Source organism: Schistocerca americana, chromosome X (assembly GCF_021461395.2).
Source record: "Schistocerca americana isolate TAMUIC-IGC-003095 chromosome X, iqSchAmer2.1, whole genome shotgun sequence".
Taxonomy (NCBI): domain Eukaryota; kingdom Metazoa; phylum Arthropoda; class Insecta; order Orthoptera; family Acrididae; genus Schistocerca; species Schistocerca americana.
The window spans coordinates 955,109,131-955,352,923 of NC_060130.1; the positions used below are offsets into that span (position 1 = coordinate 955,109,131).

The following is a 243,793-nucleotide window of genomic DNA, read 5'->3' on the forward strand; positions in this document are numbered from 1 at the left end:
CGAGACCGCTACGGTCGCAGGTTCGAATCCTGCCTCGGGCATGGATGCGTGTGATGTCCTTAGGTTAGTTAGGTTTAATTAGTTCTAAGTTCTAGGCGACTGATGACCTCAGAAGTTAAGTCGCATAGTGCTCAGAGTCTACCAGAGTGTGTTTATTGTTACTGTAGAACATTGTTGGCCATTACTTTCACCTCATTTCGACGAACTCCGCCATATATTTCTGAATATCGACATCTACGTCTTTCTTCTAACGAATTTGGACACCAGGCTCAAGCCAAGCGTGCTCTCCAGTTCCCTAAATATGGACTCCACTTCCTTAGATACCACACAAGTAATAGATAAGGAGGTGGAGTAGTGGTATATAAACTCTTTGACTTCTTACCGACCATGCTACTCACATCCAATACTAATGAAGACAAACAAGAGAAATATATGTTCGTAAATACCAAATCCCTTTAAAAAATTTGCCTAATGTGCATCCCCTACAGATCTCCGAAAGCAGACGGGATAGCTTGTTTCAAAACTGACCTTTCAAAATTCGATTCGACTTAGGATCATAAAAATAATGCTAGGAACACTAACGTGAATATCCAGCTCCTTCACTGCGAAATTCAAGTGTATAGTTTCTTCTTTAAATATAACCGTATTTCAGCTTGCATCTACCCATAATGCAGCCTATAGACAGGCCCCCATACATATATTTGCCACGAAATCCACAAGCAAAGAAAGTCGTACCTAGAATATCAGCTCACATCATTGCCAAACTAAACCTGTTACGTAATAAATATGCTCCCCCAAAGACTGGAAACCTGAAGGGAAAACCTGCATCTTGGCTAACAGAAGAACTAAAACAGTCGATTAATGTCGGAGACACTGCACACCAGACTCACGAACGACCTCCTACCCTTGAAAATAACACTGATTACATGCAAAAAGCAAACGGAATCAGTCAAACTGAGAGAAACTATAACTAAGACATGCCAGTACATTAATCTAAAACATAGAGACCAGATTCTCTATGTAAAAGTTTGCGTGATTTGGGAAGAGTAGTTAAAGTAGAAGCTGCAGCTGATCGCATTGGCCCAAACAAGGAACTAAACCAGTACTTTACTTTAGCAATAACCTTAATTGAACCGTAAACAAAACATAGACTTCCTGATTATTTCGCAGAAGTAAATGACGGTAGTTGCGAAAAAATCTTTCTTCAGCTGACAAAGCTGTCGAAAAATACTTCACCCCAATATTTACTGTACAGGACAACTTCACAGTCCAAACACCCAAGCTTATTGTTGATCCAGTACTGCTCATAATAATTACTGCTCCCTAGACCTTGAAGCTCTTTCCTAGCTAACACAGCATAAACACTCGTTCCCATCCGAATACAAGAACTAGAGATTCGATTGATAAGAAGAGTAGCTGGGTACATTCTCTCTGAGGTGAGAGTGAATGTAGACATCAGAAAAAAACTGAGAGTGAAAAACTGAAATGAGCAGATTAAAGAATACAGGAACAACTGGAACGATTCTGTCAAAAGAATGGAACACGACAGATTACCAAAACTGGTGATAATTATTACCCAGTGGAAAGAAGATATTTAGGAAGCCCATGGAAAATCAACAATTTCAGCCAAGAGGGCGTAACAGGCAGCTGCCTACTACATGCAGAGAGAAGTAGAAGAAGAAATACCATATTAAAAATGTTATGATTTTTTAAGTAACTGTGGTTTTAATAAGTATTGTAATTACATATAAAATTCTGGTCTGATGTAAGAGGACTCCTGAGGGCATTAATCTGTTCAGGTTAAATTAATAAATAAAAAATTAAACATAATATACAGGTTGTCCCAGATTGTTGTCCTGAGACAACGTGTATGCATGGATTACCACGTATGTTAAAACAATTACGTGTAAAACATACCATTATATTTAGTATCCCATCCACCCAAAGTAATTAAAAGGTGCCTAAATGCTACGACACACCAACAACAGCAACTATAAATGCAGCAGACATATAAGAAGACATAATAGTACACCTAACAAGAACACTCACACAACAAGAAAACAGAAGAGCAAAAACACAAGAAGATGATGATTATAACAAATCAAACAAGGATACAAAGAATTAAGAGCTGAATTCGGATGGAGAGGTACTCAGTCATGAAAGCGAGTTGCAAGCTGTATCACTGTGCTAAGAGTGCAGAGAACAGAGTGACACCTCAAGTCGTCCTGTGCTCTGCTCCTTGCGATCTCGTCAATGAGAGTGGTGGCGAACAGTGAGCTAGTTTGCAATCTGATCCTTTAGAATGGTGGGGAGCAGTGAGCTAGTGAACTGCCTTACAATCTGATCCCTGGGAATGGTGGGGAGCAGCGAGCTAATAACACAGCCTACTGTCCGATCTACATCTACATCTACATCCATACTCCGCAAGCCACCTGACGGTGTGTGGCGGAGGGTACCTTGAGTACCTCTATCGGTTCTCCCTTCTATTCCATTCTCGTATTGTTCGTGGAAAGAAGGATTGTCGGTATGCCTCTGTGTGGGCTCTAATCTCTCTGATTTTATCCTCATGGTCTCTTCGCGAGATATACGTAGGAGGGAGCAATATACTGCTTGACCCTTCGGTGAAGGTATGTTCTCGAATCTTTGACAAAAGCCCATACCGAGCTACTGAGCGTCTCTCCTGCAGAGTCTTCCACCGGAGTTTATCTATCATCTCCGCAACGCTTTCGCGATTACTAAATTATCCTGTAACGAAGCGCGCTGCTCTCCGTTGGATCTTCTCTATATCTTCTATCAACCCTATCTGGTACGGATCCCACACTGCTGAGCAGTATTCAAGCAGTGGGCGAACAAGCGTACTGTAACCTACTTCCTTTGTTTTCGGATTGCATTTCCTTAGGATTCTTCCAATGAATCTCAGTCTGGCATCTGCTTTACCGACGATCAACATTATATGATCATTCCATTTTAAATCACTCCTAATGCGTACTCCCAGATAATTTATGGTATTAACTGCTTCCAGTTGCTGACCTGCTATTTTGTAGCTAAATGATAAAGGATCTATCTTTCTGTGTATTCGCAGCACATTACACTTGTCTATATTGAGATTCAATTGCCATTCCCTGCACCATGCGTCAATTCGCTGCAGATCCTCCTGCATTTCAGTACACTTTTCCATTGTTACAATCTCTCGATACACCACAGCATCATCTGCAAAAAGCCTCAGTGAACTTCCGATGTCATCCACAAAGTCATTTATGTATATTGTGAATAGCAACGGTCCTATGACACTCCCCTGCGGCACACCTGAAATCACTCTTACTTCGGAAGACTTCTCTCCATTGAGAATGACATGCTGCGTCCTGTTATCTAGGAACTCCTCAATCCAATCACACAATTGGTCTGATAGTCCATATGTTCTTACTTTGTTCATTAAACGACTGTGGGGAACTGTATCGAACGCCTTGCGGAAGTCAAGAAACACGGCATCTACCTGTGAACCTGTATCTATGGCCCTCTGAGTCTCGTGGACGAATAGCGCGAGCTGGGTTTCACATGACCGTCTTTTTCGAAACCCATGCTGATTACTACAGAGTAGATTTCTAGTCTGCAGAAAAGTCATTATACTCTAACGCAATACGTGTTCCAAAATTCTACAGTGAGAGTGGTGGGGAGTGCTGAACTATTGGGAGAGGAGTGAAGCCTGGATCGCTTTGCGACACACTCTGACCATGTGGTAGCTGAAGGCCGCAGCTGTTATGATCACTGGCAAAACATTACGGGTGTGATGCTATGTCAAAGGATAAGAAGTAACAACTCACTCAAAAGCATCTAAACGTTTATTAAGCTTCTGAAATTTGAGATATTCTTTTGAAATCAAGAACGGAAACATGCTGGAAGTGTTTTCTGCATTACTGTATCGTTCTGACGGCGTCTATTTCCGTCTGCCTCGGTAGCGTTTTGGGTAGCACGGCAAACTGTGAAGTGAAGAGACCCAGGTTTGAATCCCAGCTAGGTTGAAAATTTTTTCCACTTACAAACTGGGTGTTGTGATATCCTTACTTTCATATCGTTATAGCTAGCATTACTGTTGCAGTGGCAGAATTGATACTACCCAACAGCCAATAAATTTATAAGAAACTAGTGCTTTCTTTATTTTCTATTTTCATGGATGAGACAAGCTTCATGCGCCAATAAGGTTTGTAAATCCACATGTGCATATGGTCTAGAACACAGTTTTTGTAGCTTGAGCAACGCTTCCTTAAGGATGTGGCGTGGGGCGCCATTGCAGCAGGCTAGCGCAGAATTTTCTTTCCCGCTCATTGAAGTCACCAGAGACGCAGTTTGAAATCAGATGAGCTACCATTCATTTTTTCCGAACTGTGCATTATACATTATTTAGAAATATCTGGCTCTCTGAATCAATTCAGGAGCAGACTTTCCATCTCTACTCAGAATGACGTCAAACTTGAACAGCATGTTATTGACGGAAGGGAAACGTCACGGAACAAAAAAAAAAAAATTTAACGAAAATTTTACCACTAGATGCCACTGTATGTGTCTTAACGTAAAAGTGGTCGGTTCCAAATGACAGATGAATCACAATATGATGGCTATGGTTCAAAATGTTCAAATGTGTGTGAAGTCTTATGGAACTTAACTGCTAAGGTCATCAGTCCCTAGGCTTACACACTACTTAACCTAAATTATCCTAAGGACAAACACACACACCCATGCCCGAGGGAGGACTCGAACCTCCGCCGGAACGAGCCGCACAGTCCATGACTGCAGCGCCTTAGACCGCGGCTATGGTTTGAGGTGCACATTACACCACCTGTACTGTTCAATGTGCATAACTGCTTAAGTTCAGCAGTGAACAATTGTGGCATTGCTAGTTAGGTAAGTCCACCCAACACAGCAAGGTCATCATACACATCGAATGGGAGAAATCGGTTTTCAGTTGTTCTTAGCCAAAAACCGCATAAAAAGCAAAATGACATCGATTTCGAATTGTCGTAAGACTGGCGCAAGACATCTTCAGTATGCTGTCCACCGTCTTCTGCCACAACTTGAAATCGAGAAACAGTATGTTCCACAACAGACCAGAGTATCTTGAGGGTCACGTTCAAAATGTGCTGCGCAATGCGTGCCTTCCATTCAGCTGCATTCGTAATTGGAACACTGAAAAAAACGTCTTTCAGATAACGCCACAACCAGAAGCCACTTGGATTTAGATAACTTGATCTGGACCGCCAGGCTGTAGGGAAATGATGGCTGATAATTCTGGCGTTTCCGAAGTGCCTCTGCAGCAGCTGTGTCACTGGCTGTGAAATGCGCGGAGGAGCTCCATCTTGCATGAAAATGAAATTACCCATACATCCACGCTGTTGAAGGCTTGGAATGACGTTGGAGCTCAAAAGACTCTCATAGCGTTTACCAGTGATGGTATAGGTAACAGGACCAGCACGACTCATCTCCTCGAAAAAATACAACCCTACTTTGCAGAATGAAGTGGTACCGGTTGACGTGCGTGCGGATTTTCATTCCCCATATTCTGAAATTCTGCGTATTGACATGTCCTTGGAGATGGAACTGGGCTTCGTCTGTCCACAGAATTTTCCATGGCCATTCATTGTCCACTTCCATGTGAGCAAGAAATTATAAAAGGACTGTTTATCTTATTGGCAGGTCAGCAGGAAGCAACTCATGAAAATGGGTGATTTTGTCCAGACAGCAATGCATGATGTTTCATAGGATTTTATGCACCTCGATAATAGGCGTGTCCAGCGTTCAGGCAATTCCCCATGCACTGCATGTTTGCACACCACAGCTCGAACCCTCCTGCAATGCTATAGCCACATCTTTAACTGACATTGGATCAACTGCTGTCCTCTCTCCGCCACACTGCACTTCAAAAGAACCTGCCTTTTAGAATTTTGTAATCATTTCTCCAGACACTTAGCAGACATCGGACCAATTCCTTTTTCCAAAACTTCTGCAGGGTTACTGGAGCACACATTTATTGATTCTGTAGAGCAGAGATAGCTGATTTAGATTATTGTCCTCATAATTTGATTAATGTCACCAGAAGTGTCATTGTGTAAGATGCTGTCTATTTCCTTCATGTGTGCATTCTCTTAATTCTCCTTTGGAGCTCTTACATTGATATTCCACTTAACACATGATCAAGTGTAACTGCTGGCCGAAGTGGCCGAGCGGTTCTAGGCGCTACAGTCTGGAACCGCGCGACCGCTACTGTCGCAGGTTCGAATCCTGCCTCGGGCATGGATGTGTGTGATGTCCTTAGGTTAGTTAGGTTTAAGAAGTTCTTAGTTGTAGGGGACTGATGACCTCAGACGTTAAGTGCCATAATGCTCAGAGCCAAGTAATTTCCGAGGCACAATGCTATTGCAAGAAGTTTGTGCAAACTTTGCTCCTTTGTGAAAGTGTCAGTGTAGGAGAATCAAATGTATATTTTGTAATTGTGTCCTGGTAATGTCGTACATTTATTCAATTGTTTGATTTTTTCATGTGACATACACGGTCCAATCACATTAATGTGACCACCACCTATGTTCGACATCAACGTGCAATAACCACTCACAGACGGCCGATGACAGCGCTAGCAATGTAGGGTATACAAAGCATATTGGGGGACATGGAAAAAAGTGTAGTCGTTTTCGTAATACAGAAATGAACTGATTTATCTGATTTTTAAAAGGGCATGATCATTGGCTTACTGGCCAAAGGTGAAAACATTTCTGAAATGGCTAAAATCGTAAGCAATTTGCATGCCACTGTAGTTAAAGTATACGATGCATGGCAAAATGGCACTATCCAAAATCGGTCCTGAGGCAACTGCAGTGCAGCACAGGACATAGATGAGAGGGGTGAATGACCACTGTAGAGATGTGTGCAGACGAATAGACGTACAATGGTTGAGTATCTGACCACCCAGATGAACCATGGAGCTACTATAAGTGTCCCGCAGTGACCATTCAGTGAACGTTGCAGCAAGTGGACCTCCACAGCACATGCCTGGTTCATGCACCTATGCTGACTGCTGTTCATCAGCAACGAAGACTGAAATTAAGTACCGCAAATGGGCGTCCGCTGAGAGGCAACAGTTGTCCTCTTCAGATGAATCATATCTGTGCTCCATCGGCGACAATCGTCTGAAAGCAAACACCCTGCAACAATCGTCAGAAGAGTCCAGGCCGGAGGAGGGAGCATTATGGTCTGGTGAATGTATTCGTGGCATTCCCTGGGTGATCTCGTCCTCGTGGAAGGCACAGTGGTTAAACACAATGATGCCTGTATCCTTGGGGACCATTTCCACCCCTACATGCATTCTGTTTTTCCTCATCACGATGGCATCTACCAGCACGACAATGCAACATGTTACACACCTCATAGTGTACATGTATGTTTCGAAAAGCTCCAGGATGAGTTTACCATTCTCTCCTGGCAACCAAACTCACAGGATTTAAACCCAGTTGAGACTCTGTGTGACCTTCTCTATCTAGCTGTTTGCGTCATGGGTCCTCATCCGAGAAACCTAGCATAGCTGGCAACAGCATGGATTTGGCTTGGCCCCATACCTATGTCTGTAACTACTAGAAACTCACTGACTCTCTTCCTACACGTCTCGTAATGGTCCACGTTTCAGGCTTTCGACAGGTGGTCACATTAACATGACTGGACAGTGTATATTCTACACTGCAGTAGACACTTGGTTTGAGCTGAGTTTTCCACTTATACTATACTGTGTGAATATCCCAATTTGCACTTTCATGAATTATCGTCCCTAAAAATTTTTTGTACATGGAGTTTTCTGCCATGCACTTGTCAATGCTGATGTTGATACCTTCATCACTTTGGTTTATTTTTTAAAAATGTATACGAAATATTTTACCCAGGTTATTCTACGAATTTATTTCAGTGAACCCTTGGTTAGTGTTATTTACTTCCAAGCTGTCTTTTATTCGCAAAAAATGTTGAAATAAAAGCCACATTTTGAGTAGACTGTGATTACAGTGTTGGTGCCAGCAGCAAAAAGAACTCACCCGGATAGCGATGCGTATTAAAATCCCACTTCTGGAACAAGAAGGTGCGTCAGCCCCTGATTGAAACCTCTTGGCAGATTAAGAATGAGAACTCATGTGCCAGTCAACTGGCTGTGTTTTTAGGCGGTTTCCCACATCCAATCAGGTGAATACTCAGCTGGTACCCATGTCCCATCTCAGTTACACGAGTCACAAACATTTATAAGAGTCTTTCACTTTCTCATGAATAACACTACTAGGATACAGTTGGGGTAGACATATTATCTCCTGGGGGGTAACGGGATAACGACAGGAATAGCATCTGGTCATGCCTTAAATTCATGACCCAAACTCCGTTTATAACAATGAAACCTTGCGCTGATGAATGAAAAAGGCACAAGAAAAACTAGAAGTCTTCAGCAGCCAAAAGAATTCATTTTCCCATGCTTAAAATTGCCTCGAAAGTCAGTGTTGTATGTAGGAACAATATTGGCCTTAAGATGCTGTGCTAAGGGACTCTTATGTTTATGTACTTAGGATCTGAAAAGCTTTTCAAATGTCTACATGTGGTCATACCAGGAGAGTAAGTTCGCTGTTGGTGCAAGAAATAGTGTGGATTCCCAGTACTTTGTTGTTCAATAAACATTTAAGTTATATTGTATGTGGGTCTTGCACAAACATTATAAATATTCTGTCACATTACTATTGATGTGCTCAATTCATGGGTTCGTGGAATGATCTGCATGCGACATGCGTTGTGCGTGAGACATAGAGATTACATAAATGTTGTTTGATAGCGATTAATAGCTCGACATTGGCCAATAACAAATAAAATTGAGACTGTATAGTCCATCATGGCCAACGTTTTCCTTTGAAAAATTTACTGAGGTTGTGGACAGATGTGCAAATAAAATTATGATCTGATAAATGTTCCTCTATTTTTTTCCTCTTTAATCTGTGCTTTGTACCCTGTTTTTCATATATGATCAGGATCAATCTTTGGTAGTTCCTATTCTTTCTGATGCTTCTCATTTTTATAGCAGAATTTTGTGGTCAGCAGTATATAAGGCGTTTGATAGACCTGAAATATACCTGTTACACTATCATCCTTGTCTAGTGCATCAAGCATCAATTTTCTAAATTGTACTATGATTGATTCTGTAATGCTACAACTCTAAACTGGCTACACTGAGGAGATTTTGTTTTTTCAAGCAATTAATTAGTTTGTCTCTTGTAACTGATTCTATCGTTCTTGAAAATGACAACAGTAATTTATCTTGAAACTTCCTGGAAGATTAAAACTGTGTGCCGGACCGAGACTCGAACTCCTACCTAAGCACGACTCAGGACCCGTCCTCACAGCTTCAATTCTGCCTGTTCCTCGTCTCCTACTTTTCAAAGTTCCCAGAAGCTTTTCTGCGAACCTAGCAGAAGTAACACTCCTGGAAGAAAGGATATTGCGCAGACAAGTTTCATATCAGCGCACACTCCGCTGTAAAGTGAAAATTTCATTCTGGAAACATCTTCCAGGCTGTGGCTAAGTCATGAGTCCCTAAAATTAGTATGTTACAACTGACAGTCGGCTGAAATCGATAGTTAGTTAGTTTGATGTTCTGTGAGTCATTTGCATGAAAAATCGTAATGTCATTTTACAGTCACATCGCAAAATAATTTGTAGATATGGCTATATGCCATTTAGTTGTGGTGACAGTCTGACCTGTAGCGTGGATTACGGGGTATTTTAACACGAGTCTGATGAGCAGGGCTGGGGAATAACCCAGTTACACCTTAACAACCACTGATTTCAACAACCAAATTAGCAGCCAACATTGACAACCTACTTGGGTCCGTAGAGTATACGCTTATTGCAGATATGCACGGATGAAGGGGATACTTCTTCACGGCGCTCTGAAACATTGATATACACGCCTTCTGACACAGGTGGATTTCAATCCGCTTATAACGGATAATTTCGTTATCGCTGAAGTATAATATTCGTGGAGTCCAGCACCTACTACTGCGGCCTTAGTAGAAATGGTAAATACCGGCAATAGCTCCCTTCGATTCACAACTGCCATGAGGACCACCAGTGTCAACCTGCAGCCTGACTAGTCAACTAAAAAGCTGCTAGCCTGAGATGCGCAGCAATTGAAACCACATTAATATATAACAAGCAAAATCTGCAACAACATCAAGCATACCAACAGCTGCCTGGCCAGTCTGTGCAACATTTAAAACCTGCGAAAATTCAATCAACAACTATAACAACTCAAACGAGCTCAACAACTGCCCAGATGATCTGAGCAGCATCTAAAACCACTGGTAAATTTAAACAACAAATGCTACAAAGCTAACGAATACAATGGCCGCCCACCTGATCTGTGTAGCACTTAAAACTCACGATAATTCAATGAACAACTCAAATTACTGCCCAGCTGATTTGAGCAGCATTTAAAACCATTAGTAAATTTAAACTACAAATTGCCACAAGCTAACGAGCACAGTGGCTGACCAACTGATCTGTGCAGCACTTGAAAACGACATAAAAATTTAGTCAACAACTCAAACGAATTCAACAGCTTCCCAACTGATCTGTTAAGCACCTAAAACCACTGTAAATTTAAACAGCAAACCGCTACAGAGCTAACGGACACAGTGGCTGCCTAGCTGATATGTGCAGTACTTAAAAGCACGTGAAAGTTTAATCACAACTGCAGCACTCCAAATGAATTCAGTATCTGCACAGATGATCCGTGCAACACTTAAATCCGCATCAACATTTGATCCCAAGACCAAAGCCACTCAAGACAACCGTCAAAGGATTCCTATCAAGAAACGGAAAAGTCAGAACGACAACCTCAAGGTGACCCACAGGACAACCCACAGAAGAACACCCGCGAACAACATTCCACCTCCGTGCCACCGCCAGAGGTCCCCTTCGCTATGGAAGATGACATTGTCTGCCTACCCTGTGCACGACAGATCGAACCTGCTGGTCCTTCAAACTAAACCTCTGGCTAACTCAAGCCAAAAGGCGAGATATATGCTCATGGCAAGTACCATATGGCAGAAATTCCCCCTTCCTATTTGTGTGCCCACTGGGCACACAGCTTACGGACTCTCAGCCTGGCTGACTTAGGTGCCCTAACCTACCATATCTATCTTCAGCTGAGAAATAAGTGCCCAGATTATATCACCGTAGTTCACTCTCAGCAACTGAACTGTGACAAGTGTTAAGATACTGATCGTGTGAAACAGTCCTCTGAATCATAGTAGCAGCTTCTTCGTGATCTTGCCGACTACCCTGCTTGTTGCCTGATAAAATAACAAAGACCACACCTCCCACACTACACGGATTTACCTGCCATCCTGCAATGTACTTCTTAGCTTGCTCTCAATGTGCTCTATGGATGTTAACCTTAGCTGCCTTCGACTGATGTACAACTTCACCAGCACTGATCTCATCTGGCAACAAATCCTCTACGTCCCCTAGGTTGCTGAGAGGCGAATTGACAATAAAGATATACAGCAGTTGGGCAGGAGTTGCTCAAGAGCTTTGTGCATGGCGCTGTAACAGGAGAACATGAGCCATTGCAACGATTGATCCCACTTACTTTGACTATCGCGATGATAAGCGATCAGGACTTCCTCAAGGTTCCAATTAATGCTGTCAGCATACAAGGGGTTTGTGTAACAGGGGGTGGTTTTAATGTGCTTAATACCAAAACCAAAACAAAAATTTATAAAAAGAAGGAAGCGAAAGGCAGTTACACTGTCTCTAACCAGCGCCCTACCAGGCGCAAACACAGCAAATATTTGTTGCAAACCCTGGACTGCTGCTTCGGCAGTAGTACCTCTAGTGGGAAACTGCCATATGAATCTGGAAAACGCATCGACACACACCAAAATATACTTGTAACCATTACGAGCCCTGGGCAATACCACTACGAAGGCCACATATGATTTTTCTGAGGTGAACGCCAGAAAACCTATCTTAGTGTTTGGCATTGGCTTACTCGTAGTACAAATCTGACAATTTCTTACTCTATCCTTGATGTCTCTATCCATTACTTTCTAAATAAACTCACTGCGAATTTTTCCCAGGTTCTTAAATAATAACCCGCTTACTGGGCATTCAAGAAAATATTTTAGTATCTATGAAATTAGCTCCTTTAATGCCACCACCTTAGGCTTTGCATGAACTCCTGCTGTACAACACAACACATGTTCCTTAAGTGAATAGGGTGGCATAAACTGACCGCTATGTATCCGATCATTAATTGTCTTAATGGCTACATCTTGGTCTTAATACTCCCTAATCACTTAATACAATGACAGAAAGTCCGTCAAAATTAAATTAACTTGCTCAGGGTGAGAGGGCTTATTTGGTAACATATCCCATTCAGTTGTTTGCTGATTAACCAACCTACTAATATCATTGGCAAGCCGAGTTTTAGAGACCTTAATGAGCACAACCACAAACCCAAACGTTAATATCCAGGTAGCGCATAGCGCTATTTGCCTGTTACTACAAGGCCCAGGGTGCAACTCAGGGCTGCTTTTCGGTCTCGAGTTCAAACGTGGTATGTTCGATACAACAACGAAACTTCTCCAGTGCGAAAAGAGCCACCAGCACCCCAAGCTCATAAACCAAGAATTTCCTCTCCATATCAGATAACCCTCTCGATATGTATGCAACTGGTTACTTACTTTGATCTCCTTCCTGTAATAACACAGCTCCTAGGCCATATACACAAGTATCCATTACTACAATGAATTTTTTAAAATTATTTGGGCAATTCCAATATCACAGCCAATGCCAATATTTGCTTAAGTGCCTGAAAGGCATCTTCTTGTGACATACCCTGCTCAAACGTCTGACCCTTTCATTTGAGGTGATTCAGCAGGGCTGCTTTGTGGACGAATTGAGGGACAAATTTCCTAAAAAAATTTGCCATCCCATAAAACTGGAAATGGCTTTGACATCAGTAGATCTTGTACAACTCACAATTCCTTCTACTCTCTTGGGGTCGATAACTACTCCCTCTGCACACGTTACATGACCAAGAAAATGAGTCACTCTCTGTGCAGACTTCACCTCGTCTGGATTAACAATCAACTGAGCGTTATATAGTCTACCAAAGAATTCGTTCAAATCATCCCTGTGCTCCTCCATAGTCCTATTAAACACAAGCAGATCATCCAGGTAGTGGAACACGAACTCGAACTTAATATCAGAGAAGATGGTGTCCATGAGCTATGATAATACTGCCATCCCAGTGGCCAAAACTAATGGTTCCATTGTAAATTCAAATAAATTCCAGTCTATAATAAATGCGATAATTTTCTTAGAGGCCATATGTGAGGGGATCCGATTATAGGCCTTGTCCAAATCAAGTACTGTCAACGCCGCTGCATCCTTTAATCAGGTGAAACATAAATGATGATCAGGTAGCGGATTAAGCTAACTTTAATCTACACCTAGTCTTGAATCTCCACCTTGCTTTGGGTCTAAAAATATCGGCGACACATAAGGAGATTTGGACAAAGAAATGACCCCTGCTGTAGCATCTCCTCAGTGTGGCCTTTAAACTCCTTTAGTCTGGGTGGAGATAATCGATGTGGCGCCTATCTCACAGGCACTTGATCTGTGAGCTCTATCTCATTTTCCAGTAGTGCAGTGATTCCCAACTTCCCTATCAATACATCACTATACCTCCCCCACAATTCAAGTACTCGCAGCCTCTACTCATTACCTGAATGCTCCAAATCATTTAGTGTTACCTAACTTACTGGTGTTGCTTCCAGTTCCACCTCAGGAATATTTCCTTGTCAGCTCGGTTTGCATACTACAAGACTCACACAACTGATACCTGAGATTCTGAGCAAATCTGAAGTAATAACTATTGTCTGTCCAGTTGACAACTACCCCTATCTTCCTTATCACACCTGAGCCAATAATAAATGGAGTTGACAAATTGGCAATTATCCTAGTCCTAACCTTCCATATATATAGCCTTGTATTCCTACCCGATAATCAACACCCCTCGGTCATTCATCTGTTTGTTGTCGGCTGCCGCTACTTACATGGGTTCCTCTTCAGCTTTTCTCCATTTCAGAGAACTGCCTGAATTAAATCCACATGACACTGCCTGAATCAACCAAGCCACAGACTGGGTCATTATTAACATAACAACATATGTATGGCAACTGCTTAGACTGTCTAGACTTCATGGTTGTAACTTACCCAACGTGCTCATCTCCTCTAGGCGCTACTCAGGATGACTGGTCCAACTGTCATTGTTCCATTTCCCTCCCAAGATGGACTGCAGATGTGGTATTGTCATGTGCTCTGGCTTCTGTAGTTCCTTTCTCTCCCCTTCACGCATTGAGATAAGAAAATCCTTGCATGTGGTTAACCACATCTTTCAAGGTAACATAGAGCGAGGTGGCGCAGTGGTTAGCACACTGAACTCACATTCGGGAGGACGACGATTCAAACCCGCGTCCAGCCATCCTGATTCTGTGATTTTCCTAAGTTGCGTCAGGAAAATGCTGGGATGCTTGTTTGGGAGGGCATGGTAAGTTTCCTTCCCCATCCTTCCCTTATCCTACAGGACCGATGACCTCACTGTTTGGTCCCTTCTCCCAAATCAACCAACCAACCAAGGTAGTATAATCATACCGCTTTTCACAAAATACCCCTCTCTGTCTGTCCTCCAGCCGCATACTCTCAAGAACGTACTGTACAACTTTCGACTGACTAAATTCTAGGCACAAAACTCTAGCTCCCGACTTAAAATTGTCTACATAGTAGGTGAACAGCTCCTGGGGACTTTGCTCGTGCAAATGATGAGTTCCTGCAACGCCCTATGAGGACAAGGTTTCACCCTGGATAATGATATTTTGTACCCTCTCCAACAAGCCCCCATCAACCTCCATATCTAATATTCCTAACAGTTTCTCCTGTCAGATGTTTAAGGCTCCACCCTTCTCTTCCGGGTTTATCCAGAAAATACAAGAACTTAACTGCCTGCAGAATGGAACTTAGTGAAAACTCACCCACCTCCTGCAAAAAGTCTTGAAGCAGATTCAACAACTTATTGAAGTGACTAAACTCAGTATTCCCTACTGTTTTATCTATCAAACCCTTCACTTCTTTCGGCTCTGAGATAAAACTAGCACGTCACAGATACAACCTGAAACACCTGTCTTGCAGTTTCACCAACTGTGATCTATTGGAAGCGATTTATGTCACCTACAACAAATTCTTAATTCTGCCCCTTTAATGTTCCAGCTTCGCACAAAGCCTCCAAACTTAACCTGCAGATGGAACACTATTAACCAACAGATCACAGCAAATATCAAGCTCCTTCAATCCTTTCTCAATGACCAGAAGTGCAGATTCTAGCTCTCGGTTTTCCTTGGGGAACGCTACCAGTGCTTTTGATCCATCCTCCTTCACCTGCTCCAACATCTCCAAGGCAGTAGCCTGGGGTTTAGCCCCTCTAATTGTAATTTCATACATCGATTCCTCCTTACGGAGATAATTAATATCTCGAATCGACCTTGGTTCCATCTTGTGAGTTTAAGTAGCTTCACAATGACACAATAACACCAATTAAACCAGTAATCCTACCGACTCTGACTGCAGCGAATAGGCATAGCCCTGTAACACAGTAATCATGTTCTGTGGCGTACCACTTGTGACCTGAGCTCGCTCCCATGAGCAGTTCTTGAGTGGAGGGCTGTGGAATTATTCAAATACTCAACCCATTGAGTCACTAGAGCACACACTAATTGCAAATATGTATGGCTGAAGGATATACTTGTTTCACAGCATTCTAAAACTATTATTATCCACACCTTGCGTCCGCCCCCGGTAGATGAGTGGTCAACGCAACAGGCTGTCAATCCTAACGGCCCGGGTTCGATCCCCGGCTGGGTCGGAGATTTTCTCCGCTCAGGGACTGGGTGTTGTGCTGTCCTAATCATCATTTCATCCCCATCGACGCACAAGTCGCCGAAGTGGCGTCAAATCGAAAGACTTGCACCAGGCGAGCGGTATACTGACGGGAGGCCCTCGTCACACGCCATTATTATTATTATCCACACCTTGCGACGCAAACGGATTTTAGTCCGCTAATAACGGACTATTTCGTAATCTCTGAAGTATAATTTCCGTGGAGCCCAATACCTACTACTGTGACCTTAGGGGGAATCGTTTTATTGGCAATAGCTCCCTTCAGTTCACAAGTGCCATAAGGTCCACCAATGTCAACCTGCAGCCTCACTAATCAACCCAAAAGTTGCTAGCCTGAGCTGTGCAGCAAGCAATTCACATTAATGTATGCAGCAACATCAACCATGCCAACAACTGCCTTGCTAACCTGTGCAGCACTTAAAACCCACGAAAATTCGACCAACAACTACAACTCAAATGAGCTAAGGAGCTGCCCAACTGATCTGAGCATCTACATTTGCACCTACGTAGATACTCAGCACGCCACCGTACCACTTATTTCCCCACCTGTTTGGCTCACAAATACAGCGAGGGAGAAACGACTGTTTGTACACCTCCATATGAGCCCTAATGTTTCGAATACTCTCATCGTGGCCCTTAACGCGATGTACGTTGGCAGCAGTAGAATTGTTCAGCAGTAAGCTTCAAATGCTGACTCTCTAAATATTCTCAATAGCTTTTCTGGAAAAGAACGTCGCCTTCCCTCCAGAGATTCCCATGTTGTAGTTCAGGAAGCATCTCCATAACACTTACGTGTTGTTCAAACCTACTGGTAACAAATCTAGCACTCTGCCTCTGAACTGATTCGATGTCTTCCTTCAGTCGGACCTGGTATGGACCCTAAACAGTCGAGCAGTACTCAAGAATAGGTTGCACTAGCGTCCTATCTGTGGTCTCCCTTACAGGTGAACCACTCTTTCATAAAATTTTCCCAATAAACCGAAGTCAACCATTTGCCTTTCCCACCACAGTTTTCACATGCTTGTTCCACTTCATATTGTTTTACAACGTTATGCCCAAATATTAAACGACTTGAGTGTGTCAAGTAGGACACTAGTAATACTGTATCCGAACATTGCAGGTTTGTTCTTCCTACTCATCCGCGTTAACTTACATTTTTCCATATTTAGGACTATCTGAACATACACCAGGGCATCATCAGCAAACAACCGCAGATTGCTGTGCACCGTGTCCGCTAAATCGTTTATGTATATAGAGAACAACAGGGGTCCTAACACAGTTTTCTGGGGCGCTCCTGATGAAACCCCTGTCTCTGACGAACACACACCATTGAGAACAACATACTGCGTTCTATTATTTAAGAAGTCTTCGAGCCACTCACATATCTGTGAACTTATTCCTTATGCCTGTACCTTCGTTAACAGCCAGCAATGGAGCACCATGTCAAATGCTTTGCGGAAATCTAGAAATATTAAATCTGACTGTTGCCTTCATCCATGGTTCTGAGTATTTCATCTGAGAAAAGGGCAAGGTTTGTTTCGCATGAGAGATGCTTCCTAAAACCGTGTTGATTCGCGGATATAAGCTTCTCAGTCTCACGAAAGTTTATTATATTCAAACTGAGAATATGTTCAAGGATTCTGCAGCAAACTGAAGTTAGGGATACTGGTCTGTAATTTTGAGGGTCCATTCTTTTACCTTTCTTATACACTGGAGTCACCTGCGCTTTTTTCCAATCTCTTTGGACCCCCTGAAATCAATGGTAAATTTAAACAACAGACTACCACAAGCTGCTGATCCACAGCTGATCCCTACAACACTTAAAACCATCTTAACATTTGAATACAAGTCCAAAGCCAATCAGGACACCCATCAAGGAATTCCCTTCAAGGAACGGAAAAGCCAGCCCAACAAACCTGATGTGGCCCACAGCACAACACACCAAAGTGCACTCGCCAACAACCTTCTGCGTGTGTCCCAGCGCCGGGACTCCACACGTCCCCTACCATATGCGAGAGACCATTCCTTGCTTACCCTGCATGCAACAGTTCGCACCAGATGGTCTTTCAAACTAAACCTCTAGCCAACCTGAGTCGGAAGAAGAGATATTTGTGGCAAGTGCCATAAGGCACACTCGTTTAGGTTGAAATCACAAATAAAGGCTGTGGTAACTGATTGATATGTATGTAACTTAATGTTTATGTCTGCGACATGTTTAATCAGTCGAGTTCAGCAGAACTCCAGTTGTACCCCGTTCATAATAGTTCCTTATAAGAACTGTCCATAGTTAGCAAGAGCGACTAAACTAAAACTGGAGGTACAAAAGATTTACAGGAAGGTGTTTCTTTCTTCAAAAAAGCCACAAATGGGATGCAATAACTTGTTCTGCATAACCGAATGTTTAGTCCAGAGATATTTCTGCACAACGTTGTCTCACATAAGGAGGTTAGAATAAAGGAAGATGGCATTACCTACACTGAGAACAGCCAATGGCTGAAGCCAGGGGCAGTGCAGTCTGCCATACTGTTAACACCTTAAAACCTTGTGTGTAATCTGTCATCTCTACTTAGTGTCACTAAACTGATGGTCAGATCTGAGTATGTACTTAGACACATAATACTTTTGCGGAGGAGTACTCATACTGACAACTGAGATCTTAATTTGTCAATGTGAAATTTCATTGATTAAGCAATGACTATGCCATGGGAAAATGTCCTATCATTTTAATACAAAACGAATTATTAGCTGCAATAATTAACAGCACAAACAGCACAAGAACATTTCGACCATTTCACTACCAAACTGTACGATTTTCAGAATTTAAGCACTAACATGATGCTTTTCAGTCAGAGGAAGAGGACACCATTGCATGAAAATTATTGCTAAAGCATAGGTGCATTTGGGCATTAGGCCTACCACTAAAATCAAAAGTTTACAGTTAAAATCAAGTAAAGCTTATCTTTGTCTTTCTGACACATTTTTCCCATTTCTAAGAATGTGTAGGACATTCTACACACTATCTATTTTGACTTATCATTCCCATCACGATTCCAAATATATTCAGTTTTTATGTGTGTAAAAAGGAATTTTGACAATAAATGAGTTATGTACTTGAGTGATCGATTTATATGCCACAAAAGAGCGTTTTGTGAAATTAAATCTTTATTTTATTTTCACAAAAGAAAACAAACTTGCAACCTATTAACCAATGCACTTTATCACAAGTATAGTCACTGTCTTTCGAAGATTATTATATTACTGTGTTTGAATCCATTTTTGTTTATATGAGAATTTTCACTGCGTGAGCCATGCTGGACTGTTATATCGAGTGCTTATCACTGACTATTGATGTCGCATATTGGCACTCAGGCTCAGAAATGAAGCCTTGTTTAGACACTTGCTGATGTCTTCATTAACCAGTAAATCATTGAAATTGTGTAGATATAGATATTGCTCCACTTGTGGAAGCAGGGGCCCCAGCACACTTTGTTATCAATTAGTTATTGTTCTATGATATGACAAGCAAGTATCAAATATAACCCTGACATAATCATATACTCTTAAAGAATAAAGTTCAAGCATTGATGCAGAGTATCACATTTTGTAGGAATGACAGAACATGCTGTCTTGGCAAACTGACATGAAACTCTTCATTCACACTGAATACGCTGTTAAGCACACAATACTTTTCACCTATGTACATATTCTCCTGTAAGGCTTTTATCACATGATTCAAATGATTATTTCGATGCTTAAGGGGACAGTTTGGCTGTGATGAAGCTTTATGTTCTTCCTGTTTACTTCAAACACTACATTTTGTAGGAATGACAGAACATGCTGTCTTGGCAAACTGACATGAAACTCTTCATTCACACTGAATACGCTGTTAAGCACACAATACTTTTCACCTATGTACATATTCTCCTGTAAGGCTTTTATCACATGATTCAAATGATTATTTCGATGCTTAAGGGGACAGTTTGGCTGTGATGAAGCTTTATGTTCTTCCTGTTTACTTCAAACACAGTGTATAATTTTCTCTTGAAATGAACAACAGTGTCATGAGGTGGTGCATCTGGACAGACGAGAACTTCTTTTGTCAACACCAAAAAACAAAAAGATGTATGTAATTAGCTCTACATGTCAAAGTTTTCGATGCACGTAAATTATTATTACTTTCCGAAACAGTAGTTCCCAAACTATAGGATACTATTCCAATATAACAATTATCACAGAGTAGAATAATCATTTATGCATAAAATAATACACTGAAAATTTTAAATGAAAAATTGTTGCCTAGTCACAATATTCACTCACTGGATTATCTCAAACATCAACATTTAGTATAATATATAGTGTATAGACGCCTGTTGTGACACCAGTTGCCTGCAGCAAAGGAAAACAAGTTTAACATCAAATTCTATCAAATAAATAGGTATATAGGTATCATACACTGAAACACTCAATCATTCATGAAAAATTTGGTGCAGCTTGCTTTCTGTATGTATGAGAGAAGTGATGAAAGAATAACAAGGCTCTGATGCGAACAAATGACGTTGAAGTTGATCAAACTGGGCTCCATGGAAAAGCTCTGATCACATTTTGCTGTATTTTACTTTGTTTCGTGGCAACCCCATGATCAACAAGCTGTTCCTTGACTCTCATCTGTGAACTTGCATATTGTAAACAAGTGAGCATAACCATCGAAACGAATAGTTCGTATTTCAACCAAAAGTATTATTGCGGTTGCAGTATTTACCCGTAGAAAGTAACAGGAGACCTTTCACTTCTGTTAAGGCATCTGCGGGTAAAACGAATAACCGTTTTCACACGACAATACCCACACGCTACTCGAAATATTTTGGTCACAAGTATATGGCGGAACGCGTAAGTCTTGGGCTGAATGTTTTCGCTGTTGAAGCAACTCCATAGATTGTAGCTTCGGTGGTCGCACATGTATGTCTCTGATATTATTTGAGACTGCTGCGGCGTTACCATTATCTTTGGACGTAGCGGCGTTCGCACTGCGCAGTCGTCTGCTGGGTAGGTGGGGTGTGCTGTGTGCATGTAGTGGTCGGGATTGCGTATTGACTGCTGTGTAGCTAGTAGGCTGCGTATACCGGCATTGCTGTATTCTCTTCTGGACACTTAAGTGGATCTCACTTTTTGCTGCTACTAGCTCTACTGCCGTTAGAAAGATACTAGATAGCCATGAGTACGCCGGTGAAAAAGGTGCCGCTACATCTTCAGGTTAGTAGACGAAAATATTTATCTTTACAATTACGTTTCGCCCTTTTTTTCATTTTCTTTTTTTACCGTCTGTGCATTGTAGCTTGTTGTGCCACAATTCCGTAGAAGCAAGAGATTTTAATACACCGCACGTACATAGAGATACGTAAAAGGCTAGAAAATAATTATTTAATACGATAAATAGAATTTATTTGAACATTGGCTCAATATTATGTAAATTTAGAGATCGCTACACCGTTTTCGGTTCCCCAGCTTTCATGCAGTATAAAGTTGTCATTTTTGTTTATTCGTTATTGTTAGTGAACTTCCATTGTTGTGTTCTGATCATAGGGTGTGGTAGTGTAGCAAAAAAAAAAAAAAAGGACGTGTATCTGTAATCCTTTGTTACCATTAATTTATTACAGAAAGAAAGCTGTAGAGAGCTGTATTCGTGTTACTGTATAGTTTGTTTGTTAATGAATTCCGATTTTTCCCTGTGTGCGTTGGTTTAGCCGTAAGTAGCATGTCTTATTTTGACGTATGATTTAAATCGATATCAGTTTTGTTCGATCATCACTTGCCTGCCCAATCACTGTATGTGCAATCTTTTCAAAGGTTTTTTTTTAATTTTTATTTTTTTTAATAATTTGTGGAAAAAGACGTAGAGTAACTGTGGGAGAGACAAACTTTGAGTCTCACAACTGCTATAGTAGACGACGTTTATGAACAACTGTGTTGTATTTTTGGTCCAGTTTCATAGCTACCGTCGTCGTATTGTTGCACTTCAGTCCTGATTTTCCAGTCGTAGTTAGCTTCTCGAGTACAATTGAAATACACTTTGAGGATTGCGCATGTATTATTCCTCCAGCTTAATCATTGTGGAAATTTGCAGCACGTTTGCTTTCGGTAGTATTATTAATGGCAGTGGAGGTGTAATGATTTGTCCACTGGACTCAAAGGTACTCGTGTCGTGTATATCTACTCATTATGATGCTAGAGGTTAAAGAAGAAAATACTTGCAGAGCTTCATAGGTCATATGGCTCCCTTGCGTGTATCAGCTAGTAATCCACAATATTACATATTTGTACCATGGTAGGCTGTTACCTGCCTAATCACTGGACATGATGTAACATGAAGGGGCTGTATTGGAAATGAAACATGTATTCCTCACTGAAGTTAAGATTTACTTTTGATTTTAGTAGACTTATGATTTATACAAATTATTGTACACCTATCTGAAACCACTCATACTGAAGTGTAAGTAAATAGCAATGAAGCATTCTCTTGAAGACTACACTTGAAATACTTAACTTTGTTCTCTGTGTGGTTATCAGTTAGTTGGGAATGCTTGTTTGTAAAGCAGTTTTCCTCAGTGTTTAGTACTGGTGTTCTAAATGTACGTTTGTTATACATGAAAAATAATTTATATAAATTTATGAACAAAAAATTATGAAAGTAAATTGCGAAGGACCTAAATTTGTTGAGGTAGTCTGTTCTCATTGGTGCTGCCGGTTGTTTCAGCCCCAGTAATTTAATTTTGGAAGCACCTATGTACTATCATGTTTCTCCATATAGTTTATTGCCACCACTACAGTAAACAGCTCACAAAACATTAATTTATTGAAGCAGCTTGCCAGATTATTGTTGTAGGATGTGAGCATTGACATTTCTACAGGAAAAACTTTAAGGCAACAGCGTGAAATGTGTACTCGTCACTGTTGACTATGTTGTTGTACGTGACTGGGATCGTAGCCACGTAGGGCGTAATAATGACAACCTACCTGATACACTAAGTGCTGTGGACTGATAATATTTTAAATACCAGTAGCACCAAATACATTGGAACCACAAATTTGCCAGATCTTGTCAGGGAAAGGGGGCATGATTGGCCCTGAATGTTCTGGTGTGATTTGTAGAGCCGGGGAGTTGTTATTGAAGTTACAGTATTAGTTATGAAGTACTGTCCATTTTACAGTGTACTTAAGCAGATACTGTTCTTAGGTTTGATAAGTTGGTAGTGGAGGACTTCATTTTTGCTGATTTTATCAGTGAGTATTGAACAAGTATTTGGAAAGTACATAACACAATAATGAAGTGTCACATATTCACATACTTGCAGAGTTTCATAGGTCATATGTGCAGTGCAGTGATTCACGGAGCAGAGAAAATATTGCACTCGTGGGTTTATGTTCAAAATTGACAACTGCTGTTGTAAAGGCTTCAATTTCCAGATATCATAGTTGGTGTTATTTCCAATCACCTGTTTCCTGCTCTGGAAACAATGAATGAATTGACACATAGAATCAACCCTTAACCCCCTGTCTGACTCACCAGAGCAAGCAGATTATTGACCTGTGTGATGTAACCTGCTATATTCTCATGGTTTTCTGTAAATTCATTTTTTAATTCCCTCTATCTAGGCTAACTTCATAATTCTGCTTTACTGTTGGGGAGGGAACTCAGCTGTGCAACGGCTGTTTCACATGGATATTTTCTGTGTGTTTTTTTTTAATCTGTTCTTTAGCTTTTGTTATTAAGTAGCTCTCTCTCTCTCCCCCCCCCCCCCCCCTCTCTCTCTCTCTCTCCCTCTCCTCCATGTGTCACAGTGTTCTGTTTACTTGAAAAGACTGTCAATGTAAAGTACCGGTGAGGTAATATGCAGATGGTTTGCTTTGTTATTCACAGAGTATGTGATAGGATATCAAAGATGGCTGCTTGAAATCATCCTGAAAAGACGAGGCAGGTGCTTTGCCAGAGTAGATAGTTAACTGAACTTTGTGTTATTTCACTGCATGATCTCCTCCCATTTTGGATAACATAACTTCTGTTTTGTAATAAGTGGAAGGGAGTATGTGTTGTTACCTCATCATTTGTAATACCTTATTCATCCACTATATTTCACTATAATGATTCTCAGTAAACAGTGGCAGATACTGTGTTGCAGTCTCCTGATTTAAGTATAACTTAAGTTGGCAAGTAGGTATTGTTCCGTTGATCATGTTGGTATAAGGCATTTCGTCTGTGGCTGAACCGAGTAAGAATGCTTGAGGGATAATTAAATTAAAATTTTATATTTAGTATAACAATATTGGACATATCATATACATTACAGAAATAATATAGACATTATGAAACATTAAAAAAGTATGATAGGATTGGGTGAGAATAGGGCAAATGCCCTAATGAAATGAATCATTCCAGCATTCACCTTAGCAACTTGGAAAACCATGGGAATCCCTCCCGAGTGCGAGTCCAGTACATTATACATGGAAGGTGGCACCACATTGGACTGAATGTGATGAAGGTTCTCTTCTGATGTCTAAGGCAGTTTCTATAGATTTCAGTGGTGGAGGTGCTCAGTAAATGTTATGTTTTACAGTACTTTCTCAAAAGTAGTGAATCATTAAGGGATATGGGTTATAGCTTTGTCTTTATACTATGTGAAAGATTGTCAGAAGTGTTGCTGTGTCATAAGTTGGCCAAGTAATAAACTGGTTAGTGTAAATAGCCAAATTTATAAATTGTCGCATTGTATGAAGGAAAAAGTTCGTATTTCTAAACTAAAAATCTTCATTTTGTGTAGAGGTCTTGGCAAGACCACCCATTACTATATTACTACTGTGATGTAAAACTATACTCAGAAGGCACCTTATGGGATGTGGCTAATGATATTTCTGGTACCACTATCAAGGGAATCATTCCAGCATTCACCTTAGCATCTTGGGAAACCACAGGAACCAAAGTCAGGATGGTTGGATGGGGAATAAACACCAGTCCTCCGGAATGTGAGTTCAGTACATTTTTGAACTCCCTCTGTCTAGACTAACTTCATAATTCTGCTTTACTTTTGGAGAGGGAACATAGTTGTGCAGCCAGCTGTTTCACATTGATATTTTCTGTTTTCCAGAAATGTTTTGCTGTTATTAAGCTTTCATTATAAATTAAGTAACTTCAGTTTCTTCTTCCTCTTCATTCCCTCTCCCTCCCTCACCCTCATGTGTCATTCCTTCTGCTGTTCCATTTGTGAATGTGTGGTGGAAATGTCTGTCACAAAGACTCTGTATGAACTCTACTGATTCCTTTTTTGTGAGTGGGAGGGATCAATATATTGCCTGACACTTTCTGGAACATATGCTGTAAGAATTTCATTAGTAAAGTTCTCCACAGCATGTCTCTTGTAGTGTTTATCACTGGAGTTTGTTGAGCATCACTATAATGTGTTTGTGCTTACTAAAGAAACACGAGACTGAATGTGCTGACCTTCATTGTATCTCTGTCTCATCTGTTAATCCATCTCCGTAAGGGTCGCAGACTGATCAGCAATATTCAAGAATTGTTGAACAGGTGTTGTAAGCCACTTCTTTCATAGATGATTTAAATATCCTCAGGATTCTTCCAGTGTCAGTGTGGTATCTGCTTTTCCTGTAATTGGTTTTGTCATTCCGCTTTAGGTCCACTAAATGTTGTAAGGGACTGTAAGTCAGTGAAATGAAATGAATACCGAACTAAGTTCTTGGTTGTAGATCAGAAATGTTCGTATAATGAGTGACATATTATTTGATCCAACTATCCTAATTTGCATTTCCTGTGGTTTTTCTGAAATCGGTGTGCGTTATTCATTTTGTTATTCTGGTATGGCTTTGCACTAACTGCCATATCTGGTAAGCTAAATCAGTGCTTCCAGAATGCCGAAACTTTTTACATTGCTTGTAACACTTAATTTCTACCTTTTCACAGAATAGCAAGCTTTTCCTTCCTGTGCACCATATTAGATAGAAAAGTATTTCCTCTACATGTTCCATAAGCAACCTGACGTGTACGGTGGAGGGTACTTCATGTATCATTGTCACTTTCACTTTTCCTGTTCCTATCACGAATAGTGCGCGGAAAAAACGAAAGTTGGTGTTCCTCCATGTGAGCGAGAATGTCTCTTAACCTTCGTTGTCTTTTCTCGAGGTATGTGTAGACGGAAGAAATGTATTGACTCTTCGAGGAATGTAAGCTGTAGCACTTCTGTCAGTAAACTGCTCCGTCATGCCCACCCCCTTATAGCGTCTGCCATTGTAGTTGGATCACCTAGTAAGGCTGCCAAACTGACGAGCAATACTGAAGCGCTGTCGAACCGGGGTTTTGTAAGCTACACCCTTCGTGGGTGAACTACACCTGAGGATTCTTCCAAGAAATCGATGGCATCTGCCTTTCTTACTAATAGTTTTACGTTGTTGCTCAATTTAAAATCGCTCGGTTCGTATCCTCCCAGGTATGCAGTAGATATGGTCGTTTCCAGTGATTGTTAGGTAATCTTACCACTGTCCAGCATGCTGCATTTGTTTTAATGGTTAATGAAAACCACCTTAGCTGTATTATTACAGATTCGTTGTTTCACGACCGGTTTCGTTCTTCGTACATCCGCAGATGTAGAGTTGTGCTAGAATCATGATATAAATGGCTTGGTCGTCGTAAAATACAGAACGATGCACATGATACGTACACTCGGCAGTCTAGTGAACGCAGCATGCCATGTTCGCCATATTTAAGGTTGGTGATCATTGTCTTCGGATTTGGCCTTAAACATTATAAACGACGGCCAGATCTTTATGTAACGATTTGAGCACATCTCGGCACGTTGAAGATTTCCTAAGAACGAAACCGTTCGTTACACAATAAATCTGTAATAATAATGTTGAAAAGGTTTTCATTAATCATTAAAATTGTCAGTTCAGCTGTGGTATTCAACGTGATAAGCTCTTTACGTTTGATTCTGTTGAGGGTCAACTGCCAACTCGATCCTCGGCAAGTCTTCCTGCATTTTGCTACAATATTCTAACGCTGCAACTTCTCCTTATGCTACAGCATCGTCCTCGAATACCTGCACGGGGTGCTTGCGGCGTTAGCCGCGTAGTCATTTGTATATATTTTTTAGCAGTAATTGCCCCATAACACTGCCTTCTAGCATACTCGAAGCAAAAGATTTCTCATCAAAGAATGTTCTGTTGCAACGAACTCTTCGATTCAGTAACAAAGCAGATCACATATTCCGTAAACTCGTATTTTGTTCATTAGGCGACATCGAAAGCCTGTCGAACTCAAAAGGAACACGGCATTTACCATGAGTGCCAGTATCATCTGCTATTTAGCTCTTGGGGACAGAGCGAGCTAGGATTCATACCATCGTTGTTTACAGAATCCAAGTTTTTCCCTTCAGAGCAGAAAAATTGTCTCCAGAAGCTCGTAACACCCATAAAATGTATTTTGATAAAATTCTACAACGGATTGACGTCAGCGATACGTAAGTGTCCCGTTAAAGGTGCAGTTACCTTCCTTCCGTTGAGCGCTTTTAGCTGATTTACCATACCGCAGTCACATAACTGGATATGCCACACCCATGTGTTACTGCGACTACTGAAAAGCGCATCTGCAGTACGACCTTCCTCGGTGGAACAATGTCGAAAAACGGAATTTAGTACTTCTGCCATCCTTCTTTTCTGTGCATGTATGTTCACTGATGACTGGACAGATGACTTTATTCTGTTTATAGGTGTAACGTAATACCAAAGCCTCTTAGAATTTCGCGTCCGTTTTTTAGATAGAATTGTATATCAGAGTTCGTTGAACGTTTCACATCATTACACCCCTACTGGCTTCAATTAGTTTTTGTTTGTTCACAGAGCTCTGGTACTCTTTCGTTTCGGAACAGTTTTCTAATTGAGGCGTATTGCACAGCAGAAATACGTTCCCACGTTTCGTAACATTCCTATTGACACCCGTCGTCAATGATGGACAAGGGCGTGATGATTACGGGTTCCCTACCAAACGCAGGGATCGCACTAGAAACTCCCGGCGTATGGCAAGGAGTACGTGCCTGTTGTGGCTGGGGCATGGGAACTTAAGGTGGCGGTGAGCGCAGAATGGAGTGTGGGAGGTCGGGAAAATATCACAAAATCTCATGTGAAGGGGATGGCGGCAATGAAAATGTCACATCAACTTTTTAAGTAAGAGGATATGTTGTTATAACGGATAAGACTTTGTTTTATATAATTAATCCCGAGAATAGACAATACTTAAGTGTCCACCAGTCTTCATGACCTCCTTGAACAGAACCGAATGCTTTACAGGTGTGCATGCCCGGAATTCCCCGATTTAGTGTCAGATTGCATTCGGGGAGTTCTTTGCCGCACCAGTCGAAATCGCAGCATGTCAGTCATGACATTCTGACAATGCCAATGTTAGGCGGCATGCCGAAGACGAGATGCATGTGCGAGCAAGGAGTTAATCGTTTGTGGAAGGAAGCTAAGCTAAAGTTCACCAACAAGAATCCTCGTAAGTGATCATATAAATCGAGAGATTGAAAAGCTTCATAATCCGAAAGTTGAAAGGAAAGTACAAATAATGTTGTCTTTCGTCTACTAAGTAAGTGAATGTTCAGACACTTTTAATGTATGTAATATACCAATAAAAGGTCATTTTTAGGGATCCGTCAAAATGGTTAACACCATTTTCGTGAAATATTTCTGTCCTATCTGTCTGCCCATCCAAATACTACTCAGTAGTTTTAATTGTGTGTTTAAAACACTGTTTAATACTTTTTATAAGTAAAACACGATTTTATTAGTGTGTTTTAAACAATGTTTATATACAAATAAACTTTCATTTTTACGTCCTTTGACACAATTACGGGGCAAACTTCATGTGAGGAGGAGGTGGGGGTCCCACCACATCTCACTAAGAGGGAAAGGGGCTCCAAATTTTAAAGAAAACAGCTCAAGTAGTTAATGGACGTCCCCTTACCTGACAAGGTAACAGTTGCTTTGGCTGGGTCGTGTCTGTGGGGAGTACTCGTGTTTGGAGTGGGTGGCCCAAGGCGGATGACTCTCGAATGAAGTGGATCAAACTTTCTTCTGCTGTTGGTTGCATGGCCCCAGTAGTCTCATCTGCAGGAAAGCGTTACTGCAATACAGAGCAGTATGACCCCATAATATTTTCGTACCTGGCTATGCTGCGGGAGGAATGTAGGGCTAACAGGAATGGGAGAAATACGCCCCACAATACTTAATTTGATGTAGAACTAACAGGGACTCCACAAAACCATTATTCTTTGTTGAACGCTGTGAGAGGTTTTCGCCAAGGCTGTTATGCTACTGACAATTTGGTCTACCTAGAATCTGCTATTCGGTCAGCTTTTGCCCATAGTCAACAGCTTATTGCTTGTGACACCACATGGCATCTTCATGTCCTCATTACCCAGCAAAAATGGGGTCTCTATGACCCACTCCTGATTCTTGCCTAGAACTTGTCAAACCATACATTCTGAGTTCAAGTTGGTGCTTTCTGCAGAGAACGCAAGAAAATAGGGTCCACAGGGCTATGTATTGAGTTTGTTCCTTTCTCAAGGGGCTGTTAATGATCTAGCTGCAGCTGTGAAATCTGCAGTGTAACCCTCTCTCCATGCTGTCTATTTTTATTGCTCCTCCACAGTGGGTGTTGCTGAACACCAACTGCAGGGTGCCATACGAAAGAGGCAGTCCTTTGCTCTCAGCCATGGCTTTGTTTCCAGCTGCCAAGACATGTTCCATGCACTTCTGTGACCATCATGCTGTCCGTCCACTAATAGAACCAGTTGCTCATTGTGATAGAATCTATCGCTTTTTGGGACTAGTCTTCAATGCCCAGTAGATGCGGCTTTCAAATCTTTGCCAACTTAAGCATATGTGCTGGTCGCACCAGAATACTGTTCACTGCCTCAGTAGCACCAGCTGGTACGCGTACCACTCTACGGTTTTGCATTGTAACAAAGCTCCAATCCTGTCCCATCTTGATTATGAGGATCTGGCATATTGCTCGGTATCGCCTTCAGCATTGGGGATGCTGCATCCTTTTTTACTAACCCTGTGAACAGCTTACACACGGTAGCTGGGGTCCCTCCACTACACATCATGAACTGCTGCTGCTCTTCACCTATACAGTATACATTCACTGCCCCCCCCCCCCCCCCCCCCCCCCCCGCCCCAAGCATTTGAACTACTTATTAGGGAGATCCACCTCTCACAGCAGACCGGAGTTGCGAAGGCAGTTTGTGTACAGTGTCTCTACTGTAAACTTCAGCTTGCCCCACAGTTGCCTCTTGTCAGGGAGCAATTGCGTATGCCCTCATCGTGTGTACCCTGTCCTTGTACCTGTCTTGACATATCCTTTGGACCAGAAGAATCTGTTGACCCCATGTTTTTCCGCCACCTGTTCCTGGCCGTCCTTGATACATATCTGGGTCTGGAAGTGGTATACATTGATGGCTCTGTGCTCACCAGAGGAACCGGTTTTGCCTACACACATGCAAGGTGCCTTGAACTACACTCCATTCCAAACATACGCAGTTTATTCACTGCAGTATTGGTGACCATTGCTCGAGCTTTGTCATATTGGTTCTTGCACCAGTGAGATGTTCTTAACTGGCAGTGACTACCTAAATAGTCTCCAGGCTATCAACCAGTGCTACCCTCGACAGCCTTTGGTTGTGACTATCCAGGATCTCCTTTCTGACCTCCATCAAGCTGGATGGTTGAACATCTTTGTCTGGAACCAGGTTACGAACGGATCCCAGGGAAGAAACATGCTGACTGGTTGGCCAAGTTGGCTATGAGGATACCGACTTTGGAGATATGGTACTGGAACAGGACCTTTGGTTGGCTGTGCTGTGAATTGTTGGGGGCTTGGCACATGGATTTGTGTGCCCTGGTTTCTTGGACAAACTGTGAGCAACAAAAGGGATGGTGACTGTGTGGCAGTCTTCTCTTCAAGCTTTGCACAGGGAATCTACCATACTGTCAGCACCTCCTGCGGGTCTGGGGTTAGAATAGTCCCGAGGTATTCCTGCCTGTCGTAAGTGGCAACTAAAAGGCTAAAAGGAATCTCACACACTTTGACCTTTACGTGATGGTCCCCTGTAGAATTTGACCTCCATTTTTCAAAATTTTCCCAAAGAGTGAGGCAATTAGGGCAGGGCGCCTTACATGGTGCATCATGTCCATCACGCGCTGAGACCTATCGCATCCTTTGTCGATGTGGATCTGCACTTCTGCTCGTACTCCAACTGTTGGGTGAGGTCACCATCCAGGGTGGATATTTTTCCATCCACTGTGCAGTATCGTTTTCTATGCTGACGATGATAATGGATTGTGTGCTTGCTTGCAGCTGATATCCTGCACGGTAGCCAGTTCATTGTGGTGGGGCTACATGTACCCTGTTGGTTTTAGCCCCATGACCACACAGGGATCACTCTGCGGATGTCTGTGCCATTAACTCCCCACATATGCCAAGGAGTAGATCTTGTAACCCTGGATCATTGGGACTCCCGGCAGTGACCATCCTGCCAGGTGGACTTTGCTGCAGCTGGGTGGCGCCCGTGGAGAGGGCTCCTGTACAGAGTGGGTGGCATAAGGGGGATGGCACGCGATGAAGCGTAATACATCATCTCTTCCTGGTGGTCAAACACCAGCAGTTTCAAAGCATTCACGGGCTCAATTCAATGCACAGAAGTACGGCCCCAAATCGTTCCCCTCCCTGGCCACACCATGGGAGGAACGTCAGGCTAAGGATGGCAGTGGCTCTTATTCGCCCCGGTGCCTTGTACGTTAGAGAGCTGATGGGGAATCTTTCATGACGACATAGCCTCAGTTTTTTGTTGAGCATATAGAGGACAAGTTTGTGGAGGTAGAGGGCTTGTTCAAAATGAGATTTGGGTCAGTCTTGATCAAAACAGCAGCCTCTGTCCAGTCACAGGTGTAACTTGCTTGTGACAAGCTGGGGGAGGTTTCTGTAACCATCACGCCCCATGAGAGCTTAAATATTTGTCCGTTTGAGGGGTAATCAAGTTGCCACCAGTGCCTTCATCTTGGCCTTCGAGGGTGTTACATTACCCGAGAAGATCAAGGTGATGGTCTACCACTGTGATGTAAAGTCCTATATCCCTCCCCCAATGCGATGCTTTAAATGCTGGAAGTTCGGCCATATGTCTTCCCGCTATACTTCCAGCGTCACATGTCGAGATTGCGGACGCCCATCTCATCCCAATATTCCATGTGCCCCACTTCCCATCTCTGTCAACTGCAGAGAGCACCATTTGCCTTGCTCGCCTGACTGCAGGATTCTCCAGAAAGAAAGGAAAATCCTGGAGTGCAAGACCCTGGACCAACAGACCTACACTGTGGCTAAGAGGAAATTTGAATGCCTACATCCTTTACATATGACATCGTCTTAAGCTGCTGCTACAATAGTTCTAACCCCATCAGATCTGCCAACCTCAGTCACCTCTCAGAGCCGGAATACTACACCTGCCCCCTTGATGGTGGGGGGGGGGGGCACTTCCCTCCCTGTTGCTCCTGCACCACCTACTTTGAGAGCAACAGCCCCCCCCCCCTCCCCGCCCCCCAACCATCGGGGATATCAGTCGCCACTTCTGCGCCAGAAGAGCGTAAGTCTTCTTTGGCTCCTCTCGCTAGGAAGGGGTCCCTTGGGTCACTCCCTTCCCAGGTTTCTGCTACTGTGAAAGATGACACCCACCAGTGGCTGAAGAGCCCTGAAGCAGCTGGTTGTAGGGCTACATACTCATCCTCAATCCTGGAGACTGAATCAGTGAAGTTCTCCTAGCCAGGGAAACCCAAGGAGCAGTGAGAGAAATCCAAAAAGATCCTCAAAACCAAGGGAATTGCAGTGCCACCCACACCACCACTACCTACAAGCTCTGCATCTGTGGATGAGGTGGAGATTCTGGCGTCCACTGAGGACCTAGATCTCGCCGGACCCTCAGACACAATGGATGTAGACTACTCAGGCAATAAGTTTGTGGCAGCAAGTGACCCTGAGGCATAAACTGCCTTCCCAGTCTCTCAATGACGTCATCCTAAGGTGGAATTGCGACGGTTTTTTCCACCTCCTCGCTGAGCTATGGCAACTGCTAAGCATTACACCTGCTAACTGCATTGCCCTCCAGGAAACTTGGTTCCCGGCAATGCAGACCCCTGCCTTCCGCAGCTATAAGGGATATAACAGGAATTATAGCGACTATAGCCGTGTGTCAGGTGGAGTTTGCGTTTGTCCTAAACTCAGTATGTAGTGAAACTGTGCCCCTTGAAACCCCTCTTGAAGCTGTGGCTGTCAGAATAAGGATGACACAGTAAATAACTGTCTGCAATGTGTATCTTCCTCCAGATGGTGCAGTAACCCTGAATGTATTAGCTGCACTGATTGATCAACTCCCTAAATCTTTCCTACTTTTGGGAGATTTTAACACCCATAACTCCTTGTGGGATGGCACCATACTTACTAGCAGAGCCAGAGATTTCGAAACTTTACTGTCTCAGTTCGACCTCTGCCTCTTAACTACTGGGGTCACCACACATTTCAGTGTTGCTCATGGTAGTTATTCAGCCATTGATTTATCAGTTTGTAGCCCAGGACTTCTCCCATCTATCCACTGGAGAGCACATGACAACCTGTGTGGTAGTGACCACTTCCCCCCCCCCCCCCCCCCATCTCCCTGTCACTGCTCCGGCATCAGGCCCACGGACGCCTGCTCAGATGGGCATTAAAAAGGCAGACTGGGAAACTTTAACCTCTGCTGTCACCATTAAATCTCCCCCACATAGGAACATCAGTGTGATGGTTGAGCAGGTGACAACAATCCTTTGACTACAACAATCCTTTCTGCAACAGAAAACGCGATCCCTTACTCTTTGGGGTCCCCCTGGTGAAAGGTAGTCCCTTGGTGGTCGCCGGAAGTCGCTGAAGCAATTACAGAGCGTCAATGAGCTCAACAGTGGCATAAGGGGCACCCTTCCCTGGAGCACCTCATAGCCTTTAAATGGCTCCATGCTTGCATTCGCCAACTTATCAAATGACGGAGGCAGGAGTGTTGGGAGAGATACGTCTCGACCATTGGGTGCCATACGTCACCTTCCCAAGTCTGGTCAAGGATCAAACGTGTTTTCGAGTATCAGACCCCAACAGGTGTTCCCAGTGTTAGCAAAAATGGTGTGTTATCTACCGACGCAATTGCGATTGCTGAGCACTTTGCTGAGCACTATGCTAGAGCCTCTGCGTCGGAGAATTAACCCCCAGCCTTTTGCACTCCCCATCAGCAGCTAGAAGGGAAAGTCCTCTTGTTCACTACACGCCACAGTGAATCCTATAACGCCCCATTTACAGAGTGGGAGCTCCTCAGTGCCCTTGCACATTGCTCCGACACTGCTACTGGGCCAGATCGGATCCACAGTCAGATGATTAAACATCTCTCATCTGACTACTAGCGACATTTCCTCATCACCTTCAACCAGATCTGGTGTGATGACGTCTTTCCGTCGCAATGGCAGGAGAGCACCATCATTCCGGTGCTCAAACCCGGTAAAAACCAGCTTGATGTGGATAGCTATTGGCCCATCAGCCTCACCAGTGTTCTTTGTAAGCTGCTGGAATTTATGGTGTGCCAGCAGTTGGGTTGGGTCCTGGAGTCATGTGGCCTACTGGTTCCATGTCAAGGTGGCTTCTGCCAGGGACGCTCTACCACTGATAATTTTGTGTCCCTCGAGTCTGCGATCCGAACAGCCTTTTCCAGATGCCAGTACCTAGTTTACATCTTTTTTTTTATTTATGAAAAGCATATGACACGAGCTGGTGACATCATATCTTGGCCACATTATATGAGTGGGGTGTCCGAAGCCTGTTCCTTATTTTTATCCAAAATTTCCTGTCGCTTCATACTTTCCGTGTCCAAGTTGGTGCCTCCCATAGTTCCCCCCATATCCCGGAGAATGGGGTCCCGCAGGGCTCTGTATTGAGCGTAACTCTATTTTTAGTGGCCATTAATGGTCTAGCAGCTGCTGTAGAGCCATCTGTCTCACCTTCTCTGTATGCAGATGACTCCTACATTTCGTACTGCTCCACCAGTACTTGTGTTGCTGTTCCGTGCCTACAGGTAGCCATCCACAAGGTGCAGTCATGGGCTCTAGCTCACAGTTTCCAGTTTTCGGTCACAAAGTCGTGTGTTATGCACTTGTGTATGTGTTGTACCATTAATCCGGAACCAGAACTTTACCTTAATGACGATCTGCTCACTGTAGTGGAGACACATCTATTCTTAGGACTGGTTTTCGACTCCCAATTGACTTAGCTTCCTCACCTTCGTCAGCTTAAGTGGAAATGCTGGCAGCACCTCAATGCCCTCCGCTGCCTGAGCAGCACCAACTGGGGTGCAGATCACTCTATGCTGCTGCAGCTCTACAGAGCCCTTGCTGAGTCCTCCTGGACTATGGGAGTCTGGTTTATGGTTCAGTGGCACCCTCAGTGTGTCAGCAGTTGGGTTGGGTCCTGGAGTCACGTGGCCTACTGGTTCCATGTCAGGGTGGCTTCCACCAGGGTCGCTCTACCACTGATAACACACTTGGCCCAGTGCACCACTGTGGCATTCGCCTAGTGACTGGAGGTTTTAGGACAAGTCTGGTGACCAGCGTCCTGGTGGAGGCCGGAGCCCCTCCATTGCAGGTTAGGCATGCACACGTGCTGGCCAGTTAGGTTGCACACATTCGTAGTTCTCCTGCGCATCCGAATTACTGTCTCCTCTTCCCACCCATGGCGGTTCATCTCCCGCATCGGCAGCTGAAGTCAGGGCTCCCAATTGCAGTTGGTGTCCGATCCCTTCCTTCTTGAACTGTAGTCCTTGCCTTTACCACATATACTTGAGGTCCATTCACGTACACCTCCATGGTGTACACCTAGGCAGCGGCTTCACCTGGACCTTTCACATGGCCCTAAGGACACGGTTAACCCCACGGCTCTTCCCGCTGCCACTTCCTCTTGATTCTTGACATGTACTGAGACTGTGAAGTGGTTTACACTGACAGCTTTATGGCTGATGGTCACGTCGGCTTCACATACGTCAATGGAGGACATATTGAACAGCAGTCCTTGCCCGATGGCTGCAATGTTTTTACTGCAGACCTGGTGCTCTTGAGCACATACGTTCATTCCCTGGGGAGTCATTTCTTCTGTGTACTGACTCCTTGAGCAGCTTACAAGCAATCATTCAGTGCTACCCTCGTGGTCCTTTGGTAGCTGTCATCCAGGAGTCCGCCTATGCCCTGGAACGGTCAGTCGTTCAGTGGTGTTTGCCTGGGCCCCACGTCACGTTGGAACCCCAGGCAACGAATTTGCTGACAGGCTGACCAAACAGGCTACCCAGAAACTGATTATGGAGATCAGCTTCTCTGTAACTGACGTGCATTCATTACTACACTGCAAGGTTTTGCGGCTTTGGGAGATGGAATGGCATAACCTCAGTACGCACAAAAATTAAGTGCTGTTAAGGAGGCTATGAATATGTGGAAGACCTCCACGTGGGCTGCTTCTCGCAGGGACTATGTGGTTCTCTGTCGGCTTTGCATTCACCACGCTTGGGTGACACATGGCTACCTCCTGCACTGTGATGACCCACCTCAGTGTCAGTGTGGCACTCAGCTGACAGTGGCCCATATCTTGGTGAGCTGTCCTGCTTTGGCTGCCCTGTGACTGACAGGTTTTATTATTCTATATAAGTTTTCACACATGTTCTTTGTCCCTTTGTGTTCTCCACTCTAATGTTAGGTTGGATGTTTTAATGTGTCACAGAGTGGCTAGCTTTTCCTTTTTATTCTCGTGGTCGGCCAGCCACGGTCGTCTGCTCTCTTGTTTTTATCCCTTTTATGTGTTGTGGTTCTTCCATTCTCCTGTTATTGTGCTATACGTCTCCTTTCTTTTCTTTCCCTTGTGTAATTATTTCACTGGGAACAAGGGACCAATGACCTCACAGTTTCGTCCTTTCCCCTCCTCCTCTAAATCAGCCAACCATTCTGTCAGCTTTGCATTAGTCACACTAGACACTCCCTGGCCAGAGCCTACATCACAAGGATTCACCGCACTGTCAATGTGGTATCTGTCTGATGGTGGCCCACATTCTACTGGACTGCCCTAATTTTACCACCTTAGGTCTAAACCTTCAACTTGCTAACACACTGCCTTTGGTGCTAATGGATACTGCCAAAGTGGCTGAGCTGGTTTCACATTTTACCTGTAAAGGTTGTTTGTGCTACTCTCTGAGGTAGGGCATATTGGCCCTGTGAGATGCTTGAGGGATTGGAGGAATGCTCTGTCACGTGCCCCAAGCCAGAGCATTCATAGCTGCCCTTGCTCAGTGGACTGTCTTGGCTTCTACCATTCCCACATTTATAAATCTTCTTATTCTTTTACATATATATCATTGGATTACTGTCGCATCATTGTTCTCTTTCCTAAGACTTTATGAACTGGTATGCATTGCTAGTTTTCTTGTGGAAATGAGGGAGGGTGGGGGAACACCGGACAGATGCAGACGGTGTGTCTCCCATCGCATAACATGTTCCCAGGGCCTCCAGATGCTTTTTGAGCAGAGTAGCTTGCCCATCTTCATCCCCTTACTCTTCTTTCACTTCCACTTGTTTCTCTCTCTAGCTTTTATTGATTCTCGGTTACATTAGAGTTCATCAGGATTTGTCCTTTCTCTGTGAGTTCTGTTCACGGCTTAAGGCATATAGGATGGAGGAACTCGTGACTGTGCCGTTCGGTCCCATTAACCCCACCAGTCAGATCAATCTTAGATGCTTTTGTAGTTATCTAATACTAAATTAACGTATTGCCTCCAATATACATAAGAGTGATACTTTCTTTAATTAATGGGCCCGATAATCTCCCATCTGAGAAATCAAATTGGTTTTCAGATTGATGGAGATGTTTTGCTTCTCCAAAAAGATCAATATGTGCATGCACCATGTCCTGTGCCACTCTAGTATCCACTTACTGTGGGTAGTGTACACCTGGCCTCTTAAGGAGGAGGTGGTTCTTAAGGAGGAGGTGGTTCTAAAATTCTCCAACCGATTGTGGATTTAGAGGAAACGGCATCCAAGATTGTCACAGAATCTTCTTTGCCGCTGGTTTAAGGCCTCCACTCAGCTCCAAATCAGAGGACAGGTGGGATTGATGCTGCAAAGGTGCTCAATCATCCACTTAATGCTGAAGCTCCGAATGAGGAGCAAGCCTACCCTCTACCCCCCTACCCTCTGCACTTCTCCCTGGCAGACAGGGTATCCTCTGTGCTGGCTGAGATGAACTATCAGCTGTGGGCAAGACCTCAAATCTGATTTAATGAAGAACAGGAAAACCATGCTGTGAGTGCCTACTTTTTCCTCCCGACCAGAGATTCGCTGTTTGCCATTCACCCTCAAGTGAGTGTGAGCTGATGAGATTGAGTGCACCGAGAGGTGCAGCAGCAGCAGGGTTTCCAGGTGACACTAGATAACAGAGGTGCCATAGCTTTTGGCAGTCAACGAGATGTAAACTTAATTGATCATTTTATTTGCAAAATAACAACTCTAGTACTTTGTCATATTTAATCTTTTCAGTTTCTCAGTCAAAACCAACTTGCAAATTATTGACCAGTGTCATTTATCATCAGTATGATGTACTCTCCTTCAAACATAATTATTCTCATGTATTTGACCTAATTTTGTTTTTGTGGGCAAGATCATTCAACACTGTTCTTGCATTAGCCATTCTAGTCTGTAAATGTCGTTCCACAGAAACTTTTATCACCGACACTAAGTGACTGTCAAGTGGCAATTGAACTTTCAGGGTGGCACTCAAGTTCAGAAGTACAGGCTTGTTATGCACTTTCACGTAACTTCATGAACCATGAAATCGTTATGGTGCTATGGACATAAATGTTCCACTCCTAGCTGCAACAGAACACTTCATGGTAGTAATGCCTACGTTCACCAGTATCTTCCTGAGATTTATTTATAGCCAGTGGTTCATCAATTACTCCAATGGAGTGTGTCTGAATGTCTAGTTGAAATAATTGAATGAGATGGTCGTCAGATTAATGCTCTCCTGTTCGGGTAGGCAGAAATGACCATCGTAATAAAATAAGAGAAATAAGAGCTTAAACGGAAAGATTTAAGTGTTTCTTTTACCCCACACGCCATTCGAGAGAAGTAGTATGAAAATGGTTCGATGAACCCTCTGCCAGGCACTTAAGTGTGAATTGCAGTGTCACCATGTAGATGTAGATGGGGATCCATTAATTTAGTAAATTTGGCACTAGCATTACACCTCATAAAAGTTATTTCTAGTGCAGATGCTTCCTCTAGAGCATCAGTTATTAGATCGATGAAAAGTTGAGTGGCATGTGAGACTTCAATTTTTTTTCTTAAACCAGTTAATGTTGCTTGTGCATAACTTTTATAGTTAAATGAATACTCTCCTGAAGCATCCGTAGTACCTAAATGCAGCTGAATGGAATTGTGTTACTGTAAGAATTAATTAATTTGTCCTTATAAGTGTTCCGTACCAACTTGTTGTGGATCCAGGAGAGGTAACACTGAATTGTTTGTCAGTAACACCTAAAGCAGTACATAAAGTTGTAGTTCAGGAGACAACCAGGAGATGGTGCCATGACAAGATTTGGTGCAACACAATCATGTGTTGAAGATACAGCTTTGTTATCTGTAGACTCTGGAAGAACAATCTACGAGTATTTCCTAAGTTAGCTTTTTGGGTTCCACTAATATGTGCAATTAAAAATTATTCAGCTGGAAATTTCCAGCTGCTATTTATGTCCACAAGGAGTAGCACCTCTACCTTTTTTGATACCGACAGACTATCTGGATCAACAGCAGAAGTTGTCAACGTATCCGAGGTATCGATGCCCGTGATGCTCTATAATACTCTACATACTCCCTTACTGCCATGTTTTCCATTATCCGACCACAAAGGAGAGGGTCATTTGAATAATGTGAGGCAGCTTTCACTTTGAAAAGTTCAAAAATCTCACATGTGAAACCAGGTCCATACTTTGACACCATTTGCTTATTGTTATGGGATGTGGCAGGCAAGTGTTAATGCAAAGCTGTGTCATAGTTTCTAGGAACAACAGAATTTGTGGCATTGGGAAACTAATGTGACAATAACTTTAAATTTGTATTTGATATGCTATTAAGCAATTAAATACTAGTTTCATCTATGTAACTTTTATTCTGTAAGGCTTTTATAACCTCATTCAAATTATTATTTCGCATCTTGAAGCGACAGTTTGGTTTCTGAAGAAGCTTGATTTTCTTCCTGTGTTGTATTTTTCTTCACATAGTGATCAGCTGTCTTGACATGAATAATGGGGTTGTTATGACTAGTTTCTGGAGCAGTGGTTCCCGACCTGTTCTTCAGACCTGTAAGGATTCAGCCTTCACTCTCCAGGATATCTACTGCTGCTGCTACTACAGCAACATAATTAGAACATGAATCCTCTTTTTGTCCCTTCATTTGTGACACTATTTTTAAACACAGTTATCAGGCGAAGCATAAGCAGGCTGAAGGAGCTCCATAGTAGAAATTTATTCTACTAAAAAGAGCTCCACAGGAAAAATGGGCTGGGAACCACAGCGCTAGTGGTTTGACACACAGCGTGGACAATACTCTCCTGGGGACTCGATGACTGTTCATTCAGATCTTCGTAACGTCCTGCAGATAGGTAATTTCCTGCGTTCGTTGCTGCAAAATATGCCTGTGTTTCGGAAACTGCAGCACTTGCTCTAGAATTAAGCATGCATTCAACAGATTGTTAGACCTATGGACCTAAAATGGAGTTACTGTGGCATACAATGGAGTTGGGTTATTCATAAAAACGTCAGTAGATTACAGTGTGACAACAAAAACAGTTAACCATTTGGCTGTAGCAATTCAGTTGGAGAATGGTCCCATAAACATCTGTTTCTCAGCAGAGTAAGACATAGCTCACAAGGGAACCTCCCCATCGCACCTCCCTCAGATTTAGTTATAAGTTGGCACAGTGGATAGGCCTTGAAAAACTGAACACAGATCAATCGAGAAAACAGGAAGAAGTTGTGTGGAACTATGAAAAAAATAAACAAAATATACAAACTGAGTAGTCTATGTGCAAGATAGTCTACATCAAGGATAATGTGAGCTCAGGAGCGCCGTGGTCCCGTGGTTAGCGCAAGGAGATGCAGAACGAGAGGTCCTTGGTTCAAGTCTTCCCACGAGTGAAAAGTTGACTTTCTTTATTTTCGCCAAGTTATGATCTGTCCGTTCGTTCATTGACGTCTCTGTTCACTGTTATAAGTTTAGTGTCTGTTTTGCGACCGCACCGCAAAACCGTGCGATTAGTAGACGAAAGGACGTGCCTCTCCAATGGGAACCGAAAACATTTGATCGCAAGGTCATAGGTCAACCGATTCCTCCACAGGAAAACGTCTGATATATTCTATACGACACTGGCGACGGCATGTGCGTCACATGACAGGAATATGTTGTCGACCCACCTAACTTGTACACTTGGCGAATGGGTAAAAAGATTCTTCTGCCTTGCCCGATTTAGGTTTTCTTTTGGATGTGATAATCTTTCCCAAAAAAGTGATGAAAACATAAGAGTTTGTCACATAAACTGCAACAAATGAATGCAACAGTTTCACAGTCGTACAGTTTTTCCCTCTGCTCTGTCAAAACATATGTTTTGTTTCGATGTTTGTTTAGGTGTAGCGTCCCCACACTACGGCGCAAAAAAATGGCTCTGAGCACTATGGGACTCAACTGCTGAGGTCATTAGTCCCCTAGAACTCAGAGCTAGTTAAACCTAACTAACCTAAGGACATCACAAACATCCATGCCCGAGGCAGGATTCGAACCTGCGACCGTAGCGGTCTTGCGGTTCCAGACTGCAGCGCCTTTAACCGCACGGCCACTTCGGCCGGCACTACGGCGCAGTTACCTCGCATCGGACGGACAGATAATAATTGTCTGAAAATAAAAAATTAAACTTTTCACTCTAGGGAAGACTTGAACCAAGGACCTCTCGTTCTGCAGCTGCTCACGCTAACTACGGGACCACGGCGCTCGTAAGCTCAGTCTCCTTGATGTTTCCTACGTTGCGCATGGACTACTCAGTTTGTATATATATATATATATTTATTTCATAGTTCCACACAACTTCTTCCTGTTTTCTCGATTGATCTGTGTTCGGTTTTTCAAGGCCTATCCACTGTGCCAACTTATAACTAAATCTGAGGGGGGGGGGGGGGGGGGGGGGAGACGATGGGGAGGTTCCCTTGTCAGACACAAAAATTGGTTAAATTACTTCATACTATGTTGATATTATTTGGAAGTAGAAGCAGCTGCAGGGATGTGCAGACTAGGCTTTCTGAAATTCACTACAGTGATCATATGAAAACTTGCTGAATGACAGTTGTGCAGTTATTGAAAACCGCCGGGAAGCAATATATCTTAAACTGGAACCATCCACTGTATGTTCAGGTGGATAAGACGATGCTCCTTCAATTTTGCAGTGTCAGGAACTGGACTTCCACAGGACTTCCAGTAATGTCGGTGACCATTATCCTTCTTTCTTGGTGTCTGCTTAGACGGCGATGGCATCTTGCAGCTGGACAACCGTCCGTGTCACAAGGCCGGAATCGTGCTACAGGCGTATGAGCAGGATAGTGAACTCGCGATGATTTCTTGGCCACCAAATTCGTCTGAGCTGAACGTAATGGAACGTGTCTGTGGCGCTATCGGGCGCCAGATCCACGGCCGGAAACCATCGACCCGTAATTTATGGGAATAGCGCGACCTGTGCGTATATACACCTGGTGCCGCAAAACCTCCAGAAACGTACGAAGCACTCGGCGGAATCCATACCACGCACAATCGCCACCGTATTGCGTTCCGGAGGTGGACCAACACGCTACTAAGCAGGCGGCTCGTGGCGTCGTGGAAATGCTTTGAACATATTGTCACAGTCTTTTCGTCGCAGCGTCTTGAGCAACAAGCTTTCCCATGCACTTTGTTTCAGGAATATATTCTAAACATAAGTTTGAAGTGTTTAGTTAAGTAGTTTTCCTGTGGAAAGTCTCAACTGTCTTTATGCATCTGCTTTTGTAGGCAACCCAAGTAACCATTTTTTACTCAAATTTGTGTTACATATCCATAGAGTGTAACCTCTTTGGCATCATCGCTACGGCAGCCTGAAGCCTGCGGACGGAAGCAAACGCAGATACTTACCTTTTTCGGACAGTTACCAGTTCTCACTGCATTCGCATACAACAGGCGCAGTCCCTATCCATATTTATCAACGTATAACTAGACACCAAGAACCAAGGTACAATAAGATACAATAAGACTACTGCCCATGCGCTGCTCCTGGTGATTACTACACTAGGCTAACGCGGCACTAATGCTCGCAAAATACGCAGGCACCTTGGGGGGGAAAAAATTAACACTACTCAACAGAGACACTGTTCACGTCTTCACAGAAGTACGCAAGAAAAAGACTAAAGTAAACGCTCTTTCCTCAGTGACTGTAGCGCTACTGAAAGCACCACGGAAAGAATCGAGGTACTTTATGATGAAGAGAGTAGACGCCTTGTTGTGTGTCTGACTAGCATCATACACGGCCGGCCGAAGTGGCCGTGCGGTTAAAGGCGCTGCAGTCTGGAACAGCAAGACCGCTACGGTCGCATGTTCGAATCCTGCCTCGGGCATGGATGTTTGTGATGTCCTTAGGTTAGTTAGGTTTAACTAGTTCTAAGTTCTAGGGGACTAATGACCTCAGCAGTTGAGTCCCATAGTGCTCAGAGCCAGCATCATACACAGCCAACTACTGCACAAGGCGGTACTGACAGGTATCTTGTGCCCAAAAGTTGCTATATGAGTATGAAGGTTTTCATTCTGCAGTGGAACGTACACCTGTTGAAACTTCCTAACACAAAAATGTATGTGCTGTACCGAGATCCTGGGAAGAGTCCAGGTCTCTGCAATCCAGCACATAATTTTAATCTGCTGAAAACTGTGTGCCTTATTTGGAAACAATCTTGTTCCATTCAGTGAACTAAATTGCCGGCAGCGTTAGTCGTACGTTGAGTGATACGCAGCAGTATACATAGGTTTACTGAATAGGACCTCCTGTACTGGTTCAATGAATGCAGTTGTAGAGTGGCATAAAGACAATATGCTGAGGTGTACCTGCAGCGACAGCACCCGCATCACAGTACTTTCGCAGCTATCCGTGGGAGCATTTTTCAGTTACTGTGTTTCGTATTGTACGTTTTGATGTCCGCATATCACAGGCTTCTCCACTGTTGGGAAACACACTGACAGAAAAAAATTGCAACACGAAAAAATAACGTAGAGTAATGAAATTTGGGGAATACGTTTGTCTAGGTAACATATGCGTGATCAACACTGCAAGATCACAATTAAATATAAGCGTAAGATAAACCATTGCAAATTGAAATGCTGGTAAATTAATAACCAGTGTAACCGCCAGAATGTTGAATGCAAGCATGAAAACGTGCATGCATTGTGTTGTGTTGTACTGGTGCAGGATGTCAATTTGTGCGATGGAGCCCCATGCCAGTTGCACTTAGCCAGTCAATACAGGGGCGGTTAATGCTATTTGTGGATGACGCTGGAGTTGTCTGATGATGGCCCATATTTTCTGTATTGGAGACAGATCTGTTGATTGAGCTGGGCAAGACATATCGACGCTCTGTAGAGCATGATGGGTCACAATAGCGGTTTGTGGGCCAGCGTTATCCTTTTGAAAACACCCCATAGAATGCTGTTCATGAATGGCAGAACGACAGGTGGAATCACCAGATCGACGTACAAGTCTGCAGTCGGGATGCGTGGTATAACCTCTAGAGGGCTGCTGCTGCCATACGGAATCGCACCCCCAAACCAAACTCCCAAGTGTGGGTCCAATGTGTCTAGCACGCACACAGCTTGGTTGCAGACGTTCCGCTGGCCACCTCCTAAAAAACACACGGCCATCACTGGCATCGAGGCGGGACCGGCTTTAATAAGAAAACGCAACAGACCTCCAACCTGCCCTCCAATGAGCTATCGCTTGACATCACTGAAGTCGCAAATGGCGGATGTTTGTGGTCTGTGGAATGGGCGTCTGGCTCGGACCTGCCCTTGAAGTAACAGATTTGTAACAGTTCGTTGTTACTGTGGTGCCAACTGCTTCTCAAACTGCTACTAAAGATGCAGTAAGATGCGACAGAGTCATATGCCGAATACAGTGGGCTTCCTTCGTGGTTGTGCCACGTGGCCTCCCGAAGCCTGGTCTTGTTGAGACTGTACGTTCTCGTGACCACCGCTGCCAGCAATCACATATAGTGGCTACATTCCGACCAAGCCTTTCTGCAGTATCGCAGAAGGAACATGCAGCTACTCGTAGCCCTATTACACGACCTCGTTCAAACCCAGTGAGATGAGATGCTGATTGTGCCATCTTTGTCGCCTTAAATGCCTTCTTGACTAACATCTACTCACCACGACCAGACTCGAAGGTAACTAACGCTCCCAACAGTTACAGCGTGTATTTAAACCGAACCTGATTCGCATCCTCATAGTGGCGCTACTAGCGCCACTTCTACGCGACGGGCGCGAAACTTGAATAAACACAATCTTTCAGATGTCGAAACACGCCTACAAACTTTCGTTAACGTCGCACAACTACTTTTTAGTGTTGCGATTTTTTCCGTCATTGCATCTATACGTGAACAAAGGAACCTGGGAATAACAAATCATAATTACATATTATTCTTTAAGGACTCACCGGAGACGATGGTTTCATTACAGCCGGCCGGTGTGCCCGAGCGGTTCTAGGCGCTTCAGTCTGGAACCGCGCGACCGTTATGGTCGCAGGTTCGAATCCTGCCTCGTGCATAGATGTGTGTGATGTCCTTCGATTAGTTAGGTTTAAGTAGTTCTAAGTTTAGGGGACTGATGACCTCAGATGTTAAGTCCCATAGTGCTCAGAGCCATTTGAACCATTTGGTTCATTACACCAAAATATTAAGAACATGTTCCTGAACATCGTGTTTCTAGTCGACCTATATTTTTATGTACACCAAGCTTTTTGTATACACATCACTTATAAATAAGTTAATCAATTTAAAAAAAATGCTTGTACACCATTCATACTTAATTGGTCACTGCTTGTATTACACGTGCGCGAACGTAAATATTCACGACCTCCTGCAGAAGAGAAATAGTTATCTTCACGATGAAATTAGAGCAGTGCTCAAATCACTGAATCGTTGTAGTGTTAAAAGGTCTTTCTGGCTGCCAAAGTCACAACTGGTGACACAAACCTTTGGTAAACTTTTCGAATATTCTTCTCCTTCAGTTCACGGAATTAGCAGAAATTGCTTGAATGGTTATGGCGGAGTTTTTGTGATTCGTAGTTTGTTTCCCACCGAGGACAACAGCAAAAAAATAAGACTGCTGTCATGTCAAGTTGTGTTCACTGTGACTTCACTGAAAAACATAAACTGGCGTTGGGACTGTGAGTGCGTCCGCATTTTAACGGTGGGTCAGTCGGTTGTAGCAGGGCGGGTGTTCGAAAGCCAAGCCACAGGTGTTATAACCATTAACGCCGGCTTTTGTTATGCGGGTGCCGTGCCCGCAAAACTCCCAACACCTGGTTTGCTCGTTAGGAGCCAGTGTGGCCAACCTCTCAGAACTATAATTTCGTGTTCCGCATTGCAGCCTGCCGGAATATCAACCTAGTTTTATTACACTGTCACTACCGATTACATGCTGTTGGTGACCTCGATGATTAGCATCCTAGTCATACCATCGATGGTTATGAAAGTTTTAGTTCTTTTGCACCAAACAGATCACTGTAGCTACCAGCAACCGTATTCTTCTTGTCCTAATAATGGCTTCTACGTAAGAGATGTCAGCACCATCTGTTCTGCATCTACTGGAACTTGACAGTTGTTCTTTACCATACAGTAAGCAGCAAACTAGAGTGGCAGTTGTTGAATTTGCGTGAGTTACAAGTACTTGTTTGAGTGTGGCAACAAAGAATTTGTTTCAGGAGCTGCCGTACGGAGGTGGAGATGAGTATAATCCGCAATGGCGTGTGCACCCAATTTAATCATTTCTCTGGGTGACCTGTCAGCAATAGTAAATTTGCTAAATTCCGATGTGTGGCGTAGCTCTGTATTGGGTGGAAACCAATACACAAGTTAAAAGGCGGAAGGAGGTGGGGATATTCCAAATTGATTGCCATGATCAGAACTGTTGAAACTTGTTTCTAATAGACAGAATCTTTAGTGTACGGGAAGATATCATCGTTGAGTGACTGTGGAAGGCTACAGTATGACTGACAGAATTTCCAGTTGGTGTGGATGATAGCATGTTTTAAATTCAAAAAGTGTTAAGTTCATGTGAATAGGAAAAGCAGCGCTGCTTCGAATACAGTATTAGTGGTGTGCTGCTCGACATAGTCAGTCGATGAATTATCCTAACAGTAACACTGCAAACCGATATGAAGTGGAATGAGCACGTATGGGCGGTAATACGGAAAGCGAATGGTCGACTTCGGGGTTATTGGGAGAGTTTTAGAAAAGTGTAGCATATCTAGAAAAGAGTGCCTATACTTATGCAAGCCTTACCCTCAAATTTTGGGATCTCCACTAGATCAGACTGAAGGAAGACATGTAAGCAGTTCAGAGGCGTCCTGCTAGATTTGTTACCGGTTGATTCGATCAACACGGAAATGCTTCGTAAACTCAAATGGGAGTTCCTGGAGGGAAGACAATGTTCTTTCCACGAAACAAGATTGAGTAAACGCAGAGAATAGGCATTCGCATCTGACTGCAGAACGATTCTACTGCCGCCAATGTAAATTTCACGTAGGGACTGCGAAGACAAGATACGAGTAATTAGGGCGAGGGAGGCATCTGAGTCTCTACTGTCGTTTGCCCCTAGCTCAGTTTGCGAGTGGAATAAGAAAGGAAATGATTAGTAATGATACAAAGCAAAAACTACAGCATTGCTGTGGATGGAGCTACTGTAACAAGTGCAGTTTATATCGAAATGTTTCGGGAATTTGTGAACCAGTTGGACTATGACGAACTTATCCTCGGTTGGTACCAACAGGATGTCGCCACATGCCACACGTCTCGAGTGACCATGGCTGACATCGAATCATTTTTCCCCGACAGAGTGATTTCGAAAGGACTGTGGTCACCTGATTTAACACCACCTAACTTTTTGCCGGGGGTTAGCTTAAAGGCAGTGTCTACGGGAACAAGCCACACAACTTGGAACATTTACGAGAGAACATCATCCGTGAAATCCAGCCAGTGACACAAGAGGTTCCGGCAGCAACATTCGAGAATCTGCAGCGTCGTATTCAACTGTGTTTACAAGTCGAGGGCTGTCACTTCCAGCACCTTTTGTGATTGACGTTTATTTCCCCATGAACAAGGTATGACATGTTCATTTCATATCCTGATTTTTATTTAAAGCCTCTAAGTATAATTTAAGCAATTGTTGTTTGTGAGGCCTCTTATGAATGGGACACCCTGTACCGTGTTTCAACCTGTCGCATGTAGCAGTGGGAGGGGAAAATAACTGGCAAAAGTTTTCGCTCGCAGTACGTATGATTTCGCCCTCACTGGGAAATGTCAGTTGGCCTTGTCGACATTTGGAAAACAATTTGCTTCGTAATGTAGGATACACCAGCAGCAGTAGACAGTGTGGCGCAGGTAGTTTAAAGCAGCGGCTCGTGGAATGAGTAAGGAAAGAGGAGTTAAGCTGCAATACTTCCCACGTAAATAAACTTTCACTGAATAGTGATAGCATTATTTTCTCAGGCACAAATAAATGTATTGTAGTTTGTGGTAAAGCAGTTCAAGTTAAAGCGGTCAGACACTGGACACAAAGAATTGTTGCACATGCCCTGAAATAAAGGATTACTTCTTATTCTCGGCGCGAGCTATGCAAACGGCAGAGTCGTTATTTACGATATGTTATGTGTAAAGGGTATCAAAAAATTTTGGAGAGTAACACGTTTAAAATGTGTGTTAAACACGGAACGGAATCTATTTTTTACTGTAGAGATTAAATAGTAACAGAAAATACAGGTAAAGTGCGAAGGCATGATTACAATGGAAAATCCGTGATGGTTCCCCGAGAAGGAATTTTGGAATAGACTGGACTGTAAAGAGGTTTTGAAGTTGAAGCCAGTCGTGAGGATTTGATGCAATCTGCTTAAAGATAGACATGCAGACTTAGTATAAAACATTTTCCTGCATATATGGATGCCCTACGGTTTTCATCTTTATTTGTTCAGTGTTTAATGTTGTAAATGGAAGTTTAATAGAAAATTCCTTTGCGTTAAAGGGCCCTAATACAGCACGTAACTTCTCGCACGAATTCACGAAAATCTCAAAACTGCGACACTTTTTACTTTGCATAAATGCTTCTTGTGCATATAATTTTTCAATGTCGTTAGACATGGAACGCTTAAGATTTATCACATCTGTGTTTGTTCTTGTCTCTTGGAAATGTAGTTCCATTATAGTTGTCGTTTTTATGATTATGATTGATGAAACTGTCAAAGTTGTGTACCATTACTTTCATTCATTAATGTCATATTAATAGTTTGGCCGGCCGGAGTGGCATTGCGGTTCTAGGCGCTACAGTCTGGAGCCGAGCGACCGCTACGGTCGCAGGTTCGAATCCTGCCTCGGGTATGGATGTGTGTGATGTCCTTAGGTTAGTTAGGTTTAATTAGTTACAAGTTCTAGGCGACGGATGATCTCAGCAGTTAAGTTGCATAGTGCTCAGAGCCATTTGAACCATATTAATAGTTTGTATCATTCTGTATTCTTCTGTGAGAGATCGCGCAGTGGGTAAGCCTGGAGGAGCGGGAATCAAATCCTCGTCCTGCCATCCAGGTGTAAGTTTTCCGCGTTTTTCCCAAATGACTTGGGTCGACTACTGAATTAATGCCATCCCCAAATCACGTAGGTAGACTGATGAGTTAGTCTCACGGCAGTTTCTTCACTTTCTATTGGTCCAGCTTATGTGCTTTGTCTCCAATAACCCCTCGTCGGCGGGACGATAAAATATAACCTACTTTCTTTTCCACGAACTACGCACAAGTTTCTCAAAAGGCACTATGTGTAAGGTACACTGGTCCTCAACATCAAGATTGAACACCACATTGCTTTAGTGGGCATGATCCTATTGAAGGTGACATTTTGTTACTGTCCTCAGAGCTCTGAAAGAACTTACAGGGTGACAATTATTGAACTACATGAAATAAAACATCTTAACTTCTGAACGGTTTGAGTTAGGACGTTCAAATGGCTCTGAACACCACGGGACTTAACATCTGGGGTCATCAGTCCCATAGAACTTTAAGAACTATTTAAACCTAACCAACCTAAGCACATCACACACATCCATGCCCGAGGCAGGATACGAACCTGCGACCGTAGCGGTCGCGCGGTGCCAGACTGTAGCGACTCCTTTTTGTGAGGCAATATTAAAGACAAGGTATACAGCAATAACCCGAAAACCATTGCTGTGCTGAAAACAGCCATTCAGGAGGTCATCGACATCATCGATGTTCCGACACTTCAGCGGGTCGTGCAGAATTTCGCTCTTCGTCTGCGCCACGTCATCGCCAAGGATGACAAGCATATCGAACATGTCATAACCAAAATCTGAATATCTGTAGTGATGCTTACATGTTGAATGAAGTGAAAAAAGAAAACACCGTAATTTGTAACTAATTTAGATTTTTTTTCATATAGTTCACAAATTGCCACACTGTATTTAGCCAGCTGTAATTGGACATACAGTTTAATGTGGACTCCTCATCGCGGAACAACTCACAACACAAGTCACTGAGAGACATGAAAGAAGAGATAAGTGAAAAAAATCTAAGACGTTCTGAGGATTAAATCCTAAACCTTCGGAAATAGAGTACTATTTGGGCACTCCTTAATGTTACCACAGACTTCTGAATAACGGAATTCCTTCTTCCGTGTCTCACCCAGTTATACTTAAAGTACAAGGCTATTTGCAACAGATTGACGGCGCTAGGCACCGTCGATACGTAGGCTCTTGTAATTTCTTTCTTTGCGAAAACGGATTGTCTTTTCCCGCGGTAGACGTTGTCTTCGTCAATCTTGTTTGTCGTTTACTTCAATTTCGGCCATATTTCTGCCATTACCCATGCAGACCCGCAATCTGACTATGATGTGAATGTTCGGGAGATAACTACTGTGGACATCGAAGGGGCCCCATTTGCCGTGCTGTTTTTCTTGTTTACAGCTTTCATAAGAATGCACTTGTTACGGGAACTAGATAGGAGCGCCCAGGTTGACGCCTTCTTCCTTTAGTTCCGGAAGAAGCTCGATGAAGTTCCTCACTGTTGCCTAACGGACCCTATAACAGACCAGCTTTGTGACTGAAGATTTCCTAGCAAGTGGTTATCAGCCCGTCGTTCCCAACAGAGAGATATTCTGGCTCAAAAGTAACTTCGGGCTTATTCCAGTGGAGTGTTACAGGATCTGTTTACGTTGTATGCACGAGGACGTGCTGAAAAGTAATGGATCTCAATTTTTTATGTGAAAACTCTTAAAACTTTCCAAACATTCTAAATTTCTTCTTCTTGTGCAAATAATACTGCCCTGACTTAGCCCCAACCGATTTTCATGTTTCCAAAACTTAAAGAATACCTTCGTATACGTCTCATTGCTATTGATGAGTGCTGCAAGCAGAGGTGAGGTCGTGGTTTCATCTACAAAGTCAAAAATTCTACAGTGACGGTATCAATAAACTGGTCACTCATTGGGAGAAATGTGTTCATCGCCAGGGTGACTATGTTGAGAAATAAATGTATAGACGTGAAGAATAAAGCAGTTGAATGTTAATAAAGTTTATTTTATTAGCTTTAAGAATTTTTACATTAAAAAAAAAATCGGAAGCCACTATGTTTCAGTACGCACTCTTATAAATGAGTATAGAAAACGTGTATAGAAAATGTAGCGTATTGCTCATAAATAGACGGAAATTCTTGTTGCTGTATGAGAACACGAGTGCCGAATAATCACATCCAGGGGTATGCGCAGGCTTTAGAGTGGAACGGCCACATGTAGCTATTCGCAGGAAAGGCCGATGCCGGGCAGATTCATTGGAAGAATCCTCATGAATTGTAGTCAGCCACGTAATATGTTACAAAACCCTCGTTGGATCTTTACTGGAATACTGCTCGTCAGTCTGGTTCCCGGAAAGGATGGATGCCGGAAAAGAAGAGCCAAAAAGGAGCCGTGCGTTTCGTTACAGGTTTGTTTAGTAAGTGCGAATGAATCACGGAGATGCTTGTGAGACTCCAGTGGCAGATGCTACTAGAGGGTTGTTGTGCATTACCATAGAAACTCAACCAGTATATTGCTTCCTCCTTGTTCAGTATGTTTCCTGAAAAACCATGCAAATAAAAATTGATAGATTAGGGGGCAAGTTGTACCCACGCACCATTCGCGACTGGAATAGGAAAGAAGGGACGTTTCCTCCGCCCCACACCATGAGGCGGCTTGCGGAGTATAGATGTAGATACATGCGGGAAAAGTCGTAAGTTTCGGACAGTTCTTGTTTTCTCTTTGCATTTCTCACTGACCACGGTTTTAAATTGTTCTGTAGGCATAAGTAGTTGTCCTTGGTAAGGAGTGACAGGCAGTAAATGCGTACACGTAGGCAGTAGAAGCGTTGGCGCTACCCGGCAGCACGCAGCAGTATAACGGGGCACACCGGTATTTTTAACTGCTTCCGGCAGCTCACCTGAGCCCACCCGCTGCTACAATTTGTCGAGCGAGCACACTTCCGTCTATTTTCTTATACTCTCCACCAGACAAACCCTTTTTTCTCCATTTCATTTCTGTCGTTCGTTTGCTGTGACTGTCTTGATGCGAGGGGAGAGTTTCGGAAGCAAGATGTTTATTTCTGTTTACATTATTCATACAGCAAACGCTGCTGTCGTGTTCGGGGAGACAGATACGGAGAAGGCTCCCACTTGTTTGAACATACAGTTGATGTTTGATGTGTTACACGGGGTATTCGGAAATTCTTTGTTCAGGTTTCTAGATTCGGAAATCGCACTGGGTAGATAATGGCTTATTGGAGCCGTGTCATTTCCGTGCAAGGGGAACGAACACACAATAGAATTTGTTCCGCCCTCCCTACATCTCTTGCGTGAATGAGTGACAGTAGACTGCAGGAAATTATTAAGTCATGACCAATCTTGGCACAGTGTTACGGTAGATGTGAAACACAGAGCATCCTCATATCTCAAGGGACTCACCGCGTCTGCTCTGCCAGTGGAGGGCAGCATCCTTTTGCACAATAATATTTAATTAATTAATGGATTATAAATGCGATAATTGTCAGATTTAAAGTAAAGTACCTTCAACCAGCACAAGGATCAACGTGGGACACATTGTTTTAACACTATTCTGGTTAAAACTTAATTTAAACATGTTTAAAAAAATAATAGGTCGAAAAGTAGTTTTTGTCATGATAAATACAATACTTTCACTAGCAAATTTATTGGTCGATAGGGTTTAAAAATAATTATGACGGGGCATGTCACCCACGGACCTAACTGGGTCCATGTTTCCATTTGAACCCAGTATTTTCTAAGATACGTTTTTGCTTGTAGGACGTTAAATGCGGGAAAAGTGTTACAAAAAAATGGTTCAAATGGCTCTGAGCACTATGGGACTTAAAATCTATGGTCATCAGTCCCCTAGAACTTAGAACTACTTAAACCTAACTAACCTAAGGACATCACACAACACCCAGTCATCACAAAAGTGTAGCAGATCACTAGCAAAACACAATTATTCTCATGGCAATGAAGAACACGAAATATTGCATACAAATTTCGGCTATGAAATTTGAAGAGCGCTTTGTCATACTATATAATGTTTCTTTTCTTTTTTACATTCAGTAAACTTTTCTGCGACATACTCCCAATAAGTGTAAAATATGATGTACAAACCAGCAGAATTAGTGAGGAGTAGTATTGTTTCGAAACAATGTCTAAAATATATAAGGAAACAGTCAATTCAGACACTCTTGGAATGTAGGTGATTTGATTTAATTTTCGTCAAATAGCTACTCGGTGCCTGTTAAAACGTGCAACAATCCGCCGCCTTGGCTTCACTGTCATTGATCATCCTCCATACTGCCCTGACTTTCCCCCGTCCGATTTTCTTGTTTCAGAAACTTGAAGAAAACCTTCGTATACTTCTCACCGATAGTGATAAAGTGGTGCAAGCAGAGGTGAGGTTGTGGCGTCATCAACAAAGTCAAAAATTCTACTGTGACGGTATCAATAAACCCATTTGATCGCTCACGGCCTTATACACTCCTGGAAATTGAAATAAGAACACCATGAATTCATTGTCCCAGGAAGGGGAAACTTTATTGATACATTCCTGGGGTCAGATACATCACATGATCACACTGACAGAACCACAGGCACATAGACACAGGCAACAGAGCATGCACAATGTCGGCACTAGTACAGTGTATAGCCACCTTTCGCAGCAATGCAGGCTGCTATTCTCCCATGGAGACGATCGTAGAGATACTGGATGTAGTCCTGTGGAACGGCTTGCCATGCCATTTCCACCTGGCGCCTCAGTTGGACCAGCGTTCGTGCTGGACGTGCAGACCGCGTGAGACGACGCTTCATCCAGTCCCAAACATGCTCAATGGGGGACAGATCCGGAGATCTTGCTGGCCAGGGTAGTTGACTTACACCTTCTAGAGCACGTTGGGTGGCACGGGATACATGCGGACGTGCATTGTCCTGTTGGAACAGCAAGTTCCCTTGCCGGTCTAGAAATGGTAGAACGATGGGTTCGATGACGGTTTGGATGTACCGTGCACTATTCAGTGTCCCCTCGACGATCACCAGTGGTGTACGGCCAGTGTAGGAGATCGCTCCCCACACCATGATGCCGGGTGTTGGCCCTGTGTGCCTTGGTCGTATGCAGTCCTGATTGTGGCGCTCACCTGCACGGCGCCAAACACGCATACGACCATCATTGGCACCAAGGCAGAAGCGACTCTCATCGCTGAAGACAACACGTCTCCATTCGTCCCTCCATTCACGCCTGTCGCGACCCCACTGGAGGCGGGCTGCACGATGTTGTGGCGTGAGCGGAAGACGGCCTAACGGTGTGCGGGACCGTAGCCCAGCTTCATGGAGACGGTTGCGAATGGTCCTCGCCGATACCCCAGGAGCAACAGTGTCCCTAATTTGCTGGGAAGTGGCGGTGCGGTCCCCTACGGCACTGCGTAGGATCCTACGGTCTTGGCGTGCATCTGTGCGTCCCTGCGGTCCGGTCCCAGGTCGACGGGCACGTGCACCTTCCGCCGAGCACTGGCAACAACATCGATGTACTGTGGAGACCTCACGCCCCACTTGTTGAGCAATTCGGCGGTACGTCCACCCGGCCTCCCACATGCCCACTATACGCCCTCGCTCAAAGTCCGTCAACTGCACATACGGTTCACGTCCACGCTGTCGCGGCATGCTACCAGTGTTAAAGACTGCGATGGAGCTCCGTATGCTACGGCAAACTGGCTGACACTGACGGCGGCGGTGCACAAATGCTGCGCAGCTAGCGCCATTCGACGGCCAACACCGCGGTTCCTGGTGTGTCCGCTGTGCCGTGCGTGTGATCATTGCTTGTACAGCCCTCTCGCAGTGTCCGGAGCAAGTATGGTGGGTCTGACACACCGGTGTCAATGTGTTCTTTTTTCCATTTCCAGGAGTGTATGTATCAAGCCCATGATCCCTAGTATTTTTCTGCAAGTTCTGGAAGTTTCGTGCTAGATAGCAGTAGACAAATAAGACATAGACGCTCCAATGCTCGAAACTGCTTTTTACCGTAGAGAAACGTAACTGCCCCATCAACCACGAAGGAATTCAGTGTGTGTCCCTGTACTACGTAAGCGGAGCGATGCCGGGCATGGTTTCATGTTAAAATGATTATCTCCTTAGCTGCTCCTGCAGATATTAGGTGTTCCTAAGGGCAGTTTCCAAACGTTCTCTTCCCCCCCCCCCCCTACTGTTTATTTAACATTTTCATTTCTGGCGCTATCGCTCGTGTGGGGTCACATGTGCAGGTTTCTGATTTTCTTTCCTTCATTTCTCTAACTGTTAAGATTAGCCTATCGCCAGAAAATCATAACGTAGCATCTGTTTCCGTAGCAGTGGTCACAAAGGGACATTTGTGCTCAAGAGTTCGGAACTGGCGTGACCAGAACACTGATAACCTTATATACACAAACGCCACAGCGTTAATCTTCCTTAGTGTTGTAGGGTTATGAACAAGTTGCAAAGAACGGTACTAAGCTCTTTAGGACACTGCCGTTGAGATACGTGGTGTTCCGGCAGCGTGATCAGCCGAATTTGGAAACCCCAGTGGCGTGACTGTCAGAGGCGGGGGTGGGCCGACGATCGATAGGGCGGTGTCACGTGGCGCCGTGTTCTCTGGCGGATACCGACCTCTGTCCTTGCAGTCTCTCGTCACCTTTAGCGAGCAAGATTTTCTTTGTTGCGGAATGAAAAAAAATGGACTTGCTTAATTTTACGTGCCCGGGACAGGACATGAAATTATTGCAGTACTGGTAGAGCGTTAATAACACACAGAGTAATTACATACAAAGTATACAGTTCAGATATAATTCAGTAAAGTAAAAGACAGAGAGTAATAACAATAAACATATAAGGATTTATTAATTTAACAAAAGCAGACAGGAAGATAAATAAAAACAAACGAACGAACAAACAGCAAGTATTGGCAGTTTTGAGTGCTGTTTCGTTAGTGGAAGGAGATGACCAGTAGTACAAGTATCTGGCAGGTTCCTTGCAGACTAGGAGATGGAGGTCTTGCCGCTTACAATGGCATAGTTCAAGACTGCTGAGGCCCCATTTCCTGGGGTTGCCTTTTCAACGGCTTCTGTGTACCGTAAGGCAGGTGTGAGCCTCCGGCTGGTTTCTCTCAGACATTCGCTTGGTGTGCCTTAGGGAAGGACTCGCGCTAAAGTTCCGCTCGGCGAGTTCCAGTAAATGAAGGAATTGCTGTTACTGCTTGCATGAAGCTCTCTCTTGATCTGAGCCCCGATGTTGTCTCGTGTCCAAACATAGGATGTCTGGGGTCAGTTTCTTGTTTCTTCTTCTGCACTTCTGCAGGTGCTTTCTTGCGAATACTTGATGGTGCTGTACCTATAATTTCATTCTGTTTACGGACAGGAGTAGGTCGTGGACAGCCTGTCACAATGCGTCCAGTCTCGTTCAAAGCTGCACCAGCCGTTAGGCATGTACAAACTTTCGCCAGACTGATGCAGAATATTCCACTGCAGAGAAACAGATCCAAGGCAGAGATTCGAAGCACTTTCGGTTGAACGCTCCAGGAGGTATCTGTCAGTTTACGGATGATACTGTTCCAGACAGATACTTCGAGCAAAGAAAATTAACTGCTTTCAAAGTACGCGTATCGTAAACCTTTTATCTAGCGTATGTTTATAAGGGACTGCGCTTAAACGAGGGTTGTGAAGTGTTTTATAAAGTGGGCACAAATGCAATCTCTACTTCAGAGAAATTCGCTAAAAATAAATGCGCATGCAGTTAACAATTCGCAGGAGATTACTGGAGACGGCACATGAAGCCGAAACGACTATTTTTGTTGTTGTTGTAGTTGTGGTATTCAGTCCAGTGACTGGTTTGATGCAGCTCTCCATGCTACTCTATCCTGTGCAAGCTTTTTCATCTCCCAGTACCTACTGCAACCTACATCCTTCTGAATCTGCTTGATGTATTCATCTCTTGGTCTCCCTCTACGATTTTTACCCTCCACGCTGCCCTCCAATACTAAATTTGTGATCCCTTGATGCCTCAGAACATGTCCTACCAACCGGTCCCTTCTTCTTGTCAAGTAGTGCCACAAACTTCTCTTCTCCCCAATCCTATTCAATACTTCCTCATTAGTTATGTGATCTACCCATCTAATCGTCAGCATTCTTCTGTAGCAGCACTTTTCGAAAGCTTCTATTCTCTTCTTGTCTAAACTATTTATCGTCCATGTTTCACTTCCATACATGGCTACACTCCATACAAATACTTTCAGAAGCGACTTCCTGACACTTAAACCTATACTCGATGTTACCAAATTTCTCTTCTTCAGAAACGCTTTCCTTGCCATTGCCAGTCTACATTTTATATCCTCTCAACTTCGACCATCATCAGTTACTTTGCTCCCCAAATAGCAAAACTCATTTACTATTTTAAGTGTTTCATTTCCTAATCTAATTCCCTCAACATAACCCGACTTAATTCGACTACATTCCATTATACTCGTTTTGCTTTTGTTGCTGTTCATCTTATATCCTCCCTTCAAGACCCTATTCATTCCGTTCAACTGCTCTTCCAGGTCCTTTGCTGCCTCTGACAGAATTACAATGTCATCGGCGACCCTCAAAGTTTTTATTTCTACTCCATGGATTTTAATACCTACTCCGAATTTTTCTTTTGTTTCCTTTACTGCTTGCTCAATATACAGATTGAATAGCATCGGGGAGAGGCTACAACCCTGCCTCACTCCCTTCCCAACCACTGCTTCCCTTTCATGCCCCTCAACTCATATAACTGCCATTTGGTTTCTGTACAAATTGTAAATAGCCTTTCGCTCCCTGTATTTTACCCCTGCCACCTTCAGAATTTGAAAGAGAGTATTCCAATCAACATTGTCAAAAGCTTTTTCTAAGTCTACAAATGCTAGAAACGTAGGTTTGCCTTTCCTTAATCTAGCTTCTAAGATAAGCCGTAGTGTCAGTATTGCCTCACGTGTTCCAATATTTCTACGGAATCCAAACTGATCTTCCCCAAGGTCGGCTTCTACTAATTTTTCCATTCGTCTGTAAAGAATTCGCGTTAGTATTTTGCAGCCGTGACTTAATAAACTGATAATTCGGTAATTTTCTCATCTGTCACCACATGCTTTGTTTGGGATTGGAATTATTATATTCTTCTTGAAGTGTGAGGGTATTTCGCCTGTCTCATACATCTTGCTCACCAGATGGTAGTTTTGTCAGGACTGGCTCTCCTAAGGCCGTCAGTAGTTCTAATGGAATGTTGTCTACTCCCGGGGCCTTGTTTCGACTCAGGTCATTCAGTGCTCTGTCGAACTCTTCACGCAGTATCATATCTCCCATTTCATCTTCATCTACATCCTCTTCCATTTCCATATTATTGTCCTCAAGTACATCGCCCTTGTATAGAACCTCTATATACTCCTTCCACCTTTCTGCTTTCCCTTCTTTGCTTAGAACTGGGTTTCGATCTGAGCTCTTGATATTCATTCAAGTGGTTCTCTTTTCTCCAAAGGTCTCTTAAATTTTCCTGTAGGCAGTATCTATCTTACCCCTAATGAGATAAGCCTCTACATCCTTGCATTTATCCTCTAGCCATTCCTGCTTAGCCATTTTGCACTTCCTGTCGATTTCATTTTTGAGACGTTTGTATTCCTTTTTGCCTGCTTCATTTACTGCATTTTTATATTTTCTCCTTTCATCAATTAAATTCAATATTTCTTCTGTTACCCAAGGATTTCTACTAGCCCTCGTCTTTTTACCTACTTGAACCTCTGCTGCCTTCACTACTTCATCCCTCAAAGCTACCCATTCTTATTCTACTGTATTTCTTTCCCCCAAGCTTGTCAATTGGTCCCTTATGCTCTCCCTGAAACTCTGTACAACCTCTGGTTTATTCAGTTCATCCAGGTCCCATCTCCTTAAATTCCCACCTTTTTGCAGTTTCTTCAGTTTTAATCTACAGTTCATAACCAATAGATTGTGGTCAGAGTACACATCTGCCCCTGGAAATGTCTTAAAATTTAAAATGTGGTTCCTAAATCTCTGTCTTACCATTATATAATCTATGTGAAACCTTTTAGTATCTCCAGGGTTCTTCCATGTATACAACCTTCTTTCATGATTCTTGAACCAAGTGTTAGCTATGATTAAGTTATGCTCTGTGCAAAATTCTACCAGGCGGCTTCCTCTTTCATTTCTTACCCCCAATCCATATTCACCTACTATGTTTCCTTCTCTCCCTTTTCCCACTACCGAATTCCAGTCACCCATGACTATTAAATTTTCGTCTCCCTTCACTACCTGAATAATTTCTTTTATTTCATCATACATTTCTTCAATTTCTTTATCATCTGCAGAGCTAGTTGGCATATAAACCTGTACTACTGTAGTAGGCGTGGGCTTCGTGTCTATCTTGGCCACAATAATGCATTCACTATGCTGTTTGTAGTAGCTTACCCGCATTCCTATTTTTTTATTCATTATTAAACCTACTCCTGCATTACCCCTGTTTGTTTTTGTGTTTATAACCCTGTATTCGCCTGACCAAAAGTCTTGTTCCTCCTGCCACCGAACTTCACTAATTCCCACTATATCTAACTTTAACCTATCCATTTCCCCTTTGAAATTTTCTAACCTACCTGCCCGATTAAGGGATCTGACATTCCACGCTCCGATCCGTAGAACACCAGTTTTCTTTCTCCTGATAACGACATCCTCTTGAGTAGTCCCCGCCCGGAGATCCGAATGGGGGACTATTTTACCTCCGGAATATTTTACCCAAGAGGACGCCATCATCATTAACCATACAGTAAACCTGCATGTCCTCGGGAAAAATTACTGCTGTAGTTTCCCCTTGCTTTCAACCGTTCGCAGTACCAGCACAGCAAGGCCGTTTTGGTTAGTGTTACAAGGCCAGATCAGTCAATCATCCAGACTGTTGCCCCTGCACCTACTGAAAATGCTGCTGCCCCTCTTCAGGAACCACACGTTTGTCTTGCCTCTCAACAGATACCCCTCCGTTGTGGTTGCACCTACGGTACGGCTATCTGTATCGCTGAGGCACTCAAGCCTCCCCACCAACGGCAAGGTCCATGGTTCATGGGGCGGTTGGATAGATGAGAGAACCAAATTTAGCCAACGAAGTTTGTTGACTAAACGTTCTGTAGTCAAAATGCTGAAAATTTAGGCCTTTTTTCAGTTTTCTCAAAAGCTGTTTCTTGACCTCCTAGTGCTTTGTCATTTCTGTTTTAAAACAGCCCAAAATTCTACAAATTTGATTGTATCTTTTTTTCTGCATCGAATACCAATTGCGCTAGTTCGTCAGGATATAAATGTTTCAAATTTGGTGCAAAAGACAAAATAGCTATTTTTTGAGCACCTTTATTTCAGTTTCTGTGTATATAGTGGAAATATACAGTGTACTGGAACTGAACATATGACTTTGCGGTATTCAGTTGCTTCTTTTACAATCGGGTGATTCCTGGGCATTCGTCCATTGTGATTCGTACAACAGTTGAAGTTGAGCTCTAGTGCATTTCAGCGCTGACTCATGCACATTTATAAACAGCGCACTTGAGGTGGATATGTGAGTCACTTCCGACATCTTAATGGGCCAAGTTCCTCGGTGTCACCAGAAATGCCCTGTTCATCATTAAGAATAAACCTGATGTAAACATGACGCTTCGTATTCCTCCGCGTTTGCTTGAATCTCATTGCTATCGTTTCACGTAGAGCGGAAGAAAAGCTGTGTCCAGTAAGATCATAACACGCACATAGACTGAGCAATAATGCGAGACAACAGCTTTACCGGGCATTAAACTTGGACAGTAGTGGCCAGGCGGCTGGGCCAACTTAATATGCAATTATGTGAGCATTTACAGTTCAAATGTAAAAAGAGACGAACAAAGCTTCGAATGTAATTTAATTTTTAAAGAGAATGAAATAATAAGTGGGAAAACTCTAGCACTACCGCACTTTTCTTAGTTGACCAGCGCAGTCTTCTTAGGTGACCAGACGGAAAGCATAAAATGCTCTCGTTCTCACCCAGTATAGTATTCTAATTAGAAATAAGAGCGATGAGAATTCCTTACTTAAACACAGGGTAATTTTTCTGAGCGAGCTATGCGTGATGCTAAATCCTATGCAGGGATTTCACCGTACTGTTGAATACTGTAGCCGCTGAAGGTATTAATTACTATTAGTCGTCCGGTAATATCTTAGCTCCTTCCTTATCTGAATCCGAGAAATACACTTTAGTTCGGAAACTGTGATCTGCTACGGTGATAGCGAGTTGCTTAACAACAGAATCCACGAAGCCACCAAGGCTCTTCATTTTCTCCTCCTCTTTTATGACGTACCGTTCTGTTTCCCGCCATCGTTCGGCAGTGACATGTGAAAAAGCTGCTTGCGTTATTCCAGTACGTCTGTCATCATAAGTCTTCTTATTTCTGGGGCCAAATTCCTTCACTTGGCTCCAGATCAATGATTTTGGGTTCATATTGTAATGGTACAGTGGCAAATGTAAAAATGCAGCATTTGTATGGTATGCTCGATATTGTGAAAATTATTGTTTTTCACTTTTTACGACATTTATCGCTCTGGTTCGTGTAAGATTACATTTGTGGTATAAAGCAATAGACATAGTCCAAATAAGGAGTATTTGGTTTTTTCATTTTTGCCCTAAAAATTAAATTGTGATTTCTTAATTTAAGGAACCTTTGTTAACAATTGTTCATAAAATGTCGATAATTAAGAACTTATATCCGAAACGAAAACACGAAATTCGCTTTGCAGTGTGTAATTAGTAAAAAGAAGACGTGCATATTCATAAAAAGTGATTTTAAATTACGAGCTGTAGGTATTTCAAATTGAACAAAAAATGAATAAGGCGGTATTTGAACGAGCGATCCGTGAACTGTTGGGGAAATCAGACCTACCGTGCCACGGTTGCAATGGATGCCCGTTGTGTTGCGGTAGCTGCAATATCTGGTCAATTAGACCAATACGTGAAGCAGTAAGTAATTTTGTGAGGTTGCAGCGTGACATGATACCTGTCATCTGCAAGGGAAAATGAAAACACGGAGTGTGTGCAAAGTATTAGACAACCAGTAATTTGCATACAAAGCATAGATTGTGAAGACTGCATTGCAATGTCTGACGTTCTTTGCTGTACCGTAATTAATCTCGATATTTCACACTGCATTTAGACTTAAACTACAGGTAATGGAAGTACATTTCGACTTACGGTGCTCGTATCATAAAAGTGAGGCAGCGACGTATTTCTTTATTCGCCGTAGCACTATAAAGCAAGCAGCTGTTCCAGATTTGCTGTGAGAGAGACTAAAGAAAGCCGCCTCTATCGATGCGGGTTAGGCTTTAGAAAACTAAAAGGCACATGGTTGCTGTCAACATCGCAACAGTTTATTAGAAACTACGTGACGTTTATTCTGTACCAAGCTGCAGCTAGTTAGTTTGTACGCACCTACAGCATCATGAACAACAGAAAGGAAAAATCAGGTTGTCGCCTTTAGATCACAAATTCCTTCCTTCAGTCCTCCTTTCCAGTCGGTGAAGTTCTCTAGATAGCGTTTCAGAAACCGAGTCTTAGTGGCTCTCTTTATACCATTGAAAAAGCCCTCGTGAGTAACCGTACGGTTACTGTTCTCAAAAGCAAATGTAGTGTGTGGGTTTGAAACCTACTGAAACCATTGCTATTTCGGTATCAGCTTTATATTATTTGTCCCAGGTGCACAGTGAAATCCTTGTCTCAAAAATATGTTCCTTATTTTCCAGCTTAGATGCGTTTTGAGCAACCTTTTAAATCCTTAAGGCCTGAATAAATTTCTAGATGAAAGATAAAAATAAAAATCGTGATGCTTTAGAGGTACCCGAAACACTCGGGAGAATGGTGCACTTGTCAGAAGCGTTGATAGCTTCATGAAGAAACAGCATCAACCGGCACTGGCATTAAACACAATTAACCTTCCAGTAATTAGCACAGCATTCTTACAACGAGAATTCGCGACACTCGGTATTAAGGGGTTAAAGACGATCGTGTAACTATATGGAATCTACTAGAAACAAGAAGAAACGAAATTGCTTCAGAATATTAAATGGGAGAATGGTGGAAAATACGTACAGATGAACAGAGCTCTTAAATTGAACGTTTAATTTAATAAGTTGATATGGTGAGCCGATTCTAAGACTTCAAAAAATCCTCCTGAGGTGGACAAGTTGAACAAAACTAAAAATAGGAACAGAGGTTTTTTCGCATGATAGAAGTGTGTATTTAATATAGTGTTTGTAGGAAACTTTCAAATTAAACATCTTTTGCCATTTTCGAAGATTTTTAAAATCAGAAATATATTTGAACAGAGATCGTTAAGACAGTTCCCTGTTCTCACTTTGTACTGTAGCACATGTTTAAATGCATCCCCTCCTGCTATAAGCCAGTCGTACCCATCTTCGTGCACTTCAGGTATACTGGCTCTTTCATTTCTCATCGTAGGACACTTGATTTTCCTTCAATATATCCGTCTTATGACAGGTTTAGCTTGAGGCTTTGTATCGTGTCCTGTTCTGATTATCTTCCTTCATCCTTTTGCATGTTAGTCTTGTTCTGATGCCATCCATTATTCCAATTCGCTTCCTATCTCATCTTTTCATCCCTTCCACTTTTCCCTCTATAATTTGTGACTGCAGACAGTTCCTGCGCAGTGTATATCACAGCCAGTATTTTTTCCTCTTTCTCATCGCTTCCAATTATCTTCTTTCTTCCCCTATTTTCTTCATGAATTGTTCTTTCTTAAGTCTGTCAGTCCTCTTCACCTTAAGCTTTCTTCATAGATACATTTCAAAAATTTCTAAGTAGCTTTCTTCTTTATTCTTTACTGCCCATGATTAATACCTGTATAAAACTACACTCCAGACAGAACATTTAACAATTCTTTTCCTCAGCTCCGTTGGAATTCTTCTAGACGTTAGTAACTGCTTCACATTTGCAAATATTCTCTTTCCCATAGATATCTACTTACTTCATTCTTCTGTACAGCTTCCATTCCATATCAATAATGTTCGCATGTACAGAAAGGATTTTACTTGTTCTTTTATCCGTTAAGGAATAAGTTAACTGGAGCTTCCTTCTTGCTTATTCTCATCACTTTTGTCTTTCGTATATTTGTTATTTCCATACATTCCGTACTGCATGCCCCCTCTTGCAATACTCTTAGACATATTGTGCAGTCCTTCTTCTGATTACGCCAACACTGCTCCTCGTATTTTATAGTCTGTATCCTTTCTCCTCCAATTACAGTTTCTCCTGCGCCCTCTATGGCCTTACCTATCAGTTCTCCGTAGGACGGAAACACAAAAAACAGAACACATTACTATGCCTAATATGGTGTACGAAAACCTTCAGACATTCTTCCTACAAATTAGTGGCAAACTCAGGTAACGATGATGGTGGATAGCTGTTACGCACGCTTCTCTCCAAAGGAGCCCACAGGGGCTCAAAAATATTGAGGTCTGATGACTTTGGTGAGCATGGGAGATGCGACTATTTATCCTCGCGCTCACAAAACCAGTCTTGGACGATGCGAGCTGTGTAAACAGGGGCCCTGTCATCTTGGAATGCAGCATCGCCATTGGGAAACAAATGTTGTAACATGAGATGTGCCTGATCATCTAAAATGGTCCCATAATGTTTCGCAGTAATACGACCTCCCAGACTATCCATGGGGCCTATGGAATGCCACGATATGGCTGCCCAAATCGTCACCGAACCTCCGCCATGTTTCACTCTTGGGACGTAAAAGGGGCCAGAATTGGGAAACAATGTAATCAGACTCATCTGAACAAATTACATTATTCCATTGCTCGATAGTCCAGCTTTTATGACTTCTTTTTGCGGACATTTGCATCTTTGGTGAGTGGTTTCAGAATTCCAGCGCCCTGCAATGTGGAGCTCTCTTTGTGTTGTTTGTGCTGTCAGAGTTCTCGAGTGCGACTTTCAGTTCTGCAATGACTTATGCAGCTGTCGTCCTCTTATTTTTCCTCACAGTCTTCTTCTACGAGTGTGTCATGATCATTCAACACACTGCACTCGTATTCGGGAGGACGACGGTTCAATCCCGCGTCCGGCCATCCTGATTTAGGTTTTCCGTGATTTCCCTAAATCGCTCCAAGCAAATGGCGGGATGGTTTCTTTGAACGGTCATGGCCGACTTCCTTACCTGTCCTTCCCTAATCAGATGAGAGCGATGGCGTCACTGTCTGGTCTCCTCCCCGAAACAACCCAACCCTGATCACTCAACACACTTCCGTCCGCGTTGTGTCTTAGCAGATTATGATTTTGCGTTTTTCCTATATGCGGTATAAAGTCTCGACACCGTATTTCTTGAACAACAAACGCTTCGGCTACCTTGCCTACGGAAAATCCACCATATTAGCGTCAACCATTTGCCCATCATCTAATTCATTTACCTGCGAGAAAATGCACTTAGTGCGACACAGACTATTGTTCTGACCACGACCGATACTTGCAACGTATTGAAGTCATTGAACAGGAGCTGCAGACTTGGCTAGCGTTTACATTTATGTTAAAGCATGCATTTCTCTGTGTATCCATATTTTTGTTCAGCCCCTCCGTTTACTGGTACAGTGAACTACACAAATCCGTAAGCTTGCTTCCGTATTTTTTATCAAGGCTTTTATTGAGGATGGTAATAATTGAGTCGCCGGTCGGAGTGGTCGTGCGGTTCTAGGCGCTACAGTCTGGAACCGAGCGACCGCTACGGTCGCAGGTTCGAATCCTGCCTCGGGCATGGATTTGTGTGATGTCCTTAGGTTAGTTAGGTTTAATTAGTTCTAAGTTCTAGGCGACTGATGACCTCAGAAGTTAAGTCGCATAGTGCTCAGAGCCATTTGAACCAATAATTGAGTCTTATTTTAGTCGTTTAAGTTTTACGGAATTCATAATCGGAGATAAATAACTAACAAGGTTAGGGGTTAACCGTGTGAACAAACAATCAGCTATGAAAATTTCTTCTTTTATCAATTCGTTGATGTCAATCAAGTAATGCGATTACTGTGGCTCAACGTCTTCCCATCTTGGAATTTAGAAATGAATGTACGTCTCTTGGAATTTTTTGTAACGAGGACGTAGATTCTTGGCTGTCTGGTAAGGTTCCTGTCACATGTGGGCAGGGGACTTTCCAGTTCGACAATTGTCTTAGAATTTGGCCTGATGACAGCCGTGGTGGGACCTGCCGAGCAGTAGGTTAGATATGCCAATTCCGAAGGATCTTTACCGTATTGGAGAGGTTAAAGACGTCATGCGAGTTTGAATTCTGAATACGAAGTTCTTTGTAGAATAAGTAGTTGCGTTCTTGCAGACGTTCGTCTTCTCGTTATCTGAGAGGTTTTCTAGTCTCGATACCATTCATCAAATGCCATTTTCGTTAGTGACTATGCCGTGGCCAATTCACTGTTTCCCCGGCTGGTAGTCCACTGGTAAAGACATAAAAATTCCGACGAACCTTACTGCTGTCGAAAAATCTTGGAGTGACTTTCATAACAGTGTTGAAGATGAGAGCACTACTTATGAATTGAATAAATTGGTAACGGAAACAATTTCTCTTTACAAAACATAAAATAATTTAAGCACATTTGCTGCTCTAAAAAAATTGTTTCCTGTGTGAAGTCTTCCGAAGTTCTCAGCACCAGCGAACTTATTTGTTTACATAAGATTAATGCAACGTTTCTAGAAGCTTCCCAGACCATAATGGTGAAGCTTTAGGAGCCCTGTTCAACAGAACTAATTTTATGCGAACCTTCCAATTGAAATTCTAAAGTTGGTTTAGTTCTCTACGTTGTCAAACATATTCCATGAAATGTAAGTAGTACCTTGTAATTCGTTCGAAAAGCAGGTATTTTACACGAAAAATCTAGGTCGTATAGTTTTCGAGAAAGAAGACAAATATGGTAGGTCTGCGACTCGCTTTTTCTAGTCCCGGCTGAACTACGTGAATGGTACGTATAGTGAGCATTAACCTCCTTCGCTTCTTTTCCGCGACCTGATTGGAAACCAGTTTCAGTTAAGTACAGTTGCCGCTACTGGACTGACGGCTGCTGCTGTCTACTTCATGAGAATGATTTCTAGCAACAGAAACCTGTTGTCGCCGCCAACACCTCGTTCCCAATTGAGAAACGGTGGGCGGCAGAGGTGCCCTTCTCTGTCGGCAGGCTTTGCAGTGGGTGGTCAGCAGTTTCATGAAACATGTGTTTGGAGAGAGCGATCGACGCTGGCTGCACGCCGTCTCAACACTATAAACGGTGTGCTAGTGACATGCAACAACTATGGGTTCTTAAGTCTTTCAGAAAGCATTTCTTCGTACATTTTTTGACTAATGTTGCGAGTTGGGTAGCAAGTTTATAAAACACTATTATTTCAGGAATTCTCTGCAGCAGTTCTGTTGCCAGCCCCGTTGTTAATCTTTGTTCTCCGTTTATATTTTCTGTAAGAAGTCCCTCAAAGCAAATTATTCTAAGATAATTTGGTTGTTGGGCAGGTCCTTCTATGCCATGTTGGACAGAGCAGCAGCTAACACACTTTTTTTTATGAAATTCTTGTCGGGTTTCCAGCCGGACCAAGCTGTCATCTGAGCACAATATTTCAGAGGTACACCTGGCCGCCATCATTGGGTGAGAAAAGCTACGCTGCTCTCGCCGGTAACTGATTCGACTCGCAAATGACTGCACCTTTATATGCATCGGAAGTACAACAGCGCTTGCGCTGGATACAGTGCGCACGCGCTCAGTCGTTCCTGCTGTCCCCTGGCGTAAACGAGTTGCAGCGTCTCAGGTGGTGAATGCTGTTGAAAACGATATATCTGTACAAATCATTATACATAGCCGGCCGACTCAGATGCCTTTGTTACTTCATGTCTGATAAAACAGGATTTCACGTTTTACGTAGCGGATATCCATTATCACGATTAATGAAATTATCTGCTAGTCTGATTTCAACAGATTCCTTTAAACACAATCCCGATACCGAGAAGCATTTGCAACTATTTGCGTCTCGCTGTATAGCATCCTGTGTCCCTCTAAAAGGCAATGCTCAGCCACCGCAGATTTATCTCGTTGTAATAATCGCGTATGGTGATGTTAAATACATCTGTCGTTGACGGTACGAATAGTTTGGCCAATGTAAATTTTCCCGCACTCACACGGTATTTTGTAAACGCCAGACTTCCTGAAACCTAGATCATCTTTGACAGAGCCAAGAAGTGCTCGAATCTTAGCTGGCGGACGAAAAACACTTCTGATCTCATATTTCTTCAAAAGTCTACCTATCTTGGCGGACACATTCCCAGCATACGGAAGAAAAGCTACAGACCTAAAGGTGTCTTCAGAAGGTTCAGATAGAGGTCCAAACTCCAAAGCACGTCGGATTTGTCCGTCCGTATAGCCGTTATTATTGAACACGTCCTTAAGATGTTGCAGCTCCTGTGGTAAATTTTCTGCCTCCGAGACAGAAAAGAAGACGGACCTCTTGGACACAGGGTTTACAGGAAACCGACTCATACCGACAGGTATTTACATGCTACCAGTTGCCATGCACTTTTTCAACGTATAGGAGTCCTTCGGACCTTGGTTAAACGAGCATATGCTGTCTCGGATGCGGAAAATTTACCACAGGAGCTGCAACATCTTAAGGACGTGTTCAATAATAACGGCTATACGGACCGACAAATCCGACTTGCTTTGGAGTTTGGACCTCTAGCTGAACCTTCTGAAGACACGTTTAGGTCTGTGGCTTTTCTTCCGTGTGCTGGGAATGTGTCCACCAAAATAGGTTGACTTTTGAAGAAATATGAGATCAGGTGTGTTTTTCGTCCGCCAGCTAAGATTCGAGCACTTCTTGGCTCTTTCAAAGGCGATCTAGGTTTCAGGAAGTCAGGCATTTACAAAATACCGTGTGAGTGAGGGAAAATTTACATTGGCCAAACTATTCGTATCGTCAACGACAGGTGTATTGAACATCATCGCCGTACGCGATTATTACAACCAGATAAATCTGCGGTGGCTGAACATCGCCTTTCAGAGGGACACAGGATGCTATACAGTGAGATGCAAGTAATTACAAATGCTTCTCGGTATTGGGATTATGTTTAAAAAAATCTGTTGAAATCAGACTAGCAGATAATTATTAATCGTGATAATGGATACCCGCTAAGTAAACCGTGGAACCCTGTTTTATCAGACATGAAGAAACAACGGCATCTGAGTTGGCCGGCTATGAATAATCATTGGTAACGATATACCGTTTTCAACAGCATTCACCATCGGAGACGCTGCAACTCTTCTTGAGCCAGGGGACAGCGGGAATGATTGAGCGCGTGCGCACTGTATCTAGCGCATGCGCTGTTGTACTTCCGATGCATATAAAGGTGCAGTCATTTGCGAGTGGAATCAGTTATAGGCGAGAGCAGCGTAGCTTTTCTCACCTGATAATGGCGGCCAGGTGGACCGCTGAAATATTGTGCTCAGATGATAGTTTGATCCGACTAGAAACCCGACAAGACTCTGATATACTAACACGCCGGGAAAGTCTACATAGTCAACACACTTTTTTAAAAATAAAATTTATTGCAGTCAAAACTAGCGTAAATATTTCTGTGGCTATACCAATTTCTATAAAATAGTTATTTCCAATAGTCCGTGGAATGCGCCTTGGCCCTAAGATTGCGCCGTAGTGTGTCAAATGGTTCAAATGGCTCTGAGCACTATGGGACTCAACATCTGTGGTCATAAGTCCCCTAGAACTTAGAACTATTTAAACTTAACTAACCTAAGGACATCACACACATCCATGCCCGAGGCAGGATTCGAACCTGCGACCGTAGCAGTCGCGCGGTTCCGGACTGAGCGCCTAGAACCGCTAGACCACCGCGGCCGGCCGTAGTGTGTCGAGTGCCACGATATGTGCCAGGCTCTTCTCAGTAGAGTCTACTGGCAAGACTGTGGCAGATATGACGTGGGCGTTTGAACAGACATTTATGTGAAACCTTAGGTTTTCGCTCGGATAAGCGGCTTTTTGCAGGTGGCATAAGACAACTAAAAATTTATTGTGTTTAGCAGTGTGGTGCACGCGCTGAGGTCTAGGACACGTGTTACTTGGAATTGGATTTAATATATGCTGAAAGACTAAAGCTGTTAATTTGAGTTAATCTCAGGTATTAACCCGTTGCATGTCGATCCAGCCAAACCATTAGTAAATCGAAACTTCGGGGCAGACTAAAACTGTGTGCTGGACCGAGTCTCGAACTCGGGACCTTTGCCTTTCGCGGGCAAGTGCTCTACCAACTGAGCTACCCAAGCACGACTCACGACCCGTCCTCACAGCTTTAATTCCGCCAGTACCTCGTCTCCTACCTTCCAAACTTCACAGAAACTCTCCTGCATACCTTGCAGAACTAGCACTCCTGGAAGAAAAGATACTGCGGGGGCGTGGCTTAGCCACAGCCTGGGGAATGCTTCCAGAATGAGATCTCATTCTGGAAGCATTAGTTAATTATTTAAAAGTCGTATGCTAAACATTACGTTGGAAACTAACACTGCTGTGCCTTAAAAAACATAGCCATGTTAGAGGGGGTCTGCTCATGTTCTTTTTCTAGCCCGACAAGGCGCTCGCTCGGGCAAGGGTATAGGTCTGTGTGATGTATACGAGATGAGATCAAAATGTAACATTTTTTTACAGAATCGTTATTTATTCATAAACATCAACTTTGTCCCCTTCCCCCTTCAAAGTAATCCACCTCAGATATCACACACTTGTGCCAGCGTTTTTTCCAATCTTGAAAGCACTTCTGGAACTCACTTTTCGATATTGTTCTGCTCCTTACGCGATTCTGTTTTTATCTCATTAAATAGTCGAAAAACGATGTCCTTTGATGGTTCTCGTCAGCCTCGGGAGTAGAAATAAGTCGCAGGGGCTCATGTCAGGCGAATACCGTGGGTGATGTTTTTGTTTTTTGCCAAAAACTCACGAACAAGAATTGAGGTATGAGCGGGAGCATTATCGTGATGCAATTTCCACTAGTGGTTTTGCAAAAATTCCGGTCGCTTTCTTCGGATTGGTTTACGCGAACGGTGCATAACTTCCCGATAGTTTTCCTTATCGACCGTACGACCATAAGGCAGGAACTCAGGATCCACTATCTCTTTGTAATCGAAGAAAACGGTGTGAAGAACCTTCGCATGCATGTGGTCAACCTTGTCTCCTTTTTGGGTGTTGGTTCTGCAGGCAGTTTCCGTTGGGACGATTGGGCTGTGGTTTCTACATCGTACCCGTATACCCATGTTTCGTCACCTACTAGAAGTTCGGGATCATAGTCGCCTTCATTCATACAATTTCTGAGCGATACCTACGCGACGTCGTTTTTGGTCCAAATTTAACAATTACAGAGCAAACGTTGGTGCTACATGTTTCATGCCCAGAACGCCCTAAAAACGTGCTTGGTATGAGCCATCCCGGCGTCAGCAGCAATTTCTCTGATGGTGATCCGACGATTTTCTTTACTTCTTCCACATTGCCGTTAGTAACTGATGTGCTAGGGCGTCCAGAGCGGCCGTCGTCTTCAACGGCCGACATTCTTCGAAACGTTTATTCTGTTCTTAAACTCTTGTCTTACAGTATATTCGCCATCTCGATTGCGGCTCTGCACATTATCCCATTTTTTAAGCAAAATTTAATGCAAATTTTGTGATTTAGTTTTTTCGACAGTAAAAATTTACCGAGCGCTCGAAAACACGTATAACGTTTTCGACTGTCAGTAGTAAACTAAATATTCAAAACAGCTGAAAATGCAAACATACCTCAGGAACATGTGTACCAAAAAGATAATTTTGTTTTAAATTCGGTTTATAAAGCCCGCAAAATTTAAAAAAAAATCCCGTTACATTTCGATCACACCTCGTATACGGAGTGGCTATAATTAAACTTTCGCTGCTTAAGAGAGACCACATGAAAAACGAGTGATCGTTGGGCAGTGAAACTTTGCGAAAACATTTACGAGGACGTGCGGAATAAATTACTGAAAGAAACACATTTTAATTTCCACGTGAGAGGGTAACATTTGCTGATTGCATACTATGTTCACGGTTTAGGTTACAAACATCCTCAGTGTGACGACCATCTACATCCACGACAGCATTCAACCGCACTAGAAATACCATTTGACAGGAACGGCGAACCATTGGAAGTTCAGTTGTCCTTGCACAGTTTGTGCACTGATTGAAGATTACACATTGCGTACATATTTCTCAGCAGTGGTGACTTCTTTGTGGCCCAGATGGCCTTGGTCCTTTCCAAGGAATAATTCCCAAATCGGCAGATAATACGAACTTAATTTCAAATAATTTTCTTGAACCCCGATGCGGAAAGAGGACCTCTCCGTATTCCTTTAATACGTCGATACTCGCGAAGAAGCCGCACAGGGTTGCCGTGCGGTCTAAGACTCCTTATCACGTTCCGTGCGGCTCCCCACGTCGGAGGTTCGAGTCCTCCCTCGGGCATAGGTCTATGTGTTGTCCATAGCGTAAGTTAGTTTAAGCCAGATTAAGTAGTGTGTAGGCTTAGGGACCGATGCCCTCAGAAGTTTGTTCCCATAATACCTTACCACAAATTTCCAAATTTTACTCACGAAGAGCAGCGGCACTATTGCTGTTTTGACAGAACAGCTTCACGAATAAAGCCTTGCTCACCTTGTCCAGATCCATGTTGACTGTCTGCAACTATAATTCAGTGATGCTTGTATTTCAACCTTAGGTCAACGTACCAGTATCGGCGCCTATGTTAAAACGTGATACTACTAACAACGCAAATCCTGCAGCGTATAGTCTGAACATCATTTCTATAAATTTGGGTACCCATACGGTAAATGGTTTTCCGTCTACACCGGCTCAAGTTCCGAAAATGTAGTTATAACCACTGTGTATCCCGACAGTTTAACGTGAAGCCCAAACCACGGCGAACCGTGTTATTTTCTAGTCACGCTAAGTATTTTCAGCAGTGAGAACGAAGCTAATCATTTGTAAAACTTACGTCAATTGGTGATAGAACTCTATGCCTTTTCGTCTTCTTTCTTCCATGTTGTCGGAATTTAGAGACGTCAGGTGCGCCAAACCTGTGCTGCTTCATAAAAGTTCTGGGTATACACTCCCGGTATGCATGTACAAATTTTAAAGTAAAGTTGGTACATGTAAGTAGGGTGTGTGTACTCCGAATTTGTATCCGGGAGCACATGTCTACAGATCTAGACTGATTAATGCGCCTGAAGATGAAACTACCGAAACAGTCTAAATTAAATACCAAACAATACAATTGAAATTTAAAAAAATTTATAAACCACTTCCAGCAATACATTTTGAGTTAGCCCTGCGATGGCTACGACGAAGACTGAGTACAAGAAGTGACTAAAATAAAACCAACCAAAATTATGAATTCTCGGCACAAGGCAATATTAAATTAGTTTACATAAACAACTTGTTTACTGTCAGGTCAATTTCTGTTCTCGCCGGTTAGGTTTCGTACACAGCTAAAATCTTACTACCGTTCTTAATATTATTCTAAAAATATTTTGGACACGAAATTGCAGTAGAATATCTCTGGCGTGGTAAGAATGTTGCCGCTTCCAAACGCAACTGTAATATTACTTCAAGAAATTCTGAATTTTTCTGAACTTAGAAAAGAGCAAGGCTCTCTTCTCAATCAAAACGCTTTGTCACCTCTCCCACCCTCCCAAAATATTCCCATTTTTTTTCCAAACAGGGACTAGGCCACGGAATTCACTGTACAATAGCAGTGTACTTAGAACTCAAAATTGTTGATTACGTCTCACTCCAATTACTTGTAATGTTTTTTTGAATTACCAAAGTGATAAATATGTATTTATAAATTTATTAGACTTTTGTTAGACGAGACTTTTAAGTATCATTAAAATTTGTACTTTTCACCCGACTAGTTCCTTCATAAATTAATGAAACGTTTAACTTTTAATCAAATCATGTTCTGTGCCTTCATATTCATGCAAACAGTGTATAAATATTAATAAAAAATTCACTTTGTTTACCTCATGTGTGTAAAGCATACACAATTTAGTTTTGGCTCATTCATGTGAATTTGGCACTTCGAAGTACGGGCAGTTGCCCTAAGTCAAGTGAAGTAAAGCAGATAAAAGTACATATTGCTGCTTGTGAGTGAGATATGTAGGTCAATGCTGGGATAGTTCCACTAAAATAAGGCCCTACATCTTCAGTGGTTCGTCACGTCTCTGACGATACATCTGTCGGCTTCATCCTCAAAAATAAGATATACTGAATTTTACATCTATGTTATGTGTCGGCAATTGTTATGCAGCAAATCGCCGTATTTTATACAGCTAAAGACTCCGAAATCGTATGCTAATTAATCGAATGTGTCGTCGTAACCCATTTCATATGTAAGTATTCTGTAGCAAAAAATATCGAAATACTGTCGCATTATGAATGCTCTTTCACTCACTCTACACGAAAATGACAGCCCTAGGTGATGCAGTGTTCAGCACATTGGACTCTGATTCGGGAGGACGACGGTTCAAATTCCCGTCCGGCCATCCAGATTTAGGTTTCACGTGATTTTCGGAATTTACTCCAGGGAATACTGGTATTGTTCCTTTGAAAAGGGCACTGCCGCTTTCCTTCCCCATCCTTTCGCAATCCGGGCCTTTGTTCCATCTCTAATGACCGCGCTGTCGACGGGCCATTAAGTTTTAAATCTTCTTTTCTTGCTAAACAAAATCACCGTTGTTAAAACTCTATTTTGTCAGTGCCGAATTTTTCTAAAGTACATAAAGAACTGTGCTCGTATTGCTTTAGAATACGGGGTTACATCCTGGCATCGCCGCTTTGACCGTGAAGCGTAAGGACGAAGGGGATGCGGGATGGGAAAGGAATTGGTGACTGATAATACTTAAAACATGGAAGTGTGGTTATTGTGAGTGGACTGGGAATTTGCACGGCAACAGGTGGCAGTGCCTCATCGGAGGTGTGTGTGTGTGTGTGTGTGTGTGTGTGTGTGTGTGTGTGTGTGTGTGTGTGGGCGCGCCGGCCTCGAACCCCGCCCACACGGGCTGACCGCCAACTGGCCAGGCGTCATGCCGGTGCCGCTGCTGCGGTTAGCTTCCTTTATTTTCCTGTCTCAAGGAAATTGCAAGCTGCTCTCACCATCTTTTATTCTGTAGGGAAAACATTGTTCATCAAAGTGGCCCAACTTTCGGTCAACTTGTCGAGTATTTCAGTAAAAAATTCCACGTCCTTGCGTGTATTGCCTGACAGTAAGTTCAGTCAGTTAGTGGGGTAGTGAATGTCCCTCCTTTCCCTCTACATCTACTTGATTACTCTGCTATTCACAATAAAGTGCCTGGCAGAGGGTTCAATGAACCACCTTTAAGCTGTCTCTCTACCGTTCCACTCTTGAACGGCACGCGGGAAAAACGAGCACTTAAATTTTTCTGTGCGAGCCCTGATTTCTCTATTTTATCGTGATGATTATTTCTCCCTATGTAGGTGGGTGCCAACAGAATGTTCTAGTAATCGGAGGAGAAAACTGTTGATTGAAATTTCATGAGAAGATCCCTTCGCAACGAAAAACGCCTTTGTTTTAATGATTGCCACTCCAATTCACGTATCATGGTATCATGTCTGTGACACAATCTCCCCTATTTCGCGATAATACAAAACGAGCTGCCCTTCTTTGTACTTTTTAGATGTCGTCTGTTAGTCCCACCTGATGCGGATGCCACACCGCACAGCAATACTCCAGAATAGGGTGGACAAGCGTGGTGTAAGCAGTCTCTTTAGTTGACTTGTTGCACCTTCTAAGTGTTTTGCCAGTGAATCGCAGTCTTTGGTTTGCTCTACCCACAATATTATCTCTGTGATCGTTCCAATTTAGGTTATTTGTAATTGTAATCCCTAAGCATTTAGCTGAATTTACGGCCTTCAGATTAGTGTGACTTATCGCGTAATCGAAATTTAGCTGATTTCTTTTAGTACTCATGTGAATAACTTCATACTTTTCTTTATTCAGGGTCAATTGCCACTTTTCCGCACCATACAGATATCTAAATCATTTTGCGAGTGGTTTTGATCATCTGATGACGTTGCAAAACGGCAAATGACAGCATCATCTGCAAACAATCTAAACGGCTACTCAGATTGTCTCCTATGTCGTTAATATAGACCTCACCATCTCATATTCAATTTCTGCAGCAAATTTGCTACCTTTGTGATAAAATTGGCTTATCAGATCCCCTATTTTTACGTGTTTTCAAAACGGTGCAAGTTATTAGACGCTACACTACCATGGTATCCATGATCCTGTTGGAGATAGTAAGCCCTTGCGTTTCACTCTTGGTATAAGCTAACCCAGCTGCTGTATTTTCCAGTTTCTTCGATTCACCCATAAAACCGTACAACACACACAAAGCACGGTAGTGTGATGTTAAAATGTTCCTTGGCTAAATAACGTGCATTTGTAGCCAGCTGTGTAACGTTACCGATTTACTTGCTGTTGTTCTGATATGGGTGAAACACCGTTATAGTGCTTAATGCTGGGGTACTACATGCGTTGGAGATGTCGATGACATTGCATTTTGTAAGGCATGCAAAAATATGACATCCTGGTAAGCCATATCGCTCCCAAGGGTTTCAGACTAAAGTGATTTGACATCCACTGTCCACTAAATTTCACCATGCATTGCACTCTTTAGCTATGCGGATCCACGTCGTTTCTGAAAGCTTTGAGTTGTTGTCAACTTTTCACCATTAGACCGTCGCCTGTTTTGAATATTTTGGAATTCACTAGAGAATCTAATTGGTCCATGTACCATCCATTCGTGTGGCTACACGTCCTGACCACTTCCATTTGCATTACAGTTATAATTACATCTTCCAGTCCGGAATAATTCATTTCTCTGAAGTGGAAGACATGATTGTAACCATAATGAAGAGGAAATGGAGATGGACGGGACGTGTAGCTAAGCTATAGAGTGGTGCAATGGACCAGAGAAGCTACAGAGACAGGAGACACGCAAACCGCGGTGCGATGCCGTATTTACATAGGAGCTGAAAATTGGCAGATGTAAAAATCACTTCAAATTCCAGAAAGCTGGTAGAAGCGACTGGAGATCTAACGGAACCATACGATTAGTTATATCGATATCTTGGAACACATGTTGGAATTGGTGGGACGCCATGGCTCTGACCTCGGGTGATCGCTTCTACGGAAAATCGAGTGTAAAGGTTGTGATTGTAAGAAACGGCCACACAATATTCGGCGACTTTTGGCAAATATGGTTAAGCAACGCACTGAGTTGAGTGGTAGTAATCACTGCTTTAAGCTTGAAGGAGCGCGAATTGTAGACAGTAATAGTAGTCGTTTTCCGTGTTACATGCATGAAAGGAACTAGAAGGAACCTTCGCCAGAAGCATTAATATATTTGTGTTCGTCCACAGCGCATAGCGACGCGGTCTTCGGTCACAGTAGTTGCAGCCCACACGCTTCGTCCTGTCAGCGCCAATAACACCAGTGTGACGTCATACAGTTACAGGCCAAAGGTCTTGCATTTCGACATTTGAGCTCGTGTTACAATCTGATGGCCTCTAAGCAGGCGATGGTGACAGATTAGTGGTAGATGTGGCTTTTCGTTAAACTTCTGTTTCTGTTCGCCATGCGTTGATTCGCAGAACTACCCCCTTAACAGAGCATCTTACCGATTACACTCACACGGTTTATACCACCTACTCTGATATATATTTTTAAACATCTGTTAGGCGTATATACGATGGTAGTCACAAATTTTTATTATTACCTCGAAAAAAATCAAACTACAACCATAATAATTGGCTAAGATGTTAGTCCTCTGCATGTCCATCCTTCAGTGCTACACATTTTCCAGCTTGGATGCCTTGTCGAAGACTTCTGTTGCAGAAGTCTGCATTTTGGCTGTTCAGGAAAGTTCCACCTCGGAAACTACATCTCCGTCATTTTGGAAATAATTGCCACATAATGGTTTCTTTATCGGTTAAATGAGGAAGAACTCACTGGTTATAATGGCAGAAGAATAAGTGGAATGAAACAAAATTTGATAGCCCAAAGAAGCAGCGTCAGTTGGTTGGTTGGTTGCGTATTCCATTGATCAATCGCACGGGACGGTAGTCGTTATGATGTGTAACGTGTCAAGTGCACAAGCAATGCACATATGAAACAAGATTTTTTACAGAGTTAAAGATTAATATTTCTATTATTTACCCCATTACCTTAAATGGCACAAAATGCATATACTATATTTATAGATTTATTTATTCCTATTCAAGAATTCATCTATGGTATAGGAGGAGTTGTCAAGGAGATGATTTCAATTTATTTTTGAAGCTGTTACTGCTGTCTGTCAGACATTTTATTTCATCTGATAATTTGTCAAATTTTTATAGCAGCATATTTTACCCCTTTCTGTGCCAAAGATAAGTTGAGCAAAGGATGGTGTAAGTCTTTCTTTTTTCTGGTACTATAATCATGAATGTCACTGTTGTTTTTAAACTGGTCCATGTTGTTGAGAAGAAATGTAATTAGTCAGTAAATGTACTGAGAGGCTGTTGTAAGAATTCCTAATCTTTTAAAAAGATGCCTACAAGATGTGCGACTATAAACCCCACACATTATTCTACTCACTTTCTTTTGAGCAGTGAAGACTTTTTGTCTAAATGTTGAGTTACCCCAACATATTATTCCGTATGACACCAAAGTGTAAAAGTATGCAAAGTATGTTAACTTACTAATTTCTGTATCCTCAAAATTGGCAGTTATTCTTATTGCAAAAGTTGCTGAACCTAGTCACTTTGGAAGATCCAAAAGATGATTTTTCCAATTAAGATTCTCATCTATATGTACACCCAAAAACTTAGTATGCTCTACCCTGTCTACTGACTTCTGTTCATATGTTATATTTATTGAAGGAACTGTACTTTTTGCAGCAGAAAATTGGATGTACTGTGTTTTTCCATGTTTAGAGCAAGCCCATTTGCAGAAAACCAATTAATGACTTTTCCAAAGACCGTATTTGCATCATTTTCAATTGGAGTCTCTGTTACTGGATTAATAATGATGCTTTTATCAGCAGCAAACAGTGTCAGTTCAGCTTGTTTCAGATAGGAAGGGAGGTCGTTCACATATATCAAGTACAGAAGAGGAGCCGTGATTGAATCCTGTGCGTAACTGTTGTGCGCAGAATGAGATAGGGGTTGTTGTGGAGCAAAAACACCACGCTGCATCTGCTATAATTAAAGTAGCAGTTTCAAAATGCTGTAGAAGGAGAACGTTGTTCAAAATGACGTCAAGTTTGAACCTATTATTGACGCAGAGGGAAACGTCATGGAACGAAAAAAATAACGAAAATTATACCAATAAATGTCGCAATACGACTGCTTTTGTTTGAGTTGCACATTACACAATCCGTACTGTCCAAAGTGCATAACTCCACAGATTCGACAATCAACAGTTGTGGCATTGCTCAATAGGTAAGCCCATTTACCACGGCAAGGTCGTACCACATCGGACGGGGCAAGTCGGTTTTTAATCTCTTGAGGCCAAAAACCGCATAAAAAGCAAAATGACATCGATTTTTAATTGGAGTGAGACTGGCGCGAGACATGTTCAATATGCCGTCCACCGTCTGGCGCAAGTTGAAATCGAGAAACAGCATGTTCCACTAGATCGGAGTGTCTGGGGGATCACGTTCAGAATGCGTTGCGCAGTGCGTACCTTAAGTTCAGCTATGTTTGCAAGTGGAGCACTGAGCACATCTTTCACATAACCCTACAGACAGAAGTCACTTGGATTAAGATCTGGTGGTCTGAACAGCCAGGCTCTACGGAAATGACGGCTGGTAATTTTAGCATTTTCGAAATGCCTCAGCAGCAGCCGTTCCACTGGCTGTGCAATGTGCAGAGGAGCGCCAGCTTCCTTAAAGGTGATCCTCACAACACATGTACGCTGTCGAAGGGTTAGAATGACGTCGGTGCGCAAAAGACTCTCATCGCAGTTACCAGTGAAGGTACCGGGAACAGGACCTACAGGACTCATCTTCCCCCAAAAATACGGCCACACGATAAACGATGCAGGCTTTCAGACAGTCGTTCTTCCCGCGAACCATACGCGACTGGAACAGGAAAGGGAGGTAATGACAGTGGCACGTAAAGTGCCCTCCGCCACACACCGTTGGGTGGCTTGCGGAGTATCAATGTAGATGTAGATGTAGATGAACCCTCAGCATACAGTCACCTTTACAGAATGAAGTGGTATCGGTTTATGTGCGTGCGTATTTTCAGTTGCCGGTATTGTGCATTTCTTGGAGATAGAAATGAGCATCGTCTGTTCAGAGAATATTTTATGGCTATAGTCTACTTCCGTACGAGCAAGGAATTCCAGAGCGAATGTTTCGTCTTGCTGGCTGGTCGGCAGGAAGCAATTCCTGGACATGGGCGATTTTGTAGGGATAGCAATGCAGGATGTTACGTACGTTTTTCTGCACCGTGCATGCAAACATGTCCGTGCAGCCCCAAAGTCAGTAACTCTGTCTGATCGAGACATCTCTGTGACCTATTCGCTTGCGGATAACAGCACCTCCCTTTGTCTGAGGGAGAAGAAGAAGCAGCAGCGCAAGTCCAAGGATGAGGCTTCCCCAGCATCCTGGGGCTCTTTGCCCCATCCTCCTCACTTCGAATCAGACCCAGTTTTTATGGATGTCACCCCATCCTCGTCGTACGACCACTGACCCAGTGATATGACCTTCCCTTGGCCTCTTTATGTCCAACCTGGATTCCCCGACACGATAATCCATTGGAATTGCAACGAATGTTACCGTCACCTACTGGAAAGACAACGTGTTTTCTCTTATTCCGCATTCTGTCTTGCTCTTCAAGAAACGCACTTCCATGATGACTGCTCTCCAACGTTTCGTGGTTATCGGGCATTCTGTTGGAACCGTGACAGCCATGAGAACATCTGTCCTTTGGTTCGCACCGATCTCAGTAGTGACTGGAGCCCCCTTTGTACCAACCTGGAAGCAATAGCGGTAAGATTGTAAAATCACCGTTTGCAATGCCTACCTCCCTCTGGGTAGGCCACTTCCTTATGTTGAACTACCTACCTTAACACAGCAACTTCTACCCCCGTTTCTCCTCGTGGACTTCAATGCACACCACCCCCTGTGGCGGAGTGCCACTTTAACGGGTAGGGGTCTTCTAATTGAACACCTCATTACAGATTTGATTTTTCTCCTACCTGCTTCAGCGCTACTCGTGGCACCTTTTCTGCTATCGACTTGACTATCTCTTTCCCTGCTTTCGTGATTTCACTACACTGACCACCCCATGACGATGTTTGTGACAGTGACCACTTTCCGTTGATTCTATCGTTCCCCTGCCGCTACCAGGGAGACAGTCCCCAACGTTGGATATTTGGCAGAGACTGTTGGCCTTTATATACGTCTGCTATACACTTCAGCACTTCTCTATCGGATTGAATTGACGCAGTCCTGCAAGACGCTTCTGACGCTATTATGCCTGCCGCTGGCACTTCTATCACGATATCTACTGGTCCACCTCGTGGTCGACCGGTACCATGATGGACCAAGGATGTAGCAGTCGCTATCCAGGACCGCCGACGGATGCTACATCGATTTAAACGACATCCATCACAGACCACTCTTACCACTTTCAAGAGTCTCTTTTCTGCCCCAGGGTCGTACGCCTATTCCTCGCAGGTTTTCAGCATCGGCCTCCTCTTCCTATCTCGCTACCTTCCTCCAGCAGAAACGCAGAGTTGAACAGACTCCTCTCTGTTTCAACCCCCACCACGCTGAACCCTATAATAAACCTTTCATTGAATGGGAATTCTTGCAGACTCTTACCTCTTTCCGTGTCACGGCCCCAGGTTCAGATTCCATCCACAATGAGATGATCCAACACTAGGACGTTACCCAGAGGCAGCATCTACTCAGGGCCTTCAGCCGCGTTTGGCTCATGGGTGTTTTTCCCTCGCAATGGCGAGACAGCATAGTTATTCACAGTCCACAGCTCGTGGTCTCGCGGTCACGTTCGCGCTTCCCGAACACGGGGTCCCGGGTTCGATTCCCGGCGGGGTCAGGGATTTTCACCTGCCTCGAGATGACTGGGTGTTTGTGTTGACCTCATCATTTCATCATCATTCATGAAAGTGACGAGATTGGACTGAGCACATGTTCGGAATTTGTACGGGTGCTGATAACCGCGCAGTTTAGCGCCCCACAAACCAATCATAATCATCATAGTTATCCCTGTACTTAAGTCTGGGAAGAATCCAACGTCTCTCCACAGCTACCGACCGATTAGCCTGACGAACGTACTTTGTAAACTGCTCGAGAGAATGTTTAGCTTCTGATTATGTTGGGTACTCGAACGTTGGCACCTTTTGTCCCCGTATCAGTGTGGCTTCCGGGAAGGACGGTCTACAACTGACCATTTATTAAAGTTGGAAACAGCAGTCCGACTGGCTTTGTTTTTTAACGCCGACGCCTTATCGCGGTCTTCTTTGATCTACATAAGGTATAAAGCACGGCTTGGCGCCGTCACATTTTAGTTACCGTTCCTGACTGGGGCTTTCGTGGCCCCCTTCCGATTTTTATCCGCGAGTTTATATCCCACTGACTCTTCCGGGTTTCAGTTAGCACTTCGCTTAGCACCCATCGGATCCAGGAGAAAAGTATCCCATGGGGTACTGTGTTAAGTGTCACAATCTTCCTCATCACCATCAATGGGCTTGTAACCTCTGTTGGGCCTCTAGTTACCCCGGCGTTGTGTGTCGACGATTTTTACATCTGGTGCAGCTCACACTTGGTAGCTCTGCAGAACGCCAGCTCCAAGGCTCCATTCAACGGGCCTCTACGTGGGCCCTTTCCTATGGCTTAATTCATTTAAGCACCCAGAGCCTAGAAGTTGTAGTCAAGTTTCTAGGGCCTTCTTTCTGATAAAAAGCTGATGTGGCTGCCCCATATTCGCCACCTGAAAACTACCTGCATGGGGAAGCTTACTGCTCTCCTCTTTGTCCACACATCTTGGTGTGGAGACCGTGCTGCTCGTCTCCATATTTACTACACTCTGATTTTGTGCACACCAGATTATGGTTAGGTTTATGGCTCAGCATCCCCTTCCACTCCAAAACTACTTGACCCTGTTCATCATTATGGGATGCGTTTGGCTATCAGTGCATTTCACGCTAGTCCCGTCGACAGTCTCCTTGCAGAAATGGGGATTCCTGACCGATTACGAGGTCTGAGGGTCTGTCACCCCTATGATACTTTGACCTCCACCATCTTCTACACTTCATGGTTCTAAAACGGTAGATAAGATGGGATACACTTATATGGATCCTACTGACATGGAACACCGTTTACTGATGGGATCATGTCGTGTGATTGCAGCAGAGCTGCTAGCCATTAACAGGGCCCTCCATTTTGTTACTTAGGCCTCTCTCCATAGTGTTTTAACGTGTACTGACTCAACGAGCAGCCTGCAAGCTATAGACAGATGCTACTCTTGTGAACCTTTGGTCTCGGCTATCCATGACCTCTCTGTCATTGGCCATGCCACCTGCTCTGTTGTCTTTCTATGGGTCCCAGCAGCCCAGTGAATGATGTGGCTGACCCTTTGGCTAGAGAGGCAGATACTTACCACATTCTCTTTCATGATTCCAGTTGCAGATATGCTGATCCACATCAAATCTCTTTTTCCCCCAAGGGTGGAATGTCATCTGATGCGCAACTGCTCTCAGTAATAAACTCTGTGCAATCACGGAGACTACTGCAGTTTGGCGCTCTTTCTTCTGCTCCTCTCCGTAGGATTCCACTGGCTTCTGCCCTCTACGCATCGGTCATACCAGGCTGACCCACTGTTTCCTCTTGCTTAACGAGTCAATCCCACAGAGTGGCTGTGGAACCAGACTTACGGTATACCATATATTGGTGCAATGTCCTCTTCTTTTGGCCCTTCGTACTATGTACAGCTTTCCAGATTACGATCCACGGATTGTTGAAGCTGATCCTCAGTTTCCTGCGTGAAACTGGTTTTTATTTTCAGTCATACGGTTTTGCTTTACTCCTGGAGCAGGGGCAGGGTGGTTGTGGTTCTGGTTGGGGCCTCTCTTCGTATTTTCTGGGTCTGAGACCCATGACCACTCCCCTTGCAAATACCGCTCTTTTACCTTTGTTTTTCCAGTTTTTAGATTAGGCCTACCCTTTCCTGCCGTCTACTGTGTAGTTCGATCCCTCTGACTGATCCGCCCACTTTTAGTGGACATGTCTATCTTACGCAAGTAACTTATGAATCGCAGGACTGATGACCTCGCCGTTTAGTCACATAACCCCCCCCCCCCCCCCCCCCCCACCCTCCGTCAGTCAGTCACTCGCAGTCATGGCCCAACGTTCGGGCAATTCAATGCGCTGTTTGCACACCACCGCTCGATCCCACCTGCAGTGGTGTGACCACATTTTCGACAGACGTCTTATCACCCGTTTTCCTCCCTCTGCCACATTGCAGTTCTAAAGAACATGTCATTCGTAATTTTGTTATCCTCTTCTCCAGACCCTTAGTAGGCATAGGACCAAGGCTTTCTTGATACCCTAGTGTGTCCAGAACTTCTGCAGGACTACTGGCGCACAGTCACCATTCTTGTAAAGGAGCTTTACCAGCAGTACGCGATCCTTCATAGAGACAGTCATGTTGGGCGTTTCAGATGCAAACAAGGAAACAGCCGTTTTCCGCGCGTCTGTTGTGCGTCTTCTGGCAAAGTGTAACGCTCGACGTGTAAATACCCAAACTTGATGCATCCAGTATTTCGATGGTAGGGAGTGAAAACGTTGTAACTCCATTTGTCTGAAAACTTCGTTGTGCCAGTAACTCAATTATCAAAGATATTTAAAAGTGCATGGGTTTCTTTAATCCGTCAATAACTAAGCATCTACTATATAGTTGCACACGTCGCGACATTATCTGTATCTCTTTATATACTTTTAAGAAACTTTTTTGTTTCTCCTGTAAAATTAAATAAAACGGAATTACAAGATTTCCATTGCCTACCATCGGTTTTGAGAGTGAGCTCTTAGTGACGTGCAACGAACTTTACACAAAATTTCAAACCTTTACGAAACTTTTTCTCGCGAAAGAAAATAAGTTTATTGCTTACATTTTCGTTGTTCCTGCAGTAAAACAGCCGCATCAGGCATGACATTTTACTTTACTACATCTTGACTGCGACACATTTTGCAGGCAGTATTCACATACACCACTGACTCTGCCTGCGAAATTATATCATTGCACGACACATACTTTAGGAGATACAACGTTATAACAACGAGCTGCGTGAAAACGAAAATACAGGGCAAAATTCGCCGGAGATATAGGTGAACTAAGTTTGCAGATATGTGTGAAATATGTTAAATATATGTGACATATGTGTGACATACGGGTACGCGAACAAAAGCATGGGTAAACAGCTCCTCCTAACCTGCTGGATCGATTTCAACCACGCTTGGTACAGGTACTACTTACTGTCTGGAAAGAAATACGGTGCGGGCGATAGCCAGCAGCCTTCTATTGATGTAGGGATGAAAGGGAAGAGGAGGAGATGAACAGAGTGAGAGAGAGGTGCAGGAGACGGATAGAGAGGGAGAAGGCAGGGGGGAGGAGGTGGTGCTGAGAGTGAGAGAGAGAGGAGGTGGACGGAGAGGAGAAGGAGAGGAGGTGGTAGGTGATGGACTAAAAGAAGATTGGAATCAAGGACCCCATTACTAGCCTGCTCTGCCCATTCCTTGTTGGCCACAGAGGTGGACTATATTGGTAATTCTTACCAAGAAGGCATCGCTTACTACAACGCGTTGTGAGTATACTATACATGTTGCCACGTGGCTGTTTAAGTCTGGGTTGAGCTTCAGGGCAACCACCCCGCGCACGTTTTGTGAAAGTGGAGAGCATTATGCTTAATTTCGTGTTACGATCTAAAAGTAACACTTGCTTTTAACGCTGTGTCACCAAATGTCGCTTACCGGTTTTCCACCAAGTTGACTTCCAAAAACTCGCCGCGCGTGACTCTGACGACGACGACAGGACTCGTACGTCACACACTTTTTTGAGAACCTCCCGACCTCCCCCTGCATTCTTAGACGAAATTCTGTGATAACGTGCACCACCATTCGGCTCCTTCATTCTAAAATTAATATCGAGAGGTCGCTTACATTTACGCAAAAATCTGAAAAAATGGCGTGCAAGTGGCCGTGAGTCAGCCAGCTTAATACTGTTTCTATGCCAGAGTTGGTCAGTTCGCACGGTACTGCCATACAATGACCATCTACCAGGAATATGCTCACACACTACTCTGTTGTATTTAGATTTTGTGTTGCACATTTCCGGTATTTACGCTGCTTACACTCATAAATTTAACTTTCGTATTTCTCCCGTTTAAAACTGGCGTTAGTCATACATTGTCAATATGATGTATTGGCAAAGTATTATTGTGGTCACTCGTTGGCATGGTGTTTATGCAGACAACTAGTTTGCACAACAGGAAATACGTTCGATATTTCTCAAGGAAAGTGGTACTGTTTCATAACATTAGAGTGATCTGTAAATGGTCGTCATTTCTATTTCTGTAGAGTGACTACTGAGTGACTGAGTGATCAAAGGTGACTGCGTTCTTTGAAAGTGTGATGTCCAGAAGAAGACTACACCCCTTGCTGCAGATTTCAGTCGAATGGTGTTTTACATCCACTTTGCAATATGTACAGTCATTGAAATGAAATAGTATTTAGAGGCTGAGATATTCCGGTTGCTTGTTGTCTTTTTGAATACAGTGATAACTGCTGTCGCAAAATAATGCACCTGGTACCCATTACAATATTTTGTGGCGGGCTGAAAGCGCACTATGGTTTGTTACACTGCCTAGACCGGCCGGTGTGGCCGAGCGGTTCTAGGCGCTTCAGTCTGGAACCGCGCGACCACTACGGTCGCAGGTTCGAATCCTCCTCGGGCATGGATGTGTGTGATGTCCTTAGGTTTAAGTAGTTCTAAGTTCTAGGGGACTGATGACCTCAGATGTTAAGTCCCATAGTGCTCTGAGCCATTTTACACTGTCTAGCGTGGTAGCCTGTGTGTGTACACTTATTTCCCACATACATGGCTGTTTCCCTGTTTCGTCCTACGCAAATGAAATGAAATAAATGGACGTAATCAGAAGGAAGGATACGGTACAGACTTCTTCCCTTTCAGTAAAGGCTTAAAGACTTACAAATGAAAAGAACAAAATTGTGGATGTCCTAAAGCAGGGGCAGTCACCCTTTATCTACTGTATAAAGTAGGTAATTAACGTTACTGTATAAAATTTATACAGCAGAATTGCAGCAAAGTAAAGCATACAATAATAATAATTACTCATCCAAACACTTACGTCAAAATTTTACGAAAACCTAATGAAAATATGTTTAACCTCCAACAGCCTACCGACCACAGTGAAACCTGGAACGTCCATTAGTGGGCGGTAGGGACTAAGTTGACTACCACTGTTCTACAGCATTAATTTATTTCGTTACCCGGCTTTCAGGCCATCATCAGACTATGATTGTTATCATAGGATACACTTTTGGTGAACAACATTGAAAATATATTTCACATGGAGAGTGAAGTGTAAACACAGAGTAAATGTCATCTTTGACAGTGCAGTAGTAACGCAACAGTAAATGTTAAAGCTGCCCAATAAATGAACGTCAAGGGAATAAACCGGAAAACATGAAACTTTCTAGGTTCAGTGGGAGCCTGTGAGGACAAGATATTGGGGTGTGGAATGTATCTTTCTTTATACTCGTCACATAACTCCAACAAAAAACACGCGAAGGTACGATTCACGGACATTCAGCTCTGATGTCCTTCCAGTGTTGGCAGTGCTGGTGGTACGCTGTCAGGACATCCGGCCGCACAAACATCTGCCAGGAACCATGGTTGAGCGAGGGCCTCACTGCCCAACAGCGAGGAGCAGTAAACGTTGCGCGAAGTTTTCACTCATTCCGCAGTGTTTAATGTCAGTATTTTAGCGAATAGTTAAGGCTTAAAAAAGTTTTGTTAAAACTGCTTGCTCAGAATAGCCTGGAAGAAATCGAACTCTGCATTCCGGTACGTGTAAAACAGAGCCGCAGAAGGAAGTGATGCAGGGAAGTGAAGGGTGGTGTGGTCCCAGCGGCATCTTGTGCTGCGACCGGTAAGCTCAACCTCATAGTAAAGAAATGAAAGCAAGACCCAATTTTTCTCGTCACAGTATCAACTTGCGAGTTTGAACCGGGGAAAAGGGTTTGTCGTACCACCGCATTCGGTATTGTATGGGGGCATGCTGGTGCGCTAGATGCGTGAGTGGAACGACTGGGTAGAAGAGCCGTAATTGGGTGCCGGACCACGCAATGTGACGAAAGCATCGGATGACCGACATCTTGCCCACGTGTCCTTAACGGATCTAATAGCTTCGCCCACGGAGTTGACTCGAGGCAGGGCAATGCAACGGGTGTGGACGGTGCCGTGATCTCTACCTCAGCTGCCGCTCTCTGGGCGTGCCGTTCAAAACCTTCGTGTTTCGTTCCATGCCTGAAACCGTAACATCAGTGTCACCAGCATGTTTGTTGCACAGACAGATTTAAAGTGGAATGGAAGTGGAGTCCCATGCTTCTTGACAAAACGTAGAACGATGCGGGAGACCCGCACCGCCGTACTAGACAACGTCCTAATGGAGGTGGTTTGCCGTTGCCTTCCTCCGAACGTAATGGGGATGAATGATGGTAAAGATGACACAACACCCAGTCATCTCGGGGCAGGTGAAAATCCCTGATGACCCAGCCAGGAATCGAATTCGGGACCCCGTGCTCGGGAAGCGAGAACTCTACCGCAAGACCACGAGCTGCGGACAAGATTTAAAATACTTTGAATAATTATGAAGCAATTACGGGCTAAGTTGGAAATTTATGGAAATCAAAAGTTTCAAAACTTTTACTTTACTTAGACATTCTGTCGTGCCGAATATCACCACGAGATACAGTAGGAAGTTCCTTTGAAAGGGCACGGCCGATTTCCTGACCCATCTGTGACACAATCTGAGCTTGTGCTCCGTCTCTAATGACCTCGACATCGACGGGACGCTAAACCCAATCTTCCTTTCATCAAGAATCGATAAATTAGGTGCTAAGTTATACAAATCTTTAAATAGTGATTCGTAAAATGAAGTAACGTAAGCGACGCTGAAGCATCTTCAGCGATGTTTGACTTCGTTTGTTCAGACATACCACTACACATAATAAAAACTGGGTGTATGCTAAGCAGGTACTTTTTAAGCAGAAGTTGATATTAACGTGTGCATAGTACTTCTTCCTCTAAAGTGACCTACATTTTAACTGTATTCATATCTGAAGTGATGCATTGCCTACCAGCATTTATTTCCATTCAATACCGTGAAGACACATATTGTAAATTCGTCAGTGTTTCTTTGGTTGGTTCAAATGGCTCTGAGCACTATGGGACTTAACTTCTAAGGTCATCAGTCCCCTAGAACTTAGAACTACTAAAACCTAACTAACCTAAGGACATCACACACATCCATGGCCGAGGCAGGATTCGAACCTGCGACAGTAGCGGTCGCGCGGTTCCAGACTATAGCGCCTAGAACCGCTCGGCCACCTCGGCCGGCAGTGTTTCTTTCCACAGTATATTAAATGTGAAGTTTTTGGGGACATTATCTGCACTTTTGGTTACTTTGTTGTCTATTTCGACAACTGAAATACGTGTACTACGTGACAAAATGGATTTCGGGGATAATGTTGCAATTGCTTGTCTATATGCTGCAATATATACACAGTAATAATTCTGGAGCTGTATATTCACTGTTGCTGTTTGTAGGATCAAAACCAGTGAATAGACTGTAAAATTTGTAGCGTATGTGAAAGCCGGAATTATTCTGGATATGTGGGCCTATTCTGATGAAGTATTGCAATCTCGTGCTGATCTCCCACTTCCTTTGCAGTAAATGAAATAACGTTGACAAGCAGTAAGTAAATAATCCTTAACCACATACAGGCTGCAGGAAAGTGCTGGCCTGACTACAGTAAGGCGTGTGATAGATGACAGGAACGTGCAGGCACGATGAAGTTGTGCATCCAGGCAGTACCGAGGTCATTGGACGATGCCCTGTGCCGCGGGTTGCGCCGCTGAAACGCGTACTATTGCGTCAGTTTAATGTCCAGAAACGAAAACGTTTGAGCCTGTCATTTACGTATGAATCCCATCGCTAGCGTGCAGGGCGACAAAATTTATTTTCAGATGAATTCCGCTTCAATCTCGCTTATAGTGACGGCACTAATGTGCTAACCAGGATCTGTCAACCTGCATTGGTGAGCGCCGTAGAGGGCAAACGCTGTGATGGTGTGGTCTGTGTTCTCGTGCGATTTCAAATCCTGCGTATAGAGGTAAATTTAAACAGCATGCTCAACACCACAGAGGTTTTGGGGCTTAAGGCGCAGTCCCTCTTTCGGACAATTTCGCAAGCCATATGCCAACGAAACAAAGCGAGGTCAAATGTTACACAGAATATCCTAGCATTTGTCGGCGGTCTTCCATTGGAGTTTATCTATCATCTCCGTAACGCTTTCGCGATTACTAAATGATCCTGTAACGAAGCGCGCTGCTCTCAGTTGGATCTTCTCTCTCTCTTCTATCAACCCGATATTCAAGCAGTGGGTGAAAAAGTGTACTGTAACGTACTTCCTTTGTTTTCGGATTGCATTTCCCTTAGGATTCTTTCAATGAATCTGTCTGGCATCTGCTTCACCGACGATTAATTTTATATGGTAATTCCATTTTAAATCACTCCTAATGCCTACTCCCAGATAATTTATGGAATTAACTGCTCCCTGTTGCTGACCTGCTATTTTGTAGCTAAATGATAAAGGATCTTTCTTTCTATGTATTCGCAGCACATTACACTTTTCTACACCATCCGTCAACTCATTGCAGATCCTCCTGCATTTCAGTACAATTTTCCATTGTTACAACCTCTCGATGTACTACAGCATCATCCGCAAAAAGCCTCAGTGAACTTCCGCTTTTATCCGCAAGGTCATTTATATATATTGTGAACAGCAACGGTCCTAAGACACCCCCCCTACGGCACACCTGAAATTACTCTTACTTCGGAAGACTTCTCTCCATTGAGAATGACATGCTGCGTTCTGTTATCTAGGAACTCTTCAATCCAATCGCACAATTGGTCTGATAGTCCATATGCTCTTACTTTGTTCATCAAACGACTATGGGGTAGCGTATCAAACGCCTTACGCAGACTACCTGTAACTGTGATGTCTTTTATCCAACCATCAACTGTCTTTCCCCATTTCTCTTTAATATACACATAGAGAATATTATTGAGATATGCTCAGTTAGAAAAGTGGCGTTTGTGTTGGAGGAAAGAGAATAGCATATATATAATTTGCGGATGAGACATCACTAGCAGGACCTGAAAGTAGCCCAAACAAAATGTTAAACGATATGATTCAGCCTTGTAAAGAATATCGTATGAAGATCAGTAAGAGAAAACCGAAGTGCATAGTGATTGGCAAAGGAGGTAAAATATTAACATAGGGCAAATTAAAACTACCAAAGTGACAACGTTCGAGTACCTTGGAAGCATAATAGCGGAATAACTTAGGTACCACCAGATCAAAGCCCGAACTGCGCTGGCTTTCCCGTCTGAACTGCCGGGTTGGAGTTGGAATGGAGCTGTAGACATAGCAAGAGCGTTCGCTGTAACTTGTCGGCGCCGAAGGACGTCGTATGATTAGTTAGAGAGAATTAGCGAGTTTCTTTTTGAGTGCAGTTTGTCTTAACCGTGAAACTGTTGCCCGTACAGGTCGTAATGGAACTAAAGTGATGCTAGTGTGTGGGCCGAAAATAAACGGTGTAGCATTTACTAGGGCCATAGGATAAGAAATGGTGGAAATGACGGAGTCACAGCTACATTAACACATCGTAAAATTGTTAACTTTCTCATAACAAATTTACAACCTTGCTCTATCCAACTAATTCTCTTAAAATTTACACGCAGTCGAAACAACGAGAAAATTAATGAAGCTAGATCGTGATAATTATTATGTGCAGGAATCCAGAAGTAAGCAGACTTTCAATGCTCAAATAACTAAACATGACACTTATTCAGGAACTTAACGTATCTACAGGAATTAAAATTTACTTAAATTATTTAAGGGGCACAAGAATGCGAGATGTACTCTCAGCAAAACCACTACACTGGTAACAAGGAGTTGTACAGAGCTCTTTACACTTCAGTTAACTCGCAAATAGCCATTCGAAATGGCTTGGTATGGCACCAACTAGTGAACATAGAATAGAAATAAAATTTGGACCGGTTCCTCCCCTTTTGCGTAACTTGCTTAGGTTCGAGGCTCTGCTTCGGTATGTGCAGTATTTATATCATCAGCCTTATATAGTTCCTTCATATGACAGAATACAATATCTCATAGTGTACGTGAAACAGTCTAGTGGTAGAAACAAGCACGAGAAAGATATACTACTGACGAACGCGCCCTGCACAAGCGTGTTATGAACTGTGTGCACGAAAGTGTTGAATCTCCAGCTCATGTAGCACATGAAAAATATACTAACAGTTTCGTGAGCTATAACAGTACTCCATAAGAATGGAAAATCAGGAAATGGCGACGCAACCATCAGTAAACAGTACCTGAAGGAACTGGTGTCTGACACACTGGCGACTCACAATTTCTGTGCGTCCGGCTTATTCACATTCCATAAGTGCACAGTACGTTCGTGCCAAGCATACACACTATTACTCGGTGCGTTAGACCAAGGTCCCTTCCGCTTAGGCACAGCCAAGTAAACACAGAGTTTAACCATGTCGGGCATTCCTTCAATCGACGAAAACTTCCTGCGTACTCACCCTACTCATTCTAATTTGGCGTCGCTGTCTCCCCATTTCCTCACTGCGCTCGCGCGGATAACCCTTCACTCTGTCAGACAGGTCAAAGCAGCGTCGATGGGGAATATGGCCAACCTAGAATAACAGTTCGGGTGTCGCCAACCTAGGCCATAGTGCCAAATACGGCACAACGGTGTAGTTCAAGAATTCATCTACATCTAAGTCATACTCCGCAAGCCACCTAATGGTGTGTGGCGGAGGGTACTTCTCGTAACACTGAGACCTCCAACCCTGCTCCGCTCGCGAATAGCGCGTGGGAAAAAAGTGTGTCTGTAAGCTGTTGTATTAGTAAATTTCTCGAATTTTCTCCTCGTGGCCATTACGCGAGACATGTGTAGGGGCGAAGTGATTCGTTGTACCACTCTTCCCGGAACTACTACTAGATACTTTACGGTAGGTACTGTTTCCAGCTGTTTGTCATAAATAGTCTAGCTGTACAGTAGTGAATTTCTTTTCCTATGTACAGGGCTATTACAAATGATTGAAGCTATTTCATAAATTCACTGTAGCTCCATTCATTGACATATGGTCACGACACACTACAGATACGTAGAAAAACTCATAAAGTTTTGTTCGCCAGAAGCCGCACTTCAGGTTTCTGCCGCCAGAGCGCTCGAGAGCGCAGTGAGACAAAATGGCGACAGGAGCCGAGAAAGCGTATGTCGTGCTTGAAATGCACTCACATCAGTCAGTCATAACAGTGCAACGACACTTCAGGACGAAGTTCAACAAAGATCCACCAACTGCTAACTCCATTCGGCGATGGTATGCGCAGTTTAAAGCTTCTGGATGCCTCTGTAAGGGGAAATCAACGGGTCGGCCTGCAGTGAGCGAAGAAACGGTTGAACGCGTGCGGGCAAGTTTCACGCGTAGCCCGCGGAAGTCGACGAATAAAGCAAGCAGGGAGCTAAACGTACCACAGCCGACGGTTTGGAAAATCTTACGGAAAAGGCTAAAGCAGAAGCCTTACCGTTTACAATTGCTACAAGCCCTGACACCTGATGACAGTCAAACGCTTTGAATTTTCGGCGCGGTTGCAACAGCTCATGGAAGAGGATGCGTTCAGTGCGAAACTTGTTTTCAGTGATGAAGCAACATTTTTCTTAATGGTGAAGTGAACAGACACAATGTGCGAATCTGGGCGGTAGAGAATCCTCACGCATTCGTGCAGCAAATTCGCAATTCACCAAAAGTTAACGTGTTTTGTGCAATCTCACGGTTTAAAGTTTACGGCCCCTTTTTCTTCTGCGAAAAAAAATGTTACAGGACACGTGTATCTGGACATGCTGGAAAACTGGCTCATGCCACAACTGGAGACCGACAGCGCCGACTTCATCTTTCAACAGGATGGTGCTGCACCGCACTTCCATCATGATGTTCGGCATTTCTTAAACAGGAGATTGGAAAACCGATGGATTGGTCGTGGTGGAGATCATGGTCAGTAATTCATGTCATGGCCTCCACGCTCTCCCGACTTAACCCCATGCGATTTCTTTCTGTGGGGTTACGTGAAAGATTCAGTGTTTAAACCTCCTCAACCAAGAAACGTGCCAGAACTGCGAGCTCGCATCAACGATGCTTTCGAACTCATTGATGGGGCCATGCTGCGCCGAGTGTGGGAGGAACTTGATTATCGGCTTGATGTCTGACGAATCACTAAAGGGGACATATCGAACATTTGTGAGTGCCTAAAAAAACTTTGAGTTTTTGTATGTGTGTGCAAAGCATTGTGAAAATATCTCAAATAATAAAGTTATTGTAGAGCTATGAAATCGCTTCAATCATTTGTTGTAATAACCCTGTACATTTATTTACGTTCAGTGTCAACTGCCAGAGCCTGCATCATTCATAAATTCTCTGGAGAACACTCTGCAAAACGTTACTATCTTCTGCCGTTGCTACTTTGTTATCGACAACCGCACTTTCTGCGAACGGCCTTAAAGAGCATCCGACGTTTTCTACTAGATCGTTTATATGTACTGTAAACATTAACGATCCTGTAACTGGCCGTGAAGTGGCGTTTGCTTGGCATGACAACCAAAGAAAACCTCCAGTACCGCTTTAATATTTACTCTGGGGCAATATACTGACTCATGGAAATAAACTGTCATAATGCTCACCTAGAAGCAGGGAAAAGGTCGTTCACACATAAGCATTTACCATATTATAGTCTACATGGATTGCTACGGAAAGGCTAGAGACAATCGTCCTATCTCTGTTTTGGAATTCAAAGCTGTATCAGTGCCTTCAAGTATGAATTACAGATGCAGCGGCCTTCTCTGGACAATGTAGCTGTGTTGCAGGTGTTTCACAATTCGTTACACACTTCTAAAGGTTGTAGAGGGAACTTAGTAGAGCAAGTTTTATATAATCCATCTCCAGAAACGTCATCCAGCAACGCTGAGCGTTAAAATTACAGGCGTCGGCGCCCGTAAATGTATGTACAGGGTGATTTCGTGATGTCAGCTTTCAAGGGGATAAATGTATCGATTTGAGATCGGGGTCCCTGGTCCGGAAACAAACCGGACGAAAGTTACAAGCGAAAATCATTCTGATACCTCTGACTGCGGAATGCATGTACCGGTCCTGCTGTTGCTAAGAATGTAGGGTATGCATCTTTTACAGGTGGTAGTGTGGCCCTAGACAAGAAAAAAAAGTCCGGCACACATGGGCTCTAAAACTCATACCCGAGAAGCTGTGAGCATTTGTTCATCTTTGCTGGTTTGAAATACATCGCCTCTGTTGAACAAGGGCTCATAGCTGGTAAGCTATGCATTTTAGAGTCCATGTTTGCTATAATTTCTTTCTTACTTTGCTCCATACTGCTACCTCAGAAAGTTACATACCCTACATTCTTAGCAGCAAGAGTGCCGGTAGGTAAACATATTCCACTGTCAGAGGTATTAGAATGATTTTCTCTTGTAACTTTCGTCTCGTTAGTTTCCGAACGAGGGACCATTACCTCAAATTGCTACATTTATCCGTCTCCATCATCCTTGAAAGTTTGTACTATCATCACGGAGTCACTCTGTGTATACATACATTTACAGGCACCGGCGCCTGTAACTTTGACGGTCTCTAGCGTGGTTGGATGACGTTTCTGGAAATGGATTTTGTAAAACTTGATCTACTAAATCACCTCTAAGCCCTGTAGAAGCGCGTAACATGAATTATGAAATATACTGTACGTGACTCGTATGGTAATTACATTCACCGGGCGTACGACACCATTTGGATACACCATATGGTGGTTCAGAAGCACGGATTGGTTTCACATGATTTCCTTATCAATTAAAGGAGATACCTATTTGCAAAACGCTAATTTAAATACAGAGTCAAAAGTGAGATCTTGGACAAATTCTGTAAACAGAAGATCGTCCCCAGAGGAGTGTTTTAATAATAATACTTCTTGTTTGGAGTAGCCATAAACAGGATGTAGTCATAAGTTCTGTGCAATACGCAATGTTAGAGAAAGACTTAACAATTTTCTCGTAAACTACAGTGGCACTAAAAAGGCTAGAGAAACTAGCGAATAAAACAGGTTTTAGCTTTTTGCTTAAGGAAGTAAGTTCTAACCATTGGCATCCTGTTCTTAAAGTACCGAAATTCCAGCAATTCTTTGTCAATGAATATGTGAAGTCCTTGGCTTCATAGAGGTACTCGATGGAAAACTGATATAGCTGCTTCACTTAAAAAACCTGACAATAAGACGCCCTAGCTCCGAAATTTTAAATATCTGACCAGGAAGAACTACAGGCCAGATACATCTTGCCTGTTACAATTTTACGGGAGCTTCGGTCCCGTTTCGTTTCCGTATTAATTACATACGTGTCAGTAAGACATTCTTACCTTACTATCCTAGATTTGTTGAATCTTAAGGGAGTCAAGCTAGCTGTTATAACTTATAGAACAAACTGTGTAGAAGCTGAGAAATCTTCAGCCATGGTGCAGAACACCGAAAAGCTCAAAACTTAACATTTAGTCACAGGGCTTGTACTCGCATGGATCGCGTGTAAATCATTTGCCCACGAGCTACGCACCAGCTTGGAGTTCGAGCAAAATGGTATCACAGACTGACGCTGGCACACACGAATGACTTGACTTCATATTGGGACAGATTTCCATCTTTCTTAGTGGTAAATTCCAGATTCAGCTTTTCATTTAATGGGGTATGAAAGTATAGTATTCTAGACCAGTTTTAATTTCATGGTATTTTAAGTGAAACCAACAATTTTGCGATAATGTACACTGCGGGGTGCAAACCGAGGGACATGTGTTCAGGATTCGTGTATTAAATGGATACACACACCTAGATTTACACAGGGAAAATACATTCAGTGTACAAAATCAAGAATGGTTCAAATGACTGTGAGCACTATCGGACTTTACTTCTGAGGTCATCAGTCCCCTAGAACTTCTTAAACCTAACTAACCTAAGGACATCACACACATCCATGCCCGAGACAGGATTCGAACCTGCGACCGTAGCGGTCGCGCTGTTCCAGACTGTAGCGCCTAGAACCGCTCGGCCACCCTGGCCGGCAGTGTACAAAAGATTGCTTACCAAACACTCGTACGATCCGCAGTAGAATATTCAAGTGTGTGGAACGTATCTCGGATAGGACTAACAGGGAGGATATTCACGGCGTACGGAGGAGGACAGCACGAATTGGTCACAATTTTGAATGACTCGTGGAAGAAAGTCTCTGAAAACTAATGACAATGTTGACAAGCCCATTAAATGTAAAACCAACCGAACAGCCCGGATAAGCGAATCAGTGGCTGAGTAATAAAGAATGAATAAAACGAAAATTGTAAAGAAATCCCACATTTACTTCGGACATTGGCAAATGAACACTTTGTCATGATGGTGACAAACTGTAAGGGCCTCAATCATTCCGTCCCTAAGTATGACGAGGCCGACACGCTTCACGAAGTGAGGGTCTAGTTTTCCAGTGACATAATCGATTTTTAACATAGTTTTCTTCAGTGCATAGAAAATCCGTACTGTTCGTTTGGTTAAAAGTACGAGACGTAAGAGTTCTACTGTTATTGCATGCCCCAGTTCAAACTTCGTTTGGCAGTATTTTAGAATTAACAGCAGTAATACAAAGTACGGAAGGTATCCATCATACCCAACGAAATGAAATGACTAGCCTGCTACCTGAACGTGCTTACACTCATATAGCTTAATATTTAATTTATAGCCACATTATGAAGAAGATTCTGCATTTGACTTTGTTCTCAGCTCTGTCTTTCACGTTAATAGGATAAAATCCGCAGTAAAGCTGTGAAATATCATGCAGCGTTGACTCTAGCTCCGCCAAGGGTGAAAACTCCGAATGGCAATTGGTAAACGACTGGATGTCCTTATAGGAATACTTGAACCGTGCCTTTTAAACAGTACCATACAGTTCCCAAGCATTTGTAGATGAAGAGCGCAGGTAACAATAGTAAAGTCCCAATAACTGTGCGAACGTAACGGTCAGGAATGGCCAACAAACGAAGTTCTGCTTTCTCTTGTCGTATGAGCCTTCACATTACTCTTCCAGAATATCCCGCGTTGTTTCGTAGGTTGTTGTACACTGTGCCATGACAAAACGAACCAACGTTTCGGTAACTATTGCAGGCGACCTTCATCAGGATATATGATACTGGTGGATCGATACCACTTGAGCACTAATCTAACTTACACCGACGGGCCGAAACTTCATGTCCACATGCTTAGCGTGTTAGTGCACCTTCAGAACGCATTACAGCAGCGATTCTTCGTGGCATAGATTCGACAAATACTTCGTAGTTTTCCGGAGGCATGTGGCATTAGGCGTATACGCACAGGTCATGCAATACCTGTAAATTACTGGCCGGTGGTTTGTGTGCTCGGACCTGGCGCCCGATAGCGTCCCATCATAGTCAGAGTAGCCGAATTTGGTGACCAGGCCATCAACACGAGTTGACTACCGTGCTCCTCGACCACTGTATCACCACTCTGTCCTTGTGACATGGTTAGTTATCTTTCTGGAAGATGCCTTCGCCATTGGGAAGGCATCTTGCATGAATGGATGCTGGTTATCCTCACACGTAGTCCACAGCTGTCCTCTTGGCTTTGATTACTGCCGCAGGTCCAATGGAAGCCCAGTATGAATGTCCTTACACATAATAATGCCCAGACAGACCAGCGTCCGTAGCACGGTGTGTGTTTCGAGCAGCCGTTCATCTGTGGTGACGGCGTGTCCGGACGACCATAGACAGGGTTTGACAAGGAACGTGATTCAGGCGATAGTTTTCCATTGATCCACGGTCCAGCCTAGATGATTCCATGCCCGCTGCAGTCGTAATTAACCATGTCGTTGGGTGAACATGGCAACACGTAAGGGTCGTCTGCTTTGGGGCCCCATGTTCAACAATTAGAGCTGAATGGTGTGCTCTGAAACACTATTACTTGCCCCGGGAGTGTACCCCGTCGTCGGATCTGCCACCGATCGTCGCCTATCCTGCTTGACACAGTGGGCAATCTTCGCGGCTGCGCGTTCCGTGATGAAGCGTGGACGTCATACACGTTGTTTGCCTACTCGTGGTTTCATAGCCTTCAACCGTTTTTCATAGTTTGTTCACGACAGTAACACGCGAACATCCGACATCCTTCACTGTGCTCGTTCCCAGGTGTCGGACCATAACAATCTACCGTTTGTGAAAGTCGCTTATGGCAGTTAATTTCCTAGTTCGGGGTCCGTATCGTCGTTAGAATGATACCCAATTAGTCTCTGCTCCACTTACGTAGGGTGTTCGGAAATTATCGTTACAAACTTCTAGTACTTGTACAGGGGAGTGAGTACATAATGGAAACGCATGTCCAGAAAAGTACCGCTGTTTGAGTGTTTGAACAAAACGGTGTATACGTTTGCAGAATACACCGACATAATCCTACCCCAGCAGGCGTGACTGGTGCTCCAAGGAGACGCCGCACACCCGAATTGGAATTTTGTGTAAACTGATTAAGTGTCTTTGTTTCTTTGGTTATTAGTGAGTGGAACTGTAAAATAAGTGATGTATTGTGTCACGACTAGTAAATTGATTGCAAAATCGGTCGCATTACTAACGTACTTTATACTTTCCTTCTCGCTTCACCGAGCGAGGTGACGCAGTGGTTAGCACGCTGAACTCACATTCGAGAGGACGACAGTTCAAACCCACGTCCGGCCATCCTGATTTAGGCTTCAGTGATTTCCCTAAGTCGCTTCAGGCAAATGCCAGATGGTTCCTTTGAAAGGACAGGGCCGACTACCTTCCCCAATCTTACCTTATCCAATGAGACCGATGACCTCACTGTTTGGTCCCCTCCCCCCCTACCTACCTACCTACTCATTTCACATGCCCGCAGTGCCCCAGGCGGCAAGTTCCCTCCCTTAAACCAGCCATCCAACCAACCTGCTCGGTTCACTTTCCCGCAATGCCCCAGGCTTCAGGCCCCCTCCCCCGAACCAGCCAGCCAGCCAGCCAGCCAGCCAGCCAGCCAACCAACCAACCAACCTGCTCGCTTGACGTGCCCCCAAAGCCCCAGGCGGCATTCAGTCTCGCGGTGGACCCTCTTTCGTCTTGGCGAAATTGGCAGGTTCGACAGTGCCCTGCTGCATCCATATCATATCTCACAATATTTCAGAAATTCATTTGGTAGTCATCATAAAGTGAGAATGCTGTTTGCTAAATTCGCCTCATTTCCGGCGAGATTTAGCAAACAGTATTTTCGCCGAAAGATGGTAACCAGATGGACCGCGAGCATATTGCGTCAAGATGACATTATGATCCAGCTGCACGCTCGACAAGAACATGATGAATTAACACTCCAGGGAAGTTTACATAATAGCACTAACGTTGGCATTTTGAGAGCGATTGACGATGCAGCCGGATGTCCAGGCGGTTGTGCAACTGTTGTCACTTTCTTCGCTCTATACAAGAACCCGTATTAAGTAGGATAACGCCCACATACATACATACATACATACAGCACTGCTGCCCCTTGGCTGCCAAGATACGCTGACTAGTCATTCGCCGGATGTATGATTCACATCTACACTCCACAAGCTTTCTTACGGTGTGTGGCAGAGGGTGCTCCGTGTACCAGTGTCACTTCCCCCTTTTCCCGTTCCATTCGCGAAGTAAAGTTCTATGTACTGACTTGGCAGAAAATCCTAAGAAATTTTGGTCTTATGTCAAAGCGGTAGGTGGATCAAAACAAAATGTCCAGACACTCTGTGACCAATATGGTACTGAAACAGAGGATGGCAGACTAAAGGCCGAAATACTAATGTCTTTTTCCAAAGTTGTTTCACAGAGGAAGATTGCACTGTAGTTCCTTCTCTAGATTGTCGCACAGATGACAAAATGGTAGATATCGAAATAGACGACAGAGGGATAGAGAAACAATTAAAATCGCTCAAAAGAGGAAAGGCCTCTGGACCTGATGGGATACCAGTTCAATTTTACACAGAGTACGCGAAGGAACTTGCCCCCCTTCTTGCAGCGGTGTACCGTAGGTCTCTAGAAGAGCGTAGCGTTCCAAAGGATTGGGAAAGGGCACAGGTCATCCCCATTTCCAAGAAGGGACGTCGAACAGATGTGCAGAACTATAGACCTATATCTCTAACGTCGATCAGTTGTAGAATTTTGGAACTCGTATTATGTTCGAGTATAATGACTTTTCTGGAAACTAGAAATCTACTCTGTAGGAATCAGCATGGGTTTCGAAAAACTCAGTCGTGTGAAACCCAGCTAGCGCTATTCGTCCACGAGACTCAGAGGGCCATTGACACGGGTTCCCAGGTAGATGTCGTGTTTCTTGACTTCCGCAAGGCGTTCGATACAATTCCCCACAGTTGTTTAGTTAACAAAGTAAGAGCATATAGACTATCAGACCAATTGTGTGATTGGATTGAAGAGGTCTTAGATAACAGAACGCAGCATGTCATTCTCAATGGAGAGAAGTCTTCCGAAGTAAGAGTGATTTCAGGTGTGCCGCAGGGGAGTGTCATAGGACCGTTGCTATTCACAATATACATAAATGACCTTGTGGATGACATCGGAAGTTGACTGAGGCTTTTTTGCAGATGATGCTGTGGTGTATCGAGAGGTCGTAACAATGGAAAATTGTACTGAAATGCAGAAGGATCTGCAGCGAATTGACGCATGGTGCAGGGAATGGCAATTGAATCTCAATGTAGACAAGTATAATGTGCTGTGAATACACAGAAAGATAGATCCTTTATCATTTAGCTACAAAATAGCAGGTCAGCAACTGGGAGCAGTTAATACCATAAATTATCTGGAAGTACGCATTAGGAGTGATTTAAAATGGAATGATCATATAATGTTGATCGTCGGTAAAGCAGATGCCAGACTTTCATTGGACGAATCCTAAGGAAATGCAATCCGAGAAGATAGGAAGTAGGTGACAGTACGCTTGTTCGCCCACTGCTTGAATACTGCTCAGCAGTGTGGGATCCGTACCAGATAGGGTTGATAGAAGATATAGAGAAGATCCAACGGAGAGCAGCGCGCTTCGTTACAGGATCATTTATTAATCGCGAAAGCGTTACGGAGATGATAGATAAACTCCAGTGGAAGACTGCAGGAGAGACGCTCAGTAGCTCGGTACGGGCTTTTGTTAAAGTTTCGAGAACATTCCTTCACCGAAGAGTCAAGCAGTATTTTGCTCCCTCTTACGTATATCTCGCGAAGAGACCATGAGGATAAAATCAGAGAGATTAGAGCCCACACAGAGGCATACCGACAATCCTTCTTTCCACGAACAATACGAGAATGGAATAGAAGGGAGAACCGATAGAGGTACTCAAGGTACCCTCCGCCACACACCGTCAGGTGGCTTGCGGAGTATGGATGTAGATGTAGATGTCATGGGAGGAACGAGTGCTGGAAGTCTTCTGTGTGGGCTCAAATCCCTCCAATTTTATCTTTTCTAGGTTGTTGAAGCCTGGTGCGGTAATAAGGATCGTGTCATTACGCCTTGTAACACGTTCGCATCAGAGAGAGAGAGAGAGAGAGAGAGCGCTGTGTATACCGATGATAGTAACGGTATTTTATGTTATGTGGCTATTCATGACACACAAGCCATCAATCAAGCCATTAATCTTGGAATGTTAAACCGATATCAAGGATGGCTTAAGAAAGAGAGGGAAGGAAAATTAATACCTTAAAACAAAGTTTCATATTGCTTCAGACACTGACATCAAGGAAGTCGAAATGACATAACTGATTAATCATCTCGGTTTGAACTTTGTCTTGTTGACAACGATGTTGCCGATCTGTCGCGATGCAAAAAGCCTTCCGGGAATTATTGTCAGGAGACACCGGAAAGTTATAAGAGCTACTTAAATCACGTGACCCGCACCTGCTTTTGAAACTGTCTTCTCGCGCGTGAACCGAACGTGTGGTAAAATGTTTCCGCGTAGAATGTTGTTCTCCCCAAAGGGTACAAAATTGACGCAAATTGAATATTGATAGAGTGTACAAAATAAACAAGGCCTTAACTGTTGTGTGGTTAATACAACTTACCAGTTTCAAGCGTGTTCCAGATTATTTTATATGCTGTACGTAGGCCATGCGATACTCAGAAACCGGTGGAATATTCGTGCTACCGTAACAATGTTTCTCCCAAGCTCATTCACTCTGTTTTTACAATTTCAGTGAGTCATACTTGACGTACTTGCCGCATTCATTTCCCCATTCACTCAGACAACAAAGCAAATGAAAAAATATCGCGCAGAAAATCAAAGAATAGCGGCAGCCTAAAATTGAAATAATGTAAATTTTTTTGTATTTCTATCAATGTCGTTTACTTCGTTAGTTAAAGATCAGGCGTTTAGTGAAGGTTCTTCACTGATTTACGCACAAATTATGTTAACATGGCAGGAAATTATTTCTCAAAGAAAGTCTGTAATTATTTGCTTTGGGTAAACATGTGTACTGCAGAAGTTACTTTAACGTAATAAGCTAATTATCCGTACCGCTGTTCACAATCGTCCTTACAAAATGCTGTACAAAATTTCACAATTTATTAGAATTCTCTGTAATAATTGATAGAAATGCGTAGTTGTTCACGGCTTGAAGGACAGACTGATTCACGTGTGAACATACGTTACCCTCAAGAGTGCGAAATGGTTCCCAGAGGTCCATGACTCACTGCGTGTGGCAAGAAAGCTTCTGTCTGATTCCCTACGGGCGATGTACACTGAAGAGCCAAAGAAACTGGTACACCTGCCTAATATCGTGTAGGGCCACCGCGAGCACGCAGAAGTGCCGCAACACGACGTGGCATGGACTTGACTAATATCTCAAGTAGTGCTGGAGGGAATTGACACCATGAATTCTGTAGGGTTGTCCATAAATCCGTAAGCGTACGAGGGGGTGGAGATCACTTCTGAACAGCTCGTTGCAAGACATCCCAGATATGCACAGTAATGTTTTTTTTTTTCTGGGGAGTTTGGTGGCCAGCAGAAGTGTTCAAACTCAGAATAATGTTTCTGGAGCCACTCTGTAGCAATTCTGGACGTGTGGGGTGTCGAGTTTCCTGCTGAAATTGCCCAAGTCCGTCGGAATGCACAATGCACGTGAATGAATGCAGCGGATCAGACAGGATACTTATGTACATGTCAACTGCCAGAGACGTATCTCGACGTATCAGGGGTCCCATATCACTCCAACTGCACACTTCCCACACCATTACAGAGCCCCCACCATCTTGAACAGTCTTCTGCTGACATGCAGGGGCCATGGATTCATGAGTTTCTCAGTAACCGTACAGGTCCATCCGTTCGATACAATTTGAAACGAGACTCGTCCGACCAGGCAACATGTTTCCAGTCAACAGTCCAGTGTCGGTGTTGACGGGTCCAACCGAGGCTTAAAGCTTTGTGTCGTGCAGTCAAATGGTTCAAAGGCTCTAAGCACTATGGGACTAAACATCGGAGGTCATCAGGACCCTAGACTTAAAACTACTTAAACGTAACTAATCTAAGGACATCACACACATCCATGCCCTAGGCAGGATTCGAACCTGCGAACGCAGCAGTAGCGCGGTTCCACTCGGAAGCACCTAAAACCGCTCGGCCACAGCGTGCAGTCATCAAGGGTACACGAGTGGGCCTTCGGCTCGGAAAGCCCATTTTTGAAGATGTTCCGTTGAATGGTTCGCACTCGGATACTTGATGGCCCAGCATTGAAATCTGCAACAATTTGTTGTCACGTTGAACGATTCAATTCGGTCGTCGTTGGTCCCGTTCTTGCAGGATCTTTTTCCGGCTGCAGCTATGTCGGAGATTTGATTTACCAGATTCCTGATATTCACGGTACACTCGTGAAATAGTCATACGGGAAAATTCCCACTTCATCGCTACCTCGGAGATGCCGTGTCCCATCGCTCGTTCGCGGACTGTAAGACCACGTTTAAGCTCACTTAAGTCATGGTAACCTGCCATTTGTAGCAACAGTAACCGATCTAGCAACTGCGCCAGACACTTGTCTTATATAGGCCTTGTCGACCGCAGTAACGTATTCTGCCTGTTTTCACATCGCTATATTTGAAAACGCATGCCGATAGGAATTTCTTTGGCGCTTCGGGGTATACTGCTGCGCGTCTACGCTCTTGAGACAGTTTTGCATCCAAACCGGAAGCAAGCCGGGTGACATCAAACAAGAGCTAGGCACCAGTGACGGCGAAGAAGCAAAGGGGGAAAGCACGCGTGTGGGAGAGTAGGGGAAGAGGAAGTTAGCGGGAGTGGCTGGTGTGTGTGAGACGGGTCGTCGGCCGCGCGCGTGCGCATTAGCTGGCCTGCCCTTTTGCACTCACCCCCGGAAGTGCACATCCGTCGACTTAAAAGGCTGACAGCACAGCGCACGCATCACGCACCGTGACGGACATCGGACGCTCACAACCTTGTTTTGCTCATCCTTGGCGCGATTGAGTACATACTTGGATTAACAAATACCGCTCCAGTACGATTTGTGTTTTGGAGAAATAGAGGTCCAACGTCTCACGAGCCTGTTGAGAATCGCACGAGAACGTCAGCCGTAAAATAGCGGCGTCAAGCGCCCACTGGACGGTCAGTAATATTGTGGCTAGGTTGCTCAATAATATTGTGCAATGCTGCTGTTCGGAGTGTCAGACAATAAAGACGATGCTGCTGTGATGATTGCTCTACTTCGTTTCAAACGGAAAAAAGTGGATGGGAAAAATGGTTTAAGGGGCGTCAAAAATAACTCACGGAATATGTTGAGAGAATTGAGGCTGAATAAAAAAGAATATCATATCTTTGTATAAACAGATACTGAGTGGATAAAAATAAATTATATGGGATATAGTAAGTTTTCTGTGTCACTTTTACAATTCAGTTCTTTTGGCATGACATGTTTTGAAACTAATCCATTCATTGCGATATCGACCTTTCCCGCGATTGGTAAACGGTCCATTTTGACAGGGGTGATTTATCACTAAGCAAATACCTTCCGCACTGGCGGAATGTTACGTGATACCACGTGACTATTACAGCGCCATCTATCACAAAACGAAAAAGTGGTCCAACTAAAACTTTCATATTTCTTTACATACTACACGAATATGTAATAAAAAATGGGGGTTCCTATTTTTAAAAAAAGGCAGTTTATATCCGTTTGACCTATGGCAGCGCCATCTAGTGGGCTGTTGAAGTTTGATTCGCTGAATGACGAAACATTGGAGACAGTTGCAAAGTTTTGTCTAGACGCTTTAAGACAGCTGCAAATTCCATAAAACAGATTAATCACTTTTGTGGAAACAATACCAATATTAACTTCGGAAGGCTTCATCGACGCGGCCAGCGGAATGGGTTTCACCAAATTAAAAAAAAACTAGGAGAAAATGTAGAAGGAATTGGATGCCCTGCCCATATTCTCCACAACACTAAACAAGCGCTGCTGGAGCCCTGTCTACATTGAAATAATCGTAATGAAACTAATTATTTATTTTTCAATAAACACGGTAAAGACAGAGAAACTGAAAGTTCTGCTTACACGTTGTCAATCAGACTCTTCTATGTCACTCAAAAAGAAGATAGCTGCTCGCTAATGCCCGCAGCTCAGTGAATTCTTAACCACCTACAATAATTTAAGATTTTTCAGTAGCGCGATCAGGAAATTTACTTCATGTTCCTGCAGTCTGACTTGACTCTGTTTGAATAAAATGTAAAAAGCGAGGAGAAGAATAGTCTCGATAATTGAAATAAGCAGTATATTAATCGACACTTAAAGATGTCTAAATGAAGAGAAGACTGCCAATTTTATTGGCATGCAAACCAAGATGAATCTGAACAGATTACAGAATAACACAAACCAAGAAATAATTTGATTTCGAAATTTGGGGAAGAGACAGTGGTTTTCTATACCGTAGCATTTGATTATTTAGGGAAATTGGCTATTTCTTTTAATAAATCTCAAGTATTTGATTTGATGACGCTATCTGAAACCCCAGATTGGGTGATGATTGAAAAGACTATTATATACCTAGCAAAAAATGGTGTGAAGAGTTCAGACGACAATTGTTTTCAGGAATATATGTATCTGAAGAGGTTTTTAGAAACTAAGCGTGACTCGGCAGAATGGAAGTCTAAAACACTCCGTGGAAGAAAGATGTATTTACTTTCTTAAGGAAACCGAAAATGCCAAGTGCTAATTTTATGCGACTATTTGTTTTCTATTCCTTCACTCAACGCCACTGTGGAAAGAGTATTTTAACTGGTGTCGTTCCAGCGGGCTGAATTATGGTTTACCAACTACTGCCGCAACAAGATCCATTTAATTGCCGCAACAAGATCCATTTAATTGTGTTATAAATAAAAATTATAGTAAATTTTTTACGTCATTTCTGCACCCGCATCTCGGAGTGTACCGACGAGGTCCCAGCTAGATATGGCAACCGTAGGCATGTGGCCCTGTCATAGTGCTGCTTTCAACAAGATTCGCGGCTGGCAGCAGCTGCTGTGTGACCTGCTGGCGCATTTGACTGCTGTGTGGCCTCTGGAGGCAGCCCAGCCCTATCCCTCTGCACACCCAGGCTGCTAATGAGATTTAGGTCGCTTCCACAGTGTGGTAGCTGACGCAGCAACAGCAGTCGCTACAGTGTGGCGCCCATTGCCGCTGTAAACCGCGGCCTGAGCGGCACCGCCAGGCCGCATTATTTTAATACGCACAGGAATGTATCGATAAATAAATGTTCATTTCAGGTCTAGCCAGGCATTTACGCTAACACTGCTGCTAGATAGCTGACGCTTACTTAGGAGCGAGATTTCGTATATAAGAGTACACTGTTTTTACTTACAGGATTTTTTTCCCAATATCTCTGTACAGTCCTACAGTATAGTCTCCCTGCTTCTCTATGACTGAATACAAACGTCTCAGAAGCTTTATTATTCCATCCAGGACACAATTATGAGTCGCCCAGCCTGGAGCAACTGAGATCGGGTTTGTACATTTTTCTGCATAGGTTTTGGATGAAACTACGATAATAACCTGCTGTGACACTTGCTCCACATGGTGCTGTCTCGTGATGATTCCTCGGTGATCGCAAGCAAAAATCAACTGCTTTAGCTTTGAGTGCGTCGAAATTTTTTTGGACGTGGAGAATCTGAAGCTCTTCACTCATTGGACTGTGATTTCACCTCCGGTTCAGTCTCTAATCCACATTTCATCAGTAACGACAGTTAGACACATGAATCCTTGACCTCCACCGTGAGAAAGGTTGCAATGTCCAGGCGTTTCTGCTTGCCATCAGCAGTCAAACAGTGTGGGACCTATCTTGCAGAAATTTTTCTCTACATTGAATCATTTGTCAGTATACGGAATACTGATTTTAGGGGAATTCTCGTGGCTTCAGAAAGTTCCTTACAAGTCGGACTGCGTTCTTCTTCTTCGAGAACATCTTTCACAAGTTTCACACTTCGTTCATATGTTAGCGTGTTTGGCCTTCCAGGTTTGGATTATCGTCTATGCTCATACGAACACCAAGGAAACGATTAACCCAACGTGAAACTGTAGCACTGTCCGCTGTAAACTTACCACAAATTTCACTTAACGCACTGTGGATTTCTGTTGGTTTTTTCCGCGTAAAAATTGGCCCAGTCACGATGTAAGTCACAGTACTCGATACTTCTCCAGGGTCAATTTCCACCTCTCGCCAATTTAATCGTAGAGTACACAGCGAAAATACAAAAACACGGGCTTCTCCCTCAAACTCCTAACTCAATCTGACGTGATTTCCATTGTTGCATCAAACAACCCACAGTCATACCAACGTGTGCATTATTTATGACATATCCTTCTCATTTCTTCGAACCCAGGTTTCTCGAAAACGCTGGAAACATCCATCATGGTAGAGCAACATTTCTTACATCTTATGCTGTGCCTTCTTGCAAAAGATTAGGGGAAACAGATGACCCGTTCGGTGTGTGCTTCTCTCGTAAAACCTATTAACCCTCTTTCACATCATCGCAAATGGAAGTCAATTGATATTCACAGAATAATTTGTCAGTTTTCATTTGTATTCGCTTTTTACCCATGAACAAGCATTTACAGCGGAGGGAAGGAATGGGGATACCAGAGAAAGTCTCGAAGCATGCAAACACTACGAACGCTGTTGTTTGGCTTCAGTCGATACTACAGTAATTATATTCGCAATGCAAAACCTTGATATTCGCATAGGATTACTTTGTATGGTGGGCGCGCTGTTTGTGGCGAAGCAAGCAAAGCGGCGTAGAACAATGAATCTTGAGTTTTCACTCAAGCCTGAAATGCGTGGTGATAGTAGTACACTGAAGTGACAAAAGTCATGGGATACCTGCTAATATCGTGTCGCACCTCCTTTTTTCCGGCATAGTGCAGCCACTAGACGTCGCATGGTTTCAACAAGTCGTTGGAAGTCCCCTGCAGAAATATTCAGCCATGCTGCCTCTATAGCCCTCCATTATTGCGAAAGTGTTGCCTGTGCAGGATTTTGTGCACGAAGTGACGTCTTGGTTATATCCCATAGATGTTCGATGGGTAGCCAAATCAGTCGCTTGAACTGTACAGAATGTTCTTCAAACTAATTGCAAACAATTGTGACCCGGTGACATGGCGCATAGTCATAAAAATTCCATCGTTGCGCAGGAACGTGAAGTCCATGAGTGGCTGCAAATGGTCTCAAAGTAGTCGAACATTATCATTTCGAGTCAATTATCGGTTCTGTTGGATCAGAGGACCCAGTCCATTCTATGTAAACACAGCCCACACCATTATGGAGCCACCACAAGTTAACAATGCCTTGTTGACAACTTGGGTCCTTGGCTTTATTGGGTCTGAGCCACACTCGAATCCTACCATCAGCTCTTACCAACTGAAATCGAGGCTCATCTGACCAGGCCACGCTTTTCCAGTCGTCTAGGGTCCAAGCGATATGGTCACGAGCCCAGGAAAGGCACTGTAGGCGATGTCGTGCTCCTAGAAAAGGTAATCGCATCGGTCGTCTGCTTCCATAGTCCATTAACGCCAGATTTCACCACACTGTCCTAACGGATACGTTCGTCGTCGGTCCCACATTGATTTCTGCTGTTATTTCATGCTGTGTTGCTTGTCTGTTAGCTCAGAGGACTCTACACAAACGCCTCTGTTCCCGGTTGCTAAGGCCGTTGGGCACTGCGTAGTCCGTGGTGAAATTTGGTATTCTCGGCACACACTTGATACGCAATGGACTCGGAATACTGAATGCCCTAACGATTTCCGAAATGGAATGCCCCACGCGTCTAGCTCCAACTACCATTTCGCCTTGAAAGTCTGTGGTAATCCCCGGCGTGCTGCCATACTCATGTCAGCACCCGTTGCGCGTGAATCACCTGATGGCAAATGATAGCTCCTCCAATGCACTGCCCTTGTATACCTTGTGTAAGTTATACTACCGCCGTCTGTGTTTATGGATGTCGCTATCCCATGACCTTTGTCATCGCATTGGCTGGGCCCTTCTCGTCGAGACACTTTTCTCGATGTTGAAAAGAGCAGTCTGTCACATAGGCCCATGCCATTGCGACTTCGGCGCCATTGCACATCAAACATTTCATATGAGGCGTTGAACAGCTATTGCCTAACCTAAAGTTTCGTGCTTTTGTGCAGTGTGACCGGACTAATTTTATTAGACCACTCTGTGCATGTGCTTTCCTAATGCTTGCAGGTTACGTATGTAATTGCCTCACATAGATGCACCGAGCGAGGTGGCGCAGTGGTTAGCACACTGGACTCGCATTCAGGAGGACGACGGTTCAATCCCGCGTCCGGCCATCCTGATTTAGGTTTTCCGTGATTTTCCTAAATCAATCCAAGCAAATGCTGGGATGGTACCTTTGAAAGGGCACGGCCGACTTCCTTCCCCATCCTTCCCCCATCCGATGAGACCGATGACCTTGCTGTTTGGTCTCTTCCCTCCAAACAAACAATAACAACAACAACAACATAGATGCAAATTTCAGTGAATTAACTGCCTTAAAAATGACACTCGTCGCTCACAACTGTCGCCATGCGAGTGCACCACGATTTAGGCGTAAAACACTAAAGTACAGAATCATATATAGTAGAGTCTCGATTAACCGATCTTCGGTCATCCGACCTGTGTTATCCGACCCTTTCACCGCGCCGGCCGTGCGCCAGGTTCGTGACTAACGTGTTGTTTGTTGATACTCAGTTCATCGTCGCCGTCTGCAACTCCTCACTCCTCAGTGCTAACTTAGATCTGTAGTGAAGTGGACGCGTTGCACTTCGTTTATTGTAAAAATTTGTGGTGATGGCTTCAAAACGGAAAAAGGCGATCGTTTCAGTGGAAGAAAAACTTAAAGCTTTAAAAAGAATAGACAATGGTGAAACTTCATTAAAAGTGGCGCAAGGTTATAACGTCGGGAAAACAACAGCTGGAGACTGGAAAAGGAACCGCAATGAAATTGAGAAGTGGTGTTCTCAGCGAGCAACCTCGGCTGTTTTGGAAGCTGGGATAAACATGAAAAAATATGATTATGAAAAAGTGAAACTTTGTTCCTATGGCTTACTCAACGTAGAGATAAAGGTGTACCCATGTTGGAACCTATTTTGCAGGGAAAAGCCTTAAAGTTTCGTAACGAACTAAGCGAAGGTGAACCTGATTTCACAGCTAGTGTAGGCTGGCTCGATAGATGGAAGAAAAGATACGGAATTCGGTAACTTAATGTCTGTGGTGAAAAGCTTTCAGCAAATTTTGAAGCTGTTGAATTGTTTAGGAATAAACTTCACAAGGTACTGGACAAGGAAAACATAACAGACGATCAAAATTTTTAACTGCAACGAGACTGGTCTCAATTACAAAATGTTACCGGAAAAAAACATTAGCGTCAAGGGCCGAAAAGGCAGCGCCAGGCTACAAACGTAGCAAAGAAAGAGTGACAATTCTTGCATGCAGCAACGCCACAGCAAATCTGAAAATGAAACTGTCTATGACAGGTAAGCCAAAAAAACCGAGAGCATTTAAAATGTAGCTAAAAATGCTTTACCGGTGAAATATTACAACCAAAAAAATTCTTGGATTAGCTCAGACATTTTTAAAGAATGGGTTTTTTAACGAGTTCGGCCCACAAACTGAAAAGTTTTTGAAAGCCAACAACTTGTCCGGCAAAGCACTGTTGGTTTTAGACAATGCCATTTGTCATCCTAATGAAGATGAACTCCAAGATCAAGATATAAAGGCCATGTTATTGCCTCCAAATGTCACATCCTTATGTCAGCCTATGGACCAAGGGACCTTAGAGACACTGAAGAGAAACTACCGCACAAACTTACTTTCCTCCTCAGTTAATGCTATGGACAAGGGAGAAAACATGCTACAGCAGTTGCGCCGTATTAATTTGAAAGATGTAGCTTATGACGTGGCCCAATCTTGGGAGAGTGTTGGAGCAAATACAATTGCAAAATCCTGGAAAATTTTGCTACAGGAAAATCAAGAAAATTCTCCGGGTAATGAAAATCTACAGCAGCAGACCGAACCAGAAAATACTACCCTGCTTTCATTGTTACGAAAAGTTCCGGGATGTGCTGGCTGACGCCACAGAAGTGACATAAATGAATGGATTGTCGAAGATGAAGAATTTGAAGTGACAGATGAAGAAATAGTCAACATGGTAAACGAGAAAGACGACGAAGAAGCGGATGTAGTGGAGGAAAGTGCGCCCAAGATTTCTCACAACGAAGGACACACGGCCTTAGAAACTGCTTTAAAATATGTAGATCAACTGTAGGAAACATCGTCTACCGGGGTTTTACTTCTTAAGAGACTACGTGATTGAGCGGCAAAAAATCTGTTCAGTCTAATTTGAGTTGTATTGTATTAAATGTTTAACTCATTTGGCCTACTTTAGTTTAATTTTTGTGGTTTTTTTTTGTATTATTTTCCGTGTTATCCGACCTTCCCGCTTATCCGACCTTGCCGCGGCCGGTTTAGGTCGGATAAATCGAGACTCTACTGTATAGACCGCGTTTTGCATGTCTGCTTGTTTCTTAAATATTTAGCAGTTTGTTACACATGGTATTTAAACGCAAGATTTTTAGGTCTACAAGAAATATGCCCATGCATAAAGTACACTGAGCATGTAATACAATGAAAAAATAGTTGTTGCATGGGCACTTGACTATCAGTATGAAAGCTATTAGTACAACTTGGGAACTTATGTAGGGATGAATTTGTACAAAAAAATGCGTTAATTTGGCGTGAGCGGTTAATATGGTTAATGGAGGAAATGTGGCACAGGGATTAAAATTTTAGGAGACGAAGGGTTGAATACGGAAAGCAGGCTCAACAAAAAATCGCCATAATTTTCGACGATTCAACCTGTAATTCGTGCATGGAGTTCTTCTAAATGCAATACTCATCTTACCGGAACTATAAATCTCACACTGTTTGCTAACGTCTGCGGGGAAACTCAAATCGTTCATGAAAGTAGTTTGCATACATTTCTCGAGTGAAGATCAAGTGGAAAACTTTTAAGAATGCTGTACGTGTGCTTTTTGCCTAACTATCTTTCTGACGAACATTGGTAAGTTGATAGCTCCCCAAGTGTTATACTACAATTCCAATTGTTTTTAGTTCAATTGCCAGAAGGTTTTCTGACTTTTTATTATTTTATTTTCAGGGATTCCACGAAGATTGCATCTCTGGCGATGATTTGTGGAAATTAGCTAATAAGCAGTTGTTCAGTTTCCACATTAAACCGTATCTCCCCCCCCCCCCCCCCCCCGCCTTCCACCGCCCATCCAATCCTCGTTCTACCCCAACAAAGGAGTACGTCCCATCATGTCTCGTAATGTACTGCGGCGTTCAGATCAACCTTGGAGTTGAGTTGACCGCTTCGCTTTAAGACGGAAATCTCTGTTTCCACTTTATCACAGATGGTGCAGAAAAGATCCATGATTTGCAAGAAAGTGGTGGAGTAACTTATTTAACTCAATCCATCCATTTCAGTGTAGTCTCTCATGATGAACTTACGCAGCATTTGCGTTGCACCGTCAAAAGCTAGACATTCAGTAACATGGTGACGGAAAGTCGCTGAGCGAGGTGGTAATCTAGTTAGGACGTCAAAGTCGTGAGGAAGAGTTCAATTCCAGACCGCGCTAGGCGAGTAAACCGACAGTGGTGTGGCGCGGGATTCTCACGCTAGTGCCATGGGGGGTACAGAATACCCCCTGTAGTTTTAAATATATTTTGAATATTTTAACCTTGAAATTAGTGGTTTGTTCAACCGTAAGGTGTGTGTGTGTGTGTGTGTGTGTGTGTGTGTGTGTGTGTGTGTGTGTGTGTGTGAGAGATCCCTTGATGCCTCAGAATATGCCCTACAAACCGATCCCTTCTTCTAGTCAAGTTGTGCCAAAAATTTCTATTCTCTCCAATTCTGTTCAATACCTCCTCATTAGCTATGTGATCTACCCATCTAATCTTCAGCATTCTTCTGTAGCACCACATTTCGAAAGCTTCTATTCTCTTCTTGTCTAAGCTATTTATCGTCCACGTTTCACTTCCATACATGCCTACACTCATTACTATGAGTTAATGTTGTTCTATGTTATTAATGTATAGTGACAACAATGAAGTAGAATTTTATTTATTTATTATTAGTCACATAGCAGTTACAAATATTAATGCAGTACTGATGTTTTGTGCCAATAGCTATTTTTTTAAAATAATCGAAGTTACAATCAACAAAATGTTTTATACATGACAGCACCACAATACGCGCATTATGCGAAAAACGTTTTCATGATTCATCATCCCATTTATTCTTACTGACACAGTTCCTTTTTCCATTTAGTCGTGTCATCTTTTCCAAAGCAACGAGTTTCGCTGACCATCTTAATCTGTTTCATCTCCTTCCTACTCTGATGTGTCGTGATCACTGACTGAAACAGTTCCTTCTTCATCTCCACGTTTAGAATCAACTGGCCCCTCATAAAGTACATAATCAATCAATGCTTGCACTTGATCCCCGTCAGGCCCATAAGGATCCATCTATAACAATATTTGCTCTTTGTTCTTAATTATACGATCAAATGTATCTTAGGCAAAATACGCACAAATATTTAATCAAATAGCTACCTTGGCTTTTTCGTCTTGCCGGACGAGAGTGGTGTGTATGGGTTTCACCAAACACAGCAAGCTGAAACTTGATTCAACAGCACCCAACGAAGTTCTGTACACAACTAACGTTACAAAAACACACTTGCGCCACTCTGTTGACATCTCGCAGCGACTACCTGGAACTACAAGTTAGTGTGACACGCCATCTAGCGATTAATTATAGAAATTCGTCATAAGGGATGGTACACCACACACCACTGCCGGATTAAAGGATGACCACTTGAACGAGGCTGCGGTATAACGGTACTCCTAAAGTTGCAAGCTTCTGACGATGTTTCTGTCAAAAGGTTGAAAAAAGAAAAGCTCGAACCAGTATTTAAATTTTCGTTATAGCACAGCCACTCGGGATATTGTACCGGGTGAGGTGTCGCAGTGGTAAGGCACTTGACTAATATCCAAGAGGACAGCGGTTCAGATCCCCGGCTGCCCCACTAGAGTTCGAGTTTCTCTAAATTACTTACGGCAAATACAGGAATGGTTCCTTTGAAGAAGTGGCAGATTTCCTTTCCTATCCTTCCCCAGTCCAAGCTTAGGCTCCGTCTCTAATGACCCTAGTTTTCCTTCTTTCTTTAAACTTTGCTGCTGCCCCATTGAAAAGGTCTCACCCGATTTCCTTGCTAATCTCTGATTTCTAGCGTGTGCTCCGTCTCTTATCTTACTTTCCAGCCCGGAAAATATTTAGAACAGCCAACCCTATAAAGGTGAAGTGGTTAAAATGGAAGATGCTGTGGAGTGTTGGACATTGCCCAAATATCTCACCTGAAACCTCTAACATCTACTTAAGAACGTGTCACGACGTTAATACGTGTTGAAACGTTGAAGGCAGCTGCTTTTTGCCTCGTCGCTGACGTCAGCTGTGAGAGCTGTTAGCCGTCTACTCACGCTTATCGTATTACATGTAACGGATAGCTCACTACATCATGTTTGCTGCCGTTTATCTTGACGAGTTTCTCTATCTGCTGTGAACTCCTCTCTTTCCGATAATATCAGTTATTGAGGTCTTTACGAAGCGACTCCTTTAAGTAATCGTTCCTGGTTTTAAAGTCCCGAATTTTTCCTCGTTAACTTAGCGAATGTGTGATAAAGTGAGTATATCGACTACTATAGCCTTGAGAGCCACGCACGCTTGAAGCACCTCGGTGTTAGAAAACGTAGATTCTCAGCGGGAATGTTTCTGGCTGGTTTGTTTGTAAATATCAGATTTCTGGCAGCACTAGCAGCCTGGCATAGTCTTAAAGAAATATCCGCGGCGCTTTGGATCTTATCGTCTTGTGCCAAAGGGAAACTGAAGAAACATCTCATTCAGTTAGTACATTGTACGGGTCCAAAGGAGAAATGCTGGTTTTATCGATGTACTCCACAGCGTTTTGAGATACAGCGACAAAAGCTTCTGCTGGCCCCAGTGTTTCGTATTCTATATTAAGTGCAATTTACTCAATAGTTATATCACAAAACCTTAGAATTTTGGCTCAGTTTTCGCCGGCCCAAATCAGGAGATAGTGGGTGTTCGGTATATGAACAGATCTGTGTCCATGAGTGCAGGATTTCGGCAAACGATCACGTAGTCATGATGGAGCACAGTGTCTTGAGACCCCGTAGCTGTCCAGCGTCGTGTGCAACAGTAACGCATCCGTTGGCGCTCCGCCTGCAACAGAAATATGTTCAGTGTTGCGTGGTACATCGCTTAGGCTTTTAGTTAATTTAATGCCTGTTACTAGGCGTAGATACGTAGAGGGGTGAAGATTATTCGTTATTTCTGCCCTGAAAGCCTGTTCTTGAAGTTTACTAAGCGCGCCATATGTACGGCATCTTTGTTAGTGTCTTAAAGTTACGAGTTTTCAACATGTGTGTGGCTCTCGCTCGCCAAGCAAGCTAATGACTATTCGCACCACCATTTTATGTATACCTTTGATGTTTATAGGGATTACAAACATTGGGGTAGTACTCAAATAAGGGCTGTACGGTTGTTTTGTACGCAATAGCTTCTGTAGAGAAACTACAACTGTAGAGAAGCTACAGATTCCCAGTATCCTACCAGTACCACTTGGTTTACCTACAACTTAGCTTAGGTGGTCGTTCCTCTTCATATTTATACCTGACTGTAGTCGTGTATCGTTGCCCTTCAAACAGAGTTGTGACTTCCTTGAATCATAAATGATGGTGTGGGATCCAAAAGGATACTTCCTGTTTTAGCCACGAAAAATAATTTACTTCAATCACAAATATTAATTGATAAATTTCATATTTGCGTATACTAGAAAAAAAATCAGTTAAACACACACAACTCAAGATAAGTCATCCAAAAGGAACAAAATTTATGTAACCCAGTGTAACAGTGAAGTGAAACATAAAAATTCAAACTAGTTTATTGTATTAGAAATGACATGAAATGGTAATAGATTTCTGTAAGATGGACGTACAGCGTGTGAAAAATTAGCAGCATATAAGAAACTTCACATATGAATATTGATATACAATTTTCCACAAATGTTCAATATTCATCTAAGTTGTTTTCTCCACACCCCTTACACTGGACGACAGGTTTGGCAAACTGGACGACTGTAGCGGGTAAAATGGTGATTGATCTATTTCTCTCTGGCATGGGGACACACAGCTGTTTTATGTGCACTATTGTAAAAAGGATCATTTTCATCTTAGAGATAATTTGCATCGCTACCTTCATCTTCTTCTAATGTTTCCCCAGATAGTCTGGAAAATTTTGATAAACCACTGAGATACGTGAATTAGAGCTCACAGCCTTTGTATAATTGAAAATAGAAGAAAACACTGAGTAACCCAAAAAATAAAATAATATTTAGTTGATATATAAATTTTGACCTTATAGAAAACAAACACGGTGTTGTGGGGGTCAGTAACAGCACCACCCAAACCTTACAGCTATGCACTGAGCAACCGGACGGCTTGACAGTGCTTGTCATTTCTCTGCTGGTCGATTGTCAACTACTAACAAGGTATGTGGATGTGCCAACAGTAGAATGACCAACGGATGACATGACTCCAAGCATAATGCGTTCCATGCAGAAAAAATACTAAAAGTTTTATCTTATTAATGCCATTTATCCAAAGAAAATTGCACACACATTTATGTACGTTTTTATTCAGGTACATAACTAATTCTTTTTCACTAGGAAGCTATCTATAGTCATTTGTTTCTGCCGACGCTTCAACTGTTGGCGAAAATGCAACACATCATTATCGTCAAATAAATTTGTAGCGCGCGTAGCCACTGCTTCATTGGAGTGGTGTACGATGCAACCGATTCACATGCTTTCAGCATTTCTATTATTGCGGCAGAAGATTGCAGCTTTGCTGTTACCGCCGCCTCCTCCTCCTCCTCCTCCTGTGATACACACTGCAACTCTATAAGCTCTTCGGGGGTCATTTCTTGGCTGTGCTCTTCCTCAAGCTCATAGATATCATTGTTATCTATCCACTTCTAGTCCCATGCTCTTGGCAAAAGACACAATTTTGTTGACTGCAGTCTCCTCAGGTACTGACTCAAATGCCTCAGAGTTACATTCTACAACGCACTGCGGCAACCCTTCTCGCGCCTTTTCGATCATCTTGGCGCAGGCAACGATGTTGAAGTGATATTTCCAAAACTCTGGTAGCTTCAGTCAACTCGAAGCAATGCTCGAAGAGTGCTTTAGCTTAGAGCTTCTTAAAGTTAGAAATAATCTGCAGGTCCATTGGCTGGAGCAACAGAGTAGTGTTGGGAGGTAGAAATTGGATCTTAAGGAATTGAAATTCTTCAAGATGATGGTCTTGCAGGCCTCGAGAATGGGCTGGAGCGTTGTCCATAACAAGCATGACATGGAGTGACAAATTCATCTTCAGCAATTATTTTTCACCGGAGGACCAAACACTTCATAGATCCAATCACGAAAAAGACCACGTGTCACGCAAGCCTTGTTGTTGGACCACCACATCACATTTAACCTGCTCTTCTGGACCTTACACTTTTTGAAGGCTCGTGCAGTTCCTGAATGGTAAACAAGCAGCAGTTTAATTTTCAAATCGCCGCTTGCATTGGCACAGAATAGCAGTGTGAGACTGTCTTTCATTGACTTGTGACCGGGCAATGCATTCTCCTCTGCTGTCATAAAGGTATGCTTCGTCATCGTTTTCCAGAATAAACCCGTCTCGTCACAATTAAAAACTTCTTGCGACAGACAACCCTCTGAATCTACGAGTATCTTGAAGTTTCTGAAATTGTGTCCGAGCTAGTTGCTTCGTCGTGCCTCACAGCGCTGTGGATACGTGTGCCTCTCTTTAAACTTCTCGAACCATCCACGACTTCTCTTAAACACTGCTTCGGCCGCTGATGATCCTGGCGTCTTCTTAACGAAGTCGGCAGAAATCATTGTCGCCTTCTCACAAATGATCATCTCGTTAATAGTATCGCCTTACAATTGCTTTTCATTTATCGATATAAGGAGCAACCTTTCGACATCGTCGAGAATACGAAACCGTTGTTCACTCTGTCACTCTCTTTGAAGCATTTATCTCTTTAATGTTGTATTTGTTCGTAAGGATAGTGTAAATAGTTGATGTAGACCGATTTATGTTCATGCTAAATCAGCAACGCCCACACCACGTTCGCGTTTTTCAATGACTTTACATTACATAGCTAAGGTCATTTTCTTTCTCTTATGATCGTCTTCCTGCGGCTTTATCTTCGGGGACATTTGTATCAAAATTTGCTTACGAAACAACAGTGTGTGAACATTGGAGAAATGTGTGATCACAAGCTGCACTTAGGTAGTAGCTGAAAGAGCGCCAAATCCAGACTGCAATTCGAAATAGAGATTGTTATGTCTCTGTCGACAATGAAAGGTGCTCATGTTGTTGAACGTTTCCCCCTGCCGCGCAAACAGCTAGTGACATTACACTAAATCTTCGTCACTCATTGTGCGAAACATAGCTTGTTAAGCTACTTTTTTTTTCAATATTTGTTTTGCTCGTTATGCTAATAGCGCGTTGTGGGAGGTGCTCGCTAAGCGAGGTTCCACTGTATACGCGAAAGTAAATTTTGCTCTGTGAAATACGCTTGTTAAGCTACTTTTTTTTTCAATATTTGTTTTGCTCGTTATGCTAATAGCGCGTTGTGGGAGGTGCTCGCTAAGCGAGGTTCCACTGTATACGCGTAAGTAAATTTTGCTCTGTGAAATACGCTATCGGAACGAGCTACAACTAAATATAAAAATAAAATGCTGCAGGATACTGGAGGACGGGATTTCTTCCTTACAGGATGTGTGTGGAGGCTCATGGGAGGAGGCGGTGTTTCTTTGTACAGGCTGGGCGCATCTGTCGGAGAGTTTTTTGTGCGCCTGGGAAGCGTGGGGCGTGCTTTCTGCGGAGTGCGGGTTCTCAGCAGGCTGCCAGGACTCTTCCCGCGCTCCCACCTGGCCTCCTCACAACACACTAAAGTCCTTTTAATTATGCTTGGCTCTTTTCTGGGAGCAGAAGTTGGAATACTTGGGGCCGGTACAGATTTTCTCCGCCCTAGCGATATAGCATTGTAATAGGCATTCTGAATGCTGTGGTGGTAGCAGTGTGCGGCTTTGACTCGCTAGGAAGCGGTGGGGCGTGTTCACCGCTAAACTCTGTCCCCTCCCCCCAGCAGCACATGTGCTCTTTCTTGTCCCATTCGACTTCTTGTGGCGAGTGAGTCTTATGCAGCGCCCTTGGCGTATTATTACTGAACCGAGTCTAGCTTGTCACTAGCTGTCCAATTTCTTTACATGTCAGCGCCAAACTGCGTGCCTTGCGAGAGCTGTCTGCTGTGCAGTCTTTCTCCCGAACGGCGAAATTGAGATCATGTGTTATAACTATGTGTTGTAGTTACAATAACCCGAAGTACAGTAACAGAATTAAGGAACTAGCTGTCACAATACAGTTTATTAATGACCAAAGCAAGATTCATAGCGGATATTCTTGACGAAGGTCGTACTATGTACAGGAGTGGACAAAAATATGGAACCATCGAGAGAAATGTATGCTTGAACATAAAACGCAGATGCTAGCCTACCCCGCAGGTTGCGCTGTTGTATTGCACCTGTGCAGTGTTCTCAATACGCTGGAATTGTCTGTGTAGCTGTGTGTGCATTATGTCGGATCTTAATGAAAGCGAATGTGGGCAAATTGTTGGTGCCCGTGGTGGGTGCGTCCGTAACCAAAGTAATTAGTGTTCTGTGTTTCAGAAGGAACCGATCGAGGATTCATTACTGCACACAGGAAAAGCGAAAAAATATAATATGCTAAGTCACAACCGGGACGAAAGTGTGTTGAGTGACCGTGATAGACACTCGGTGAAGAAGATTGTGACGAAAAGTAAGAGGACGACAGCTGGAAAAGCCACAGTGGAACTGAATGTAGCATTCGCAGAACCTGTCAGCAACAAAACACGAAGGGAGCTTCAGAAGCAGGAAACTGCCGGGTGAACTGGAGTTGCAAAACGACTCATCAACGATGCAAATGCCCATAATAGTAAATCGTGGTACCGAAGTCATAAAACCTGGGCTATAGAGCAATGCGAGAAAGTCATTTCTCTGATGACACGTGTTTGTTTCACACCGTTCCCAGCTTCGACCGAGTTCACGCCTGGCGTATACTGTATACCGTGATGAAATAGTGAAGGCAACAGATGATCAAATAGGTAAAAAGACGAGGCCTAGTAGAAACTCTTGGATAATGCAAGAGATACTGAATTTAATTCAGGAAAGGAGAACATATGAAAACGTAGCAAATGAAGCAGACGAAAGGTAAAAAAAAAAGAGATTAACAGGAAGTGCAAAATGGCTAAGCAGGAGTGGCTAGAGGACAAATGTAAGGATTATAACTAGGCACCTGGGGAAAGATAGATAACACCTACAGGAAATTTAAAGAGGCCTTTGGGGAAAAGAGGAGCAGCTGTATGAATATAAAGAGCTCAGATGGAAAACTAGTCCTAAGCAAAGAAGGGAAAGCTGAAAGGTGGAAGGAGTATATAGATGGTCTATATAAGGGAAATAATATTGGAGGCAGTATCACGGCAAGGGAAGTGGGCGTAGACGAAGATGAGATGGGAAATATTATGGTGCGAGAATAATTTGACAGAGCTCCGAAAGATCTAACTCGAAACAAGGCCCCAGGAGTAGACGATATTCCGCCTTAGGAGAGCCAGGCATTCCAAAACTCGTCCATCTCGTGAGCAAGCGAAATACCCTCAGATTTCAAGAAGAATGTAGTAATTACAGTTCCGAAGAAAGCAGCTGCTGACAGGTGTGAAAATTACCGAACTATCCCTTTAATAAGTCATGGTTGCAAAATGCTAACACGAATTCTTTACAGAAGAATGGAAAAACCAGCAGAAGCTGGCCTTGAGGAGGATAACTTTGGATTCCGGAGAAATGTAGGAAAACGGGAGGCAATACTGACCTTACGACTTACCTTACAAGGCAGGTTAAGGAAAGGCAAACCTAACGTTTATAGAATTTACAGAAAGCTTTTGACAGTGTTGTCTGGAATACTCTTTGAAAGCCTGGAGGTAGCAGGGGTAAAATACGGGGAGCGAAAGGCTATTTACTATTTGTACAGTAACCAGACGGCAGTTATATAAGTCGAGGGGCATGGAACGAAGGCGTAGTTGAGAAAAGAGAGAGAGAGAGAGAGAGAGAGAGAGAGAGAGAGGGCTATTGCTCATCCCCGTTATTCAATCTTTGCATTGAGCCAGCAGTAAAGGAAACAAAAGAAAAATTTGGAGTAGGAGTTAAAGTTCAGGGAAAAGAAATGCAGACAGCAGAGGACTTGGAAGAGCTGTTGAACGGAATGGACAGTGTCTTGAAAAATGGATATAAAATGAACATAAACAAAAGCAAAACAAGGATAATGGAATGTAGTCGAATGAGATCAGGTGGTGATAAGTGAATTAGGAGACGAGACACTATTTGGGCATCAAAATAACTTATGATGGCCGAAGCAGAGTAGATAAAATGTAGACCGGCAATTGCTTCTAAAGAAGAAAAAATTGAGGACCGATATAGACTTAAGTGTTTCGAAGTCGTTTCTGAAAATGTTTGTCTGGAGTGTAGCCCTGTGGATGTGAAACATGGGCGATGAACAGTTTAGACAAAAAAGAAAACAGAAGCTTTCGAAATGAAGTGCTACAGAGGAATATTGAAGATTAGAATGTGTAGATCACGTAACTAATGTGTAGCTACTGATTAGAATTGAGCAGAAAAGAAATTTGTGTCACAACATGACCAAAAGAAGGGATCGGTTGATAGGACCCATTCTGAGACATCAAGGGATCAGCAGTTTAGTATCAGAGGGAAGCGTGGGGGGTAAAAATCATAGAGCGAGACCAAGAGATGAATACCGTAAGCAGATTGGGAAGCATGTAAGTTGCATAAGTTCTTCACAGATGAAGCTCGCACAGTATAGAGTAGCATGGAGAGCTGCATCAGACCAGCCTTCGGACTGAAAACGACAACAATAAGAACAGCAATACCGTCTCAAACCTAACAATGCAGACTGCTCGCTGCCAAGAGTGAAACGTAGCGGGGTTTCAGTGATGATTTGGGCAGTCATCTTGTGGTATTCGTTGGACCCGTGAGTATTCTGAAAGGTTGCATTACGGCCTAGGATTATGTGGCAATTTTGGTTGATCAGGTCCATCCCATGGTACAGTGTTAGTTCCCCAAAGGCGATGCTGCGTTCCAGGACGACAAGACCCGTATTGACAAAGTCCGCACGTACAGGGCTGTTGTTTTGAGCACGAGGTTTTATTGTCGCAACTCCCCTCTCACAGCGAAGTCACCAGATCTCCATATCATTGAGTCTTTGTGGGGTACTTTGGAGAGAAGGATGATCGCTATCCACCTCCATCGTTACCTGAACTTGCCACTACGTTGCAGGAAAATGGCATGAGTCTCCTTTGAAAACCATACAGGACCTGTATTTATCCATTCGAGACGCCTGGAAGCTTTTTGAATCACATCGGGTTACCTACATCCTATTAAGCGTAGTAATGTGTTGTATTTTGGTGTTTCCATATTTTTGTTCACCTACTATACCTCAACACTGCTGAGACCTGAAATAATAGGAATAACCGTCCCCCAAACATCTCAAAACATCAACAGTTAATTGCATGAGAAAGTATATATAAATACGAACACGTCAAACAATGTTTAAAGGATAATAAATAGTCCTTACACTTCATCCTTCGTTTATCGTTTTCTTCGAAAGTGCCAAATAATATCGAAAGCCATTTTTCACGTTCAGTGACCTTATTTTTGCACTGTTGACACATTTTATTTATCTATTTACATTAATACTTACATGCAGTGTGTTTTTTTTTTCTTTCTCCGTGGGTTATAAAATATATCTCTTGACATTGTTATTTGTTCACACTCGTGGGAGAACACTGCTAGTAAAACTGTGAAGTCCTCGTGCAACTTTTGCAGTGTTTCAAGAAAACAAAGCAAACAGTAAAATAAAGACTAAGAGGAAAACAAATTTCTGTATCGCGAATGAGCCTCTCACGAATAGGTTAACTTCCGATGTTGGCAGACGAAGCGTTCCCTGCGTCTGTGCATGTGCAGTAAGCATCATTAACTACTGTTTACCCCAGCTGAAGACGCTCCTCAAGAGGTTCGGAAACTAGTTTATGGGAACAAAAAAATATTTCAGAAGTGACTGGTCGCAGTTATCTGTAATTATGTTCATCACAGTCACGTGTTCTAGAGTATCCACAATGAATTAACTTTATGTACTTTGTTAACTATTCTTGAAATACAGGTTTGGCCGCCGAATTTTAGTTTCTATAATTCAAGTACGCTCCATGTACTCTTGAACGCCATACCGCATTAGAGTCTTGAAATTTTTCGGGCGACATAGTGCGCTTTGCAGATACTCTATATGAACTAGAATAATGATAGAACAACTCGACGCGCTATGAAGTAATCTGCTAACAAATTGAGCAAATTAAGAACAGAATGGCTCAAGAGGAACACTCACCAACTGCACAAGACAGAGACCAGTTAAATATGTTGGAAGAAGACTTTGCCCAGAAATGGAATACTTGAGAGGAGTTCGGCTTTGGCAATTTACGACAGAAGGAAAGGTTGAGAGAGGAAGATTGATGTTCTTGAGCAAAGTGATTTCATGTGCAGTGGGGGAAAAGTGATTTTTTTTGTTTTTTAGAGAAACACATTTTATTTGCATTAGATGGAAAATAAATTTTGACGTATTTTCGTATTTGGCAATATCGATGTTCTGGCAATAATCGTACATTATGTGTGTCTGGCTAATTGGTAGACTACTACACCTACTTCCACTTTTAGTGCAAAAGGCTGTCTTACATAAGCAGTGGCCGGCGACTTAACATTTGCTCATTCTGGACACTTGAATGGGAGTGTGGTCTTTACACATTCGGATATTTTCTAGGCATTCCAGGTGTCCACTTACTTGGAGTGCAATAATGTTCCACTTGTGATCACTTAAGACTTTTTTCACACCAGTTGTCTCCACTGTATTGCAATACAGTAATGTTCCACCAGTGTTCACATCCCACGATTTCACATCAGACTATATTCCACAATGTGATCGATCTAGAAAGTTGTAATGAGTTTAACTCAACCATTAACTGATGTGGATAAGACATTTCAGCATAATATGTTCTTGTACAAACCCCTACCTCCTATTAAGGGTTCACTGATATATCCGTAAGGAAATCACGCTCACTCTATATCAAAAATGACGAAGGTACTCATAAACTGAGTTCACCGCGCTGCCGATAATGAAGCAGCCGGTTTACAGACACCATTCTTTCGGAAAGCCAATGTTTGAGTGTTCTAGCAAAATCGATTCATGCCAAACATGTAAATACGACAGCGAAAATTGTTTTTGAAAAGTTCAGTTTCGCCTTCCGCCTATTGCGTCCCATACAAACGAAGTGCATGTGCACCGCCGGGGACACAAGCACTATAACCCCCTTCCTTTTCTCCTGCCTGAACTGGGCTAAGCGTGCTTCTTGTTTGTAACTACACGCATAAACTGTAATTTGCGAAGAGTGCATGCCATAGGGTACAATGTGTATCATAATGGCTGTTGGAGCGTGGGAAGAATGGTTGTACATATTATATTGTAAGATTGGCAATTCATGTGATCTATCTTTCCGAAGACTGTGAAAGCAGTGTACATGGGAACTATGAGAGCTTCCCCACAAAGAAACGGGATTTCAAAATTTTCTCAGTTGATATTCCCGAGAGAATAGTCTAGCAATTCAAATTTCTGAACTCGCCTGTGAAACAAAACTAAGACCATTAGTGCAATGTAAGAGCACCGTTCCGTTAGGTATAGCGAGATCGTTTGATAAACTATGTATTCTGTTGTAGAACTCATGTATTCTTGGTGTCCTGCCTTTCACATATTTTTCCCACGGCTGAAGCTTACTTTTCATTTCATGTCGCCGAAATCAGATATTTTCATAGTACCAGCCAACTTTCAGCCATACTGCAATGTCCTTAAGCGTAAATGTTATGCCTAACGGTGTTGTTAACTTCATTTATGAATAAATGACATGGGGTGTAATGTAACTACTGTTCGGTAAGCAAAATGAAAAAAATACTATGACGGAAATGTTTGGTTCTCGATGTTTTTTCTGTATCACTTTTCCCTGGCTCTGAAGTTCTTTAAATGGTTGTCCAGTTGAATATTCTTGTCGGTAATAGTTGTTTGAAAGTGCTCTGGTTACCATATTTGTTTCCTTCCGCTCTTGAGCACTTCAGTGTGTGAATACTTAATGTCATCACACATGAACGTTAATATTGGTGCAGTAAATGTAACAGAACAAATGAAATAATTAGGTATTGTAGTTCCATGCTCTGCTGAGAGGAATTAGGCGTACACGAGGGAAACAGTGCAAGTGCGTAAACAGGACTGTGAGCCGGGTTAACTGGATTACAAAGGATTTCGGCAGAAGCTTTTATGAGAGTTGCTTCATCTTCGGAAAGCAAATACCGAATGAAACGGGGAAGCAGTGTTCGTGCCAGACATACATGCGATTGTTTTGTGCCGGCACCTGTGGCCGTGCGGTTCTAGGCGCTTCAGTCCAGAACCGCGCGACTGCTACGGTCGCAGGTTCGAATCCTGCCTCGGGCATGGATGTGTGTGATGTCCTTAGGTTAGTTAGGTTTAAGTAGTTCTAAGTTCTAGGGGACTGATGACCTCAGAAGTTAAGTCCCATAGTGCTTAGAGCCACTTGAACCATTTTTGATTGTTTTGTCGTGGCAGCAAGGCCGTTTGTACCATTAGCCGAGACTAGGCGATAAAATTTTAGTGACTGTAAAGGACGGAAAAAATTAATTTAAACTCAGACAGCGAAAACATTGAGCAAATGGGGGAAAAAAATGAAAAAGAGGGAAAATGAAAGCACCGAGTTGTCTTCAAAACGTACGGAACAATTACTTAATAAGCCTGTACTTTGACGAAAGTAAACACATTCTCTCTACCTACCTCAACACTAAAGCAACCGGTCCTGAGTATAAAACGGAGCCGGCCGCGGTGGTCTAGCGGTTCTAGGCGCGCAGTCCGGAACCGCGCGACTGCTACGGTCGCAGGTTCGAATCCTGCCTCGGGCATGGATGTGTGTGATGTCCTTAGGTTAGTTAGGTTTAAGTAGTTCTAAGTTCTAGGGGACTGATGACCACAGATGTTAAGTCCCATAGTGCTCAGAACCATTTGAACCATTTTTATAAAACGGAAACATAAGACCTTGATTCATCTACATCGAGCGCTGGAGCAGAGCTCGTGCGCTGGCTTTCGATCATGTTCCGACTTGATACCACACCTCCCCCAGTTCCTCTTTGTGTTTTTGTTTCTGATCGTATGTCCTGTCAGTTGAATTGAGTACTGTCCCCAGAAAATGAGGACGTCTGTCACCTTCGTTTAATGATTAAAAATATAGGAGATTTACATTGTTGTGCCGTTACATGTTGGTGGAGGGGGGGGATAAACCGATTGTAGTAAAAATAAATAAATAAATAAATAAAAAGAGAGAGGCGTCATTTCATTCTTCATGTCTCGCCTAGTGCGGCAAAACACCTAGCAACGGCCCTGCGTAGCAGCAGATAAACATGAATTACTTTGCACTTAATTAAATTATACTGCACTTAATTTAATCATGTAACACTTTCATCACTTCCAACTTTCTTTAATTATGTAGCAGTTCGTACGGTTCAAGTTTCCCACCGCACCAGAAATTTCGGGCCTGTGTTAACTACTCGGTTACTGGTATTGTGAACTCCAGTATTTGTCTTGTTACGAATGTTCGGTTTCTTAATTTTATTAAACGTGTTTTCGGTGCGAAACTGCATTTTCTACTTCACTGTTACAAGAGAACCATTCCATTCGAAGGGCTGTAGTGTACACTCACCTCGGCACAAAAGGACAACGCACACCTGCGGGTACTTGAAATGGTCGACACGCACGCTTAGAAAATGTTATCAGGAAGAAAATAAATTCAGTCGCGTTCACGTTAAGGAGCTTTTTCCTATCTGAAAATTGTTATCGCCCCGTTCATGAATAGATACAATGTTACAGGGAAAGTTTTTACTTGCAATATCGTTGCAGAAGTTTTACAGTTCGCCATATATTTTTTACTACGAATGTCACGGAAATTTCTTGAATTCTTAGCTAATGGCATTATTATTATAATATAGGTTCAGTTCCCTCCCTCCCTCCTCCCCCCCCCCCCCCCCCCGTCCGACGTTCCCAGCCAGCATAATTTACGCGATTTCCCAAAATAAATTATTCATGCTATTGCCAGAACGCTGTTTTCAGTACAGCACGGACGACTGCTTATCTCCACGTTCTGCAACGGTAGCAGGACCACAATGTCGAACACCTCGTTAAATCTGCAATCCATTGCGCGTCCAAAAACAACTCATGACCATGCAGTTGGTCAGAGTTTGTGTTGTTACGTTCACTCTGTTCATCTGAGTTAGCCGTGCGTATCTGAGGAAAATACCCGCGGAGTATTGTTTACATATGGAGAATAGAAATAAATAAACAAAATCTGCAATACAAAATCCGTATCCATCTCGCAACACCCAAGTCGTCAGTCTGCCTAAGTTTACTATGGCGCTCTATGCATCTGAAGCCAAAGTACGTCACGTTCGAAAAATCTCGTATTCTACAGTGGCAGCGTGGTTAAAAAGAACAGTTGTTAACATAACCGGCGCTCCTGGATCCCCATAATGTAGTTGCGAACACGGGGATGTTATGAGCTTCAAAACCAAACTATGATTACTGCTATGCTCCGTCTATCCCGAGACAACTGTATGGGTTTGAATGATCACAATTAGAGTACATGATTTGGCATTCCAGTGTGGTTAGTCCCTTCATAGATTTCCAAACGAAGATCTTGTAATTGTTACCTGGTAGTGATTGATGGTGAAGAAAATTACGTTAGCATTTGTTGCCAGGTGTGGACGGGTCGGACAAAGCGTCTCCTAACGAGGTCCCCTTTAAGAAGGCAACCCCTCTCCAGTCGACCGCACGCTCCGGCCGTATGTTATGACGTGGTCTCCATTAAGAAGACGCATCCGCCAGCACCCCCACTGCGGCCGCAGTAGTCTGCGTCGATGCGGGTCTGATATTAGCCTGCGCCGGGGGCCAAAAATGCCGGCCTGACGCAGCAGTTAGGCTGCGCTGAGCCTCCCCAGCTCCTATCGGGTGCCTAAAAAGGTCCCAGGATTTGTTTACTTCACGTCAGCGTGCTTCACAGATGGGAGTTGTCTTTCTTGCAGACAATGGCGGTACGCGTTTTAAAACTCGGGGTACATGACCTCGACGAAGAGCACAGAGCGCACACGTCACGTCGTGCAAGTAAATCATGGATAAGACTAGACGTCGGGGGTGCAAGTGGAGGCAGGAATTCGCAACAGAGGGTAGCTTCATTTGTATTGTAACACTGAGGATAGTGCGTGAGGTTATCTGCAACTGTGGTAGCCGTAATTTTGTCTACGATGGTTGCAGGAGCAGTGTCCACATAAACAGATTCAACTAGAAATGTTGCTAAATCTTCGTTGGAGATTAGGTTGCTAATACGAATTTCTAAACTTGTTTGTGACACTGTCGCTGAAATAAACCCACAACCAACTGTGGAGGCCTTATCCTGTTACTGTTGCGGGCGAATACCACAATTTCCCGCATTACTTTATTACTTATTACGGAAGCGTTTGACAAGCGCTGTGCTTGAAGAAATGCTAATCATTTTTCATTAACCTGCCCAATGAAAGAAGCCTTTCCATGTTTTACCCAAAACTGAACCAGTTATTTTTGCATTTCGTGTCACCACACTTTAGTAGTTGCGTTTTATAATTAAATGTTGTCCGAGTATAGTACCAACCGGCCGTGATCTGTGCTACAGAAAAAGTTTCCTTAAAAGTAGATGTTATGCACAACGATGCTGCCACTATAATTTACGGATATTTTAGTTATCCATTAAATAAACTAAAAGACTTACAGCTTAACGTTATTGATGTTTCTTTTAGTTGTATTTCCGTGTCCATTTAGTGTGGCTCTATAGTTTTTAGATTATTGTCCAATCGAATACAGAAATATGAATTAACTGTTTTTCAGGGCTCAGGTTACTAGTTTGAGTTTCATCCTTCACTCTTGATCGGTTTAGTATGTTAAAAGTTAACGTTTTTGAGCGCATAAGTGAAAACGGCGCAGTAACTTTCACAGAACAAATGAAAGAAAGGGGCTTGTAGATCGTTACTTTGTGAGACATTAAGTGGTATGAGGGGAAAACGTGAAAGAACAAATCGCTTCATACTGGCTGTAAGACAGGTTAACTAGATTACCAGCGCTTGCGGCAGAAGCTTTGCAAATGGCGAATGAAGTGGTAGGTAAAATTAGCGGTCCTAACCCCAGCTGAACAATCTTATTCACTGTCTGCTTAAGTGAGTTGCTTCTTTCGGTAAGGAGCATTAAGCATGACACTGCAGAAGATAGAGTAAAGGAGTTTGGATTTGCTTATCTGCTAAGATTCCCCAACTACTTTTGCTGCTGTCAAATACCTTGGACAGTCTTGCTTCAGAAGAACTTGGAGAAACTTTTTATTTCTCCTTTCTGCATCTACATCTTCACGCTGCAAACCACTGTGAAATGCATGCCTGGGAATACGTCCCATTGTACCAGTTCTCAGTGTTTTTCATCCACGGATGGAGCGCGGGAACAATGATTGTTTAAATGCCTCCGTGCGTGCTGTAATTACTCCAATATTGTCCACACGATACCTAAGGGAGCCATACATAGGAGGATATACCGTTGTAGTGTATTCCTAGAGTCATCATTTAAAGCCGGTTCTTGAAACTTTGTAAGTAGGCTATTCTTGGAATAGTTTGTCTTCAAGTGCGTGCGAGTTCAGTTCTTCGTGACACACTCCTGCGAGTCAGACAAATCTGTGACCATTCATGCTGCTCTTCTCTGTATACGTCCAATATCCCCTGTAGGTCGTATTTGGTACGGGTACCACACACTTGAGTAACATTCTAGGATGGACCGCACGAGTCATTTGTAAGCAGTGTCCTTTGTAGTCTGTTCGCATTTCTCCAGTGTTCTACCAATAGACCGAGGTCTATCACCCGCTCTACCCGCTACTGAGTCCGTGTGCACATTCCACTACATATCCCTACAAACTGTTACACATAGGTATTTGTATAAATTGATCGATTCCAGCTGTAACTCCCTGAGATTATAGTCATACTATATTACGTTTTTTCGTTCTTGAAATGTGCAGTTTTACGTTTCTGAATACTTATAGCAAGTTGCAATCTTTGCACCACTTTGAAATCTTATGAAGGCTTGACTGAATATTTATGCAGCGTGTTTAAGGGAGTACTACATTATAGATTACTACATCACCTGGAAAATTTATGAGGTAATATTTTCCGCAAGGTCATTAATATACAACATGAACAGCAAGGGCCCCTAGACACTTCCTAGAGATACACCCGAAGTTACTTCCTCATCCTGCGATGATTGTCCATTCAAGATAACACGCTGCGTCCTCCCAACAAAAAATATTTGATACATTAAACTGGGTGACAATTGCGGGAAGTAAGTAATCAAAAGGTATGAGTTGCTTAGTAGGAACGCATGGTGCTTTCCTCCTGCATAGTGTTACGATCTTATGACATGCAGTCGTGAATCAGAGGAAACACTCCTTAAATATTTGTCGAGGCATTCATTCAAATGGAGCAATGTGGCGTAGTACGAAGTTTTCTACTGCTGTAGAAAAAGCCGACCGCTGGTTGTGATTACCAGATTCAGTAAAACGAGTGTTAGCTGAGTACAATTTTATTAGCAGAGCTAAACTATAAAATGGATCGGCAGTGAAGTATTGCTTCCCTTTATTCCTCAGAAACACTCGGGAAAACAACTTTTTCCTAAACCCTTTTATAGGTGAATGCTTTGAATCTCCATCCATAGGAAATCAATGCCCATTTACCTGACTATTTTATTGTGGAAAGAAGTTGGAGTCACGAAGGGTAAGAAGAGGGCTATACAAAGGTCTTTCAGAAACTTTGAAGCCCACTGCAGCCTGATACCAGTCAAAACTTTCTACTGATCTATTTGGGCGTTTGATGAAACAGCCGTCTCCAAGGTCAGAGTCTTCATTGGCTGCCTCAGTGACTTGACTTTGAAGAAAGGTTGGTTGTTATGCTTCACAAAGTCTGTTTTGAGAGAGTAATGTACCACATATTTCATAATCACTCTCCGTACGGTGAAGTAAACAGGTGCCTTTCTCTTCTTGGCAAGCAGTTCCGGCATGCGACAAGCACTCCCCACTAGTTTTGCGACCTGGTCGGAACATCGTGGTGTTGAAGCTACTAGTATAGCGAAATACGCCCGCCAGTTTCGACTGTCTTAGGCATTTGCTTCTATCACGATACACAAGTTGCCGGCTGAATATCTGCGAACACTGGCAAAGAGCAAATCATCAAATGTGCTCCTAAGTAATGGTGTGAATTGAAAGTGCAGTTGCAGTCGCTTCCGTTAACAGGCGTATATTCTTTCCCCATTGTTGCCCCATTGAGCTGTTGCTCGATATCGACTGTAAAACTATAACTTATCTTGTCGTTCTGGTAATAATTCCAATTAAAGCCTTTGTGGGAGATCTCTTGCCAAAGCGAAGATAGAAAAGGCGAGAGATCTGAAGTGAGGGGGGGAGAAAGTGCATCATGATGTCAGATGTCTAAAATCATCCTTATTATGTAATATTCGATCACCTCCATATAGTTACAAAAGTTAAAAAGATGGACGTTACAGGAAAACTTACAAATTAACACGCACTTGACAAGGAATACAGGATTAGTTGTTAATGAACTTGAGCAATTTAATCTTGCACTTTGTAATATATAAAATGTCCGCAAGAGCAGGTACACGTTTGATTGTTCTGGCTTCATTAAAAACACTTATTTTTCGAAAAGTCGCAGTAGATTTTGCATACGTGGTAATTCAGCTTATTGATGCGATAGATGCGCGAATATACACACAAACTGATTTAATATTACGTAGGAACGTAATTTATCCACGTTATAAGAATATAGAACAATAGTTGCGAGAGCAACAGATTTTCATAATGTAGCAGTCGCCGTTTATATAGTATCTTTGCAGAAAATATCTTTATTTCTGAAACGATATGTTGTCTGTTGTTATGACTATACTTAATCTATTGTCGGGACAGTCAGCTTACTGTTTATGGCCTAAGAACACCGGTTTGTGACCATATAATTTGTTGCATAGGAGCAAGAAATGTTTTTCCTGCTTTGGAGGGAGCCTCAAACCAAAAACGTAGTATGATATGTCTCATCGAAAACATTTCCTCACTTTCTTTGGTCTGTAATTCCTTGTCCAACACTTTCTAATGGCACGTAAATCTGATTCTTCATGTATTTACGGGATCCGAAGGCTTTCAGTATAATCTATTGCGTTTTCCTAGGCGTTTTACTCGTCTCAAAAACTGTTTTACTCGATGTAAGTGTGAAGTTTTATTCCTTTATTTAGGTTCTAGGCACTTTCCTGCTCAATTTTGGACAGCCAGCAAGGAGTAGCATAATATTTCAATTGCTGCGTGGGCCATGCCATCAGTAAATATCTGCCCACTTTATCACTTCCCTCCTTATCTTTGTGTTATCGACGTGATGGTGTACGTGGAAAAGCGAACTGTTTCGCCTGTTGCCCAGATACATACGTTTGAGAAAAGTCTGCAACTTAGTTGGAAGGCGCGAATATAATCTGGCTATATTATTATTGGTACGCAGTGTGTTTGGAGTTTCCGGGGTATTTTTCACGATGTTTTCTCTAACTTAAATGAAACTGATTTGACGTGGCTGTGAGCACGAGGAAAATAGGGTTGTAATCGTAGTTACTGACTTCACCTTCTGTAGCTACGAATAACAATGAAATGATTGTCTCTGTCTATGCTCAACAAACCAATTTACGGTTGCTGGAGGATACTTCTGGTACCATCACCTTCTATCACCATTCCCTGTTTCCTTCGCGAATGGTACGTAAGAAGAGTGAGTGTTGGCCAGTCTCCGTACAAGATCTAATTTCTGTGATTTTCTCGTCGTAGTCACGCGAGACGTATACGGGAGGAAGTAATGCGTTGCCCAGCTCTTCTTGGAACGTACGCTCTGGGAATTTTAACAGTAAACTTCTGCGTGATGCATAACGTCTCCATTTTAGCGCGTCTGTCACGCGTTCGTGGAGCATGTCCGTAACACTGATGCACCAAGTGTACGCCTCTTCCCGTGCTGGGATGAAACACGAAAAGAATGACTGGTAATGTCTCTCGCATTTCCTCCTCCTCACCTTTTCCAGTTTCTCTACTAGGGCAACATTATTATATGGTTTTACAAAATACATATTTACGCCAGTGACTGTAACACTTTCTTTATTTCACGATTGCAATTTCGGCCTTAATTGCAGATTTTTGTGGCTTTATGTACAGCCACAAAAATCTGCACTTGATAATGGCCTACGGCGGAAATTGCAATCGTGAAATAAAGTGTTAGTCACTGCCGTAAATACGACGTCTTTTATAAAGTTCTACACGAATGTGAATCCATGTATAAAAAGTTAATTGTTATATGGGTTTTAGCGATGTTAGCGAGGGTTGGTGGCTCGATGTCCTTCCTAAGCAACTCCCCCACCCCCGGAAGGAATCCATGTAGCCCATTTGTGTGAGACTAGAGAAATCTTATGTTCAACCGTGAGAACGTTTCCTAAATGTTTGCGTAGCGCGTATCTGAAGTGGGACATGGGTACCAGCCCAGTTTTTACCTAGTTCGATGTGGAAAGCGCCCAAGAACTGCATCAATGCTGGCCGGCTCATCAGCCCTCGTTAATACGCGGTGATAGATTCCATTTGTGGCAGGCTCGCTTCCCGAATTTCGGAAGCTTCGCGTCAACGTTCTCGGCTATTCGGGCCGATGTCTCTTGAGCACTGTTCTCTAATTTCATATTGGTTATATGTGGTAACGAGACTCGTAGGAGTCTATCTGCATCTGTAGTTCTCCGGGGAAGGGAGGGGGGCGCTAAATTTTGTCATAATAATTCACATCCCCCTCTTTCAGATTCCATTTGCCAAATGTAAGCGGGAAGAAACTGTCGACGCGCCTTTGTGCCGTTATGCTCATTACACGAGAAGAGTATTGGAGGAGGTAATAATTGATGATTCGTTTTTGGAAATCAAGCTTTTGGAGTTTCGAAATATCGATACAGAGCACCTTTTTGTAGCTCATTTCCTGCAGTTCTTAGAGTATTTATGAAACACTTTCATGCTGACTGAACGAAACCGTGACAAAGCGCGGGGCTCTTCTTTGAATCTTATCGACCTCTTGTGTTTCTACCACTTCGTAATGGTCCTAGACCGTCGAACATTATTCAAGAGCCGGCCGCGGTGGTCTAGCGGTTCTAGACGCTCAGTCCGGAACCGCGCGACTGCTACGGTCGCAGGTTCGAATCCTGCCTCGGGCATGGATGTGTGTGATGTCCTTAGGTTAGTTAGGTTTAAGTAGTTCTAAGTTCTAGGGGACTGATGACCACAGATGTTTAGTCCCATAGTGCTCAGAGCCATTATTCAAGAATTGCTCGAATTAGGGTTTTGTAAGTGATTTCTTTCGTGCGGTGTGGCATCTGCATTCCCTATGCTACACGTATGTGGTCGTTGCATCTTACATAGCTGTGTGCGGTATCCATAGATGGTTGACGGTTTTCACTAATCGCTGATCGCGTAGTCAAACAACTGCCGATCGTTTTGGGTTTTTGCAGGCATTACTTTAAGATTCGGACGTTTCGCCTTGAAAACAGATTGTTAGATATTCTAAACAAGTTTTCTCGAGAGCTTTATGGCGTTTCTTTCAGTGTATCGCCTAGCAGAGATCCTTTCAGCATTTAGTCTCTTTCTCTCGGCAAAGGAGTGTGTGCCCATTAGCGCTGAGCCTCTTGGTATGCGCTCAACGTCCGATCCGGTATGTATCGCATATACCTGAATAATATTCGGGTATAATCTGCACAGAAGCTTTTTCAGCAATGTATTTCGTGCGCATAACGCTTTTTTCCAGGATTTACCCTAAATGGAAGAGCACAATTTACTTGCACTATCATCACCGTCGTCGTCCAGATAGCACCCACTACTGGATATACGTCTCCACACATTGTGACCTTCAGCTTTTCACATCCATGTTCGCCCTGTCTCATTCTTTACGTTGTTTCCCCATCGTCCATTAGTCGTCCTCTTGGTCATTACTTACTGTGAGGAACCGAACACAGAATTTCCTTCGCACGTATTCCATAATTTCGCCCAGCTGTATGCGCAGCACATCTCCAGTTCAGTTTGGTAACAGTCGCTGTCACGTTCTAAACTATTTTCTTTTCTCGTATCAATTATTTCGTATTTCTGCCCCTTATTATTACGCCCAGCATGCACCTCCCCGCTGCTTGTCGTCAATATTTGAATTTTTTGCGCAAGTATTCACAATGTTACACTTCCTTAAGTTAGTACAAGTTAGTACTGGCAACATACACTAGTTATAGATTTCCCGTATTAAACAAGTTGGGATTTATATCTGAATACGGCATTTGTTTTTAAAAATGAACTCAAAGCCAAAGAGTTCCATGGGCCACGCCGATACAACCCAGAAAAGTTCTCAGCAGTTGTATAATTTGTTTGTCTGCGCATCTATAGATTTCCGTCCCATTCGGATGATTCTCCCGTAGTGTGCCTTTTTGTTTTAAATAGTCTTTTTTTTATTTTTAAAAAAATCTATATTACAAGAGCCATACGGGCCCGGCACCTGGCATGATGGTCTAAGGTGCCACTGGGTACATAACATCATCACCTCTGATTCGCCTAGCCGTTTATTTAGACAGCAGGCGCTAAATTTGTGACGTGTTATGCCTAGTGGCTGTTCCGTATCTTAGAAGTATCCGTGACGATATCACGTTGTCTTTCAACAAAACAACCCAAGACCGTATGTTGCCCGTGGTAGACTGTTGCCCCGGCCAGCACATTCTTCAGATTTGTCAGCCACTGAAAACCATGTGGTCATAAGTTGCCAAGAGACTGGCATGCCACTGCGACTGGTGAGCTCTGGCATATAATTGAAGCACCATCGAATAGCGTACCCATACCTCTCATCAAAGGTCATCTCGACTCAGTGCCTAGTCAAGCTATAGCCATTGGTACTGCCATAGGTGGCTGTGTTCTAAATTTAGCACCCTGCGTAGATCCCAAAGCATTTATGAATTTCAGCATGTCCTCTTTCAACTTTGCTGTATGCGCACAACAAAATTTCGTTATTGGTACCCTTCCGTGTATTCAAATTTTATTGATCAAGAGTATAAATGTTGAACTCTATCAAATCAACGTTATGATGGCAACAAACTATCTTAACCAGCGTTAGGTATTCTGGAGACTTCACTCTCTTTCGTCAAAGATTTTGTCGCGCTAGTAATTTTCTGGTGCCTATTTCAGGTGCTAAGACATACGTGTTAATATGTTTTTGTAAACACACTTCGATATTTTTCCGTCCGTTTGTTTCAACATTGATTTTGTTGCAGCGAGCGATATACCGCAGAATCTGCCTCCTGTTCCAGAAAAAGTGGCCGGCCGGTGTGGCCGTGCGGTTCTAGGCGCTTCAGTCTGGAACCGCGTGACCGCTACGGTTGCAGGTTCGAATCCTGCCTCGGGCATAGATGTGTGTGATGTCCTTAGGTTAGTTAGGTTTAAGTAGTTCTAAGTTCTAGGGGGACTGATGACCACAGATGTTAAGTCCCATAATGCTCAGAGCTATTTGAACCAGAAAAACTTCCAAATACTCGTCAGGTGACCACGATTTAGGTTTGGCGGTTTGCGTGAATCAGATAATGTCGGGATGGTTCCTTAAAGGAGGTTCGAAAGTGGCATTCGTATCCTCCCCAATCCGAGTTTGTACTCTAATGACATCGACGTTGGCGAGAATTTAAATTCTAACCTTCCTTCCTGCGTTTGCTTACCGTGATCATAGCATCGACTGATGTTGCAACGGTCACCGTGTAAACTGTTAAACACGTGTGCGGACACTCGTAAATTTCCTTCCAATGTGTTTCATTTGTCTTCATATGGTCGTAATAATGCTGTAGTCGCCCTAGTTTTAAAAACAGTTTCCGATTGATCGGCGCATCAGGATGCTGGAGAATTAACCGTCGCGTCTGGCGGCAGATGTGATAATGAAGTGAAATTCCGTGAAATGCAATGAATCAAACTTTCATTGATACCCGTGTTTCCTCCTGTTACTCCCGAAAAGCACTTCCAGAAACCGTCTTGGGATTTGTGGAAGTAGCACCAGTGTCGAAACTAGTTCAATGTTGCTATTAATTGAAACAGTGGTCTAGGGGTAGAGTTTTTTACTATTAATTGAAATATCCTGGATTCGAACCTAGCTTGAACAAAAATCAGCAGTGCAGACAAAAGCTCTTGACATCCAGTGCCCGTGTCAAAGAGGTTAGAGGAGCGGCCAAGCGCTGTAGGACAACCTCTTGCCCATGGGGCGGGAAACTGCCCCTAAAAGGCGGAAGAATCAGCAGTGATAACGGCATGAGGATGCAAAAGGCAATAATACACACAATGTGTACCCACAGGTCCTGTGACATGTTTTTCAAAAAGTGTCATCATGATCTTTCCATTGGCAAACAATTAGTCCCCCATTCGGATCTCAAGGAAGGGATTTCCATATGGAGGTAACTATGAGAAAATGATTAAATAACCAGCGAAAGGGTAACATCCGAATCGGAGCGTGGAATGGCGGAAGTTTGAATATGGTAGGGAAACTAGAAAATCTTACAAGGGAACCTGAGGCTTAGCCTAGTTATAGTCGGAATCAGGAAAGGTAAATTTAAAGAAGGTAAGGATTTATAGTCAGGCGAATATAGGGTAACACCAACAGCAGCGGAAAATGGTATAACGGCAGTAGGATTTGTTATGAATAGGGAAGCAGGACAGATAGTGGTTACTGCGAACAGTTCAGTGATTAGGCTTGTTCTCATCAGAATCAACAGCAAACGAACGCGAACAGCAATAGTTTAAGTGTACGTGCCGACCGAGGTCATAAGCAGATGATGATGAGATCCAGAAAGTATGAGGACATTGAATGGGCAATTCAGTATGTAAAATGAGATGGTAATCTATTAATGATGGGGGATTAGAGTTACGGGAGAATTTGGACTTCGCAGTAGGAAAGAGAAGAGAGACAAAGTGAGTTCTGGAATAAATTTCTGCTAGTAGTAGCGAATACACTGTTCAAAATCACAAGGGGAAGAGGTTTCCTTGGAAAAGACCTGGAGGTACTAGAAGATTCCAGCTGAATTAAATCATGTTCAGACAAATTCCTAAATAAGGTATTGGGTTCTAACGCGTAGCCAGGAGCAGTAACAGACTCGGATCCCAAGTTAGTGATGATGAAGAGTAGGCTGATGTGTAAGAAGCTCATCAGGAAGAATCACTGTGCAAAGAAGTGGGATACTCATCTGCTGAGGAATGATGAGATGCGCCTGAAGTTCTCTGAGGGCAGAAATACTGTTAAATGAAAAAAAAAAAAAAAAAAACTGTAGGCAGTTCAGTTGAGCAGGAATGGACATCTCTAAAAAGGGTACTCACAGAAGTTGGATAGATAAACATAGGTACAAGGAAGGTAACTACGAAGAAACGTTGGCTTACAGAGGAAATACTTAAGTTGATCAACGACAGAAGTGAAAAAATCTGAGAATTTCATGTATATAGAAATGTCACTTAGTAATGAAACAAACAGGTAGTGCAGGAAAGCCAAGACGAAATAGCTGAAGGAAAAAGCGAAGAAGTAGACAAAGAAATGGTCGATGGAAGGACTGATACAGTATATAGAAAAATAAACAGCAAACTTTGGTGAAATTAAAAGCAAGGATGTCAACATCAGGAGAGAATGGGTTGGTTCAAATGGCTCTGAGCACTTTTTGCGACTTAACTTCTGAGGTCATCAGTCGCCTAGAACTTAGAACTAATTAAACCTAACTAACCTAAGGACATCACACACATCCATGCTCGAGGCAGGATTCGAACCTGCGACCGTAGCGGTCGTTCGGTTCCGGACTGTAGCGCCTAGAACCGCACGGCCACTCCGGCCAGCAGAGAATGGGCATTACACTGTTAAACAAAGCGGCCAGCCGCAAAGAGTATATGAAGGCCTCTACGAGGAAAGTCTAATGACCTTACTGAGAAAGAAACTGGAGACGATATAGAGGACGTAAGGATCCAGTATTAGAGTCAAAGTTTAATAGAATTTTGGAAGACTTTCGATCAACTGAGAGAGTAGTGATAGATAACAATCCTCCGGAATTTCTAAAATCATTTGCGTAAGTGATCGAGCATTCAAGTTAGCATGTAGAATCTGAGTCTGGACGAGACATACCATCAGACTTTCGGAAAAATATCATCCACACATCCCGAAGATAAGTGCGAGAATTGTCGCATAGTCAACTTAATGGCTCATGCATCCTTGTTGCCCACAAGATTGAAATGTGGAAGATTGAAAAAGAAAGTTGAGGGTCTGATAGATGACGATCAGTTCTGTTTTCGCTAAGGTAAGGACACCAGAGAGGCAGTTGGGACACTACGATTGATAATGGAAATAAAGTCTTTTTAAATAGTGTTAAATGGTGCAAGATGTTCGAATTTCTGAGAAAATGGGTGTATGCTGTAGGGAAAGGAGGATAATGTCCAATGTGTACAAGAACCAAGAGGTAACAATAAGAATGGAAGACCAAGAACGAAGCGCTTGGATTAAAAAACCGGTGTAAGAGAGGGATATGGTCTTTCGCCTCTACTATTCAGTCTATGCATCGAAGGACGAATGGCGGAAATTAAAGACAGGTTCAAGAGTAGAATTAAAATTCATGATGAAAGGATATCAGTGATAGATAGGCTGTTGGCATTGCTATCCTTAGTGGAAAAGGAGAATTACAGGACGTATTGAATGGAATGAAGAGTCTAATGAGTTCAGAATATGGGTTGAGAGTATACCGAAGGATGACGAAAGTAATGAGGAACAGCAGAAATGTGATTACCGATGAACTTAACATCAAAATTGGGGATCACGAACCAGAGGAAATTAAGGAATTCTGCTACCTTGGAAGCAAAATAGCACACGGCGGACGATGCAAGGGACGACATAAAGCAGATTAGCTCAGGCAGTAGGGCATCCCTGGACAGTCAGAGGAAGAAATGCAGTTCAGTACTTTCATGTTAACCACGGGAAACGTCAGACTGCTACATTTTTTTTTTTTTTTTTTTTTTTTTTTTTTTTTTTTTTTTTTTTTTTTTTTTATGAAGACTCCAAAGAAACCCATAGAGATATTTGCCATGGTATAGGGACAATTACTGAATCTAATGTCTTTTTTCTGAATCAAGTAACTTCCTGCAGTTGACAGAATTGTAATTGCAGGCCTGCCATCAATTAATTTTATTTCAAAGGTCGAGGAAGGTTGTGCAAGATTGTTTTGGCAGTTTGTGACATGAAATGGGGAGCATGATGCTGTAGAAACGAAACATTTATTTCTTGGATTTTACCTACGTTTCTTGAAGTATATTTTGCCCCTGTCTGAATCTGCGGGGAAAAAGCTAAGTTACTTCTGTTGAGTTGGACAGAATAAGGGACTGCCGGCCGGTGTGGCCGTTCGGTTAAAGGCGCTTCAGTCTGGAATCGCGTGACCGCTACGGTCGCAGGTTCGAATCCTGCCTCGGGCATGGCTGTGTGTGATGTCCTTAGGTTAGTTAGGTTTAATTAGTTCTAAGTTCTAGGCGACTGATGACCTCAGACGTTAAGTCGCATAGTGCTCAGAGCCACCATTTGAATAAGGGACTTTACAGCAAGATAGAGAGTAGAAACAAGATAAATTCTTAGGGAATACAGTTCATGAAATACTGGAAGAAATAGGAAGACCACAAAGGTTGAATTTGGAAAGTGATGCACAGCTTTCTTGTCACGTAGCGTTGACTATTTGCCCCGAAACTGTTCTGAGAAAAATCTGTTCAGGCTGCGCTTAAAATGTTTTCGCTTAAAAAAAATGCTCGTTTGCAACGGCAATGTATTTCAAAAGTTACAAACAAATTTAATCTCAACCTGGATAAAAATCAGCTATACAATGAATTTTATGATTTCCAGAATGGATATACTGGACTTGATGAAACGGAAGCACAAGACCAGAAGCAGAGGAACAAAATTGACATCCTCTATTTCCAATTCTGTAGGTTTATATAGTACATATATTCAGTTTCTGCCAGTAACTCATTTACTGAAAGAATCTTACGTATGACGAAGAACCAGTGGTCAGAATGAAGAAATCGGATGTACATGGTCTTAGTGACAATAGAATTACAAATAAAAGCGAACTTTTGTACAATTTTGGAGAATTCTTCTCTTTCCGGAAAGAGAAAGCAGCAAAGAGCAACACAAAATATACATTCAAAAATACAAAACAGTGATCATTTACTGTTGGGCATTGTGTTAAGATTTTTTAAGCCCATATTTTTATCGGAACTTTGAATTGAACGTATAATACTGCCATTTTTTTTAAAATCATTTGATGTTTAAATAGCAAATCCATATATTTTTGTATTAAACACACAGTTTGAGCTAAATTTTGATGTGTTTAGAAATTATAGATACAGAAAATTGGTTATATTACTTATGATATCTATTAACCTTTTCTTCATTTCGTATGATTGGCTACCAGAGGGTGCTGTAGAAGGTAAAAGCTGTTGAGGAAGATAGTATCGGAAATTCGGAATACATCCAACAAATAATTGAAGACGTAGGGTGCTAGTACTTCTCTTGGCATAAGAGAGAATTCGCGGTAGGCCGTATCGAATCAATCAGAATACTGACTCTGAAAAAGTATGTATCTCGGGGGAGAAACTTTTGGTTGCAGTTTTTCGGCAGTGATACGAGGAAACATGAATGTTTTGAGTTAGGCTCAGAAGCTTAAAGTGAAGGCGATTCCTCCCGTTAAACCTGTGACATGCATTAAATACTGGTACGACGTAAAATAATTTCCTTTTTCACGACATTTTCGGCTCTGTGACTGTTTTCTATTTTAGTTGGAGATGCACGGTCATAGATAACCTTCGCATTTTGCGTCACCCACCGTTAATATGATGATACATGGGAATAGGGCTGTGCCGAACAGTTAATCAGCAGCGTAGGTTCACAGAGTAGAGCTGGATTCTCAATCGAAAATTCAAAACTATACCTCCACGGAGAGGAACTTCTAGTAACTAAAACAGAGGAGATATTTCAGTTTTCGTGACAGTTACATTCGGCCAAAGGAATTTCTGACAGTTTGAGATTTGTCGTCGTGGCACGACATCCAACGAATATGGCGATCTCGTTGTTCACATCAATTTTGCGGCGTTTGCTTCTGCTCTGCGATACTGACACGTTCTTTAGCTGTATATATGGCTCGTTGAAAAATTGCAGTTCTCTGTTGGAAGGTACGGCACAGCATTATCCCACATAACTGACACATCGGATTGTATTCCACTTATTACGCAAGTTTTAAATGTGGCTTATAAAATACATGAATCTAATATTTGTTGTACCGGTAACAAAGAAAAAAAACTAACGCACTTACTTCGTCCATTTTTCTTGCACAATGCACTGATTGAGATTTCTGTCTGTAACGTCGCCTTCTGATTGTTCCATTTTCTATTTTCCGCCGTCCAACCATCACATCGCCCATAGCTTTCTCATGAAGTGTTCTGCGCTAGTTCAAATCGTCAGCTAATGGAGACTGCTCGCATGAGTGTGCAGATGTGCTCTTTCCGCTAATGATGCCTGTTATTGGTTAGATTGGGCTGCAGTAACTCTGCCACATGTGGCACGGGTGGCGGGCAGACGCGAGTGGCAACTTTTATTTCTAAAACGCTTCCTTCCCGTTGCAGACTCACGCCGGTACTTCAACTGGCAGGGTTGTGAACGTCTTGTGCTCTTTGTAATGAAGAAGGCTGTTATTGTGGCCACACTGAGAGAAATTATTCTTTCCTATTGAGAAAAGATGGATTGGCTCAATGCATTTAGCAGTACAGTAACGTTATGATGAAGATTCGTTCAAATAACTCGACGGTATATTCTTTATACATGTACACTTCGAATATTAGACGTGTTTCATGCAACTAAATTTAGATTTACTGGCATTGCGTAACTTAGAATTGGAGATAAATTGCACAGTGTTGACTGCCAACGCGCTAGCTGTTTGCAAGCACTTGGACCTGAAACATGTCTGCTTTTGGAAGGATACTCGGCAGAATGCAGTCATGGTGGTTCATCTATATTTCGTCCGCCTATTCAGCTGACTGCCATGCAGCGGGCCTGGGTTCGATTCCCGCCTGAGTCTGAGATTTTCTTCGCCCGGGGACTGGGTGTTGGGCTATCATCATCATCATCATCGACACGCAAGTCACCCAATGTGGCGTCAGCTGTAAAGACTTACATCTCGGCGGCCGAACTTTCTCATGTGGGGACTCCTGGCCATCAGTGCCATGCGATCATTTCATCTATGCTTGGGATTTAAGCGAAAGAGCAGGAAATTTAAATGCCGTGTAGGACACATCCGGAGAAACAAAGAAGGTAATGGCTGTGTACATTCTTCTAAAATTCAAGACATACACGGTATAATTAAATGCCAGGAATCTAGATGTTCACTTCAGTAAGCAAAATGAGCATCCAAGTTACCTCATACTGGCCCCAGTTCAATAATATGAAGATGGCCATTAAATGTTTGTTGGGTAGAATATCCCATTGTTGGATTTGTCTCGAGCTTTCTTTTATTTTTGCCTCACCACCTCTCTTGAATTTTTCTTCCAGCCGATCTTCATGGTTGACTCTTCACATCAGGCACCTGTTGTCTCTAGTTAGAAACAATAGTGTCTAGGTGACGTGAAAAGCTAACTCAACAATTTTTTTAAAAATAAAACTACAGTCCTGTGACTGTATAGACAGTTTATTCTGTTGAACATTAGTAAATTCGACAGTGTGGCATTAGATAATGCTGCCTGCACATGTAATGACTGGTTTTGGTGATCCTTTTATGGGACAGTTACTGAATGTATGTCAGACATGCTTGTTCTATTCCTGCCAGACACTCAGTGAATATGTTCTCATCTGATCATGCTTAACGTTGTGGTGCTTGAAAATGGCCAAAGGCCAAAATTTGTTTGTTAAATAGAATAAACAGTCTGTATAGTCAAATGGCGAAACTTTCATTCAAACAGTATTGTTGCCGAATAAAATTGTTTAATTCAGACTTAAATTGCCTAAAAGACATTAAATGTGCTATGATGGGTTGTTGAATACATGTGTGCCCACACGTCTCCTTTCTGCATTAAAGTTAAGAGTGTGTGTGTGTGTGTGTGTGTGTGTGTGTGTGTGTGTGTGTGTGTGTGTGTGTTTTAGCATTGTTCATAAGAAGTGCATGTGCAATGTAGTTAGCAAGATGATATCTGGAACACAGAATCGTGTAACAGTTAACCTTTGAATCTGCACAGATAACTTGATATTGAGCTATAAGCTACGGAATCTAGTTATCGAACTGTAGTCCCATTCTGGTATGTAGTTCAGATGTACAAGGGTCATGTCAAAGGCTGTGCACTGTGTAAGGTAGAACTGAAGAAAATAATTTATTTTACAAAATATCTTTACAGGTCGTCACGAGAATCTCCATTCTTGCGTATGACTGCGTCCCAACGTTTTAGCAGCTTCTGTATTCCGTGTAGGAAACCTTCGTTGTTGAGCTGTCTGATTACTCGGGTCACATCACTGGAAGCTTCGTCGGTTGTATCATAATGTTTTCCACGGGCTTGTTCCTTCAGTTTGGGGGAAAATCAGTCTGGTGGGCTCATTATGATGATGGGTGGCGAAGTATTTCCCTTCCAAATTTGTTGAGCTTTTTTCTCGCTGGTAGGGAAAAATGCGCTCTTGCATTCCCGTACAAAATGAGGACATCAGCAGCAAGCATGTCTGGCTTTCTTTGATCAATTTTAGAGTGCAAAACATTATGCAGATACTGCTTGTAGTATGCGCCTGTTAACGACGTCCACTGGGGCACTCGGCTTTTAGCTATGACTCCATTCATGCCATGCGCAAAGATAATCACTTTCACATTTGGTCGGTGGCGGCGGAATTTTTTTGTGTTTGGAGAGTCGGAACTTCTCCAGTGTGATGACTGAGACTTTAGTTCTGGGTTAAAATCTCGTATCCAGGTACCATCAAATGCAACAATCCTTTTCAGAAACTGTTCTCCTTTTGCTCGATAACGTTGAAGCAATTCCGCGTTTTTTAACAATAACCTGCGAGGAGTAGTCTGTAGCAGTTGATGGCGTATTGAGTTGTCCTTAGTGCTTGCCCGACCTTCACGAAAACGTGCAGACCACCATGATACCGTGCTGCGATCCAGTTACACTATTCCTCCACACCTCTCTTAAACTGTTGTAAATTTCCGTTGGCTTCTTCCCGCGGAGGGATTCGATTTTGATGCAGACACGCTGGTCACTGCGCATAATCCGACCTGACTCTGTTTCAGCTTCCATTTTAAAAATGAATTGCTCACGACACAGCCACGCGAACCACAAAACACATATACGACCGTCACGCCTAAAGTCTCGCTCACAACTGACACGATTTTGAAATCGACACACTGTAACGTCGCGCATGCGAAATGTGCAGAAATTACCCTCGTATTAAGGAGGACCATAAGTTGATATGGTTTCTTAGACTGTCACGCAACTAAAACTTTTTTCTCTTTTTTTGCAGAGTGCCCAGAACAGGTTACTTATCAAGCATGGAAAGATTGTCAACGTGGATTCTGTGGTGGATGGAGATGTTTACATTGAAGATGGAGTAATAAAGTGAGTTCTATCAAATATGAAGTGTAGTGTCTAAATAAGTGTCAAAAAGTTCAAAATTTCAATGTTTGTTTTCTACAGGCAAGTTGGCAGCAATCTGATCATTCCTGGTGGTACAAGAATAATTGACGCTCGTGGAAAGTACGTGATACCTGGTAAGTGAAAAATCGCGTAGCCCTTCCTAAACAGAGATTCAGACATTTTGATTTCGTGGATATGGCTACTTATTGATGAGTAATTGTGATTTTTTTTCCATTAATAATTTGGAGGCTCTATTAGAAAATTAGTAGTGTCAGCTTTTTCACCAATGAGGTGATATGCAGCATGAATACTATTGTGTGATTGGGTGGCTTAAGCGATAGCTATTTAGACTGCAGCATTTGTGGTTTGAAGCCTCATGTCATAGGTGTCCGCTGGCTGTGGAGAGCGGCAAGCAAAAATGCTGTACCCTCCACGGGACTCCCAACTCATTTGTGAGTACGTGTGTGATGAGTTCAGGGCCCAAGCCGTTACAATACTTCTTTCCTTATGGTGCAGTTTTACTCTCTGATTATGTCTTTCCTCAGGCTTTGTCTCTGATTCCCTACTGACAACCTAATTTGCTCATAGAACATAGATCATGGCTATTCCCACTTCATTCTGCACAACATATTTTGGTTAACTTACACTCAGTCCCCACATCTAGGTTTGACTTCCAACTTATTTTTTTTTACAGAATATACAGGCCTTGTGGTGAAATTCACCCAATACCAAGCATGATAGCCTGTTGAGGTGGTTGGTCGTCAAGAACCACTATGTTGGTAGTCCCAACAAGCTGGGATTGCACTATTGATGCATGAGCTGCCACCTCTGTGCACATGGCGAGGAGTAGGTGCCTATCTATTTGGGGATTCCAGGCCAAGGAGGACTGGCCATCAAGCCATGTGATCTTTGCTCTGACTGGGTGGCACTCACAGGGGAGCCCATGTTCAGAGCAGGTGGCATCATTTCGGATATTTTGCATCATGAAATGACCAAAATTATCAGCTGGTGAATGCGAAGCTCCAGCACTCTCTTCAAACCGACAGCAAGACAGTGTACTAGTTAAAGATTCAAGGAACTTTCCCTCTTTAGCCTTACCATGGGAGGAAAACAAAACCAAGTAACATTCAGACACTTACTCCCCACAGTTCCTTGTTTGCTCATGAATGGAGGGTCTTTCGTCTGTATTCAGCCAGTGTTGTTTGTATACAATACTGGAAACGTATTTCATGAACTCTCTTTACTTTGTAAATTACGAACTGGTGCCATCTGAATCTAAATTGCGAATTCTATCCAGTCCCGGCCGTTACTCTCGTTGGAGATATACCTATTACCATAACACCCCATAAGAACTTCAACATGATACAGCAGTTGATTTTTCACCAGATCCTAATGCTGCAAATGGATGAAGAACTATGTGAAAATGTGGAGAGGCAAGGGATCCACTTCATACATTGTGTATGTTTGTTCTAGCTTTTGAGTGGGGATTCACTTCGAGACTCCCCCATCCCCAAGGAGATCACAGCTCACATTTCTTGTGCAAGTGCTTGGCCACCACGGGCCCCCACCTCTCTTGCAGGAATCCTTCCCTTTCCGTGTTGCAAGTTTTGTATATCTACTATTCTTCCCCGCCGGCCGCAGTGGCCAAGCGGTTCTAGGCGCTTCAGTCCGGAACCGCGCGACTGCTACGGTCGCAGGTTCGAATGCTGCCTCGGGCATGGATGTGTGTGATGTCCTTAGGTTAGTTAGGTTTAAGTATTCTAAGTTCTAGGGGACTGATGACCTCAGATGTTAAGTCCCATAGTGCTCAGAGCCATTTGAACCCTCCTCCCCGCCCCACACATACTGCCTTCCCATTTGATGGTCGTCTTACTGCCAGTTGTACTTGGATTTGGTTTGTGATGTTGGACACTCATTTTCTTCCCATCTGGCATTCTACAGCTTTTCATTTTTAAGTGTATGGTCCCATTTCTTGGATTTCACCTACTATTTCTTTTCTGTTGTGCAGGACAGGTCACCCAGCATGGGGTATGTTCCCCCTTTGCATCTTTCTCTATTTGCATCCTTACTTTCTTGCAAAAGTAGTATGCCCAAAACCCAGCACGTTAACCATTCTGTTGTGTGTGGGAGAGTGGGGGAGGTGTCATCAAGTACCTGCACAGTGGTAACCTCCTGACTGTGCGGGGATCCCACTGTTGTTGCCTGAGCTGAAAACTTCTCGCACATGCCAACGAGTATGTGCCAATTGTTGCTGGGGCATGGTGAATCCAGGCAATGCTTTACTGGACAGGTAACTGTTTTTGTGTGTGGGTGGCACCTATGGGGAGAGCCCTCATTCAGTTCGGGTGACACCATGGCAGAACACTCACACATGAAGCGTGTTACACTTTCTACCACTGGCAGCCGCATGGCCACAGCAGTCTCACCTGAAGGCAAGACTTATTAAACATGGAGGGATTTAGTCCCCCAAAATATTTCTTTCCCTGGCTGTGCCATGGGACGAACATAGGAATCAAGAGACAAGGGAGGAATACTCCCTCCAGTACATTTCTCTATGATCAATGAGTATTCCTTTTCGACTAAAGAGCCACTTTTCTTTGTTGAGTATTTTTTAGGACAGGTTTGTGAAGTAGGAGCGATTTCAAAAAATGAAAAATGGCTCTGTTCTGATTAAAACAGGTTTCCCTTTTGCTAACCTGTGACAAGCTGGCAGACATTCCTGTTACCATAACTCCGCATAAGTCTCAGTATGGTACGGGATATCATCTTCGATCACACTCTCCTTTTACAGATGCATGAGGAGTTGCGTGCCAGTTTGGAGCCAAAGGATGTGCATTTTGTCCACTTCCAGTGGGGACCAAAGGTCAATAGGGTTGATGCTGGAGCCTTCAATTTGGCCTTTGAAGGTGACTCTTTGCCTGAAAAGGTTACGATTATGATCTATCAATGTGATCTGAAACCATATATTCCCCTTCCCATCTGGTGCTACAAATGCACAAGATTCATGCACATGTCTTCACACTGCAATGCCAGCCCCATCTGTAGGAATTTGCACACGAATGCTCCCTGTGCCCCTCCCCCCATCTGTATCAACTGCAGGGATCACCATTCCCCCTGTTCTCTGGACTGCTTCGTCTACTGAAGAGAGAAGAATATTCAAGTATACAAGACCCTTGATCAACTCACGTATCAAGGGGTCAAAAAGAAATATGATTGTCTATATCACACTCACCTATGACGATGACACACACTATACCTATGACGACGTCATCCTCCCTAGTGACTGTACCATTGCCTTTCGTGTCTTCTATGTTGGGCCCTTGAGACTGCTTTACACCACCCGCTCCCTTGGTGATTGAGAGCTTTCGTCCTATTGCTTTCCTCACAACTTGTTTGGGGGCATAGACACACCACCTGTCACGGACGTCAGATGCCAACCACTGGTGGGAGAAACCGCACCCTGTTCCATCATCTCTTACCAGTAAGGGGTCCCTTTGGATGCTTGCTTCCCATGAATCTGCAGACATGACCGGTGACTGAAGGTGCCACATGTTGCAGGACTTCTCATTCCTCCTCTGTCTCAGAATTTGGGGCATACAGACCCCCGCAGAAATCAAAATCATATGAGGAGGAGAACAAGATGGCCTTCAAGCAGGAGAATCTGGTGTCCTCATACCACTGGGCTCCACACATTCCGCATCTGTCTCCAATGCAGTGGAAGTGGTGGTCTCTGACCTCACCACACAGCTTGTTGATTCATAACCAATGTGTGTTAATGCTCTATGCTTATAAGTAGTGGCAGCAGGTGGCACTGAGGCATGACCTGCCTCCTTGGTCCCTTCGTGCCCCCACAGAATACTGATGGTGTGGTACTCCAGTGGTTTGTGTGTTCCCCCCCCCCCCCCCCCCCCCACCTGGTTGAGCTATGAAACTCCCAAGAAATTCAGTTCCCAGCTATGTGGACTGTGGCTGTCGAGCTATTTTAAGAATTGCGCAGACATGGAAAGAGTGTCATTTGGTGACTGCACATATGTTCTACACTTGTTTTATAATGAACATGTGCAATTCTCTGACTTTGGAGGCTGTGGCTGTTCATGTGAAGATGTCTCTGTAATTTACTGCCTTAATGTGCATCTCCCTTTTGATGATGAAGTGCTCCTCAATGTCGTGTCTGCACTGTTTTTCAGCTCCCCAAATCCTTTCTAATATTGGATGACTTCAATACCCACAACCCATTGTCAATTGGAACTATGACCACTGGCTATGGTAAAGCTATCAAAACTTTGCTCTCAAAGCTCGATCTTTGCCTCTTGAATACCAGTGCACCCTCCCCCACCCCCCATTCTCTTCAGTGGGGCATATGGAGCTTATTTGGCCATTGATCTTCCCATTTGCAACTCTTGTCTCATCTCCTACCGTTGGAGTGTCAATGACAACCTGTGTAACTGTGATCATTTTCCGATCATCTTGATCCTCCCTCAATGTCACTTGTGTGTGGTGTTTCTAGATGGGCTCACAAAAAAGCTGACTGGGATGCATTCACCTATGCCATTGCCATTAGCATCCTGCCACATGGAGGTATCAATGATGCTGTCCAGAGTGCAATTGCAGCCATTCTATTGGCAGCTGACTTGGTATTCCCCTGAATGGTGGTGTGTACTCTGACCCAGGCACTGTTGCCGAACATTTTGCATTGCATTATGTTCGAACCTCTGCAGCTGAGAATTATCAGCCTGCATTTTGTACCCTGAAACAGTGGGTGGAGCAAATTAACATGCATTTCACTGCACGCCACCTGGAGCCGTATAATCCTCTGTCCAGTGAGTGAGAATTACTTAGTGCTCTATCCTTTTGCCCTGATATAGCTGCAAGACTATATTGCATCCACCTCCAAATGCTCATCCGCAGATTGCCAATGTCATGTCCATGCCATTTACAATCGTATCTGTAGCGAGTGTGAGTTCCAATGCCAGCAACAAGGAAGTGAGATTGTCCCAGTACCAAAACCAGGTAAACGCTACTGAGATGGGCAGCTATTGCCCTATTAGTCTCGTTAATGTTTGGTGCAAGCTGCACAAATATATGGTTAGCTAGCAGCTGTGTTGGTACCTTGAATCTCGGGGTCTTTTTGCCCCATTCCAGGGTGGTTTTTGCCAAAATCATTCTACTGCTGACAGTCCATCTGCCAGGGGCTTGCTATCCAGTCAGCATTTGTCCAGCATCAACGTATTAAACACTTCTCTAGCCATTGTACTGTCCATTCACACTCAGAACTCTGTGTTGATGACCAATTGCTTAATGTGGTGGAGTCTTACTGCTTTTTGGGACTGTTCTTTGATGCCTGGTTGACGTTGCTTCACCATCTTTGCGAAATTAGACAAATGTGCTGGTCACACCATAATACTCTTCACTGCCACAGTAACACCAGCTGGGCTGCAGACCACTCTACACTCCAGCAGCTCTACAAAGCTCTGATCCTGTCCCATCTTGATGATGGGACTGTGGCATATAGCTCAGCATCACCTTCAGCATCATGGATGCTGGACCCTGTACACCATTGCAGGATCGTACTTTCAACAGGTGCCTTTTGGACCAGCCCTGTGAACAGCCTACATGCTGGGTCCTCTACCCCCACCCCTTTTCTTATGTGATGAACATTTGCTGCTCCCCTGAGCATGCAAACTACTGTGTCCTTTTCCCTGGTAGGAACCTCCACTTCACACGACAGAGACCCTAGTCTGGAATCGTGATTACAGTGTGCATACGAGGTCTTTGTTCTGAACTTCAGCTACCCCAGCGTTGCCTCTTATTAGAGAGCAATTGAATATGCCTCGATGGTGTATACCCCATCCTTGGATGGTGTATACCCCATCCTTGGATCTGTCTTGATCTATACTTTGGACTGAAAAACTGGTTTTTTCACATCCTGTTCCTGAACATCATTGATGTATTTCCACGTTTGGAAGATGGTATACACAGACAACTCTGCAATCAATAGATGAACTAATTTTGTCTACACACATGCAGGGTGTGGTGAACTATGCTCCCTGTTGAACAGATGCAGTGTATTCACTGCTGGATTTGTCATTCTAGCCCCCAGGCATGTTCGTTCTTGCAGTAGTGAGACATTCTTAATTGATAGGACTTGGAATAGTCTTCGGGCTATCAACCATTGCCACCCTCGACACATATTGGTTGTGGCTATCCAGGATCTCCCTTGTGACCTCCACCTAGCTCAATGGTTGTCAGGATCCCAGAGAATGACCATGCTGACTGGTTGGTCAAGTTGATAGCTTGTAACAAGTATTGGTTTGCCCTGGTTTCTCCGAATAAACTGCAAACAATAAATAGACTATGATCAACTGGTGGTCTTCCCATGGTCCTTCTCGCAGGTGATTTAATGTTTTGTTGGGTTTGCATTGACCACACTTGGCTGACCCACAGCCATATCCTCCAATGTGAGGATCACTCCACTGTTTGCATGTCAACCATCTGACAGTGGCTAACATTCTATAGGACTGCCTTAATTTCGCCACTTTACGATGAAACCTTGAACTTACTGACACACCACCTCTCGTGATACCAGCTGACGCCAAAGTGACTAATCTTGTTTTGCGTTTCACCCATAAAAGTAATTTCTGCTCCTCTCTGTGATGTAGGGCACATTAGTCTCTTCGGTCACATCATGGCTTGGAGATGTGCCCCATTGCCTGCTCTGACCCAGAGGATCTGTGGTTGCCCTTGCTTGATGGTCTGGTGTGGCTCCTGCGTGTCCCACGTTTGTAATTCTTATTATTTTACATCTGTCATTGGGTTACTGTCACGTTGTCATTATTTTCTTTCCTGTGATTTTATCAACTTGTTGATGTTAGTTTTCTTGTTGTAATGGAGCATGTAGATACACTGTTCAAATGCAGAGGGTAGATCTCTCATTGTATATCATTGCCCCTCTCCCACTTCCACTTGATTCTCAAATACAATCGGATTTGTTTGGATTGTCTTTTATTTTCTTATCTCTGGGGACTATTGCTGGCTTGACTCAGTCTTGAGTGACTGATGACCTCATAGTTTGGTGCTTTTAACCCCATCACCCCATCTAGCCCCTTCCAGAGGTCAATATCATGGTTTATCACTATGATAAGCTTCCTGGACCCAGAGAGACCCAGAGTGCCCCAGAGAGCTAAAACACTAAGAAGAATCGCTTCTCGGCTTTTGGCAAGATCGATGTGTAGAAGTCTACATAAAAGTATTAAATAAATATTACAAATATTTCCCAACATCCATGCTGTGCTTTTAATGCCATTGCTTTGGACGTATGTCTTCCCAGTGTAGATATGGCCTTCTTTGTGGAGGCTAGCCACCAACTTAAATGAAATTTAACCATGTGCTCTATGTTGCCTGTGTCAGTTGTGGGAACATCCACCCTCCCTGATCCCCAAAATTTGCTATCCTAACCAAGAAATGAAAAATCCAAGAACTGAAAATTGCTGGTCGCCTCTCTCCTTTTGAAGCTTGGAAAAACTGTGATACTGACTTTGGGTACTATGGCCAGGTTGTCAGTAGCACCTAGCATATTTACTTCATTGATTTCAGCCTCCAGTAAATCTGACCATGGGGCAATAGGCCCTCAACTCTTGTGATGTCTGTGGCAACCTCTTTGTGAACTACTCTCTGCACCCGTCTGAAGAAGCAGCATCCTCCAGTGGAGTCTCTTGGGAAGAGAGTTCCCTCTTGTGAACCCCTTCTCCATAAATCTAAGAGACAAGTGACCTAAAATCAGCCAGTGGCAGAAGAAACTTTGGGTTGTGGTTCGCAGGGCTGCACATAGTCGTTCCATTCCTATACCCACAGTGGATAAGCCCTCACAAGGTTTCTACCAACAAGAGTAGAGAAGAAGAAGAAGAAGAAGAAGAAGAAGAAGAAGAAATCATGGATGGGATAAGGCTCTTCCGGCGGCCATGTAGGCACCAGATTTTCGCCGTGCTGCTAGGCTTCAAACCAATGTTTGTTGATGTTGTTCCACCATCATTGGTGACAGTGATCCTGGAGCATGACCTGGCCCCCTGGCCCCACCTTGCCTAACCAAGACACCCTCTACTTGACAGTTGAATGACACTGCAGCACACTGGACTTGCATTCGGGAGGACGACGGTTCAATCCTGCATCCAGCCATCCTGATTTAGGTTTTCCATGATTTCCCTAAATCGCTTCAGGCAAATGCCGGGATGGTTCCTTTGAAAGGGCACGGCCGACTTCCTTCCCTGTCCTTCCCTAATGAGACCCATGACCTCACTGTCTGGTCTCCTGTCTCAAAACAACCCAACCCCAACACTGCAGCATATATTTCTATCACCTGCCAGAATTATGGCAACTAATTTCCACTCATTCTGCAATCTTAAACACACTCACACTTCACTGATGACCATTCTCCAGTTCTTGAGGTTACCATGCATTCTGTCTGAACTGCACTTGCTTTGAGTGAGCATCTGGAGGGGTCTGTACAATGGTTCACACAGATGTTACCTGTGTGTAGATTCTGCTCCATACCATCTTGAAAGCAATAGTGGTGTGAGTGCAAACAACCCAGGCAGTCACTATTTGTAACAACTACTTACCTTCAGTCAGGACACTTACTTACCTTGACATGACTGCCTTAATCCAGGAAATCCCCTCCACCCTTTCCTCCTCCTTTGTGATTTCAGTGTACACCATCCCCTGTGGAGGAGTACCACTTCAGCCGGTAGGGGCTTTCTGATTGACAAGCTTCTTTCCTGTCCTGACCTGTGTTTCCTCAATGACTGTACTCCTACCCACTTCAGTGCCACCCATGTCACCTTCTTGGCTGTCAACCTTATTCTCTCTTCTTACTATCTCATGGAATTGCTACAATGGTAGTTACACAATGCTCCTTGTGATAGTGACCACTTTTCAATAATCCTGTCATTGCCTGATTCATCAGTTATGTTGGGTACTTTGAAGAGCCAACTGGCAGTAGCATGCCTCTGCTGTCACTTTCACCACCTCTGACAGATTGCATTGATGAGGTTGTGTGGGAAGGAACTCCTATACAATCACCTGTGCTTATGGAACTGCTATCTCCTTTCTACAGACTCACTCTGCTGTCAGCTAGTACCATGGAAGGGCAGAGACATTGCAGCAGCTGTTCAGGATTGTTGAAGGGCTCTGCAGTGTTTAAAGCAATGGCCCACACACACACACACACACACACACACACACACACACACACACACACACACAATACCATCACTTTTCTGCATCTCAGCACTAAAGCTGACATGAACTGTGCATCTGAACTTTTAGCATGCCCCATTTGATATCATAGTGTGGAATAGTATGTTGGGGAGTCCTTCTGAACGTGCAGGACTATATCTGTTGGGTATTCTGAATGTGCATTTGAACATTGACCAATGAGATGGCACAATGCATGTCATTTCCGTTCAGTAAAGAGCTGAGAGTTGCCATATTGGCTTTTAGTTGAAGCCCTATGTATATGTGCCACTTCTGAGCACTAGCAAATTGAGGATCTCTCTCAAATCCATTGTTAATTGCATGATTCATTGTGATAAGAAAGTATAAGGGACAGGTTGAAGAAATCCCCTCATCCTTTACCCACACCACCGCACCAGATAAAATAATGAACATTTCATTGACTGGAAATTGCTCCAGGCTCTTGACTCATCACACAATGTGGCTCCAGGCCCTGATTAGATTCATAATCAAATGATCCAGCATCTGAATGTTACTCAAATTTTCCATCTACTCTGGGTCTTTGGCCATATTTGGCTAGACAGTGTTCTCCATTCACATTGGAAAGACAGTGTCATCCTCTCAGTCCTTAGATGAAACAAAAACCCAATAGCTATCAACAGCTACCAACCGATTAACCTCACAATGCCCTTCAAGCTGCATAAAAGTATGGTACTTGATGATTATGCTGGGTTCTCTAATTAGGGGGACAAAAGGCCCCCTAATCAATGTGGCTTTTGGGAGGGACAATCCACAGCTGACCGTCTGGTTAGGTTTGGAACAACAATCCAACAGGTGTGTTCTAAACACCATCATCTCATTTCTGTCCATTTTGACTTACATAAGGCATGCACCATCACTTGGCACCATCAAATTTTACTTACCATCCATGACTACAGATTTCAAGGCTCCCTACCAATTTTTATTGGTCAGTTTCATGCTGCTAGTTGTTTTGGGTAGTTGTTTCTCTAAATGTACCATGAGTCCTAGACAATGGCACATTGCTCTGTACCGAGTGCTTCTCTTCCTTATTAGCATTAGTGGGCTAGTGCCCTTTGTTGTACTAATGGTCAATTCCACACTCTGTGTCAGTGACTTTTGCATTTGATATAGCTTTCAATATGTTGCCTTGGCTGAATGCCAGATTCAAGGAACCATCCAAAGGGCCACCACTTGGACCCTTCCCCATGGTTTTTCTCCTGCAAAAACGTGAATCATGTCTTTCTGTTGTCATACCACAACCCATCCTTACCCAGAGCTATTCCTGTATACCCAGAGCTTGGATGTTGTGCACAGTCCATATTTTGGGGACTCCTCTTTAATATGAGGCTGATATTATTGCCCCATATTTGTCAACTAAAGACTAGCTGCATACATAAGTGTAATTCTCTGCTTCCTCATGCACACCTGTTATCTGTATTTACTGGGCACTGGTCTCGTCCCATTGGCGCTAAGATTACCAGGTTTATGGGTCAGCGGCACATTTGGCTTTGAAATTTCTTGCCCCAGTCCATCATCACAGAGTATGAATGGCCTGCGGTACCTTCTGGACAAGTCACGTAGAGTCGAAGTCTCTTTTCATAAGTCCTAATGGTGTCAACACTTTCCCACTTATTATGCAATCATCGTCATCATCATCTAAGCAATTTATAATCATGCAACTTATCAAATTCTTTTCACATACAAGGGGCATTTATCCTATGACCACCATCCTCTACTGGGATTACTAGTTATATGCACCTCGAGGCCCTTTGTTGACATCTCTGCCTAACCGTCTTAAAATGTGCTCACCATGTTTTTCTGCGGAGTCACCCTTGGTTATATCAAAGAGTCTACTGCTGCATGGCACTCCTTCTCCCATTCCTCCACCCACTCTTGTATGTCTCTGCATTTGTCATATTAGATCGACCCAAACTTTTTGTTTTATGTAAGCAGCGCCGCCCCCTCCATAGTAGTTGTGGAGCCTTACTGACCGTTGTTTGGTGTGTGTGTGTGTGTGTGTGTGTGTGTGTGTGTGTGTGTGTGTGTGTGGAGAGAGAGAGATCATGGTTTTTTCCTCAGATATGAAGTCTTAAACTACCTTCGAGGTGGGGGTGGTTGTGGTTGTGGGCATCTCCTGCTACATGCTGATGCAGGGGAACCCTCAACCCTGCCTCTTTTCCATGTTGCTTCTGTGATCCCTCCTTTTCTGTGTTTTAATTGCTTTTAGGAAGGTGCCTCTTTCAGGAGTGGCACTCTGTTGACAAGTAGGTGCTATCCTCCTATTTAATACTTTGCCTATAATGGAACAAAAGGGGAGGGGGGTGACCGTGGAAGGGCCTGCTCCAATCACATGCAGAGCACCAGAACACGCCCATGTGTGGCCTTAACTGTTTCTCCCATATTGCGTTGTTGTTAATGGTCTAATTGATGTCCATTAAATTTTTAGCCTTGCACCTTTCACTGTTTTGCATCTCTTGACTAGAAGGCATTCTTTACTCTGTACCTGTCATTGCCCATAATTGGGGTGGCAGGGGTTGGATGCAGGATGAGTTTCTGTCAATATGGATGAGCCCAGGGAGATCACTTTGCTGCTCTGCCCTGTGTACCAGTCCAACCCATATTTTTTACTTCATTTTTCAGCACGGGCATCAGTATTGCGTTGAGTGCTTCGCTTTTATCATTCCTATTTTCCCCACCCAAGCACACTCGTAGTGGATGTCACTACCTCCAGATGAAAGAACCATTGAACGAGAGACTGGTGATCTCGCTGCTTAGTCCTTTACCCCCAATAAACCAACCCAACACCCTTGGTTTAGTGCCCAGACCACAAATTAGGACTGGTCTATTTCACGGACCTAAAGTTTGTCACCCCCATGACATTTTGATGTCCCTTCCTCTCACTTCTTCAGGAGTATATGTGTGCTACCATCATTTACACTGATAGTTCTAAATCCGTGGAGAGGACAGGGTTTCCTTTTGTTCCCCACTGGTCAAGAACAATATTTGTTGCCAGGAATCTGTAGTGATTTTACCTTGGAGCTGATTTCCAATAAGAGCCCTACATTTCATTAAACAGACCTGCGTCTATCATGTTTTAATTTGTAGTGACCCAATGAGAAATCTCCAGGCTAATGATAAATGTTACTCTTGCCACCCTGTCATATCTGCTGTTCACAATTTATTCTCTGATCTTAGTCATACTGCCCCTACAGTTGTCTTTCTCTCTGTCACACGTCATGTTGGTATCACAGGAAATGAACTGGCCAACTATCTGGCTACAGAAGCAATTAATAGCCCAGCATTCACTTTAATTATCTAAAGTGCAGCTTAGCAAATGCAAAGAAGGCCTTCCTTCACTTAGAGATGGGGCATAATCTGGTGGCGTAACTCAGGATTATCAAGGCGGCAACAGCTGTATATTGCCTCTCTTTCCACTCTTCCTGGAAGGAATCCACCTTCCTGTGTCACCTTCACATCTGCCATACCAGATTAATCCAGAGTTTTACCTTACATAACGCAGTACCCCACAATGTAGTTGAGGAGCCTTATAAAATATAGCTCGCACCTTGGTGGAATTCCCCATCCTTGTGGCTCTCCATGCTGTGGTGGTCTTCCAGATTGTTTGCCTCCAATATTGACAGACAATGTACAGACAGTCGAGTGGATGCTTTCTATTCTCCAAGAATGTTGTTTTAAGTCTGACATATAATATTTTAAACCATTTTTGGATTGGCGGCAGAGTGGTCGGTGTTGGAGCATCTTCCACTGCGTGCTGGGTGTGGGACCTTCAGCCCTACCTTCTCTACCAGCTCTCTTGGTCGTGCTTCTTATTCTGTTATTTAGTTGCTTTCAGATGCAGTTAGACCATTTTTGTGCTGCACCTTATTTTACATTTGAGGAGTAACACTCCGATGAAAGCAAGATCTTAAGGATTCCTTATCCTTGATACTAATTGATGATAAAAGAACAGCTTAACTAGCTTTTATGGCTCCTCAGAGACAGTGGGTGCTGTTCCCATCTTTTAACACTTTGACTACAACAGATAAGGTCTAGGATGGCTGCGAGAGGAACAGCCCACATCACACACACAGTTGGAGGGTACACCTAACTGGCTCACCCATATTCTGACTAATTTCTTTCAGCTTATTTTATTATTGTCAATCTAACCGATGTTCATTATGTTTCTAGTCTTATCCATTTTGCTACTATGAATCTCCCATCTTGAAGACGTTCTTTACTCTGAATTGTGTTAGCATGTTAAGAGGCTAGTGGGGGGGCAGATGCAGATGCAGGTGAGGTTTCTCAATCCGCACATGATCCCTGGTGGAGCCCTTGTCAACTCCGACACACATAGCAGACCATTTCATATACCGGGTGATCAAAAAGTCAGTATAAATTTGAAAACTGAATAAATCACGGAATAATGTAGATAGAGAGGTACAAATTGACACACATGCTTGGAATGACATGGGTTTTTATTAGAACCAAAAGAATACAAAAGTTCAAAAAATGTCCGACAGATGGCGCTTCATCTGATCAGAATAGCAATAATTAGCATAACAAAGTAAGACAAAGCAAAGATGATGTTCTTTACAGGAAATGCTCAATATGTCCACAATCATTCCTCAGCAATAGCTGTAGTCGAGGAATAATGTTGTGAACAGCCCTGTAAAGCATGTCCGGAGTTATGGTGAGGCGTTGGCATCGGATGTTGTCTTTCAGCATCCCTAGAGATGTTGGTCGATCACGATACACTTGAGACTTCAGGTAACCCCAAAGCCAATAATCGCACGGACTGAGATCTGGGGACCTGGGAGGCCAAGCATGACAAAAGTGGCGGCTGAGGCTGAGCACACGATCATCACCAAACGACGCGCGCAAGAGATCTTTCACGCGTCTAGCAATATGGGGTGGTTCTAATAAAACCCCATGTCATTCCAAGCATGTGTGTCAATTTTTAGCTCTCTATCTACATTATTCCGTGGTTTATTAAGTGTGGCGGAGGGTACCTTCAGTACCTCTATCAGTTTTCCCATCTATTCCAGTCTCGTATTGTTCGTGGAAAGAAAGTTTGTCGGCATGCCTCTGTGTGAGCTCTAATCTCTCTGATTTTATCCTCTTGGTCTCTCCGCGAGATATACATAGGAGGGAGCAATATACCGCTTGACTCCTCGGTGAAGGTATGTTCTCGAAACTTCAACAAAAGCCTGTACCGAGCTACTGAGTGTGTGTCTTGCAAAGATATGCAGGTTGTGTAAATGACAAACAACTAATAGTGATCCACATACATTAATAAAAGTATGTGCAATTTTAATTTGCTGTTTGTGTTAAACAATAAAATTAAACTTTTTTCGATGACTGTTGTGGTGTTACTCTCGCGGCCCTATATGTACTAGCCGTTACCCCCTGCACCGTTCCTGTCCTGGTGTCTTCGGTGTGGCCAGCACGGCGGCTATTGGAGGTGGTGGGGGAAGCGGCGCCTGGGTCTGGACTGGGGTCTGCAATCTCCCTGCTGCTGCCGTCGGGGGCGGTCCTTGATCTCTGGGTCTGCATCTTTCTCTCCAGGCTGAGTGCAGGGTTCCAAGCCTGACTAAGTTGAAGGCTGCTGTCTTTATTAATTAGATCGTCCTGTAGTCGGTTTTCGATGGCCTCTTTAGTAACGCAGTCCCAGAAGTAAGAGGATTGACAGAGTATTTTTGTTTTTTTTTTCATAGTCCATAGTATGGCCAGTCTTTATACAGTGGTCAGCCACAGCTGATTTAGTTGCCTGGTGTAATTCGGTGTGGCGCTTGTGTTTGCGGCTCCTCTCTTCTACAGTGCGGACTGTCTCCCCAATGTAATTTTCTGCACTGACAGGGAATTTGATAAACACCTGGTTTTCGAAGGCCTAGGTCACCTTTAACTGAACCCAGTAGAGTCAAGGTTTTTGCAGGGAGATCGGAATACACATTGTGTTTCTCCAGGATTCTACCGATTTTTCTTGAGGTATTTCCAACAAACTGAATGCACGCCAATGACATGTGTTCTTCTGTTTCTTCTTCTTGTTCTCTTGCTGCAGTCTGTCTGAGTGCATGTCTTATTTGCTTCTGGTTGTACCCACTTTTCCGAAATGTTGTCTCGAGGGGCTGCAGTTCTGCTGGAAGGCTCTCCTGATCGCAGATCGTTCGTGCCCTGTGAACAAATGTGCACAAAACACCTTCAAGCTGGGAGTTGTGGTGGCAGCTGAAGCCATTTAGGTACAAATCGGTGTGTGTAGGTTTTCCGTATACACTGTGTCCCAGCTTGCTGTCAGGTTTCCGTTTCACCAGGATGTCAAGAAACTGTAGGGCACCATCCTGCTCCACCTCCATCATGAACTGTATGTTGGGGTGCAGCAAGTTGAGGTGTTCAAGAAATTCATTTAAGCTGTCCTGTCCAAGTGGCCAAACAACGAATGTGTCATCCACGTAGCAGAAGAAACAAGTTGGTTTACGTTTGGCTTGTTTTCTGCCTTCTTCTAGAAATTCTCCATAAAAAGTTGGCTGCAACCGCTGAAAGTGGGCATCCCATGGCGATGCCATGTGTCTGTTCATAACAATTTCCGTCGACCAGGAAGTATGTTGAGGTGAGCACAAACTCGAAGAGTCTTTTTAGGTTGTTGTTGAATTTCTTGCTTATCAGATTGAGGGAGTCTTTCAGAGGTACCCTAGTGAAGAGGGACACTACGTCAAAGCTCACTAACAAGTCGCTATCCTGGAGCTGAAGTTCTTGTATACGTTGCACAAAGTGGGTGGAATTGCGGATGTAGTGTTCGCATTTTCCCTTGAGTGGGCTAAGGAGACCCATCAAACGTTGGGCCAGTTCATAGGTTGCTGCTCCTATTTTGCTGACTATTGGACGCGTAGGTGTCCCATCCTTGTGGACCTTTGGTAGCCCATACAGTCGTGGCGGTGCAGCCGCTCGTGGTCGATGTTTCTTGACAGTTTTTCAATCAAAGGTACTGCAAAGTAGTTCAACGGTTCTTCTTTAAAGGCGACTTGGCGGGTCTCCTTCTATCCTTCTGTACACTGTGTCATCGAGAAGTTCGTACATTTTTCTCTTATATTCTGAGTGCAGGAGCAGTACTGTAGCATTGCCTTTGTCAGTAGGCAAGACCACCAACTCAGGATCCCTGTGTAACTCGCGGATGGCCACTCTCTCCTCCTTCGAGATGTTCTGTTTCAGTGGTGTGGCCCTGGTGAGCACACGGCATGTTTCACGACGTATTTCTTCTGCTTCATTGGCTGGCAGTGTGTAGGTGGCCTGCTCCACACTGCTTATAATGTCCACAATCGATAGAGATGTCGGGGCGAAGTTGAGTCCTTTCTCGAGCACTGACATTTCTGCGTCATTGATCATACATTGGGGAGACAGTCCACACTGTAGAAGAGAGGTGCCGTGAACACAAGTACCACACCGAATTATACCGGGCCACTAAATCAGCTGTGGCTGACCATTGTATAAAGACTGGCCATACTATTGACTATGAAAAAACAAAAATACTGTCAATGCTCCTACTTCTGGGACTGCGTTAGTAAAGAGGCCATCAAAATCTGACTACAGGACAATCTAATTAATAAAGACAGAGGCCTTCAACTTAGTCAAGCTTGGAACCGTGCACTCAGCTGAAGAGAAAGGTGCGGTCCAAGAGATCAAGGACCGCCCCGACGGCGGCAGCAGGGGGACTGCAGACCCCACTTCAGACCCAGGCACCGCTTCCCCCACCACCTCCAGTAGCCGCGGTGCCGGCTGCACAGAAGACACCAGGAGAGGAACGGTGGAGGGGGTAACGGCTAGTACATATAGGGCGCCAAGAGGAACGGCACAGCATTTGTCAGGAACCACCTGAAGATGGCAGCGTGTATGTCTGCCAAAATATTGTGGAGAAATTACGAGGCTACCGGGTCGGATACCTGAGTACCGTTCAAATTGGAAGTACGCCGGGAAAACTTCAGATCGCAAAATTAAACTTTTCTCCACTACATTATAGTGTGTTTGGTATAAGTGAGATATTAGTTATTCAGTATGGATCCCTGAATGCAGTATATAGCGGCATATATTTTACAGCTGTTGGAGTACAGAAAGTAGCTGGTGCAAGGAAGTGTGGTCTCCTGTGGTGTAGGCTGATAGTGAAACTTATGTCTGCCTCAGAGTGTGGGACAGCATGAAAATGTTAGTGGGTACAGCATGCAAATGTTTCATGGTGGCCTTATAATCTTGCATAGTCAGATTGGATAATGTTCATCTCAGCTATTAAGTGTGCTAACCTTGAGCAAGTTCTGGTAGGTCTCTGCATATCATTGTGATGTATATTAGGTGACTTGAAGCTGACGGTCATCCTTATATGATAAGGACAGTCTACCAACAACTTAATCCATTAATGAAGGTTTCCTTAAAGTAGTGTCATCTGTGTGCTATGTAAGCAAGTAAATCAGCACACAAAGGTCATTAGTGATTGAAGACCAGACACGCAAATCCAGATGACTTGGAAACAGAGTCTCCCATTTAATGCACCATCTGTGGTAAGTTTTTTCTGCTAATGCTTGAAATTGTTGGTGGCAGCTCATGGTTTCCATATTCCCCAGTGCCTTGGCCAACTGTGGGAGGTGTTAGAAAATCACCAACATTCACCTGTGCATCTAATAAGCACCCTAGGTTGCATCCAGATGTGGCCAGTCCTCAAGTTCAAAGGCTTTTCAGGGGTCTTGGCTGTTCCAGTTGAGATATTGGACTGTAAATCTCTTTGGCGTCAGCATTCTTGTAAGGTGATGAGATTTCTCAAATACATCAGATGTTTGGCATTGTTTGTCAACCATGACAAATATGTCTACTCTCAATTGGTGGATGCTGGTTCCCAGTCCTGATACATAATTATGAATGCCACATTTTGTTAGGTATTATTATATTATACGGTGAGACACACATGGAGAAATCAATGTGCTTTCACTCTAATATTGGCAGTCATTAATGTGAATAGAAAGTTGAGGGGGGGTGGGGTGGGGTGGAGAAGATTATTTCTATGAGGTGTACTGTTGTACACCAGTGCTTTACATAATATACATGCAGAATAAGATGTATAGGTAAATTTTAACAAGACTTTTCACATTTCTGTTTGACGAGACCTTGGTCACAAAATTATGCCGTGTCATTGTGTTTATTGTATTTCATAAAAAGTACCAGTTCCTTAATGTAGATTTAGTTTCATGTGCAACTCCATCTTACAGAATAAGAAAATTTGATTTTCTAACTACTGTATGAATCATGAGGACAAATGTAAATGCTGGGGTTGTTGCAAATAAGTCAATACCTTTGTAGAGCTTTACAGGTAAATAAAGGAAATTAATGATATGTACTTCTTATTGCTTTACAGGAGGTATTGATCCGCACACGCATTTAGAAATTGAGTTTATGGGTGCAAAGTCTGTTGATGATTTCTACCGAGGGACAAAGGCTGCTATAGCTGGAGGAACGACTATGATCAGTAAGTGAATTGTCAGTTCATTATGCAGTGATGGAATTAAAATTGTGAATTGTTTTAACAAAAAACTTTGTGTTCACAGTTGATTTTGCTCTACCCAAGAAAGGCCAGTCACTACTTGAAACATACCAGAAATACAGAGAATCAGCAGATGAAAAAGTCTGTTGTGACTATGGTCTACATGTTGGAGTCACCTGGTGGTCAGACAAGGTGTGTGTTTTTTGCATGTAGCACGTTGTTGTATACTGTTATAGTGTATAATTGTGGTATCTTTTGCATCATATCATCACCTATCCCAACAACTGTAGTCCAGAATGCGCAGTATCTTTCATGAGATAATAATGTTGAACATCCCATAATGGTGTTCTGCTGCACAAATAACATAGTAGGATTTCTTCTGTGTAGTTGTATATCTTCCCGTGAATAGCATCTCTTCTAACTGCTTTCCCCATTGTTCATGTATTTATCACTGTCCCAAATAATGGCATGTTCTGTGTATCCAGAAGCTACCATCTATTCCTTTGTTTCCATTACCATTTACTTGATCAAACAAGTGAGAAGTCTGTGGAACTACATTTTATATAATGCATCGTAGCATTCTACTTAGCAATTTCAACCAGTAAAAACAATTGTCTGTTGACAAATGTAGGACTATTGTCAAAAAGATCTCCCAAGGTAAACTGAGACATGAGGTCGGTGAACTCTCTGGTTAACCACTCGCATATACTGTTTCAGGAGTTGCGTAGATTATCTATTCTCTGCACGGTGGTTACATCACTGGAGTTGCATTCTGGAAGGGAAGAGCTCAAATTCCTTCCTATCCATCCAGATTTAGTTTTTCAGTGGTTTCTGCAAGTTAAGATGAACAAAAGGATGATTACCTTGTAAAGAATAGATCAGATTTCCTACCCTAGTGTTCCTTCCTTCCTTTGTTTTGTCTGAATCTTTACTCCTCTAGACAAGTTCTTCTACAGTAAAGCAGCAAAGATCTCCAAATGTTTAGTTTGTTTCAATTATCTCACTAACCTTAAAATAGGCTCGCCCTACGCTGTTGTCACTGTATCTATCCTTTCCCATTTTGTTCCTTCATTATCCATTTATTTATTCTTTCATCTATTAGCATTGTTATGTATTTTACCATTTCTTTTATTTTTGCCTAATCTTTTCTCCTCCACTCTGTTCCATTACATTTTTCCTTTAATTGTACTTACTTTCATTTCACCTTATTTTCAGACATATTCTTATCTTGCTGTCTTTCCTTAACTTTTTACATCCTGCTTGACTTCATATGCTTGTTGTTTCTTTTTTCTTTGCTAAGTATAATGGAAGAGAGTGCCTTTGCCTCTCATGTCGTCTTCATTTGCTATATCTTGTCCCATCGGGGAACACAATTCCGCGTGCTCCTTAAAGCACAAATTTTTTACTCAACTCTATTATACTTTGAAAATTAAAGGACTACTCTGCTGTACAGTGTGCCTGTCGATCATTGTTGATTTTTATCATCAGGTTTAGTGTCTCCAACATTGAAATGTATCTTTGTTGCAGTGTTTCCAATTTACGACTTACAAACATTTTCTTAATGGACTTATCTTAGCTGAAGCCTCACCATTATAAGCTTCGCTAGTGCCTTCCTTTCCCAGAGTACATTATGTTGCAGTTTATTATTTGTATCAAAAATCACTATGTTATTTCCTCAAAGAAGTGCAATGTGCCTCTTGATATTTATCCTGTTAAAAGAACAGGTATGAGGTCTGTTCAGAAAATTTCAGAAATTTGTCTACAAAATTTTTGTACCCATACCTTTTACTTATTGTGCCTGGTATCCCTTGAAATACTCTCCTCCACAATTTATACACTGCTCCCAATGCTGTTTACACTTCCGGAAGCAGTCATGGTGCACCTTTTGCTGGATTGTGCGAAGTTCGGACTGTGAATTTTTTTTTTTTATCTTGCTTGTCATTGCAAATCTTCGTCCTTTCTACAGGGTTTCCAACTTTGGAAATAAAGAAAAGGTCTGGAGAGCATGGAGGATAATGTCAGGATTTAATCACATGATCCAACTGAAATGTTATGTTCTTCTGTGATCTTGCAGACAGTCCAATCTTTGATTGGCATGAACAGTTTCTTTGACATTCCTGACACTAGCACCATCGGTAGACGTCGAAGGGCGTTCTGAACAAGGACTCCATCTGTTTTTAAACCATGTGAACCATTCAGAACACTGAGTACAGCTTAAGCACTCATCACTATAGGCTGCCTGCATCATTTGGTGTCTCTCTGTAAAGGTTTTCTTGAGTTTTGTGCAAAATTTAATGCAGATGCATTGCTCCTCTGACTCCGCCATCTTGAAACTTGCAAACTGTGCAACACAATGTTCTACTCGAAACAGCACTGAACAGTAACTAACAGACATACAACTATGAAACTTCCAACAGCTACACATCAAACACAGGGGTGTGCAAGGATGCCAACTGAATTTCACTCCAAGGCACCATAGGCGCGAAATTATGAATTTTCCATAATTTTTTGAGCAGACGTCATATGCGTCACTGTGAATCGGTAAATATGCTAATAATGGATTATAGCACTTTTTGATGCAAACAAAATGTAATTTCAGCTGGTTACTTGCAACTGAGCACATTCACTTATAATATTTACACAGTACTTAAAACTTTGTAACATCTAAAGTGTGAGAAATCTGACAGTAAATGTGGCTCGTAGCACATGTCACTGGGAATAAATGTGTGTTAAGTAGCTGATACTGGTAGCACTCATCACCCTTTATGTGATCCTACATTACAACCTGTTATAGGACTCGTAGAACCAATATGGTGTTCATTAACATATGATGATTGAGATATAGAACACATGCATTTCATTCAAAAAGTCATGTGTTGATGTAATAGAAATACTGAATAATAGGCTTCTCGACAATACTGACTTTCTTAAAGTTCATCGCATTTCTGTAGCACATTACATGGGGGGAAACTTAGTTCTATAAATGACAGTAATATTTAACATTTATACTGATAAAATGCGGAATATACTGGGTTGTCAGTTGCATAAATGTGTGTGTTTATGTATTCCAGGTTCGAGAAGAAATGGAAATTCTTTGTAAACACCATGGAGTAAACTCCTTCAAAACATTTATGGCTTACAAAGATGTTTTCATGCTGGGTGATTCTGAATTATTTGAAGTATTTGAAAGGTGTAAAGAGCTTGGAGCAGTAGCATTGGTTCATGCTGAAAATGGTTCCATCATAGCTAAGGTAATTGACTTACTGCCTAGATTGTATTTTACATGTACATTTCTGCTTGTTTTACTGTGGTAATGAAAACTTATGTATGTAACAGTGTCTGATGACACACAAAGTTTGATAAATGTTTCAATTTGTGCAATGCTTATTAATGAACTGTATAGATACTAGCGAATTTATGCTGACATGCAGGGCTTTCATAATGAAAAAATCACTGTATGATGTAGGAGAGAAAGCTGTGGCTTAGCATTTTGATGTAACAACCTTACAAACTCAAATATGTGAACTCCGTGTAATTAAAGTGTAGCTGCAGTATAGATTGCTTGCGTGTGAAAGAAACTGATTATTTGAAACAATTTTCTATAATTATTTAGTTAGTTACCTATCCAGTGGTTGCTGGTCCCAGAGGCCATGTGCTGTGTCAACAATCAGTCTCCTCTGCATTCTGTCTGTTGCTGTTTCCTTCCAATTGACTACATTCTATGCTTCTGCACCTTTCTTTATGGTGTCTTCCATTTGTTTGTCGGCCTACCCAGGGGTCTTTATGTTATAGCGTGATCAATGAATGCTTGCTTAGGAAGTTGGGTCTCTGGAATACAGATTAAGGACCTGCCCATTGGAGTCATTTGGTTTTTTGATACTGTGAAATATTGGACTGGTTCATGATCTCTCAAATGTTGTTATTCTTTCTTGTTCTGTAAGCATCTCTGTCTCTCACTGGGCCCCAGATTCTTCTCAACACCTGTCTTTCAAATTTTAAGTGTTTGCAGCTCCCTTTTTTAGCTTTCTGAACCATAAAGGACAATGGGGTGTATAACAGCATTGCAGATCTTCGTTTTCACAGCATGTGTTGTGGCTTTACACTTGAACATATTTCTGAGAGCATATAGACATCTGGAACCAGTAGGAATTCTTTCATTTACATCAATGGGTTCTTGATTATAACAATTGTGCAAACTTCCCAGTTACTTGAACTGATCAACAAACGTAAGTTAGTCTCCGTTAGCTGTGAAGTGCTCTTGTACATATTTAGTTCTGGCTACTTGCATATGTTAACTTTTTTTGTTTATTTGGTGAGTGGTCCTGCTTACTTGCTGGTGTGGTGACCCTTTTATACGCCCCCCCCCCCCCCCCCCAAGATCTTGTTCACACTCAGTCACTAACGCTATGTCATGTGCGTAAGAAAAATATGAAACCTACCACCCTCAATTTGTAGCCCATCACACTCTCCAAGTTTGCTCTCACTTAAGACTTTCTCCAGCCTGAGGTTAAACAGTACACATGACAGTGCAACTCCCTGTCTGAGTTGAGTTTTTATGGGGAAAGGTTGTGCGTGTGCTCGTCCAGTTACTACTATCACTCTCAATTCACTCATAAATGCTCTAATTGTTTCAGTGAGTTTACTTGGGATTTGGAACTCCTTCAAGGTTTTATAGAGGATGTCTCAAATACTGTTGTATACTCTTCGGAAATCTATGAACAGTACCTGGATTTTTTCCCTTTTTTCCAATATTTCTTAAGAACTTGGGTAAGAGTGAACACATTGTCAGTGCTTGAACGGTTTGAACAGAATCCAGTATGATGTTCTCCATGATATTTTCTGCAAATTGTTTTACGTTTTCTAACTTAATTGTAGAAAGACTCTTGTACATCATGTTAAGTAAACTGATTCCTTGGCAGTTAGAGCAATCCACCTTGTTTCTTTTCATTTGTATTGGAAAAATGACTGTTGTCTTGCAGCTGTCTGGCAGCGCTTCAATCTTCGAAATAATCTGAATGAGTTTATACAGCTTGGTGTATAGTATGTTTCCTCCATCTTTTATTCACGATAATTGCTTTTGGTAATCAATGTTGCCATCTTCACATCATAAAATAGCAGTAGAAGTACTCTTTCTCATGAACTGGCAGGTACGTAACAGGCTAGCAATCTGATGCATGTCAAAACTAAAACAACTTTATACACAATTGTTCAGCACATGAGTCTTATGCCACTCACAACAAAGCACATTATTGCAGCTAGGGTGCCGCTAGTACAGCATGAGTCTTCTGGTCTGTTGCGTACCTTCCAGTTCGTGGGAAAGAGGGCTCTTACTGCTGTTTTAAGAAATGTGCAACAATCTGTTTGTTGAGTGCTGAAGATTGTAACATTGATTATCAAAACAAGTTATTGAGAATTGAGGTTGTTATTAGCAATCTTGGCAAAGTAGTTTATCTTCTCAAAACTGTTATCACATATAACCCCCCCCCCCCCCCCAGGGGGATTCAGATGAGTAAACTTAGGCTTTATTGCTTTTCACCTACCATTTGGCTTTCACTGTGTCCTCCACAGAGATGTTAATCTCTGTTTCATTGGTTTCTTCTTGGTTTTCACTGAAATGTAGTTCTGGATTAGGATAGTTGAGTAGCTCACTCAAATATTCTTTCCATTACTCTTAAGATTGATTCAGCCTGTGCATTCCTCATTAAACCATCTTCTTTTTCCCTGTTGTTGTCCCCCCCCCCCCCCCCCCCCCCCCAAGCACTTTATTCATAGTGTCTGGCATGGGTATCTTCAAAGTGTGCCTCACTTCCTCCACATATTCTTCTACATCTGCATTTTGTACCACATAAAAAACAGTTGGTTATTTCTAATTCAAACACTTTTCCTTCTTTCTCACTGTTTAGTGTTGTCACGTCAAACCTTTGGTTTCCATTCTTTGTTTCCTTTCAAAACTTGAACTTTTCTTGGCCCCGCATTTTGAACTCGTTTATTTGATTTTCCATGCTCTTACTGATGGCAAAACATGTCTCAGATCCTCCTCCATAAAAAATCATACACACATCAAAAAAAGTTTTGCATCACCCCGGTTTCCTGAAGTCTGGAAGATAGACGTTGACTGTGGGTATTGCATCACAGACACAGTTCCTTTGGCTGTTCAGAGATGTCACTAAACCCGCCCAAAGATGTAAACAACCATTCATGAGCAGCACCTATTAAATGGAGGGGGCCCTACAGTAGATCGGTTCCAGCCATTTCACCAGGAACGAGGTACACGGCTCGTGTTGTCTGTAGTTCAACCATTCCTAGACAGTCAATACCACAGTTTGATCACGTCTGCGTTGTTACTTTGTGCCAGGAAGGACTCTCAACAAGGGAAGTGTCCAGGCATGTTGGAGTCAACCATAGCGATGTTGTTCAGACATGGAGGAGATAGAGAGACATCAACTGTCGATGACATGCCTTGCTCGGGTCACCCAGGGGCTACTACTGCAGTGGATGACTGCTACCTACGGAATATGGCTCGGAGGAACCCTGACAGCAGCGCCACCATATTGAATAATGCTTTTCGTGCAGTCACAGGACAACATGTTACGACTCAAACTGTGTCAACAGGCTGCATGATGCGCAGCTTCAGTCCCAACGTCCATGGTAAGGTCCATATTTGCAACACCACCACCATGTAGCATGGTACAGATGGACACAACAACGTGCCGAATGGACAGCTCAGGATTGGCATCACATTCTCTTCACCAATGAGTGTCGCATATGCTTTCAACCAGACAATCATCAGAGATGTGTTTGGAGGCAACCTGGTCAGGCTGAACACCTTGTACACACTGTCCAGTGAGTACAACAAGGTGTAGGTTATCTGCTGTTTTGGGGTGGCATTATGTAGGGCCAACGTACACCTCCGGTGGTCATGAAAGGCGCCGTAACAGCTATACGATGTGTGAATCCCATCCTCCGACCGATAGTGCAGCCATATCGGCTGCATACTGGCAAGGCATTAATTTTCATGGACGACAATTTGTGCCCCCATCATGCACATCTTGTGAATGACTTCCTTCAGGATAACGACATTGCTTGACTAGAGTGGCCAGCATGTTCTCCAGACATGAACCCTATCAATCATGGCTGGGATAGATTGAAAAGGGCTGTTTATTGACGACGTGACCCACCAGCCACTCTGAGGGACCTATGCTGAATCGCCATTGAGGAGTAGGACAGTCTGGACCAACAGTGCCTTGATGAACTTGTAGACAGTATGCCAGGAGGAATACAGTGCAAGAGGATGTGATACTGGATATTACACGTACCAGTGTGTACAGCAATCTGGACCACCACCTCTGAAGGTCTCGCTGTATGGTGGTACAACAAGCAGTGCATGGTTTTCATGAGCACTGAAAAGGGCAGAAATGATGTTTATGTTGTTCTCTGTTCCAATTTTCTGTACAGGTTCTGGAACTCTCGAAACCGAGGTGATGCAAAATGTTGTTTGATGTGTGTAGTTTTCCTTTTTGCTTCACATACCCCTTCCCCTATCCATCTAGTTTCCTGCAGTGCTGCTGCATCTGTGTTGTAATGTTATCTCTGATGCTGCTACCATAATGGCCTCTGGACAGTTGAGGCTTCAGATGTATCAGGTAGCCATGATCAAATGATGTACCCGTTTTACTTGCCATGTTCATCTTCCAGTTAAATCTATCTGATTTCTGACACTGATTGATTGAATTTTTAACTTTATTAAATTTTTGTGGTGTAGGGTTGTCAACCTGACAGCCAGCCCCCCATCTGAACAACCAGGGACTCCTCTATTGGGATTGCCATACCCTAGGTAAGGGAAAAGCTTTAGGGTGCCAGACATTTGCCCTCAGACTTTCCGACAAGGGATAGGATTTACTGGCTTCACACACAGCTGCCATGCCTGCTAAAAACTCGATTTGGGCTGCCAATCCGTCTGTGACCCAATCTTGCCTCTTTGATAGAGAAGGTGACTGCCTTTGTGTATAGAGAGCGAGACCTAAAACACTTCTTTTTCCTGTTGGGTATGCCAAGGAGCTAAATGTCATCAGACATACCACTGAACATGCATGGTACATTGGAGGGTATGTAAGTAGAAATACAATGTGTCAACATCATACACATTCTGTCAAAGTGGGATAGTTAATGAAGGAGATAGTTAATGTGAGTGGGATATTGACTCTAGGGTCCCACAAATTTGGGCTTTGCATCAGAGCAGCAATGTGTGTTTATGCCTACTGTTGAAGATGTTACTGTGAAATGAGAATGTTAAGGAAGCAGTGATCCCAGTTATTTTTCTATTAGGCATAAGAAATTAGCTGCTGTGGATTGACAAACTCTAAACCACACTGCACGAACCAATTGCTGGGTATTCTTGTTGACTTTTAGAGAGATTCTGTTGCAACTGAGATACAGAGGCTATCAGCATAAAATCTCTATTCAGAGCTGACACAACTTTTTCCATGATCGTACCACAGCTCAGAAGACACTTTGGAAAAAAGAGTTTGGCACCAATGCTGTTGGTGGTCTGTGTAGCAGTGAAAGAACAATTTATGGAGTGATGAGTCATCACACACTGATCTGGTGTTCCACATGAGTGAGTTGTGGCAGTGAAATTCTGAGTAGCTGTTGTGATATGCTGCAGCTGCTTTTTTTTTAACTATTAGTTTGGTTAATGGTAAAATGAATGCAAGCCTTTAGAAAACACTTGAAACAGCAACATGATTTTTATGGTAGCAGCAATTTCGAGTTGAACCTTTTCTCTGTCACCGGGATGTTCCTGTCTGCAAAATAAAGGTCATCCCATAGTGATTTGACAAAAATTGGGTGGATATACTGGACTAGCCTACAAGTATTCCTGATCTGAAAGCTCTATTGGCCATCTCCAGGTTGTATTAGAATCTCAGTTGAATTCAAGGAAGTTCACCCAGAAACCCAACAATAAGTATTCATCATGCTTAAGTTAAATATGCATTACCCCAGAATTTCATAACAGTAGTGAAAGGTAGTCCATATGGAAGGAGTTCCGTGGTTAGCATAAGGATGAATAATGATTTGTATCTGGAGTTTTGTGGCCAGAGTCTAGTTCATGTCTTATGACACTCCAGCTACTTACATGTTGAGCATACTGTGTCCGCCCCCGGTAACTGAGTGGTCAGCGCGACAGAATGTCAGTCCTAAGGGCCCGGGTTCGATTCCCAGCTGGGTCGGAGATTTTCTCCGCTCAGGGACTGGGTGTTGTGTTGTCCTAATTATCATCATTTCATCACCATCGATGCGCAAGTTGCCAAAGTGGCATCAAATTGAAAGACTTGCACCCTGCGAACGGTCTACGCGACGGGAGGCCCTAGTCACATTTTTTGAGCACACTGTGTTTTGATGGAAGCAGCTATTTGTCTCCCCTCATTAGGCTGTGGACAGCTCCATATTACTATGTTACAGGTAAATTTGGAGCGATCACTGGGAAACAAACTAGGAGTCCACACTGTTAAACATTACACCTTAGAGCATTTGTTATCAAAATTTCTGTGCAAACAGCTCCCTTGACCTGAACATGAACACCCATGGCTCCTTTTACATGTGGGGTCCGACTTGAACAGGGGGGGGGGGGAGGAAATAAACTCAAGTTATTTGGGGGAGGGGGATATATATATATATATATATAATTTCTTTATTAACTGTTAACGTATTACATTTTAATCACCTTTCATCTTATTATGTAATATGCCTCTTCATTACCAATTCTTCAAATCTCCACACAAGACTGAAAATTGCGATATTGCGATCTTCATCTTTCTCCATGTTCGGTCACAATATATGTTTCATGTAGATGACAGCCAATGCTGATTTAAATTACCCCGCATAAATAGGCTGTTGCAGAAGGTGTAAAAACTAATGAGGCCGTGTTAACTACTTGTGGATTCTTCTCCTTCACTGAAGCAGTAATAAGGAAAGGTACTTAGATTTCAATATAGAGTTTGAAGAAATTATATTAAATTTCAGCCTCCAGTTGCATAAGCAAAGAAACTTTACCTAGGTTTCAGCTATAATAATGTAGCCTTCTTCAGAAATGTCACAATATAAAATTACATTAGAGTTTATTATAGAAAATAGTTCGTTACAATAGTTTGGACTATTAATGGCATTAAAACCATAAGCCACTGAAGTTGTCGTTCCATAAAAGGCAAAAGACACACAAAAAATGTACTATACGAAAGTATGAATGAACATTAATCGATAACATTATTTGTTAAAACAGCTAGAAATGTTGCTGGCAAATAAACCATAATAACTGAAGTTACAGTTCTGTGAGAGGCAAATGACATTATGTAGTATAAAGGAACCTTTTAATAAGAACAGGCTACAAGTTAAGATTAACAGTGGCTGAAATGTATGGAACTTGGCTAAGAATTAATGCTTGTGAATGATAATAAGGACAATTGTTTCACGCAGGTTAGCGGTTAGATATGTGATCAACAATTAATACATGGAAAAACCAGTAGGCTGTATGTCATAGCCAGCTGCTGATGACGTAGGTACTTTATAAAGTCTTCTACCTGCGTCAGCCTACTGGTTTTTCCATGTATTAATTGCTGATCACATACTGAATATCTAACCACTACCCTGTATGAGACATCTGTCCTTATCATTTACACGCGTTAATTCTTAGCCAAGTTCCACACACTTCAGCCACTGTTAACCTTAACTCACGGCCTGTTCTTATTAAAAGGTTCCTTTACACTATATAATGTCATTTGCCTCTCATAGAACTGTAACTTCAGTTATTATGGTTTATTTGCCAGTAACATTTCTAGCTGTTGTAACAAATAATGTTATCGATTAATGTTTATTCATACTTTTGTACAGTACATTTTTATGTGTATTGTCTTTTATGGAATGATAACTTTAGTGACTTATGGTTTTAATGCCATTAATAGTCCAAACTAATGTAATAAACTATTTTCCATAATAATCTCATTTAACATTTACTGGTTTTAAGTTTGTATTACTCTGCACACGCATGTGTGCACGACCACCAGCTGAGCTCGCTGCGTCGCTGCCCGCAGTGCCCAGTTACGACTCAGCGCCTGTGACCCACAGGTCTGGCCCATTGGTGTGACCTAATGGCAAAACATTAGTAGAACTGACGCAGTCTTATGAATATGTACTGTAGTACTAACATTTTAAGTTCCACAAGGTCAATATCTCGCATGTTTCAATTTAATTTAATTTTATATTGTGACATTTCTGAAGAAGGCTACATTATTATAGCTGAAACCTAGGTAAAGTTTCTTTGCTTGTGCAAGTGGAGGCTGAAATTTGATGTAATTACATTTTACAGTTGCTGACTGTTGCACCATGCTAAAATATTAAAGTTTGAAGAAATGTCAATAAATTGCCCTTATGTTTCCTTGGTAAGTGTTGATGGAAGTTCTGTAATGGAAGGATTTTTGATCCAGATGTGTTGATCAAAATTGTTGAGGCTTTCATGGTCACTTTTTGACAAATTTCCTGTTGACTTCTGTCTTGGTTCTTGTTGTTGATCTATTTGTTCTGGAAAGCACTTCAGAAAGTAATCATAGAGTTCATTTAAATGATCCACAAATGCAGACTTAAATCTTCACTCAGCTGGAAGTCATTGTCATCTAAAGCTGTGTGAAGAGCAGGGAAAACATAATGTATGTCTTTATCATATAACTTTTTCTTCTACAGCAGTAGTCTCTTCCTGAAGGCAAAATTGGTCTGACAGTTGCAGAATATTGGTTTCATTACCTTGAAGGGACACATCCAGTTAAGTGAGTGTTTGTGCAAAGATGTGTCTAAGGTACACCAGTTAAAAGACAGTCTCTATCTATGACTTCTCAGATGTCAAATGTTTCTGTGGGTCAAGGAAAGAGTAAACTCATTACTGATTTCATACACACTTTTCAAGACATTCACACGTGAAAGCCAGTGGGAGTTATTGTAATGAATTAGGGAAATGTTGTCAGCTCCCATATCAGCATATATTTGTTCAAAACATCTCAATTTTCGTGTCTGACTTCACAGAAGTGTACTACTTCTTTCACTGAGCAAAGGCGGCCATGAAGGACAGGGCTTATGTTTTTTTTATGCTAGTGAAATGAAATGACTATATATAAATGTTGTCCAGGAGACCTTGTCTGGAATTGTTTGGGTTCCTGGTGCTAGTCTTTTTGATTTGACACCTCGTTGGCGATTTGTGCATTAATGAAGATGAGATGAACTTCGTGTCATCAGCCTAATAGCCAGCCATACTATGACCTATGTCTGTACACACATGTGCACCACTTTGACAATTCATGTTGTCAGTCATATCAAATATTCAATGAACAATAGTGTGGTCTGACAAAAACACTTTGGCAGCTGTCTCATGTATCATGATAATTCCCTATCTGGAACAACTGGTAAAATAAGGTCTACTAGTGTGGTGTGAGGTTTACTGCTCTTTACTACATGGTAAGAAACTTACCGTGATGAAAGAACAGTTTGTTTAGAAAGCTGTGTTTTGTCCTGTAATTTCTTTTAACTTGTTGGAAAAGTGTTCTTGTGGTTTGTTTAGAAAACCAGTATGATTTGACTCCAAATGTCATTTCACTTGATTAGGAAGCATGTTTTTGGTAGTTAAAACTATTAAACAAATGACATACTGTGGTTGCTCTTATTTCCGAAGGAAGGAAGGAAGGAAGGAAGATAGATAGATAGACAGACAGATAGATTGGATTTAACATCCAGTCAACATCGAAGTCATTAGAAACGGAGAACAAGCTCGGATGATATCTAGGATGGGGAAGGAAATTGGCCGTGCATTTTTAAAGGATCTGGCATTTGCCTGGAGTGATTTAGGAAAATCACAAGAAACCAAAAGCTAAATGGTTGGATGTAGGTTTGAACTGTTTTCCTCCCGAATGAGAGTCCAGTGCTCTAACCACAGTGTCATCTCACTCGGTACTGTCATAGAAATTGTTTTCTTTAAATGTTTTCCTCCTAGGACCTAGTCCTGCCTTTGTTTTGTGCTGGTGCAGCTTTTCTTAATTTATCTAAACTTGTCATGTGAAAGTTGTTGAGTTTTCTTCAGCATAGCTCCTTTTCATTATCCTCATCCTGTCATTTTCTTTGTTTGCATTGTAGGAAATATGCCTGATATAAAATTCTAGTAGCAGCATCCATCTAAAGTGGCCCTCTCACAGTCAGTATTTATTCTACAATAATACTGTGTCAAAATATTGCATGAAAGTGTGAGGTGAAGAACAGCACAATTTTATTGCACAATATATATGTCCAGGATGTATTAGTTAGAACTCTTCGTTCATAGTGATGTGTCAGCACTTGATGTAGACTAACATGTAATGCAGTTGCAATGCTGTATTCTGCAGAAATGAAAGTGAGAGGAAGTGGCAAGGGGTGAAAAAAGTGGCTTGGAAGGCATCTTGTAAGTGACCATAATAACATGCTAAGAGAACTTGCAGCATAGCTAAATGAATATCAGAATTTTTTAATGATGACTGATGTATCTTTCATTGAATGGGTGAACTTTTACAGCTTTGTACACAGAAAAGATACTGTTCATATACTATTGGATTTCACTTTCCACAATGCTGGAAGCGATCTGCAAACCTGAAAAGAATAAGATACATTATTGTAGAGTATCGGTGGGTAGTGCTGTTAATTATTTCTGCAATAAATAATTAAAGCTTCTAAAACTGACAGTCGCAGTATTCTCGCCATACACCTTTATCTAATGATTCTACAGCTAATTATTGAATAAGTATTAAATTTGTAGTCAAATTACCCTCCTGAATGCACTTCCACAGATAATTCCTTTCATATGTCTTTCCTGATGTGTTCATATCTGTATGGTGTCACTGTATCTGTTGTTTGCATGTCCCCAAATCACAAAGTTTTGGCAAGAACTTCTGTGTATTACACAATATCACCTGTACACTGTACAATATATGGCACAATGTATTGAGCAAGTGTCAATATTTGTAAAGCTCTGCAGTCCCCTTCAGTATATTGCACAAACTGTCAATACCATTCCCAGATGGTAAGTATTATTAAATGGTACTCAGTATTGTGCAATAAATATTGACTGTGTGGGGACTTTGTAAAGCATTTTACACCAGATTCTTTACCCAGTCCTCAGTATTTTTTTTCCACAAGTATATTATGTAGAAAAAAATTAATTCCAACATGTCATGTGCTAAATGTAAATTTGTGAATCATTTTGAGTATTAGGAATGACTGCAGGTGTCTGTTAGTTGTATTTTTGTGTTGTGATACATGGAGAGCTGAGGCTCGAGTAACAGGAAACCACAATTGTTACAGAAAGCACAACAATTGTTAGCTGCTGGCATTACTGGTCCTGAGGGGCACCAGCTGTCAAGGCCAGAACCAGTCGAAGCAGAAGCTGTTGGCAGAGCATGCGTCATTGCTAACCAGGTATTTTTATAGTATTTTAGGTCATATATGTAAATAACACATGGTCACCATTTCAGACGAAGATGATATTCCAAATAGCAGCACAATATTGTGTTTACTAGCTGTTATTGAGTTTGAATTTAGTAAAGTGAAACAAATAATTTTGTGTAAATACAATCAAAACTATCTCATAAGAGCATGTGTTTGCTATTGCCTGCTTTTCTGTGATTTTACTGTATACATAATGAACATTTTGTTGAAGATCTCTTTAGTATATTGAGAAGAAAATCTTATTCTTGACTGAAGATAAAATCAGGCTTTTTGCAGATGATGCAGTCATCTATGATGAAGTACTGTCTGAGAGAAGCTGTAAAAATATTCAGCCAGATCTTGATAAGATTTCAATGTGGTGCAGAGATTGGCAAGTTGCTCTAAATGTTCAGAAATGTAAAATTTGCACTTTACAAAACGAAAAAAAAAAAAAAAAAATAGTATCCTAGTAGGATTATAATATCAATGAGTCACTGTTGGAATCGGCCAACTCGTACAAATTCCTGGCGTAACACATCGTAGAGATACGAAATGGAATGATAACATAGGTTCAGTTGTGGGTAAAGCAGGTGGTTGACTACGGTTTATTGGTAGAATACTAGGGGAATGCAATCAGCCTACAAAAGCGATTGCTTACAAATCACTTGTGCAACCAGTTCTAGAATATTGCCCAAGTGTGTGAGACCTGTAGCATGTAGGACTAACGGGGGATATTGAACACATACAGAGGACAACAGCATGAATGGTCACAGGTTTGTTTAATCTGTAGGAGTGTCACAGAGATACTGAAGGAACTGAAGTGGCACTCTCTTGAAGACAGATGTAAACTATCCCGGAAACTGTGCCAACAAAGTTTAAAGAACTGGCTGTAAATGATGTCACTAGGAATATACTAAAACTCCCCAAGTATCGCTCACATAGGGATTGTGAGGTTAAGATTAGAATAATTACTGTACACACAAAGGCATTCAATCAATCATTCTTTGCATGCTCCACACATGAATGGAATGGGAAGAAACCCTAATAACGGGTACAATTAGACATACCCTCTGCCGTGCACGTCATGGTGGTTTGCAGAGTGTAGATGTAGATGTAGCAGATGGTAGAGACAAGAACAGAACTGCTGCAGTTTATGCAAATATCTTTTCTCTCTGCAAAGTTAATTGTAATGTTAAAACTGTAGAAGAAAATGGTCAATCACAAAGATTTTAGGAACGCAGAAACAAAATCTGACATCTGTGAGTGGTCCCAAAGTGTGTCCACTCACTTAGAAGAAAACAACTGTGATAAAATCAAAATATTCCATTACACAGGTGACTTGTGTAAAGATAAATTGTGAAATAATTTAGCCAACATGAAAATATTATGCTATAAAACTTCAATTCTCTCAGGATGCTGTAGTACAATGCTGTGACTGCATCCTGTTTCCATTTTTTTGTGTCTGGGATTTAAAGTGGAGGGCTGGTATTTCAAATAAAAGATAATTTGCAGTCACCTCAGTAACTGAATGGTCAGTGTGTTTGACTGTCTCTCGGAGAACCCAGATTTGATTCTTAGTACTGTCAAGTATTGCTGCTTGGTGTTAGAACTGGAAGAGAGTGCATTCAGTATAATGAGGTCAATTTAGGACCTACTTGAAGATGTGATGGTTGCACTTTGTGAAAGCCAACATTATTGGCTGGGAAACACTGATGACATGTACCTCTAAACATGTGTACACATTTTGACAATCCCCTCCGCCTATTGTAGAATTATTGTTCACTGTTAGTTTTTGTTTTTATTTTCATCTCGTTCATGCCTAGCAAGTGTTTTTCAATATGTTGTTACCCTGTATTGCAAATAACTATGTATATCATTTCAGGTAATACAATAAAGGTAAGAGTATAAACACATTTACGCCATTCTAGAGTTAAGAGTTCATGTAATCAGTCACAGTCATTATTTTATTTCTAAAATTTGGAATATGTTGCTTTGGTAGACGACACTGTCATGTTTTACTTAATAAAAAAAGTATGTGCATGTTAGTAGTATTTGTGTTTTGTCACAGGAAATGTCTGTTCCTTCTCAAGAAAAGTATGCTAGTGGAATATGAAAAATTGACTCATTGACACAATGGTACCCACATAACATTGTATTCACATATAGTACAGGTTGATTGTTGTATCATCATAATCACAAGGTCATACATCTGTGGAGATATAGTGTTGGACAACTGTAGTTTTTTTGTATACCATCCTCTAGTTACAATGCAGTTCTGCAGTCGTGCATAAAAGACATAAATATAGAATTTTTGAGTTCAATCATGGACAATAATGTTAGACGCTAGTTTCACTTATTCCTTTTGTTTGTTTGTTTGTTTTTTGCCAGTAATGCAGACTGCATCAGATGCCATCTGCATCTACATACATATTTCCCAACCCACCATATGATTCATTGGCAGAGTGTATCTTGTAACACTACTAGTCCGTTTCCTGTTCCACTCACGAGTGGAGTGAGGAAAAAAGTCTATCTATATGCCTCACAGATTCATCTCTAATTTATCCAGCATGTATTTGTGGTCCTTAGGTGATACTTACAGGAGTGGGACAAAAATATGGACTCACTGTGAGAAATACATGCTTGAACACAAATGCAGATGCTGACCAAACCTGCTGGTTCTGCTGTTGTATTTGACCATGAATGGCACCTGTACAATGCCCTCAATACACTACAATTGTCAGTTGTGGTCAGAATAGTGTTCTTATGTAGTTGTGAGTGCATTGTGTTGAAACTATAAGTGAACTCTAATATGTGCAAATTCTTGGTACTTGCATGGTGGGTGTTTCATTTCATAACCAAGCTAGACAAAGTGCTTGGTGTTCCAAAAGTCACAGTATCGAAGATTTATACCACATGCAGGGAAAGTGGGAAAACATCATCCACAAACTTTCTGGCAGATTAAAACTTTGTGCCAGATCGAGACTCGAACTCGGGACCTTTGCCTTTCGTGGGCAAGTGCTCTACCAACTGACCTACCCAAGCACGACTCACGCCCCATCCTCACAGATTCACTTCTGCCAGTACGTCGTCCCCTACTGTCCAAACTTTACAGAGGCTCTCCTGCAAACCTTGCAGAACTAGCACTCCTGAAAGAAAGGATATTGTGGAGACATGGCTTAGCCACAGCCTGGGGGATGTTTCCAGAATGAGATTTTCACTCTGCAGCGGAGTGAGTGCTGATATGAAACTTTCTGCAGATTAAATCTCCCAGAAATTTCCATGCAAGGTTTGCAGGAGAGCTTCTGTAAAGTTTGGACAGTAGGGGACGATGTACTGGCAGAAGTGAATCTGTGAGGACGGGGCGTGAGTCGTGCTTGGGTAGGTGAGTTGGTAGAGCACTTGCCCGCGAAAGGCAAAGGTCCCGAGTTAGTCTCGATCTGGCACACAGTTTTAATCTGCCAGAAAGTTTCATATCAACGCACACTCTGCTGCAGAGTGAAAATCACATTCTGGATCATCCACTAAGTCATAACATGGACAAAAGTGTGTATAGAGTGGTCATGATGGACGGTCAGTGAAGAGGATCGTAATGACAAACAGTAGGACAACAGCTGTAAAAGTCACTGCAGAACTGAATGTCGCACTTGCAGACCCTGTCAGCACCAAAACTTGAAGCAAGCTTCGTAAGCAAGGAATTGCAGGGTGAGCTGGAATTCTAAAATGCTCATCCATGATGCAAATGTCCATAACAGGGAAACTTGGTGGCAGGGTCATAAAACTTGGACTGTGGAGGAGTGGAAGAAAGCCGTTTGGTCAGACGAGTCTTGTTCCATTTTGCGAAATCTTGCCGAGTTTACATCTCAAAAGGGTGGTGGGGGGGGGGGGGGGGGGGGTGGTAAGGGGGGGGGGTTCGGTAATGATTTGGGCAGCCATAGTGTGGTAGTCCTTAGGCCCAGGCCCCATGGTTACGTTGCAGGGTCACATTACTGACAAGGATTATGTGACCGTGTTGGCTAATCAGGTCCAGCCCATGCTACAATGTTCGTTCACCAATGGTGATCCTGTGTTCAAAGACAACAGGGCCTATGTTCACACTGCTGGGAAGAATGTCATGAGATTCCCTCTAAAATCATGCAGGACCTGTATTTATCCATTCTGAGATCACTGGAAACTGTTGTGAACATTAGTGGTTTTCCTTCACCATATTGGGCATGATAATGTGTTGGGTTTTTGGTGTTTCCCTACTTTCGTCCACCCCCTGCATTTTGGCAGCGTTAGAATCATTGTGCAGTTACCCACAAATGCCGATTCTCTAACTTTTCTCAATAGTATTTTCAAAAAGAATGTTATTTTTTTCCTCTCCAGGGATTCTGATTTGAGTCTACAAAGCATCTCCATAATAGTCTCATGTTGATCAAATATATTGGTAGCAAATATAGCAGCACACCTCTGAATTGCTGCGATGTTTGCATTTAACCTGATTTGGTGGGGGTCCCAAACACTAGACCAGTGCTCATGAGTGGGTCACACTAGTGTTCTGCATGCAGTCTTCTTAATAGACAAGCTACAGTTCCCTAAAATTCTCCCTATAAACTGCCATTGACCTTACATGCTTGTTCCATTTCATATTGCTTTCTAATGTTATGCTTGCACCTAGATATTTAATCGTTACAACTTTGTCTAGCAGCACACCAAATGAGTATTCCATTAAATCATTCCATATCCTCCTACAGTCACGCTGTGACAATACTTTCCTGTTCACTACAACATTGTCAGAAGTTGCAGATTGTAGCCCAAGATATGTGTCTTATAATTTATTATGGAGAGAACAAGAGTGGTGCTAAAACACTGCCCTGGGTAGCTCCTCATGATACCCTTGTCTCTGATCAACACTTGTCATCCAGGAGAACGTACTGTGTCCTAGTAATAAAGTCTTCAAGACACTCATATGTCAGGGAATGCGTTCCGTATGCTCAGACCTTCATTAACAATCTGCAACTGTATCAAATACTTTCTTTGAATATGGAATCTGCCTGTTGCTCTTCATTGATGATTCACAGGATATTGTGTAATAAAAGGACAAAGTGATCCTCTGATCAGTGATGCTTTCTGTATATTTCTGATTTGTGGACAGAAGCTTTTTTTGCTTCAAGCAAATTTATTGTACATTAACTTAGAATATGCTCCAGAATTCTGCAGCAAACTCCATGGTATCCCACACTGGCTTCATGGGAGACAAGTCTGGTGATCATGCTGACCAGAGAAGTTGAGGAATATGTCGGGGAATGTGTTGGTAACCCAAGAATTGGGTACATGGACATTGTCCTCTTGGAAGAACATGTCTTGGTGTAGGAACAACAGAATGGGTTGAATTTTAACTACACTGTTCACTGCTCTCACAACAAACTCCAGACAGTACAGGCCCTGGCCCTCTACAATCTACATGATGAAACCTGGGGTTGGTGTTAAATGTTACTGCTTGATAAACTCCAGTAGTGTCTTCTCTTCTGTTCAGTGCAACACTTGAAACAATCACTGGCACGAATGCAGAATGTGCTCTTATCAATAAACATGGTACTATTCTGTTGATCTTCCAAGTTACCTTTCACGGAATACTTGAGGTAGTATACACAATGATGAATTGTATGTACCATAAATTAAAATCATTACATTGAGCAGCTGTTAAAGAACTTTCTCTACAGCAGTGTATGTGCAGTATAACTGACTTGTTTATTGCCTGTAGTGCAAAGAAAAGCAGTTGGTCTGGCTTTGAACACACAAATGTATTTTGTATGTACAGTAAGACTTTTTATTCTTTCTTTTGTAGGTACATGCTAAATGTATGAAAATACAATTCTTGTCCTGTGTATTTTTCAGTACATTTTATGATGTACCTTTTACCTTTGAAAGGAGACATAAATGGAATGAATGGAGCAATTTATAGCTAGAGCCTAACTGTGATTTGTTAGATCAAATCAAGGTTTGATATGGACCTCCTATAATCACAAGATTCCACACCCTGTGTACCCTCCATTACTGTTTGATTGCTGTGACACGCTTCTAAGTTAGGTGTTTTACATTAAGCAGCTGAGCTTATTAATGTATTGGTGGGTAAATTTTATAAAAGAATACTATTATACTGTTTTTTGGTTGATTAGTTATGTGTGCAATGGATTGTAATGATCCTGAATGTGTCATTTTGACAAAACGTATTTGCACACAGTTTGTGTGTTTATATATTTATGTATGAGTGTACGATGTCTTAATAAATTTAGTGTCAATGGCAATTAATAACTGGAAATAGTCATATCTGTAAAATGTCATGGTGTATGCATCCAAAGCAATTTAAGGTGGAACAAGGATACAAAACTAGTTGTTGGGAAGGTAGATGCCAGATTGAGCTTTATACTGGGTGGCCCAAAAAGGATGGTCGGATTTGAACTGCGTAGTACCATTGAAAGGTGAGGAGGGGGGGACCACTGCCGGCCGTCTGCAAGTCGGCCATTACACCCAGTTTGCCACGAGATGGCGCAGTGGACGGTCGAGCATCGTGTTTTTGCTGTGGAACAGATTTTCAGAAATGATGAATCGTTTATTACTGTGCAACGATTGTTTCGACAACGTTTTGGTGTAGCGCGTGATGGACCCATTCCAGATCGCAGATCCATATCACGTTGGGTGACTGCATTCCGGACAACAGGGTCTGTCAAAAGTGGTAAATCTACAGGGCGTACACGTACGGCAGTTACTCCACAGAACATTGATGATGATAGAGCGTCAGTGCTGCAAAGCCCGCATCGTTCCACTAGGCGTCGTGCTCAAACTTTAGGCCTCAGCCGTAGTTCGTTGCAGCGTATTTTAAGCCGTGAGTTACAGTTTCACCCATACAAAATTATGATCACAGCAAAAGCTGTATGATCGTGATTTTTGAGCAGCGAAGACGATTTTGTGAATCAATGCTTGACATTTTGTACTCTAATAATGATGTTGTGCTTCTTATGTCAGATGAAGCCCATTTCCATTTAGACGGCTATGTCAATAAACAAAACTGCAGGTATTGGGCAGTAGATAATCCCAGAGAATTGCACCAAAAGCCTCTTCATAGTGCTAAGATAACAGTCTGGTGTGGAATTTCAAGATTGGGGATTGTTGGTCCTTATTTTTTTTGAGGAGAACAACGCTACAGTCACAGTGAACTCGAAACGTTACGTTAACATGCTACGTAGCTTTTTGGTGCCGAAACTGCGAGAGTTACATGTAAATCGAGATCGAATTTGGTTTCAACAGGACGGGGCCACGGCCCACACAGCCAATGACTCCATGTGTGTTTTAAGGCGGATGTTCCCCCACCACATCATCTCGCGTTTTGGAGATGTCCACTGGCCCGCGAGATCACCTGACCTCTCAGCCTGTGATTTTTTTTCTTTGGGGATACCTAAAGTCAAAAGTCTACGTAAAGAAGCCCCGAAACTTAATTGATCTGAAGGAGGCAATCAGTGCGGAAATTATGGCAATTCAAGAAGAAACAATAGTGAAAGTGATGGAAAATTTCGAGGAAAGACTTGTGGAATGCATCACCGAGGAAGGACACCATCTTCCGGAAGTCATTTTCCGTACATGATTTTTTGTGGTTAGTTCTTGTAATTGGGTGCCTGGGAGCATTTAGTTACGTAATTGAATAAAATTAATTTGTAAAACTGATGGAGTTATAGTTATTTAAAATGTGACCATCCTTTTTGGGCCACCCTGTAGTAAAGAATCATAAGTTGGTTTTTATCTCCAACCAAGTGCTTACTGCTCGCAATATATGTGCACTGCTTTATTGTTAATAGTTGGTTGTTTTGTTACTTTAAAATTATGTAATTACCTGTAGAATCATTTGAGTATATTTTTCGTATTTAAATGCATGCAGCATAACATATTATGGGGACCGGCAAGTAATGTTGTTTCTTTACATTAAATTCAAACAAGTAAATTTTAACGTGTTTTTGTTTTTAATCAGTGATGTACTCTTTCTCATAATCACCCACCTTTTGCCAGCTAGTATGCAAGTTTTCATTGCTGGACCAATAAAAATAACTTGGTGCTTGAGCAAAAATCTGGAGACGTTTTGGGCATCACCCACATTTCAAATTTTTTTTATTAAAATATTCTAACGACTGGAATAAATGGAAATCCTGTGACCCAGTATTGGGTGAGTTTAGTGGGTGAGGCAATACCTCCCATTCCTATTCATTAATTTTTTTCTGGGTTTCATCGTGCACAGTGCAGCCATGTGTTATCATTTTGCAGAATAATGCCTTTCCATTTGACAATTGCTGGGCACTTTCCAATTAAAGACTGATTTACTCAATCCAGTTGTTCACAGTAAAGGCGTGCATTCACAGTTTCTGCAGGTATCAGTACTTCAACATTAATGACCCATGAGTATTCCACAAAACACACAAAAATGCCTCTTTGGAGTGCAAACTTGGCATAGCTGTACTCCATTGGTGGTTTATTTGGAGAGAGCCACTGCCTTTTGTGTTCTGGATTATCTTAAATGCCTCAGCTTTCATCTCCAGTGATCACTTAATCAAAAAATGCTTCTGTATTGTGCTGCTGAAGCAATAAATGGCATCTATTGGATCCGTTAGCGTATTTTGTCTTTACTAATCTGCTGCAAATGTTCTTGGATGGTCATCCAAGGTCAGTTAAGTGTGTTTGACAGTTAAATTGTCTGGCACAGATTCACTTCCACTTCCACCCTTAAAATGTAGTTGGCTAAATTTGTTGGTCTCCCTGATTTACATGAGTGAAAAACATGAAAATTACCCACTTTGAACTTAGAAAGCCAACTTTGGCATTTACAAACATCTAACGCACTTGAATAAATATCACAAATGTTTTTGATAGCAACTGTTGTGTAACTACCCTTGTAAAATAAAAAAAAAAAAAAATATGATGCTGGACGTGTACCTCTTATCATATTTCACCAGAAACTGAAAAAAAGGGAAAAAGATTTATTTATGAGTAAACAAATTGCTCTAATGTTAAAAAGTCTTTGCTGTGACTTTGAAGTATACAGATGAGCCGATAAATTACAAATAATTGTCTACATACACAGAAATGGCATAACTTTCTGGTCCCCCTAATATAGCTTTTATATGTTGATGTATATCATCTCTCTTTATTGTTATTGCTTATTAGTAGATACGATGAATAAATGACTGACTGTGAGGAGTCAGAAACTACTCCCCAACATGCACAGGATAGGAAAATATAGAATGTTGTGTTGGTATTATCTCAGAACATATAGAACGTGAAGTAGCATCAAAGCAGTAGCATTAAATTAATCAGTTTTAAATTTATTAACTTTTGATCTGGGAGATGTGCATGTCCACCGAATTCATGTGTTGCTAGAAAAGACCCGCAGCAATTTTTGGGCTGATCAAAATACTTCAGTACAGTTCAGCTTATCTTTCCTAATTAATATTGACACTAAGCTAATACTGACAGAAAGAATGTGATCAGGTTCCTCCTAGTCATCATCTAAAGTTATGTCTGTGTTGTAATTCCAGCAGTTGATTGACCCTACAGTCTTACAGCCAGATGGCTGTAGTAATTAACTGAATGATTTTAAGGAGGATTTCTGTATTTCTAAATTTATGTATTTATTCATAAGAATATGTATCTCAGCTATAAATGCTTGTTTTGTAAGTGCTGTACTTCTCTTCACTGAATACTATTGCTGTCCAGTTACTTCTAGGTATAATAGGAACACAATTTCTAACAGTCCTGTTGGGGCCAATGCATGTGTATCAGTGTAAATGACAAACACTCTTCAGCTGTTGTGCATGTGCTGCAACAATAATACGACCAAAGTCACTTACTCACAAATAGGGAAGAATATAACAATGGGCTGCTTTATTAAATTAGTTTCTACTTCAAATAGAAAATTATTCTCAAATTTATTTCGTTCTTACGCTTCTGTAATTACTGCTTGTTTAACATGTTTCTAATCGGGAATTGGCGTCTCTTTCCACACTATTGTGGATTTATTTATTTATTTATTTATGTGTAGTTAAATTGCTTTAAAAATCAGTTTTGTTCTTGTATCACAAATCTAGCATTTTGCATTTCTTTTAATCACACTGAAGATAGAAGTTTCAGCCTTTAATCTGTGCATGTATAGTAAAGATCAATTTAAAGAAATTATTCAGCATTTTGTGTATACTTGAAATGACTAAACATACATCATATTTGATGCTCTCAACTTAAAATTAGACATTTGAATCATCTTAACTCTTCCTTGTTGAATCACATTCAAACAGGCAGGCTCATACTGCCACATTCTGGTCTGTGACTTTTCCAATTTTCCTTCTTCAACTCTCATGTGTTCATTTTAATGCATTTTCCCATCTACTCAAACCACACTCACTTCTGTGCAGACTGAGATTATCTGAATTAGTTGCCAATACTCAATACTCATGCTTTGACATTGTCCTTTTTCCCAAATTTTCTTTTACCTGTCTTTGATTATACTCTGAGACAAGATGTACGCTAGGATTTTCCTTGGTTTCACAGTAGTATGTCGTTACTTACAAGGCACATTAGCCTAGAAGGCATGGTGGTTTATTATAAACTTCCAGTAGTAACATTCTGACTCCTCATACTGTCATAAGGTAGAATTTAATTTTTATGTTATGCATGCATCACGCATTCCTTTGTAGGTGAATTGTCCCCTGTACGTAGTGCACGTAATGAGTAAGCCAGCAGCAGACGTGCTGGTGCAGGCACGCAATGTCTCTTCTGCTTCTGGGCAGAGCCCAGTATTTGGGGAGACACTGGTGGCTGCCCTTGCATCTGATGGCAAGCAGTACCGCCACACGTGCTGGTATCACGCTGCTGCACATGTTGTTAGTCCTCCCCTTTCTCCTGACGCTGACACCAAGAACCATCTCCTTCGTCTTCTGGCTGAGTAAGTATAGTGAAGGATGCAGGGCTTTACCTTGTAAAAGGCTCACTGTTGGTGATGGTCCTGTTTGTATGCATATTTAAGAGTAGTTGCATTCAGTAGACTTAAACCAAATTGATACAATGATTTTTGTAGATGTACTATGAACAATTTTCTAAGGCTGAAAATGTATATAGCGTGGTGTGAAATTGTTTAGCACCATCTGTTAAATCTACTGTCTTAGTGTGTGAGTATTGATGATGTGATGCACATCTTGCAACAGTGACGCACACACTGTAGACAAAGCAGAACTGCCTTGCCAGTTTTTGAAAACTAAAATTAGTGTGGTATAGAAATGACACACTATCTCTACTTCTTCTCGCTTCTTCTGTTGTTTCGATGATAGTTCTTTTACTAACAGTTTTTCCTTATACTTTTCCTACTTGTTTCACTTTCCTCTCATTTCTATACTTCAGGAGAGGTCTGGTTTCCATAATTCTTTTGAAAACATCACTCTTAAATTTCCCCTCTCCCATTTGTAACTTCACTCCAAAAACTGAGCAATTTGTAACTCTCTCTTTTAGTTAATTCCCTGTTGCTCTTGTCACTAATCCCTGTATTATTCTAAATAACTCCCTTCCGTATTCTATCTTGTTCTTCTGGTACAGCTTTCATCATAGAACACTGTATCCATATGTCAAATCCTTGTCACCAGCTATGCACACATACTAGCTATGCGCACATACGCAGAAGCACACAGCTGGGAGTTCCCTCACTTGGTATCATGTGGCGTCCACTCGCCGAATGTGGGACAACTAACCGTGTGGCTGGGGCCACACTGCTAAGAAAACATACTCTACACAGCTTCATCACAATTTAGCAGCAGTGATGCACCCAGCAAGCTTTTGAATGCATTAAGAATTAGACTTTCTTTTTAGTGTCAATTTTCCGTTTTCTATGGAGAAAATATGTGCTGTACACCTGAGATTCACTAAGTGTTACAACAGTGACTGACTGTGATCATTTATAACAAAAATTAAAGTGATAATTGAACATTTAATGTTATTGACAGTCATTGTTTAGCTGTGGATCTGTAAATTTGCGTGAAAGAATACCTGATGAAATAATGCTTGCTTTGTCTGCTGCTAAAATAGCAGTGACATCGAGACATGTTTTGGACAGAACAAATTAAAAAGATTTATGTTGAGAAACGTGATAAGACTATAATTGTGAGCAGTGTAATAAAGAAGAAAAACTTCAGTTCAGGTATACCATAGGTTTATGTGAGTAAATTGAGCAAATGCACAAATAAGACTTGTTACAGTTGATAACATGAACTGCAATGAATGGAAAGAGAGGGAACTGTAAAGTGTAGCGGTAAGCAAAGATATGCATTATTCCAATAAACTTCTGTGTGGGTACTTATTCAGATAAGTAGGTCATTCAGACAAATTTATTCACCAATAAATTATTTGTAACTTCAATAACAAATAACTTATTATGTGACTATTGTTTCTTTGTTTACTACTTGTACAAAATTCTGTAACTAATATTTGGTCCCTTGCCTTAGTGCTGTTTCTATTTTATATATAACTTGTTATCAATTTATGCAGAAATGTGCCTTAATGACTCAGTGGCTTAATTTCCAGACTACAAAACTAAAGATTTGGCGTTCGATCCCCAGTTGGTCCTAAAATTTTCTGTTACTTATCACTTTTTTCACCTATACTGATGACAATAATGTGAAATCAACCTGCACTGTAATTTGGAGTACATGTTGAAATGTAGAGCCCCGTTCATGGCTCTATAAGTCAGTTAAGAGATGGGAGGAAGTCAAGGGCACACCACCGTACCTCATAAAGCAGTGAAGTGTTGAAACCAACCTTAGAGTTGAGCACAGCTTTATTTGATTCATGGAATAACAAATAAAACATAAAAATACTCATAGGCGGAAGGCCTCAGCAGTTGCACTACAAACACGGTCCCATTAAACTGTACCTGCCAGTACTTCTCCCCCTCCCCCTGCTAACATTTGCAAGTACTCTACGTAAGCAGCAAGAATGTAGATGACAAAAAACTTTTACTCTTAAATGCCTTCCTTACGTTGCTAACACTATCAGTTTATCTTCTGGATATTATTATGCAAGTTGTTAGTGTCGTAATGCTACCTGCTGATTGAACCCAGCAATAACTTGGTGATTGCAAATGATGACCATCTTCAGACTTTTAACCTAACGTCTCCTGAAATGTTTATGGAATGATGCTAAACATCCAGCATCATCCATAAGTGTTTTAGGATTAACTCTGAGTAAGCTAGCCATTAGAATATAGAACAGGATGTTCGATCTGCCCTGCATCTATTCAGTTATATAGAGCTTTGAGATTCATAAAGTCAGAAGAGACGCTGGGTTTGAGTACATAAAAGTTCATAATATTGCATCACACAGACAATTTTTGTATTGCAAAAGCGTCAAGAGACGATTGGAAAATGTTTTTCGCCTTTCTGCTCCAGTTGCAATTATTGCAGCAGTGTCTTGCCCATGAGTCCACCTGTATTGCTGTCCATGACCGAGGGAGGCTTAACAAACTACAAATACATAATAGCCACAGAAATGTCAAAGAAATCCAGTTGTGAGTTTCAAATGGTACATGACATAAATAGATTTTATTTGAAATGTGATTTGACAAGTGAAGCTAGCGTGAATTGTAATGAATTATTTGCTAAAAACTACAGTGGGATTGGCAATTTATCACTGTTTGCTGAAGAAGATTGTGAGTTGCAAGTTGTGTTTTGTTATCATGAAATAAAGACGAATTTGGGGCGTATAATGCTCCATATCGCCTTTGCACATGTAGAACGTATTTTCTTTAGTGCCACACTGGCAAATCTTCGAAAATCAAATAGTTTCTGATGAGATGTTTGGGGAAAAAGAAAGAGTTGTTCTGAAGACTGATGTAAAAGGAACAAAAAGGACCTTCATTTAATAAATGACAAGGAATTGAGGAATAAATGGTATTTGATTTCAAATTTATCTGTTATTCTTAACACTTTTTATTCACAGATGATGTAGTATTTTTATACATGTAAGTCAATAATGTTTTGAGTTATATTTGAGTCACAGATAGGCACAACAAAGACTCAGTTATAGCTTTCGGCTATTAAGGCCTTCATCAACAATAGACACACACATGTACTCACACTCACGCAAATACAACTCACACACACGACTGCTGTCCCAGGCAACTGAAACCACACTGTGTGCAGCAGCACCAGATCATGACGGGAGTGGTGACCGGGTGGCGGTAAGGAGGAAGCTGGGATAGAGAGGGGAGGGATAGTATGGTGGGGATGGCAGACAGTGAAGTGCTGCAAGTTAGATGGCGGGCAGGGGAGAGGTGGGGAGAGGTGGGGAGGAGGGGGGGGGGGGAAGTAGCAGAAAAGGAGAGAAATAAATAAAAAGACTGGCTGTGGTGGTAGAATGACAGCTATGCAGTGCTGGGATGGGAACAGGAAGAGGCTGGATGGGTGAGGACAGTAACTAACGAAGGCTGAGGCCAGGAGGGTTATGGGAATGTAGGATGTATTGCAGGGAAAGTTCCCAACTGGGAAATTCAGAAAAGCTGGTGGTGGTGCGAATGGTCTATATGGCACAGGCTATGAAACATGTCATTGACATGAAGGATATCGTGTTTGGCAGCGTGTTCAGCAACGAGGTGGTCCAGCCCTCCATTTAACTTGTAGCACTTCACTGACAGTCAAACCCCACCATACTATCCCTACCCCTCCCTGCCCCAGCCTCCTCCTTACCCCCCCCCCCCCCCCCCCCCACACCAACTCACCACTCCCACCGTGCACTGGTGCTGCTGCACACAGTGTGGTTTCAGTTGCCTGGGACTGCAGTCATGTGTGTGAGTTGTATTTGCATGAGTGTGAGTGCGTGTGCGTACGTGTTTGTATTGACGAAGGTCTTAATGGCCGGAAGCTATAATTGTGTGAGATTTTTTGTTGTGCCTATCTGTGACCCAGCATCTTCGCTGTATGATGAGTAGCAACTTTCATTTTCATAATATTGTTACAGTCAATCCTGGATTTTCCATTATTTGATATGATTTATTTTTGTTATTCATCATTAATGTATGTCTGTATTTGTTTTTCATCGTTTGCGTAAATTTCACGTAACTCTGGGGGTAGGTGAAGTGCATCACACATGAACGAACTGCAGATTCCAAGCATATGTGCAAGTGAGTGGAGGTGCACGAAACCTGTCTGGCTGTGAACAAATGCATGTGCTGTTGTGTCGGCCCAGTAGCTTGTGTATGTGACCTCATGCTTCTGGCATTAGCATTGGTAATCTTTGGAAACTTCCGCCACCATTTGCAAAGCATATTACTGCTCTCACGTGAGCCATGTGGATAGGTCATGTGCTTGCAGGGCTTTATTCCATCAGCATTAAGCATGCTTACTGACGGAAAGAGTTTGTCTTTGCCCCCCATATTCCCCTCTAGTGTTTTACATGAAGGCAACACTTTTCCATTTGAGCTGTAATATTCATTACAACCTCCTCTTAGTCCCATCATAAACACAACTAGTTGCAGCTTCTGGAGCATTATTACAATTATAATCAGTACTGCTGTACATATAATGAAACAACACACACGACATAGCAAATGAAAATGGCCTATGGTCACTGTATATCATAATCAATGAATCATTCCCAAATGTAGCAAAAAATTTTGGACCAAAGTTGCAGTAGAAATTCTTTTGCACACAATCTCAACACCAGTTAAAACAGAGGAAATTATAAGCTTGACAAGTTAGTTAAAATATCCTAATTCTGCTCAGCAACATTGTGAACATATTAAAGAACTGGAATCTTGTCCACATTTGTTCAGTCATGCAAATGACTAATGGCATATTTAAAGAGGTTGGTGGAAGAAAATACTAACCCTCAGTGTATTTTGAGGTATTGCATGTTATATATTCAGTTAAATGTAAAGACAAGAATAAAAAGAGTCTTGTTTTATTCATTTTATGTGGTTAGAAGCATTTTCTCAGAGTACATATGGAACTGCTCATTACCAGTATGTGATGCATTCAAAGTGAAAGTGATTAGACTAATCCTTACTAAATTGAGAGTCTAATCCTTACTAAATTGAGAGTTAGCACTCTCTTTTGCTAAACCCTTCATTTCCTCGCTCTAATTATGTGTAGGTTTGTAAAAAGGCTGTGCCAGTAAGTGTCGCTTAAACTCTGTAATTTTTAAGTGAAGCACTTACTCGATATCTTCAGGCTATGGCGCAACAGTTAACGGAAGACTTTCAATGGTTAAGTATAATGATGTCATTTGATGCTGTTGGAACTGTGCTATTCAAGAGTGTTAATATTTTACAAGTACTGAAATGGAAGATACTTGGAAGCAAAGTTTCTGTAACATTGTAGCAGCTTAAATTTGAATAATAAATGTTGAACACAGTCTGATGTTACCAATTATTAAGAGCAACAAATTTTTAGGGCAATTTGTATTTACAATATTTGCACTAATTTTGTTTCATGAAACAAAATTAATCGTGGACTGTTGAAAGAACTGTTATGTCGTACTGTATTCATTGTCATAAGCAGTGCAGATGTGTTTAAAATGAGTCCTGTAGCTTACCTTCTGTCGGCGGCCTTGTCGTGATGGTAACACCATTTCCCTCGGTCCACAGAAGTGCTGTTGGGCTAGGCTAGCACTTCAGTGGGTGACTGTCCGGGCTGCTGAGCACTGTTGGCAGGCGGGGTGTACTCAGCCCTGGGCAGGTGAATTAAGGAGCTATTTGATTGAGTAGTGGCTCTGGTCATGAAAACTGACAGTGGCCAGGAGAACAGTGTGCGTACCACTCACCCCTCCATATCCGCATCCAGTGACACCTATAGGCTGAGGATGACATGGCGGTTGGTCGGTACTGTTGGGTCTTCCCCAAACTTGTTCAGACCGAGTTAAGTTTTAGTTTTTAGCTTGCCTCCTAGTCTAGAAGAATACAAGTAAATCTAGCCAAGGGATACACTTAGATTTTGATTGGCTTTGGATACGTTATAGAGTAGTCCAAAAGAAGAGATACGTATTTTTTAGATGTGCTCACATGGCTGTTATGGGGTAAAACACCCCACTGAAAAAAAAATGCATTCAACTGTTTTTTGGCCCAAACAATCCTGCAGTTCCTTGTTATTGTAGAGATTTACAGTAATATTAAAACAAGAATGTACAAACAATTTCAAATATAACATAATTAAATCTGAAAATGCTACAACTTGAAAACAAAATATGCCAAATGTTAAAATAAAACACATTTACAACAAAAGATATTTTATATTTCATAAAATTAAAAGAAAAAATAAATCTCGAACAATATATGTAGCTTATACATTTTGAATATATTTATCTTGGTAAGACTTATTAAACAACCCAACATGACTATTGACACTGATGCAAACACACATCAGGCACTCATACAGCGATGTAGAGATGTTTCTAGCTTATTTCTGACAATCGTTGGAATACCAGTTCATCATATATTATCGAATTTGGTAGTAACAATGCTATATGTTTTGCTGTTAGTCATAAGTCGAAATGGAAAAACAAAATAGTGGCGGGAGGGAGTTAGGAGATTTCGAAAAAGACTTTTTCAGCAGATCTCAGTTTACCTTTATAACATACTTCAACAACCATAGAACTTTTATTTGAAGTTCTTTTAATATTTGTTACCATTTCATTGAGGTTGTTTCGTTACCTGTTACCGTTTCATAGGTATTGATTCAGAAATATCAAACTCAGTCTTTTTCAAGGGGGTGTTTCATCCCCTTTACCGCCGTAAGGGCATGTAGGAAAAAGTCTCTTCCTTATTTTCCTCTACACTGCAACATACTCAAAGCTGATTAAAATCAAAGTGTGTGCCTTGTATAGGTTTGCTTGTTAGTGAATCGCTACTGCCAACTTATGGGGAAATACACTCCTGGAAATTGAAATAAGAACACCGTGAATTCATTGTCCCAGGAAGGGGAAACTTTATTGACACATTCCTGGGGTCAGATACATCACATGATCACACTGACAGAACCACAGGCACATACACACAGGCAACAGAGCATGCACAATGTCGGCACTAGTACAGTGTATATCCACTTTTCGCAGCAATTCAGGCTGCTATTCTCCCATGGAGACGATCGTAGAGATGCTGGATGTAGTCCTGTGGAACGGCTTGCCATGCCATTTCCACCTGGCGCCTCAGTTGGACCAGCGTTCGTGCTGGACGTGCAGACCGCGTGAGACGACGCTTCATCCAGTCCTAAACATGCTCAATGGGGGACAGATCCGGAGATCTTGCTGGCCAGGGTAGTTGACTTACACCTTCTAGAGCACGTTGGGTGGCACGGGATACATGCGGACGTGCATTGTCCTGTTGGAACAGCAAGTTCCCTTGCCGGTCTAGGAATGGTAGAACGATGGGTTCGATGATGGTTTGGATGTACCGTGCACTATTCAGTGTCCCCTCGACGATCACCAGTGGTGCACGGCCAGTGTAGGAGATCGCTCCCCACACCATGATGCCGGGTGTTGGCCCTGTGTGCCTCGGTCGTATGCAGTCCTGATTGTGGCGCTCACCTGCATGGCGCCAAACATGCATACGACCATCATTGGCACCAAGGCAGAAGCGACTCTCATCGCCGAAGACGACACGTCTCCATTCGTCCCTCCATTCACGCCTGTCGCGACACCACTGGAGGCGGGCTGCACGATGTTGGGGCGTGAGCGGAAGACGGCCTAACGGTGTGCGGGACCGTAGCCCAGCTTCATGGAGACGGTTGCGAATGGTCCTCGCCGATACCCCAGGAGCAACAGTGTCCCTAATTTGCTGGGAAGTGGCGGTGCGGTCCCCTACGGCACTGCGTAGGATCCTACGGTCTTGGCGTGCGTCGCTGCGGTCCGGTCCCAGGTCGACGGGCACGTGCACCTTCCGCCGACCACTGGCGACAACATCGATGTACTGTGGAGACCTCACGCCCCACGTGTTGAGCAATTTGGCGGTACGTCCACCCGGCCTCCCGCATGCCCACTATACGCCCTCGCTCAAAGTCCGTCAACTGCACATACGGTTCACGTCCACACTGTCGCGGCATGCTACCAGTGTTAAAGACTGCGATGGAGCTCCGTATGCCACGGCAAACTGGCTGACACTGACGGCGGCAGTGCACAAATGCTGCGCAGCTAGCGCCATTCGACGGCCAACACCGCGGTTCCTGGTGTGTCCGCTGTGCCGTGCGTGTGATCATTGCTTGTACAGCCCTCTCGCAGTGTCCGGAGCAAGTATGGTGGATCTGACACACCGGTGTCAATGTGTTCTTCTTTCCATTTCCAGGAGTGTAGCTACAGGTGATAGCAATAGTTTACAGATAGTCTGTACATTCCGATTCCTAATTGAGTGATGTAAGTGGGAAGAAGAGTGTTGTCCACAGTGACATATATTGGGCCATGCGATCTGATGAAATCATGGGATACGTGCCACATTTTCCATGTGGTTGTGACACAAAATACAGCTATGTCCTCAATGTTGATTTGATACTGGGCCACTGAAACTAGTACAGACATGAACTCTGAGCTTTTGCTGATGCGACTGATGCAGACAGTTGTGTGCTATAGGCCAGACTGGTGTCTTGCATGCCATTGCATCAAATTCCAATAGTCCAGAAATGGCAAACATTTCATATTACCGTGGTCATGTAGTGTTAGAAAGAGACTTGGTTCAACCTATTCTGCAGGGCAGTTATAGTTAAACGTTTGCTACGTGAGCAAGTATAGATAGGAAACAGTTTACTGTATTGGTACGCAATGTAATAGGAATTACGTTCAGACTGTGCACTGCAGGATTTTCATTGCTAGTGTCATGGCTTGTTGTTAGGGACTGGTACTGGTATGGCAATCAGTGTGAATTACATTTGCAGATGGTCAACATGGGTCAGGACTTCACTTGTACAACTGTTGTCAAGACAGCTGAACATTTCAGTCCTGCGTTGAAAAAATGTTGCAAGCAGTTTTGAAATGGTATCTCTAGTGTGGTTCCAGGCCATTGTGGATGCAGATTGTCATCACATAGAGCAACGTTTGTAATCTGGAATGTAAACGTGATACCCAATCAGCAAATGTTACCTACTCGTGGAAATTTAACTTTTTCTTTCAATGGTTTATTCATTATTCCTCTTCCAGATGTCCTTACAAATGTTTTTACAAAGTTTCATTGTCCTGCGATCACTCATTTTTCGTGGGGACCTTCTCAGATAATGAAAGTTTAATTAGGACCGTCCTATAAAGTGATGGCACACACAGGTGTCAAGTGCTACTGTGGTAACTAAAGTCTGGATGCCTGTTATGTTGCAGGGTAGAAGAAGCTTATGCCAAGTGTGATCATTTAGAGTGATATTGGATACAATGTGCAGTCATGCCTTCTTTATGTTGAGGACAAACAGACCAACAACCACTACACTGGGTCACCTTAGAGCCTTCAGGCAACTCCACATACCATATTTTAGTAGGATTATGTCCATCAATGTGTGAGCTTCTTCGAAGAAGATATTGTTGCTTCCCTGATTTTAGTGTTCGCCGTACATGTTGCTACACATTGTAAGGTGGATTGCAGAATGTATTTGGGGTATGACTGATCAGCAGTTCTTCAGCAACCATTGCTCATGCTTTATGGACTACAGACTAAACTGCATGGTGGGTTGTTTACCAAGAAAGTACCCAGGTCACCTTTTATTACACACCGAAACATTTAAAGACTGATGCAGCATGCAGGAGCTTCACACCATATCTGCCAGATTTTGTACACAATACTATAATCTTAAAAATTGTGAATTGTCATGTACCTAATCTGTGTTGCAGAACTAATTTCAATTACATGGTTATTACCTGACTTGCAATTTTCACAAATGTTTGTGTGTATTCGCTGGTAGGTAGGGGCAGTGGCCATTGTTAAAATTTCTCCAGATGCTCATCCAATCTACAACCTTTTCCATGCATAGAGCATTAATCTGCTAGAATATTCCATCATGTTAAGGGTGTGTGAACAACTTGAAATGATAAAACTTCATTTATTTAACATAATTGTTGGTCTGGTTAATGCAGCAATAAAACATTTTATAAGCATTCTGAAAGTAACAAGCAGCTATAAACAATTTATATATATGCAGGAAGTAACAGGCCATACAATTTCTCATTTACAAATGGGACTGTGACATCCTAGGTTACATTTGGTACTTGCATTTGACAGTTGGCTCAAAGTGGCAAGATACTTTGACTCGTGTCTTGTGGTCTTTCCTTCCTTTTCAGTTTTGTGTTATATGTCTCATCTGTTTTATTCTCACACTTGTGGCACTATTTTATTAGGGACAAGGGACTGATGACCTTGTAGTTTGGTCCCTTTACCCCTCTTTTAAACAAACCAAACAACCTTGACTCATATATATACAAAGATGATGTAACTTACCAAACGAAAGCGTTGGTATGTTGATAGACACACTAACACACACAAACACACACAAACACACACACAAAATTCAAGCTTTCGCAACCCACGGTTGCTTCATCAGGAAAGAGGGAAGGAGAGGGAAAGACGAAAGGATGTGGGTGTTAAGGGAGAGGGTAAGGAGTCATTCCAGTCCCGGGAGCGGAAAGACTTACCTTAGGAGGTAAAAAGGTACAGGTATACACTCGCACGCGTGCACATATACACACATATCCATCAGCACATATACAGACACAAGCAGACATATGTAAAGGCAAAGAGTTTGGGCAGCGATGTCAGTCGAGGCGGAAGTACAGAGGCAAAGATGTTGTTGAATGACAGGTGAGGTATGAGTGGCAGCAACTTGAAATTAGTGGAGGTTGAGGCCTGGTGGGTAGTGGGAAGAGAGGATATATTGAAGGGCAAGTTCCCATCTCCGGAGTTCTGATAGGGTGGTGTTAGTGGGAAGTATCTAGATAACCTGGACGGTGTAACACTGTGCCAAGATGTGCTGGCCGTGCACCAAGGCGTGTTTAGCCACAGGGTGATCCTCATTACCAACAAACACTGTCTGCCTGTGTCCGTTCATGCGAATGGACAGTTTGTTGCTGGTCATTCCCATATAGAAAGCTTAACAGTGTAGGCGGGTCAGTTGGTAAACCACGTGGGTGCTTTCACACGTGGCTCTGCCTTTGATCGTGTACATCTTCTGGCTATGGCAGTGCCATTTCACTGCAACTGTCAAGTGATGTTGCTGTTGTCACTTTACCACCTTTCACCGTGCCTGATGGATGTGTCCCTAGAGTTGGGTTGTGAATGATTTGCCTGTTTCCCCAGGAAAAGGATCTGGCGTTCTAAAAGCATAAGGTAATCAGGGATTATGTTAAGCTGTTGTGACAGAATATCTGTATTTTGTTTGTTCTCATTGTTTAAGCCATTCTATCTTTTATTACTTTCTTGCTTTTGTTTTTTGTTTTTATTCAATTTTAAAATGCAAAATACATAATGCATAAATATAGTTAGCATAAAATTAGTGAAATTTGTCTGAAATGGAATTTTGATTAAAATGAAACATGGGGTAGGTATTAAATAGTATATTTCTCAAAAACGAAGTAGTCTTGCATAATAGTGGTAGTTAGTAATGATTTTTATTGTGGCATAAACCCATCAACTATCTGCTGCACTTTAAATTTTTGTTGCATTGCACTAGGGTTTTTCCTTTTGAGGAGTATTTCTGGACAGTAGCTTAATAGTAGGGTATGCTTGTAGTCTTGCAGTAGTGTCCCAGTGCTTCTCTTTCATGTTTCGTTGAGCTAGGATGTCTCTTCTGTTAATTGCAAATAGTGTTTTTTGTAGTATTTGCGCCATAAAATATTGACAGTGTCACAGGTGCATATCATATCTTCATTTCACCAGTGCTGTTGCTCCCTCATTTCTTATTTACATTTGATTATTCTGTATTTTGTTGATTCATTGAAAGTAGGTTTCTTGTGAAAGAGTTACTTTCTTGTTCCAGAGTAAGAGTTTTTTGATGTTATAACTTCTGTTTTTCTGCATTTCTAGGAGAAAGATTAATATGTAGTGCTACAGACCAATAATAAAGTACTAATTCAACAGCAACAGGCAAGCTGTATGCCAATATGTATTTCTTTGAATACATTAGCATTTTTCATTCATGAAATGGAATGCAGTTCAGTTGCACTGAATTGGGGCTTTCAGTTAGACGTCTTATGTGTATAGGTGTGCAGACAAATGAATTTATGTTGTGACACAGGTGAACTGCCCCCTGTACATCGTGCGTGTGACAAGCAAGTCTTCAGCTGCCATCGTAAGCTCTGTCCGCAAACAAGGGGTAGTCGTTTTTGGCGAGACACTCGCCTCTTCTGTGGGTACAGATGGCACCCGGCAGCTGGACAAAAGCTGGCTGCATGCTGCAGCATATGTTACCAGTCCTCCGCTTCGCCCAGACCCTACTACACCTGAGTACCTGCTCACCATGTTAGCCCAGTAAGTTCTGTTTTTCATTAACCTAGTCCCCCAGTCCTTACCCTAGCCACTGCCCTGATTTAAGTAGATTTGTTCTTTTTCTTGCCTTGTTTGTAGTCCAGTACAAGAGCACTTCTAATAAATGGGCATTACATTCACAGTTACAGTTTTGAAGTACTACTTATTTTCTTTTCATTTTTGAATGCCATATAGCAGAAAGGCGCAGAGTAATATTATCACATTTATGACATATAAAATGAAGTACTGAAATTTTTCACTTGGATCAAATAGAGGAATGGACTTTAGTTTTCCTTAGAAGATGCTCAAGATGAAAAATTGTTGCACACACAACTTACGTACATTGAGTTAATTGATGGTGAGTCAGTATTGCTCACATTACCTGTTACAAAATCTTGCTCTTTTGTAACCCCCCCCACCCCCCACCCCCCAAAAAAGTGAAATAAGTTAGTGTTGCAAATGTTGTTGCATTCGGCAGCCTGCTTCTACGACACCATTAGGTTAAAATTGACTTTTTATTATTACTGTTAAAATGTACATAGATATGTCGGTTAATAATATGTGATGTTGTTGAAACTTTGACAGAACATAATTTAAATGAGAAGAAGAGTTCAGATTTAGCAGTGAGTAGATTGAGTGTGCATTCATTATTAAAATAGTTAACCATTTCGTTGACCTCAGTGCCAAGTTAATTCCTCATTGCCCCATTCTTATCCTGGCTCCCCAATGCATTTCAGATTGTAATTTTTGATATTGTTGAAAATATTTTCTCTGTGCTAGGATATGTGTCATTCCTTAGAAGACCTATTGCCCAATTTTTTTGTATATTTGTTAGCTTTCCTAGGTACTACTAGTATTTATGAGCGTAGAGATAGTATCTAAAACAAGAGAAAAGAACATGTTGACCTCTGTAATGAGTTTTATTGATTCAGTGTGTCATGTCTTTCAAAACATGTTAGGTCTTTTACATAATCCCAGGTTCCTTCTAATTTCTATTAATCTGCGATTTCAGTTAGCCAGTCTCTTCATCTTTTCTATGCTTCCGGTATTTGAAAATGTTTCATTGCTTTTTGTGATGGGCCTTACTGTAAGTATGGAATCCTCTGCAACTGTCAGACAATCTGCAGTGTGACCTGACCCACCTATGTCCAGGGCAGATACCACTAGGACATCACTATCTGTCCAATTCTCCTTGTCACACACTGCCAGCATAACTCTTGTTTTGATTTGAAGGCTTCCTAAGATGGCACCTGTGCACCTCTTATGATATATGTGTGTGTTTCATATGTGGTGTGTATTTTACCAAGTCTTAGTTATTGAATTTTATTAAGTGCTGGTAATGTTAATAGTCCTGTCTTTTCAAAGTTGCCAATGGTTGCTACATACCTCTTCCTGAACATATTGTGTTGGAGTAAAGCAAACATACAAGAGAACTCTGTCCTGAATGCCCCAGTATTCCAAAGGTTAAGCTGGTGGTTTGGCTATGTTCAGTATTACTGTTACAAGTGATGAAATATGAATGATGCTCTTAAATGCTTCTCAGTCACTCAAATAACACTTTATTGGGAGAAAAAATTTTAAACAAGTGCTTAATGATTCAGTGCTCTTCCTGTCTCTCATTTACTTCGCAGTATTTCTGCTGACTTGCTAACTGTTCTGGTGTCCCATATAACAAAACTTGCATCAGTACTCTGCTCTGGCTGTGAAACATAATAGCCAACACCACTGCGTTTTAAGTGTTTCCGTACTGCTATTTCTTGTAACAGGCCTTTAGCCAAAAGGAGTAAGCTGGGTTGTAATAGCTGACAATGATCTTTAAATCAAACAGCTCTGGGCATCACATTCATTACTGATGAAAAAGCAGTACTAGACAAAGGTCTGTACAGATTAGGAAAGTTACATTGTCTTGCTGTTCCATATGGAACCACTGGTAATGCGTGGTAACTACCCTCGGATAGATAGCTGTGATGGTGATACTAAGATGGTTTCTAGCCCAGACTCTAAAACAACTGATTACTCAGCCTCATGCGGGTGGGCATGCATGCATTCAACTGTATTTTTTAAAGAGTTTGGTGATTATAAGACTTCAGTGATTTAACTGAATAGTTCAACTAATAAATATTTCAGTTTTCTATATGCTCAATGTTCTGTTCTCACTGGCTAACGCTCAATGTTTAAAAGAACGCTTTTCTTATGCCTGCTAGGGCATCTTCTAGCTTGAAGGCAAAGACACCTCACAGTATAGAAAATTGGAAATTTTCTTCTGAGGTTTGTGGATGCAATGCAGAAAGGCTGTTTCTTTCTTATATTAATGATTACTAATCCAGCACAACTCAAAACCTGGTGCTTTTGCGTTGTTTTTTGCATAAATTATTGTGAACATTTCAGATGGTCATTACAAATCAAATTCATAATATGAGCATAGTTAGATGTGTAAATATGTAGAATATAATGTTAATGATATGCGGGCAAATGAAAGAAGAAGAAAATGCTAATGTAAAAAGCTTTAATACTACTATATTTTTGACATTGTGTAAATATCTTATGCATGTGGACATGCCTTATCTGTCCTTCACTCCCCTTATATCTCTCTCTCTCTCTCTCTCTCTCTCTCTCTCTCTCTCTCTCTCTCTGTCTGTCTGTGTGGTGTGTGTGTGTGTGTGTGTGTGTGTGTAAATAGATGTGTTTATAGTGATTGTGTTCTCTAAAGATTTTTAGAAAATATTTGTCTGTTTTTTGTTTTTTTTGTGTGTGTTTTGTTTTCTCTCCCTGCATTGTTAATGTCAAAGATTCCCATCTTTCACGAGCTGAACAAACTTACTAATAAATTTTGCTATTTTAGAGATGGACTTCAGCTTGTTGGCAGTGATAACTGTACATTTAGTCTGGACCAAAAAGCTATGGGTAAAGATGACTTCACTAAAATTCCAAATGGTGTAAATGGTGTTGAAGACAGGATGTCAGTAGTGTGGGAAAAGGGTGTCCACTCTGGAGTCATGGATGTAAAACGTTTTGTTGCTGTCACCAGCACAAATGCAGCAAAAATATTTAATATTTATCCTAGGAAGGTGAGATTTTTGGTCTGCTACATAACATGTATCGTAGAATGGGTACTGAATTGTAAAAATTTGTAACTTTAAATCTCTTTCATAATTTTGCACATTGAACAAAAGTTCCAAACAGAAAATACTTAGTTTTTAATTCTTCATTTAACATTTAATATAGGGATGTATTGCTGTTGGTTCTGATGCTGACATTGTTGTTTGGGATCCAGTGAAGACAAGAGTTATTTCTGCTAAAACTCATAATCAGGCTGTCGATTTCAACATCTTTGAGGTAAGTATATATTGGGAAGATCTTAAGTAACCTAAATAATTAAATGTTGTAGATGTGATAGTACATACTGACTCTCATGTTAATGTGGCGATGAAGACATAATCTTTTAATTGATAACCATAAGTCATCATAAAGCCTAACCTAAAGTAATTGCATTTAAAGTTAAGCAAGTTGACTAAAGGCACAGAAACAAGACCAAACTTTTCAGCTTTCAGATGGATCTTGTTTAGAGCAACACAGCTCCTCAGCTTGCTTCACTGGGGTGCAAAGCTGTCATGTGGAATGGATAAGTGGATAAAGTTGGTGGGGAGGGGAGTGGAGGGGGTGGGGCAGGCTTACGTGAGAGGTAGCATGAAAATACAAGACAGGAATTCTGTGGGGGCACTGTACCAGGTGAGTTTGTGCAGCAAACACTGATGTGCAGTGATCGATTGGAATGGGAGACAGAATGAAGGGAAGACTGGGGAAGAGGGGTGTAGGTGCAAGATGAGTGAAGCTCGGATCTTGGAGCACGGTGGAGGTGGATGTGGATGTGAGGCAGATATTGAGGCCAATAGGATTATAAGAATGAAGCATGTATTGCAAGGATGAATACATCTATGTAGTTTAGAAAAGCTGGTGTTGCCTGGAAGGATCCAGCTGGGACAGCCTGTGAAGCAGTTATTGAAATTGAGCATGTTGTGCTCAGAAATGTGTTGTGCCACTGGGTGGTACACTCTGTCTTTGGTCACAGTTTGGCAGTTGCTGTTCATTAGAGTGGTCAGCTGGTTCGTGATCATGCCCACATAAAATGCTGTGCAGAAATAGCAACACAGCTGGTATATATTATCTGATCAAAAGTATCAAGACACCTATTAGTGTACTTAAATATGGGATGTTTTCAACCTTTGTCTTTGATAGCTTGAACTCTGCTGATGTTGGGCACTGGGATCTGGACTAAAGTTGATGTTTTAATTCATTCTAAATGTGTTCCATTGGATTCAGTTAAGGACTCTAGGCAGCCCAGTCCATTTGAGGAATGTTATTGTTCCAAAGCAATTGCCTCGCAGGTGCTGCTGTGTAGTCATGATAATGCAATCAGTCATAGTCTCTGAACTGTTCATCTACTGTACTCAGTACACAATGCAGTAAAATGTTTTCATATACTATCGCATGTAGCATTTTTGTAAGTTGCGATAAGTGTATGAAACCATAATTGTGAAAAGCACCCTCACACCATAACACCACTTTCTATCTACTTCACTGCTGGCATTACATATGATGGCAGGTAGTGTTCTTCAGGTATTCATCAACCCCAACTGCTTTCATCAGGTTGTCACAGGATATAGTGTGATTCGTCACTCCAAATCACTCATTTCAAGTCATCCACCTCAAGCATTGCTTAGGATTGACTACAGCAGGCTGTTCAAATGCCACCAAATAGTGTGCTGGCACTTCCAGGCACCCTTCAGCTTGTGTGTGGGTGGGTGCAGTTTGTGTAGTGTACCTACCAGGTGGCCTAGTTGACTTCATTGTGGGCATGCATGTGGCACATGGCCACCCCTGTCTGCATGCATTCTGCCAGTGCAATAACATTATGTAGGCTACGGTCTGTCAGCTTGACAGCCAGTGTGTGTGCTGTTCGCCCACTCCTGCCCACCTCAGACTGTCTTCCCTCCAGTGGGCATGAGAGCTGGAAGAGCCTAGACTACAGAAATGATTGGCTTGTGAGGAGCTGCTTGACCATTGTTCCCAATTCATTTTAATTCCATATGTATGAGGTATGTTCAAAAAATTTCAGAACTTTGTCCACAAAATTTTTCTACACATACTTTGTACTTATTGTACACAGTCTCCATTGAAATACTCTCCTCCATAAATGATACACAGCCCCCTAATGTCTTTTATGCTTCCGGAAGCAGTCGTGGTACACCTTTTGTTGGATCGTGCAAAGTGCCATCTACGAATTACCTTTTGTCTCATGTATAGTTGCAAATCTTTGTCCTTTCAGTGGGGTTTTCAACTCTGGAAATAAAAAGTCTGCAGGCGGCAGGTCTGGAGAGTATGGGGGATGAGGCAGCACAGTGATTTTGTTTTTTGTGCAATAGTCACGTACCAACAGGGATGAGTGTGCAGGTGCATTGTTATAATGAAAGAGCCATGAATTGAATTGTCTCACCACATTTCAAGCTGTTTCCCTGTCAAATTTTCTTGCAGGCATCGCAACACGTGCTGATAGTATAATTGAGTAACAGTTTGTTCCTGTGGCATGAATTCATGATGAACTAATCCTTCAAAGTCAAAGAAAACTATCAGCATGGCTTTGACATTTGGCCTGACACGACAAGCATTTTTTGGTCTCGGAGAACCTTTCCTGACCCACTGTGAAGATTGGACCTTGATTTCAACATCATAACCATAGACCCACGTTTCATCACCAGTTACGATTCTCTTAAGGAACATATCATTCTCATGTGCGTGATCCAAAAGCTCTTCAGATTGCGAGGTGAAGGTCTTTCTGATCTTGACCCATGAGCCGTGGGACAAACTTAGTGGCAACACAATCCATTCCAAATGCTGCATCAGGATGCTGAGATCTTACATTCTTCTGCAATCTATTAGGTGGTCAGTCATCAATTGGCATACACAATTTTGTTGATGTTCCTGACACTAGTGTCGTCTGTAGATACTGGAGGGCAGCCTGAACAAAGGCCATCTTTTTTAACTTCCGTCCGGCCATTTTTAACCGTGTGAGCCATTCGTATCACAGAGTACAGCTTAAGCCCTCGTCACCGTAGACTTCCTGCATCATTTGGTGTGTCTCTGTTTCATGCAAAATTCCAAGCAGACGCGTTGCTCTTCTACTTTTGCTGTGTCAAAATTCGCAAACTGTGCAACGCAACATTTCACTCAACACACCACTGAACAATAACAGACATACAACAATGAAATTTCCAGCTGTTACACATTAAACACAGGGGTGTGCAGGGATGCCAACTGCATTTCACTCCAATGCACCATTGATGCAAAATTACTAATGTTTTAGAATTTTTTGAACAGACCTTGTATAGTCATTGTGCTTGCTGGACTGCTGGTAACTTTGGAACTGATTTCATGCATTCACAGTGGTCCTTGTCCATCAGGACATGAGATGTGCATGGCCTTAGGTTTAGCTGTGGTTGTTCCTTCACCTTTCCAGTTCATAACCACATCACTTGAGCAGCTTTAGGAGTAGTGAAATGTCACTGATGGATTTGTTACCCAGGTGACATCCAGTGATTAGTCCACACAAAATATAATTGTCAATTTGTATGGATCTCTAAATGGTGATTGATGTCAATTTATTTTTTGAGAATTTTGAACAAATGATGAAAGATTTTAAAACTCAAAACTGATGTTGTGGTATGTGGTGGTTTCAACTAGTTGTCTGGCTCAGATGAGCCCAACTCAAAAACATCTACAAACTTACTCAGATTATTAAATCTATTATTACAGCCAACATGTGGGAATACCTGTATGGACAATATTGTAGTTAATTTCTCAAGAGACCTGTGCTCTGTTAGCAAAGCAGATGAATGTTTTGCAGATTGTGATCCAGTGTTCCTCACATACCACTACGCACAGCCAGGTATTATGTGACTACTAATAATATGTCAAGCATGACGTGGTTTAGAGGTCAGGAGGAGGAATATACTATTCAGTCTGTTTTAGAAACACAAACTGCTACTTTGGTCATAAATATGATGTAGATAAATCAACTGTTGAAACTCTCTTTAACAATTTCTTGAGGACGTATATTGATTTATGGTATTCCTTGAAATTGTTAAACAGGCATTAATTGCATTTGAAAATAAGAACACGGTCTCTCTTGAGCTATGTGACTTGAGTAAGGCTTTTACTGTACTCCCTATGACATCTTACTAGCCAAACTACAGTATTAGGGAATAAATGATACGGCATTTGAAGAAATTAATTCTTATCTAAATAATAGTAGGCAATTTGTGCAAATTCGAGGTAAGCATTCTTCCCCGAAGAGTCACATCTGGTGTGCCTCAGGGCTCTGTCCTTGGACCGTTCTTCTTCATTCTGGCGATTAATGATCTGCCACATTGTCTTGAGCTTCAGTTATCTGCTATGCAGATGACACAACTTCAATCACTACAAACACGAGATAGGTTAAGGTTATGCCAGAAATCAGAGGAAACACACTCCTACACACTAAACTGGTTCACATCTAATAAAATACTATGCAATCCAGAGAAAACTCAATGCCTGCTTCTGGGACAAGGTAAAGATATAGAAGCAAAATCTATAAAACTGTTTGGAATACATATTGATTACAAACTAACTGGAAACCCCATATTAGTCCTGTATGCAGAAAGACATCAAGGGTGTCAAATCTTGTATAGAAATTATCTGATATAGTGAAATATGAATATCTCTGGATAGCTTACTTCAGTTTTCAGTCTTGCATATCCTATGGGCTGTTATTATGGAGTCACTCATGTCATGTCAGTGATGTATTACTGATTCAAAAAAGGTGCTAAGAATAATGTATAAGGTTGGTGCAAGAGAACACTGCTGCCATTTATTCACTACGACAAAAATAATGACGGTGATGAGTCTTTAAATCTATGAAGCAGTGATATATACAATAAACGTTGTTGCAGAGTTTGACACCAGAGAGAACATACACTGTCAGGACACCAGAAATATGACAAATATTGACATTCCTAGACATATGCTGACAAAAACAGACAACTCTCACGAAGTGAACTGTTCAAAATTTTTTAATTAATTACTACGTTTTGAAGTGAATACATCTTTCAGTAATTTTAAAAGTGAGTTGGATAAAAGATTAATAAACAATCCATTTTGCAGTTCAAGAGAATTTATGGATACTAATAGTGTAGAAATTGAGCTTCAGGATGAGGATTATAATTCTGTGCAACAGGTTACCAAAAGATAAATTATAATTCCCGTGGAGGCCCGGGAAAAGAATAGGCCTCCGGTATGTTCTGCCAGTCGTAAAAGGCGACGAAAAGAGCAAACCACTAATAGGGCTAACCCCCCTTTTAGTGTGACGAGTTGGTTCAGGACAGAACTAAAGAAGCCCCGGACAAGCGCCGTCATGGTCGGGGACGACGCTTGAACCCTATGCCCGACCACAATGGTAATGACACTGCTAGCCAACTGGAAAATGATTCAAATCCAAATAGAGGTGTTTTGCAGGATATGCTTCCTGCAACCACCCTAGAAGGAAAACAGACAGAGGATGAGATGGTCAGATGAAGTTAATAGACACCTCATGTTCTGTTATTACCAAGCAACAAACCTAGGAACCAACACAACTGGATACAGATCACAAGTATACACAACATTTATTACCAGATACCCAGAATTAAAATTTTTAACAGAGCAACGACTAGCTGATCAGATCCGTGTAATAATCAAAAATAACAGGATACACCAGTCAGAATTAGAAAACATCAAACAACAAGTACAACAAATACTGGAACAAAATAATGTGCAATCAGAAGAAGAAGAAAATACAGTAATGGACTCAAACATCCCAGAGCAAACAAACAAAAAACAACACGCATCAATTAAACAGTCAGAGGAAAACGAAATCTTAAGACAGCCACCAGAACAAGCACAAATAGAACACGAAGTGACACACATGTTAGATATAGAAGAAAAATTTCAGCTGACATATATAGAATACAAAGACACAAATACAGACACTAGACCATTCTTGCATAGACCGCCAAATAACCCCCAAGTCGAAACAACAATAAAAACTATCAACACAATCGTACACAACAAAATAAATGAAAACACAACCGCCGGCCGAAGTGGCCGTGCGGTTAAAGGCGCTGCAGTCTGGAACCGCAAGACCGCTACGGGCGCAGGTTCGAATCCTGCCTCGGGCATGGATGTTTGTGATGTCCTTAGGTTAGTTAGGTTTAACTAGTTCTAAGTCCTAGGGGACTAATGACCTCAGCAGTTGCGTCCCATAGTGCTCAGAGCCATTTTTTTGAAAACACAACTATGGAAGAGTTACAACTACTGGTTTATATAGGAGCACTCACTACACTAAATATACACACTAGGCAGAGATCAGAACCAACCAACACACAGAAGAAACCCACAAAACCAGCATGGCAACACAGGCTACAGATCAGAATAGAAAAACTGAGAAAAGACATCGGACAGCTAACACAATTTATAAGAAATGACATATCAGACAAAAAACGAAAAAGGTTAGGTAAAATCTCACAACAAGAAGCGATAGAGCAATTAGATGAAAAGAAGCAGAAATTACAAGCATTGGCCAAACGACTTAGAAGATACAAAAAAAGTGAAAATACAAGGAAACAAAACCAAACATTCAACACAAACCAAAAGAAATTTTACCAGACATTAGATAAAACACACATTAAAATAGACAATCCACCAAACATAACAGACATGGAACACTTCTGGAGCAACATATGGTCAAACCCGGTACAACATAACAGGCATGCACGGTGGATACAAGCAGAAACAGATACGTACAAGATGATACCACAAATGCCTGAAGTGATAATTTTGCAACATGAAGTTACCCAAGCAATTAATTCTACTCACAATTGGAAAGCCCCTGGAAAAGATAAAATAGCAAATTTCTGGCTAAAGAAATTCACCTCAACACATTCACATCTAACTAAATTATTTAACAGTTACATTGCAGACCCATACACATTCCCTGATACACTTACACATGGAATAACTTAACTGAAACCTAAAGATCAAGCAGACACAGCTAAATATCGCCCCATAACATGCCTACCAACAATATACAAAATATTAACTTCAGTCATTACACAGAAATTAATGACACATACAACACAGAACAAAATTATAAATGAAGAACAAAAAGGCTGTTGCAAAGGAGCACGAGGATGTAAAGAGCAACTGATAATAGATGCAGAGGTGACATATCAAGCTAAAACTAAACAAAGGTCGCTACTCTATGCATACATTGATTACCAAAAAGCTTTTGATAGTGTACCCCACTCATGGTTACTACAAATATTGGAAATATACAAAGTAGATCCTAAATTGATACAGTTCCTAAACATGGTAATGAAAAATTGGAAAACCACACTTAATATCCAAACAAATTCAAATAATATCACATCACAGCCAATACAGATTAAGCATGGAATATACCAAGGAGACTCATTAAGTCCTTTCTGGTTCTGCCTTGCTCTGAACCCACTATCCAACATGATAAATAATACAAATTATGGATACAATATTGCTGGAACATACCCACACAAAATCACACATCTGCTATACATGGATGATCTAAAACTACTGGCAGCAACAAATCAACAACTCAACCAATTACTAAAGATAACAGAAGTATTCAGCAGTGATATAAATATGGCTTTTGGAACAGACAAATGTAAGAAAAATAGCATAGTCAAGGGAAAACACACTAAACAAGAAGATTACATATTGGATAACCACAGCGACTGCGTAGAAGCGATGGAAAAAACAGATGCCTATAAATATCTAGGATACAGACAAAAAATAGGAATAGATAATACAAATATTAAAGAAGAACTAAAAGAAAAAATAGACAAAGACTAACAAAAATACTGAAAACAGAATTGACAGCAAGAAACAAGACAAAAGCTATAAATACTTATGCTATACCAATATTGACCTACTCATTTGGAGTAGTGAAATGGAGTAACATAGACCTAGAAGCACTCAATACACTTACACGATCACAATGCCACAAATATAGAATACATCACATACATTCAGCAACTGAAAGATTCGCATTAAGCAGAAAGGAAGGAGGAAGGGGATTTATCGACATAAAAAACCTACATTATGGACAGGTAGACAATTTAAGAAAATTCTTTATAGAACGAGCAGAAACTAGCAAAATACACAAAGTAATCACTCATATAAATACATCGGCTACACCACTGCAATTTCATAACCACTTCTACAACCCTTTAGATCACATAACATCAACAGATACGAAGAAAGTAAATTGGAAAAAGAAAACACTACATGGCAAGCACCCATATCATCTAACACAGCCACACATCGATAAAGACGCATCCAACACATGGCTAAGAAAAGGCAATGTATACAGTGAGACGGAAGGATTCATGATTGCAATACAGGATCAAACAATAAACACCAGATATTACAGCAAGCATATTATTAAAGATCCCAATACCACAAAAGATAAATGCAGACTTTGCAAATAACAAATAGAAACAGTAGATCACATCACAAGCGGATGTACAATATTAGCAAATACAGAATACCCCAGAAGACACGACAATGTAGCAAGAATAATACATCAACAACTTGCCATACAACATAAACTAATAAAACAACACATTCCCACATACAAGTATGCACCACAAAATGTACTGGAGAATGATGAATACAAATTATACTGGAACAGAACCATTATAACAGATAAAACACCACCACATAACAAACCTGACATCATACTCACCAATAAAAAGAAGAAATTAACACAACTTATCGAAATATCCATGCCCAATACAACAAATATACAAAAGAAAACAGGAGAAAAAATTGAAAAATACATCCAACTGGCTGAGGAAGTCAAGGACATGTGGCATCAGGATAAAGCTGACTTTATACCAATTATACTATCAACTACAGGAGTCATACCACACAATATCCACCAGTACATCAACGCAATACAGCTACATCCAAACGTATATATACAACTACAGAAATCCGTAATTATTGACACTTGTTCAATTACCCGAAAGTTCCTAAATGCAATGTAACATATATCGTACAGTTAAAAGGAAGTCACGCTTGATCAAGGTCCGCGTCACCTTCCATTTTTAACCAGACATAACGTCTGAGACAAGAAAGAAATGATAATAATAATAATAATAATAATAATAATAATAATAATAATAATGGAATATAAATTTATATTAAAATATAATGTCATGTTTTCTGAACAAAACTTGAAAATAAATTTGAAAAAAAAGTGAAAAAAGTTTTGCAAAATGATTCATGTAAAAGTAAGGAATCAAATAGATTAGAGATACATTTGACATACCTTTTCAATGATGCAGAAAGTTATCAAGAGCAAATAAGGTGCACAGTCAACATAACCTACTCGACAAATATCATCCAGTACTCTTCGAAATTCTAAGTTAAATATTGGCACCTTGTTTGCTGTCCACAATTTTCAGCATCATTCAAAGGGGTGTAAAATGTTTCTTTAATCTGTATATTTTGTACTTTTAGACAAATCATTTTACAAAACATTTTATGATCTTTCTTTCCCCCTGTCATATTCCATTTGCTTATGATGAGAGTAACAATCACCATCTTTATGCCTTCCATGTGTGTTCTGTTGTCTCTTACCATATCTTCATGATCCTTACACAATCTATATGATGGAGGTAGCAGAGTAGTTAAACCTGCAATACTTTTTTCCTAAATTAACACAGCACAGTTTTATAATTGTCACCATTATTTCAATCCTTCTCATTTAACAAGGGGAGGCCGCCAATTGTGAAATTCAGATTCGATTCATACTGCGCATAATAAAAGCTCATGGCCAGAGGTGTAATGTGGCAAAGCACCAAGATGCACTTCTCAGCCGTTGTCGAGAAAATCGACAGTTAAAAGGAACCGTTGTGGTGAAATACTCTCTACAATTAGTAATTTTCTACAGCGCGGTGGTGCAGCGGTAAGCGCTCGGGTTCGTAATCCAAAGGTCGCCGGATCGAATCTCGCTCCATGCAACTTTTTTTTTTAGTATTTGTTTTTTGTAATTCATATATATATATATATAGATATGTATATATATAATTCCCAGCAATCAGTTGCAACAATTATGCATATAATAAGTTGTTGAAAGTCGTTTGTCGTGGAAAAACTGGCGACTTCGAACATCATTATGTTTTCTGCAAACAAAGTTGTATTTCACAAATGTTATTAATTGTCTTCATAATGTTAACCACGTATAGTTAACGGAAGATGTAGAAACGAATACGTATAGCGTAAGTCAAACGTTCGAATTAGAATAGAGACCCCACGAACACAAACTTGCTGTGGCAGGTATGAAATATAAATCCGTTACTCGCTTGTTACACTTGAAGGACAGATGTTGAATGGGCCGAAACGAGCTGCCCCATAATTGCGTAGTTGCCTGCTAACTTCGAAAGAAGGTAGATGCGGTCCCTAGGGCAACTTATAACATCGTCGAAAATCAGTGCGGACGGGACAGCTTTGGTACACCCTGTTAAACAAACGGAAAAATGGAGGCGGTACAATTGGAGAGCGATCCGCCTTCACCAACATGCATAAGTAATTCATTAATAGTTTATATAAACTATTAATGAGCATGTTATATTTGAATTACAATAAACTAATAATAAAATGTTGCATGGCGCGAGATTCGATCCGGTGACCTTCGGATTACGAACCCCAGCGCTTACCACTGCGCTATGACGCTGTAGAAAATTATTAATTGTAGAGAGTATTTCGCCGCAACGGTTTCTTTTAACTGTCGATTTTCTCGACAACGGCTGAGAAGTGCATCTTGGTGCTTTGCCACATTACACCTCTGGCCATGAGCTTGTATTATGCGCAGTGTGAATCGAATCTGAATTTCACAATTGGCGGCCTCCCCTTGTAAGTTAATAAAGTACCTCTGTTAAGTTTTCACAAGTGTTACACTGATCTGTGACTACACTAGCAACAAATATCTGAATTAAAGGAATTGATGTGGACCCCCAACAGTGGATCATTACTGGAGACTAGGTACCACTAAGTCTTCTATGAGTTTTCCTTAACAGGTACAGTACACTGCATCAGAATCCCCTAAGAGACTGTCTTATATTCGTGTTCCCTTTTACTGATATCAGCTGAAAGAGACTAGTTCTGGAACTCTGCTGCTGCTGCTGCTGTTTTGACAGTTACTTACTACTATTTTAACATTCGATTTAACTGGTTCAGTAATCAGTTAATGGATGATGGATATTCATAAGCGCGTCTCTGAATTATGCCTAAATTAAAGAGAGAGAGACTCATGTCCAGTAAACTTGTACTTTGCCTCTGAATGGTTGCTTCCAGAGTAAAGTGCATGTCTGAATGATCCAGTGGAACCTTAGAAGTCACCATCTTATAGCACAGGTTAAAGACAGGAGCAGAATTCATCCTAGTACTGAAAAATCTTGGTTCAGACCATTAACTCACTCAACTCTAGCCTGCAAGATGGGTCAGTAGCAAATTCTCAACTGTGCTGAGACCTCATGAGTGAGCCTAGCTTTTTCTCCAATTCCACTAATCCCCACAAAGAATAGGGAATCCCAGATTTCACGAGACTTTTTAGTGTTCATTAACCCTGATCAGTGCAGACTACTTCTTTTGTGCCATTTTGTTTTATGAATTACGGCTTGTCACTGGTCTTGTGCGCCACCATTACATTGCAAACTGCTGATCTTAATATGCAACGTATTGAGGAGTGTGAAGCTGACATTCAGACTTCATTTTGTCATATGTATGGTAGATCCCATCAAAGAATATGTAGTACGCTGCCTAGTGTACTTCAATGCTTTCCTTTTTTGGGGATAGTGAGAGAAGATCACGTTTAGAGAAAACTAAAAATTTTATGTTGCTTCTTTAATGTAATAAAGGTATAAGCTATGGCTTTCATCTGTAAATATCATTTACACACTACAAGTTTATCATTTCTTGAAGGAAGTAATTTTCACATGTGATGCTGCTTATTATTTGAAACAGACACTTATTTCTTGGGCCATTATCTGATGCCCCCTACTCCTGGATCATTATAAAACATCACGCAAAAATTACATTATATTTGTTGGTGTGTCATGATCCACACAGCAGAATGGAAAGGTGCATGTGTAATGGCACCTCATATTCCTGTCAAAAGGCGTAATATTGTCCTTTGTTTTTCTTGCAGTGCTCCATATCTTCATGAGGTCAGCATGTTAATCTGGGTTTGGCAATATTAGTGGTAGAGGGTGGCCGAGTTATCCCATGGCAGAATGTGAGAATATTTTCGAAAAGTTTACTGTCATAACTGAGATGGAACATGGATACCAGTTCGGTATTCATCTAGTTGGATGTGGGAACCATCTAAAAACCATTTCCAGACTGTCTGGCACATGGGCCTCATTGCTGATCTGCTGGGTGGATTAAATTCAGGGGCAGTGTGCCTTCTCTAATCCTGGAAGTGGGTGCTATCGTGCATGGCTAATCGACCAGGTCAAAGGGCGTAACATTTTTAAAAAAGCCTAAAAGCTTACCACACTGTCATTACACAGTAAATGAAAAACAGATATTTTATTATGTACATTTATATTACATTTAGTATTTTTGACCATGAAATCTCATTGTGTTCACTAAAATTATATTATTTTCAGGGAATGGAATGTCATGGTGTTCCAGAATATGTAATAGTTAATGGAAGAGTGTGTGTTGATGAAGGTGATTTGAAGGCTGTTCAAGGTTTTGGGAAATTTGTTCCAACACCAGTGTATTCGGAATATGTTTATGAGAAGGTTAAGCATGCCGAAGTAAGTACAGTTAATATTGTGCGATTTTGTAGATGAATATCCTCTTTTGGTCTCTTGCATTTATTAAAACTAGCATGTTAATGTGACAGTCTGTAGATCCTAAAGCTATCCATTGTGTGCATATATCTTCTACATCAGGGATGGTATGACAGTACTTTCTTGGTCAATGAAAGGAATTTTTCAGTGTTCGCTTATCAGAATATGTGTGTGAGAGAGAGAGAGAGAGAGAGAGAGAGAGAGAGAGAGACTGACTGACTGACTTATTGCACATTTTTCTTTGACATAACATCAGATCTGAAACTGAGTGTAATAATTAACTGTAAAAAGTTTCCAGAAAAGTTATTGACAACTAATGGTTTTCAGGAGGATGCAACTTTGAATTCAGTATCAGTACCCGCAGTTGTAACAAAAATGAATGAACTCAAATTAGATATTGCAGTTGAAAATGGCGGAATTCTTCTGGAGCCAAAACTGGCTGATGAAGCACCTGTGTCCCCAGCAGCTGAAGCATCACTCACGAGTTGCCCATCAAGTAAGGGACAACGTAATCTGCAAGATTCAACCTTCTCAATAAGTGGTAAGATTATAATTTACATATCTGTGCAGAGAGTATACCGTAATTGCAAAATAATGCATTAGGAACTCAGTCTTCTTCTCCCAAAGGAAAGTATAAATTGAGTAAGATGTGAAAACTATAGAACAATTCAAAGGCATCAATGTTTGGTGGTATAATTTTTCTTGCCACAGTAATCTTACCTTATCTTGTCTAATTACTCACACTTTGGTGGTTTTTAACCTTAAAACTGCTGATACCATAATTCTAGTAATTCTTGTGGCTAACCATTAATAATACTGAAAAACTATGAATGTACTAAAAAATGTAGCTTCCTGAAGTTATGCTTTAGATATTTTTGTTAAAATTCCATTCATTTACAGCTTCCTTTGTCTGCCATACTAATGTGCTACAAATAAAGCTTACATCAAAAAGCCAATCTCCACAGCTCTAACAGGTCTAGACTCTAAAGACAGCTTATCTTTACTTACCTCCATGGCACCAAGAAGCAGACTCCTCACCACTACATCATCACTGTCATTGAGAGCAATGACCTTACAACATACACTCCTGGAAATGGAAAAAAGAACACATTGACACCGGTGTGTCAGACCCACCATACTTGCTCCGGACACTGCGAGAGGGCTGTACAAGCAATGATCACGCGCACGGCACAGCGGACACACCAGGAACCGCGGTGTTGGCTGTCGAATGGCGCTAGCTGCGCAGCATTTGTGCACCGCCGCCGTCAGTGTCAGCCAGTTTGCCGTGGCATACGGAGCTCCATCGCAGTCTTTAACACTGGTAGCATGCCGCGACAGCGTGGACGTGAACCGTATGTGCAGTTGACGGACTTTGAACGAGGGCGTATAGTGGGCATGCGGGAGGCCGGGTGGACGTACCGCCGAATTGCTCAACACGTGGGGCGTGAGGTCTCCACAGTACATCGATGTTGTCGCCAGTGGTCGGCGGAAGGTGCACGTGTCCGTCGACCTGGGACCGGACCGCAGCGACGCACGGATGCACGCCAAGACCGTAGGATCCTACGCAGTGCCGTAGGGGACCGCACCGCCACTCCCCAGCAAATTAGGGACACTGTTGCTCCTGGGGTATCGGCGAGGACCATTCGCAACCGTCTCCATGAAGCTGGGCTACGGTCCCGCACACCGTTAGGCCGTCTTCCGCTCACGCCCCAACATCGTGCAGCCCGCCTCCAGTGGTGTCGCGACAGGCGTGAATGGAGGGACGAATGGAGACGTGTCGTCTTCAGCGATGGGAGTCGCTTCTGCCTTGGTGCCAATGATGGTCGTATGCGTGTTTGGCGCCGTGCAGGTGAGCGCCACAATCAGGACTGCATACGACCGAGGCACACAGGGCCAACACCCGGCATCATGGTGTGGGGAGCGATCTCCTACACTGGCCGTACACCACTGGTGATCGTCGAGGGGACACTGAATAGTGCACGGTACATCCAAACCGTCATCGAACCCATCGTTCTACCATTCCTAGACCGGCAAGGGAACTTGCTGTTCCAACAGGACAATACACGTCCGCATGTATCCCTTGCCACCCAACGTGCTCTAGAAGGTGTAAGTCAACTACCCTGGCCAGCAAGATCTCCGAATCTGTCCCCCATTGAGCATGTTTGGGACTGGATGAAGCGTCGTCTCACGCGGTCTGCACGTCCAGCACGAACGCTGGTCCAACTGAGGTGCCAGGTGGAAATGGCATGGCAAGCCGTTCCACAGGACTACATCCAGCATCTCTACGATCGTCTCCATGGGAGAATAGCAGCCTGCATTGCTGCGAAAGGTGGATATACACTGTACTAGTGCCGACATTGTGCATGTTCTGTTGCCTGTGTCTATGTGCCTGTGGTTCTGTCAGTGTGATCATGTGATGTATCTGACCCCAGGAATGTGTCAATAAAGTTTCCCCTTCCTGGGACAATGAATTCACGGTGTTCTTATTTCAATTTCCAGGAGTGTAGATTCACAATAAAAGCAAGGGAAACTTATGTTAAGAGAAATGATAAAAATATAAGTAATTACAGCACATTATAGTTATTGACTGAACTAACTGTTCTGTTATTGACAGTAACATAACTTTACAGTGCATTAAGTAATGCTGCAAAAATAAATGTCAGCATCAGTAACTTACACAGGTGATACTGCAGCATACAGGGCAATCACTCCTGCTATGTTGTAGTAGTAAATTTTGCACAAAAAGCCATGTTTCACAGTGGTTTGGAGTCTGTTGTGTGGCTAAAAAAGACAAAGGTACATTATATCCAATTGAAGCATGCTAACTGATGAACTTGTGTGCTGAAGTGAACACACTAATCATGCTTTATAGTACAACCTACAGATTGAGACATAGTAGGAAAATAATGTTTGTAAGTTAATGAGCTCAGGACTTCATAAAAAGACTCCAACTGCATGCTTACCATCCATAGCACTTGAATTTTTCATTATTTTCCAATTCTCGATATTCGCTGACCAAAATAACCCGCTGCCAATTCTCATGTTTCAGAGGAGCTCGATGACACTGCTAGGAAGTCCTGCATCAGAGTGAAGAACCCCCCTGGTGGACAGTCATCTGGTGGGTTTTGGTGAAGCAGTGCGATTCTGTGCACGTATTGGCAGCTGATATTTTGGTTATGCTGTGCAGCAGTGCCTGGCAGCTGGAGTGATAATTGTTCAGATACTTCGTGTGTAAAATTGTATGCTGTTGCTTTTTAAAATTGGAATTGTAAGGAGACGTTCCAGCTATATTTAGCTTGAAGTAAGCCACAGAAGAAGAAAGTGTAAGTTGATTGTTGTGTGGGTACTTTTTCATAGTGGTGCTTTGAAGATAAGTTTAATATGGTTGGTTTTGTTGTAAGTGTTGTTTGTTAACATTCTGCCCACTGCATTGTACCAATTAAAAGCTCATTATTCTTATTGTTATGCAGTAATGTTTTAATTATTCTCTTGTAATGCTTGTTTGCATCTGAAGCTGTTATAATTACAGAAGCTGGAAACATTGTTTCAGTACTCTTTAAGTGTAGCTTTTTTTCAATGATATTGAACAACTCTTCTACTCAGTATTCAGAAATACTTTGTCAGAGTGACAGAAGTGTTGGCTATGTATGTTGTATGATTGCTGAAATGTATGGAGTTAACAGATTAACACTGCCTGTTTTTATGAGCACATTTTGGTATACAGTAATTGTTGTGCATTACAAGTTGTGTAGAAAAATACTTAGAAGTAAATTGCATATATGACTGTAATAGAATAAAAATTGTTTCATAATGATTTGTATGCCATGTAAGCACAGTTTCTTGAGAAAAAATGTCTTCATGATGTTTGAATGTTAATCAAATGAATGTATGTGACGACTGTTGTTTCTTCATATTGATGGCACAGTGAACAGAACTTACTGTGGACATTTTAATTTATTTTGCTTTATCAATTAATAAATTTCTTTAACCGTATGTTGTTGAAATTCTTGAACCAACATCAGTTTTTGAAGCTTTGATTGCCAACATTATTTAGATATATGTCCAGAAGAAAGTACAGTGTAATCTTATTAATCTGGACTAAGACGTATGGATTATAGGAAATCATGAATATCCTGAAGTTCATAAAAAACTTAGAATGAGATGCATAAATACCATAAACACAGGAATTATATTTATTTTGTAATAAAAATGCAAATTATTATTACTTTTTCATAAATTTTGAACAGTGGATGAAATAATTGGAAAGTTTTGTACGTCTTTTACGTGCAGCACAATCGTGCAGGCATTTCAACAGCGTAATTTCAGCCAAATATACCATTATTTTGCCCAGTTTCTTTGTTGCCTCTGTCTGTTTCATAATGTTTTCAGGTTGATTGCTAACTTTCAACAGTTAATACATTATGACTAGAGAAATCTAACAGTAGTCAGTGTCATCATTACTTTGCAGTCAGTCATTTATGCCACCAAATCCCATCCCCTAGCATCCTGAAAAGTTTGCAAATGCCTCTATGATCACCGATGGATTGACATTGTTCATGGACATTACCACCCTCTTTCTCTTTGATGCCATTTTACCCTCGCAACAAATGGTGATAATACAATACTATACAACTCATTGTTTACTTGTTACCTGTCCCCATGCCAGAATCAATGTATTTTATTTATTTACTGATTTATTTGATGTGGCAATATTAGGGCCATTAGGTCCTCTTACTTCTAACCAGGCTTTTTCTACATGTTTCATGTAACATATATTAGGGTAAGAATGTTTACAGTACATTTGGAAATTAAAAATTACAATTGTACATGGTAAGTAAAACAATAATTAGATGTTACAGTAAGGGAGGTTTTGAATGGTGTGCTAGCAGCAATGGGGAAGAGAGAAAGGGGTGGAGGAGGGAGGGAAAGAGGAACATTACAACATACGGTTAATAAATATAAGGGAAAAGGTGGCAGGACTCGTGAAGGGAGGAGTACAACTGTGAGAAGATAAGATAATTATTTTGAATATTTGACGGGGAAAGTTGGCCATATAGACTAATTTTTGGAGAAAATGTTAAGAGAGTGACGGAAGGAAGTGCTGAAACTACTACTTAAAAGCAGCAGGGCATTGGATTGTGTGCAGAGTGCAGGGCAGGTTGTTCCAGAGGATGCCAGCAGTGACTGCAAAGAAGTAAGTGAACATTTTTGTTTTGTGAATGGGCACAGCAGGGATACTACACTGAAGCTACAAAGAAACTGGTATAGGCGTGCATATTCAAACACAGAGAGATGTAAACACTCAGAATATGGCACTGCAGTTGTCAATGCGTATATAAGAAAAAAAGTGTCTGGTGCAGTTGTTAGATCAGTTACTGTTACTACAATGACAGGTTATCAAGATTTAAGTGTCCGCCCCCGGTTGCTGGGTGGTCAGCACGACAGACTGTCAATCCGAAGAGCCCAGGTTCGATTCCCGGCTGGGTCGGAGATTTTTTCCGCTCAGGGACTGGGTGTTGTGTTGTTCTAATCATCACCATTTCATCCCCATCGACGCGCAAGTTGCTGAAGTGGCGTCAAATCGAAAGACTTGCACCAGGTGAGCGGTCTACCCGACGGGAGGCCCTCATCACATGACATTATTATTATTATTATTATTATTATTATTATTATTATTATTATTATTGTGATTATTAAGATTTAAGTGAGTTTTATCGTGGTGGTATAGTCGGTGCACGAGTGATGGGACACAGCATCTCCAAGGTAGCGATGAAGTGGGGATTTTCCTGTACGACCATTTCACGAGTGTACTGTGAATATCAGGAAACCGGTAAAACATGAAATCTCAGACATTGCTGAGGCCGGAAAAGGATCCTGCAAGAACGGGACCAATGACGACTGAAGAGAATCATTCAAACATGACAGAAGTGCAGTCGTTCCGGAAATTGCTGCAGATTTCAATACTGGTCCATCAGCAAGTGTCAGTGGTGCGAACCATTCAACAAAACTTCATTGATATGGGCTTTCAGAGCTGAAGGCTCACTCCTGTAACCTTGATGAGTGCACGACACTAAGCTTTGCACCTTGCCTGGGCCCATCCACACTGACATTGGACTGTTGATGACTGAAAACATGTTGGTTGGTAGGAAGAGTCTCGTTTCAAATTGTATCAAGCACGTGGATGTGTACGGATGTGGAGATAACCTCTTGAATCCATGGACCCTGTATTTCAGCAGGGGACTGTTCAAGCTGGTGGAGGCTCTGTAATGGTGTGGGGTGTGTGCAGATGGAGTGAAATGGAATCCCTGATAAATCTAGATAAGACTCTGACAGGTGAGACATACATAAGCATCCTGTCTGATTACCTGCATCCATTCATGTCAATTGTGTATTCACACGGACTTGCGCAATTCCAGCAGGACAATGCAACACCCCACATGCTCAGAATTGCTACAGAGTGGTTCCAGGAACACTCTATTGGGTTTAAACAGTTCTGCTGGCCACCAAACTCCCCAGACATGAACATTATTGAGCATATCTAGGATACCTTGCAACATGCTGTTCAGAAGAGATCTCCATCCCCTCATAGTCTTGCGGATTTATGGACAGCCCTGCAGGATTCATGGCATCATTTCCCTCCAGCAATACTTTAGACATTAGTAGAGTCCATGCCATGCCATGTTGTGGCACTTCTGCGTGCTCGTGGGGGCTCTATGTCGTATTAGGCAGGTGTAACAGTTTCTTTGGCTCTTCAGTGTATATACGTGGGACCTTGTGTTTAAATTATGATGGCCTGAAAGGCGTATAATCTCTTATGAGGTACTGGGGCAATTACGCACTGAGGAGTCGGCAAAGTAGACGTAATGTGGGAGTCGCGTAACTTGTCAGGCTGCAACCATTGTAATTAGGTGTATGAGGCACTAACCAGATCATATTGGCAAATTCCGCAGAGGTAACACACACAAGAATTCATGGTTGGTTCTGTCAAGTGTTTTCACTGTTTGTGCCATGTTGAATTACATCACAGTTGTAAAAGTTCAGTTACATTTCACATCCTGTGGAAATATGTCCCAAAATTTTTGTTGACATAGAGGCAAATGGAAGTTTTCTAGCACATGTGGGCAGTATTCTCTGCACCATTTTGATGCTCATCCAAAGTAACACCCAAGTTCTCCACTGTTTCCTGAGACTGTATTTGAATACCGTCAAGCAGAATAAGAGACAATTTTTCATAGAATTCTGAACTTAATTTCTGATAGTAAGATTATGTGTGGTTTTTATTTATTTATTTATTTATTTAGTTTAAGCTCTAAGTTTTTCACCCATATTACCACAAAAGACGATCTGGCTGATGACAGTATTTATAGCTTCATGTCTGGCACTTACATGAAGCTGGAGATCTTAAGCATGGAAATTATACATATTTATAGGAGGACAGAATTGACTAAACATCATTGACATATGAGGGAAACAAAAGTGGGCCTAAGACTGACCTTTGTGGCACTTGTCAGAGGACATGTTTCAAGAATGAGTTTTCATCCCACATTAACTCATTGTTGTCTGTTTTTCAGGCAACCTTCAAAACACTTCATTGCACACCTGAGAAATATAAAGTACACATTTTTCTGAGCTTTATGGCAGAGTGACAGTATCAAAAGCTTTGCAGAAGTCTAGCAGTGTCAGTATTGTTGCCTCCTGGTTATACATAGCATATTTCTGTTCAACAGATACTTTAATTAGTGGAATGTTGTGCTGTGGTGCTTATGAAAGCTGGCCTAACATTTGTCATGTAGGTTGATTTCATGCAAGTGTTCAGTAATTTGGTCAATAATAATATATTCCAGGGCTTTGGAAATACAAGGTAATACACTAATTGTTGGTAATTGAATGGCAATTGTGTGGCTTTTTGATCTTGGGGATACTTTGGACTGAGCTTCTTTTCTGGAATATGTTCCAGTCACAAGAGAAAAATTAAATGTCAGTTAAGACAGGCAGTAAGCTATCGGTGACATTCTTTATCATGGGTATGCTGATACTGTTGTTGCCTATCACTCCCAATGAGATTCTCATTCTTGCTTTTCTTGTTGTATTTAGTGTTGTGTGTTTTGGGTGGAAAGTGTTGTGGTTGGTTAGGTATTGGAAATTTTTGCGGGCAACAGCTCTTTGCCACTTGTGGGTTGGCAGGTGCAGAGAAAAATTCATTCAGTTCATCAGCTGGGACCTGTTACTAGAACGTTTTTTAATATCTTAAGATCACTAAATTTACAATGTACAAATTACACACCAACACGGGATAAGGCGTGCTTAGATAATATTATAGTAAATTTTTCTAGAGATATGTACGACGTCAGACTTGCCAGTGGAGCCCTAGCTGATCATGAACCATTGATTTTAACATTCTCCTGTGATCAGTTGCCTAAATCAGACAAATCAGTCGGAATCAAGTCTAATGCCACATGGGTAAGAGGGCAGAAAGATGAATATATTAATTTATTTATTGACAGAATATCTTATGTTAACTGGGACTTTGTATACAACACACAACCTGGAAAGGGTGCTGGTGAAATGGTGTTTAACAAATTCCTGGAAATACTCATAGAGTTATGGTACTCCTGCTCACCATTAATCAAAAGTAGCCCTAAACATAAACAGAAAAACAAACAGCTAAAATGGTATACAGATGAGCTAGCTCTCACTAGGGAGGAGATGCTCAGACTGTACAGAATATATAAAAATTCTTGTAAAGAAGGACCTGAGCTAGATAATACTTCTTATAGAGCTTATCTAAAATGTAAAAAAATCTACAAAGACAAACTGTCCTTGGCCAAAAAACAAGCATGTGAACATTACATTGAAAGTGCTCCCAACAAATGTAAAGCAGCATGGGATATCATCAACCAATATAATTCACAAACCCATACACAAGATGCAATGCTGGTCCCAGAAGAAGTAAATAATTATTTCCTAACCTCAGTGAGTGAGCTGAAAAACAAAATCAAGCAAAATGGCACTTGTGCACTAGATCATCGTTGTGCTGTGCCCCATAGTATGTATACTTTCCACTGGAATGTTGTCACCCCAGAGGATATTGTAAAAGCTGTGGCAAGGTTCACCAACTCCAAAAGCATGGACTGTTATTGGTTTTCTAATTATCTAATGAAAAAAATAATACACCTTATCTGTCAACCTCTTTCTTTTATTTTTAATATTTGTTTAGAATCTGGAGTTTTCCCAGATGCACTCAAAACTGCTAAAGTAATACCGGTCTTTAAAAAGGGAGATAAGCATCTGCCCCAAAACTATCGACCAGTTTCTATTGTCCCAATTTTTTCTAAAGTTTTTGAATATGTAATGTACAGTCAACTAAATAACTATTTTGATAAGCATGATCTCCTCTCCAACAGACAATTTGCATATCAGCATGGTAAAAACACCACTACTGCTGTCACTGAAGTTGTTAACCAGGTGTTAACTGCATTCGAAAATAAGGATCTAGTGTCAGTCGTACTGTGCGATCTTAGCAAAGCCTTCGACTGCATACCATCTAACACCCTACTTGCAAAACTGGAATTTTATGGCATACACAAACCATCTTTGGATGTAATCGAATCATACTTAAGTAACAGGAGACAGTATGTATCAATTAAAAATAGATGCTCCTCACTGAAGGAAGTTCGGACTGGAGTGCCTCAGGGCTCGGTCCTAGGTCCTTTTCTGTTTATCATTGCAATTAATGACTTACCTTACCATGTAGGAGCAAATTCTGTTGTGTGTTATGCAGATGATACAACGTTGCTCAATACACACCATGACACAACAGAACTGCATCAGGCAACACAGGAAAAACTAGAACTAGTAATGGATTGGTTTTCTTCTAATGAACTCCTGTGTAATCCTGATAAAACACAAGAGCTAATTCTGGGTTTAACTACGGCTGTTGAAAGCAAATCAATAAAATTATTAGGATTCCACATTGACTCAAAATTAAACTGGGAGGAACACATTAGCCATATCTGCAAGAGAATAGCAAGAGTGTGTTATCTCATCTGGAGACTGACAGATATAGTCACTGATGAGTATCTAAAGGTGGTATATTTTGGCCTCTTTCAGTCACACATTTCCTACGGCATATTGTTATGGGGACATTCTTGCTTTGTCAGTGAAATTCTGAAAATTCAAAAAAAAGTAATTAGAATAATAAGCAAAGCTAAGCCCAAGGAACACTGCCATCCCCTCTTTATCAAGCACATGATATTAACTGTGGTGAATCTATACATCTACACAGCCCTGCTTTATGTCAAAAGCAACTTAAATGAGTTCGAGACCAGAGAGAACATACATCCCCACAACACCAGAGGCAAACTGGACTTTGACATACCAAGACACAGACTCACAAAGACTGCAAACTCACACAAAATAATGAGTTTAAAACTCTTCAATAAACTTCCAGCATCTGCTCGGTCACTGACCAATAATATTTTCAAACGTAAGGTTTATGACTGGCTTCTCAAACACCCATTTTATAAGATAACAGAATATTTTGAAATAAGCATTGACATTAGTATATAAGAATATTCCTAAAAGAAAAGGAATTAAATTGTAAAAACTTTACTGTAAAGTTGTTGTTAATTGTATATTTAATGTTCAGACCTATTCCGCTGTAAGTGGTCAATGGTGAATAAACTGAATACTGAATACTGAATACTGAATACTGTAAAGGAGTTTTTGATTTTGCAATTGTTCAGATGATGGCTGACTGACATTTTAAAATTGTAAAATGAGTTTTTTTCATGTATTTAGATGGTTTTACTGAACTGTGTGTCATTCAACAAAACATATATAAGGGAAGGAAAAACAGTATAGAATAATTCCATTGTTAAGGCTGGCTAAAGTAGGATGAGGTTACCAGGTCACAAATATGTGTAAAACCTAGTGCTTGCCTTGGCCAGGTAATTAGTGAAAACTGAGGCACAGACTATGGATCAGAGTGAGGAGGACTAGGTATTGGTAGTTGGGAAGCAGTCTTCAACCTGACCCAGAATGGAGAATGCAGTATCGGGTGACCTGGAGACACTTAGTGGAGCAACGCCACACCAAAATATTGTTTTTTTTTTTTTTTAGGTTCTGCAGTGGTACAATCAACCATAGATGAACAAAGCCATTAGGTGAGCTAACCAGGAGGTGACAGAGTTGCTGCTGACTTTGGGTGGAACTCACATTTGTGTTGTCAATTACTGCTGTTGGTAGATGCTGATCCATAAGGCATGACCTACACATTAACAAGGAGGTGAAAGACAGATTAGCTGAACTAATAGCTCAAAATGTAAGGGGGTAAGCCTTTTTTAGATTAAATGTGTCATTCAGACTGCTTAAAAGAGGTGCAGTAATTGAAGGATTATGCACGAAAGAAATCGTATGAATAGCATGTGAGTTCCACCCAAAGTCAGCAGCAACTCTGTCACCATTATGCATCAGAATGTTAGAGGACTAAACAACAAAGCTGATAAGCTGCTTATATGTTTGCATGATCTAGACACTGGAAAGGAAGCTTCTATACGTTTTTATGAGCGCTACATAAATATGATTCTATATGTTAAACATTTAAGGCTATAAATTAACAGTAAAGTATGTCTATTTAAGAAAGCAGATAAAAAATTGTCTTCCTAAGAGGCAAGCTCCATTCCTTCCAAACTTACCTTGTCAACCATACATGCCTTAAATTCAAAGAAATAGTGTCTGACATCAATTGAGTGTTTTTACCGAGTAAATTAATAAGAGATGCAACAGATCCCAGTAACAAACAAGAGATCAGGACACTCTTGGAGAATGAATGAAAAAAGCACCTAGATTCTTAAAAAATCAAAATCTCAAAGTTACAGAAGTTCAAAACTTAGCATGAACTTCAGTGTGAGATGCTTTTAATAGTTTCCACAATGAAATTCTGGTCCCTAAAGTATACCAGTGACAAGAGACAATATCTTACCTGAGGGATAGCTAAGGTGGTATCGTCGATGACGAGTGAGTTACTTCACAAAGTTTTCTGGCATTCCATCACCAAAGAAGATGCAGTAAATGTGCCAGAGTTCAAACTGAGGACTGCTGATGATGTGAGTAATTTAGAACCAGTCACTGTATCCTTGGAATAATGAAGCAACTTAAATTGTGTATGAAAGACAAGTCTTTCAGTCAAGATTTTGTATCGGGTAGGTTCCTTTTGGAATTTGTAGATGAAATGGTTCCATTTTTAGGAATAATATACAGCCACTAGCTTGATGAAAGATACATAGCTAAAAACTGTACACAGGTCACACTTACATACAAGAAAGGAAACAGAAGTAATTTGCTGAATTGTAGACCTATATAATTGACAACAATTCGCAGTAGGATTTTATAATATATACTGTGTTCAAAAATTATGATATACAACAAAAGTGACCTAGTGACTCATGACCAGCACAGAAAATATTGTTCTTATGAAATACATCTGGCTCTTGATTCACAGAAAGTAATGAATGCTATCAACAGTGGCTCTAAAGTTGTTTCCATATTTCCAGAAGGTTTTTGACACCACTCCTGACAAGTGGCTTCTAATTAAATTGTTTGCCTATGGAGTATAATCTCAGTTATGTGACTGGATTTGTGATTTCCTGCCAGAAAGTTAGAGGAGCCATAGAGTGAAACAGAAGTGATACAGGCCCCCTGCTGTTACTAATCCACATTGCTGACAAAAAAAGTGAAGCACACAGAAGGGGAGGAGGAAACAAAATGGAACTTGAGCTGGTCCCACACTGTTCTGTCGTGGATGGATCTAGGGATCTTGTTGGTCACAGGAGTACTCAACATCACTCATAGCTCATAGACGTATGGGTGAGGATTGTCCTGTTGAAAAATTGGCACCACAATAATTTTGCATGTGAAGTAACTCAATCACTACCACCCATGACCTGAAGTCACACCCTATAGCTCTCCATACCACGGTGCCAGGAGTTTCTATTACCCTCTAAAACATTGAAAGAATGGGACCTCTCCCCAGGTCACCACCATAATCAACATCAATGGTCATCCATGGTAGTTCAGAGCCGCAATTCATCTCTGAACACAGTGCTATACCATTCTCCGCAATCCATGCTTTCTGGTCATGGTACCGCTTCTAAAACAGCCATTTATGTTGTGGTGTTAACAGGGGCCTATGCATGGGACGATAATCCCCTAGTCTTGGTTGCTGATAGCCTCCGACTAATGGTGCGGAATGACACAGAATGTTGCAAGGAGTCCATTACATGTTCTCAGATGCAGATGTAAAGGAGTTCTGATGTACTTTGTGCACAGTAACAGTGATCCTACTGTGTAGTGGACAGATGTTGTCAATCAGAATCTTGACGGAAAGTATGCCTGTCCTCATATTCTCATGCAGGACAGCACTGAGCCACTGTCACATCTGAATGCCACACAATTCTGAACATTGCAGGATTTGATCAGTGGGCCGAATAGAGACCCACATTGAAGTCCCTTTAAAACACTGTTACTTGGTGGCAACAATGTCTCATACAATTATGCAAAGTTCCTTGTCATTCACTGTGATCACTCAAAATCTAATGCTGTTTATCCCTTATATATCCAACCTGACCTGGTAACAACACTGTTTACATGAACAACATTAATGCACTCAGGTGGTCATGCTACCCATCACAGAAGGTTACAACTCTAATCATTTGCATAACCACCAATGGTGTGTCCAAGTATGAAGTCATAAAGACATGTGACCATGTGTTCTGTGTGCTACAGTTTGGGAAACAGTCTGAGTGGCCCTCTTAGATTGTTTGCAGATGATGCTGTCATTTAACATCTAGTAAAGTCAACAGAAGGCCAAAATGCATTTAAAACTAATGCAAAAGTGGTAATTGACCTTAAACCACAAAAAGTGCGTTCCTCCACATGAGTACTAAAAAAATATCACATTTCGCTTACATGATAAATCACATGAATTTGAATGTTGTCAATTCAACTAAACACTTAGAGATTACAATTACAAACTACCTAAACTGGAAATATCACATAGAAAATGTAGTGGGGAATGTGAACCAAAGACCAGGTTTAATTGACAGAATGCTTAGAAGATGAAACAAATGTACTGGAGAGACTATCTACACTATGCTTTTCCTTCCTCTACTTCAATGCTGCTGTGCGACATGGGATTCTTGCCAGATAGGACTGATGAAGGACATTGAAAAAGTTAAAAAAAGGGCAGCTCATTTTGTATTACTGTGAGATAGGATATGCTACACAATTTGGAGTGGCAATTGTTAAACCAAAAGCTTTCCCACTGTGGCAAGACGTTTTCATGGAATTTCAATTACCAACTTTCTCTTTCCAATGCCAAAATATTTTGTTGACTTTCACCTAGGTAGAGAGTAATGGCCAGCATGGTAAAATGAGAAAAATTGAAGATTTAGGTGTTCATTTTTCCCAATTTCTATTTGAGAATGGTACAGTTGAGATATAGTCTGACTGGTTCTGTGAACACACTGCCAAGTACTTATACACAAATTGTAGAACAGTCGTGTAGATGTGGATGTAGCACCCCTTTCTGTAGGGAAAATGTAGAAAAAGGAGTTTCCATGTGTGTGTAAAATAAAATCAAGTTCAGATTTTCTGCTTAGATGAACAACTGGAAACCTGTTTTTGTGAATTACTAGCTAGTACTAGAAAAGAGTTTTATCATTGTTACAGTATATAGATCCCCACCGGAAAATTTACAAGTATTTATACAAAAATTTAAGTCACTATTATGCCACCTAGCAGAAAAAAAGAAAGCAAATGATAGGCTGTGTAGGTTTTAATGTTTTCTGAAAGATTCAGGTAAAAGGAACAATTTGGAAATGTTTCTTAACATTTACAACATACATTCTGTGGTTACACAGGAGAGCCATATGTTAATAAATAATGTATTTGTATATTGTATATGAACACTGAATCAGTAATATGAATGTTCATGCAGTAGTGATTGGCCTCTCTGATTCTGATGCATAAATAACCATATGAAACAACATATATGCTGACAATGAAGTGGTTTTAAGGAAAATGGAGTAATTAATGAAGAGACAACATAATATTTCAAGGTAGTCATAGAGGAAAGTGTCTACAAGGAGGTGTGTATCATGACAATGTCAGTCCCAAATTGTATTTATAGATGGGTTTGTATCAATCTTTAAGAGCTACTTTCCCAAGAAAACAATAAAGTATGGTACTAATGAGACTTAAAATTAATGCTAGTGGAAAGAGAAACTGGGAACTCAGTTAAGGAACATGAATACTTTGTTCCTGAAGAAAACAGACAAATAATAAATGATGACCATCTGGCAGTTGGTATAGTTAATAATCACTTCCTTGAAGTAGTTCATAAGATTTTTGGCATGGGCAGTTCAAGGGATAAAATAATATAACAAGTGGAAGAAGCATGCCCCATACATACAGCCAAATTAGTATTACTCCACACTTTACCTAAGAAATTAAGAATGTAATTATCTCTCTGAAGTCAAAAAACTGCCATGGACTGTATAAACTCTCAAGCAAGTGCTAAAATCCACACATATTCAGTGTATTCATTCATGTGCAATGCACCTATCATGGGAGACATTTCTACACAGACTGAAATATACTGTTGTCGGACTTCTTTATAAGGAAGGTTGTAAGATGCTTATTAATAATTACCACTCAGTCTCATTACTTACCTCATTCTCAGAGGTACAGGAAAAATTATGTTTACAAAAACTGTAAACACCCCCTCAAAAAATAAGATACTTAATCTCAATATGGATTGGAAAATGGTCTGTCCGGGAACATTTGTTTATTTATACATCTGTATACAATATGAATTGTAAGGATGTTGTGAATTCATAAGTGTACACTATGCAGACACCTTAACAGATACATACATTTTTTGCTTAACTATGTTACCTGTTTGTGCATCATACTTTGCTGTTCTGTTAAATATATTGTCATGTAGAAGAAAGTGTAATTAGATGAATGACAAACACTAACTTCACTTAACGAAGGTTTATTCAGCACTTGCACATACAAGAGTGCAGAGCGAACTGCCTCCGGCCAGAACACATACAGTATATATACAGCTACAGAACATTCCAGTACAATGATTCTTGACATTTGTGAATAGTTCTAGAATGTACTCAAACCAAATATAGAAATTAAGATTGTACAGTCCAGGTGAGTTTTGAACTCATGACCCTCCATACAACAGCTCAGTATCATAAGCACTACACCATGGTGCTACTTAGCTTCTTCTGCGACATTGCTCCCTCCTTAAGAGAACAGCGTCTTGGTGTTACGTCCACCTAGTCCGGGAACGAGTCATCGGTCCTGCATACTCCGACTCCCGATGACTGATTCTCACCCTGGTGGCGATCTTCTTAGAACTTCTTTTGCTGCTACACTCTTCATCATCTTTCCACTTGTTGCCTGTCACTGGAGCTTTTAATTTACCATAGTTGCAGGATCCTTATAGGGCTTCATTCAAAGGACGTGGGCCGTATCTCTGATCTTTTGTCATCTTGTGTTGGGGTCAAAATCTTCAACTTCATAAGTAACATCAGGCAACTTTCTTACAACCTTATAAGGTCCAAGGTAGTGCCTGAGGAGCTTCTCATAGAGGCCAACCTTCTAAACGGGAATGAAGATTGAGACGAGGTCACCAGGCTGTTAACCACCTCTTTCCAAATGGGTCAAAAGTTTTTCTTGCAAAGTAATCCATTAAATACCTTAAACTGTCCTTTCACATCCTCTGACTGATTTAAGGCAACCATAATTTGAGATATCTTGGCATCCTTCTTCTGCTCGGCAGAGAGATCCTGGAGTGCAGTGAGACAGTCACTACCCTCATCAAAGTCTTTATGGTCTTGCACAGGGTTTCTTGAGAGACAGTCGGCATCCCAGTGTTTTCTTCCACTTTTTTACACTGTGGTAACATCATACTCTTGAAGACGTAGGGCTCACCTGGCGAGTTGTCCTGTTGGATCCTTAAGACCTGTTAGCCAATTAAGTGAATGATGGTCTGTAACAACTGTGAATGGCCTTCCATAGAGGTACTGTCGAAATTTGCACATGGCCCAGATCACAGCAAGACATTCTCTTTCTGTAGTTGAGTAGTTTCTCTTGGCTTTTGTAAGTGCCCTAGAAGCATAGGCTGTAAGCTCTTTTCCATCCGAAATTTGCACCAGAACAGCACCAATCCCATACCCACTGGCATCTTTGTGTAGTTCTGTAGGTACTCTCTCATCATACAGACCAAGTGCAGGGTCAGTCGTCAGAGCTTTTCGCAGCACATTGAAAGAATCTTCTTGAGCATCACCCCAGGTAAATTTAGCATCAGCTTTTAACAGCTATTGGAGTGGCCTGTCTTTGATACAAAAGTCTTTGACAAAATGATGGTAATAAGAACATAATCCGAGGAAGCTTCTCACATCTCTAATACTTTTAGGAATAGGAAATTCTGTTATAGATCTCACCTTTCTGATTCTGGCCACACACCTGCATTTGACACAAGGTGTCCAAGTGTTTTGATTTCTTTTGCTCCAAAGAGACACTTTCTTTGATTAAGTTTCAGTCCGTCTTGTTGGAGACACTTAAAACAGGCCCTCGGTCTTTTTACATGTTCATCAAATGTCTCTGAGAACACTATAATGTCATCTAAATAACAAAGACAAATCGTCCACTTCAGCTGCCTTAGAAGATTATCCATCATCCATTCAAAAGTTGCTGGTGCATTACATAAACCAAACGGCATTAGCTTAAACTCATACAGGCCCTTAGGGGTGATGAATGCAGTTTTCTCACGATCAGGCCTTATCTACTTCGATTGGCCAGTACCCCGAGTACATGTCCATGGTTGAGAAAAACTTAGCCCCCTTCAGACAATCTAGTGTATTGTCAATTCATGGAAAAAGGTAAACGTCCTTTTTAGTAATCTTATTAAGCTTCCTGTAATCAACACAAAAGCGCCAACTGCCATCCTTCTTCCTGATGAGGACCACTGGTGACGACCATGGGCTCTGCGAAGGCTGAATGATGTCACTCTTCATCATTTTTTCTACCTCATCGTGAATTATTCGATGTTCTGTTGCTGACACACGGTATGCTCTCTGGCTTATTGGTTGATGGTCTCCAGTGCTAATCTGGTGCTTCACCATCAATTTGTCTAATTTTCTCTTCACCTGTGGATTAAAGCATTCAGAGAACTCTTGAAGAATGGCAAGTAGCTTCTTCTGTTGTTCCTGAGTGAGATCTGGTGATAGTTGAGCTAGAAGATCTTGTCTCATAGGGGTAGCACTAATTTTGCCCACAGACTTGGCATGGGAAGTTTCTATGATGCTCAACTGTTCTTCAGTTAACGGCTCAGTGTTTGCTACACACATGCATCTTGGAAGGATCTGCGGTTCTCGGCGACAGTTAACTATTCACAATTCACCGAATCCATTCTTAAACGAGATGACAGAGGCTGGGATGACCGAGTTATTCTTCAGTGGTATGCTTCTCTTACATTCCACTACAAGATTCATAGGTTGATGCATGACATGACACGTGACAGTTACCTTTCTAGCGCTGACTGCAGGAATGATCAGTTCATCCAGCACAAGGAGCCTCTACACACTCGGATGCACATCTTCCTGTCCACAGTATCTCATTTCATCTAGGATAATCTTTGAGCGACCACTATCTATAATTGCCTGTGAAGCTTTTTTCCCCATCTGAGAATGATGTCTTGACTACACTCTTGTAAGACGATGAATTCTAAGTGCTGTGTATGGACACTTATTCCCACATGAATGGTACATCTTCCTGTAGGTTTTAAATATTTCCCATTAGCCACATTCAGCAGAGATGTTTTGCTGTCGACGAATGTGGTTGTCTGCAACTGGCGACAGCACTTTTCCGAAATGACTGAATATGCTGCTCCAGTCCACAAGAGCTTGGCTGGTCGGCCATCCATGAGGATATCGACATAGTTTCCTATCATTTTTGTAGTGATCGACGGTGGAGGATTTTTTTTCTTTGGCAGCCTCACCTTCGAGGTAGGTTACACCCTTTAGTTTTCCAGGTTGCGGCAGCTAGGTGATCAGCTGGAGCCTCTAAACGGAGATGGAGACATTGATTGGTGTGTTGGGGAGCGTCCTCTCCAGCGGCTAGCTTGTGGCGATGGTGACCTACGTCATCCTGCACCCATATCTTCTTGTTCATCTTCGCCATTCCGTAGTAGGCGTCGGCTAAGACCGGTCTGCTGTCTTCTGGCGCGGGTGTCATCAAATATCTGCCACCTTTCTCAACAATAGCACACTACATGTCCCAGTCATCCACAGTGGAAATATACTGGTTGGTTATCCTGGGTCCTCCAGATGTGTTATGACCTATCGAAGTGTCTCAGTTTTTTTGCTCACCGTGCAGTCCAAGTGCCTTCTGAACTTCCTCTCTCACTATCTGCCAAAGAACACTTGTGAAGTCAGTTTCTTCCTCCATCACAGACATTGGTACGATGTTTGAAAGCCGTTCAAACTCCTTGCATGTAATTCTTTTTTGATGTATTGTCTTGATATACTGGCACCATTTTGTGAAGTCGTCTGCTCTCTAAACCTCCTTCAGGAGCAGGGCTTGATACATGTCCTCAGCAACACCCTTCATGAGATATGCAATCTTATCCTCCTCCTTCATTCTAGGATCCACTATTTTACACAACTCCAAGACGTCTTGAATGTAGGATGCTTTAGTTTCTCTTGGACGCTGTGCCCTGCACTTTAATTTATCTTCAGTCTTGTGCTTCTGTCATTGTGTGTCACCGAAATACTTGCACAGTTCCACCTGGAGTACTTCTCAGCTTGTGAACTTCTCCTCATTGTTCTCATACCGTTGCTTGGCCGTGCCCTCCAAATAGAAAATAACCTGATAACCTGGTGTCATCCCACTTGTTAAATTTGGCTATACACTCATATACCTTCAGTCACTTGTTTGATCTTGGCCATCATCACCAGAGAACCCGGAAGGATGTCTCATGTGGTGGCACACAGTTGCTGTCATCATAATGTTCTCTTCTTCTTCCACCGAGCGAGGTGGTGCAGTGGTTAGACACTGGACTCGCATTCGGGAGGACGACGGTTCAATCCCGCGTCCGGCCATCCTGATTTAGGTTTTCCGTGATTTCCCTAAATCATTCCAGGCAAATGCCGGGATTGTTCCTCTGAAAGGGCATGGCCGACTTCCTTCCCTAATCCGACGAGACCGATGACCACGCTGTCTGGTCTCCTTCCCCAAACAACCAACCAACAACAACAATCTTCTTCTTCCATCTCCAATAGATTGCGATCTGTTGAATACGGCTCGAACTCAGGTTTCTCACCACGTCAATGGTGGCTCTGTCGTGCCCTGATGGGAGCCACTGTGTTGTTGATAATGTGTGCTATCACAAGTTCCAATACCCAGCGTCTCCAGCAGAATAATGTCACGTAGAAGAAGGTTTAATTAGATGAATGACGAACACTAACTTCACTTAACGAAGGTTTATTCAGCACTTTCCCATACAAGAGCGCGGAACGAACTGCCTCCTACCAGAACACATGCAATATATATACAGCTACAGAACATTCCAGTATAATGAATCTTGACATTTGTGGATACTTCTGGAATGTACTCAAATCGAATATAGAAATTAAGATTGTACAGTCCAGGTGAGTTTTGAACTGTCGACCCTCCATGCAAAAGTTTAGTATAATAACCACTACACCATGGTGCTACTTAGCTTCTTCTGTGACAATATTGTAAAATGCCTCTTAATCACAGCAGTTAATCATTAGCATAATTGCCAGCATAATTCATTTCAGGTAATCCTTGACACAATAAACACATTTTTAACAGATACTTTTTAGGATATTTGTGAAGCCATGTATCTCAATTTTGTCTTTGATCACTAGTGGAAATTTTCTGTATAATTTAATTCCATTATACAGCACATTATTTTGGATTTTTCTTTTGTATTTCCCATTGAGATTTAAGTGGTTAAACATTCATGTAGAGACCCATTTGTTGGGCACTGGTTGAAATCTTTCTTTATGTGGTACACTGTTTCCAAAATGTGTTCACATGAAAAATTCATAATTCCCAAAGATTTAAAAAAACTCAGCACAGTGAATTCTCTTGTTACTTTATTTTATAATTCATATGATCCTTTTTTGTAGATTAAAGATTGTTTGTATATTGTGCTGATTTGTTCCTCTCAAGTTGATGCTGTAACTAATTATTGACACGTTGGTCTAGTGCATGAGCTACTACACACTGAATTTATTATTCTAAGTGCATAGTGTTCTGAAGTTATTCACGTCCCAATTGCTGTAATATGCTTAGTCCACTTTAGTTGCAAGTCAAAATGTATCCTTAAGAAGTTTGTTCTTGATACACATTTTATGAGCTTGTCTTTTAGTTTTAGAAAATTAGTGTTGTATTTTTCTGCTTATGTGGAAACTAAAGCTTTTTTAGTGTCAATTTGTTTTTGTCTATCCACGTGCATACGTGCATGAGTTTTTACTCAGCTTTTTTATTCAGTCCACTTT

At 42.1% G+C, this 243,793-nt stretch overlaps 1 protein-coding gene across 3 annotated transcripts; it reads left to right on the forward strand.

Moving 5' to 3' along the window:
- Positions 1-21,046: 21,046 nt before the first annotated feature.
- On the forward strand, positions 21,047-226,178 carry LOC124555249 (dihydropyrimidinase-like). 3 transcript variants are annotated; one of them, XM_047129112.1, is made up of 13 exons: positions 21,047-21,279; positions 149,373-149,467; positions 149,546-149,619; positions 168,123-168,233; positions 168,313-168,440; positions 171,320-171,499; positions 182,616-182,729; positions 193,451-193,698; positions 209,057-209,282; positions 209,440-209,550; positions 221,997-222,149; positions 222,513-222,726; positions 225,235-226,178. In XM_047129112.1, the coding sequence occupies exons 1-13, from the start codon at positions 21,241-21,243 to the stop codon at positions 225,315-225,317; spliced, it is 1,776 nt and encodes a 591-aa protein (XP_046985068.1). In that variant the 5' UTR covers positions 21,047-21,240; the 3' UTR covers positions 225,318-226,178. The 3 variants fall into 3 exon arrangements, with proteins under 3 accessions (XP_046985068.1, XP_046985070.1, XP_046985069.1); XM_047129114.1 differs by having other exon boundaries at positions 222,513-222,681; XM_047129113.1 differs by lacking the exon at positions 193,451-193,698 and adding an exon at positions 205,985-206,217.
- The last annotated feature ends 17,615 nt before the right edge of the window (positions 226,179-243,793 follow it).

Bases quoted from the DNA above. Each gene is read 5' to 3' on its own strand.
- LOC124555249 (XM_047129112.1), top strand. From the start codon at position 21,241: ATGAGTACGCCGGTGAAAAAGGTGCCGCTACATCTTCAG. The intron at 182,730-193,450 runs GTATTTTTATAG...ATTCCTTTGTAG, and splicing joins CATGCGTCATTGCTAACCAG to GTGAATTGTCCCCTGTACGT. The intron at 222,727-225,234 runs GTAAGATTATAA...CTCATGTTTCAG, and splicing joins TTCAACCTTCTCAATAAGTG to AGGAGCTCGATGACACTGCT.